At 39.9% G+C, this 288,358-nt stretch overlaps 5 protein-coding genes across 32 annotated transcripts in view; 3 read left to right on the forward strand and 2 right to left on the reverse strand.

The window, feature by feature from the left end:
• Positions 1-444: 444 nt before the first annotated feature.
• MAP7 (microtubule associated protein 7) lies at positions 445-109,308 on the forward strand. Of its 5 annotated transcripts, none has more exons than XM_064413600.1 (18): positions 445-898; positions 61,298-61,366; positions 66,056-66,133; positions 74,060-74,223; positions 74,967-75,078; positions 78,344-78,454; positions 84,160-84,273; positions 87,660-87,808; positions 90,245-90,354; positions 90,741-91,021; positions 94,413-94,599; positions 96,420-96,612; positions 98,077-98,178; positions 98,460-98,510; positions 98,608-98,665; positions 101,132-101,357; positions 106,549-106,775; positions 107,483-109,308. In XM_064413600.1, exons 1-18 carry the CDS (start codon positions 853-855, stop codon positions 107,491-107,493), a joined length of 2,289 nt encoding a protein of 762 aa, XP_064269670.1. In that variant the 5' UTR covers positions 445-852; the 3' UTR covers positions 107,494-109,308. The 5 variants fall into 5 exon arrangements, with proteins under 5 accessions (XP_064269670.1, XP_064269672.1, XP_064269671.1 ...); XM_064413599.1 differs by lacking the exon at positions 445-898 and adding an exon at positions 10,905-11,682 and having other exon boundaries at positions 87,684-87,808; XM_064413598.1 differs by lacking the exon at positions 445-898 and adding an exon at positions 10,908-11,682.
• A 2,103-nt stretch (positions 109,309-111,411) lies between these two features.
• On the reverse strand, positions 111,412-142,560 carry LOC135296792 (uncharacterized). Of its 3 annotated transcripts, XR_010358787.1 has the most exons (15): positions 136,210-140,138; positions 132,976-133,095; positions 131,987-132,106; positions 130,778-130,897; positions 126,288-126,410; positions 125,181-125,263; positions 123,837-123,962; positions 122,974-123,019; positions 121,702-121,835; positions 117,234-117,362; positions 115,577-115,691; positions 114,544-114,678; positions 113,210-113,335; positions 111,970-112,352; positions 111,412-111,851 (listed from the first exon to the last, which is right to left on the reverse strand). XR_010358787.1 is itself a non-coding variant. In XM_064413604.1 (14 exons), exons 1-14 carry the CDS (start codon positions 136,433-136,435, stop codon positions 112,231-112,233), a joined length of 1,722 nt encoding a protein of 573 aa, XP_064269674.1. In that variant the 5' UTR covers positions 136,436-142,560; the 3' UTR covers positions 111,412-112,230. The 3 variants fall into 3 exon arrangements, 2 of the variants coding, with proteins under 2 accessions (XP_064269674.1, XP_064269673.1); XM_064413604.1 differs by having other exon boundaries at positions 111,412-112,352; positions 114,544-114,675; positions 136,210-142,560; XM_064413603.1 differs by having other exon boundaries at positions 111,412-112,352.
• Positions 142,561-143,805: 1,245 nt separating this feature from the next.
• BCLAF1 (BCL2 associated transcription factor 1) lies at positions 143,806-169,420 on the forward strand. Of its 18 annotated transcripts, none has more exons than XM_064413582.1 (15): positions 144,128-144,277; positions 149,000-149,138; positions 150,174-150,247; positions 151,254-151,346; positions 152,224-152,341; positions 153,170-154,075; positions 155,493-156,164; positions 156,262-156,431; positions 159,236-159,341; positions 160,236-160,320; positions 160,998-161,173; positions 162,317-162,497; positions 166,704-166,850; positions 168,435-168,644; positions 168,785-169,420. In XM_064413582.1, exons 5-15 carry the CDS (start codon positions 152,238-152,240, stop codon positions 168,788-168,790), a joined length of 2,763 nt encoding a protein of 920 aa, XP_064269652.1. In that variant the 5' UTR covers positions 144,128-144,277; positions 149,000-149,138; positions 150,174-150,247; positions 151,254-151,346; positions 152,224-152,237; the 3' UTR covers positions 168,791-169,420. The 18 variants fall into 18 exon arrangements, with proteins under 18 accessions (XP_064269657.1, XP_064269663.1, XP_064269654.1 ...); XM_064413592.1 differs by lacking the exon at positions 151,254-151,346 and having other exon boundaries at positions 152,218-152,341; positions 153,170-153,418; positions 153,518-154,075; XM_064413580.1 differs by having other exon boundaries at positions 144,129-144,277; positions 152,218-152,341.
• Positions 169,421-172,708: 3,288 nt separating this feature from the next.
• On the forward strand, positions 172,709-182,263 carry MTFR2 (mitochondrial fission regulator 2). 2 transcript variants are annotated; one of them, XM_064413611.1, is made up of 8 exons: positions 172,709-172,850; positions 173,287-173,418; positions 173,756-173,860; positions 174,085-174,209; positions 176,186-176,400; positions 177,385-177,685; positions 179,730-179,907; positions 181,446-182,263. In XM_064413611.1, the coding sequence occupies exons 1-8, from the start codon at positions 172,785-172,787 to the stop codon at positions 181,542-181,544; spliced, it is 1,221 nt and encodes a 406-aa protein (XP_064269681.1). In that variant the 5' UTR covers positions 172,709-172,784; the 3' UTR covers positions 181,545-182,263. The 2 variants fall into 2 exon arrangements, with proteins under 2 accessions (XP_064269681.1, XP_064269680.1); XM_064413610.1 differs by having other exon boundaries at positions 172,710-172,850; positions 179,730-179,916.
• Positions 182,264-196,105: 13,842 nt separating this feature from the next.
• Positions 196,106-288,358, reverse strand: part of PDE7B (phosphodiesterase 7B) — a 169,914-nt gene continuing 77,661 nt past the window's right edge. For 3 of the 4 annotated variants that reach the window (XM_064413608.1, XM_064413607.1, XM_064413609.1), the window contains 11 exons: positions 234,105-234,188; positions 221,290-221,441; positions 219,984-220,047; positions 218,287-218,382; positions 216,502-216,602; positions 214,944-215,075; positions 208,662-208,753; positions 207,512-207,656; positions 205,427-205,523; positions 201,508-201,588; positions 196,106-200,979 (listed from right to left, as the gene is read on the reverse strand). In XM_064413608.1, coding sequence (XP_064269678.1) covers positions 200,762-200,979; positions 201,508-201,588; positions 205,427-205,523; positions 207,512-207,656; positions 208,662-208,753; positions 214,944-215,075; positions 216,502-216,602; positions 218,287-218,382; positions 219,984-220,047; positions 221,290-221,441; positions 234,105-234,188 — 1,262 coding nt within the window. In that variant the 3' untranslated portion in view covers positions 196,106-200,761. Of the gene's footprint in view, positions 200,980-201,507; positions 201,589-205,426; positions 205,524-207,511; positions 207,657-208,661; positions 208,754-214,943; positions 215,076-216,501; positions 216,603-218,286; positions 218,383-219,983; positions 220,048-221,289; positions 221,442-234,104; positions 234,189-277,315; positions 277,638-288,358 lie in introns of those variants that run through there. The other variant, XM_064413606.1, reaches the window with a different exon arrangement.

Raw genomic sequence — 288,358 nt, forward strand, 5'->3', positions numbered from 1 at the left:
CTGAAAGGGGGGTGCTCTGTGTGGTGACTGAAGTTTGCTTGGTCCAAGCACACCCGACCACGGGAGCTGCCCCTCTCCACCTGCTTGCCTGCATCCACAGCTGCATCCTATGAGTTCCCCAATTCACCCGCCCTCCTTCACCTTCTGATGATTGGTGCTACTTATAAACAGATGAAAGATTAAATTATGTTTTGATGCAGACTAGAACACTTTAAAGAGAAACACTCTTACGAGCCTGAAAAGCAGCATAAAGCAAGTTAAGGCAAACTCATAGGAAAGGTAACAGGACCGTGACCTTTACAGAAGTGACTGATACATCGACAGCTCTTCACAGAGCCATTTTTTTTTGGAAGCAAGGCGTTGCACGCAGCTTTAAATCCGGCTGTTTAGGAGCACGTGCCGCAGGAACGCGTCTACAGCAGTGCAGCTCTTTCCCACACGATGCGGCGCACCGCCTGGGCTTGCGAGGCGGCCGCCACTCCTCCCACCTCCTGCCGAGATGGCGAGCATCCCCAAACCTGTTTTTTCTCTCGGCGCGGGTACCGAACGAGCTGTGCCAATGCGGCGGGAGCTGCTCTGAAGAAAAAAACTAATCACACCTGTGTGCACAGCGGCACCTCGGCAGCCCGGGCCGCCGCGGGGGCCGGGAGTGCGGGCAGCCGCCCCCGCACCGCCGCGGCCGCATAAACGCCTCCAGCCCGTCAGAGGCGGCCGCTCCCGGGCCGCGGGCCGGTCCCGCCCTCACCTGCTGCCGGGCAGAGCCGCGGGCGGGGGCGGGGGACGTGGCGCTCACCTGCCCCGGGCCGCGGAGCCGCGGGGCGGAGCAGGCGCGCTCGGCGAGCAGGAGGAGACATGGCGGAGGCCGCGGGCAGGAGCGGCGGGCGCCGGCGGCCCGCAGGTGAGCGGAGGCTGCGGCCGGCCGGGGCGGAGGGAGGGATCGGCCCGCGGCTGCGGGGGCCCTGCGCTCCCGGGCGGCTGCGGGGACCCTGCGGAGCGGGAGCGCGGCGGGGCCCGGCGGCGGCCTCGCCCGCAACAGGTGCGGGGGCGCTCCGCGGCCGTGCGGGACTTGGCTGCCTTTCCCCCGGCACCGCCGCGGCCCGGCCGGGGACAGCCGGGGCTCGGCCCGGGCGGCGGGCCCGAACCGTGCCCGCCGTAGCAGCGGGACCCCTCCGACCCCGCGCAGGGGCACCGGCGGGGCCGCGCCGTCGCTGCCGGGGCGCCGCGGGTGGTTCTGAAGCCTCCGCTCCAAGGGCTCGGAGGGCGGCGGGGCTAACGCGGGCTGCGAGCCGGCCGGCGAGGAAAGGGTCTGGAGGGGGCTGCGGGTTTGAGCGGGGCTTGAGGTAGCGCCGAGCTCCCGCAGTAGGGCTGGGTGGATAGAGCCGCAAGACGCTGCTAGCGGGGACGGGGTGAGCCGCGGCAGGGCGGAGGGACGGCTCGGCAGGGTCAAGGTACCGGGTGGCAGCGCCCCGGTGCCTGCCCAGCGGGGCCCATGCCGGGCTCGGCTGCGCCTCAAACGCCTGCGAGCGCCGGGCTGCTGCAAGCCCTCGTTCCCCGCAGGGAAAGCGGGGAGATGTCCTTGCCTCTCCTGTAAGGAGGGATGTACACTGAGAGACCGTTTTGACTCGCTTTTATTTTGGCCCTAAGGGCGAGGAGGGTGCAGGGAGGAGGTTTTGGCTTACGCAAGTGGATCGACCGCTGGATCACAGTTGTAGGCGCGGATGCTGTTTGCTTTTGCTGCTTGCTGGACTGTGAAGTCCGAGTCCAACTTTTAGTCCTCTCCTTTTTTACCTTCCTCCCCAGTCCTATTCCACTCATGCTTTGTTAGTCCTTCGCTAATGTAAGTTCAAGTTTATCTGTAAATCAAAGAGTGAGTTTTTATATCAAAACAGCATATGAATAGGCCATATGGCTGTTGGCTGATTGTGTTTTCTCAGTATAATATTTTTAATACATACTTTATGTAATGCAGACATGCAGTCACAAGCAATGACTGTGGGCAGACCCATCCAAGTGCTGTCTTCATTAGCCTTAGAAGTATAGTATATAGCTCAGAAATCCTTACAAGAAATCCTTATAAGTTCAGAAATCCTTACAAGTTCAAACCCCAGGTATCACTCTAAAGTTCAGCTGCAGAAAGGATGTGCATATGTGTTCCTATGTATTTCAGAGTGTGCAGCCACATTGACTTTGCTTTCCAGGGGAAGAACTGACTGGTTTTTTGAAGCCATTTCCAACAAACTCCTTTCCAGTTCTTTACCTTACATTGCTGATGTTATTTTTTTTAAATTGGGTTATCAGTCTTTTTATAATTACCTACCCAAACTAGAAATGAGCCAACAAGTGACATGTGTTTTGCATATGTTCTGTTTTAGAAGGACCTATGTGCCTAGATTTGTTCTGCGTTTGTTTTATAGTTTCATTTCTAGCTGCTGTGTTAACTTTTACTCATTGGGACATCTGTAAACTGATGGATCCGTTTGCCTAAGTTCTTGAGTATTTTGAATTTATATTACTTTGTGCTGTCAGAGTTCATTTGAAGCTTCTTCATGAGCGAAATGTCAGAGTTAAACTTCTGTGAAGCTTAACTGTGAAGTTTGTTGGCTGCTGAGATCCTTTTAGGTCTCTGAGTTATCGCAGGGACCGCTTTGCAGGCGTTCACAAACAGGAACAGCCTCACAGCACATCGGGGATCTGCTCCGTGGCTCTTTGGTCCATCCGTGAGCGAGCAGATGTGTGTGCCCAGGGAGGGCAGATGGCTTTGGCTGCAGTCTGCTCCGCAAGCGGAACACCTGTGTCTGGATCCGGCTCCTCAGGAAGGTCAACATCCCATCTGTGTGTGGTGAAATTAGCTACCGGTCGAACTGTTGCCTCTGTTGAAAAAACAAAGCTCTCTGTGTGTGTTGTGGTGCGTGGCTGGTTTGTTTCTTTCCTTGCCTCCTGTGGCTACACGCATGGACTTTCAGGGCTGATCCTGGGGAAAGCTTCAACATCACCACAAGGGTTTTGCAGGGAGACGTTACAAGTGGTACCCTTTATTGGCAGATGGTCTGCTGCACTTTTCTAGCTTTCTTTGGCTTAATTATCAGGATGGAGGGTTTTCTTAATTCTGCCATTCATAAATGTATAGATGGCAAAGTGAGTGCAGTGCTCAGGGGATGTACTAAGTTACACCAGGTAGAATTTTTCAGTCATAGCTACTCAAGCATCTAATTGTGCTAACAAGCTCTTCAGTGATTCCTGAGATGAGAGAGGCCCTCTTGTGGGGAATACCACATGGAGAAGGTACTGAGGCACCTCATTTTATGGCTGCCCATCCATAAACATAGACATGTCTCTGCCTGTGAGAGTTCCCCATGCATGCTCTGGGCTGCCTTGGCCAGCTCTGTGCACAGGTAACAATTTGCTTAAGCTCTGGGATACCAGAGAGAGCCATGTGTTTGTAATATTGCAAAAAAACCACCAAACTTTAATGCTGTGTTTTTGTGTGCTGTTGTAGTTAATTCTTTATTCTAAGTGAGCTTAGTATTACTCTCTGCTTTTTGCAGCAAAACAAATCTGCCCTTTAAATCATGTCAGTGACAGGTGGCTTGTGAAAGCTGAAAACTCAAGATGTTTGCTCTTTAACTGCTGATGAGACTTTTTATCTGTTGCTTGCTTAGCCTGGTATTTTCTCCATCTGAGAATAAATCAAATTTCATCTTGCTGTATTTATTTCTTTTTCCTAACAAATAGATAAATCATTATGGAAAACACAAAGTGCAGAAAGCACATAGTGGCTGGGAGCTGAAGGCGTGCTCTGGTTCCCATGGCTGGTTCCAGCGTGTTTTGCTGGGGAGGATTTACACGGGTGCTGTGACACGCGGGTTTGCTCTCTCCGGCCGAGTCATGTCATTCCCGGGGGGAGCTGCCGGGCGCCGCTGCTCGCTGCGGCCGGAGGAGGGGATGGGCTGTGCCCGTGCCCAGCCCCTGGCACCGGGGGATGTGGCGGTGCTCCAGCGCAGGCTGCGGTACCGCCCGAGGGTCACGGCGGCTCCTTGCGCCCACCCGCACCGCAAACAGCAGCGACTGCGGGAGCTTTGGGTGCTGGGCGTGCTCCGATTGCCGAACGTGGTTATCTAAACCTTAGCTCACTGCGAATCCGTTCTGTCTTTTGATATATAACTCGTGGATCTGCCGGTCTTCTATTGCCACCTCCCCTCTGATGAACACCTATTCAAACTATGGAATTGTGTCTCAGAGCTGTGATTATATCTTTGGTTTTTGAGGCAGTACTGAATGCACAGAGACTCGGATTTATCAGTACCTTCTGGATTGAAAATGAGACAACTAAATTAAATTTAGGTTCAGATTCTCATAGAAGCCATCCCTGAACTTCAAAAAGTTGTTCAAGTACTGTGTCTGGGTATCTCTTGTTGGTCAAGTAATGTCTGTGCAAGGACTGCACACTGTGGAAAAATTCAAATGAGCTTTTTTCTGTGCTTATTGTGTAACAGGAGTCAGGCTGTCTTTCTCCACCCACCTCCACCCAGCATTACTAGTGTAAAAAAAAAAAAAAGTGTGTGTGGAACAAACCACAAGAAACGCAAACTCAACAACAAAAATCTAACCCTGTCCAAAAAAATCTCCCCCCAAAAACTCAAAACCATAGTAACTCTACACACAGACACACAAAAGCCCCAAAGCCAAACATTGCCACTAAAAAGAAAAAGTTTATGAAGAATCAGGCCTTGTTAAGTGATGGTCAAACAGCTGGCTTATGTGGTACTTCCTGTAAAGAAAGAAAAGTTTTACTAATTTAGTTAAAGTAATATGCGTTGCTGTTTTCCTTGGCCTTAATTTTGAAAAGAGATGTACTTGTGTATGTGCTGTTTTAAACTGCAAAAGTTGTTAATTTACAGTACTCTGAGATGGCTAATGTTTTATTTGCATGATTTATTATTATCCCAGATAAACAAATTTAATACTTTAGAGCTGAAAATTATTTGTGGTGTTAAAGGTAATTAAATGATCAGAGAAATAATTGCCTCAATTATGTAAATATTGTATCATCTTCCAACAACATACTTTCTTTTCCACTTGAAAAAATTTGTGTAAATCTACATCCCCAGTACACATCACAGTGTGATGCTGCTGTTGTTGTGGTAACTCTCTGTGTGTATCTGTCCTTCCTGCAGGGAGGGGATCCCCTCTATGTGATTCTATTAGAGAAATGCAGTGGTCTGCCAGGAGCTATGGCAAAAAAGGCTGTGTGTATATTACATTCTTTTTTTACCTTACACATGCATGAGAAATTGTATGTTTGTGAAACTGGTTCAGGGTAAATTCTACAGCTCTCCCTGAGTGTTGGTTCTGGAGTTATGCCATAGTTGGTGTTGAAGGCTTTAGGGAGAAAGCTTGAAAATATGTATTCTAGGAGTACTCTGTCAGAGTTCAGGGAAACAAATGTAAGGTGTCTGCTAAGGTGACATGCAGGACTAGGCTGCCTTGCTGTTCACATAAATATTTGGTGTTGGAAACCCTGACTCTTGTTGACAATGAGAGTCTTCAGAGAGGTGATGGAATGATTTGTGCCTCAGAAGGAGAGTCACTGTGAGACTAGTGAGGGGAGAAATGAAGTACTGATGTCTCCAAATATATCCTTGTCTCTGCCTGAAACTCTCTTCTCCCTTACCCCAAAGTCCAGATATCTTGGTCATCCTTGAACAAACATGTAGGGAACTAAGGAAAGCACTGGTAATTAACACAATTCACAGGATTCCGTTCATCAGATACTAATGTCGGTAATATAACAATGGGAAAAAAAATTAATTTAGTCTTGGCATAGTTCCTTTTTCTTTTCTTTCATGTCCCTCTTTCTGTGAAAAAGCTTGGAGCCTTGTCTTTGAAGTATTCATTTCTACTGAAAACTTAATATGTACGAAAGTGCTCATAATTTTGAGTGCTATACAAATGCTTGGTTCTCTTGGCCCATATTAAACCCAGGTATTTTAAAAAAATAAGTGCTTTTTTTTTTCAGACAGAAGCAGTGACAATATTGCCTTGGCTATTAGTTGTAGGGCAATTGCAATTCATAACTTCTGTCTTCTACCAAATTCCTGTTTGCTACTGTCGTGTGAATTCCCAATTCCTTGCTGCCTTTCCTTATTTAACTGGCTATTGGTTGAAATTGCACGATAGGTTCTACTGTAGGGCCTGATCCAACATAATTCTGTTTTATGTAAATAAAGAGTGTTGACTAAGAATGATCAAATAAGTTTTTGATTCATCATGGTGTGCCTTGTGCAATGTTTATAATTAGTCATACTATGCAAATCAATTTAATTAAAATGTGACAGACTTGTTAATGTAAGTCTTGTATTTGATTGTTTTATTGGTGTATATGTGTGGAAAGTGTGAATGATGAGACTCTTGACTAAGTTCTTGATGAGCTCCTCATGTTCATGTGCCTTTTTGTGCTGATGAATGAGTTTGGCTGAAACAGGGCAGGGCTTCCAGCATTCTAAATTTTTCCTATGCATGGAAATGCACATGCATTTAGATTTCTTTGACAGAAGGGGAAACAGTTAACACTTACCTTCTGTCTTACACTTCTGAGGAGCTCTTAACAGCCCTTGGTCCAGTGTGTGGCACTGTGCGTGTCAGAGGGACAGCAAACTGGGAAGAAGGTTTCCCTTCTTATTCTCTAGCATTTTATATTTTTATTGATTAATTCAAGGGACATTTTTTTTCCTTCCAAGAAGGTGAAAAGAATGAATAATTTTTCATATCAGATGTTTATATACTGAAGTAGTTTAAGAACAATTCAGTTACTGCAGTAAAAAATAATTGGCTGGTCCTTTATTATCGTGTATCTAAAAGCCAGGCCTTAGAGATACCTTTGAAGAGAAACTTAGAAACCTCTATAAAAACAAGGTTTTTATGTGTCATTTTTGGAAAACAAGAGGTAGAAGGAAGAGAAAATAGAGAGCAGCATTGGAAAAAAATAGGTGTTTGAGATCCTTTCTTCCTCTTAATGGAAGAAAGTGGTTTTTTCTGATACTGTGGCTATTTTGGCTATTTCCAAGTTAACTGTAAAACCCAAAATTAGGTGTGGGGATGAATCCTGCCTGTCTTTTTAAGGCTAGTTTGTTTTGTCCTAGGTTTAAATGCCATAGAAAAGGAGGTTTCCAGTCCTTTAAGGCTGGATAAATAGCTGTTTGTTCATATGAGTAGGGGAAAAAAAGGACCCTACTTTCTCTATCTTTTAGACCTGACTTCCTGATTTAAAACCTAGTGAAGTAGAAAGTAAACAGACATATGACTCCTGAAGAAAACTAGGAATAGATTGAGTTTGGAGTTTAATTAGTGTATGTGTGTATATTCCTGTGAGGGGTAGGGAGTTGGGAGTTAATGATCTTTATAGATCCCTTCAAATTTGAGATATTATATGATCTAGCACTGCTTATAATATGTATTTTTAAATGAGTTCTTAGAAAAAGCTTTTGACACAGATGATTAATATTGAAAATGCTGACATTTTCTATATGAATATTGACAAATCTATACAAAATATGATGTGTGTTTTGATGATTAGGTACTTTGTTGTAATGTTTTTGCAGAACAGGATGGGAGATTTTAACTGAATTTTCATGATTTTTTTTTTTCCCTAAGAAAGAAGCATTTGGAAGCTAGTTCCCAATGGAACCCTCTTGTTTCACACAGGGAAAACATGAATACGAAAGCAAAATTCTATATCCTTTCTTGTCATAAAAATGTAATGTATAGATCTACCTTGCCCTGAACGTCTTCAGCTGTAAGAAAATTAGAACTAACAATTAAATAGTGGCAATCTGTAAAAGAATATATGCTAAAATAATATATTTACTTGATCTGTTTCTTGATACAAAATACATGCAAGTTGAGGGGAAACTTTCACAAGATCGTGGCTGTGGAATGTGAAGTTATGTGCAATTCATTATAGTCTAAATCACGGTAATGAGCTTCATGGACAGTTTGGATAGTTTACAGGGAATGATACAATCCTGTTAATGAAAGAAGATAGCAAATCTAGAGTTCAGCCATGGTGACTGCCTTCAACTTCATTTGCATTTCATAGGTAAAGATATCAAGTCTCAATACCTGATGGTAAAGCAGAAACATCTCTCAGCATGTTGTCATAAATATTTACATTTCCCATACCATGATATAATTGTCCTAATAGTCCTTGTTCAAGCTGCTGTCAAAGACTGCTGGATATCAGATGATGTTTTGTGCAGGTAATTATACCTGCAGAATCCAGTGGGTGTGTTTGTGTCGTGGTTTGTCTGATAATCAGTTTGCAGGTGTTGTAAAAAGGAAAACCCATAAATGACCCAGTGCCCTCAAGATATACAGTTGCCCTCACTCAGTTTCTTGAGAGTCTTGCTGCATCAGTAAGAGAGCTCAGCTGTGATTGTTTTAATACACAGGATGACTAATGGTTAGAGGGGAAAAAAATCAATAATAGGGGTTATGTAAGAAAATAGTTTGTTTTGTCTTTTTTTTCCTAAGTGTTTAACAGCCTTGTTCCTAAAATATCCACCCCTTTGTTCCCTCGGGGAAACGTTGCTTTCATCCCAGTTTTCGTATAGAAGCTCCCACGTAGATGAGACAAGGCTGAAATAAGCAAAGCTTTCCTGCTAAGAATACCTCAGGAACTTCTTTTTCTTCCTTAAATCAGTGGATTGAGGAAGGAGGAGTTGTCAGTACAGTCTCTTATGAAGTGCTGGTACCTTTAATGTATGTTTAATAGTATTTTTAGGAATGTTTTTCAGAAAAAAAAATTCCACGTGGCTAAAGTTATGGGGTTTTTATATTATAATAGATGTTTCTTATAATAGGTTGCATTTTATTAGGCATTTGGAAACATGTTGTGAGCTGGCATAGTTTTTAACCACAGGGACCTTGAAATAAAATTTTGCTGTGTAAGCTGAATGCGCTGTTGATACTTTTCCTCTGTCCCCTCTGCATTAGTAAGTCAACAGGAAGAAAAATGTACCAACACCTCAGCTGCCTGTGTGTCATTGCCCAAATCCATCTGCACCAGCCCCTGAAGCATCAAACTTGGTTATTGCTACATTTTGTATGGAGGGCAAGTCACTCTTATGGGTGTAGAGGATCCTGCAATGACCAAGGAAGGAATTCCCAGTCCTGCATGACTCCTTCAATAATAGGGAAATGGACATGCTGCAACAGTAAACATACCTGTAAGCTGGGAACATGCTCCAGTCAGGTGTATTTTCATGTGTTATATACTTCTTACATGTTTTGAAATGCCTATTTGAGGACTTTCTAATCAAAGGTGATTAAACATAATTTTTAAAAGGGTAGAAATCCTTACTTAATGACTTAAAGCAGTGAAACAGGGTGGAGAAATATTCAGTGAAGGTGCTGATATATATATAAGCAATATATAATGAAGCTGCAATATTTAATGCAGCTGATATGTAAATATCATTTTGTATTACTTTTGTTCTGTTGGCAAGTCTTGGCACAGATATGAAAAATTGTGATGGTACTTAACTACTGTCCACTTTCTGTGATGATGTGTGTTCTGTTATGTAGTGTCTGTGGGTGGCGTTAGGTGGATGGGATTTGAGGAATGAAGCTGTTTCTCTTTATGGAATAAAGTAGTGCTGCCTGTATAAACGCCAGAAGGCAAATTGCTGAGCCAAAGAGCAGCTTGTGTTAGAGCTTCTTTCCTTACTCTTTTGTCCACACCCTGTATAGTACAAAGCGTCTCTAACTGCAGACAGATGTCATCGTGCGCAGCTTCCGTTTACGCCCAGAGTCCAAGGTGTGGGCAAGAGGCAGGACACAGCCAGGAGGAAATACATACTAGAGGTGGGCTCTGGGCTTGGTCCTGCAAAATGCTTCTGTTTTGGTTGCGTGTTTTGTGGCTGTGCTGGAGAGGGAAGAGCGGTGCAGCTGAGCCTTCAGGTGGTGCTGTGTTCTTCTCCATCTGCTGTGATCCTGGCTCATGAGCCTGAGATGTGCAGGGACAGAGCTATCCTGCCAGCTGAGCATGATCCAGGACTCCTCTGTAAAGAGCATCTCAGGCCACTGTGGCAGTCAGCATAGTTCATGTCATAAATTCTGACCCTTCTTGGGTTTTGTTACCTGTGTCGTTGAGGTGATCACATACTTCTGTATAACTTCCAGTTTTCAGTGAGGCACCTGCAGACTTGTCAGCTAATGCCTGTGCCATCTTGTGGTGGCTGATCAGGTTACATCAAGATTTCCTTAAAAACAAACAAAAAGACAACCAGAACAAAACAACCCTGAAGTGAGGAAAAATACTTTTAAAATTACAGAGTGATTCTAGCTGGCAGTTTTTCTTTGGTAGCATTTTGAAATGGTGAGCACACCCTGAATTGAGGTGGAAACAGATGAAGATTAAGGTGTGTGTCAGGTGAAATATCCAGCATGTTGCATAGTGACATTTGCAGCTGTGAAGGATGAAACATTCAGATTGCAAAACTTGTGAACAAGCATTGTGTCGTAAATGGATACAGAAAATCCAGAATGCCAGCATATGAGGGAAATCAGTTAACTAAAACTACTTGGGCTGTTTGGACTTTGTTCATTTTGCAAAGTTTATGTTAAAGGTTGGTGCTGTGAAACTCATGGTGTGGTGCAGAATTTTCAGAATTTTGTTGCCCCATGTTGTCCACACAAGATAGAAATTCTTACTTTTGCGTTTTCACATGTGGAAAAGAATGTTCCAACACCTGCCTGTAATTGTGGGTGGATGCATTCCTAATGCAAAAGGTATGTACTGCATAGGAAGGTGATTAAGGGAGTGGGGGGGCGGTGGCACACACGACACCCAGCACATGCAGATACAGAAGAGGACTCATCCTCATTGTTTTAGGTTAGGCTGAAATTTCTAAACATGAATAAGCAGAACAGCTGAGCAAAAAGCAGGTTCATGCCTGGCGCCTTCCAGGCTTCTTTTCGCTCTGTGCTCATCTGCTTGTGCAACCGCAGCTCCATTCTCCCGCTGCCTGGAGAGGAGGAAGGAGCAGCCCCTGCTGCCGAGGTGCTTCCAGCTCTCCACAAGCGTGCGAGACACAGCGTTCCCAAGGCCGGCTCGCTGCAGCTGAGGAGACAGCACTCATAGACCCTCCTTTGATTAGGATGTGTCCGTGTTGTCAGGGCAACTGTTAACAGCGGCGTATCATATTTTCTCCTCTTGTACTGTGTGCTGAATATTTTAGTGTGCTGTAGCTGGAAGAAGGTTGCAGGGAAGAAGGTGCTGCTGCAAGGAACCTGGAGCTGTGGGCTGGGATCTGACTGAACAGGTTAAGACAGCAAGGAGCAGCATCCAAACCAATGTGCCTTTGATTAGGGCTTTTCTTCAAGGAGGGAAACGACTGCCGACTGGATGTTGGTGTTTGTCAGCTGTTTGCATACTGCTGATCCATAGGGGATCTGTTACAAGTGCTCAAATGAACAGACAGCGTTGCAGCTAGCGGCTAATCAGGGGCTGGAGTTTCTTACTTTTTTTTTAATAAGCAAGAGGCAACAGCAGCATGCGTGGTTCAACTACTGCCCTCCGACAAGAGAGACTGAAGAAAGGTGCCAGGCCAAATCCCCCAGGTTTATTCACCATTAATGAAGAGGATGAGCAGCAAAAAAATGGGAATTCCACAAGACTGAAAGGTATGTTGCTGTTCTGCAGTGCAATCAGGGCTGCCTGTGGGATACGCTGCACAGCAGGCACAGCAGTGTTTTATTAGCTCTTCTGTGTACTACACAGAGTCTGTAAGTGACTGATGCAGTTTGGCACTTAGAAATGTGCATGATAGGTGTGTTTAAATCCTCTGGCTTGTTATGCAATCGGCTGCTTTGGCTAATGAAGAAAAAAATACTTTTTAGTTATTAATCACATTTCTTCTGGTAGGGATAATGGTTCTGCATCAGAAATATGTAAGTGAGCTTCTTTGTGTTTACTTTGACTTCTGTTTACAGTCTGGGTAAATAACTGTTAAAAACAAGGTTAGGCTTGGAGAGTACAGAATGCAATGCCTGCCTGTTATAGAAGACAGCTTCGCCAAAGACAATGTGAAACTGTCTCTACTTCCACTCATGTGCAGGAGGGGCAGTGTGCCTTTGGCAGTGTAAAATAAAAATACACATTGTTCCAATATGCTGACTTTTTGTCTGACAACAAAACAAAACAGACAGAAAACACAAACCAAACAAATTGTTAAATAAAAATCTTTATGGTGTTTAAGGTAGGTAAGCAGTCGTGGCAGAGGGCTGCTGATGGCCATTGAATTACAGCAGGTCTGTCAAGCCTGTGTAGCCACTGTCTGCCTTGTATCATTTAATTCCTATTTCCAGCATGGATCCTAGTATTTAAATTCTCTTAGTCTTGCAGGGATTCTGCTACTTACAATTATGACTGTAATTTATTTTTTTTTCTGTCTTCAAGTCATTCTATGTGTATGAGCACTCCTTTTGTGGGGGGTGGAGGGAAGGGGTGGATTGTACCAGTTTTGTTTACAAAACAAATGTTAGTTTGTAGCCTCAAGACGCTGTTTTAAATTTCAGTTATTGCCATTCTACCGTGTAACAGGAGAGCCCAGAAAGCATTTAAATAGCAAATTTATAGTATGTGTATTTATTAGATCTGAATAATTTACAGCTAACTGATTTTCTTTTTCTGAAGGAAAAAGATAGCTAGCTTGGTAGCTATTGCAAACAAATTCAGAAATCAAGTTTTGTTTGTTGGGGTTTTTTGAGTTTGCAGCTAGTGCTTTTTTATTTTTTTCCCCTCAGAATAGTAGAAAACTTAACTGGTTAGAACTTCATGATAAAATATATAGTGCTAGTCCTTGTTAATGTGCCTGTGTTAGGATCTTGTGTATGCAGTTACCTGCTCTTCTGTGTATTTGAAACTGCCCATATAAAATGGAGATCTAAACTCTAGCATGAGGTTATTGAGTTCTTAATGTTTTAAGAAGCTTATTACTTTCCTTTATCACCCGCTGGATGGCTTCCAGAGTCAACAGTCCATAAAGCTAAAAATCAATAATTTGCCTGGTTTTGTTCAATGGCACTGCTAGTTTCCCAACAGTTTGTTGACTTAGCTACCCTTTTCTTCTTGCAGGAGTTACACAGATGTGTTTATCCTTTGTCTCTCTTGTTTTAACTGAGATTTGGTTTTTGGTTATTCCTTTATTTTCTCTTGTTGCTGTGAAATGTAAGCAGATGCATGTGAACAGTAGCACAGATAGCAAGCAACCAAGTTCACGTGATTTTAAGAAGGTAAAAAATTTGTCAGCTTACCTTGACTATTCCTGGTGAGAAATAATATAGGAAATAGTACAAAATATTCTGGAACTATATTCATTTGCTTTTTATTTTACTAAATATTTAAAATAGCTCATAGTGTCTCTAGAACAGTACACCATTTGCACAGTGATACCTGTGGGTAAATACCTCTATCTGTACATTTGAACGTTATCAGTCATTAGGTGGGTTAGGCTGGAATGCCTGGTAATGAAGAATGCATGTACTCAGGGTGCTGCTCCTCTCGCCTGGTACCAGGAAAGGTCACTCCAGTGCAGCTCTGACTGGGTGATGGACCCACATGGGGCTTTTGTGAATCTTTAGTGTCTGTTGTTCTCTTGCTTCATTACAGGCTTTGCCTTTCTTAGTCCTTTACATGTTTTTGCTCAGCAAGCACCTGCAGCTATTGAGATGTTTAATTTTATTTTTTCTCTCTAGCACATTCTAAGTCAGGATCATCTTTGTGGGAGATGAGCTCAATGTTGTCTTCATCTGCATTTTCTGTTATCATGCTGGACCTGTCTTGTTTTAAAACCCAAGAGGCCTTTAATGGATCTGATACTCCAAAGTAAAGAAGTTCCTTCCTCCATTAAGAGTATTTGAATATCATCACAAGATTTAAAATAATCAATGTTCTCATAGTTCAGGTCTTCTCAGACTACTAAGGCTTGATTAGAGTTTTTATGAGAGTTGTTTTTATCATCTGGGAAACAAATATTTATGTGGATCTTAAAGTGGCTGGCCTTTGTGATGGTTTCTGTAAATTGATTTTTGTACTGGCCATTCCTTTGCTTGTCTGGCTGTCTGCATTGTAATTGGAGGAATCTGGTAGGCAAAATGAATTTGTTTCTCCATTGAAAACAAATAATGACAATGTTGGAGATACTGAAAGCATGCAGTGACCTTTATAACCATGTGCTCCTGATGTTTCCTTTGCTTTGATGTGAACTGCCTTTACTGCTTTTTCAACAAATATTTTAACTTTGTTTCCTTCTCTTGGCTTTGGGACAAGGCCTGCATATTTGTTATATATCTATATGGCACCCACTATTTCAGGGTCTTGAGATCCTGTGGTGTAGTAGAAGAGTGCAAATAAAAATTACTATGAATATCCTTTTTTACCTTTATTAACAGTGTTTATTCTCCTTTCTGTTATAACATACAGGAATTTTGCTACATAGTGCACTCTTCAAACACAATTTCTATGGGTTATTCAGCACTTGAACTGGTTTTTGGTTTAGTTACCAGCTGTCCTGAAGTTCTGCAGCTATAGTCACAAAGAAACCATGCAAAACAGGAAGAGAACTGCACACTTAACCACCTCAGTGTTTCCTTAAAGCTTGTGTAGTAAAACAGATATTGTTTCTGTGACTGCAGAGAATCTGTGTATATGGTTCTGTACATAAATCACAAATATATGACTTTGAGTAGATTAGTGTTTAATTACAGGTATCCGTCCTGTGTCTGTGAACTTCAGCTACAGCCATTCCTTGAATTCAGGCACAAACAATTCAATCTGCCTTAGAGGATTTCCCTCCTCTGCTCTCTGAATTTTGTGCTCCTTGGATGTAGTCTTAAAACCTTACTCAATTTTATGTAATTTTAAAGTGATGCTTCCTCTCCTTCCTATTAGGAGGATGACCTTCTCAACTGTTGATAATGTGTTTCTAAAACTATCACTTGAGTAGGCTGGAAAAGCAGTGCTCATGTTTCTGGGTTATGGATTTGAATACTTAATAACTGAAATAATTATAACATTTGTGACAAATTAATGAAAAGTCTCAATTTAACAATGGAATCCTTCACCATCCTGCTTTTTAAAAATTGATCGAGGGAGGGTACCTCTAATCTGCTGAGTGAGTATTGGTAATACATACAGGCTGCTCATACCTGCCTTAGCTTTCTGAACAGTAGCACTGATTCTTTGTCAACTTGAAAACAAGAGAAGGGCTTTTTTTCAGTCCTTTGGTGAATGACAGTGATGTCAGTGATCACCAGCAGATTTTGACACTGTTGTGTGGCTGGTAATGTTTGTGCATACTGCTCATTTCAGATGAAAGATTTGTTCTTCCAGAGACATGGAGGAGATTTCTTATATCGTGACTGTTTGGGTGATTAGTCGCCATGTTCTGCATGTGTTAATGAGATGTATATTTCTTTTTAGACTCAGATTGTCTAACTTTTAGTTCAGTTGTTGTCTGTTACTGTGTGTCTATACCAAAAACAAACTTAAGATACCTGAAAGAAAAGGGAACTTGGCATCTTCAAGGGCATTAAACTGATAGTCCTGGAAACTGAAACTGTATACTTACAAAACAGGTATTGCATGGGGTGTGGAAGTGTAATTTTATCCCACGCCTGAGTCTGTGCCTCAGGCAGGATCCAGAATGACAGCAGAGTCTCTGGCTTTCACCACACTTTAAACCAGCAAAACTGCCTGGGATCCTGGCTCTCCCTGGGGCCTCTTGATGCTGGTCAGGAGGCTGACCTCCGGTTTGTTTGGGGCAAAACAGTGAGCAATTGTTAAAGGCTGATGAACTGGCTTACCAAAATCAAGTACTGGAGGTTTTTTTCTGATAATATGTTGCGCTATGTTTCTCATCTTTATTTGAGGCAAAGTGAGTGGAAGGAATGGATGGAAGGAAGGAAAGGAACCAATTCTCATTTTGATGCTGGTTGTGTAAAGGGGCAGGGCTGAGAACCTAGACAGTGTGGTCTGGTGTCTTGCACCTTCCAGTGAGTTCTGCTGATGTTTCTGTGCACTTCCTTTCTTTCTGCTAGCCAAAGCCAGGAGAAGAGGAGTCTGAAAGTATCTGTGATTCTTCTGGACACAGAAGAATCACAGATACTTCTTTTGTTTACAGAATCAGAGAAAAAGGTGATCTGGAAGGGAGCCACAAGGATCATTTGGTCCAGCTCCTGGCTCATCACATCACCATCCCTGAGAGTCACACCATGTGCCCAAGAATATTGTCCAAACATTTCTCAAACTCCGTCAGGCTTGGTTCTGTGACCACTTCCCAGGGGAGCCTGTTCCAGTGCCCAATCACCATCTGGGTGAAGAACCTTTTTCTGATTCTAACCTAAACCTCCCCTGACACAACTTCAGGCCCTGTAACTGGTCACCACAGAAATCACAGTCTGCCCCTCCTCTTCCCCTCACAAGTCAGTTGTAGATTGCAGTGAAGTCTTTAAAAATGCCTCTCAAAGTGTCTGGGAGGTGCATTCTTTAAAAAGCCCTACATTTATTGTTTACAGTGTAGGTGTTGGGGGTACAGAAGGAACTTGCGTTTTTTTTCGCTGCTGCCTCTGTTTGTAGGGAATGGCTATTCATAGCTGTAGGTGCCAGGTAGCAGGAAGCATCCCATTTTTAACCATGACAAAGAGCTCCTAACATGAAGTAATTTATAAGCAGTAAAGGAAAGAGATGCAGCGGCTGCAACTGGCCTCTGGATTCCCGGCTGCTGCGGCCAGTGCTGCCGACAGTACCGAAGGGGGAAGCACCCCTACAAAGAGACTATGATGGAAATCTAAAGGATAGTAGGGAATGTGTCTACAGACCAGTAGAGCAAATCTGATTTGTTCAGTCTCTCTGGCTTTCAGAGTGAAAGTCCAAGGTCTGAGGACTTGGCTTGTGTTGTAACACAGCCTGTTCATCGAAGTGTGTGCTGGGATTACTGACAGTGCTTATCTGTGCTGGGTGAGAATCATCTTACACTTCTAGCTCAGTCCTGTGAGAAGAGGCTTCCACTGCTAATTCTGGAGGATTGTGTTCAGTTCTTTTGGTGACTACTTTTTTTTTTGGGGGGGGACGACAGCCTGTGATCTATTCATGTGCTCAGATGGCATACTTGACATTGAGTACATTGATGGCAAAAGTAAAAAAAAAAAAAGTACCATGTTGATAGTTTTGAAAGTTTAAGTTATTTGTTAAGGTGCATTTAGTTGAACTTAGCATGTGAACTAGGATAATCCCTTTTAAGGAAAGACTGAATTTTGCAAAATGGCTTTTGTAGGTAAATGGGGTTATTTCAACCAAGGTCTAAATGATAACATGGCAGTCAGCAGAACTGTTCTGGTGAGAACAGGATGCAACATTTGACTACTGTACTTGCAGGACAGGATGCTTGTTGAAGTTGCAAAAAGATTGATGTTCAGTTTATTTGAGATAACACTCAAAGCTTTTGTATATCAGTCATGAAAATTGATAGCAAGCAGTGGAGTTTTTCCCTATTCACTATTACCTCTGTAAAAGTCATGACTTTAAAAGCCTGGAATTTGGTATATGATTCTCTGTGGAAAATAAATGTAAAGGGAATGTAGGTTCATGGCCATTTCTTATGGGGAAGATGAGAAACCTGGAAAGTGATAGATCTGTCCAAGAATCCTGAAATTCTGAGGTCTTTTTCTGCTGCATTTTTTCTCCCTGAAAACATGCAAATTATACTCTTTTGAGGACTTTATACACTAACATGTCTTTGGAATAAGTTGACAGTAAGAAGAAATGCATTTCTGTGTCCTATTGTACTGCATTGCACACACCTAGGTAGTACCATGTTTTCATTTTGCAGTGAAAAATTGAGGGAATAGCTAAGCTCATGTTTTTAAAAGAAATATGTTGCACTTCTATCCCCTGATGTTTTTGTGATTTTGGGTTTGTCAAGAGTCTTGGTGCTCTTGCTGCTGTTTGCAAAGCTTGCTCAGAAACTGCTAAAACAGTTCATTCTAAGTTGGCTTTGTACCCAGGTGCGTAGCAGTTTGAATTTATTTTTAAGGGAAAAGTTTTTGCTTGTCATGTTGAACTCCAGAGAAATTAATGAGCACCGGCCTACAGCATCACCATGAGTGGTGATGGAGCTCTATGTATTACCAGGATCAGCTGATTCAGTGGGAGTACATAATTTTTCTTCCTACACAAGCTCACATGTGTGCATTCTTTGCTTTCTCATCTACCTACAGAATAATTTTGGTACCTTTTAAATTTTTTCTGGCTTCTTTAAATTCAGTCTGTACTTTATTTTTCTGTTATTTGAGAATTAAGAGAATGACAGTGTCTCAAAAGAGTCTCGTGGTATTATCAGAGGTCTCTTCAGAAGTGATTTGTGGATGTGGGATTTTTTGTTTGTTTGGTGAGACATGCTATGGTATTATTTAATCTAGTCTACCCAACCTCAGACCACAACAGTAATATTCCAGAACAAATGCCACAATGATTGATGCAATTTGCTCTGTTTTAATGAACTGCCTTCAGTCACTGAAGGTGTATCTCACAGTGCACTGTTTTTGCAGCCAAGCTCTACTTGAAACTCAGGAGTTTTAGATGCATTGAGTTGAAGTGTGGTTTGAGTTGACACTGATGTCTGTGGGTCAGATTCACGTAATAATGTAAGAGACACTAAGGGAAAATGCTTAATAAGTGAATAAAAATGCAGATGAAATATTAGAAATTAAACTAGGGAGTATTCTAAAATTTGGACTTTGAAGACTTGCTGCTTGAAGTAAAATTTTCTTTTTCAGCAGAGTGGAATCAAGTTCAAGGGAGGAATGACTAGGGGTAGCATGCAGATGGTATAAATTTTCTTTTTATGCTGGCAGTTTCAGAGGAGAACCACTTGAATGCTAGCTTCACTTTCTCCTTTAAATTATTAACTTGCTGATAATGGCTAGAGTAAACAAAGTTCTAGAAGGCAGGTCACTGCAGCTTAACCTGGATGCAGGTTTCTCCAGAAAGCAGAATTGTGTCCCTGTTGTAGTGGAGGAGACAAGGGGTTTGGAGCAGGCTGTACCAGTGGAAAACTGAACTGTTTTGTCAGTACTGGCACAGGCCTGTAGCTGTACTCTGTGTTTTTCTGCTGGGGAGCTCTGGGTTGTTTTGAAGTAGATGAATACCTTCTGTACCTTCAGTGGGATGGTGGTGTAAGATGTCTGTTGAAGTTTTTGTTCCCTTTTATTCTGGACAAATAGATTTTCATCCAGTTGTTTCAGATCTGTTGAAGACTAGTTTTGCTCTTCAGCTCTCTGGAGGAAATACAGTTTTTCTCTGGGATTAGCTGTGTTTCTGCACGTTTTTATGCAGTTTATCCATGCAGTTGTCAACAAGAAGAAACTGGGTTTGGAGTTAAGAGTTGGAACAAATTAAGCACGGGTATCTGCTGAGATGTAATATGTGGCAAGTAGCAGAGATTCCAAATTGTAGAGGTCTTCCAGTTGATGCCTATCACACAGGAATAAAAATTCTGTTAGATTAAGAACTCTTTGTTTTCTGGTACTAGTGTCTGTAGAGATAGCTTCAGGGAAAACAGGAGTTTCCTGTTAGAAGTCACATTTGTGGATTTTCAGCTGGTCTCTAATCTCAGCAAGTGATCGTCAATAGTGCATGTTGGAGGCCAGGTCTGCAATCAGCTTGATTCCTAGGCAAACTGACTCTCTGCCTCCTGTTCTGAGAGTTATGCAAAACCCTCAAGAAGCCAGGAGAAATGGTCAAGGTACTGGAGTTCCCAGAAGGGACTCAATGTCCTTAGAGTTTGTAGTTTGGTTGCTGGCCACCTGGTCATCAGTCTTTATTTCCTTTGTTTCACACCACTACAGTCTGAGCCTCCAGTAATACCTACTAATTGGCCTAGTCTTCACACTGAGGTTGGTTTATTGATTTATTTTCACTGTCAACATTCTGCTCTTATATCAGTCAACAGTCTTCCTCTTATATCTGAAGCTGACATAGGACCAACTGTTCTTCTACAGTCTGCCACACCAGGCACAGCTCCTCATGGATCTCTTCTGTGCTCTGCCACTTGGCTTTTTGTTTAGCATTGAAGGGCTATGGAATGAGGCTGGTACCACAGCACACCCCTGCAGGAATTACTCCAACTGGTGAATTTGGTCTTCAGAAGAGCTTTGCCGCAGCATAGTGCCATACCCACCTCCCATTGCATGGTATGCTGTGCTAAAAATGTGATCTTTCCTAATTAAGAACAGGGATGCTCCCTGAAAGTTCTGAGGATGGTCAATGACACAGAAAACATTAGGAAGGATCTTCATCCTCTTTCTCTCTCCTCTTTCTCCTGGGAGGCAATAAGGAAAAGGATTGAGGAAGTAACACTTTCACAACTCGGTTTTCTGTAGGACGCCTGAGTCCTGATTTGATTGCTGGGACTACGATTGTAGTGCGGATGTCCTAGGCAGGCAGTATGACCAGTTGAAAGTCCAGTGAAAGATCCTTGACCTAAAATCTCCTGATACTGTAGAACATTTTGTTAAATGTGCTGAAGAGGCTTGGGTGGGGTTTTTTTCCTTCTTGAATTCCTGATCTTTTTCAGCTTCATTTTAAACTCCTGCACAGGCAAGGCGTATTATAGAAGTGCTGACAGAACTTGATTCATACTGTTGTATCTTAGTGTACAAAGCTATCTTGTTTCTCAATTCCGCTTCAGGAAGCTTTTCTGAAAGCTGTTTTGGAAATGCAGGTTTATCCAGTTACCCGCCCTTGACATAAGAAGTCATTATTTCACACAGCCAGTTCTGGCTTTGGGTTTTTTTGTCCTTTATTCAAAGTCAGTTTCCTCATCACCTGCATGCTGACTAAATGCACTGGTGAAAATTACAGTACTTAATTTTGGCTTTTATGCTAAGACACCACAAATCACATCAAACACATCTGAGCTGTTTCTGAAGACAGAGATGTCATACCAGTGGAGTTTACACTAGTTTATAGTGCAGGAATGGCAGTGTGGTGGAAAACAATCTGATGAACCTTCTTGCCTGTCATTTCTTCTTAATTGTAACAGTGCTTTCATTGGGGAATATACATCCCATCTTGGACACGTGTCCATACAAATTCTAGATAACGCTATTTTTACTTTTCATGTGCATTTCCTTTCACTAGAAAAATGAAAACATGTTTACCTCACTCTCATTCCCTGCAGCAAAGGGAGAAAAAGTAGGTTTTGTTTTGTTAGGGTTTTCTAAACACAAACAACCTTTACTAGCCACCTAACTATGGCAGTGATGTGTTTAATTGCAGTCTGAACTGCAAAATAAGAGGTAAAGAAAAAAGCAGATGGCAGTTTCCATCTGTAAAACAGAAAAGGACAGCAACAGCCAGCTGCTGAGTGAGGTACTGGCAATAAAACCAGGCTGCAGACCTGGTTTGTGCTTGTTGTGCCTGGGTTATCATTGTTTTGATATGTTCTTACACTTCCAATTTGTTTTTTTTTTCTGAACTATGCTGTAATGTATTGATCTACTTCTGTGCTAGTATTTTTCCCTACTAGGTTATTGTCAGTTTTAGGAAACACAATTGTCTTAATTTGTGTCCAGGGAGTTTCTATGAGCCTCAGCATCCCTTTGAGTTAAGTAGAGTTACGCTGCTGTAAACCGTATCTCACATGCTCAGTGTCACTGAAGGCTGCCTGAACACAGCCTCGCTTTTCACTACAGTAAGTTCAACTTAAATCTTTGTAGTCAGTAACTGATGCAAAGCAAAGCAGCCTGTGCAGACTGGTGCTCACACACAGCACAGAAATACTTGTGGATGCCTCCTGTTTTGGTTAGACTTTTAAAAAATTCCTTTCAGATTTCACATGTTTGTGGCATCTGCATGATGAGCAACAATAACATTCCAGGACTGAAATGTTTAAGGTGGTAGTATGATCGTTTGATCTTCCTTTCCTGAGAAGTGAAGACAGCATCTCCATAATAATTGTGTTGCAGTTCTGAAAAGGCCCCTGACCCCAATGTTTGCAGAGGTGATTTCTGCTCATTTTTAGCTCTGCAAACATGCCCTGCTCTTGCCTGACTCTAAACAGTTCAGTGTGTTTTGCTGCTACTAGCAGTTTCCTTTAATGGAACTCTTCAGTAATCTCAGTGGAGATTTAGCTTACACTTTGAGAAAGTGCTGCTATTTAGTCTTTTTACTCCAGGCTTGGATTATAGACTTTTCTTAAACTTGTCCTAGGATTTCTTTTCAAAAAGATCTAGATAATTGCCAGTAGCAAGCTCTTATCCCTAAAATCTAGTCCCAGATGGTTAAACTGAGGGGTTTTTTTTCTATACATCAAGGCACGAAGGTTTGCTGATGTCGTAGTCTGCCAGCCAGTTTTCAATAGAGTTCTTGGGCAGGGGTAGTTTTGAGATGTCATTGGCCTCTTCTCTCTTCCTGGCTTTTTTTGTGGGGGAGGCATGGGGGGTGTGGTTGGTTTTGTTTTGTTTTATTTTTTAAGTAGGGCAAATAGCAATATGGGTTTGTAAACCTGACCTGATGAGTTCCTGGGAGCTTTCAGAAGAAAGGGAATCTGTGTTAGGGAGAGAGGTTATGCTGCCTCTCCCATTCAATTTTGTGTGCCCCTTTCATGGCTCTAAGGAGTGTGATTTAACACACTTCATCCAGTGAGTCACATAAGCAGACCTCTGCTCTTGAAATTATATAAGCTAACATAGCTTTAGAAGGAAACAAGATAGGGAGCAATTTCATGAGACGGTTCACTTCTGCATTTCTGGTGTTGGTAACATGTTTTATGCTTAAAGTGAGCCAAGATATTTCTTAACACATAGTGGATTGGTAGAGTTACTGCATGCTTATAAATGGGATGTTCTGTAAGTAACTTCTGTTCTGAAGTAAACAGAATCCAATACCATTAAGAAGAGTAAGATTTTGAATTTTTCTCTGTGATTAAAAAACCTGTTGTAATCTGTGCCTGAGGAGAGGGGGAGGCATTTGCTTACTTTTGAAGGACTTTTGCCATCCTCTTTCTCAGCAAATTCTCTTCACAGAATATCCAACCTGACATCACTTTGGTGGACTGAGGTAGTGTGGAAGTGCACCAAGCTGGGAGGCTGAGAGTGAGCAAGAATTACAGAAGTAAAGAGAATCACAGAATGGTTTGGGTTGGAAGGAACTTTAAAGCTCATATAGTTCTGACCCCCCTGCTGTGGGCAGGGACAACTTCCATTAGACAAGGTTGCTTGGAGGCTCATGCAGTTTGGTGGGGCATCTACAGCTTCCATGGGCAACCTGCTGTAGTGCCTTCCCATCCTCTCAGTGGGGAATTCCTTTCTAATATCTGCTCTAAACCTACCCTCCTTCAGTTTGAAGTCAATTCCCCCTTGTCCTGTCACTACATATCCTCCTGAATTTTTTTTTCTCCAGATGGCATAACAATATATTTATAAAAACTGAGACATGCTCTTCACTTGAGGAAAGCTTGGTTTTCAGTTTTAAAGCTGCTGCCTTCTGACGCTGGTTATTGGAAAATAACCAGTTATTGATTAACAATCCCTCTGAGACCTCTGCTGCAATGACTGCCTTTTCACATGGAAATTCATGTGATTTACAGAAAAAATATAATGTCTAGTACCATTTACAGGAACAGTATCTGTTTCCCTCTCCCCAGAGAGGGAACTTGTTTTTGCAGAACATCCTGACAATAGTGATTATAATAAGAGCTTTCCCATCTGATTCAAGTATTTCATGCTGTTAGGGATTACTGAATGTTACTCTGCAGAAAAACAGTCAGCCAAAGAGGTTCTAATTACTGATTGGCTGAGCAACAGTGCACCTACTTTCCATTCTCTGCACAAGGTTTTCTCCCTTTCTTTTTGTCAGACTTTCCTTTTGCTTAAATGTTCTTTAAGTAAAAACAACATTTATTGTATCCTCCAGACAGATTTAATATGGAGCATAACATATATATGTTTGTGAGGTATATATCACAAATACTTTTTTAACAACATGTTTTGCCTGTAAATTTTTGAGAAGACTTTGCTACTTGTAGGTATTAAAAGATGTGAAATCACTGTGTGCATGTGCTTAAACCTCTGCTCTCTGTTGCGCTCTTGGATCTTTAAATGGGAAAATCCAATGAGATCTGGCTTTTCTGTTATATAACACACTGTTGTGCAATTATAAATGCTAAAGCCATGTTCCAAATACCTTTATTTTGTGCTGCACTACAAAGCAGTACAATGTTGGATTATATTTTATGCTTTGCTTTTTAAAGGGAGAAAAATAAAATGAGGAAAATTGGGAGTCTGTTGGTGTCCTGCATGCCTTTAAGATTAATTGGGACTTTGTACTGAAAGAGAAGCTAATTTGTGTTGAATACAACTGGCTGCTGAGTAAGTGGAGCATTGAGGCTTATGTTAATTGGCAGTTGTGCCTTTTTTGCTGTTTACTGGTGCTGTACTCGGTGACCTGGTTGGGCTGGGCTAGCATGGCTTGTATCTGGTCAGAGCTGCTCACACACTGCTGCTTGCAGGCTGGGGCTGCTTTAGTGGGACCCCATGATGGTCATGGTGCTCTGAGCTCTGCCCGTCACGTGCCAGTAGAGCCAAGAGCTCTGCATGCTGAGGTGCTGGGGGCCAAGCAGATGGAAATGGAGATTGCCTGCCAGGCTGGTTTGCTGGCTCTGCTGCCATGCCCTGGATTGTCTATTCGTGTGCTTGAGATATGGATATGTACAACAGTTGTTATAATCTTCTATGCAGTTTGAGTGTCTTTTGGTAAATTTTGTAGATACAGAGCTGCCTGGTCAGCCTGGGAAATAACAAATTTTTAAGTATTCCCATTCCCTGTCCCACCCGGGTAAGACATTCGAACATATTATAGTGTGGTTTGTGATTTTGGTGAAACTTATTGGTTAAACTTTTTTCATCAGTGGTGTTTGTATTTCTGCTGTCTGTGGGTATGTTTTGGAGGATATCTTGGTGTCAGAGCTTTCCAAGAAGGATTGTTGCTGACTGCTGTGGCAAAGTACAGAGCAGTACCGTGGTTACGTGCTTAGTGCTTTTGACATGAAGGGAAGCCTTGTCCCTGTATCTGCCCTTGAGCAAGTAGGGTACTACTCTTCACCCGTATACTGTGATATAGGTGTTTGTGAGGCATCATTGACAACTCTTCCAATATTTGAAATAGATTATTTGAGAAAGAACAATAGGTAAATATTGCTAAGACATTCCTTTGCCCCCAGGTAAACAAAGGAGGAGCACTTATCTATGGAGAAGATGGGGTATAGTTTGTTTTGAGGGTTTTTTTGGAAAATCTTTAAACAAATATAGACAAAGGCAGATAATTAATGCCTAAGGAGTGTGGGAACAGGATACACTATTGATTGCATCACAGGCTTTGGCAAAATGAAACACAAAGCTCGTAGACAGTGATTCTAGATCCTGTTCTTGCTCTATTGCGTCAAGTACCTTCCTTCTAAGAGAGTGGAGAAAAAAGCTCAGCTAGGCTATAACCTGCTGTAGTTAATTCTACAAATTGATGGACGCTGACTTTTGTAGTCAGCTGTCACAACTGGAGATATCCTATGGTGTCAGTTGAAGTCCATCTAGTAAAGCACTTAGGTACATCTGTGTACGAGCACTGAAAGGTAGATGTCATGTGTACTACTTTCCCATGTTTTTTAAAACCTTTTCCAAAGGTCTTTTAATAAATTCTCTGAATAGGAGTTGAAACAAAAACAAAGCTTATTGATCTTGAAGTATTTAAAACATGGCATGGGATAGTTGCAGCTGAACGGTTTACTCTTTTCAGAGTTGCAAATGTTTTGCACAACTGTAATTCTGCCCTGTGTAGTTGTAACTAATGAGTAGTGCAGAGCTCAGTTTGTCCTAAGAAGAGCTATGTGTGGGGAATTTTAAAGATGTCTGGCAAGAAGATGCATGCTTAGGCTTGTGCAACACCATTAAAAAGGCTGGGCCAACTTTGTCCCTGCTGTCATTCTTCTGAAGCAAAGTAAATTTAAAAAGTAGCAAATCTATCCACGCTTAAAACACATTCTTCTCTTGTTAATGGACGGAAAGCGCTTATTGCCCTGTCTGGATCTCTCTGGCTTTATTGAACTGAACTGCATTTTGCAAGTAAACCATTAGTGGTCTAATTCTTACTTGAAAAAAATAATCATACAATATCCATCTCAAAGAATGAGAATACTCCCAAGGACAGTACCTCAAGTTACCTTGAAGAAATTGGTGCAAGTTTCTCATCAGCCTTTGAATCCCAGATCTGTTTATCTTCTGAATTACTGGTTGGTCTGGACAGCCTACTGTCACATCTTGTCATATCTCAAAATAGTAGAACTACAAAAAGGTTGATAATTTTGCAGTGAAGTAGTTACTTTTTAAAACTTTTTTTTTTCTGGCAAGTGGAGAGTTATTAGGCTATTAGGCAAATTGCAGAAAGGGAGTTTGGAGCAAGGGACTTAGAAAATGAATGGTCTGAATCATCCCTCTCCTCAGTCAGGGCTGAGGCATTCTGGCAGGACTGCAGGCAGTGCTGCTCCAGCACAGCCTGGTATTACTTGTATGGAGAAACAAAGGGCTTCAGTCCTGAAATACCCAGCCTGGTACTCATCAGAGAACAGGGCTCCGTAGGATTTGATGGGAAGGTCAAGAGTGTCTGGGACAAGGAAGAGAGGCATTATAAAGAAGAGTTATTTCTGCTTTAATTTCATCTTTTGTTCCTGAAATCTTGCTTTTTCATGGTTCATGTTGTTTTGTTTTTTTTTCAGTGTTTACTTACCTGGGCTTCCCAGAAGTTTGCACTGACTGTTTACTTGGAATAGTGGGTGTTTGTGTGCCAGTAGCACATCTGACTCGTGCTTCAGAGCTTCCCAGAGATCAAAGCTGCATTTACAAGAACTGGAGAGAAGCTATGCTGGAGTGGGTCCAGAATTCTTGGGTTTGTTCTTATGCTATTGCAATAAAAGTCTAGATTGTTTTGCAGCCATACCATCAATTTGCTGCACTGCTTATGCTGGGGGGACCTGGCACTGAATTTGACTTCGCTGCATTTATTTTATTGCAAATGATGCATCATGAGTCAGAAAGAGAGAGGTGTTAAAATGATGGATAGTGGATGTCATCCAGGATGTATAAAGATTGTCAAACACAAAAGCTAGAAGTGACTGTACAAGATACAGTTAGCCTGTGCCTCAGAGAGACTATCACAAAAAAAAGTGAAGTGGTCCACTTAATTCTTTGATATGTGGTCTCTTAAGTCTGCATTATTTAATAGTGAACCTGTCCCAAAAGTTATTGGTTATTTGGAGGCTTGGGAGGCTTTTTCAGTTTGTTGTTTTGGTTGGGGTTTTGTTGTTGTTGCTTGGTTTTTGTTTGTTTGGGGATATTTTGGTTTTTTTGTTTTGTTTTTCTTTGGGTTGTGGGAGTTTTTTTGTTGCAAGTACTTTAACATCGGCTAACAAGGCTGCCGCCTTAAGACTGGGATTTGGCTGCAGCTTATGAACTGCCTCAAACAACACTTTGGGGAGTAATGAGGCTGCCTACTCTGCCACTGAATCAAATACTTAACTGCTGCATGGTTGTTCAGGCTCTATTCACTGTTCAGTAATTGCTGTGTTTGATAGCTTGGCTCTCTTTTAAATCTGTTCACCAAATTCCTTGGTCCAGAGCAGTTTCTTCAAGGATTTGCCAAGCATACAGCTTAACTAAATGCAGAAGAGACTGTTCTTTCCACAGAATTTTGTCTGCTAGGAGAAAAGGACATAGCTTGGAGGAAAGGTGCATCAGCACATCAGGTAAGGTGCGGTTCCTGGCAGTTATCACAGAAAAGAGGTGTAGGTGTGTAGTCACATCTGGATACAGATGTGCTTATTAAAAAAGTGAATGGACAGTGTTTCTAAAGGGTACATGCTTCCCATGCATACTGTACAGCATTTATATGTTAACAGCATGACACTTTGGCACTACACTGAAGCATTTGGGAAAAGGCGGTGCACTTCCTAAGGAAAATGGCCTATGCTGCAGCTGTTAGTTGAAGTTCCTATGTCTTTCCAGTAACAACATCCTAGTGAAACTAACTTTAGCTGCTTTAGCCTGCATTTCTAGGAGCTCCATAATGATGGTAATAAACAAATATTTTTATGTCTTTAATGCTACGTAGCTGCAAATTATGGCACTTCAAGATTCTGGATTCTGCCTCTCCCTTCTTATTAAGGAAGCCTACATGCACTACTGCTTAATGCTGACTTCTTATGACTGAAACTTGCCTATTTTTGCTCAACAGTGGAAGCCATGACTCTCCTGACAGTCTCCTTCTGCAGAGTGTATTAGACATCATTGCTTAAATACTTAAATGTGTGGAATAACTCTTAAGTTCTCTCCTCTACTAGGACACTGGTACAAAGGAAGCAAATCTCACCCTGAAGTAAATTCCTTCATAACCATACTATTAATCAAAATAGCTGATTAAAAAAAAAATCTGTGGATATAGGTCTAACTGAAGTCCAGATTTTTATAGTGACATAAACTACACTTAAAAACCCTTGAAATCAAATTGGCATCCTCAGGCTCATACAAAAGAGTTAGAGAGTTTTTTTCTGAAACTGTGTGATGAAATGAACAATTATGGATTAAGAATAAAAAAATATTCTACATGTTTGGATCACATTGTTGGGCACAAAGAGGGCTTTTTTCAGCATCTAATGAATTGTCTCAGACTACCTGGATCGCCTGCAGGTCTTACTCTTGGCAAATGGCTCATGAGGACTGAAAGAGAGAGGTGTGTTTCTCTCCCCTTCCTGGAATGGGAATGGCAGAACACTTGTGGTATCTGTCAGCTGCCAGTCATGTCCCTGTCCAGCCATATTTTGCCTTACACAGGATGTTTTCAGACAGCCATGGAAGAGACTGAACTTTCAAAAGGGATCTTTACATTGTTGTTCTTGGTCTTAAGCCAATGCACTCAGCTATTTCGAGCTAATGCTCTTTGGGGTTTGGGGAGTGTTTTCAACATGAGATCTGCTCTCAGTACCAATGCTTCTGTTAAATTGTTATTTTTGATGTTTGTATACTAGCTTGCTCTTGGGTATGGGGGCATTTCACACAGTGGGTCAGGAGGAAAGACAACAGAACAGTGAAAGACACCTGACTTCTGCTTATTCTCATGCCGCAGCGACTATTGACTTCTACAGGAAAAAAAAAAAAAATTAGGTTGTGTTATTACTGCTTGTGACTGCTTGTTCAGATTTTCAGAAGCTTTTTCTGTTAATGTGCTAAAATAATTTTGTGAGGACGTTGAATCTACAGTGAAAGCATGTCTTGCCAGGAGATTCTGCAGCTCCATAACTGTGATTGTTTCCTGTCTACCAGTAAGCAAGTAGTTAATATACACACTTTTTGGTTTAACATGTAAAGAATAGGAAAAAGAAATTGAATACATTTATACATGTATGATAAAAAAACGATAGGCTAATTTATTATAGAGACACTTATAGACACAAAGGAAGAGCAATAGGTGGTTTACAGACAATTTAAGAAGGCCCACATGGAGAGTCACTCAGTAAGTGGGGCAGGGCTTGTGTGGAGATGCCTTTTGTCTTTCTACTGCTGATCTGCCTCCTAAAGGTGAAGCCTTGTCTGCCAATGTAAGGCAATCCTCTGCTAATCTGGGGAAATCCATTTTGTCTCAGTCAGTTGATATAGGCAATGATCACTCACACTGAGCTTTCTTCCTCAGAGGTAACTTGGAGGATGGCATTAGAAAGACACTGCTCTCTCCTCTGCAAAGATTAGCTCTGGTCACTCTCAGTATTTGACTGAGAAACACACACTTGTCAGTGCATCCAAAATCTGTTGAAATGAAATGGGTGAAGTTTATGAAGATGACTCTCTGATGACACTTGCTTGTGTGGAAGTAATTACTTGAGTGAAGTAAGTTCTTCATTCATCCATGGAGGTCTCTTGCCCTGCTGGCCTGATTTCTTTCTCACTGGAATGCATCATCCTTGAGCCTGGCCGAAGTGATCTCAACTCTTATGGATCCTTCTTCCCATCAGGGCCTGTTCTTATGGGATTCTTCTTAGAAGATCCCTGAAGAGCCTAAAGTCAGCTCTCCTGATATCTATGGTTATAATCTTACTTGCTGGTCTGCTTCCTCCTCACCTAGTAATGAACTCTACAATCTCATGGTTGCTGCAGCCAAGGCTGCTCCCAACCTTTCACATCTCCAAGAAGGCCTTCCCCATTTGGTACCATGAAGTCAAGCAGCACACATTCCTTGTGGGGTCCTCTACTACCTGTGACAGGAAGTTGTCACCAGTGCTTTACAGGAACCTTCTCTGCTGTTAGACTCTTCTTTGCTGTGTTGCTTCAGCAGGTGTCAGGATGCTTAAAGACCCCCCAGAAGAACCAGTGCCTCTGACTCTGAGGCTGCTTCAAGCTGCCAGTAGAAGGTCTTATCTGCTTCCTTCTACTGATCAGATGGCCTGCAGCAAACACCCACAGCAGTGTCTCTTACTGGTCTGTCCTTTTATCCTGACCCTTAGGTCATCATCCATCCCTAGACAGAGTTTGATACATGCTATGTGTTGTCTCACATAGAGGGCAACTCCAGCACTTCGTCCTCCAGGTCTGTTTCTCCTAAACAGCGTGTGGCCCTGCGTGACAACATTCCAGTAATCCCATCCCACGGGAGCTATCCTATCACATCTCCATAACTGTGATGAGGTCAAAGCCCTGTGCCTGCACACAGATATCCAGTTCCTGCTGATTATCCTCCATATGTGTGCCCTGTGTACAAGCACCTTACAGAACTGTTTAATCATGCCAATATTCCCGTGGGGATGCAGAGGGATGTCCCATAACCCTGTGCTCTGGTTACATCGGATACATCTTAGGCTTCTTGTGCTGGTTTGAGATATTCTCTCTTTAGTCTCCTTTTCCTGCTAGTGTGGTTTCTATAGTTCTCCCCACACCCAATCTCTGTTGAGCCTATGTCCCCATGTCCCTTCCAGTCTAGTTTAAAGTGCTCTCAATGAGCCCTGCTAACAGGCAGGGGCCTACTTGTTGCCAGCAGCCCAGGTGCAATAGAAACTGACCTAAACACTTAGCACCCTGGTTTGTTTAGTTCTTTCAGCTTATAGTATTTTACATGATCTAGGGGAAAAAACCTGGTAAACTTTCCTATTCCTTTCAGAAGAGGAGCAGGAAGAAATCCTGTTTTAAAAACAATTCAGAAACTGATTAGGAGAAACATCTACCAGAGCACAGGACAGTGCTCTTGTAAAGTCAACTCTCTCTATATTTTTCTCCTAAAACAAAAAAAAGCGCCTATTTTTCTTTTAGCTGGCTTTTTCATGGAAAGCCTCTACTAAGGGTTTTAATACATTCTTTTTCTGTAATGTTTTGTGTATATATACATGTGTTCTGGCTCTGCTTTTCTCAGCTTTCTGCCTTTTAAGTCTCTCTTTTAAACTGAGCTAAAATAACATCTATTAAAAATTGGCTTCAAGGATGGAAATTCATCTTCCTCTCTCTTTTCAGCCCTGGCCTGTTATGAACCTTAGTGCCTAAGTTTTCCTTGCATTAGTGCTGCTCAATCTTTATGGCCTAAATGTATCTAGGGCATTCTGCAGCTACTCCAGCACACTCTGTGGCTATTTTTGGCAATGTAGCTTTTGTCTGGCAGTGCTAGAGAGGGATGGCATATGCTCACTGCTGTGCATGTGACTTGATTTAAAGGTGAATGATGTGGTTTTGTTTATGAATATGTATTTATCAGAATTTTAAAAAACCCTACTCTGTATAATGTAGAAATCTGTACAAATTTAATATGCTTGACTGCATGAGTTTTTATTCTCCTTTTTTATGTAATTGTATGCTCAGTGAACTGTGCATTAGAAAGTGAATTAGCAAGTTAATTTACCCTACATGCCAGTGATTGAATAGCTTTTACCTCCTCAGGCCATGTGATCTGAACTGTGTGTGAATGTATCAGAATACACAAACACTCCTTTTAGAATCATTGCTGGGAGGGGTGGTGTTAGTTTAACCTGTTCTCTCCCTAGGTTTTTAATTCTGGTTTGCAGTCTCTCACAGTAGGGTGGTTTTGAACATGCTCTGAGTGAACTGGGTTCTGGATTTGTTTGTGTGCTTTCCATACTTCATGTGCTGTACCTCAAGGGGACCTCTTGTGGAGCAAGTTACTTGCTCATCATCCCAACAAAAGTAATAAAATGAACGATAATGAATCTTTAGTATTTCTAATCTAAGGTAATTAATATTTACACTCTATTTTGAGTTTGCAACTCAAACTACATAATGTTTAGCAATCTACATCCCTACTATTCTATAAAACTGTCAGGCTCAGTTTCATGGAAGCAGCTCTAGAGCCATGGTTACAGTTCAATGACAGGGTAGCCAGTCCCCCAGGAAAATTTGGTTTCAGACTTTATCAGTTGTAGGACTGAAGGAGGATATTTGCATCAGAACCAATAATTTGAATAAATGAATGATAAAAGATCAGAGAACAGGAATGTTTTCATCTAAAGATGTAGATCCAAGTTGTGAGAGGCTAAGTGCTGGTTAGTGCTCCTGGGATTTTCATTGCTCAGGGTATATGGGAAGGCTCTGATAGGACCACATGCCTAATCCCACTCTCCCAGGCTCCCTGGTTAAACACAGCCGCATGGCTGCTTTTCACATTGCAGGACAGGACTTTGTCTGCTGTGTGCCTTTTTAAGCTCCTGTGCATGGGCCAGCACGCAGTGGGTGGGAGAAGCCCTTGTGCCACATGAGTACAGGAGTTATAATGGCTTAGCAAATGGTTTGTGTAGAATAAGCACGTTTATTAGCTGTTGGTACTGAAATGGGAGGTATAACGAAATGGGAGGTATAATGCCATGATTTTCTTGGTGAGACAAATCCAATTTTAATTGTTTTTTAACAAAATGTATAAAGAGGGAATTGCAGGGGAGAATTATTTTTGGTCATATTGCATAAGTATGTGTTATTTCTTAGTGGGAAGTTAAACATGGCATAGAGTAAGTGGCCCTAGAGCACAGGTATTTCTTAAAATCGGGATTAAATATGCTATCAGCATTTTTTTTTTTTTGAGGATGAGGGAAGGTTTGTAGTAGTTGCTATTTTTTGCTAGTAACTGTTTTGCCATATTGAGCAAAGTGTTGACATTAATGACTGCATTATGATTGTTGAAAATGCTGGTTTGTTATCAAGCCAATAGAAACACATCAAGAATTACATGATGTCCAAGAAATGTTAAAATGCCAAATAATATATTTAATACCGAAATCTTGAAAAGCCTAAGTAAACAATCTGCTTATGTACACATGCAAAAATTCTTTAAAATCAAAGCCCCATCTCAATTCAGTTTTTGCTCTTGAAATGCTTGTTGGATTTTTTAGTATTGCTGTAACTGATCCTTGTATTAAGCTGTTTGAAAAGGGAGGTGAGGATGTGTTTTAAACATTTGAAGGGCTGTTCAACATGGAGGTTCCACTGTGTGGAATACTTCTCCATTTTATTTGGGAGCAGGTTGGAGCTGGCTGACCAAGGCCTCCTTCCCAGGCAGTGTGTTTTGAAATAGGAAGTGGGGCAGTGTGGTAGACAGCTGCCAGCACCAATAACCGGTGGCTTGAGCTGCTTAACAGAGGCTAAGCCCAAATCTATTGACGCAGAGCACAGGGAAGTGCTCTGCAGACTTCTCCCCCCTCCCTGTCCTTGAATATAATCTCATGATGCTGTGGATGTGACAAACTCCATTTTGATCAGATGTTGGGCCAGAAATGGTGAGAGCGGGTCAGCTTTGACTCAAAAGGATACCTGGATGGCACGCGTTCTCCACGCTCTCTGAACCTGCGCCTTTTCCTTCCTGACACCACCTTCTTTCTACTTCAGGTTTGCAAAATTGCTGGCCTGAATTTTTTAAATGTAGGCTGGGAGATTAAAGCCATGCATACAGGGTGATACGAATCATGCTATGGATGCACAGTAGACCTCTGCAGTGCAAATGAGTGTTGAATACTGAATATAATGGATGAAATAGGTAAGCACCTTGCTCTTCATATTTCCAGAAAAAGTCCTTTTAAATGGCTTTCCAATTAAAATTTGTAAATGGAAAACATTATTTCTACTTGTGGGATGCATGTAGTAGTTCTCCTTTGTACTTTCACTTTATAATTAAGGAGTCTGGCATGATGCAAGGGGTTGCAGAAGAGCGATCTGCAAATATGTTGATATTCTGATTTTCTTTTCTACAAGGTAGATTATGAAAGTGAAGGTTTTATCTTTCTGTAGTATCTGTTGTTAATATCTAAGTAATTAATTACTAATTGTTTTCTAAAACACCAGATTACTTATTGAAGTTGACTTCTTGGTTTTAAGTAGCCATGCTCTTGATGTATGGTGCAGTTATCTATTTGTTCACAACGTTATTCAGTCTAATTAGTTTTAACTTCAAATCTGCAAAACAGGAAGAGGCCTGTTTTTCTGTAGTGAAGTCTTTTACAGAAGCTAGGGCCTGCAGTCACTAAAACAGCTGCAGTGCAACATCCCAATTCCAAAAGTATTGACAACTTTTCAGGAATATTTCCTTTCCTTCATCCACTCTAGGCTAGACAGCTGGCAAAAGGTGTTCTGTGGTAAGGAAGCACTGCTGGAGTTACTCTCCAAAGGGTGAATTAGTAGTGCTTTTTGTAACTTTTAATCTCTTTAGTTATTCAACTTTGTACAGGCACAGACTGAAAACAAGAGTATTATTTTGCGTTTTCCCTTCTATCTCCATTTAGGTTATTTTCTGGTGAATAAACACAGCAAAAATATATTTAAAAAAACTAAATAAAACCATTTTTTGATTGAGGTGCTTTTTTTGCTGTCTCATTTTGTCATTCAGCATGTCTGTTTGACTTTTTGGAAGTTGCCTTCTGTGTTTATTCTGTAGACTTTGAGTTATGTCATGAGGGTGTCTTTTTGTTCACTATGAACTGTCTCTGAAGTAATCACTTAATTGCTCTTTATTTCCTTTGCTCTAAGTGCTACTTAACATACCTGGAAGTAGCCTGATACTGAATAGTAGCTTGATGCTATCATGCTTTCTATGTGTAACACCTTCATCTGACCCTTGGAATGGCAGCTCACAGTCTCTCTATGGAGATGGTCCTTTTCTTCATCCTCTGTAGCCTAGGTGCCAGCTGCAGCAGTATTGTTTTCTCCCCCGTACAATTGGTGTCAGGCTCTAGAGCAAACCTGGTGGAAGTCACCATAGATGCTGTGAGCAGAGGAGTCAGCAGCTCCTGATGTTGCCTTGTGTTGTGGTGCCTGCCTTCAGCACACAGCAGTGATCAATCAGCCCTTGCCCATCATGGGACCAGTCCTGAGGGTACAGCCCCAGCACAGGGTGCATTTGTGCTCACTGAACAATCAGAGGTCCTAGTAAATGTGGCCTGGTTTGATGTCTGCAACTTTCATTTGCTTAAATCATGGCTGTCATGTAGGGATTATTCTGAAAGTGAATTGAGTATGAGGTTCTTTAATCTCCAGATAAGTTTGTGAAGTTATGACAATGAATAATCTGGGGGGTTTTGAATTTATTAGTTAAATGGGGCAAATGAAACTTAGTGCTTCTGGGAATAAAGGGTTGCTAGAACTATCTGGTGGCTTATTACTCTTCATGCATGCTTAACTATTTTCCTTGATGGTTATAAGAATTTCTCCCTTTTTTGTTCCTGATCTTAGATTGCAGGGTTTTTCCTCTTGGGAGTAGAGAATTCAAGGAAGGGAAAAATGGGGATACTGAGCTGTGAAGTAATTGTGAGGGGGGAAAGCAGTAAAAGTAAGCTGAGACCACCCACCTCACTTTAATTTCAAACTTAATTGGAAACGTCAGATGTGAAAAGCTGTTGCTGTTATCTGTTTTATCATTGCCAAAATCTTCGGAAATTCAATTAATCTGAAATCTTAATATTGGTTACAAAAGCAATGGAATTATGCAGTTATCAGATAATGCTGGAAAGTAGAAATGAAAGTATAATATAATAATAATTAATAATTAATAAAATAAAAATTATTATTGGAGGATGTAAACAGAGACAGCATTTTGTTATAAGGCCTTGATTAAATTATTTAATAGAAGACAAGGCAAATCTTTAGGTTGTTATAACTTAGGTTAATACAATTTTTTACTTAGCTATTTTTAAAAATCAGCTTAATAACAAAATTACTAAATTAAACAAGAAATTCCTATATTGTGAGGCTGTTTTAGTAGAAAAGAAGAATAAAGAGCTGCTATGGAATACTTATAATAAGAAAATAACTAAAAAGTGAGGGGTTTTGCTGTCTCTTGCTATGTCTCTGTACAGTACTACAAAGTCAGAGCTGCTGCAGTTCTTAAAACCTGTGTCCAGTGACCAACATTTGTATGAGAAACAAAAGCAGAGGCCAAGGCAGTGTAAAATGATGCAGGTGGGAGGAGTAGGGAACGTGGAATAGCTTGTACATTCACAGGCACCTTTCTGTATGCACATCCTTAGCACTTGAATTCCCACCCCTCTGGCCTAGTTGGAAAGCCCATCTGTATTAACAGAAATTTGGCACTGAACAGGGACGACAAATTCCTATGAACAAAAGGGTTGCCCTGACTTTTAAAAACTAGGGTCATGCATTGAAGCATGGCTTCACTTACATTATTTCTGCTTGTGGTTAGGGAGGTATGATATTACCAGGATGACAAGTCCCTCATACATCTACAATAATTGAACAACCTATTTGATCAAATAGAAATAATAATGCTTCTTTCATTTGGTGTCTTTTTTTTTTCTGCAAAGAAGATTGTACAGATTTCTTGGAAGAAAAAGAAACAAAAAATCCATAGATCAGAATATGTATGGAATGTTTTCTTCTCCTGCATAGGGGGATAGGATAGAAGCAGGTTTTTTTGTGTATGCAAAACAAATCACAGCTCAGACAGAAAGCAGATCGGTTCCAGCTATCTGAATCAAAGCAAACAAAATTGCTGTGGTTTAGTTTGTTTTTTTTTCCTAGGCAGTAAAAGATTAGAAATGCACATAGGGGCCAGCAACAAAATGTCTTGGAAAAAGACATTTATCCACCTGCCTGAAGTGCATATGCTGTTTGTTCTCTGAAAGTGTGCAGTCAATGCATGAAGCAGAATGAGACTTTCACATTTGGTAACAAATGTTCTTTGGAAGTGTTCTCTTCCTGGTTTTGAAAACTTTAACACTAAGTTGTCAAAATAAAAATGAAGCAGTGTTTGAAGACCTGCCATATTTGAAATTATAATTATGCTATTAAATGAAAGCCTGAGGATAGCTGAGACTTAGACAGGGACTACGTCTGCTTCCTTTAGTCATGAATAATAAAAATAGAGATGCTAATAAATAGCTGATGCTTGTAGTACTACTTTTATAATACTAGTTTTGGGTTTTCTATGATGTCAGAGGACATAATAGACACAGCAAATTTACAGGGTCGTGTAGCATTGACTTTCAAGCTTAAGTGATATTTTTAACGCCAGGTAGCTGAAAAAGCATTTGAAATGGATCTCTGCTATTTTTAATGTGTCTAGCACTTTAAAAAAATCCATATAATCCTCTTGAAACAGATGGCTACAGTGAGTTAAAATCCCATGCTAGGATTTGGGTTTTTACCTGGTACTGAAACCAATGTCATGACACAGGGATGATTCACTGAATTGGGAGGCGAAAACTGATTTCAGTGCTGTTAAAAAAAAAAGGCTGTGGGGAATTGTGAAGTCCCTTTGGGTGCAGAGTTGGCTGTTAGATTTATTTCTTTTAGTTTGTGTTGTCTTTTCCAGACCACATTGGAATGTGAAAGGTGGTGTCATCTAACTTCACAACCTTTGCTTCTGTGAGAAAGGAAAAATAGGAAGCTAAAATCTTTAACTTCAAATAAATAATATTTGTAAATACTTGGGATGCCTAAGTGGAGACAGGATTTCAGCTGAAATTATTTGGTGTAACTCTTTATCAAGATAACCCAGGAACATTTTGGGGGAGAGGATTGAGGTGTGAAGAGGAGGATGTTGGTATTAGTCTTATCTGGAACTAAAACATGCATGTATTTTCTTTTTTTAGCAGGTCAGCTGCTTTTTTTATCTATAGAACTACAGTAGTGTTTCTAGAGATGAAGCCAAAAGATTGGTGTTCTTGTCCAGATAACTGGAAATAATATAGCTGATGATTAATGAAAGGAGCACATACTATTTCAATGTGCTTGTTTCCTGCACTCTTTTCATTGTAAAAGGAGGCAAATGAATGGAAGGGTAAAATGTGGACACACATTTAAGTTTTTACAGTTAAGTCACTAAGTAGTTAAAATTTTTATCCTGGTGCATTCCAGCAGTTGACCAGAGATTAATTTGAGCCAACGGACAGAGAAGTTACAGCCTTTCTTGAATTAAGATACAAATTGCACTAAAATGTATTTAAATGTAATAAATGCAACCCCCTGCTCTGACTGTTCTACTATCTGTTTATCAAGTGCACACAAGACAATATATTGTGTTCAGCAGGGGCAGGAAGAGTGCAGCCCAAGTTATGGCCTCAGCTGGGCAGTGCCCACAGCTCTGAGGATGCACGTGTGCCCTCAGCTCTCCACGAGTGCTCAAGCACTCAGTCAGCTCTGTTACCAACTGCAGCACTCAATGGGCTGCAAGGGTGTGAGTATTAAACAGATAGAGAAATATTAAGCAGTTCGATAGAAGGTAATAAAGGACTTGAACTGTAGGGAAGTGAAGCCTGGTTTTTTTGGACATATGATTTTAATGTGATGTCTTGAGGTACATTCAGAACTTCCTTATGCTCCCCTAGTTTTCAGTGTAGGTCATTCCTAGCAAGCTGAAGGATAAAATGTATAGTAGAATATAGAAGATTTTTCAAGAGATGTCAGAGAGATTCTTTACTGGAAGTTGAATAAGTCCTTCAAGCTGGTAGCTCACTCTATCTGTTTTTTCTAAGGCTCTTACTGCAAAGCCTGCTTTAGTGTTCTTAGTTTATTGCTCTAATACAGGCAAATAGTGCTTGGAAAAGAGCAACTTTGGCATCTTGGCAAGACCATACACATGTGAAAACGTCTTAGTATTCTGGAGTGTTTCTGCTTCCTGGTAAATTTTAGGATAACTCTGAGTGATTCTTAAGAAGGCATGTAGGAGGTGAGAGCTCATCTTGTAGATGCAGTCAGTCAAGAAGCTGAGTGTCTCTGGACTTCAGTGACAGGTTTCTGTTAGTCTTTAAAAAGCTGGTGATGGGGCACAGTCAGATTTTTTTTTTTCCAGTACTCTACTCACTTTACTGAGAGAGCTTTTTATCTTGACATGCCCCTATTCTCAGTTTCTTAACGCTGCTTTAGCTAGACTTGCATCAAACTGCAGAGCAAGCAAAGAGGGTATGAAGAGGGATGTTGGGACAGGGAGTAGGTGGTTTGAATGTGTTACATCCATTAGGAATGTCCTGAGCAAGAAGTACTGCTGCTGGGCCTGCCAGATGGGTAGTTCAGAAACTAGGTTATTGTGAAATGACTTGCTACAGTTGCAGTCACAGATTATTTGTGTGCTTTTGGCTGAGGAAAATACGGTAGTTTTGTGCTAAAGCATGTTTTGTGTCATGATAAATGCATCTCTGCTGCTTTGATCTATACTTGTACAATGGCAGAGGGGTATGGTAGTCTTAGGAGGACAGATTTGGAGGAGGCACTCCAGTGACTTTGTTTAATTAGATCACAGCCAAGTCCTTCCTTCAGCTGTATGAAATGCAAAGGTAGCTCTTAATGATGCACACTTTAATAGCCTGAATGCATACATGGAAGCAAATGTGATATTCCATAGGACTACAGCAGGCCTAAACGTGACCTGTAAAGGAGGCTGTGACACTTGAAGCAGTCAGTGAGTCCTTAGGCTCTTTCTGTACCTGCTGTAGTTTTCACAGTGGCCCAGTGAGAGCTGGTTCCCCAAGCCTTGCAGTCAGTGTTAGTAAGCTCTTTTTCCTTAATGAAGCTGTGTCCCCAGACTCCCAGGGGCCTGCAAACTTATGCATGATGTAGTGCCCTCTGTGCACTAGTTTGTCAGCCTGGAGTGGGTGATGTGCCCGTGATTTATGAAGCTTGTTCATCTGTCCTGGAAAGAATCATTTTATGTATTCAGTCTAGTCCTGGTGAAGTATGTACATTTGCAATAACAGAAGCACCAGTAAAATAGAGATTAGAGTTATAAGGGTCTTTCCTCACTGCTTCAGCCTTGAAGCTGGCTGACACGCTTGCCACAGAGCCCCTTGGGAGTTGGTGTAGCGTAGAGTGTGTATTAGCATCAACATCTGCCCCTTTTTTTTCTACTTCTGTCCCTTGGGCATGCAGAAGGATGTGTAAAGAGTGAGGGCAGGAGACAGCACTAAGATAAGAAATTTGACCCTCTTTTCCCCTTCTTAAGCCTGAGCTCTACTTTCCACTTGGTTTTGCTTTATAAAAGTCTTCCTTACCATGTGGCAGCTGAGCCCACGGCTCCACATGCTAATGCAGAGGAACTGGATTATTTCCTTTCTCTTCTATAACTTTCTTAATTAACATTTTCATTGCTTAATCTACGTGGCTCAGCCTGTCTGCATGCCTTCTCTTGTTACAGTCTCTGAAGTAAGTGATTTAAGAATCTCATAATTATATACCTTGAAAAACTAATTTGTATAATCATCTTGCTAGATTCAAAACACCTGCTTGCTCTCTAGTTGCTTTTTCTCTGTGGAAACACTGATATTATTGATGGCAAAATTAGGAATGGACTCTGTGTTAACTTTTTTGACTTTGAGGACTGTAACGGATTGCTGAAACATCTTCACAGTAATTTTTCTCTACCTCATGTTAAAATAGGAGGACCACTTTTGAGTAGGAGAATGAAATATTTCTTGTTTGTTGAAGTATCTAAATTTTGTGACTTAACCTAGTGTTGCCTTGCTCTGATCCCTCTGGATTTCCTCTTCAGTCCTCAATGAGTATAAATGAAGGGCTTCTGAAAATCATCCACTGTGTGATTCCCGGTGTTTCAACACAAGTACAGCAACAATGTAACAAAGTCAGAGAAAGTGTTAAAATCCGCTCTAAAATGCAGTGTCAGATTAAAGCGTTTTGGGATGGTTGCTGCTGTTTGGTACATATGTGTTCTCATACCCAGAAGAGTACTAATTATGTCTGTGGCACTTAGTAAGAGAAAATGCAGTTGTGAACAACTCTTCTACATAAACAAAGCTGTAAAAACAAGTACCTCATTGCAGATGGTTTTATGAAGAAAAAAATCAACCCAAACAAAAAACCCCAACCACAGATGAGAGAGCTGCCAACTGTTATGTAAATATAGAGAAATCCTTAGAAATCTGCACTAAGATGTCTACATATTTAATACACCATTAAGCGCTTATCCTTGGGAGGGAGGCCCACGTAAGGCTTTTTCTCCATCTTCTGAGCTAGGAGTTCAGTAACTATTTCTCAGCTGGTCAATTTAAGCCTGAGTGCATGTAGTGAAAAGAGCCCTTTCTTGGTTTGTGTGTGGTTCATCGAACAAGGTGGCTGCTTAAAAACAGGAGTGTTTAATCTTATTCATCAAGTCACCCTTTGCTTTTACCCCAACTGACCTTTCAGCTCTGCAGAAGGGAGCACATGCAGTAATTAATCAGCCCATGCTTATTATTTCAGGTCACTTGCGTGGTTTAGACAAAAGGAAGAAGAGGAATACAAATGCAGGATATTTTCCACCATTTGCTTTTAAGGGCAGGGTGGAGAACGACAACATGGGCTGTCTGGTTTGTTACAGTGGGTTTGGGTGGTGTGCTGCCTTTGATGGAGAATTAATTGTATGTAGTTGGCTGGGTGGGCACCTCTTAAACAGGAAGAGCTGCCTTAGGCTGCTTAGCTGTAGGGGAAGGGGCTGTCATACCGACATTGGAAGGATTAAGGGCTTTGTGAGGTAGAGAAGGAATATCTTGAGCACTTTTTTGTATTCAGAGTGTCTTGTGGTAGAAATTGTTAATAGCTAGTGGTCCGTGACACATGGTAAGCTTCAGACCTCATCAGGCATGCAAAGTGTCTGTTAAAAACCATACAGGATACCTATGGAAGTAGTTTTATGAATAAATATGAAAAACATACATGTAACAGTGCAGTTTATTATTTGTCCAGTGTTTCATATGCTTAGGAAACTAAGCTCTCATAAGACTTGTTTTGAGAGCTTTTCTTGGGGGGAAGTGTGACTTGTCCTATAGAAGCAATTAGCCACTGGCAAATCTGGGACATATTTAAGACTTTCTGGGTTATTGGAATTGGAGAGGCATTTTATTTCCATTCAGCTGGTATGGTTCCTTCTGATTTGTACTTATCTCAGAGGAATCTAGTTGTTTTCTGTTCTCTCTGTCCCTGTAACTTGCCTTACTTTCCCATTTTGTCATACAAACCTAGAGTAGAAGTCTGTTCTGTAGCAATTGGGGATTGGTTTGTCAGTTCAGGTCTCTTATGAAGAGCCTGAATGGGCTTGAATATAGGCATTATGGTCTCTTGTCTTAAGGAAGGGTTGCAGATCTTCTGCATAGGAGTAGGTGCTTATAGGGTGGGAGTTTTGAGTAGTGTTACTGGGCAAAGAAGTTTTCAACATATGCAAATATGTTATTTAGCTTCCTACTGAAGTTGAACAGCCTGACTCACAGTACCACCGTGTGATGCACGAACCACTTGGAGTACAGTGTCCTTCTCCCAGGTTACTTACAGCCTTTTCTTAATCATTACAATATCTAATCCCAGATTAGATGTTGAGGAAGAACAGTTTCCAAAGCCAGTGAGTGTTCTTTAGCTCCTGACCAGATGACTCACTAGCACGTCTTTAAGAGATTTCCTTGGAACATCCGTAGAAGATTATTGTTCTAGTGGACATCTGAGAGCATCACAGACAAATTCATGTCATCTAAATATAACATTAATTCTTCCAAGGGGAAGATACTTTGCAGCCCTATTTTTTAAAAAAATTACAATATTGTCAGAATGATCTTCCCAATTAATCATATTCACTGCTACATGTAACTCGGCATGTTATCTGAATTTCTTCCAAATGGAGAATTGACAAGTATTCTGTCCTCTTCAACAGAACTTCTGTTCTTTTGAAGTACAATGATAATTGTTTTGGTTTTAAAACCACACTACTTTATTCCAGTGTATACATTGGGCACAGCTATGAGGGGAAGAATGAAGTGATAAATGTTCTGCAAGTGAAAACAAATTACACATTTAGCACAATCTAATTGCATAGGTCTAGTCTTCTGCCAAAATAAAAATAATCTTTTCCTGGCTTACCGGAAAATAATAAAAGCTGGAACTCCTTAATTCATGTTATTTTTTCACATTATTTACCATCAGAATTCAGGAAAAAGATTTTGAACTCAGGATCAACTCTCATTGGTTTGTGAGACTGTTAGTGTCATCAAAATACAGTCAAATGTAGACAAAATAAACCTCTATATAGCGTGCAAGTTAATCTGTTTTCTTGTTACGATCTCAAATTAACTTAATATATTTAAGTATACACATACTTATAATTGATTATAATTAATACATACTTATAATTCCCAGTCTATATGTAGCAATAGCAGGAGGTTTAACTTGTATAGCTAAATTTAGACTTCTCCTAATTTGCAGAAGTGTAGGAGGAGATGACAGCTAGGACTACCTACTGCTAGTTATGCAGGTATGAGTATCAGTTCACTGTGACACTAATTGCTGTTCATTTGTGTAGTTTGAAAATGTGTGGGTTTGGCATTAGTTTTTGTTAGTGGATTTTGGAACTTTAAAAATAGAGGGCAGTTCTCTTCTCTCTGGCTTTGCATAGTGGCACTGATGTAGTGCTGCCTTGAATCAGGTGCTGTTGTTCAAGGTGGTGTAGAAATGCCAAGGAAAGATCTGTCCAAAAATCTGTCAGATTTTTAAAGCTGTGTGAATGTTCAAAAATTGGCAAAGAATAGTGATTTTCTTCATAAACAGTTTAAAAAAGCAGTCTGTTGAAAAGCTGTGGTAGTTAGGATGCTTTGTATGCTTTACAGGCAGCCTAATTCCCATCCAAAATAGTCTGTATTGTGTAAGAACACTGAGAAGAATAATAATTTGTCTTGTTATGAAGGCTGCAATCAGTTCCCAATCACTCTGTTCCTAAAACCTCGCTGAAGATCACGTCTGTTTTTAACATAAAAAATCATATTCAGCTTTGTGATGTTCAGTTAGACGGAAAGTCTTGTATATTTGTTGCTTCTTTTTTTTTTCAGAATGTATTTTTCTGCTTTCTGGGCCTTAGAATAAAACTGGTCTTGATCCCCTTCAAGCATACTCCCAAACAAAGCTATTTAAAGGGTATGATACCATTTTTCCCACTTATCTGTTGTGATCTGTGCTGCAAAGCAGACTATGGACAGCAGAGCAAACACTCAGCTGTGAGAGAAGCCACCCCCAGGCTTGTTGTTAGGCCATGCATGGCACAGGACTTGTCAGCTGAAGAGCCACAAGAGGTATTTCAGGCCCTTACTGGGTGAAAAGAGAAAAAGGACAACGGACAGGTCACAGATCACAGAATATTCTGAGTTGGAAAGAATGCACAAGGATCATCAAGTCCAACTTTTAAGTGAGTGGCCTATGCAGGGATTAAACCCACAAACTTGGTGTTTTTAGCACCACGCTCTCACCAACTGAACTAGTCTCATGGTGTAAAAGAGGAGGGATTGTGCTCTCTGTAAAGGAATGGTTTGAATGATTGGAGCTTGGCCAGGGGCAGGCCAGCAGAAATGTTGGTGGTGCTGCCTTTAGGTAGCTGGAGAGAGCCTCAGGCTGTAGTACTCATGGGTGACTCTTAAACACTGTTCTGGAAGGGACATGCAGCTGGGTGCTAGAAACCAGGAGATGAGTTTACGCATTCCGGAACAATTCCCAATGAAGGTGGTTAGTGAACTGACTAGGACTCATGTTCTGCTGGACCTGCTGCTCACAGACATGAACTGGTAGGTGATGAAAAGGTTGAGGGCACCTTTAAAGTGCTGTCTGGCAAACCTTAGTTTTGCAATGTGTTTGTCTCTAGTTGCATCAGCTTTTGGCATTGATCTTCTATTAAAAGCAGAAGTGCTTGTTGGAAATAAAAAGTGCTGGCAAATTTATTTTGGTTTTGTTTGTTTTAATTGCAAAGCTGGCACAGCAAGAGGTAAGCATTAATGAAAATAAGTTAGTTGGCACTCCAGTTTCTGGAAGTAATGTTTGAGAGTGTTGTGAACAGATACAGAGTGCATCTTATTATTGTGTCCTCTATTGTATAGTTGTGATATGAGTCCTAATTGTTCAGAGCCTGGTCAGCAATGTTCTGCTTGGCTGTGCTGATCAAGGGGCTGTGAAGCAAGGTGATCTCTTACACAGCAACATCATGCTTCAAAGTGATTCACTTTGAAATATTTATTGTGTTGAATGAAGATAAACCAGTAAGGTGGACATAATTTATGTTATTTTAGTCATATTCCTTAGAGCTTTAATGATCATATAGCCTGGAACCTCACTGGTAGTAAGCTACTCACTACCCACAAAAATACTTTTATGAAAGATTGAAGCAGGTTTGATGAGTTCTGGCTCCCTGTGAAACAGCAATCTACATGGGCAAGGCTTAAAGAACAACCTTTTAGATAAGTCCATTTGCATCCTAAAAATAATTTTCACAGTGCAATACAGGGAGCCCAGGAAGCACTTAGTACCAGCCTGATTCTAGCAGTAACTGATCTATGTGTCCCAAGTTTTGTACAACAAAACACAGTATGTATCTCCCATATAAGCCAAAGTTTTGTTGTTATAATTTAGTCTAGCCAGGAAAGGGAATGTGGGGATCCTGCAGGCAATCTGTGGGAACCATTGCATTGTTGGTGTGGAGCCAGTTCTGTTCGGTGGTTGAACACAAGGAAACTTAATGGCTCTGGCAACCAATCTCCCAAAGACTGTCTCTGTGAGCAAAGGGAAGGGCTGGAGGATAGTGCCGGAGTGACTTGCCTGAAGATGAAGCAGTGTTGAGCACTCTTCCATCCCCATTTCACCTGTTCAGGGAAAAGAAGGGAGGTGTGATCAGCCTGTCTGAAATTACTGGACCTGCTATCTCAGGCATCCAGCACAGGCTGGCTGGGCTTTCAGATATATAACTCTAATATGCTGAACAATGCATTTCTGCATAGAGTCAAATACTGTGATTGCAGCGTCCATTTTCTCCTTTTTCACTATTTATGTAATGCATAAATTTTTGCGAGGCTTTGTTTTTTTTGTGCTGAAGTGAAATATTTGATGAGCATTGTGGAGCAATAGGTTGACTTTGAAGTGTTACACTGAAGTAAGTCACTTGCAATAAACACCCCAATGAGACAGTCCATTTTTTCTCTCTTGGTTGACCAAACAAAAGAATCAGAACCAAGAACATGGTCTAAAACAAAATAACTGTAAAGGTGCACTTGGTACACTGTTGTTTAGTCTAGCAATTCTTGTAAAACTCTTTAAAGGCAGGGATGCAAAATATATAAAATATATAAAACATGTTATTTATGTTAAAAACATTATTTAAAGGCCTCATTGTTTCTGGGGTAAAATTGAAAGACTTTTAATTAAGTTCTATTTTTAGCATTGCTATCAGAGCAATTGGAATCCTTCATCTTTGTTAGCAGGTCTGTGAAGGCTAGGCTGCTGTCATGAATATGTGGCTTAGAGGTCTAAATTCTTTGTTTTCTCAATCCACGATAAAGAGGAGGCCACTTTATTGTATTAAAGAGCTGTAATTCCATGAAGCGTTTCAGTGATGTTGTAAAATCAAGATGTTTTGCATAATAAAATAATCCCAAGTGAGAATTTTATCGTTCTCATGCTTAATTTGAATTTTACAAGGCAGATGGCAAATAATGAAGGTTGCATAACATTTCCCATTTAGAGTCTTGTTTCAATCTCTACAACTTTGATAGATTTAAATGGTTTGGCCTCTATTTCGCTTTTGACAGGTTCTGTCCCTCCTTCTTGTTTTCTTCATCTTCAGCAAATGGACCAATTTCTAAAGAAGGAGACATAGGAAAGAAATAGGGAAATTCTGCGATTTCGAAAAAAACCCGAAGACTCTTAGTACCACTCTCAAGAGATTGCTTAAGGCCACAATGCTTTAATGAAAAGATTTGAAACTGGGAACAGTATGAATTTGGTTTTAGAGCTACGCCTCCTCTTGACCTTATGAGAATCTATTCAAATTAGCAACATAAAAAGTCACAGCTCATGCCTGCCAGGGATGCATTCAGCATTTGAGTGTTATATTTCTGTCCAGGATTTTTGCCTGCGCTGAGGCAGCAGCCTTTCTTCTCAAATGCTTTGGTCTAATCAGTGTTCAAATTATTCACGATCCCCATGGAATGAGTTGAGCATGGTTCCTCCTTGGGGCTTTGGGGTCTGAGAGGAAGCAGCCCGAGAAAAAAAGTCCCACTCTCTGCAGGTACCTTTGGCACCAGTTGCACCAACTAGGAGTGTAGAGGCTTGTTTTTCTCCCACGCTGCCCAGATGTTGGATATACAGAGTACCTGTATATATATATTGAACTAAAAGCAGTGAAAAGGGTAAGGAAAGATTTTTCATACTTCTGTTAAAAAAACAGACTAAGAAATGTTGGGTTTGATTTAATTTTAGTAGCTACCATCCATGTGGTTTTTTTTCAGAAGACTTAATTTTCAGTGTTTTTTATAACCTGAATATGGCTGAATCCTTTCAGACTGGTTTTGAAATTGTGGAGCATGCTTAAAATAAAAGTGAGTTAATCAGAGACAAAAGGTTTCTCTGAAGACTGTAGAGGGACAAAAAATGAAATTTATATTCCCAAAGGCCTAAGAACTGCAAATTATGGCAGTCCAGCAATGCAGTCACCAAGACAGCTAACAAGCAATTGCTTGAAAAGCCAATGACACCAATGCTTAAGGAACTAAAAGAGAACCCTCATGGACTTGGAATTTTTTATGCTTTCTTGACATATGACAAACTGTTGTAGTACTGGACTTGGGGCAAATGTTTGTGCTGCCAATAGAGTGGTCTGTGTCTAAGAGAAATCACCTACTCATGAGAAACAAATAGAGAAACAAATTTTGGTTTTTTAAAAGACTTCTGCAGGCTGTGGAGAGTGTGGGGTGGCAGTGTATAAAGACAAGATGTACTTTTTAGTGGTGGGACACCCAGTCTCAGGTTCAAGAGAGAACCTGGGTAAAAAATATACTTTGGTTTTGGTGGTGAATTGTTCTTATAACACAAAGGCCAGAGAGCTCTAATAACCATTTGATGTATTCATAATAAAGACTTTCTAAAAGTAACTGTTGGTGTTATTTAAAGATTGCACGTAATGCCTTCTGATTGAAGTATATACCTTTGCCTTTCTAAACACATTCATTTATTATAGTTTTTCCAAATACATGGAGCTCATAAATTATTGAGATTGTTTGTGCAGACTCAGTTCTGTGCGTGGAGTGTTGTAATTAGCAGTTAGAATCTGCTGTCTTTCTGCCAAGCAGTACATAGCTCCTCAGGAAGCTCTACTTCCCGACAGCTGGACAGCAGTAAAGAACGGCTCCCTGAACTGAAAATAAATTTTCCAGTTTCCTATGATGTTTACTTTGAAACACAAGTTTTCCAGAAAGTGGTGTCTTGAGAATCTTGTTGAGCTCTTGGCTGCTATTAGCTATATTTGTCTTTTGCCTCCTTAAATATGATAGTGTAGGCCTGGCACAGCTTTTGTTTTTGACAGTGATTGAACTAATTAAGGATAAGTCATGCAACAGAAATATATTTTCTTAAGTCAGTGTTTGAGCTCTGTTCCCTGCTCAGCAATGGTAGGAAACGTTCCTTTTTGCTGCACTGTTTCTGTGTACATGCACTTTGTGCCACACTAAATGCTCGTTTTATTTGGCTTGTCATAGCATAGATCTTTTATATAAAAAGAACATGAGAAGAAGCAGCAAATGGAGTGTTGCACTACTTGCTCTAAGTAGTTGCAGCATCCCTTCCAGCGAGGCAGAGGCAGGCTACCAGAGAGCTGCCTGTTTTCCTCAAGGAAGAATACACTGAATTACAGTAATGGCTTGTATGTACATCCAGGAGCTCAACTGCTAAATAACAGCCTTTGTAGTTCTGTTTCGGAAATAATTGTCTGTACAGAGCAAGCTACATAAACAAAGCCCAGCATCTGTGAATCTTCCTGCTGTCTTTAGTTGAGAGGTGGCTGTTGCTATAGCAATTTGCAAGCATTATTCATGTTTTATTTTCCTGAGGCTAGAAGGAGGACTCTGAACATCTCTGCAGAATCTGAGCTGCAGGGAGCTTTGCTCAAGAAAACCTGCAGCAGTGAAATGATTAGCTGTGTTACCTGTATTGATCCCACAAACTTGTAGGTAGTCTAGAACTTATCTGTCTGGAAGAGAAATCCCAGCAAATGTGCCAGGCATAAATCTAAGTGGCCTAAAGTGTTGTTGTGTGAAGATAATTAGGTACTAGGAGCAGTGTAGCTATCTCAGTGTAATGCTTAACTTGGCTTTTCAGCCAAGTCAAGCTCCTGAGGCAGACTCTGGTGTTGACATGGCTCTCCCACGTTCAGTTCAGGGTGCCAAGTCAGGAGATGAAACCCATGTGGCAACTTTTTCTTAGTAAAAAAAATTGTGCTACTTCATTATTTTATTTAAAAACTGAGTCTTTTCAGAAAATTCTGCAGCTTCTATAGCCAGCTATAGTAAATTTTATCCCATGTTCCTATGCATGGAGTACTATATGCCTTAGACTGTTAGTGTTAAACAATACTTCTTTTCCCCCCATCCTCTCTTCTTGTGTTTTGAGCATCTTTATTTTTACTTATTCTCTGGTGAAAGGTTTGATAAGATCTCACCAAAGGCAGTTGTCAGGGCTTGTGCAGAGCAGTTTCTTGGGAGTTGTCCTGTGAAACTGAACCACAATGGGCATGAAACACTTTCAGTCTAAAACCACTTGTCTGTTTGTACAAATGTACTTCTATTATGGCTGACTGTAAGAGGAAAATAGCCACTAAATCAATAGGCTGGGTTGAAATTACCCTGTTTGTCTCATTGTGGTGAGTGCCCATTTATTCTCTCCCAAATGAGGTAATTGAACAAAGTTACTCTTGCAACCCCATCTTCTTCCTAGACGCAAAAGGATGAGACTGAAGATGCTTTAAAGCAGTTATGGGATGAAGGCCAGGACTTCACTTAGTTCAGCAGATACAGTGATTCTGAGTTTAAAGTAACTGAAAGCAGAGGAGGGGAAATCTTGGATAATGGATTTCTCTTAAGCTTTATTGTAGATGGGTAGAGAGCAAATTGTCATTTGTGTGGCAGGGTAGTAACCTGGAATCCAGTGAAAGCTGCTGTACTGTTGGCAGAAGCTCTGTAGAAAGAAAGTGATTGGAGGTACCCAGAAGGTCAGGGAGATGTTAAATGTATTCTAAAAGTAATGCAGTGGCAGAGTTGTAGTCTCACTTGTATTGTTGTGTAAGGTGGCAGTGCAGAGTAACCAAAGAAAGAAGGCTTTGAAGAATAATTCTATTTTTGAAATTTCTTATGCTTAAAAAGTTAATATCACTTCATTTGTTAAGTGTCTTATGCCTCTTGCAGCTGCTCTTGTGTGTGTGTATAAAATGCTAGAAGTGCCCTAGTTTTAGAGTGTGCCTGCAGCTGCACACACAGCAGAGAGAGATTATTAAAGCAAAAATCTGAATTTTCTCGCTATGGAAAAAAACAGTTCTAAAACCTCATTTATTTCCATGGTCTAAACCTCAGCTGGCAAGGGCAAGGCGCAGCATTCGGATGTCGGTGAAGATCGTGTTTGTTCTTACACAGGGCACACTGAGACTGCACCTGAAAATGGTGTGTGTGTGTGTGGGGGTGTCCCTACAGGGCAACAGAAACACTTGGTTGCTGTAGATAGGAATTAATTACTGTGACACAGAAAAAGAGTAGTGCCTTGCTTTGGAATGACAAGTATGCTGCCATGTATGAAAGAATTCTTCACCATGAGAATGGTAAGGCACTGGAAAAGGTGGCCCAGAAAATTGTGGATACCCCATTCTTGGAAGTGTCCAAGGCCAGGCTGGATGGGGCTTTGAGCAACTCCATCTCCAGTGGAAGGCCCCTCTCCATAGTAGAGGGGTTGGAACTAGGTGATCATTAAGGTCCCTTCCAACCCAAACCATTCTGTGATTCATCCTGTGATTCTGTGGTGGCAGAACCACCACTACTCTATCTAAAACATGAAGTCACTGGGATGGTAACCATGAACTTCAGTCCACATGGAGCTAAGTCAGAAGAGTTGAAAGCATAGAGGAAAGCATGGGTATGCACTGAGTTCAGGACGGATGTGGTGATTTGTATATGTCAGTGGGGTGGCAAGAAGAAAGCACTGTTGTCTGAAAAGCTCTGTGTTGGCAGGAGTATCCTAAATTAACAGTAGTTATTGTTCATTTTGTAGCATACTAATTTAAATTAAAAATATATATTGCATCAAAAGAATGTTTCATTTTATTTTACTTCGGTGGGGAGAAGTGATTATGTCTTCTTGTCTTTGAGACCAAAGAGATTGCATTCCTTTCAAAAATACTAGATCTCAAGATCAAATTGCTCAATAGAGCAATGTATAGCAAAGTATCCATTTTCCCCTTCTCTACATGCCCACTCTCACTTTACTGCAGTTGCTATCTCACTAACACTCACAGGCTGCAATATGCTTTGATCATTGTACCCTCTGAGCAAGGATATCAAATAATGGGACACTCAAGTTGCTTTCTGCAGTTCAAGCAATCTCACCTTGGAATCAGTGGGATACAAAAAGCAGGCTGGTCTGTGCCTAGTTCTGCATTTCTCAGCAGTAGGTGTAAGCTTCATTGTGCCTTGGAATTACTCACAGGAATTACCTCATAGTTTGGAGAATGATCTCTGGTTGAAGTCCAGAAGAGTTTTTCATCTAGAAAATTTTACAGGTGCTTCAGTTCATAATCTCTGGGGTGACCTTCCATGTACAGCTACTGCAGCAATACACTGACACTCATCCTGGGTATGGGAATCTCTCTGACATCGTGGTAGCAAATGCTGCCTGCAGCAGTGAGAAATCTGAGGAGGAGAAGCAGCTGGTACTCTTGTACCTTGGCTGAAGGTGTTTGCCCTTGTGTAGCAAACAGTCTCACAGATAAATCACTGCATCTTGCACATCGCCTGCTTTTGGTGTTTGGAGAGCTCATGCCCTAAGACAGGCTGCACAGCACAAATTGCTGGCTGTCTGGAACTGTGGTTGTCCTGCATGCCCTCAGGCAGTGGCATTTCAGCTTTCATTTTGGTGATGTGTAATTAAAAAGCTTCCATTCACGTGTCTCATCTGTGGATGAGCTTGCTAGCCTTCTGGTCAGCTGCAGAACTGGCTTCATAACACAGGCTTTTTCAGCAGAAAACCTTTTTTCCAGGGATCCTTTCATGTTAATATCCTTGTTTTATATTGCAGTAAGATAATGAAATGTCATTATCCAGAGGATATGAGTGTCAACTTTTTAAAAAATGTTGTTACAGACACTGTGTTTCTTTTATCATCCTTAAGAGATTGTAGCTCTCCCTACAAAGGCATTTGGTTTGGTATCTTCTACGTTATTTAATATTTTAGGTTACAATGCTTTTTAAAGCTGACATAGTCAGCCAAAAGTAATCTTTTATAAATATGCATCTCCCAATGGAGCAGTTATGCAAGTTTAATCTTTAAAAAAAAAAAAAAAAAAAGGCTGACCCTTTCCCTATAGCCAGTTGCATCATCCAGATTTATGTCTGTGGATTGTTTCCAAATAAATCTATTTATGCTTCTGCCTTTAATGTTTTACAGTTTAGTGCTGAATTAGCTGTGTTTATCTCTCTAGTCTATATGATGAAAACAATGGCAACTTTTATACTATTCTGTGAGTAGTAAACACTAATGCTGGTGAGTTTTCCCTCTGCTTTGCTCAGCCAGAACATTAGAGATGGGGAACATTGGTAACAGTGCTTTGTTTGGCAGCTCTGGTGGTAGATTTCTATGAGAAGTGCCAGAGCAAAAAGAACTGGGACGGTCACTGCATCTTGGTGTCATATAATTTATTTATATTTGCAAACCAGACTGGTATGTTCCACACTGTTGGAAGTACAAAAAGATGTACTAAAGCCTTGAGCTTTTAAGAATTGAAAATACTTTTAATATAAACTTAATTAATAGGCATGTCTAAATAAGATGTGAACTTTTCTTTCATGTTTTAGTGAATAGGAATGAAACAAATATTCTGTCACTTTTCTGACTCAAACCTCCAACTTGCAAATGTAGTTTGAAAGTACTGCTGTTTAGACTGTAGAAGAACAGGCATTTTCCATTTGCTAATGATGGAAATTTCAAAAAGTTTTTATCTGGAGTTGTGAAGACTTGTATAACCTGCATTAAAAATAGCAAACTGGTCTGTAGTATAGAAGTACTCTTGCTTCACCTTAGATCCTTTAGAAATCACTTCAACCTACTTCTCTTAACAAGAGAATCTGAGTGTTGACATCTAACCAAAATTTGGTACATGCATCTATTGTTTCAAAACAGAAATCTAGATTTTCGTTTTAAGACCCTGGAGTGCATTAAATCCAAGACTTCTGCAGAATTCCTGCAGTTCTTTCTGCCTCACTGCTGTAGTAATTGAGAAAACCTTGAAAATCTCTTGAAATAATCTTATCAGTGTTGTTAATTAGAACAAAAAGATTTTGATTTGGGGGTATAGCCCTACCCATTTTGCCAAGAGTTTTCTGTAAATTGAGAAGCCTGAAAGAGTTGCTTTTGATCTATTTTTAATTCTGAAATGGTAGCTCTGTTAGAGAAATCTTTCTAGTGTCTCTTTTAAACCTGGTGTTCAGTGCATTCAAGAGGGCTTGGCAGTTTTTGGGTGGAATAGAATGTGGGCAGTACACATGTAAAGTTTCCGAGCTGATGCTTCAGTTCTATTCCTATCTGTATGCCCTTCCCCAAAGGATTATCCTGAAAGAAGGGCCGTCAGTGCACCATCAGTGTCTTGGTTTCCCCATTCCCTAGAAAGCTTACATCTCTTTTGAGAAAGCTTGTGCAAAAGGCATGATCATGCTGCACTCTCCTTGTCCCTCCTGCAACCTATTGCTAATTCCTAGTGTCTTCTAATCTCCAGAGGTATTTGCCTTGTTTCCCCTCCTGTTGCAGTAAAAGAATTGTAGGATCTGAGCTCACCTGCAGCGCTGCTCTGAGCTTGTCTCTTGAACTGCTCACTGAACCTTCCCAGAAATGCCAGGAAGCTCTTTGTCCATAGTAAATGTTAGCAAAGATTTCTTAGTGTATCCTTTTGCTCCTGTCCTCAGCTACTGCTCAGGGAGTATCTGCCAACTACCAGGACAGCACGTGTGCTACACAGGAAGGGCTCTGCAGCCAGGATGCAAAGGATGAAGGTTGCTTCAAAATGGTCTGTGGATAGGAGCTGACTGCTGTCAGGCTGCTTGCTCTTTGGAGGCCAGCAGCAACACACAGAGCACCATTTATTACCTCCTGTACAGAAGGGAAGTTTTAAGTTGCTGCAGAAGGGAGTAAAAGGAGGAGATGTTTCATACTGATAAAATACCAATGCTTAGTTCTGTGCTCCTGCGTGGCTTAAGTGTCATGGTAACTGTCTTGGACACAGCTCTTCTATGCAGTCTGTACAAATGGATTTTGGTGATGAGAGGAGATGGTCTGGTTTTGGGTGTCAGCTGATGTGTTTGTGTCTCTAATCCATTTTCAGGCCTCTCAGCAGGGTCACATTGTAGCATGTGTTAATTCAAGGTGAGAATTTCCTCCTATCTTGTTTTGAAGGACTTGACTTTGGTAATGGTTATGTTTGTGTGCACAGGAGTTTACAGAAGCAAAGCCAGTGAGATTTTGGTTCACTCAAGGTACTGTTTTATAATAATCTTCTGAAAAGCGTCATGAACAAGATAAGGGCTCCAGTGTGGTTACGCTGTGACAGTGTTATACATGAGAAGCTTGACAGGAAACACAGCTTTGTATTTCACAACAGTGAGGAGTTGCACTGACTTAGTGTTCAGCTCAGACACAGATGGTAGAAGCAGCAGCCTAAGAAATTTGGTCTGTCAAATGATCAATACAGTGCGGAAGCCCCAGAAAATATTGTCTCCAGCTCTGCTGGAACAGGCTTTCAGGCCAACACTCACCCAACTCTCTTCTTGAGGGGAAGTTTGAGTCATTATTGACAAGTAGATTTTGAATACTAGCATCTAACAAGTGAGTTTTTAAATAGGGTTCTTTACAACTTATCCAAAAACTAAAGAAGAGAGCAGACCATAATTTTGTTCTGACTTAACTCTGAATTTTAATATTAAACATCCAGCTGCTTGGCTTTTGTACCTTTTTATCTACAAGCTCTACTGCATGCATCTTGGTAATTTTTGGCCAGCCATAGAGCTTTGAGACCTATTTACTTCTGGAAAGATTGCTGTCCTTTGTTCCCAAGCTTAGTTTTAAAATGCAAGTAAAAAGTAAGCATGGGGTGCAAGTGTGGAATGAATGCATTACTTAACTCTAAAACAATAAATTGCACTAAAATATTACTTCGTTTGTTTAAATATATATATAGACATTATTGATAACACAAAGAATGTGAAATTCTAAAGACTTGCAAAATATATTTACTGTAAGCATGGAGAGTAGTTCTTGCATGTCTTATTCATAAACTATGTATGTATGAAGAGGCATAAGTCACAAGTAGTGGAAAAGCTTTATTCTGTGTTGAACTCTGGTTTCCTGTGTATTCAGCCCCTGGATCATGGCTCACAGGAATTTGCTTTTAGGGTAAACAACCCAGCTTTGCCCTTAAAGAGACTCTTTAGTCTTAAATTTCAATGATGTTGCCTTAGAACAGAACAGCCAGTTGCTGAATCCTCAGATGCTTGTTCTGAGCTGGGTACTCAGAATTTTGGTCTTAATATGTTTCTGAATTAATAAATAATAAAGTCTGTCGTCTCTGACCTGCATCTGCACTTTAAACACATTCTACCTAGCACGGTAATGCCTCTGACTTGACTGATGTGCTAGCTAGCCACTGTTTCCAGTGTCCAGACAAAACTGCCTAGATTAGCCCCACTTCTTTAGTATTACTTATACAAACTTAGAACAAACTTAGAACACTCTGTTCTCTGCTTAGTTCTGGGTAATTCAAACTATGCATTTTTTACATTGTGCACGTCAGGTGTGACATGCTATATGAAATAAGCAAGTGAATTTAAGAGTGGGTTTTTTTTTTTTGTTTGTTTTTTTTTTTTTTTTTTTTGAGCAGTATTCATAAGGAAGTATTTGGAGATAGTAGGATTAGGTGCTAAGGCATAAAGAATATATCAGTTCCCAGTTAGCTCTGTTTTAAATTTCCCAGTTTAATGCTGAATTTCCTCTGCTGTGTATTGGCAGTGCTTTTTTACTGAGACATGAGTTTGTTCCAGCTGTCATTTCTGGTGCCTTCCCTATCCCACACACCCCCAGCACTCTCTGACAGCTAAAAAAAGTAGCTGTTCAGTCATACCAGGGGAATTAGATGACAAGTGGCAGGTACAGAATAGCTAGATTTTCTTCTTTTTTCCCTGTAATCCCTCCTCCTCTGATATGGCTTTTTCTATTTTCTCATGGCTGCTTCTCAGTACTTCTCTTACACTTGTAGAAAAAGAGCAGGGAACTGGAGAGTGATCTTTGCCCTTTGGTGCTCAGAGCACCTGTACCCAGAGGTGTACCTGCACTGCCATGGCTGTCTGCAGGCCTGGGGCTCTCCTGTGCTTGTGCTCTCATCCTCAGCTGTGCTGTGCATCCCTTGTACAGCTCCCCTTTCCAGACCGGTGCTGGGATGCAGTTCTGGGGGGGCTGCTGTGCACATCCTACCTTGACACCGGTTTCAGCAGCACTTCTTGCTTGTGATCCCCAAGTGCCCCTTCACACTGTGTTTAATCTCTTGAGGCTTACCCTTCTTGGGGTAGAGACCTTCTGGAAATAGAGCTGCCTCTGTCTTGTGGCTGATTCTCTTCTTTCATGGAACAGAGCTTAACTATCCTTCCAGCTCCTCAGCCTTGCTGTGGGGCCTTTGGTTTGCCATTCACCTCACTGGGAATAGCTGGTTCACACTCTGAAAACGTGTGCTTGATGTGCCGCAGTCTGAAAAAACAAGTGTTTGTATTCTGCACAACTCTTGTGTTTTTAAAAAAGCCTGTCAAAATGCCAGTGTGATGTTTTGCCTCTCAATGTTTGGCGTTCATTGTTTTTCCGGGGTCTGGGTGAATGCTTCTTCTGCTTTCCAGCACATCCTCCCAGGGACTCTAATTCTCAAGAAAGTTCTTCCCCTTGAATATGTTACCTTGTCTCTTAAGCCAGTCTTCTTTGACCAGAGCTTATCTGGCATGTAAAGAAGCACTAAAAGCATACAGTTTTCCTCCTTTCTCAGTGTTTTTTATTAGTCTTTTCCTCAACTTGGAATATTTTTTAATATAAATTTTCTCTTTGTGCTTGTTTTGCTTCCCAGTACTAGCAATTCCTACTTCTGCTCACACAGGCCTCCTTTGGAAAGCTGGAGATAACTGTTTTTGTTACTTTAAGAGGAACACCTTTGACTGTAAGGTTATTAAAGCCATTTTTGTCTGACAGATGCTGATCATGGAAGAACTTTTTCAAAGTAGTTCTGGCTATCATAAAGTGGATTTTTTTCCATTTTAGGAAATAAACTTTGGTACTGGTACTTGGTACAGAGATTATTAACTGTGTAGGAATTTACTGTAATTATAATGGCTGTGTGAGACATGGGGTGAGCTGACATCCTATGAAATTGCTTGTGAGTCCTTCTAGAGCTTGCACTTACCCTGGTAACAGAAGTATTGATTAAACCTGTCTGATTGTGAACACAGAGTATATTGAAACTGATCAGAGATTTCAAAATAGATTCCATTTCCATTACAAAACTATTTTATTTTAGGAATAATCTGCCAGTTTTGTACTTGTCTTGGTTCAAAGCAAAGCTAAAAGCTGAGCCTGCAGAGGTCCTCCCTAGCACTCTCATTCTTATGGATCCCTTTCAGCTCTCTCCCTGGTATATATACTGAATTCTGTGCTGCAACTGGTGTTACTTGAAAGCTCAGCATTTACAAATGCATATTATTTAGTAGCAATACATATATATTTTCTTGCCTTTCCCCCCCAGTTTTTTCCCCTCTTTCCACACAGGGAAACTGAGGTACAGCTTTCTGTTTGATGCTGTGCCATATACTAATGGCAGAGTTGAGAGAGACAGCTGTGCTTCACTTCTTTATGCAACTTTTATTCCCTTATGTAAAGGTAGTGGTCCCAGGTAAACAGCAGAACAAATATTAGGTAGTTAAATTATATCTCTTCTGGCATCTGTTAGGTATTGAAACCAGTGTTGTCAATATTTAGGTGTGGATTTTAGATGTTTAGTTGTCTGATTAATCTGTTGTATCCTAGAGCAGGAGGTATTTTATGTGGGAGCACACCTACACTGGTTACTAAATGCTTGAGCCAATTCTTATTTGATATCCAGCATCGTTAAAATTCATGGTGTGCCATCTGTTCTTTTCATCACTTGTCATATAAGTGGTCATATGAATGTGTATTCATGTAAACCATGTAAAAAAATATTCCAAGGAAATGTTAGACAAGGAAATATGGGAAAAAAATATTACTTTGTGTACCTAGGCTTTTTTGCAAGTGTATTTAAACCACAGTTTTTAAGTTAATGGAGTGTTGCATAATCAAATGGTGCAGTGCTTGAAAAAAATAACGCACACATACTCAGTATGAAGGATGCAAGGAAATTTGTGCTGACACTATTAGAGCATCAGTGTACTCACTAGCTCTTAGAAACAGTATTTTTACTATTTTATGACAGTTTCCTCTTCTGTATAATGCCCTAGGCCAGGCTGATGGGAATTGTGATGTAGTCCCACTGAGTTACAGTGGGACTTTTTCTGAGAATGTTCTAAATAGTTGTTACATGCAGGAGAAAATCTTGTTTTACAAGTACCTTAACTTTGAGGGAGAGGTAAGATATAAAGAGTTTAGAATCACAGAAGTGTTAAGGTTGGAAAAGACCTCTAAAATGAAGTCCAACAGTTAAACTAACACTGCCATGTTCACCACTAAACCATGGCCCTGGGTGCCAAATCCCCAAATTTTTGAACGCTTCCAGAGATGGTGATTCCACCACTTCCCCGGGCAGCTTGTTCCAATACCCAATTACTCTTTTGGGAAGATTTTTTTCCTAATATCCAGTCTGAAACTCCCCTTGTGCAACTTGAGGCCATTTCCTCCTCATGGTGTTTCTTCTTGTTCTGTGAGAAGCAGCTGACCCTCACCTGGCTGCACGCTCGTTCCAGGCAGTTGTAGAGAGTGATATGATTCCCCCTGAGCCTCCCTTTCTCCAGGTTAGGCACCCCCAGCTCCCTCCCCTGCTCCTCATAGTACATGTGCTCCAGACGCTGCACCAACTCTCTTGGCTTTCTCTGGACTTCTTCCAGCACCAGATATGGATTTTTATAATGGTAGATCTTCCCAAGCCTGGTGGTGCAAGTGTCCAATGGTACTCAAATTATTTTGCCAAAAATCAATCCATCTACCCATAGGTCACACTAATCTTATGTATGAGGCCTTTAAAATGACAAATACTAAAATCTTGTGTTGGGCTGCCTTTAAGGTGTTCCAGTTCTTATTGTCATTTGGAATAAGTATTTGTGAAGTTGAACAGTGGTTATTTCTATTGATTGCAAGAGACTTAATGCAGGCATCAGGAAGAGGAGTGTCTGACAGTTATTTAAGGTTTCACAAAATTTTTTTTGTGAGACGACATGATTTTTGAACACCGTTCTTTGCAAAACATTGCTCTTGAACACAAAACATTTGATAACAGTATTTTTCTATTTCCCTCACCCACCTTCCCCCTGCAAAAAAATGTACAGTACATGCAATGTAAAGGTTCTTCCTGCTACCTTTTACCCTCTGTGTTAATCCTGAAACATGCCTGTGGAAGGGGGTAGGCAAGGAAATGAAGACTTCTGTGTGGCCATGAAGGGAATGAACTCACTGATGTACTAAGTGCTGAGTGTGTATTGTTAAAGCTGAAATAGAATGCATAAGAAAGTGCTTGGAGCCTTCTGAGGAAAATTTGTTTTAATTATGTTTTCTGAAGTGGATCTAATACAGTAATGCCTGTTTAGCTTTTAAATCTGGAGTAATCAGGGTTTTTTTTCCCAACTTTCATTTCTACTGGTATTTTTGTTTGAATGAATTGGTGTCTTTCATCTCCTAGGCTTTATTTATAACTGTCTTTTTATCCTTGCTTGCAAATACTTTCAAGCTGTTTTTGGAAGGCTTCTTAGAATTCTTATAATCTGCCTTTAGTCTGTTCTGAGATTGGTGTGTTCTGGACTCCAGCACTCTTATAGTGGAACTGCTGGATACAAAGATGAGTAGTAAGATGAAAAAATCATGGCATCTAATTTCTTGGCTGTTTCTTTAGTTAGAGATAGATGCTGAACCAATGATATGGTTGTGATTTGAATAATAGTAATGAATCTTCTGAGGTTTTTTTCTTTCTAAAGGGTTGTTGAAAGGGCACTCAGAACTCCAGAATTAAATCTTGTTCTAGGCTGGTAGGGCCTGATCAAAAGTCTGTTGCAAATAATGGGAATATGTCCTCAGTTAGATTTCATTCAGGTCATTAATAGTCCTCTCTTCAGTCCTGCATTATGGATGTGCAATTTGTGAAGAAGTTTTTACCAGTATCTCACACCATACCTTTAGAAACATGGGATCTGCAAGTCATCTTCTAAGTGTTATTAATATGCATAGCTAAAATAAAATCTTGTGGCTCTTTCCTCAGCTTGAATCGGGAACTTGTATTGTGGCTTAAATGCTTTCTGTGTAGCCTTTGGGGTTTTTTTTTCTATGCAAAATGATGTAGAATGGCATTAAGGTGAAATCTTGGAACGGTCTGATTTTAAAGGGAATCCAGCAATATTTAAGTTTCAATATAATAAGGTGAGTGACCTACTACTAAGTAAAATGGTTAATTTGCTTCTTTTCTTCCTTATTTTAGCAACTGAAGGTTCTGAAACACAAGATAAGAAAGTCGCTTCAGCACAAAGCAACGCTGGAACTAAACCAGGTACACCATTCCACATGCTCCATGTTTTAAGGCTGTTTGTCTCAATGGTGCGTGGAAAACAGCTGTTGTCACAGCAACTTGTAAAGTTTGTTGCTTTTGTACCTCACTTACTGTTTCAGCCAAAACTGGTATCAGTGACTGGTCATGTTTAGATAGGCTGGAATATGTGATTATTTGCAAAGAAGCAAAACTGGAAAAATTTACTTATATTTTAGAATAGCTTAGGAATGAGGGTTGGGAAGTGAGAAAAGACAACAGAAGCCACTGTATTTGCATTTGTGCTTGAATGAGAATTCTGTGCTGTAGGCAAAGATTTGCAGCTTTGTGTAAATGTGCCTCTGTTCAGGCATTTCCTCACTTACCACAAAGCCTGCCATGTTCTGTAACATGCTCTGTGCTGTGGGCAGATGTTTTTTATTACCATATCTCACGGGTACATTGTGTGGATTTAATTCAGTGTTCGCTTACACAGTTGAAAATGTATGTGCTAAAAAGCTTACTGTAGTCCTTGGTCTGTTCCACTTGCATGCTTAGACCAAGATCCAGAAGAGGACTTACATATCTAAATTCTGCCTGTGCTGCAATTCAGGTACCCAAGGTTAACGTATGCAGTTAATAATGATTTTGTTTAGATGCCTGGGAAAGTAGAGGTGCTTGTGGTGCTGAGGACAAGGCCACTGTAACATCCCCCTTCAGCTTCTTGACAGCTTGGCAGCTCAGTGACTGTTTTGTCACTGACTGACAGACTTTTCTCTGTTCCCAAAAGGGGTGCCTTGGCCTGTGTCCCTAGAGGGAAGGAATCCCAGCACTGGATTCCTGTGTGATCTGCGTTGAGATCACACCTGGCATGCTCTGCCAGGCACTCTGGGTCCTGCACAGAGCACAGGAATCACAGCTGCTCTCAATCAGGCAGTGGGAAAAGGAGGAGAAAACAAAGATAATATTATCTCTTTCCACAGCTCTTTGTACAGTGTTCAGTACTTGCTTTATTCTACAATAGTTTAATCCAGTTTTCATTTGTCAGGAGGGCATCCTCACTCTTCCAATGTTCCCTTTATCTATGCTGATGTGTAGAAGGAATCCACAATTCTTGGGGCTGGAGCGAGGGAAGGCAGAGTGGAGCTGATAGTATGAGCCACAAAAACTGGTCATATTTACAAAGTATATATGACAATTGTTAATTTAGGAACTTAAGCAAAATTGATATTTATAGAAATTAAGAGTTTGTCAAGTCTTAATTCTATAGAAGATTTGTAAAACTTGTTTTTTCCTTTTGTTACTATCATTAGGGACAAAAACCTATTGATGTTTCAGTGCTGAATTTCTGCAAAATACTGTTCACAGCTTCTCTGCTTTCAAAATTACATATTAACTTATTAAAATGAATTTTGAAAACACACAAAATGGTCTCAATATATGCATATATACTGTTTTCATATGGAATTTAGAGGCTTAATTTCCAGCAGCAGGTACAAAACTAATTTCTTCTATGTAGAACTATGGCTTATTTATTCTCCAAACATCCCTGTCATACAAATGCTTAATTCTATGCCTGTTACCTAAGTGGAGGGAAATAGATTGTTGAGTATGAGTTCCCACATATAGCAGCATAGCCAGACTGCAACTTCCAAAGCAGCATGTGGGTCTTCCTGGAGTGTTGTTTCTTAGGCTTTGCATATGCCCAGTTGGCAATTATTTCTCTAAAAAATGAGTAATTCTTGCAGGATTTGTTGCAGCTGACAATTTCCCATTTCCTTTCACAGTAACTTAAAGCTTATCGTCTGATGAGAATATGAGCAAAAGAGAGTACAAAATATTTTGTTTGTTTGTCCTGATATTCCTACCGAATACAAAGAATTGCCAATCCCCCAGGTATTTGCCTGGTGGGTTTTTAATGAATAAAGACGTGAGAAGTAAAATGGGGAGCAGTCCCAGTGAACTCTCTTCTTTTGCCACAGTTTGAAACTATTGATGCTCTGCACTGGGGGTGCCAGCAGAACATCTGGATTCAGAATGCAAATGCTGGAGGTTAGGATTGTAGCCAAACTATGAAGGATAATTTTGAAGACTTAGAGAAGACATTTTAATTATCAGTGTGAGTTTTGCACTGATAATACGTGCTCCAGCTTATAGCAGAGCAAATGCAATGATGGTCTGCTACAAAGGTGTTCCCCTCATCTTTGTGCTAATATTGATTTAGCTCTTTGTGATCCCAAATGTATGCAAAATTGCTTGTTACTGAAGGCACACACTCTGCAAAGCCTGCAACTTAATGCGAATGCTTTAGGATTGTTCTAACATCCTGGGTTGTTGGGAGAGGGGCTGCTCTTGTGTGAACACTATCAGGTGTGTAATATGGAAAAAATAATTGGATATCTTCAAACAGAGTGGCAGAGGGCAACTTTAAAAATTTATTTTATTCCTTCTTTGCTTATAATTAGGAATTCTTAAGGGAGACCTTTTCAGTTTGCCTGTCCATGTAACCCTCCTGCCTCTTTGAAGAATTGTTGCCTCTCTCCAATGGGGAAATCTCTCTTCTCAAGAAAGGGAAAAAAAAAACCCAACTGGAAGGATATTCTGAAAGAAGCAGGTTTCTACGTTTTTCCCCTGTGCCTCATCATTTTCTGTCAACTCAATGTTACATTGACTTTGCTGACAGCCCTTGAAGGGAATCCTTGTTTTCCAGGGGAAATGTGCATTATTCCACAAGCGCTAATTACTCATGCCACAGGAATTCATGTTTTGTGAACTTTGTGTGCCAGTCACCGGAGACAAGGAATATTATTACCCTTTTGACCTGTGTCTGCGTGCTGAAGGGACTGCATGTGAGTCAGCGTGCTGCCGAACATCAGCCAAATGCAGATGTACACCCTGCAGTGGGCAAACCTCTGCCATGCCGTGGCTGAGCAAAGTGTCACAAATGGCAGCACCGTGGGCTAGTCAGCCAACACTGAAGTTTTTGACTTGCAGCTGGGTAACAGATTACCTTGTCTTTGCTGGTGACTTTTTCACTTGTTGTGCCCTTCATTGGTGCTGTCGTGTTTGAAGGTTCTCCCTGCCAGCTGTGCAATGGGTTTTCTCCTTGCAGCTGTTACTGTGCATGCCATTAACACTCTTAATTGGGGCTCTAGTCTGACAGTTGTTGAGATAATAGATTTTCACTGATTAGAGTTCAAGAGTAATTAAGGTGTATGTAGCTGTTGATGAGCTGGTTCACCTAAGAAATCCTGTCATGCTTATGCAGAAACTTCTGTTAGAGGATGAAATGCACGTTATTATTATTCTTTTAAATCTAATTCAGATAACTATTCAAAATTAGTCTAGCATAGCCTCACTTCAGGGACTTATTTTGCAAATATCTTTAACCTCAGTTTTATGACCTATTGTATTGTTTGCTAATACATTTTTTCATAGGTATGCAGCCTATACACAAGTAGACTGACTCTACATGTTTTTACAAGTTGCTTACATGTGTATTCACACTGAATAGTGAAAAGGCTCTGTTGTCTTGTGCACTTTCATGATGACAGTATTCAAATAGCTCTTTATCTTAAAATACTTAAAAACTGAGTTCCCTTCAATACCAGAATAAATCAGATCATTTATTTATACTGAGAAAGTTTTGATTTTTCTGTAGGTTTTTTGTTTATTGTGTTCTTATGCAAAGCAGATATTTTCAGTGCTGCTGAAAAAAACCCCATAAAATTAAGAGCTTTCCAGGTTTAAAAGAACAGGCTGAGTAGGAAATTAGTTTTGGCAGCGTGCTGAGATGAATTGCTAACTTGGATTTTGTTCCCTTTGTCTGGAACAGCTCCATTGCTGAGACTGGAAGTCGAATGCTAGCTGTTCAGCACTTTGTTGTCTTCCAGAACCATCATTGAGCAAGTGATGTTTTTCAACCAAACCTGAATTTTTAAAGTGAAACCTGGGCTCTGACACAGATCTTTCATGTTATCCTCAGTCTTACTGCTGTGATCCAAGCAGCCAGTTGCAGATAGTTGTGAAGTACTCATGCAGATAAATTTCAATCTACAAGAATAGTTAAACCTCTCATCTTACTTGACTCGTGTTATGCCAGTCCACGCTTTCATGCCTCACTGCCTTTAGTATATTGGCCATGGTTTTTAACACATGTGCACACAAGCATCTTTTGAAATCAATATCATGCTTCTTCCAGAGGCTCAGCCAGAACTGCTTTAGAACTATTCATCCAGATCACTGTTTTGGTTCAGCCTGTTTTGCTTGGGTGCTGAGGTTCTTGTGTCATGATATAGGGCTTATTGGTTGTTCTGAGGCAATATCAAGGGGAAGACAAATCTTATTATAATAACCTTTCATGTGGATGAATTTTGGAGAGACATTATGGAATAATAAACAGTATTTTTTCAAAACGCTATCTAGAAGTCAAGTTGTTTTAGTCTTGGAAACAAAATAAAGCCTCTTCCTTGGCTTTCACAAGCAGTAGTCTTGCTGGGTATTCGCTGTCACATCTTAGTCTATTCTTTGGAAATATTTTAGATCTTAAAAAATAGGAATGCATTCTAATTATCAGTTTTGATAAGATGGATTTCTGAAAACATTATTTATTTTGACAGAATAGTTGTTTAACAGCCATTCTCCTAAAAGTTTGGGTTTGGTAGTATTCGTTTTTATGCTATGTGCCTAATACTCCTCTTTCTCCAATTTTAGATCATCCAACAATACTAAAGGTTGATGACAGGCAACGGCTTGCCAGAGAACGGAGAGAAGAGAGAGAAAAACAACTAGGTAAGGCCCCCTCTGGTTTTTGTTTGTTTGTTTGTTTTTAATGGACTGTCATCTGCATGCAGTATTATTGCCAGCTTACTTTTAGGGACAGTCAGCAAAATGATAGTGCTAGATTTGCAATAGTGTCCTCTCAGATACAGTACCATATCTTTAAAGTAAATCTTCTGGTTCATCAGTACTATATCTCTCACCTGTTCTATGAATGTGAATGACAAGTAGGTTTAATTCTGAAATCATGCAAGGGAGCTTAAAATTCCGTGTAAATGGAATTTTGAAGTTTTAGAATTTTTTACCAATTAAGATTAAAATGCTGAATACCATAAAATAAAATTGCAGCATATGTTGCCAATGTGTGGTTTGAATTTTTTAATGTAGACTTGGGGTACTTTTTACAGGTCAAACCTTTAGTAGGTGTCAAATAGGTGTGCTCAATATCTTATATCACCTATGCCTGCATAAGTATAACACAGTTTGAGTGAACAGTGAAGGCTGCCTAACCAGTGACTACTGATGGGCAGTGTACTGAGTATGGTGGTGAGAGAATTAATAATTATGTGAAGCCAAATTGGTGGCTTTCTGAACAATGTTTATATGTTTATCTGTAACAAAGTTCTGTGGTACTTGGGAGGTTGGGAAATACTTGTATTTCCTCTTTTTTACATGTTTACTCTGATTTCTTTCAATGCTGAATTGTTCTAAGGGCTTAAGAAACAGAAGTTCTTTATTTCCCATTTGTAATGTCTGAAAGTTTATTGAACTATATTGTAACTCCAGCCAAAATTATGCTGTTTCTTCTAACCTGAAGAGCCATCATTAATTGTCACCTAGGTCTTGATAGCATTTATAGCCTCCCTTCTTTACAGCACCTTATAACATTGCAGTAGCCAGGCATGAATTGCTAGGATTGTTTTGGAAGGGAACAGGACAGCTTTAGTTTTGGCTTGCTGAAGGGGTAACATGACAGGATGTTTGATAATCCCTGAAAAGCTGCTCCTCGGGTTGAGGTTGATGGTATGTGTAGGCTTAGTTTCTTCAGGTTTTAGAGCAAATGGATGTTACTGGCCCATTTTAATTAATTCTTCACAGATGATGTTTCCATGTCTTTAATTTCTTTTTTTCTCAGGTTTCATCCTTGTATAATAACAATGCTTTCATCAAATGCAGAGAAATATGCTTTCCTTGAATTTAACTCAACTCTGATTTTTTTAGCTATTAGTAAATGAGTATTTATTACCAGAAGGATGTGACTTCTGTTGAGAAATGTGTTATTTTGTGTGATGTGTTTTAAAAGCAACATCAAAGCAACATCAGGAGTTTTTGAAAGTTGATGTGGACTCCTTCATTTCCACGTGGGAGAGTACTGCATGTCCCTGTGATGTATGAGTGTATCGTGTGTTGTTGCTTGGAGAATTATTTTGAACTAACAAGAAAATTGAAAGTTGCATTGTACTTTCATCTGTATTTTTTTTTTTTTTGGTGCATTTAGTGCAGATCCTAGATAATCAGTCATTCATGTCATGTGAACCACAGCAAAGAAATTCCTAAGCTGTCTCTCTTAAACATTAAGTTGTATAATATTGTTACATAAATGTGTCTTGCTAAAAATTAGAGTTGGATTTTGTTAATACTGGGACATCAGCCACGCAACAGTAAAGCAACTGAGGGAAGGAATTTTAATTTTTTTCAATAGAATTAAGTTGGATTTAAACTTAATTCCTTTCCTTTTGGCTCAGGGGATCTGTCAGGTTTAGTAAAGACTTATTTTTATACAGAAGTTGAGAATTTCAGTTCTACCTCAAATAAAATTATTTGTTCTAAAAAAAGTAAAGGACAGGGTTCAATTCTCTAGGTGTAGAGCTGGTAGTAATTTTGTTTTGTACTTTCAGCAACATGAACTCCTGGAGGTCAGCAAAATTAAGTTGTTGACCCTTCTGTTAAGAACATGTGAAGTACCAGTTTAATAAGGATTATGTTTATTTATTGGGCAATATTCTGGTATTAAAGAAGAGTTGATTTAAGACCATTTTTCTTTCACCTTTTTTTACTGTCAAGTTCTAATTTTTTTCAAGTTCCACTGTGCTGTAATAGATTTGGCTTTCCTGTGGTGGATTGGCATGTGCTCTGAACTCCTGAGGATTTGCTTGCACCTGGAAATAGTATTTTAGCAGTCTTAGACTACTTAGCACACTTGGGTGTCTAAGTCAATGAGTGCTTAATGAGTGCTTAGAGAGTAGGAAATGCCATCATTTTTGTTGAATCTGAATATATATATATATATAGCACATATTTGTGTTGGGACTGTCAGTATCTGCTGTTTCTTGAGGATCGTGTTGAGCCGCCTAATTGAAAAGATTAACGAAGCTTCTACAAAAAAATGCCTCTTTCACCTTTACTATATTCATGTTTTGTTTTGGACTCTTCTTTAGGTAGCATAGAAGATACACAGGAACACAATCAGCAAATCACACCATCAATAGTGATTGTTTTATTTTCTTCACTGTAGGAAAGGCATTGCTTTTGAAATGCCATCGCAACACTTCTAAAATATTAATTATTTGACTTTTTTTTGTGCAGTTCCTTTTGCATGACTAAAGTTGTAACAATTTCATGAAGGGTTTTCTGCTTCAATCTTTTTAATCTCTTGACCATTTGGTAATGTGTGTTTTGCTGATATCACGTTCAGGCCTCAAAGGATTATTAGGGTGATTGTACTTGATTTTCTAAGTAATGCTTCCAGAGTTGTCACTTGCTCTTTTGTAACCAAGTTTTCATTTTTGTGCTTTTTCCACTAGTGCTCTTTCCCATAGTACCTATGCATAAAAGTTAACATCTGTCCTTTAAAAGAGAGATATCAGATCTCTCTGTGTGAGACTAACCCTCTTGGATTGTGCCAAATGGAAATCCCAAGAGAGGCAGTGGGAGGTCAAATGGCTCTGTTGCTGGAGGCCAGAGCAGAGGGAGCTACCCAATCTGGCTCCAGCTTGGCACTTATATGTGTCAGGCTGAGCAGCTGTGTCCTGGCACTGAATGCTGTGAGACAAACATGTTGGACCTGACTTTTTATGAAGGCAACCCTGGTAGATGGCCTGCTCAAACTGGTAAACATTACTGAAAACTGCTGCTTTTTCATCATGTGGACTTTACCCTTATCTGCCATACTCATTGTATCTATACTGCCAAATTAACAGTGCTGAAGAGCGTTCCCTGGCACTAAAACTTAATTGTTCTTACTATAAAGCTGTTATGATGGCTCCACCCAACTTGCTGTCTGCTTGCTGATTCCCAGACAGGGATTGGGAATTGACCGGGAAGGTCCATGGGCTTTTCTGCATGTGCTGTCGCCATTTTGGAGGGTAGATGTTTAGTAACAAAGGTGAAAGTAGTTTCATGCCAGTTAGTCTCTGGTTCCAGAGCACATACCTGGTCCTCCCTAACTGGGAAAGAAAAATCAAAATGTGTTTTTCAACAGGGAAAATATCTGGGATTTTAAAATGGATTTCATTCTGGTAACCTTTGGTAGTGGCCTAGCAAAGAGGAAGAATTTTCTTGTTATTACTTAGCAGTGTCTTGGTCCCTGATTCCTGAGAAAACTCAGTCTCACTTTTTTGAGTCTCACTTCTGTGCATGTTTTATCTACGCTAATCCTGCTTGAAGACTGATCTTTTTTTAATAAGTATTATGATCCTGACAAGGACACATGGTTAATTTAGTTTCTGGTGTTGGGAATAAAAGATGGTAGTACTTCTTTTTGACTTAGCATACTTCCTTAAATAAAGAGTGATTAATCTTAGTTCTTAGGGTATGTCCGAGTTTCAAGTTGGCTAAATTCATTAAATTCATGAAATACTTAAAATGCGTAAGCACTAAAGTAGTATTTTAAACATCACAGAAAGTGATCAGTGGCATAATAATAACATTAATAAAAATTACAATATTTTTTTCTGTGAGTAAATTCCTTCTGCCCTATTTTCTTCCCTGGCACTTGGGGGCAGAACTTTATCCTATAGAAGGAAGCCCCACAGAAACTGGGAATCATTGACCCTAGCATATGAATAATTTTGGGATCTCCTTGGAAAATTTGAAAGTCAAAAGAGTTTATAAGAAAATAAAAGAATTTTTAAGGAAGACTAGTTGAAAAATTTCTGTGATAAATGTCCCTCAGAGCATGGTTACTGGGGAAAGGCTGTCTTAGAGAATCTCACATTAACTTCACCTTTAATTACAGCTCTGAAGTTCACCTTCTAATTTGTTCAGTCAGCCATTTCTGTGTAATGTCCCCATTTTTAGGTATGGTTAAAGCATCACTGATCCATTTTACTGCTAATGCAGCAAGGGTGCAATCACAGCCTCAGTGCAGAGCTGGCAGTGAGCAAAGGTGAAAGAGCAGTCAGAGGAGAAAGCTCTTGCTGAGGTCATTGCTGTAAAGGTAGAAAAGGTAAAGGCTGGAAGGCATGACAAACACTGTAGGATTTTGGTTCAGGTGAGCTGTCCATCTGAGGTGGATTCAAAAGGCAGACTGAGAAGGCATGGTGCTAGAGTGATCTGCCTTTGTATAGGCAGTAAACCAAAAGAAAAAGGGCTGAAGAGACAGCAGAAACAGAAAAAGAGAATCTGGAGGCACATTCTTTACTTCACAGAGATAAACAGAAAATAAAGGCTTTTACACTTAGTGCTCCTCCTTCCCTCACTGCCTAAAACCCCTACAAACAATAGTTCTAGTATGTGTGGCTGGGAAAAGAAACGACAAAATTATTTCCAAAAAAGATACATGCATGGTTTGTAACTAACATCTTCCACATTACATTAGTTAACTCCAGTGTAAAATTAATTGGTTTCAAGTCTTATGTGTCGCTTAATATTGGAGTGTCTCTTTTTTGATTGACCTTGTTTTCTCTCGCTGTTATTCACTTCAGAAGTGTCAGAAACACAGCCTTAATTATGTTGCGTTGTAATCTAATCCAGCATTGTAGTTTGCAAACAAGCAGAAGGTATTCAACAGCATGTCTAGAGCTCAATTTCTAAATCCCATTTTTATGCTCTAATTTTGTGTTCTTGTATCATGTGACTGTGTTCAAATGTATTGATCGTACTAAGGAATGAAATAGAAAATGGATCAGACTGGCTTTTGTTTGTACTTTCCAGCTTCAATGTAATTGTTCCAATGGAATTTAAGGTTTCAGCATGCAGGTGCTATCTGAACAGTGACCAAACTTTTCTTGAATGAATCTGGCACATTGTCATACAATGTGAGGTATTACAAGGGAGAGAAGGATCATGAATCTGTTAATGCTCATGCCTGAGAAAATACTCTTTTGTTGGACCATACCCCCAGTGGAGTTCTGTGTTGGCTCAGCACCAGGCAGAGCTCTTGGTACAATTTCTGGAGACACCATCATAGAAGTTGGTATCCTTCCCAGCCACATCCTCAAATTGGCTGCTCTTTCAAGTTGATGAGACCTTTTAGAGATATCTTCAGTTTCCTGTTGGCTCATCTGCTGATTCTTTCTATCAGCAAGGCATTTATGCTGTGCTTCTAGAAGCATACCTGTGTATCCAGAATAGGGCTTAATATATTTTAAAAAATATTTCTTTATGTTAGAGCAGAGGTCTAAAGAGTAAACTTTTTACTCTACAAGACATTTTTTTTTGTATCTGTTTGGGGCAGCAGGAAAATATTTCTGAAAATTCATAAATGGGGACATAAGAATGAAAGAAAAATATTCTACATTTCTTATTTTTCCTGAAGATATCCTTTTATATCTAAGGACACTAACTTATGTCACTGTATATACCTACCTTATAGGTGACAAAATCTGAGCCCTTAAGTTCATAGAAGAATGTCAGTACTGCATGCCAGAAGAAGTGTAAACAAAGCAGATGTTCTCCCTTGATTCTCTCATAAGATAAAATGCAGGAATTGAAAATTGAAAAAAAAATGAAATGTAGTTAAGATTATATCTCTATCCATGAAAAAAGTTAAATTAATGAAAATAGATATTACAGTTGTTTCAGCAAACAGATATATCATAAATCATACTTTCATGTACTTGTTGAATACTTGGTCCAAGCATAAAATTAGTAACTTCCTTATGTTAGCAGGTGGGCACATATTTTCTGCTGTCTTTTGCCTGCAGCCTAAAGGTGGTAGCTTTTTATTTGTTTTGAATCAGATCTATTATTTTTGTTAAAAATTATTCCAGCTGAACACGACCATTTGCCTGAGTTAATCCCTCACTAATGCCTGCTTCTGTTATTGAGCTGTCTTGCTGTATCACAGAAGTGTGATTTTTATCACCCCTTCTCAGAGAAGCAGAAAGCTGAAGATAAGTGTTCTGTCCAGAGGTCCAGCATTCTGATTGTCTTACCAGCACTAAGAATGTACATAAATATCTTTTTAGCTTCTTTCTTCTTGAATTTAGTCTTAAAAGTTCAAATGTCCTGTTTTCATTACTTTTTCTAAACATGACAGACTGAATCCTGTGGAAATCAGCATGAACATTGTCTTAAGAAAGTCTAGCCATTTACATTAATAACAGCAAGAACAAATAATCTCCATGTCTTTTATAGGAAAATTAATATTCCAGTGACATCAGTTAAGAAAGCTGTTGAGGTTTTGTTGTTTGTTTTATTTTGTTTTCTTAATTTATTAATTTTCAGTAGACCACCAAAGGGCTTTTTGTGCTGGGTTGCCATTGTGAGCATATTCTAGGCACAAAAGAGCCAGCTCATCGCAGGATCTGTGGAAGTCTTGTGGCTCACAGCAGCAGCTTGTTTTGATATGATCAATAGGGTCTGTACATAAGTGACTATTCATTAAAAGCTGACATGCTACAGCTAGCTGGATTTTCTTGAGATATATGCAGTTATGCTTCTTAGATGCTCTTAGCTCTTTCAAAGAGAATGGATTTTTTCAAATCTTCTGCAGAAGTGTTTGATTGAGTTCCAGTTTTGAATGACTACCTTGTTTGGGTTACTTAGTGTGTTCAGGGTCTAGGTACCAGGATATGTGCACTGGGTTTGGGGTTTTTTTGTGGTAGGTAGGTTTGCTTTGGTTGGATTTTGGTTTTTTTAAGTTCATTTTTGTACCACTGTACTGAAAGGATTCTGTAAGAGTCTAGAGCATTTCCTGTGTGATGGTAGCACTGACTTAGAGTGCAAACATATGATGTTGCATAGGGGAACAATCTAGTTCCACTCTGGGTCCCAAAGCTTTCAAGGCACTGATGGGGAGTGAGCCAGAGTATCCTACATCAGTGGTTTAATGTGGACTGCAGTCTGAGCCTGCATTCTACAAAATTCATTAAAATTCAGACCCTGTTAGGGAGAAAAATTGGTCCTGTGTAGAGTTTCTTGATTTGTCTTGATTAGCTCTTCTGAAACATGTTGTTTGAAGCTATGTGTAAGTGGAATTACATGACAGATTAGTGTTTGCCTTTAGACCTCTTTGGTGAGTAACTTCCTTCCTTCTGTTGGTCCAGGTGCTAGAACTGTCCATCCCAGCCACTCCTATCATAAGAGATCTGTATTGATCAATAAAAGTGAAAGTTGTGATAGTTTTACCTCTCTTTTTATTGTCTTTTTTTCTCAGTAAAATATTACAGAGAATTAGCATGGTTTGTGTAACAGAAGTTTGTTCACATACGTCTGACTTCAGTATTTAGGCATTTTAAGCTAGCAAAAAATCCTTTCTTCCATGAAGAAACTGCTCAAGTAACTGTTGGCAATTTATAATAAGTAAATTGAGATTAGATAAAATCAGTGTGTGGCCAGGGTATATTTTAATAAATGAGGAGAGATAAAGATATTATGTATGTCTGAAGAAAGACAGTACAAAAGGTTTTCCATTTACCTCAGTTTATTCAGAATGTATTTCAGACTTTATTGCATAAAGCAAGTTAGTACTTTTATTTTTCATTTTTCTCACAGCTGCAAGAGAATCTGTCTGGCTAGAAAGAGAAGAGAGAGCACGGCAACATTATGAAAAGCACCTAGAGGAACGCAGAAAGAAGCTAGAAGAGCAAAGACTAAAGGAAGAGAGGAGGCGAGCTGCCGTAGAGGAAAAGCGAAGGCAGAAACTTGAAGAAGAGAAGGTAAGAACAAATGTCATGAAACAACTTTTCAGCTTCTCTTACTGTAAGATACAGTACTATCAACCTTTTTCTTCAAGAGCTGATGCAGAGAATGCAACAAGAACCATGGTCAGTATGACAGAGTGTGTGGAAGGATTTTAAGCCTTACTTGCACAGGTACGGCTTCTGTTATGAATCAAATGCAGTGAAGTTGAGCATGCCTGGATTACTGCGTATGGCACTGTGCAAACTCATGCAGAAAAACAATTTGGGTCAGGTTTGTATGGCTATCTGTTAATTCTTAGCCATTCAGTTTAAGGGTAGTTAAATATAAGTTGCCCTAAGAAAACCTTTTCAAAAATGAGTGTGCAGTGAAATATGCTCTTGGCTGATTTGTCTCCCAGTTAAACTGGAAAGTAGGGGCAATGTGATCCTATGTAAGCCACCTCATCCTTGTGGGTGTTGTTTCCTATCTCTCCTACTCTTCTGGTATTTAGCAGATGGGAAGTAGCACTAGCATGTGTTTGTGTAGTGGCAGGGCCACTTAAACAGGTCTTACCTTCTCAAAATTTCAGTTAACATGCTAACTTACTTGCATGCTTAATTTTGTTCTAGTCTGTGTGTCTTAAGTAGGCAGCACATAAGCTTAAACACCTTAGATGCCTACTTGGTTTTGTCCATATGATGGAGGGCAGCAGGTTTTGATAAGAAAATAAAGTTAAGAACCCAATAGTATCCAAATGTGTTATCCTGTTGTACTCAAGGAACGACATGAAGCTGTTGTACGTCGCACAATTGAAAGAAGCCAGAAGCCAAAACAAAGGCAAAACAGGTGGTCCTGGGGAGGAGCACTGCACAACCGCATTAATAACACAGGTAAAGAGGGAGGCTTGCTTTGCTTGCCAGTTTCCCTTTCCCAACAGTCAACTGGAATTTACTTTTCTTCTTCTAAAAGGAAGGATGATCCAGTGTATGTCAGTTTGAATTCTTTTCTCTTGGTCCTATTATTGCTAGCAGTGGCATGTTTGTGACATTCTTGTGTAGCAAAAAGGTAACAAGAAGAAAGAAACCTGAACAAAAGTTACACCTTGTTTTGGGATTTGACTTATTCTGTAACTACCTTGCTACAGCTTCTTGCTCCTGCTGCTTTGCTGTTGTTCGTGTGTGTATACGTGGGTGTGCTTGTGCTGTGTCAGTCTTGTGATATGAGCTACTGTGGCAAATGCTAGCTTTGTGCCTCTAAAAATAGGTCTGGTGGAAATGACCAAATACTGAGATTAAAGTGCACACACAAGGAAAAAAAATTGTTCTTTGTAATAGGAGATCTGTGCTGCATACTGAAATTTGGGGAAATAGAAGTCCCCTTTCTTCCCCTAAAGATTGGCAAATTAAGTTTAAGTGAATTTTAAGTATATGCTTTTTTCCCCAGTTATCTTCTCTAACTTAATCTGCCAGTCATTAATGTGTATATGCCCTGTTCAATGTGAATCAAGTCTCCCAAAAGAGAACTTTTACTTCTTTTAACAGGAAGTGATCCTTTAAGTTAATTTCTTCCTATTCTAATTTCTATGTGTCTAACCTCTCATCAGGAGAGGAAAAAAATAGTTAAGAAAAGAATGCTCTGAAATCAGTCATATATAATTTCAATAAACAGTTATTTTTCATAAAAGGTTACTTTCTTGCTTGACTTTGTATAACTTATTTGATTTTTATTTTATTTTTTGTGAAAAATCATTGTCTTGCATTCTGTCCCTAGGTTATTATTTTGAATCATCATTCACCTTTCTCGATTTAGCAGGCCTGGAGCACCACTTCAAATCTCTGGGTGGTGCTAGAAAACCTGGTACATAATGCTGTGGTTTGTTATTCCTTCACCTGTAGCTAGTTCTCAGGAAGTGAGATCATCAGTAACTAAACCACCATCATGTAGTTGCAATGCATGCTTAACACCATGCTGATAGATTAGAACTGTTGTTAGTACCAGATTTTTCATTATTATTTATTTTTCTGGTGGAGAGTTACTGCTGGCTGACTCTAAAGATTTGGCACAATTCACTGAAATGAAGCACAATATTCTATCTGCTGGAATTCAAGGAGAGCAAATTTGAATATTTTACTTTCTAAAACCCTTTTGGCATACTGCACGTAGGATTTACAATTTTGCACATGAACACAGACACATAACCAGCTGCATTGGCTGTTTTGTTGCTCATGGGTATTTAATTTTTTTTTGTTTCTTTTTTTGGATAAAGAAAGCAGCAATTTTCCAGGCAATGGATTGCATTTGGCTTATTCTACATTTATAGGATTCATATTGGCAACATTTGTATGCAAATCCTTATGCTGAATGTGATTCATTTAAATAAGGTTCACTGACACGAGAAATGTTGTCATGCCTAACAGCAGAGGTGATTTTCAATATTGTCATTTGTCATCTTCAGAAAGCCAGTTTATGTAGTACATCCTTCCTGCTAAATGTAGAAACTTTATGGCTGTACTGATACCCTGTGTAGATTCTCACAGATTACACGTGAGATCGAGATCCCCAAATATTCCTGTTCTCAGGAAGTCTGAACATCGTGTGTCCAGTAGTGATTTGCACAGGGCATACTCCAATTTACCCCATAGTTCAATTTGGGATTGTCTCGATAGCCTACAGAAGTATTTTTCTTAGTTATAATATTTAGCTTTCTCCTTTTTAAAACCTTTTTCTGAGTTTTATTCCCCCCCCGGTATCCAGTCTGCCAGTTCTATGCTCTCACCAAGTCATTCTAACATTAAAGTTAGCAAGTAATCACATGGGGTGGGGAGAATCTTTCTTCAGTCCAACAAGTTATAGTGGATGCTATATAGTTCATAGATCTGGGAGGAATTAAGGTATTTTTCATAGACTCTATTTCTATGATTTTGTTGTACACAGTGAGTATAATTTAATCTGTTGGGACAGAACAGGTAAATACAATCTGAATAGCCTTGTCATAAATAAACAGTGGCAAATAATATTTCAGCAGCAGCATCCTTAATGCCATCACTGTCCTGAGTTTGTATCTGCTTTGCAAACAGTGTAGGGACACATTTTTGCACACACAGACTATGAATCAGCAGAGCAGTTAGGCATATGTTCAAGCTTCATTGCATTTCAGCATGGTTGGGTGCTTTGCTGAGTCGTGCTGAGGTTCAGTACATGCTAAAACATAAGCAAAAGCAGAACTGATTCTCACAGTATCTTTTGGATGTCAGATTTTCAGATGAAAATATAATGGGGAATGTGTAGTCAAAGCAAGGAGCTTGGAGCTCTGTTTGTTTGTTTGTTGGGTTTTTTTGGGTTTTTTTTGAGAGGAAAGAACACAGCAAATTTCCTGTGACACACATATCCAAAAGTGTGTGCAGTCTCTATTCTTGAAGTAACCATCACCCCCTCAGCAAGATGCAGATGCTGACTGCAGCAGTTGTGCAAATAATGTAATACCACCCTAAAATGTAGAGAAACTGAAATAAAATTATAAACTTTTCGTGTTATGTATGCCAAGTAGGTGCGTTAGGCTGATTTTTTTTTTTAATATCTGCTAAGGTGTGTGTTGAGCTGGATTTTCAGCACTCTGAGAATAACTCTGGTGGGTGGTTTAGCACTTATGTATAACTGTGGGATTTTTAACTAAATCTTTTAATTTCTTTTGTGCTTACCCTCACTTCCTTTGTGCACTAGTCTTCCCTTAATCTTTCAGCATGTCATTGTCACAATATTGACCATCTGCCTAGTAACAGTGCCCTGTCAGCTTTTATTCAGATGGCAGGGTGTTTTTTTTAATTAATAACTTGGTGTTTCCAAGCATCTTGGTCCTCTCGTGAAGCTTTCTATTGTAAGTTGTGCACAAAGATTCTCTGACAATATTGAAAGTCTTTAGATTGCAACCCATTGAGTGATAATGAACAGAATATTTTACACATTTGAAGCTTAAATTGTGTTGTGCCCAGTCTTTGAGTCACCTGTACAACGTCTGCTGAGAAATCCATTCTATTTTGGAAGTTCTTGTGGTAGAGCAGGAGTGACCTAGTCCTGTTTTCCTCCTCCCACTAGTGAGCTAGGAACTTGCACTCTTGCATGTGGGCTGTCAATTAGCATTATCTCCATTTGTTTTAGATCGAGACAGGCGGTCTGTTTCAACAATGAACCTTTCGAAACATGTTGATCCAGTCATAAACAAGCGGCTCTCCTCCTCATCTGCAACATTACTAAATTCTCCAGACAGAGGTACAGTTTTGAAGAAAAAAGCATTAAAAGAGCAGCAAGAAAGAATGTTCTATATTGATGTATTACTTTGCACATAAAACAAGCTTCTGAAGTCATTTTCTGTACTTCATCTAAGTGGTAATGGAAAGACTTCAAATGTGACAAGTAAATGGTTGAACATTTTTTCCTGTGAGAATAAATAATTCTTGTTTTTTAAAACAAGAAAACTTACCTAAACAATCCTACTTTAGCAAATGATAAAAGCAGTGCTTCTGTCAGGTTTTTAGTAAATGAGGTACAACTATTGAAAGAATACATCACTCCATAGTGCATGCAATCATGTGTGACCTTTTATTTGCATTAGACCATTTTGTCATTATTTTGTTTCCCTTTCTTTTTTGGTAATAGCTCTTGAATGTCTAAGAACATGTTGCATGAAGCTTTCAAGCAGTTACTTTATTACATTTTCTGATTTTATTACCATTTTGGTTATTTTTATGGAAGAGGTGTGGATGTTTTTCGTATTGTCTGTTTATTGATGTTTTGTGTCCAGTTATTTCTCAAAGATTGCTTCATTTCAGTGTACGTTTTTGGTGTTTACAAGTCTGAAAAAAGACAAACCATCAAGCTTTTAAAAATTAACATAGCTGAATTGCTGCTGCTGTTCTGAGGACTTGTGAGATTGAAGCATTGAGTTTAAAAGTTTTATGAAAGAATATCTCGTGTGTAAGGTGCAAAGAGCTTTACAGTAAAGTACTTGGTAGGGATTTTTTTGTCCTCTACTGAGTTCTGTCCCATTTCAATCCATAAAATTATTTTTAAAAAAAAATTTTAATGGACTTTTAGTTGCGTTGTCTGGCTGATGTCATTATTTGTGTGTCTTAACCAAGTTCCAAGTCTGAGTGAACATGTGTATCTGGTTGTTTTGATGAGCCATGTTCATCTCAGTGGGCAAACCTAGTTGTACAGTCTGGTAACTTGTGAAAAATACAGTATTACCTTAGGAAATAACTTATTCCTAAGCACCAGTTATTTATTGCTCTAAATGTTGAAATACAGTCAGTTTTAACTTTATTAGCTTTTCAGGTGTGTATATTTTTTCAAATGGTTGCTGTTCTTTGCCGAATGCTTTTTTTGAGGAAGGCTCGTGGTGAAGTGGGCAGGTGAACAGCAGCAGGCATTAAGTAGGAAGGATAGTCTCTTGTGGACTGTAACATAGTGTTTTAGCTTCTGCCACCCATTTCAAGTTCAGGAGAATTTAAACTGAATACTGGGCAGTCTAGTGGTAGAGGAAAAAATGGAATATGGAAGTGATGGCCATAGGTCAAAATGTTGAGGCGTTTTTTGCTTGGCATTTTTACTAAAACAGCACAGAACTCTTTAGGAGTCTCTTGTGACTTTTGCAGACTCCAAGACAAAATGTAAATCCAAATGCTATAAATGCTTTTTCTCATGCAAAGTCAGATTGACTAATTGAGCCATGTATCTGGAGAAGTGCCATTAGTGTCTCCAGTGGGCTCAGCCTCTTAAGGCAGGTGCTTAAAGGAAGGCTGTGACTGCCTGCTCCCCATTTCACCTTCCAGAGGGGCACCCAATCACACTTAGTCCGTAATACAGACTCCTACCTGCAAAACAGTGAGTTGGAGATAAGGATGATAAGCTTACCTACTAAGTGGCTTATAGCTGTCAACAAGAACTTGTCATCTGTTGTGCAATGCCTTTTTATCATTTGAAGGACAATTTTTTTTTTTATTTTTTTTTTCGTACAGCAAATGACAAAAGTTTTCATTAACTTACTAGCTAAAAGACTGGTTGATGCCATCTCAAAGATTGTATTGCTGTATAGCTCTTTATCAAAGTTGTACAATCAGGCAGCTAGAGCAGGCTTCTCGTTATGCTTTTATGTTACTGTAGTTAGTGAATAGTTGAAACTGCAGCAGAACATGAACACATATTCAGCTGGAGAAATCTGCTGTTGACCAATAGATTTTGGCAGTTGTGCTCTTTAAGGAGAGCTTAGCAAGGAGATACTACTTTTCATGAGGTGTAAGTTACATACTTGAAGTTTTGCAATACTTGCACCCTACTTGTTCTGTCCCCTTTTTCTGCAGTGATTTTTCTTTCAAGGAGATGATTGTCTCAATCACTGCATCACTGTTTTCTGCAGCCATTACAGAAGACATTCAGGAGCTCCAGTATTGTTTCCCATAGAAAGAGCAGTTTCCCCCTATGTACTCCTCACCATATTGTGTATGTGTAAAGCAAACACCACATTTATCAATGAGAGTCTCCTTCGTGGTGCTCATCAGAAGGCCTGTTAAATCCCTGCCTCCCATCTGTTCCTACAGCTAATCAAATGCTGCTGTTTGCTTACTTGCAAATTATTCTGCTGCTGCTAAGACAACTTTCCAGTATTCAGGTTGTCTATCCTGAAGACAAATACATGTGATTGTAACCAATTTACTTTTGCCAGCACCCTGCAACTTTGTGTGTTTTTTAGTTACAAGTTGGGTTATAAAGATCTTTAATCTTTTAAAAAAACCTGCTTGTGGCTGGGGGTAAGGGTACTTCCTTGTATAAGCAAGCCTATCACAAATGTGCTTCCTGTGTGAAAATGGAACAATAAAAGCTGAGAGAGTTGGGCTTGTTCACTCTGGAAAAGAGAAGGCTCCAAGGAGACTTTACAGCAAAAAGATCAAGAGGGCTTCCCTGAGAGAGCTGGGGAAGGACTTTTTACAAGGACATGTCGTAATAGGACCAAGAGGTAATTGCTTCAAAATGAATGGTTTAGATTGAATGTTTGGAAGAAAATTTTCACTCTGAGGCTGGTGAGATAGGTTGGTGGAGACAGGTGGAACAGATTGCCCATAGAAATTGTGGATCCCCAAGGTCTAGCTAGATGGGGCTTTGAGCAACCTGGTCTAATGGAAGGTGTCCCTGCCCATGAGAGGAAGGCTGGAACTAGATGATCTTTCAGATCCCTTACAACCCAAACCATTCAATAATTCTATGAAATAGCCCTTAGAGTCATAGCTTTACACATCATGAGAACAAAAAATACTGCTTCCCCTTGTCTGTCAGATGTTTTGAAAGACTAAATCTTGAAAACCTCACCCTGAGCTAAAAGAGCAAGAAAATAATCCCCTGACCTCATTGTTTTAAAGTTGATCTTATTTTGGGATGTTCTTTGTTTGATATTCAGTTTTGCTCCAGTGTGGTTTTGACACCAAACTGAATCTGTTCAATGAAATTAAGTATTAATACTCCTAGGAAGTTGGAACCCAGCAGGGGAAAGTTTGTCTGTTCTAGGTGAATGGTGGTGCTAATCTGTTAAAATATGTATTGAGTGTGTGAAGTGCGATGCTTTCAGGTAGCTGTGCATTTGGAAAATTCAGTATGTGATGACCCTGGCCCACAAAGCCAAGGCGCATCCACACAAATTCTGATATAAGCCCATTGTAGAGAATCAGGGAGACTTCGCTCCAAGGTCCTGGCTAAAACTATTTTGACATCTCTGAAGCAGGCCTGTTGCTTATATGGAGAAGAAAGTTTTTGGGTTTAGTTCACTGTTGTGCATATCAGCTAGCTCACTCCCAAACACTGCCTCAGTGCTTCAGTTGGATGCTGTGGACACGGGATTGCTTCCAACAGCGGATGTGGATACCAGCTCCCCTGAGTCAGGGCCAAAGATAATTAAAGCATACTCACCTTTAGGGCAAGGAATATGAGATATGCGAGACATGGCAGATGAGACATTGGTGTTCTAAATCATCAGACTCCTAGCTGTGTCCTCTTGAGATTATTTCATCTCTGGGGACTTATATAAGCTTATATAGTGACATAAGGCCTGCAGCTGGCCCACAGGGCCGTATTTAGATCTGACACTCACTTGTCATGTAAAGATAAATGCCAAGAAATGGATATAGTATATATAGTACTGGTTTACTGGCCTAAAATACCAAGGATTGCTTTCTGAAGTTGAGTGATCTTTACGTTAAACTACAGTACAATCATACCTGTGAGCCTCACCTACTGAACCATGAGACCACAAAAAAGAATCTGGTTGTCTTGCAAAAGTAGCTTTAAACAGGGATTATAGTGAGCATGGTGCCTGGAGATGAGAGGAAGCAAAGACTTTGCCATTATTGCATGCAGTTTAATGGTAGCTCTGTGATTTCTTCATTGTTAAACTGCAAGCTTAATGATAATTTGTGTGCTGTAGTGGAGGTCTCTGTAGGGTATTTTGTGTATCTGTACGATCTCTACCATTGCGGAATGGAACCATTAATCACAAAAATCTCTGGCAATAGTACTTTGTGTAAAAGGACAGTTAGGAAAAGAGCCTGCTGTGTTTGAGACTCCTATATTTCTATAGTAATGCCCCTTATTGCATTACTGGAATTTAAGGGAGCAATTTGAGAAGTGCAAAACAGCACTGAGGGCAGATTAAGCAATTACATTTTCATAGGAGGAGATTGAGATCAGCCTCTCTTTTCATGGGGCTCAGCAAGGAATAGATTAAAGAGAGATTCAGAGTTTATCTCTATTAAAAGTGCTGGATTTCTTCCTTTAAAAATGCAAATGAATGTCAAGTTTGTTACAGCCAGTCACTTCAATGGATGTTATAAAGATTGAGCCTCATAAATTCAAGCTGCAGTTCTGTTGCTGCAAACAGTAAACTAAGGCAAGTGAGGGCTTAGGTGTAAAAAGACCTGCTTTTGCTTGCAATATCAAGATTACTGCTATAGTGTAAGCTTACTGTAATGAACTACTTTGGGAACTAGTTGAATGTTTTGGCTGGTGATGGCCATTATGAAACAATTTGTTGCATTGGAATATCAAAGAAATACCCAATTCAATACAGAAAGTAACTTACAGGATTCTTCTGGTTAATGCTTTGTCATGATAAATGTTTCATTAATATTAAAAAAAAGTAAAGAAACTTTACAAGATAAAATTATTATAGTGACAAACTGTGTTTGCATCAGACAACACTGGGAATAACAAAGTAGCAGTGTGATTGCAGCCAGGTCAACATGTATTGCATTTTCAAAACAGAGCAACTATGTGAAAAGTGTTCTACATGGAACCTGATCATTAGCAGGATCTGTGGACAGAGAATTAATGATTAAATATATTTACTGTTTTGTGTGTCTTCACCTATTACTGAGACAACTGCAGCTGCTGAGCTTGATATCTGCAGTTGAGGCACACTATCCTTTTGCAATGCTTTGATAAAACCTCAGTGACACGATTCTCTGTATAGCAGTGAACAGCCTTTGGTTTTTCTAGGTAGGCTGACAAACTTTGGAAGGTGTTTTAATATAACTTAAAGACTGTATATCTTCAGTGTAGGAAGCCTTTGGGACACAAACATTTCTGTTGGAGTGTATATTTAGGAGTGCAACTGGTCCTCTAGTAGGGAAATTGTCCTGTCATTCCTAACGTGAAATGTGGCAGATGTGCAAAATATCTGTACTCACTTGGTAACAATTTGCCATAATGCCACAGGCAGTAACGTAAATTAAATGTTCAGATGTACATATTTCTATAGGAATTCTTCTGCTAGAAAGGAGTAATAATAAAATGCAAAACACGGAACTGTTGTGGACAGTTTCAAGGTTTTCATGGTGTGCAGTAATGAGGAAAGAGTACTAACGCTCTGCAGCATGTGGTTCTATGTGAAGTGTTTGATCTAACATCTTGCTTGTATGGTGCACGTTCAGCTCGCCGTCTTCAGCTCAGTCCATGGGAGAGCAGCATCGTTAGCAGGCTCCTGACGCCCACACACTCATTCCTGGCTCGGAGTAAAAGCACAGCTGCATTGTCTGGAGATGCAGGTAATCCTATAACAGCAGAGGCTTCATGTCTCAGACACTTATTTTTCCAGATTCCCTGCCGGATGTTGTAAAGTCACTGATCTGATTATGGGTGTATGGTAGCATCCCAGAGTGAACTCAAACGTCCGTGATTAGTGTGCATGACAGCATGAAAGCTTCCCTGAACAGTTGTTTGCTATGCCTCTTTCTCTTCCTCCTACTAACTCTTTCTTACTTTTGCCTCTTCATCAATGCAATAAATGAATACAAAACATAACATACAAAACATGCAGGGCAACAACATCATGCTGGCCATGGCTGTTTAAGGAAATGCACATCTAGTTGGAAAGAGCTGATTTAGCACACCCACTGCTAAAGCTGTGAGCTGCTTGCTGCAAAGGAGTTTCAGCCCCTACCAGAGCACTTCCAACATTGAGAAAGTTAGACTTTTATAAAGATAGGCCCTGATTACTGTGCATTTAATACCTGTGAAGTTAAATGTGCAGGTTCAGTGAGGTTATAATAATTGTAAAGTTGTCTGCCAACCCCAGAACAGCCCCCTGATGGTACTCACTGAGGGAAAATTAATGTGCAGAAATGCGATGATATCGCTAGGTGGTAATTGAAGGCCCAGGCAAAACTGCATTCCAAATACAACCAGGGCATACTTGCTTATTGTGTATTTTAGGCAGGTGACAGCTACCTCTTCTTTTATTATAGGATGTTTTAGAATAGAATGTTTTGTAATCATCCACTAGGAACTTTACCATTACACACTCAGCACGTGCAGCAATATATTATTGTAAGTTGAGGCAAGTCTTTCTTGTCTGATGTGGGCAGGATTTTTATTCTAATTAAAGAACATAGAAGGTAAGAAGGAACAGAGATCTGCTAAGATTACTTTTAAAGAAGATTTCACTTAAGAACTCTCATTACTAATTAGGTTGTGGTATGTTTCCACAGGGGTAGTACTGTAGGAGCAAAAATGTGGATGATATTCTGAAAGTAGTAGAATTAACAAGCACAGACTTCTTTTTTATTCTTCAAAAACAATAGCTTGTAAAACTAACATGTAATATCACCCATGAAAAAGGGTATTGGAAATTCAGCTCTTCATTAGGAAGTAGTTGAGAAGGCCGCATGTAAGTGGTTGCCTTCCTAGAGCAAGCATGAAGCTTTTTGTGACTGCTCTTGTTTATACTGCACAACCAACCCTAAACTGAGTGAAATATTGAGAAAGGCTACAAAAAGCAGGAAAGACTGATTTGTCAGTTCAGTTTAAGGCACTTCCCTGAAAAGCCTTCCCATGCTAACTGGAGCTATACCTCCAGAAGAATGATCCATCTGCTCATTGTTTTCCAGGTATTATTCTCTAGGAGCAATAACTTCAGCCCCTTCATACAGGATGCTTCCTAGAGATTAATGATCAAGTGATGGCAATGGCTCACAGCTGTGCTCTGAACACTCCACTCATCCCAGCCTGCCATTATTCCCTAGAAAATTACCCTGCCCTTTGGCTGTAAAAATAAATTGCAATGTAAAAAATCCAAACTGAGTTAAATACGGTATTCATGTCCTTAAATTTTAAGTGAGGTATTAGGGATGTCCAGCATAAGAATACATCTGGATCTTTTTTTAAATTAATCCTTCAAAACCAAAATGTTTTGTAAATAGCTTTCAAAAAGCTCCTCTGAATAGATGTAATCCTGTTAGTACATGAATCACTGGAAGTGCTGCCTAAAGCATTGTTTGGCAACTTCACAAATGAAAATGAACTGTTTCTCTTTTAATACTTATGTTGTCTTCCTTGGTGGTAACTTCAGATAATCAGCATGCAGGAGGGGAATTGAATCACAGGGCAGGAGCCACATCAATGATAAGTGGTGTAAAGCATTATGCCACTGCCTCCTATCTGGTTTAGATGCCCTCAACCAAAATAAAACCACAAACAAAAATCCCTGATTCTTGTTTCTTGCTTGTTTTTAAGTTAGTCATAATTCCTCATTAAACATAAATCCCTGTGAACTATAAGGCAAGCATTAGTGCCATTGCTGTAACGCTTACATGAGACTCTTTATTCATAATGTTAATCTCTTGGTGCAGGAGAATTTGCAGCATTAGTACTGCTAAGTCTATGAGCTCTTCCTGTAACAGCAGCTGTACTTTTGTAAGACTAGAAGAATTAACTGTATGTGGAACTGCATTCTTTCAAGTGTGCTCAGAGAGGGATATACAGGCAAGAAATATTGCTTTGGTTTTGTTTGGTTTGGCTTTTCATTAAGGAAATAAAGGATGTAAATTTATTTGGCATGGAGAGGAACAAAAAAGAATAGGAAAGAGAATATATAGAGCCCCTATTTTTTCCTAAAGTGACATGCTGGATAGTAATTGTGCTAAGACTCAATTAAATGACCAGAAGAGAAAAACAGGAGCATAAAAATAAAACTTTGCAGTAATAACATAGTTTTCCCCAATTTTCTCCTTCAGTTATATCAAGACAAAGTCCAAGAACACTTTGCTACAAGAAGTTTCCCATGATATGTCTTGCAGTTAAAGTTCTCTTTGAAGATAAAATCAGAGCACTGTATATCTGATACCTGCTATTGTCAGATCTTTTGGTAATGGCCTTTTTGCTTGTGCAAACCAACACAAGCTGCCATCCTGGTTACTCAAATACTAATTTCAAAGCTGATTTGTTATTGTCAGCCTGCTTTTTTAAAAATGTGTAAAATAGTTTGCTGTTGAGAATTTATTTGAGTAAGTTGTTATTCTAGAAGTATCAAAAAATACAATGGGCTAAACTATTCCTAAAAAGAAGAATTTTAAAAAACAAATCACTTGCTGTAAATTGCAGATAGCAATTTCATTGATTTCCTAGTTGAAACTGGTTTGTATTGTTAATGGATTTTGATCTTTGTGTGCATGTCTCCTTTAATTTTTCTTCACTTCCAATGCAGTTTGTAGGCATTCTGATTTTGTTTGATTGCTTCCTATTCTGAATGTAATTGAAACTCATTTCAATGTGTCTACTAAGCTAATCTGTCAGACCAGCCATGGTTTCTACTGCCTTTTCAGAACCACCAGTTGTACAAAAACTTAACTGGAAAATACTATCTACTACCCAGTATCATGGCATATTTCTTAATTTTTTAGAAAGAAACTATTAGTTCACAAATGGAAAAGTGCACGAGCACCTATTGAACTTACATCCTTACTGTCCTTGTGGCCAAGCCAACGTGTCAAATGATGGTTCTGACTTGATACTTAGTCATTTCTCTGTGTATTAATTCCTTCTTTCTTTTCTGTCTTTCTCGGTCGTTTCTGTTCCTGCTGGCTTTCCTCTGTCAATTCTCCAATGCTACTCTGTAATTAAAACTAATAAATAACAAAACCATCCAACACCGTAGTTATCCCCGTTTGTCCCCGTTCAGCGTCTTGCAGCCCCCTCAGTCCTCTCTCCTACAAGACCCTGAGCTGTAGGAATTCAGGAGAACGAGCAAAACTTTATGCTTCCACTGATGCCGTTGGACGTCGGAGAACACCGCACCTTGCAGGGGTAAGCTTGGCAGCCAACGTGTCCTTAGTGTCCCCTGCCATGACCACCTGACTGCCCTGCTTCTTAGGATTGGAATAGCTGCAGGGATACTTCCTCCCCCCTGCACCGTCCCCACCTCTCCAGTTTGTGTCATAGTTGGCTGGATTTTAACTGAAACATGCTACATTATGTGGTGGCACAGCCTGATAATGCACCAAAGAATCCATGTGGAAAAGCACGGATGTTTTCCAAACATCTGTGTTTGCAGAGTAGGTGCCTTAGCTTCGCACAAGGCACAGAGGCAGTCACAGTGCCCCCTTCTCAAATGGATTCTTTGCTGCCTTTTAAGGCCCAAGATGGTGTTGCTATTTTTCCCTCAGTGGGGAACTTGTTTTTTCCAGCAGGCTGTTTTCACAAAGGTTCCAGAATTTGATTTCTTTTGTGGCCTTTAGCAGACTGAACTGAGCCCCTAGAATAAAGGGGGGGGGGGAATGCATGCACTCACGTGTCTCTGTACACAAGTGCATAGAGTACACTCACTTCATCTGTACTTTATTAGGAGACCAGGCTAGTAAACTTTTCCTCACTAGGAAGGAAGAAGTTGGTTTAGGAGCATGGTTTATAAGCAAGGCTTTCCACAAGTCACTGTTGATTCTGCATGATTTAATAGCAGTACTAGGGCTGATCTGAGCTTTTAGGAAAATCGAAACAGTAGAACGAACTCGTGTTGACTGTGTTCCAGTGGGATGCAGTCAGACCCACTTCAGATTCATTTGCTGAACCTAAGCAGTTATATTTTTCTTGTACTCTACAACCTGAGTTAATTTAGAGTGTGAGAAGAGTTGAAGTCATCTCTGCAAAACATTGTGTAAGAGATGCTTGCATTTTCATTTGGCCTGATGGGCTGAAGGTCAAGAGGCAGTGCTGTAATTGACATCCCTTGTTAGAAGCAGTGTTAATCAAAGTGCCATGAGTCATAACCTCTACTTAATCTTTCAGGCAGAGGGTAGTATACTGAAGTTTAAGCTAAGGCATAGCCTTACTACGTATCTTTAGAGAAATTTCCTAGCACGTACATAGAGCATGGCAGTCTCCTGGCCTGTTGGTTCTTCCTCTTAAGTCTTTCTGATTGCAAGAGGTTTGGGGTTTGGCTTTTTTTTCTGAATTAAAAAGAAGAAAGGTTGTTACTTTTTGGTGGAGGAGATTATATAAAACTGTTGTTAATATAAAATGAGTGAGTTAAGAGCTGTTTCCTGTAGCCTGTATGATGTGGAAAATCTTTTATACTTCTGCAAACTTCTGTGTGAATTCAGCATTTTGCTTTATTGATACGGGAAAAAAATTTCTGATGCTCTGCTTTCAGTGCTAATAAAACAGATACAATAGAGAGTTACTGTTAGCAAGCCAAAAATCTTGTTCATGGTAGTGCATTTATTCTGGTTCTGTTTACTTTGATAACTCAGCACATAATGTGCTTGTGAAGTTGTTTTCAGTCTGCCTTTTCCAGTTGTTAACCTGGCTTTCAGTTCAGGGGACAAGCATTGCACAGCTTTCAGCTGGTGAGGCTCTCAAGCCCCATGACACACCTGCTACAGGGCTTGTGTTTAAGGCTGGTGAGCAGCAGCCTCAGCATCATGCTGGCTGAGTGGCAGCTCAGTGTACTTTCCAGTATTCCTATTCTTCAGACTCCTGGGGTCTGAGCTCATTATTCCAAAACCATGAAGTTTTTCATCTATACTTAAATATGGGGTGTATGTAGATATCTAAATTCTGATATATTCCCTTAAAGCAGTCGTTCTGTTGTAGCTCTTTTTTGTATTATTAGAAATGTTTCTCAACTTAGGATTGTGTGCTTTAAAAATAAAGATGGAAAAAGGAAATCACTGTCATGTATAAGAACAAATGGCTAAATGTATGTGCTGTAAAATCATCCAAGAAAAGAAAGACTAGGATAACTGGTGTACCGTATTTGGAAGCTTTGAGGACATCTGTGGTGTTCACTTGTAAGCATGAATCCAAAATATTGTGCTATATAGAAAGACTGTGACCAAGTATGAGCCAAGGGGAGGGGGACTTGTTTTGTGTTTTCTTCAAAAGAAATCCTGTGTTTATGAGAAGCAGTGGAAGGTACTCTGTGGCAGTCAGCAAAGATCAAACTATAAGAGGTCATTTTTTTGCCTGTGTAAAAATAAGCCTCGGTACATTAGCTTATTACATCTTAGGACAGGAGAGAATGATTAAGAAGGATTCTTGTTGTCAAATGCACATCTACTGACAAAGATGGTGTCAGGTTACAGGAGCTATATTCAGGAACTTGTTAAACAAGCTGTAGAAACCACTGACTCAGCACTGCTTTTTCACAGCCCCCCAACTCCTCGTCCTTAACTAAGTTTGCTTTGCTTTCTTTAGCTGTGTGAACTCTGGCTTGACTTTGTCTTTTTGTTTGCTGAGCTATAGACTGACAAAAGAGAAAAGGACCATTTGTCATCCAGCTTCTCAGCCAACTTTAAAGGAGGTCATTTTACTTCCAGCCTCAAAGCTAGATCATCAGCTCCCTCTCCAGTTTGGTAAGTCAAGTACATGCTTAGCTGGACATGAGCTATTGGCAGCTCTAATTGTTCTATTAATCAAATGTGAAACGGGGCAAACGTATTTGATGATGTAGATGTTTTCTCTCTGCAAAAAGAAAAGGAAAGACAGTCCTACTTTTAAAAACATCTTGCTACTGTTCTGGAGAAGGGGAAGGGTCAGGAAAATACTTGGTTTCATCCTGGTTGGGCTCAATGCTCACACATCTGGAGAGTTGGAGAGAGGCATTTTGCATGAAACCGTATCAGTTGTGCCAGCAGTCCTGCTTGATAAAGAAACAGGGAAGTGATTTTATTTTTAGCTGCTATGATTGTAGAAGTGATATATAAGTGGAAACCAGCTTTGTCACTCTTTGATTACACAGGCATGCATCAAAGTCTTTGCCTTTTTTGCCTGGCACACCCAAGCAGATAACTTCCCCACCTGGTTCCTCCAAAGTTTCCTCTGCTCAGACACGTCCTCCCTCTCCTGGCAACATCCGACCAGTCAAAAAAGAGATCAAACCAGAAGGTGAGAAGAAAAGACCAGAAAAGGAGGCTGAAAAGGCCAATGAGGTGAAAACAGAAGAGAGTAAAGGAATTTCAGCAGGTGCTGGAGAATCCACAAGTCAGGAACAGCTCACTGTCCAAGCAGAGCTAACTCAAGGTAAGGAGAACTGCTACTTTAGGTTAAGGAATGTTTTATAATTTTCCTTTCCTTTCTCTAAAATGATGTAACTTTCAGTATTTTTTCTGTCAAAGGTTAGTCTGAATTCTTCACAACAGTCCTGCAGATGTATGTTCATCATGAGGAAATTCTAGGCAGGTTGAAGCCCTCCTGCTTCAAGTCAAAACAACATGTCAAACTGCCTCACGTAGTGTGGCTTCACAAGCCTCTTCTCTGCCCTTTTGGACAGGAATTTTGTGCCCCATATCATAATACAGCTTTTTTACAAGCTGTTGAAGTAAAATAATAATGGTCTGAAGACTTAATTGTACAGGAAAACATCGCATAAGGTGTGTGAGCAGTGACAATGTCCAGCTGTGCTAGGCACAGTGCACTTGTGCTGGTAACACTGCTAGCTTGTGTATAATATTGCAAGAGGACCATGTCACAGGAGAGATTAGCAGATTATAATGGAATGCAAAGAACCAAGGAGAAGAGTAAAAAGGAATAGGGAGAATTTTTAAGGGAAAATGAGTTACTAAAAATAGTTAACTAGTGAACAAGAAACCCACACCAAACCCTAACAACCTTGAAAAGTAGCAATGCAGAAAAGAATGTACACAAAAAAACCCCCACAAAACTGTAAAGTGTAGAAAGGGCAAAAGGTAAATCTGAAAATGAAAAAACATAGGTTTCTTCTAGCAAAAAATTGAGTTCATTCTAAATATGGCATAAACTGTCTCTTGCAGATGAGATAGAAAGTCCAGTATGACCACTGGGATACACAAGTTGGGTTAGTTACAATTCTGAACTTAAAATTCATAGACTTTCCTTTAGCGATCTTTCAGATAACAGTTTTAAGTGTTAGTAATCTTGCATTCAACTGCAGCAGGTATAGTTTGGGTTTGTTCTGTGAAAAAAAACATCATGTGAATTGATTTCTTCTGTTTTCTTAAGTCCTGTTACAGTAGTTCCTGTCTGATACCCAGGTGTTTCAAGTTGTAGCTCTCCAGTACAAGGTGCTGACCAGAGAAACCATCATGCTTGTTTGACTGTTTAGTTCAGGAGGAAGAGAAGCTCCACTTCTTTGCAGCATCTGTCAATATTTGAGTTTGTGGCAAGGTCTCTTAATATTGAAGCAGGTTATGTGTGATAAAGCTATTCAAAAGTCAAGCAGTTTGTATTCACATCAAAGAATACAACACACAAGAATATAAAATAGAGACAAATGAAAGAGAAGGGTACTATAGTCAAAGTAGGGAGCAGTCCTTGAAACTGAATGTGTTTTCCCAAAGCCAGAGGAGGTGGTGGTTGGGACCAAAGATGGGAGACCTCAGGCAGAGCATTTTACATGTGAGGTTATGGGATGGCTTTGTACTGCCGATGGAGGCTCCAGCTGCCAAAACTTAGTTGGTTGTTGAATTCAAGAATCTAGAGAGGTGCAATTCCTCTAGCATTTGGGCCTGGAGGAATGTTGCTGATTCTGCTGGGACTGTGTTGCAGGTGAATACAGCTCATTCTCTACAGGTAACAGCACTGGCCTTTCACTGGTCTGGTTCACCTGCCTGCTGGCTCTCTTCACAGGAGCCAGGAGGTCAGCAGGTAGCAATTGCTGATGAAGCTGTTCAAGCTTTTGCAGGCAAATCTCATACACAACTTTACTAATGCCAGTGAAGCTTTAAAGGTCTTTTGGGTGTTATCTGTTCTGACAGCAGGGCAGGTGTGCATTAAGCTACTTGTTATGCTGCCAACTTCAGCGCCTGAGGCAAGAAGCGAGCTCCAAGCAGCACAAAGCTGTGCTCCCTTCAAAGCAACAGCCCTGCCTTGGCCCATGTTAGTAAATTAAAAAGGGCTGAGATACAGGAACTCTGTCATTTATACTGTTTACAATTACAAAGGCTCTCTGGTATGTTTCTGATTCAGTCTGTAATTGCAGCCTCTCATTTTCTTACCTTCTGTCCCCAAGGCTACTAAGAGCACGGCTCTAAATGGCTCCCAAGATTCAGAGTGATCAAATTGCTTACCTTTTTATATTTCAACATCCCAGAATTTTCTATGTTCCCAGCTACATTTTGGAGGTTAGCCCAGCTTCGGACTGTTCCCTGGGGTTGGGCTGAATACCTGTTTTGGTAATGTGAGAGAATAGTGCTCCATTGCGCTAGGGCTAAACTGTGCCAGCTCACCTCAAGGCTAGAGAACAGGCACTGGCACTCTTTAAATTACTGGTGTAGAAGAATAATTTGAATTCATGGTCAAAGCCCTGAAGCAGTTTTAGAAAGACCTCTGTAGTTTTTAGCTGATAGAAGAGGAGAGCAGAGAGGTCAACAGATTGGAATTCAGCACAGAAAACAAATGAATTTATGTTTGTTTACATGATGAGGTATAGGAAGGGGATAATCAGGGAGGAGACCCCTCTTTAGAAGTTGGTAGTGAGGTTAGGAAAATTGTCACATCCCAGTATATGGTTAGAAATGCAGATTTATAATCATCTGCTTGCTGCTTCTTATGACTTATTTTACATGTATATTACTGGGCCAGAATCTGATTTCATTGACAGTTCAAAGTCTTCCCTCTCCATGTTTGCCTGTATTACCAGATGGGATTACTCTGGGAATGCTTCCTAGCATTAGCTTTTGTGTTGGTAATGATCCCTGGTGTCTAGAGAAAAGGTGATGAGTCACTTTGTTCCTGTGCTAGAGAATGCCAGGCAAACTTACAGAAATATGAAAAAAAACCCTTTAACATCTTCTCTGCCACATGGACAAAGCTGGTCCTGAATAAAGAATTGATATGAAGGCACTACTAGATTTGAACACAGGCCACAGTTCACCAATAGTGGCAAAATTAAAAATGCTGTGTCCCATGAGTTGCCTCAGGCTGGAGCAGCTGCAAAACTGAGGATAGCTAGTGTCCTGCATTGGTGCAGGTCACATCAGGCAGTTGATGTTTGAGATCACCGAGTCACCAAAAGTGACTATCACCAAAACTTCTGGCTCTGATCTTCAGATGTGGATGATCAGACAGAAAAAAATATAATTTCACAATGTTCTATTTCTGCTCTTCAAACAGAATTGGGCAAGCTTAAGTAATGTGATGGTAGGGACTTGCTGAGTCAGCATAATCCTGTTAAGCACCTGTCAGCATTTGTTCTGACAGAAAACTTGACTTACCCTTTCAGCTGCAGGAGCTTTCACAAACCCTGCAAAACCAAACTTCCCTGAAGGTATGTGGACCTCTGGCATCTAGAAACATCTTCCTCCTCAGAATCATTTAAAAAAAACACATAAGCTTGAAAACACTTTGCAGTGCATTTAAAAGTATTTTCTGTTCTTTTCAAAAGAGTGAGATCTTGGCTGCTGTGTCTGTACAAACTAATTTTCTTTCCCATTAGTTTCAGCAGCCAGCCCAACCCTGCCTCCTGCTCCAGCTGTTTCTCCAGCCCCAGCAGTGCCCAAGCCCTCTGCAGGTACAACTGACCCTGAAGAAGCCACAAGGCTGCTGACTGAAAAGAGGCGCCTTGCCTGTGAGCAGCGGGAACGGGAGGAGCAGGAAAGGAGGGAGAGAGAGGAGCTTGAAAGGTAATTCTAGGTCTCTGCAGTAGAGAAGTATGAAGAAATATGCGTGTAGAAGCTTGTGTGTATTCTGCTGTTACATTGTTATATATGAAGCACAGCACTGAAGTGCAGAAGGCACAAGTTCCTCCACAAAACTATGTTTTCCTTTTGGGTTTTCCAGTTGGTGGAATATATCCTAAGCAGATGTTTAAGGTTAAAACTTTTTGTATGTAGAGCTTTAAAATAAGACAGGAGGAGAGAGTAGATCCTTGCAGTTGTGGTTCATTTTTTCCTCAGAGATTAAGCTGTACTTTTTTGTTGCAGCTAGAGAACTCTGCATGGCTGTTTTCAACTTTGTGATCGGCACAAAGTCTCTTACTTTGAGTTGTAAGACCTCTGTTGTGGGTGGTGCTTTAGGTGTCCAGCTGTTGTGACTTAGACCTCTTTGTTTTCTCATTTAAAATAGACACCCCCAACACCCTCCCAAAAGTTTTGGAGGGTAATTAATGTTACATCTCACTTTCTAATAGCAAATGAGTAGCCCATCTGCATACACGACTGTGGCTAAGCACAAGTTGATTGTTTTTTTAGAGAGCTGTCATCCCTCTGGAATGTGCTGGATTTCTTTAACCACTTTGCTGATAGGAGCAAGGCTGAACCAGTTAAAATGGCCTGGCTTTCCAAAAGGCTCACAACACTGACTCTCTCAAAAAGAGTTTTAAAGAAAAAAAGCTGCTGTGGTGTAAGAGTAATATGGTGGATAAATACTAAGTCAGAAAGATCAAAAATAAAAAGTAAAGAATAATCAGTTTTTACAGTGAGAGGAGTTTACAGTGTCTGCGCAATGCCTTCATAAAAGAACTTGAAAGGAATTGAGGCCAGTGAGATGATGTTGGTCTCCAGTGACATAAGTCAGTTGTGAGAAGGTTGAGAGATATCTTACATTGCTGAGCTACAAAATGGAAGCTGAATTGCTGTACTAACAAGCATAAAGGAGTGTGTATAGGAAATAATCCTAACTTGACTACTGGTGTTAGTCTCTGGATGAATTATTTCTGAGGGAAAAGATCTTGTTTGGAGTTGAATATGTGAAAGTATCAGGTGAGTCATGGTTGACAAAGTAAGTGAAGTGTTACAAATTAATAGAAAACAAGAACAAAATGAAAATGTCATTCTGAACGACCCAAGATAAATCTACTTTTTCAACGTCGAGTTTTATTTTTTCTTTGCAATAGTAAAATTAGTCAAACTAGAAAAATAAGTGCAGACAGACATCAAGGAAGATCACAAGCACAAAACAGTTCCCATATGAACATCTGCTAAGGAGGTGAGGATTCTTCAGCTGGGAAGATATGCTTAAAAGTCCTAAATAATTCAGGAAACATCAAAGGCAAAGGGAAAAGTCACTCACTTCATAACACAAGGATATGAGGGGCCATTAGTAAGGTTAAGAGGTAACCTTCAAAAAACAACAGAATTAGATACTTTTTAAAATCAAGGAATAATCATTGCCATGAGGTGAGTTGGGTGCCAAAAATGCATACTGTTTCAAATATGGTTATAGCAGAAAGGAGTGTTTTCCAAAATGTATTAATCAAAGATACTATTTCTGACTCAGAAAGTATGCGAGTCATGGATTAGGCAGAGATATGCTGGAAAAGTTTTGGTGTTGAATTGCAAAGTTATTTATATTCCATAGGGCTTCATGTGTGGCCCCCCACCATGGGAAGCAGAACAGACAGCTTAGGAATAGGACAGCAGTGCTGTCAGATCAGGAATCTGGTGGTTTGGCTTTTCTCCCTGATTTATTACCTGTGTTTCTTATGCTTATTTAATGATTGCAGACAAAAGAAAGAGGAGTTGTCCCAGAGGATAGCTGAAGAAAGAGCTCGCCGAGAAGAGGAGGAAGCTCGCAGACAAGAAGCAGAAAAACAAAGGAAGGATGCAGAGGAACGGGAAAAGGAGGAACGGCTGCGCCGCCAGGCAGAAGAGAGAGAGCAGAAGGAGAAAGAAGAGATGGAGCGCATTCAGAAACAAGTATGCTTCCCTCTTGGAATTTCTGGGCCAGTCTAGCTGGCCCTAGTGCTACACCCACAGTGAAGTGGGTGTAGCAGCACTTCTTACCTAAATTAGAACAATATTTACAATTTAAATGCTAACTGAAAAGTGTTGGGACAGAGTTCATTCCATAGAGTAATTCAAAGAGTGGAGATCTTTCAACTTGACAGAAACATGTGGTAGAAAGTTGAGGTTTGGGGTTTTTTTCCCTCTCTCCCTTTTCAATGTGTTTTTAACAAATTCTTTCTTATTCCTCGTAAATTGGGATGAAAAAAGCAATATAGTTGTATTGAGGAATTTTGATAAATGCTGTTATACCAGAGAATTCTTTGTCCCAAGAGTTACGGCAAGTCCAGATGTAAAGATAACGATTCACTGTGTTGGAGATACAGTACTGCTGAATTCTAATCCTATGTCAAATACTGCTTTTGTGGGGCTGGTGGGAAGGGGTAGATTTAATCAAACCAAGGAGAACCTTTATCTGGCCCAGTACTCCAGAAATCAGTCAAAAGACGTAATAAATGAAAATTAAGTTTTTCAAGTGCTTTCATTTTTGATGGGCATAATGTTGGTTTACTGATTTCTGGAGAGGCTGTGGTAAGCATTCTGGATAGGATTCGATTCTTCTCTTCTCACCTGTCCTCTTACTTCTTGCATGTGCTTCACTTTGTCTTGTAGACGTGAGGTTTTTCTTCTGGTGTATAAATGTATGCTTCTGATAATAAATGTTTAAAGGACTGTGTTAGTGAATATGGCTGAGAAACTCCATTCTTCTTTTCAGAAGATTTATGCTACTTTCTTTGAAATGTTAAATTGAGGCTTAACTTAATTTAGCCCTGAAAGATAGCACATGGCCAAGGCTTTTTTGGATGTTAGAGATGAAAAAAAATGATCAATTGTGGTAGTTTCATCATATAACAGTGTCCCAGTCAAGGAGCAAGGCCCTTCTACAGTATATTCCAGACAAATTTTGCATTTCATTAAAAAAGCAGAAATGGAAAGTTTGTGCAAATGGGCCTGTGGCTGTTTGCCCTTGGTGTCGTTAAACAGTTACTCTGTTGGCCAAACAAAACATTCTACTACAATTGTTTTACTCTCAAAAATATCCACCACACAAAATATGGATCTCTCTAATACTTTCCTGGCTGCTGTTTTAATGCTGAAGGCTAGAAAAGTTATTCCTTATTTGTCATCTGCTGTGTTCTGGAACAGGCACAGAACCAAACATGATGTCCATTGTTTAGTTACTCTCTCTTAATGCTACACAAAACATGGAGATGAATCAAGAAATGCGCAATTCCATCTGAAAAGATTATGGTGATCTGTAAACCCCAAAAGTGTGTTTTCAGGGTGTTGTAGACACACGTAATTAGATATAGAGTGTAAAACTTGTCACTCCTTGCTTATTTTTCCTTGCTTCTTTTTCTTTTGCCACCAACATAGAAAGAAGAGGAAGCTCGCCTGCGGGAAGAGGCTGAGAGGATTCGATTGGAACGTGAAAAGCATTTCCAAAGAGAAGAGCAAGAGCGCTTGGAAAGGAAGAAGGTAACTCAGTCCATGCAGAGAAACTGTGATTGGTTTTGCCTTAGCAGTCTGTTTCCACCTGAGCAGTAGGAAGTAAATGATGTAAATGTGCTCTCAGAAAGGCTGCAGTCCTCATTGGCCTGATGTGACAATGAAGGGAATATTGCCAACAGTAATAAATAATTCATTTTTTTTGCAATAAACAGATACAGCTGATAAATGACAAGCAGTTGTGGTTTGGGAGAAAGATATTCAAATTAATGCCAGCAAACATTATTTTACCCATTTACATTTCATTGTAGAGGCTTGAGGAGATCATGAAGAGAACTAGGCGTGTAGAAGCTGTAGATAAGGTCAGTGCTGCTACTTAACATGTGTAAATATTGAACATGTTTCTGGTTTTTTTCCCTACTGCCATTTTTAATGTACAAAACTGTGCTTCCTTTGTAGAAATCCAATGACCAGCAAAATGGACATATATCAAAGGCAAATATTACTGGAGAAGCAGGTATTGTGTTTAACTGTGCCCCGAGCACAACAGGTGAATAAATGCCTACTGAGCACAGTGATTTGGGAAACAGTTCTGAAATTTGGCACACTAACTGCAGTAATAAAAACTATGAGAGGAATATAAATTAAATCTTAGCAGACATTATTTATCTTTTCTGTATAGGTAGTTAACCATTACTAAATGAGTCCAGTGTTTTAGCAACTTGGTCTCATTGGTGTTTGACAAAAGCAATTTTCTTAGCAAGTTTATTTATAAAGTGAAAGGAAATGATTCTGTGATTTGGATCACAAAATAAACTGATTCTAGTTTGTTTCTTATATTATTTCAGATGTGGTTGTTGCAGATTTACTCAATTTTCTTAAAAGATTATTTCTTGTTAGTCATTAAAAGAAAGTGTTCATTGTTCTAAACATCTCCCTGCGACTTCTTTCTTCCACACCTGCTGCCTTATTCACTTGACCTGTATTTATTTTTTTGACAAAATTGAGCTACTACAAAAGCTTACACTTTTATGCGCTTTACACCTTACACTTTTATGCACTTAACACACTCTTACGCTTTTCTTCTACTCTATTCCCTCTATTTCTTTTTAGGTAATTTTCTATATAAGAAAAAAAATATATATTTCTTCCTTTATTATATACTTATAATAAAGGAAGAAAAATAAAATGTAGCTTACATTCAACAATCACCAGGTGTGAATTAGCATTGTTTAAAGATACTGAAGTCAAGCTATCAAATGGCTTATCCTACTGTAGCATAACATTAAATGACATTAATCTTTTTCTCTTTTGTATTTGAGTGAAATGGAAGACAGCAGCAGTGACTGATGGATGACTTTTTTTCTTGATTTTTAAAGTGAACACTATAATTAGTACTGTCAGGAAGCCTTTTGATGCAGATTTCATTACCCATGTTTGTTATTTGTTTACATATTATCTCCGCGGAAAAAAGTTTGTGAGCTACTGATACAGGACTCATCTGGGATGCCATCTTTGTCTTTGGGCACTGTTGAAAGTGTTATAAACCATTTAAAGAATTCCTGAAACTATAAAGTGTTCCACAACTGTTGGCTAGTGCTTTCCCTCCAGAGATAGACAAAAAGTAGTCTTTTATCAGTTTCCTAAGGCAGAGGAGACTTTGGATCTCCATTTCCCCAGGCCCAAGGGAAGGTCAGAATCCTTGAATGACTGAATAAAGAGAAGACTGCTCTCAGCCTCAGGGCTGCTCTACTGTTTGACTTGCATTATCTACATGTACCATTGATTTAAAGGTATATTCCAGCCACATGAATCTCCCTGACTATCCACAAACCATTTGTTTTAAATTTTTTTCTTAAGTCTTACTGTTTGCCAAAACCTGAGAAAACATTTATGGGAATGGCCAAATCACACAATGAAAAAAATCCATCACCTTTTTGTCATTTGTCATTTTGTCCTCTGCTTCAAAAATATGAGATTGTTCCGCATTTCCAAAGCAGAACAACTTTTTCTTCTGTTTTTTTTTTCCCTTCTAAAAGTTAAAGCAAATCTATTTTCCTGTTACTCAATTTGTAGAAGCACAGAAACCCCTATTTCTAGTATCTTCCATATAAAAACTGGCCAAAGATCAGACTAAGGCATTCAGTATAAAAGTCTTCAGCCCAAACATTTGGAGTACAGTGAAATTGAGCAGCTGAAGGAGGGACTTACCAGATGAGGTTTTGGGTAATGTAGATAAATGTGTTCGAGCCTATGAATACTGACTTGTCCTTGCAATTACTGTGGCAGATGTTAGCAGGGTGGGGTGCAGTTGCTTCCTCTTACTGACCTGAACATGAATAGAGGGACTCTAGATACAATGCAGAAGGCTGTAGTTGTACTTTAAAAGAAAACCACAGGGCGGGCCAGAAACATGTATTACATGGTTTTGGCATGAGGGACAGGGATATTCTCATTTTATGTTGCTCTCTGCGGTGTTTTATAGTAGTCATTTGGTACTTATTGAAAGAAGTGGAGATCCCAATGGAGATTTTTTTTTTCTTGATTTCCTTTTCAGTCACTAGAATCAAGAAATACCAGTGTATGGAATGAGTAATATCCAAGTTTTGCTGTATTCCATTCGCTATTACTACTTGAAAAGTCCCAGCACAACATTCTATCAGATATCAGTCTCTTTTGCCCACTGGCTTATATGTTGGAATTGTGCATATGATTGTAAGATGTTTATTCTTTTCACAAAGCTATGGCTTTGAAATCTGGCTTTCTGACATTTACTTTGGACCTGAAACAGGGTTTGTGTGCCCAAAAAGCTGACAGAGGAGATGGGGTTGGCTAGAGGGGTGGGGAGGGGTGTGGGAACCCTATATTTTTTTAAAATTGTAACTCGCCTTGGCTGTGCTGGCTTTTGTAGAAGATATTTTACCCTAATCTCCAGTGTAGATGCTGCTGCTTGGTTTTATGCAAACCTGTTTTCTCTGCCCAGTCCCAGGCAGTCCTGCCTCTCCCTCGGAGCCGGCAGCAGGGCCGCAGCACGCGGTGCCACCTCCGCACAACGGGACAGCGGCAGTGCCACCATCACATAACAACGGGACAGTGGCGGTGCCACCTCTGCACGGCGGGACAGCAGCAGTGCCACCTCTGCACGGCGGGACAGCGGCCGCCTGTGTGCGCACGGGGGCTGCACAGCAGCCCCCTGCAAATGTGGACAGGTAAAGCATTGCCGGGTGTCAGCGAGCCCTGTTTGGAGGAGGAGGGCTACTGGAATAATAAATTGTATTCGCATCCATGAGTTTATTGGCTAAATAAGACACAGCTGTTCAATCTGCCTTGTTTGCTGGTTTTTAATTTTTCCTCTCTTAAGGAAAGAACTTTATCATATTTAAAGAGCAGTAACTGATTTTTGCTACATGATAGGGTGATTTATTTTTTTTTTACAAAATAGAGCGTGTTCTTTGCAGTGTTTGGAACAATGTGTTTGGCAGCAATTATTACATTTGTTGAAATTTAATAGAAAGAGAATTTTTTTCTGTTTGTGTCCCTGAATTAAGCTTCATAAAACCCACTCTGGGCTTGCACTGCTTATTTTCTTAATTCAAATAATGAATACTGTGGTTTCAACCTAGATGTTTTGATTTCTAAACTGCTTGAAGTATTAGCAGTGGTGTTGTGGATATGTCCTTTGTGTGAGATATGGGATTAGTCACTTTGGTTATGCATTAAAAAAACACCTTTGTTCCTCATAAGGAGTATTTGAGGAGGCAAATACCATAAACTGGGAGCTCTCTGTAGCCATGAAGCAAGCCACTCAGATTTTGAGAAATAGTTGAAAAGCTTGAAACCTCAATATTGAACTGAGTGACATCCATTACATAAGCATGAGCTGTCAGTTATTTTAATTTTAGTGATGCAGAATGCCAAATAATCACACAGTCCTTTCATGTTTTATGTCAGTACTGCCAGAATATGCATCGAAAAACTTGAGTGTGGGAAGCCATTGTGCAGTCTGTAATGGACAGTATGCTTCAGGGTGTGATTGGCACTAATTGAAGGAGGAATTTGCCCTTTCTCGATCCCTCCATATGCCTGGGGGATCTTAGCCTGCTGTCATGCTGACAAGGATGCTCCTGCTGGGGGAAATTCTGTCAGAGACACTGAGGTGCATTGGATGAGCTGCTCAGAGCTGCCTCATAATTGTCTTGGGCAGCTATTAAAATGTTAATCACTCCCCACCTTACAAGCACCTTGATGTTTGAAATATAAAATGTGCCACACTAATGAGTGCTGCCCTGTACCGTTATAATCTGTGTGGAAGAACCTCAGAATGACCACAGTGAAGAATGAATAAATGAGATTGAAGAACACTGACACAAGTAGGAAGCACATGTGAGGTTGTGGAAGGGAGAACTGGCATGCCAGGTTGGATTGTGTCTGCTTTAAAGGTACATCCACAGTGACTGGGAAGGTGAAGCCTGAAGCACTTGGTAGTGTACCACAGATTTTTGTCACAGGGTAAAAGCCACAGGTACCAACACCACTGCTACTGTATCTTGTGTGCTGTGGTTGTCTGGCATCCAGGTTCACCTGGCGTGGTAGCATACACAGGGGCAGTGGGTGCAGGTTGTCTCCTGAATGAGCACCTCACTCTGGCCCTCAGCAAGATTTGTCTTTTTTCTGAAAAAGACTTCTTCATGTTTTAAGGGCAAGAGGGTGAGATTTCTGACCAGAAGTTAAAAAGGTGTTACCTGGGGAACTTGTGTCATGTGCTTGTGTGGTGAGAGGATGAAGTGATGCAGAACCATACAAAAGCCTCATCCATAGCTCACTTACAGATTTTTGCCTGTACTCCATTCCCTAATTCTTTCCCCAACATAGGTCATGCATGCTACTTCTTAGAAATAGTTATTTCACTACAGTGGTTTATGTTGACAGTACTTTCCTTATGGTATTCTGTAATTCTTCTTTTCTGTGCTGTTCTCTACAAACACTTGCAATGCAGTGCAGAACTCCTCAGTGAGCACAGTTCACCTCGTGTCTCCATCCTGGGTGCATGGAGCTGGGTCTGGGTAGGTTAGATAATCAGTTTTTAGAAATATGCAGTTGGTCTGGGTGATTGCCTTCATATCTTGTCCTGGAAAAGAAAGCTCTCCATTGCTGACTGGTTTCAGTGCTGTTGTCTCAGTGGATTAAAAATAAGCACTATTTATTTAAATAATCCAGAAGTCTGGGATACATTTTGCTGTTAATGTCTATCTATGTCTCCTCTGTAAAAATCCTCTCAGTAAATGAGGTGACTGACATCTTCCCTCAGATCAGAAATAGCAGCTGTGAAAATATTCTGGTGTTTTTCAAAGGTCTGCAAATCTGTATATTTTTTTTCTTATTCAGTGTTGATTTCTGATTAATGATTGGAAGTAGATATACTGAATTCTGGCCTTCTTTATTTTTTAGTCTCTTCAACTTCTAATTTCAGGCTGTGTCTACATAGAGTTTTCAGGCTGTGTTACATAGAGCTAAAATTATCTACAACAGATACAATTTTAAGTAATTTTAAATTTTTGGATGTTCCAGTTTCTTTAATTAAACTGGCTTCTCTTTTCCCAACATCCTCCAGTCTATGTTGTTAATATTGATGTGTCCAGGTCAAAATGTGAAGCTGCAGACATACTCTTCAGCTGCCATGGAGATGTCCTTCAGATGCTTGCAAGACTGTTATGTTTGGAAATGCATTCTCAACAACTTAGGCAACTTTTTTTTCCTCTATTACATAAGTGTTTTGCTACACGCACACTTATGGAATATGTCAGAATGCCAAAATTATCTGGTTCTTTCTGCAATATTGTATGCCTGAAAAGGATATCTCTGCTGTTGCATTAGACACTTTGACAACATTAAGAATGTAACATAAGACAGTAAGAACAGCTGTAGCAGGTCAAAAAACCTTTTCTATTTTTTTGTGTTCTTTGCTTTGAGGGCCTGTAGCACATTGTAAAGGGAAAAAAAAAAGTAATTACCAGGAGATCCTCTGGCCAATGAAGGGTTGCTAAGCATTGTAGTCCAAATGCAACCATAGGCTCAAGTAGTCCCTAAGCTGCTAATTACCAGAAGCTGAAGGGCATACCAATCTCCTAGGAATTCATCTAATCTCCTTTTAAGCTTGTGGTCTCTAAGATGTCCACTGGAAATTAATTCCACTGTTCTGCTTCCCCCTTTGTTTAGTCTAAATTTGCACCTCTAGTCCTTAGGTGGATCAAGCAGTACAGAATCTAGAAGATTTTATACCACAAAATTTAGAATATTTATAATCCTGATTTTCTTTTCTGTACCCCCTTTGTGATTGTAGACTCCTCTGTCTCAAAAGACATTGTTCGAGTCTGAACAAATCTTGCTCTGACTCCATGTGCAATACTGGCAGTGTCGTGACACATAAGTGTAAAATATGAAGCATTATTTATTCACTAAGTCAGCGGATAAATTGGGTAGAAAAATTCTGTTTGCAGAAGCAAAAGGCTTCTTCATTGCTCTAATACTCGTTGAACTACTGTGCTGTTTAATTTATATGAATGAGCAGTTGCTCTCTTTCCACCTCTTTCTAATCCCATTCATCAAACTTGGCATGTTATCCTAGCTCTGGTATGGCTATTGGCAGTATATGGGGATAAAGTAAATAACAGGATACTTTCTAGTGAAAAATAACCTAATGACCATACATGACAGAGCAGCTTTTAATAGTCCTAAAGCATTTTACAGGTTCTGCTCCTCATCTTACACATGTGGGTCTCTGGCACAAAAGGGTGATGCGACTTAGGAGCTCTTCCAGGCAGCCAGCAGGGTTTCTGTACCTGCTCTCAAACTCAGTGCAGTGAAACATATTTTTCACTTAGAAATTTACCCAGCATATCCACAGATGAGAAAAAGGGGAGTGCCTTTCTGAAAAAGAATTGGTGATGGTTTGAAAAACTGGGAAGGCTTGATATGAACACCAGCGTGTGATTCTCACAGGAAATCTGAGCTTTGGATAAAAAAGCATTGCCACTTTCAAAAGAGCAAGGTTTTGGTCTCTTGGGGAGTACTGTAAAACAATTCTTTCGTTGTTTGTGCAAACTTGTACAAAGAAGCCAGCAAATGAAAATATACAGTGTGCCAATTACAAGCAGGTTTCTTTTTAAGAGTAGTAAATGTGCTGTCAGAAAATAAGCCTGTGAAACCAAGCTGCCTGCTGAAAAATGGCCTGAGGAAATTGATAGCCAAGTTTCAATCTAGGAAAATTGCATCTGTGCCTTTGTGGCCGAAACATTTCCAAACAACCTGAACAGTTGCAATGGGACCCAAACAGGGAGTAGGTACCCAGGATTGCCAGGATCTAACTGTTTGAGGGCTTTAGGAAGAACCTGTGAAAGATGACAAGATTTTTGAGTATTTGTTGAGTACTTGCTCTTGCCTGAGGAGCTTATGGTCCCATTACTGTCATCTTGTTCACTGAAGTAACACCTTAGTTTCTCCTCTGTGGCAGGATAGGACATGCCGTGTGTAGAGTCAGAAGGATTTGACAATGCAGCACCTAATAAAGGAGTTGGGAGGGGAGGCCCAAGGCTGTGAGACATGAGCAAGTATCATCTGGGGCCAGTATGTGTAAATGCAGTATCTGTGCTTGTGCTGCTCTGGGCTGGGGGAGAGGTGCAGGAGCTCACTCATAAGGTATCTCTGTCACATGGCAGGTAGAAAATGAAAGTTCAGATTGACAGGAGGGGTTCTGGGAGAGGGCTCTTTTGGCTTGGACATGATCAACAGAAGTGTGGAGCTGGGTAGTGCCTTGGAAATGACCCCTAAGATCATTTATGGGAGAAGGGAATGAAAGGAGCACTATATTGAAAAGGGAGGTTTTTTCCTCTGGATGAGTGGCATATAGAAAAAGCTGCTCCAGAACTGGTGGCAGGAGGTGATCCAAGAAGTAATAAAAATAACAGTGATCTTATCTAAGGGCAATTTCATTGGTTTGCAGTAAGAGGAAGGGTACAACAAAGGTTATGAGAGCTGAAAAAGATGTTAGGAGCTGTAAATTGCATTATGTGGGTGGTTCCAGGTAGTGGTGGTGCTGCAGAGGTTTCCTTACTGATTCCCATTGGAATTGCTTCTCAGACTGCAGCGTCCACTCTGTAGTTCTGGCTATCATGTAGCCAAAGGTAACTACTATCCCATGGGTTTAAGGGAAGGAATAACAAGTACTTGGCTGCAAAACCAGTTTTTCCTACTGTGGTGGGAGCATAGTTTTGTTTTCACTGGCTAAAAGAATGCTTGGGATTGATGCAGACTTCTCTTCCATTTGTGCTATTGCTTTGAGGATGACTAAATTTCTGCTCTGTATAAAGTACATAAGGAAAAATTGCTATGTTTCTCTTTCAGCAATCTCAATCCAGAGGAAAATGCAAATGAAAATGGAATGTCTATGCAGAATGATAACTTTGAAGAGATCATGAACCTGCCTATTGGTTCTAAACCATCCCGGCTGGATGCTATGAACAATGATGGAAGCAACAGTCCCGAAATTCCTTTGAATCCAATTCTAGCCTTTGAAGATAAGGGCACTCTTTTGCCTCAGGTAGATAGTGTTCAAACACATCAAACAGCAGGTAGGTTTGCTGTGGTTCACTAACTCTTGTATTTTGTTGTAATTGGCAGAGGTCTCAGAGCTCCCAATCAGCTTATATTGATAAACTGATTCATTTAAGTATTTTTAAACTCTATTTTTTTAATATTTAAACTCTATTTAAATTTTAAATTGAAATTACTTGGGGACAGGAGCACATCTCTTTGTAAAGCTGTGCATGCCAGGCACATACAGCTGCAGTGCAGTGGTGGTGAGGCCTTATCGTTTCCTGGAGGGCTTCTCACATGTGCTTTGCTTTCTGCCATTTGAAGTTGCTTGGAAAGGCTTGCCCTGTGCTTTCAAGCAGAAGTGATAGGGGACAGCTGCTGTTCTGACCTTATGATCAGCAGTTTGGTTCCAGTTTTGCAAGTGCAATATGCACATGAAGAAGGGGAGTAACTACATTTTAAAAGCTACGTTTTGAAATTCTGGATGTGCTTTCCTCATCAAGTTCTTGCAGGCATCAAGGGATGGTTTCCAGGACACTGGATTTTTTTTTTAATTACATCATAACTTTTCAAGAATTCTAGGTAAACAAATACTGATTTAGAAAATTAAATTGGATAGCACTGTATTTCTCTCTGGCCTAAAAATGTAAGGAAAATCTCACATTAAAATAATTGCATAAGCATGTAACATTTTGAAGAAAGAATTGACACTCTGACCTGACATGTTTACCTTCTGTTTTAGAAGTGATCTGATTGTTTCTTCTGGAGAACCAAAGGTGATATGAGCATCTCTGCAGTCAGTGGAGTTTCTTCCATGCTATGAAGGAGTGTTTTATTTTTTCTCTCCAGTTTTTTAAAGATTTCTTGAATATCTTTTTTGGAAGGACTTTAGTAAAACCAGCAGAAGAAATGAGGGGAATAGACTTGGATCACCATTCTAATAGCTTTCATCACTAGAAAAATCATGCTTCACGTGCGTTACTTAATATGGCTATTTCCAACAAGCTTTTTTTGTTAGTAAATGAATATTTCTGCATTCCTTAAGACACAAGACACTGGAATCTGAAAGTAACGGGCTGATTTGGGTGGTGGGACTGATTATTTTTGTTTTTAAAAAAGGTGGGTGTTGGTTTAAAAAGCATAATTGTAAAATTGGCAAAGAATCTTTTACACTTTATGGTTCTAATACTTGAAAAATAAATGCCTCATTGCTCTACAAGTAGAGTTAATGGGGTGTTTTATTTAAACCTGTTGGTTTAAATGTTATTGCAGAGAACTCTAATTATGGGGGCGAACTATAGGCTTCTGTATCAGGTTCTTGTAAATGTAATTCCTACAGGGACATTCTGTAAATTGAGACGTCACTATGATCTTCTCACATTTTCTCTAAAAACACAAAACAAGAAAGGTTTTAAAATGTGAAAATTTGAAAGCGTTATTTTTTCATTGACAAGAGGATAACCTATTGTTCTCCTAGATTATGTATTTATGAATTTTGCTCAGTACAGAAATAAACCATTTGATTGAATAAATTAGACGAATGTGGTAAAAAAGATACTGCAAACTTGATTTTTTTAGTTACATCCATGTTCACAATACTATAAAAAATGTGTATGCATATGTGCACACACTTGTGCACACACCTACAAGGAAATACCTTGTTCTGAGTCCTGTAAATTGCTGCTGTTCCCAATGATGGAAGACTTCTCCTTTGCCTTATCAAACTTTTGAAGACTGTGTAACCTGGGATATTTGAGTTTTGGATGATAATGCAGGTTCAGGGATTTTTGGGGTTTGCTCGTTTCAGAGCAAATGGAAAATGGTCATTTGTGCTTTTTTATGTAGTGTGTGGTTTTTATAAAGCAGTGCAGTTTGAGTGATAAGAGGAGTGATGCAGGTTGCTTTCTCTTTAGTTTGATGCTGATTTCTACTGTCATTCATTGTTCCATCCCACAGTTTTGGTTGCTGTTGTGCAGAACTGTAAAATCTTGCACGTTTTTGTGCTTTGCTAAACGATGCTGTTGGAGGCAGAGCTTGCTCGGGGTGTTTGAGTTTGCCAAAGGCTTGAGACATTGCTCTCTGAATCGGTGAGAAGATCCTTGGGTAGGGGAAATGGAGGTTCATGGGCTCTCAGCTCCTGCTAACAGAGAATTTACCATTAAGATTCCTGCACTTGCCTCTAGTGAGCACTGAGCAAGGCCTCTAGGAAGCTGTGCAGAAAGTTTGTGCTAGCAGAAGAAATCCTCTGAGACAAAAGCCGAAGAATTTCTGAAGAAATTTCTGCTGCTGCCGAGTGTTCGTCTTATAGAGGAGATGGGACAAAAGCAATGGAAATCAAATGAAAGAGACTTCATCTGCCAGAATATTTATGGAAGGGAAAAAACAGCCATTCAGTCAGAGTGCTTTCAATAGTAACTTGTGACACAGTAAAATGAATTGGGTTCTTTTTTTGCTTTCTTTAGTTTTCCATGTACATAGCCACAATATTTTGAAGTGTCCAAAATATGTAGTTTTTCTTTAAAACTATATATAGCATGTAAGTACCAAATAAAACTTGTTTGAAATATTTATTTCTACTTATATTTTCATTTTCTCACCAAATTGAAGCAAGAGTCAATCTCTGATGGAAAACTCTTCTTGCTACTCATGGTCTGCTTAAAATTTTGTTCCAGATTTTCTCTAATTTCTTTACTAAAAATCAGTACAGAGTCACTTGCAACAAGAAAGAGAGCAATTAATTAGGCAGTTACATTTAGCTTCAGTTTTAAGTCTCTAGGATTCATTTAGGATCAGGTTTAAATTGTGTTGATCTTGAGCTATTTAGGATTGGTTATAAATCATTCTAGTTTATTTTTTGGCAGATTTCAGCACATTTGCTTCACTGTTTGTGGAAAAATGGGCTGGCTTTATTTCTCACTTTCACTTTGGTTTTTGCTTTGATTTTTTTTTTTTTTTAGCAGGGCTGGATTAAAAACAGTTTGTCATTACAGTCAATCCAGATTTGCTTCAAATGAGAGCAAGAATTTCCTGTTTCAGGGGCCTAACATACAATATAAAACCAAGGGAATTGAGAGCAGAAGTAGGTGTATAAAATTTTTAAAAAGGATTTAATATTGAAATTCTAAATCTTTTGGTTAAGTCTCTTAATGCAGGGGAAACAGTTTCTCTTTTGTTGAGTGTTGTTCTTGACAATAAAATATGGTATGGGAGGAAGGCCAGCTCCTCTGCCTGCTATTGCAACTAATTGTGTTGTTTGTACCATGAGGGGCAGGGTGGAACCCTGTGAGGCAGAAGTAGCAGGTGCAGCCAGCTGTTCTGGGGGCTGGCAGCAGCAGCCTTCCCCAGCAGAGAGCTGTGTGCTCTGGGAAGGCTCAGCTCCATTCTCTCCATTCTCCCATCTCCACAACACAGCATCCTCGCTCACAGGGATGATGCTCCGTGAGTTATTTCAGTACATCACAGCTGCTGCATTGCTCACCACTAGCTCTGTTTGCTTCATGTCTATTATCTCCTCATTCCTCATGAAGAATAATTTATTTGCTTTCTTGCTAAGACCATGAAATAATGTTTGAGATTAAGAATACGGATACAGGACACATTTCAATATCATCACTTAATGCACTGTTTCTTTTTAGAAACGGATCTAAAATTAGCCTTGGAGGTGGTTTGCAGTTTGAGATTCTTTTGTTCCCATTGTGTCATTCAGCCAAGTCCTCTGTTTTAGAAAATTCACCTGTCCAAAGCTGAGCACATGGTTTGTCACATGAGATTTCAAAACAGGATTCCTGTCATGGATGAATATTGAAAATGCCATATTGCTTTATCCAAAGTTTCTGTCTACCCTGCACTTTCATAGGCCTTTTTACTGCACTGAGTGTGGTTTTGGTTGTTTTTACATGGGTTTTTGTTTGTTTGTTTGTTTGGGGGCTTTTTGTTTGTATTTTTTTTGTTTTGTTTTGGTTTTGGGGGTGTTTGTTTTTGAAGGTACTGGCATTGTTTTGTTTTGGTTTTTTTCCCAAACGGTACCATTGGAAAGAACTTGCAGATACTAAAAAAAACAATTATAAAAAATGCCTCCCTTAAGCACCAAAATTAAGTTCAGAGATTTGAGCCATAATAAAATGGAACATTGAGCTTTTAACTGACAAATAACTTTTATAAACTAATTTTTTTATCTCACTTTTATTCCACATTTGTATCAGCTCTAAAGCTCTACTTGCACATAAGAGTTATGAGATGGTCAGAAGCACCTCAAAAGACACTGTGCTGCATTTGGCTGGGGTAGAGTTAATTTTCTTCACAGTAGCTCAAAGTGGGGCGTGTTTGGGTTTGTGCTGAACACAAGGCAGGTAGCACGGGGATGTTTTAGTTACTGCTCATCAGCGCTTGCAGAGTCTGCCTCTCACACCACCCACCTGCCTGGGCTTGTGTAAGAAGTTGGGAGGGGACAGCTGGGACAGGTGACCCCAGCTGACCATAGGGACATTCCGTACCTAACATTGTCATGCTGGGCATATAAAGCTGGGGGAACAAAGAGGAAAGGGGGGATGTTTGAAGTTACAGTGTGTGTCTTCCCAAGTAACCATTACACATGATGGAACCTAGCTTTCCTGGAGATGGCTGAACATCTGCTTGCCCACAGGAAGTATATATGTAAGAAAATAAGTTGAATTTAAACACAACTACCTTTTTATTGTTCTTTAACTCCATTTAACATGAAGTATGAATATCAAAATATAACAAAAATTCCTAATTTTGTCAAATATTTTCACTCATCCCTTGTTGCGAGTAGCTTTGGAAATAACACTTGAGAACACAGTTCTGTACTTAAACACGTCTCACCCAAATTATTCATGGTTCCCGCTGTGTTCTGTACTTGCTCTGTGCAACATTTCCTTGCCTTAATATGTCTTTGCTCGTCTGCTGAAGAGTAGTGCCTCTAGTGTGGACAAGGATCAGCTGTAAGGCTTCACCCGTTCTTGTTTCTCACAAATTTCTTGTACTTTGAGAGTTGTTCCTCAGCAGTTACTTTCTGTAGTAACCTGTTTGTAGTTTTCTACCTTTATAGTATGGGTTGATTCAGTTATTTTCTAAAGTCCTTGGAGTGTGCTCTGAAATACAGGACATGGAACAGAAACAGAATAAAGATGAATGCAGACCTGCATACAGCCTGTTGCATGAACAGTGCTGTTTTTTCTGAAGGAGGGGGTGAGGAAACCAAAAGCAAACCATAAAACCATGGAAGGTTAACCAAGCATAGCATGTGTTTTTCAACATGTAGCCGTGTCCTCAAGCACACTTAAGCAGCCAGCCAAAGGGTGCAAGGAATTGTGTTTTGACCTGCTCCAGTTCTTGTTATCGGGACATCTCTCTTGTATGACGAAACTGCAAGTAGCAGGAAAATTACAGGAACCAAGGAAAAGAGTTGTTTCCTCTGAAAGTTCAGGCCCTTGGATCTGGTAAGTTATTATAAACCATTTGGCTTAAATATTAACTGTCTTCACGGCACATAGCTGCCCTAAGGAGCTCTTGAGTTTCTTCTGTTTGCTGACGGACTTGCTCAAGGAGTTTGGCCATTTGACTTTTTCTGAATGCTAACGAAAAGTCTGGATCTGAAGAGGAATAACAGGTGTTAGGCAACCTGCTGTTTTTCCCTATGTTCTAATGCAGATACATAGAAAACTTATTTTTCAGGTTAGATACAGTTGGTTGGTGGTTCTTATTAGAGGTAAGGCAGAAAAATACTACACAAAGCATATACAAATTCAGTTTTCATCCCTACAACCATTCAAGACTGCTGCTAAATTCTCCTGATCCAGATGTATAAATCTGAGTTGCCAAATGCAGCCTTATGCAGCAGCTGCCTATCTAGCTATTGTAGGGTTTTGGCTCTGGCTCTAAATATGTAAAGATATGTGCTATGTACATTTATTATCACATTATAACCCTCATAAACACTCAACTTTTATTCAAAGATAAGAAGACTAACTTAACCCAGCATAATATTAAGTAATGGACTTTGAAGTATGAAGATGTGAGACTTCCCAGTTTTACTATCAGCTTACATGCAATTTCCTTACTTCCTTCTTCAAAATAAACTAAAATCACATTTGAAAAATTTTAGGTTGCATCTAGTGCCAAAAATTCTCATATAGGATAAGATTTTCCTGAAGTCCTGTTTCCCTGCTGTTCTGAATGGCTTTAGTTTTAAAGCAAACAAACAAAATCCTCCTGCCTTTATTGGGAGATACTCTTAAAGAGCTGCTTAAAAACATGTGAGGTAACAGCTACCCTTGAGATTGTTCTGTTTTCTTAAGTGAGCAGAACTAGTCCCTGGAGAAGTTTGCACTGTCAGTGGTTAGACTTGTCTTAGAGGTCTTTTCCAACCCTGATGATTCTGTGATCTCTGTTACTAAGCAGTGCCTGATGCTGCTGATGGGTGCAGGCAGCCTTGGCAGGAAGAACATACCTGCTTGTAGTCTGCAGAGTGTGGAGATGCCCATCTGCTGAAAACGGACCTCTTGGTGGGTAAGAAAATTCTTGAGGTAGGCTTGAATCTCTCCAATGTGATGCTTCCACAAAAGCATCATTTTCTCTGCATAAATGGGAGAACCACTGGAGATCAATACAAGCCTTTAAACACTTTGAAAACTGATTTTTGTAACAACATTTCAATAATGACTCATTCACCTTCAGCTAAAATCAACATTACTGCAAAGACTGTCAAGGGACTTCCCTGTACTACAGCTTCTGATAATACTGCTGATACGTCAGGTAAATAAAAAGATGAGTAGGCTGCTGTGCTGGGAATCTGATCCCTGTGCAAGGGGCCTGCTGATTTACAAGCTGGTTGGCCAGGTAGGTGAAGCTATCCATTAGATGTTTGTGCTGTTGGATTCTGTTCACTACCTGAGAGAGAGTCTGCTCTGTTGCAAATTCTTTATGCTAGAAATGAAACAGATTTGCATTTTCCCTCACTGGGGACTCACCACAGATTTCAGTTTTTCTTGTCTAATGTCTAAAATCTAACCATACCTTTCTAGAGAATGTGGGAAGTATCATCTGAACACCTTTTTCTTGCAAGTCTTAAAGGCTCTCAGCTGCATGAGGCAAGTATTTAAGCATAAAACTTTTTTCTACAGGTAAAAATAATGCTCTTTTATTCTCTCTCATTGAAACTTGAAATATTTTGGCCACATTCTTAAAACCACTTTACTGAACTGCTCCTGCTAATTTAGTCTAGAATTATATCAGCAGGATTTGGTTCGGTAAGTTTTTCTCTTGCTGGTCAGGGAGCAGAGTTAATCTAAAATTTTGGAACACAGCCTCTGCTGTCTGTGGGGGATGCCATCACATTTTACATACTGAGAAAGAAGGTCAAACAGAAAGATGTAACCTTGTTTGAAGTGACCCTTGTCTGAAACACGTTCTCATCTCTTCCATGGTGAGGAGTATGTTAATGGTCTCCCACCTTCCTACTGAAGTTGTTTGCAAGGACCTCAGAATTTGCTGTGGACCAGCCCTGCAGAATGGCAGTTCTTGAAGAAGGCAAAAACCATGTAAATCAGACCTTTATCTGTGGTCCACTTTCATCCCTGGAGTTTCTTGTACGTTTAAGGACTGTTTTATTTCAAGGGTGACTACAGACACTTGTACTCTAAAAAACTTGTAGAGGCCAAATGGGGGGACGATAGAGGAATATTTAAGGTTGTTCAGTGCCTGACAGTCCTTTGGGAAAAGGCTCATTTCACTCCAGACAGCCATAAGTCTCTTTCAAAGCACAGTTAATCCTGTGTGAGTTACCATGACCGATCATGTGCAGGATGATGGAGGCAGCATGAAAGGATGGCTCAGGATGTTCCCGTTGGCCAGCCAGTCTCACCAAGCACTTTGTCAAAGGTTCATCCATCCACTGGACCATGTGTAACATGACTCCTGCTGGAAGGCAGAAAGGTAAGAGAGTAGTCTCTAAACAGAAACTCCAGTGTCAAAGAAGTGAAACTGAGAGGTCTGCCAGAAACTGCTGAAATTGTGAATCCTTCATGCAACTGGAGAAGCAAAATAAGTGCTGAACTTGGTTAATAGGTATGTTTAGGTTGTTAAAAAGGGTCATGTTCTGAGGTTATGCTCTCAGTAAGGTAAGAGGATGGATGGATTTGGTCCATATTTTGTTGGCTTTTTGTTCTGCAAAAATGAATCACTTTATGTGCAAGATCCACTTTTGGCCTATTGGACTCAGTCTGTCCAGCAGCTACTGTGCTCTGCTCACAAAATTAAATGTGACGTGTAGCCAGCTGCATGGCCATTATACCAGATAAAAGAGATTACTTGTTTGACAGACACTATCCAATGCTGGGGCATGCTGGGAAAATTTACATTTGTCCTTTTTGCTATAAAGAGTGCTGTATCTTTCATGAGTGCCAATTTGGTATCTCTGATACCAAATCCTGAAAATCCATGTGCAAAAAATTTCAAGATATAGATCTACTTCGTATTTTAGACTTTTATATCAGTTTCTGCAATGATAAAATTATTTCAGCCTGAGAAACTGGGAAATGTTACAAATAGAAGTAGACAGGCCACGTACAGCAGTAAAGTTCAGCAAAAAAAAAAAATTTAGAGTAAAGATTTCAAGCAGTTGAACAAAAGTGCAGACAATGGAGTCCACGTATCCTGCCTGTCAATTGGATTTTGTTTTTGAAACTTACAACTAAACAAAGAATTTAAAAGGAAAGACTTGGGCTGTGTGTCCAGCTGTGCTCCATCTCCAATCAGAATTAGTTAGGGACATGTGCACTTCTCTGATTCAGCCATTCATGGAGGGTTGCTGCCATACCTTGCTTTGCTAGCTCAGCAAGGCAGGATGTCACGTAACGAAGGGAGTCTTCCTGAGTGTTGGTCAAAAGCATGGTCTGGAGGAGACCTTCGACACAGCGGCTCTCAGTGATTCTCTGCCACAAGAGAGAGATCCATGTTTAGCACTTCCATTGTGGTTTAGTGGTGTCTGGGGGCTTCAGAAGTACTGAGGTGCAACCATCAATAATGGAAATGTCTCCTCCCAGATCTACCACAACCAGGTGAAATCACCTTGGATTGTTCAGAGATCACCTGTACTGAGATATATATTTTACAGACTGAGTTGAAAACAGATAGGAGACTTTGCCTGTGCTGACTTGGACTAAAAGCAAAAAATGAGACCAAGAAATTAGTTCTGAATGAGTCAGCTGGAGGTGACTGGTTGCTAGCGAAGTTGAATGATGAAGTCTTCAGCTCTCTAGGAGTCCCTAACAGTGGAGGCTGCTCGTGGCTCCCTAAGTGAGCTCAGGTATCTATCAACAAAAGGGAGTATCTTTTTCTGATACTCATGCTGCATTTTATGCTGTAGTTTTTTACTTGCTACTTAGAGGTTCAAGGTGGATTGGAGACTGCTGCTTTTCAAGCTCCCACACTCTGTCCTGCTGGCATAAAAAGAGCACTGCCTTTTTCCTCTTGTGCCAAGGACTCTTATGTGTTTTAGGGAGCATTCCTTAGACTTGACCCTGGAAACCTGGCATTCCCACTCATGTCTGTGTATTCACTTATGCAGTGAGAGCTTGACACTCTCGCTATTATGAAGCCTTATGAAGGTGAAGCAGCTCCCAGCTGGTAACAGGATAAAGTCATAGAATTTAAGTATTTCAAAAAAAGACCATATTTGTCAAACTTTGAATGGATGGTCCGTTTTTATTCCTACTGTGGGCCTTGAGCTTAAGGGAATTTAGTTTCCTGCAAAACTCAATGTCACAGCTATTAGAAATTTATATAATTCTTATATTAGTGAAAAACCCATAATTTTCCTTCTGGCTGCTTTAAATCTCTGGAACTAGTAGTAATTGGCTCATTAATTTGGTGGGGTTTTTCCCTCAGTATTGATTACTACTGGTGATATTGTTTGATCAAGGTACTCCAAAAGGCAAGGAGAAAGGAAGTGCATCTGTACCTATGGATTTCGAAGCAAAGTCAGCAAGAGAGATCTTTATAGCGTTTTGGCATAGCTAGTATCTTGCCAAAGAGGCAAAATATACATCAGTAGCTGGGGTTCTGTTTCACAATGAACAGCAGCTGAAGCAGAAGAGCCAGGAAATAAAAATTGAGTTCACAACCGACCTCAGATTTTCCTGAATGATCTCTTTAATCATTATGAAATGGCCTTGGTAGAGGAACTTTTAAACCTATGATGCGGTTAAATTAGGTAACCACATCACTCATAACAAAAATTAGATATTTCTTATTTTAATTAGCACTTTTTTGTATTGTATTGGGAAAATATGAACTAAACTACCCTCCATTTATGGTCTGGTCCTTTTATTCATACATGCAATTTTGTGTAAAATATATAGCAAATTGGCATATGTTTAATTACCCACAGAACTATTTTTCTTTAATGCTGATTTGACATAAACACAAAGGCAACCTCACAGGGTATAGTTCAGTGACAAACATTGTGTACCTACCTGTTTGTTTTTGGAAAGGCACAGGTTTTTGATGATGCAAGCAGTATGTCCAGCAATCACAGGGTCTGTTTTATGTGCTGCCAGTAACGTCCCCAGGCTTTGCAGTAGCTCAGCACATGCCAGAGTGTCCTGAGAAGAGCAACCAGTATCTCAGTTACATCCAGTGTGGACAACACAACGCAGTTTTGCAGACAGCTATGGAGAAATCAAACCTAGCTCTGCAAGAAGAGCGTTAGTTTGCTTATTTAAACCAAGGGTGTGGCTGGGTCCAGTGCTGCTTCTCTCAAGTACGGTCTGAGTGCACTGACTGTTGAGCACTTACTATGGAGGGCTGGAGTCTTCAAGGTCATGTAGTTTATTGTTGTTTCCACCAAATGCCTCACCGGGGTCATTGCTAAGTCAGGGGAAGGATGTGTGATCCTGACTGGAAGGAGAGGTTGTCAGGATCTCTGTGAAAGGCAGAACTACACGGTGAAGTAGCAGCAGCAGTGTGTCCTTGTGCTCAGCAATTTACCTGGCTACAATAATGGGTTGTATGTTTAGATCAGTTTGTGATCAGGCACCTCTTCAGTAAACATGTCTTGAACAACATCTTCTTTACACACATTTCTCTGCTGTCTGATGATATTTCAGAGGCACTTTGCTGGGTATCTCTCTCTGAATGTAGTCTTCCTCCAATTGCCATTAATATTACTTGAATCACAGAATGACCTGGCTTGGAGGGGACCTTAAAGATCATCCAGTTCCAAACCCTCTGCCATGGGCAGGAACACCTTCCACTAGGCCAGGTTGCTCAGACCCCCATCCAACCTGGCCTTAAACACTTCCAGGGATGGGGCATCCACAAATTCCCTGGGCAACATGTTCCAGTGCCTCACCACCCTCACAGTAGGGAATTTTTTTCCTAATTTCAAATCTGAATTTACTTTGTTTCAGTTCGCAGCCATTACTCTTCTCGTGTAGTATCAGACTGGAGTCTGGATTACTGCAGAGGTAGTTACCTCAATAACAACATGGATTAAGGGGGCACTGCTGTGTGTAAGAGAAACCTGACTTTGACAGAGTTTATTTTAGGTCTACAGTTAAAAAGCAAAAGATTTCCACTTGGGAGTGTTTTTTCATTCAGTCTCCTTCCCTTAGGAATTTAGGAGTTTTTTATGCAGTTCTTCTGTCTGTTCACCATGAACTATATTATTTGTACTACTTGGAAACCGAGACACATTAGCAAAGGAGGTCAATAGAAAACAAATCATTGGTCCTATACATAGCTGCAAAAAATCACATAATTCTGAAACCTGTTAAATATCAGGATCTCTAAAGCAGTGTTGAAAGGCAGATGTCTTTAAAAGTTAAACTTTAATCTTTCTTTTGCTTAGGTTAAATTGCAAAAGTGTATCTTATTTTCTTTTAATAACAGCTGACATCTTCACTTAGCTCATTTTAAGCACTGTCACGACCAGAAATCCTAAAATTAAACAGGAAAGTAAATGGAAAGGGCAGTTCTATGCCTGAACACAGGGCATTAAAAGAATTCTATATGTAGACAGGACAGTAATTTTTCCTTAGTCTTATTTTCCATTTTCTTTAACAAAAGAAATAATATAGTTTTACATAATCCAATTAAATTACCACTGATTACTGTCTTCTGTGCTTTTGGGGCCAAATGGGTCCTCTTTTCTATGTAATCCCATCAAGTATGATACTCATTTTTGATTTGCTACAGCCTGAGAGGAGGAAATTTTCTATGGATTATAAAGAAACTTTCTAATATATAATGACTTCCCTTCCAAGATCTTTTGTTTATTTAGGACCTACATTAACAAGTGACAGTACTTGAATTTTGCTGAACTTCTTTTTTTGGCTGGAATATGGCTGAGATCCAGATTTTGTTTTCTGGCTCAATTTTGCACAGTGCAAGAGAATCACGAGAAAACTGTGAGTAAAAATAGATTGAGTGATTCAGATGGATATTGATCTAACTTCTCCCAAGATTAGAATATTTAAAAAAAAAAAAAAAAAGGCAAGGGAAAAAACATTCCAGCAGCAAGAGTGCTTACAGTTGCAATGCTGCACTCGTTCTCCTTACACAGGGATTTCTTGACAAGGTAAATATTATCCCATTTACCAATTAGCAAAATGGTAAGGCAAAGTTATTTTGTACCTGGAGTGAAGATTCAGTGGCACCATCTGGAACAGACAGACCCTGACTTCCAGGTCTTTTGCTCAAAAGAATTTGACTTAAGAGACTGTTTTCTCGCAAAACCTGATTCTTTAGTGTTTCAGGGTTGGGCTGTCCTTGAGGAAACTGAATTCTATTCCCTCTGCAAGAGGGAAGCTTTCCAGCCCTTGCTGGGAATCCTTGTCAACAGCCTGACCAAGAAATTGCAAAAAGGGAGCTGAAGCAGGGCAAGGAGCTCCCGTGAAGCATTCCTGGGAGTTTGCTTCATGGTAACGAAAGGGCAGACAGATTCTGCCCCATTGTATCCTGGGAAGTATTTGTAATAATTCAAGCATCACTTGACTTGGTTGTAAAGGTTAGCTTTGTTCAATGGTTTGTTTTCCAACAGTTGTTCCCATGGAGAAGTCCCTTTTTCAGTCACGGAGAATTCAGCCTGAGTTAGAGAAAGAAATGTTGAAAAGACTTGAAAAACAGCTCAGAAAAGGCACAGAGATGGGGAGGCAGGATACGAATACAAAGAGGTCAGCTTCTTCTCAGAGTGCCCAGGGCTCGCTTGCACAAAGCAGCAACATTCAGTAGTCAGGGACAGCCGTGTTTGCTCACTAAAACAAATTTAGAGAGGTAGACACTTCTCACTGGGGAATAAAGTGAGATACTTTGCTTTCCAGCCTCCTGCTACTGACCCTTTTCCCTCATGAAGGATAGGCTGTTTCACCACGGTGTACCAAGGCTAAGTTTGCAGTGTCTTTGCTTTGTTCCCACTGATGCTGACCACGTCTCTTTGTGGCCAGGGATTTGAAACACTGGTAAAGACAAGTTTCAGGACAAGGGAGAAAAGGATTTGTGGGCACTCTTTCCTGGGAGAACAAAAAATGTGAACAATGTTTGGAGACAAGAAAAGCAAAACTGAGTGAGGACCATGTTCCAGCATAATGTCTCCTACTGAATAACATATTTACTGTGCAAATGGCCTTCAACTAACTTAATGCATTTCAACTGTAAGCTTGTTGAGAGCAAATTGTGTTTTGATTGTATGAGGCAGTTTGACAAGCAATGAGGATGTTCTGTGCTCATGCAGCCACTCTGCCTTACATTTCTCTGTGCTCTAGTTGCTGCTTTCCAGGCATTGAGCTCACCCATTTTTCCCATCATGTCCCAGAGGAAGGGGAGGTGTAATTTTTGTTTGTGTACAGACAACTGAACTGTAACACACCAAGCTTTCGAAACCCAGAGTAAATTCCCACTCAGGCTGAGTGTATTTCAGGCACAAGAAGCACCTAAGGCCACCTGAAGCTGTTCAGACCCTGCCACTACTGCTTGAAGCAATGTGGCAGGGAAGGTTCTCACATATTTTTGTTCTATGTACCCAACCTCTGACTTCCTTCAAATGTTGTTAGCTTAAAACACTTACCAAAAACCTTTCACATCTATGTTCTTAAGGATGTCTTTAATTACTGTAAAGAAAAGTTTATTTAAAAACAAGAGTAATCTGTCAGTAATTTGCTGTAATTTAATTGTAGGCAGACTTCTTCATGTATTTGGTAGTGCTGCACTGTTAATGGTGGTGTTTACCCTGAACATGGGCAAAAGAAACATTCTGTAACTTAGGACATGAGGATACACAGTCCTAGTGAAAGTCCTAATGCATTAACTAAAGACAGACAAGATTTCAAATTCTGTTAGTCCCCCTTTTTGTTTTGGTCCTAATTCAAAATATGTGAATATTCTACAAATGAACTTTTGAATAACACTGTCCATGCAGGGAGTAACGTATATTTGCTCTTTGTTCTGAACTTATGCACTTTAAATGTGTGCTCTAAATCAGTTTCTCTGTGGGTGGGGAAGCTCTGTAGCCAAGAAATAACTCCCCTGGTTGCCCTCATGGTGGCAGTGTCTCATGGTGCTGTGTATGTCCTGCCCCTCGTACCCCCATCTGCAGACCTATGGTCCGGGGACTGAGGGGACTAGAAGGAGTTGCAGGGAGTGCAAGGCAGTATCCACAAATCCAACGGCTCTGACACCCATCTCCCCCTCTCCTCTCTCACTGGTCTCTCCTTTGGATCCCGCTCAGCACAACAGATGGCTCCTCAGGTAGTTAGGGACAGTGCAGATGCAGTAAACGAAGCCTTGCTATTTCGGGTAGGAGACAGAGGGTTGGGAAGTCTCCCAGAGTCTCTTGGTCATTTTCAAAATGCATTTCATAGGCTGTTTTGCCACAACAGAGTGTTACCCCAGGTGGTGGCCAGAACTAGTCTTTCCCCTCTGTTTTTGGGAAATGACCTCCCATACCTGGTTGGGTGGGTGCTGGGAGAGTATCCAGAGCAGGGCAATGGAGGCACGACGCACGTCCTCGCTGCCAGAGGCCAGGAGAGAGCACAGCTTGGGCAGGACGTTCTCAGCAACCATCTCGGCCTGGATGTCCACTGGGGTGGGAAAACAAAGGAGGTCAGGGGGGTTCAGAGCACTGCAGGGAGTAATTCAGGCTCTGACTCAAACAGCTGAGCTGACTTGCATCAAATTAAAGGGGACCTCCCCATCTCCATGTGATGGGGCAATGCAGAGGTTCAGTTATAAAAATAAACCCTCATTTGTTCTGCCTCCTTTTGCTGAGGGTTTAATACAAGCTTGATGGCAGAAAGTAGGTTTGGGCACCCTCAGTCTGTGTCTGAACCTCAAAAAAAACGAGTGAGGGGAATTTTCTGACTCCATCACTGGCATAAGGCCAGGTAAGAAGGTGGCAGCTGCACAAACAGAAAGACCTCCCAAGCACCACCTATCTCACAGGGTTATAGTTAGCCAGGAGAGAGCCCAGCCACCCCACTGAGTTGTTATACCCCACTTGCCCCTGCAACCTCAGAGAGTGCACTAAAAGGCAGTGCCAGAGAGGCCGGCAGATGGAGAGGCAGATCTAAAAGGTTGAACAGACCGGGTGTTTCAAACACCTCAAGGAGTGCCACAGCACTTCCTTCACTCTCAGCTCCTCTATAATTGTGACTGCTGGAAAATTAAGCACCTCTACATTTTCTAGATGAATAACTCTACCCTGAAGTCTGGGACTTTAGCACTGAGTGTGCCAGTCCTCTGCCACTATTTCCTGAATATGTCATAAAAATGAATCTTGGACATTTAATAGGGTTTTTCAGGAGGATGACAAATGCATGGAAGAAAATTGCATTTAATGATAGACCAAATTATGCCTTGGAGAAGAGAGGTCCCCACTCAATAAGCAATTTCAGGAGACATTCTGTCCTAATTGGGTTTAATGCTTAGGAAACATGGAAAGAAGGAAAGCTTAGCAACTCACTAAGGCTCACTCTGTGCATAAACACATCTCTGCTGCCTTTATCCCTTTCTCCAGATACTCCCCTTGCTACCTGGGAGCTCTAAAACAGATTTGGTTAGGATATGCACTGCACCTTCCTCTTCCCTTAACATCCAGGTAAAATGTAGAAAATGTCTCTTTGTTTTTGATAGGAAAGGTTCCCAGCCCACTGTGCTCACTCTGAAAGGCAGAGAGAGATAGAAATAGTGTGGTTTCTTTATGTCCAAGATATTGCTTACCACTGGTAGCCAAATTTCTTAGGCAAACACATGCCTGGCTTGAAACCTGCTTGTGCCAAAGAGGAAAACAAAAAATTTAAAAATGAGAGAGAGGAGGAAAAAGAGCAGTTTTAGTAATGCATGTTCTTGCCTATGGCACACAAAATAAACATGACAACACTAGCAAGCTCTTACGTTATATTCAAGAGTAAATTTTAGCACGTTTTTTTTTTCAAAGTTTTGATGAAATTTTTTTTCAACCTCCTAGTATCAGTCATCCTATTGTTGATGAAGAATGGGGTTCAGATGTTGGCTTTATTTTAGAACATCTGATAAGTTATTAGAATGAAGGGAAAGAAATTGTCCCATTTGCTTCGCCTTTTTTCACCTCCCTTCTACACAGAATTTCAAGTTCCACCAGGAACTGTGGTTTCTTGAAGTTTCTTTGATGTGGCTTCCAACAAAGCAAAATTTTCAAGATGTCATCCTTGAAGCCATACAGTAAAAGTTCTGGATACCAAAAAGAAAAAAAAAGCTCAACAGATGTGTCAGACAGCTTCTGTCACAGACACAATGATCAAAGACAGAGCCTGGACAGGGCACTTCTCACATGATTCAAGCTAATAGCATACAAGCTATCCTAGTCTAAAGGAAGTGTCCAGGGCTGTAGAACAACTTTAATAATTTCCCTTTGCTTTCTACATACATTGACCTTGTAGAACCCATGTATTTCCTATTATAGGTGTCTTTTCTCACGGGAAAGATGCTGCATAGGTACCTGAACAGTAGATGAACAGAATGATGTGAGGCTGAAACTGGAAGCCCAAGTCTATAGCTCTACTTGGATGCTAAGTCTTTTCACAAAGAGAAAGCTACAGCTTTACCTTGTCCACAGAAGAGGATAGGAGAGAGATCAGTGTGCGCAGCAGGAATCTGTCACTGGGCCTCAGCAAGGCTTTGTGGTGCTGAACACTGGCTGCCACGTTGCTCAGGGCAGCACAGCTGTAATACTGCAAAGAACCAAGAAAAAACATAGAGAGAGAGGTCAGAGTGGTGACACACCGAAAAGAATACAAATAAATTGGAGAAATTATTTCAAACCAAGGAAAATAAAATGCTTTTTCATCCTAAGGGTTGACACAACATGCTGTAGCTGCTACAGCAATCCTGCTGGGGCGTGTTGTACATTCATTAGGATCTTGGCTGTATGGGAACGTGCTCTGCTGCTGCAATGACATTGCTGCTGGCATCTAAGTTAAGTCATCTGCAGCTATTGTATTATATGTTTACATTGATTTACTCAAGCTGGATGTAGCCATTGCCCTAGCATGCCAAAAGATCATTTCTAAAGGATCTAACCATTAACGCTAGGGAGGATTACACATATAAAAGTGTCTATTACTAGGGAGGTATAATTAGAAGAAAGGTTGAGCTACAGAGATGGAAATTTTAAGATCAATCTCAGAGAAATCTAAAAATGTGGAAACAGTTTACAGAAAGCAATTCCAGAGGGTCCATTCCTTCAGAAATCTAGAAAAATCTGTGTAGAGATAATTAAACTGACGGGGCAAAAAATTTTGTGCTACTCAAAGGACTGAATAAACAAACTAGCAGAGTGTAAGGATTACAACTCTGATTCATAGTTTATTTATCAGCACACTTTTGCACTAAGATGAGCTCTCTGCTGAGAGTGCAGATTCACAAACAGGTGTCTGTGATAGGCATAAAATAGGATGCTTTACAGATATTTACAGCAACAAGAAAAAGATCTTTCCAAGCTGTCTTCTCAGAATACTTAGTAACATTGCTTAGAGTGGATGATCAAAGTTAGGATGCAAAAAAATCCCCCAAACAAAACAAAACAAAAAAAAAACAAAAACAAAAACAAAAAAAAAACAAAACCAAAACCCAGAGGAAGAGACCTATCTGCATCAGACCTGAAAAACACAAAAGGTAACCACATTACAAGCAGCTGTGCATGCATTAATGTGTGCTGGCAGAAGAAGTTTTGCATCATAAACTTTCTCCTGTGCAGTGAGACAAATTTGGTCTTTTAATATGTATTACGTGACTGAGCTGAGTTTCACCAAGATGCTCTCCCATGTTTCTCCACTTCACCAGAGAAACCATTCCTCCTCTTCCCCCTTTTCATTTCTGCATACTGAGGTTTGTGCTCTCCTTAGAGTCTCCATGTTACTGTTTTAAAATCTGACCTATTTTAGTCATACCTGGACTTCTGAGTCAGGAGATTCCAGCAGCAAGGCAAGGACTGGAAGGGCTCCTTCCTTGCATAGGACTTGTTGGATTTTCTCTGCCATTAAAAAGAAAAAGTGAAAGTGTCTTCCTCCTTCCCTCACTCTCATCTGGAGGCACCATTCAAAAGAGAGATTCTTGGGTTCTAAAGAGTGCTGATGTTGTCCAAATACATGCCAGTCAGTGTGGCTGGAGAGTATGTAATTTAGAACTTGTGTAATGCAGCAGTATGCAGATATTTTAGCAAAAAGACTAGCAGGCTGTCTGATTAAGCTCTTGATGGTTTTATGCTAAAAACTGCTCTGAGAATCTGAATTACTGGAGAAGCTGAAAAGCCTCAGGTATGATCTTCACTATGATTTCTGTGTTTGAAAAACAAATTATTTAAAATATTCTGAATAATACCAGAAATGTAATAGCTAACTGTGTAAGTTCTTTGCCAACTGTTTCCTTCCACAAGACAGAGTTCAGAGATGTTACTCGTGACTTTATAGTTTAGCTTTGTGGAATAATGGTATCATCTTGGTAGGTGAAATTTAATGCTGGCTTGTTTCAGAGTTAATTATGGTAGTCAACATATAATTGCAGAGGACCAAGTACTACTTTTGATAAAGCTGTTTTCAGATATTCCAGGAGCCTTTAATGTCTGACCTGTGATAGTTATACTTAGCATATTCCAGCATTGAGTTAGTCAGAACAAGCAAAAAGCTCCTAAAACTTGACTTTGTTGGGTAAACTCCAGAGATTGCTTAAAAAATTAACAGGCCATTTAGTGTATTTTAAGGCCAAATAATTTCTTTAACAAATAGCTATTTGTTTTCCTATTTCTTTGACTGATTGTTTAAATATTCGTACACTACCCCCTTGGATTTGAAAATCAAGCTTTTTTGTTTTGCTACTAGGCAAAAAAGGGCCTCTATCAGCTAAACTTAAAGCATCAACCTGTGGTACCAACATGAATGCCATATGCAGAGGAAATAATTTGTTGCTCAGAAGGGCTTTTATTCTTGCCTTAACCTTTAGGATTATTTTTCTATCAGTTTTCTTTTGGCAATTTAGGTAAACCATTAGTCCAAAAGTACCTGACTGTGTGAGGTTCAGAATAGCACCAACTGCATTTTGCTGGACTCTGGGATCATAGGACTTGGCAAGAGACAGCAGGGGTGTAACTCCTCTAGCAGCACCAATAGCCTCTCGGTTGGACTCTGGAGGAAAGAATCAGAGACAGAAAGAAAGAAACATTTCTGCCATCCCACTGTGAGCCACAAGCAGGACTATCCCTTGGTTCTCCCTTCTCTGATTTCTCTGCATGCTCAAAGGAAACTTAAAAATTCTGAGAGCTTCATAGGAAGGAAACCAACTCATGACTTTTGGATTGGCCATAAATCACAGCTGGTTCAATGCTTTTGGTTTGTGACTAGGATAATTAAAGTATCTTTAAGGCCCTTTGAACATGTTAACAGAGTGTCATACTCACTTCATACCCTTGGTCTGTCTGATCAATCTATTCACAGTGTGAAAACCAAAAACTACATCATTAACTGCAGGTAAGGTTTAATTATTTTAGTAGGGTATATTCAGGGCCAGTTTCTCTCTTGGAATGTCCCTGTGTTACTCACTTGACATCTACAAACAGTGCAGAGGTTTCTAAAGACAGAATTTGACTTAACCATTGGAATTTGAAAAGATGATGCTTTTTTGAAGTGGTGGTGATTCCTTGCATAGCAATGTACTAAGTTGTATTCAACATCCTGGAGTACAACGAGAACTCAGAAAGGTCTGCAGAATCACTTAGGGCTCTTGGATGAAAAACTGATAAAAAAAGAAAAACTGTAATACTTAATTCTGTAAAATTAACAGTATTTATACCCAGTTTAAACAATGGCTAGTCTGTGGAAGTTTGCTGAGAGAAACATGACGCAGGCAGAGCAAAAAAAAAAAAAAAAAAAGGTATTTGGATGAGATAAAGTCTTCAGATGCTAACTAACTTGGAGAGTTATGAGAACAAAGCTGCTAGTTTTATTACTAAAGCCTATACAGTGGGGAACTGACATGGACAGATTAGCCAGGATATTTTCCAAGTATAGTTCAGAGAGTATCAGTTTAATATTCCAAGGTAAGTAATTTTCTGTGTTCCTATGCGTATATACTCAGGTAAATAACTTTTATTCTGAAAAAAAAATTGAGAAAAAAAGAATTGTTCTGGGAAGAGTAATCTTTTAAAAATAGTTTTTCCATGTGGGAAGCTATTATTCTGGTGAAATATTCTGGTCTCCTTCATAGACAAGCCCTTCTCTAATGTAATCTGCCTACATACCATTCTTTTGTTTCCCTCAGTAGAAGCAGAAAGTCTTTTGTATGGCTCCAACTGGTGTGAGGCAAACTACTCAGATGAATAAAAAGAGAAGTAAAAAGATAAAGAAAGAATTTAGATATCACTGGTTCCCTTATTCTTGTACACAATATACTCCATGAATGTTTGTGAATGTGGAAAAGAATCTTACATTTGAGAAAAGGGATCATGAACATTTGGACAAAATTTGGGCAAATTCTTTCTTCTATCAGATGTTGTGGCTGAACGCTTGTTTTGCCAGTTTATGATGACAGACTGGATGGGGAAATATATCTCACCAAGATGTGCAACTATTGCCATCTCTGTAAGAGAGGTGGCAGGCTAGATCATGTTTCTCTCCTGAACTGTTTATCTTAAAAAATGCATTCCCTCCACTGATGCCTCTTGGAATGCTTTCAGAAGGAAGCTATGTGTTCCTTCTAGATGCTACTCTAAAGTGGGGAAATCAACAACATCTACTCAAGCTGTGTTTGAGTAACTCACCAATTCATAAATTCTTTCTTTCCACTCTGACATTTGTGCGCCTAAAAATTCCCATGAGAACAACTTTGAATGTGCTTTATACTCAGTGCATTTGCCTTGTTTCAGCTTAAAGCAGATGTTCAGGCCCCCCTAAACCCCGAACATGTGAACATTTAGTTCTGAAGTACTCTGAGTTCTTATCTCAGGACTGATTACTTTCACTCAGTGATTAAAAAGCTGCAGATAATTGCAACTATGCATGTATCCTTTTGCTGTGTGGACAAATGCTGGTGTTGGAACAAACTAACCTTCAAATATTTTTCAATTGAATGGGTTAGTTTGTTCTTATTTTCAGCTCCCTATTGCAGCAGGGAGACAACCCAGTTTGCACATGACCTGCAGTAACATGGCCTGCAGTAACACTGCTAAACATTTTCACACTGTACATAGTCTTGCATGCTTGTTGCAAGAGAATTAAGACCATTCTTAGATGCAGAATTTTAGTCACCTTAAACCCATCTAAGTATCTTCCTAATTTGGTTGTGCTTCCATATTTATCTTTTTTGCATAAATGGTCTTCTTGAAGGATATGACTGAACAGGATACTTTTCTCAAGCAGACACTTAAAAATATCAGAGTCTGCGAGTTAAAATTAAAATAACCCCTGGAGAATTGCCTCTTGCTATAGTCTCGTTGCTGTGGTATCTAAATATAGTCTGAAAAACAAATAAATGGATCCAGCACATTTAAATTCTAGTTAAACTGGGACAGAGATCCTCATCACTGATCAAATACCAGGCAGTAACCCAGCCTATGCAGGACTGCCTAAGTCTATGTTCAGCTTTGAAAGCTCCTTGAGTGCTTAATCTGGAGTACTTGTGCTCAGAAGGACATTGGTGCTTAAGGGAGTGTGCAAAGGCAGAAGACCACAGGGAATGAAGGTAGCCTGGATCTGCAGTAGCTGAGGGTTCCCTGTATTCCAGGTTAGACATCTAGAAGGGTAAGAGTGTCTTCAGGACCAAGAAACATTCTTAAATGCCCAAACAAGTCACTTTCTCTGTGGACTGTTTAAAACAGGTGAAGGAAACACAGACCTCTCTGTAATCTTTAGGGACATAACTTCACTGACCCTACACAAAGAAAGTCCTTCTAGAGCCAAGTACCTAAAAGTTTAGTGACGCCATGCCTAATTAAGACATTTAAATGAGGCAATTACACAAAGTAATGTAGTATGTAGAATTCTTAACCTGACGATAATATACAATGCTTAAAAATAAGCTCCTAAGGGAAAAGTGTTTAAAAACCTGAAAATAAAATAAAAAGGTGGGATAAAATGCAAATCAGCACTTTCATGTGGCTGGATCCTGCTTATCCACTCCTCCTTTGCAACATAAATATTTAAATGAGAAATTAACACTTTCATCATGCTTCCCTCAGCCTTCTGGGACATCAGACTGCACCTTCCCATGCTGGAGAAGGAAGGTGGCTACAGGAAGGGAAACAAATGTTGAAAACATGGGTTTTCTACAGACTTGTACACAATTTGTACTGGAGAACTATGAGTTTGCACAAGGTAGAGTAAGACAGACTAACATGATAACCTTTCTTTTGGTAACTGTGGCTGAACTTACCTGTCTGAATACCAGGAAAATATTAATATCATTATATGAAATATTCATAGTTAAGCAGAAGATGGTGACAAATGCAAGTAGTACATGATGGATAAAAAACTGACTGAAAGCAAGCTGGGAGCAAGTTTTGGCAGCAGCTGAATGGAAATGACCACCTGGGAAGAGGCTACAAATGGAATTCCATGAGGGCTAGTCTGTATTTGCTTTGAACCAGAGAGTTAAAACAAAGAGCTGAATGCAGAATTGTCAATGCAGTGGAGGACCAGAATATCTTACAAATAACAGACAAGTTAGAATACTGAAGCAATGGAAACAGAATGAAACCTGTAGAAAATGCAGGGATGTGCACTTGGAAACGTGTGGCACAGAGCCTTGATTACTTGGTGTCTGCTGGAAGTAGCAACAGAGGAGGAGCAAGCCTAAATGATTAAGTCAGCTGTAGGATGACAGCATCACCATGGCACAATCACCAAACCTGCAAGTGTTACCATGAGATGTACCACAAAAGGTATTTCTGTATGTGCCACAATAAAAGGCACAGAGACCCCAGCTGAAATGCTGCACATTTCTGGTGACTTCTCCTTCAGAAGAGATGAATTCAAAATGGAATTCCTGCAGCATTTATCTATATCTTGGCACTGTAGCAATGCCTGAGGCCTGTGGTATCACGATATGGCACATGCAAATCCTATGTTCCATTCCTGGAACATACCATTTACACATGGAAGGACTCTGAAGACGAATGGAGAGCCTCACTTACAAGAGGAGTTGTAAAAGACCTTGGCTTTCTCAGTCTAGTAAAATGAAGGAACCTCATCAGCATAGACATCAGAGAGACAAAACTCCTGAAGCAAAAGCCAATGTAGATATTAATTAAGATAAGCCAGTCATGAATACATTTAAGATGAAAATCAGAAAAAGGTTTGTAATCATAAGAGCACAAAGGTCAGAAACACTGAGAAAAATAACTGGAATGTCAGGAGGTTGAATTTATGATGTGGGAATACCAAAACTTGCTGCATCTTATGACTCTTAAACCCATTGCAAATACATTGTATCACCTTAAAATATGATGGAAGAGTCGAATGAATCCACAGCAGAGGACAAAGGCAAAGAGAACACTCACCTGAAACAGCCAAAGTCATGATGCAGGCACAGGAATTACACTGGACAGTGGGATCCTCTGATTCAAGCAGATCCAGAATTGGCTCAAGTAAACCCATTTGGACAACTAATTCTTTGTCAACTATTCAAAAATTCAAGAAAAATGAACAAATAAAAAAGTAAGCAGTTAGTGATTTTGTGGAAAGAATACACCATCCATTGACTGCTTTGGAGATCTACATTATGATTATACAAAATAGACCTAAGATAAAAACAGCCAGAAAGCCACTCACAGTCCCTAGCTAGGTTTGCTTAATTCTCCTTCAGATGCATGAAAGAGTGTAACAGATGTTTGGAGGTGTTAGGCCAGAAGGTCCCAAATCAGGTTAATTTTGGCAAGAGCAATTGAAGCTTTCCAATAGGTTCACAGCTTACTCAGCAACCCCCCACCCTTTCTTTTTCTTCTGAGGTCTGCCCTTTAAATATTATTTTTTCTGTGTAAATGGTGACATGATATTATTTGCAGCAAAATCCTTAAAAAAGAAGGCAAAGAAAAAAGCCAGCTTTGCTGAAAACTGACCCTGTCTTCTGCTATTATGGGACTGCAGGATGGAACACCTCTTGTGGCCTGGGTGCTCAGGAATGCAGTAGTAGATGCAACAAGGACTTTGTTGATGAGGTCTGGCATGTTTATGCCCTGTCTATCAACATAAACTTTATTGGGAAGTTATTCTTCTGCATCTCCCAGATTCCATCTCAAGTCTGTTTTCCCCTTTAGTTACAGAAGTATGTGAATTGTGCTGAGTGTTTAAACTTTTTTTTTCTCTGTAAGCAATTTAAGACTAAGGTCCAGTTCATAAATAACCAGAAAATGAGCACTGTCTCGTACACAGAGTTTATTTCTATTAGCTGTATTCATTGTTTCAAAGGAAAAATGTCTGTAGATCCAATAATGAGAACATAATTCCCACACTGGCCTGGGAATAATTTATCAGCCTTTGCACACAGATCCAAGAACTCTTGTCACATTATATAATTTAGCTGGAAGGATCTGATCTATCTTGATGCCACCAGAAGCTATGTACCTTGCAGTCAGAATCAGACTCACACTTGTCCTATCAGGAACACAAAAAAAGGAATCTAGATTTGTGTAGAAGTGTTGTCCTTCTCTCTGAGTCTGGCTGAACAGATACTTCTTGACCTGAAGAGAGATGTGTCATTAATTACTCACTATTTCCTTCCAGCAGGAAGTTGACAAGGGACAAGGAAGACATCTGCTGCACCTCCAGGTCAGCAGAACGTAGTAAGGCATAGAAGGGTTCCAGATGCTCCACAGGCAGGGGGATGTTCACTGCAAGAGTGAGAGGAAATGTTCATGAATCCCACTGTTCATCACAGTCACATCTTTCCCTTGGTGGACTTAAGCCTGAGGTGTTCCCATAGACAGACTGAGTACTATTCACCTTCATTAAAATTCCAGTGCTACTAGCAAACAGGGCAAGTTTCCTGAAGAGGTTTTGAATAATCAAGTACTTCATAAACATCATGGGAAGGGAAGCAGTGTGCCTTGCTACCAAACAAGTCATTCTGCCTCACAGCAGGTCCTTGCATTGTGGCTATCCGCACTTTTTATCCAGCAAATAATACATGGGATAAAGTTATCATCCAAGTGACAGAATATTCTCTTTGAAGTAAAATTAAAATAAACAAATAAATTTCAACCTGCTTATTGCTAGTATTTTTACCTTTTTGTAGAATTCAAACTCTTGCTTATATTTTATTTCGGATATCTAGGCTGACTCCTAACCATTAACAAACTACCTCAAGAGCCAAGTACTCCCACAGATTATTTGAACAAAGAAGAATGAGTCCTTCATAACTTTTCACTACAATCTATCTTCTGGAGCTTTGTCCTCTTTTGTATATTTATTGTTATATAATCTATAACATTAACTGGTCACTATGTCCATTTCATTTCACTATATTTTGACTGTGCTTCTTTCAGGAGATTCAGTATACACTAACTTGAAATATTTTGGGTTCTGCTGAGCTTCATATAAATGTGGCAATGACAGTTTTCCATCTTCCTTGGCAAAAAACATGGCACGAAAGCAAAAAAAAAACCCTTGCTAAATGAATCAAAAAGAGTTTCACTGTTTGAAATAACAATTTTATTTATAATTACATGAATTTTTTCTAATGCTTACTGAGACAACTTACTGTGCTGACTCATATGCAAGTAATAGAGGGCAGCTGACTGCTGTAAACCCGGGTTTTCTGAAAAGGATAAGGTCCTCAAGGCTTCCAGAGGGTCCTTTCCCAGTGGAGACATTTCAAAATCTAAAGGTGTAAAATGACAGCACAGGCTTAATTACATCTGTAAAGGGTTAGTTTACAAAAAAAAAAAAAAAATTAAAATTGAAAGCCAACCAAACTCATAAGGATTTTTGTACTCCATAAAGTCCATCTATTCATGTTTTCATGAGCAGAAGCAATAGATGAACTGGGAATAACCTTGGCAATGCCTCTTGTAAAGCTCACAAAGCTAGTGATTGGAAACAAGACAAATTATAACCTTTAGACACTTTTATGCTATCTAAGAGAAATGCAGGTGTTCTTGCTCTCCACAAAAATCTTTACCTTTTTCTGAATCTTTGTTAAAATACTGAACATGGTGTTCTTAGTTAAGGAAGAGTATATATTTCTAATGTGTGTTTTATTTCTATATATATTTATAAGTACAGAAAGAGTATATATTTCTAATTTACCACATCTGAAGTTCACTGTGTTTCCTGTTTTGGGTATTGAAATACAGGATTTAAAGGAATAGCAACATGGACTGCAAACGGGCTTGCCTCAGGCTTAAATTTCTAGCATGAGTCTACCTGTTCTCGAGTATGATAGCTCCCCTGTGAATAAACCAGATCTTCAACAACAGCCATCAAGCAATAGCAGTCATGCATGACTTCTGTAAGTCACTGTATAATATAATATGTGGAATGGAGCAGCAGAGAGGAAAAGGAAAGGGACACTGAGCGAATGAACAGAGTTAAAAAGGCAATGTATGATTGATCAACTGGTGGAGCACACAATTATAAGATTTATTTTCAGGCAACAGATCAAAGCTGTGCAATAATGACTGAAATATCTCTGTGAAAAATATCTAGCTACTTTACCTCCCATGGGACAAAGAAATGTGAGGGATGTGAGGGGCATGAGCTTTTGTGCCTCACTGCAAAACACAACCAATATCTCAAGGCATTAGAAGCTGCTGACATGTCAAGACTAGCAAACTCCTACCCTCAGGATTAGGTAAGTGAGCTTCACAGAACTGCTTCATATAAAGATAATTTTTAAAAATAATTAGTAGTATACACAAAGAGAAGGACTTGCCTGTGTGTGCAAGGTTTTAGACAAAAAAAACCCAAAAAAATCTCTTCATGTGGTTTAATTCTGTTCCTTTCACTGTCTGAACCTGAATCTATCTGATTCTTTTATGTGTAGTTTTGTTTGGGAGAGTGATAAAGCTGAAACCACTCAAAATCTTCACCTGCTTAAAATATCAAAATTTCCAGCCCTGGCTAACAGATGAGTGTGATGATCAAGCATAAAGTCTCTCCTTGCACCCAAATTGTCCAAACACTTTATTTTTGCTTATTATATTTTGTTTGCTTATTATATTTTGTTCGTATTTATTATCTTTTATTATATTTTGTTTTGAGGATAGGCTTGTTCCCTCTTGGAATAAAATACACAGGTGAGTGTTAAAGTAAGAAGGATGTGTCTTGGTTCTCTTTGTGAGGCTTCCCTGCCTCCATTTGTCTAGGCAGTAAGATTTGGCCATCCAGAGAACCAGATTGGTTCTGCTTCCTGGGTACTGTATATGCCCTGCTGTGGACAGTGGGACCTCCCTGAAAACTGTCATTGTCATCTGGGTACTGCTGTCAGAGGACCTCTTGGCTTCCTGCTGCTGTACCCCAGCTCCCATGGATGCAAGACAGACCAGACTTTTGAAGACTGATCTCAGAGAGGAAAGGATCTCTCAATAAAACACACAGTCTTTTCAGGGAGCACCAGTGGCTGCTACAAGGGGCCACCCTGGCCTCCCCTTCATTACATCTCATCCATCAGCTGTGCAGGGACAGTCTCCTGTCTTGGAGTCTCACAGTCAGGAGCACACTAGACTTTGGAGGAGAAAGTTCAGCCCTGGAAGATCACTGTATAACAAGCTGAAAGATCTGCCCCTATTCTGGATATGGATGTCAGGATTTAAACCAGCACTGAAGTGCAACAATCAGTGAACCTTATGGGCAGCACAGGACCCACCACGTTTGCTGAATAATGGCACCAGCTAATACCAAGTGAGGCTAATCCACACATGCTCCCAACAACAAGAGTCACAGAAATTATTCCAAAGGTTGTTCCATGACAGATCATTTCAAACAGAATTAACCATGTCATGCCAAGAAAAAATGTTTCTCCTGGTTCTCCTTACAAGATTGTTTCCAAAAAGACAAGTAAATGAATAGTAGTTCCACACCCTTCACACAAACAAAAATAAGGGACTATGCACTTTTGTGTAGTAGCTTTAGCCCTAAGCTGTTAAACATAAAGTATACCAAATTAGTTGTGACAGAAAGAAAAACCAATCAAGCAATGACCCCTTTATCTTGAGATAAGGACTATTTTTAGATTGGACAACCAACAAAATACACTCATTCAAGATGACTGCAGACGTGAAATAAAAAAACAAGTTTTCCTATTGATGTTGTATCCTAGGACAGGACAAAGATAGAACAAACAGAAAAACAGAGGAATTAGGCAGATAACCTGTAAAGCAAAGGAGATAGATGAAGAGTTATGAATCTACTTTGTTTCACTCAGAATCCCATGATTATGATTAAGCCTGATGTCTAAAATGTTTGCACAAAGGCACAGTTGCTTGGAATCCTGAGAACTCAATGATGCTTGTCCCAGGGTGACTTTGGTCTTCCCCATGTACTGCTCAGACATTCCTAGTGTAAGTCCCAGTGTTCAGCCAACACAGAGATGCACCCTGTGATCTGCCCACTCACAGCTCAGCACTCACATAGCATCCAGTCTTATCAAAGCCTGTGTCCAATTCTGTCAGTTCCTTTTGACTCACTTCTAAAAAATAACTTTAATTTCTAGAAGCACTCACTTTTATGAAACACATTTACATGGGTTATATATTAACAGTGGTGGCAGAGCAAGAAAGTGATTCACCACTTCTACCTAGATCCAACTGTTGCACTACTTGAGCCTTTGGTGTCCTGTACACAACGAAAATGCTCTGTAGCTCTGGCCTTTCCTCATCATCACCGAGCTGCTCAATGCCATACCACAGCAGAGCAGCTAGCAATCTTCTTTCAACCCACAAAACGAATCCCCTTGCTGTTTCACAACCCTTTAGAAAAAGACAAGTGCTCTTACCTTTTTCAATATGCTGCAGAAATTCCTGTGCTGTCACTCTCTCATGAGGCTGTAGGATGGGCTTGTACAGCTGTCTGTTTTTAGAGCTGTTCTGTTTTAAGCAGGAGCATTTGCTTATCAGAGTTAAGCATTCCTTGATGCCTTGCACCAAGTCAGAGGCCATCCTCTGAACAAAGCCTATGAAGTCCCGCAGGAGCTGCATGCATCGTCCACATAGCTGACCCATTCTTGTTCCAACAGCAGCACAAAGCAAGAAGAAAAGGAACGAGATGGAAACAAAAGTTTCTTCTCAATTTGTCTGCTTTTTGCACTAGCTTGTCTCCTCACTGTTCGTTCTGTCTTACAGATATTAACATCACATCATGTGTATATGCTGTAAGGCGGACAGACTTCTGTGTCCAAAAAAATACATTTCACAAGGCTGGTTTCTGCAGATCTCCCGAAGTTCATTATTTGAAATGAGTGCACTGGAGACACACCTTCCTTTCGCCTGAAGAGAAATAAGATAATGTCCTAAACACATCCCATAGAGAGCAAATGGAGTTTAGGTTATGGAGCATCCACCAAAGCCTGTTTGAGGCTAGAAAAACTCTGAGATAATGGAAAATGCAACCTGTTTTTGTAAGGCAGCTTTCCACATGAAAGGTAGGCACCACCTTGTCTGCATGTGTACAAGCTGCAGCTACCAATTGGAGAGAGGAAGATGGGGAAAAAAAAAAAAAAGAGCAAGTGAACAGGTTTTTCCAGTTCTTGCTGAAGCACAGATCAGAACAAAGGAGCTGTTGGACAAACAACTCATAACTCAGTCACCTGAGACTTTGCAAATCAGCAAGAATAGAAAATGGGGGGAAAAAAGACAGTAGCCAGATGAATGTAGCACCATTTTCTTCCTGTCAAGGCAGTCCTGCTGAATGGGCTGGATAAGTTAGCAATGGGAGGATGCAAAAATTATCTGCTGTTTTCATGCAGAAAGAGGTAGTAAAAGGAAAATGTTCAGTTCTCCTTTTGCTTAATTCACCAGTTTGGTGCATGTGCCCACCCTTGGCTGAAGAGTTTTACAAATGACCCTGGTTTAATTCTTGCAGCATGAGGTGATATTTGTAATATTCAGGATTCTAGTAAAAACTGGTTTGATTCATGGTCACCTTAATTAGGGATCCTGTAGGTACAGGGCTGCTGAAAGTTAATCACTTTTATTAGCTTCTCATTCAGAGATTTGGTGGATTTTTTCTAATGCATTTGATACATTTATTGGTAAGTTTTCACCTCTGTCCTTTAATGAATCTTCATTTTCTAAATAAATAATGTTTAAAAATCAACCCTTTGTTCTGCACCCATCTCCAAACACTCATGAACAGACTCACTCAAATCCCTCTGGTCTGTCCAACAACGGCTTTTTTTTCCTCTTTATATAATTTTCTTAATCACAAATACCACTTGTTACAAATAAGCCTACCTACACTGGTAAACCAAACATATGATACTTCTAATACATAATGCAATTCATTGTAAAGAATTGTGATTTTGATTTTTCTGGCTACTTCCCTAACCAGCTCTGCAAATCCATAGAGTTCTGATCTCTGTCTGGCTTCTTCATGCTATCAAAAGTGGGGCTAGTATCTCCACTTTCTCATCATGTTTTCTGGATCCTTTCAGTAGGGGTCTTCTAAAGAACAGGAAATCCATGTAATTGCCAGGTCCTACTTCTGCCACCACTTGCTCTTCACCTTTGCTCATCATTTTCCACACTTTCAGCTTTCATCTAAAAGCCTGCTACCCATCACATGCTCCTTCTGTCTCTTGCTCTGTTCTATCTAATAAACTGTAATGTTTAATTGTGAAGTTCTTTAAAGATAACTTGAACTGTACTGCATGGAGATGAGAAAACAACAGGACTGTTTCAGTGATACATTTGCTAGTATTGACTGCATTTCTGTGATGCTCTTACTAAACATTTCAAAATGTATGCGAACACTAAAACAGCTTTCCAATGCATCTGTAAAGAAGATAGTCCCAAAATGGTTTAAAAGCAAGTTTCAGAGGTGCCAAGCTCTTGCAACTCTGTTTTAGGTAAGTGGGAGTTAAAGAAGTGCATGACACCTGAAAATTAGGCTATAATTTGCCTGAAGGCATAAAACTCAGGTGTCCTGATACATAGTTTGATGACTCAGGCAATTGTTCTTTGATTTGAAACAAATACTTGAAAGCCAGTGTGGAAGGCCGGTTTATGGATCTTCAAACGTACTCTGAAATTACAGTAGCTGCTATAAAGATAAGGGTTGAAGCTATAAATGAAACGTTATTGATTGGTTTCATGACCTTGATAAGTTTCCTTATTAATTGAATAAAGATGTCAGCTCAAGTTTGCAGAAGATGAAAAAAATAGTAGTACCTTAATAATGTTAGACTATTTTTGCTTTTACTCTTTGATTTTTATTTTATTGCTATCTTTGCTTTTATTCACAGAACATGCTTCTAATAGTAAATGTCCCACACTCAACATTTTGATTTTTGTCTTCAAGGGAAAAAAAAAATTTGATCCTTTGTACAGTGTTAAAATGCCTCTCCAAACCATTTCTATTCAGTTTGTGTGCAAAAGACTTCCAAGTAGTAACCTTACTGTGTGAAGGCTATTTGGAATCCTGTATAAATGCATTTGGAAGTTTACATCTATCTGCCAACAAAACAGATGGATTCTGTAGCTAAACAGTATTTTCAACAGAAAGCTTCCTCTGCCACTGGTAAGGCACTGGCACATTTAATCTGGCATATAGCTTCTCTGCAAATGACAGAAAATACTGCTTTTGAGCACAGTCCCTTAAGCACCTGATACGCACAGCAGGTTTGTTTTGTTTTGACTCAAAAATTAGAAAATGTAAAAAAATATACTTATTAATCTACCATTTTATGCAGTATTCCAGTTGAATTGCTTATTTTAACAGAAATTCTCTCATCTAGTTTGCAATGGTGCATAACTTTTGATTGATCAAAAGTTGTTTGCCACTGGAGAGATGTACACAAATACTCTCTCTACTCCTCTTTCATACATGACCTAGGGCCTCTTCATGCTATCAGGCCCCCAAACACCCTCAGGCTTTGACATAAATATTGGGGGAAAAAAAGGTCAACTTTATTTTAGCTGTGGTAGTAAACTTTTAGCTCCTGGGTCTGGATTTTAAAATACCGCTATCCCTGTGGTTTTAATCAATGGAGAAAGGATTTTTGCAGAGTGTAGGGGAGAGGCAGTGATTGAGAACTTGTGTAGTTGTATTTGACTTGTGTACCAGTCAAATAAGAAAAAAGGTACTTAAAAAGCAGGAAATTAAAAGTATATACTCACGTTATTCAAGAATCTAAGACTCTTAAGAAATTGAACTAATTAAATTTGTTTTTTATAAATTTGTCCCATGTAATTTTTTTATTGCAACTTTGTCTTATACACATTTTTTTCACATTCTTCTCACGCTCCTGTTCAGCGGTGAGGAAAGTGCTATACAGTTTAGAAAGATGCATGATGGCTGTACACTGCTGCTTGTTTAGCAACAGATTTGATTCAAAAGGGCGTAGCTTCCCTAAGGCCTAGCAGGTCTTCATTGCCTCCATACCTGCAGTTGAGGCCTCCTCACTTGTACCAATTCAGTACTCTTTAACTGGATCTATGAAATTTTGTGACTATAAAATAGCAATGGAAAACTATCAACAAATCAAAGGACTTAAGTTCTCAAAATGGACCTACCACTAACAGAATAATAGAATAAAATAAAGAACTTGAAAAAAATAATTGGGAAAGAACAATTGTAAACTCTGAGTGTAATGTGGGCAACTTACATTACTACTGAGCTCTTTTATATATGTATATATACACACATACACCAATGTCTATATGGTGTATATGGTACAGGTGCATATATATACACAAAATACATAAAATATATATAAAAATACATGTGTGTATGTGTTCACTGTTAAGGAATTGGGAGGAGTTCAGCTGAACATAAACAGACTACAGTCATTCAAGCAGGGAGGAAGCCAGATGTGAGGACTTGATAGATCCAAATTTGTGAAAATCTGCCAGGAGTTACTTCATTGCATAGCTAGACAGAGCTTTATGTGTATTCACTGCGATTTCTGTAGAGTATAAAGGAAGCTGTTCTCACTGCATCTAATTCCTTGGTTTAGGTATTTGCCCATCCTCCTTCAGAGGGAGAGTGCCATCTACTGAAGCATTCCTTTACACAGCTCCCTTGAGCCTTGTCCCACTCACGGATTGACAAAATCCATTCAAAGAGGTTGTAAAACTGAACAAGGTTTTAAAAGGAAACGCAGCTGCTACAGATGTGAATCTCTGTTGTAAAGTACCAGCGGCATGTAAAGAACCAGGCCAAAGATGGTAAATACAACCACTGACTTGTGCAAGCTTGTGCTCCAGCTTTTGAAGAGATTAAAGACAATTTCACTCTGGGGTTTCTTCATTCCTAATATATTCTTTGAACTGAGGTTGCATTACCTTTTGCAACTCTTAGGAACGGCATTCCCTCATCGGACAATCCAATTTCACTGCTGACTATCAACCGTGGAGTTTCCTACTGATTCCTCCTTTCTGTGCTGGTGCTCACAAGATGTACAACCAGTCAGCTAATTTACTGAACAGTGAGAACACCTGGTAACAGCCACCAAGAGTCTGGCTTGGGCCGGTGGTGACACAGTATTATTGTCATGCTTTGTCTTTATGTATTTTCCCATTGTCTTGAGCTTTATATTTCACTGTAATTTTCTGGCCTGCTGCTGTATTCAAATAAAGCAGCAGTTTGTGTCATGCCCAGAGCTAATGTCTCCTATGATAATAATAAGCACATAAATGGAAATATTTTTGGTATTTTTTATTGCTTTGTAGCAAAAGATAGTATCTCTAAAACATCAAAGGCAGCTCAGAGGTGCCCGTGTACTTTAGAGGTTTGGTCAAACCATATAAAAAGAAGATTAAATTTTACAAGGTAAATTACCACAGAAAGTCATGGAGTCACAGGAGATGGAAACCTGTCAGGTTGTGTTTCATGTGAAGACCCTTAGAAAATGACTGGTTTGGTGTGTTTCAAAGCACAGGTGCCTGTCCTGATGCTTTTGTTACCAAGGCGCTCCACTGAAGAATCACACAGCCCATAGCTCAAATGTCACATTTGGCAAGACAAGGAGTGAACAAAACTTGCATTATTTGCCATCAGGCAAATATATTTGAAACACTCTACAATATATTTTCAAAAAAGTTTCACATTATAGTTTGTTTTTCCATCTGGGCACACAGCATGTTATCTTAAACACAATAGAGAATTGAAAGAGTAGAAGTTTTTCTGTCCCAGTAAGATAGACGCCACGTATCTTATATCAGCTTATGTCCCACAAATCTTTGTTGGTGCCAGCGGGATTGAGTGCACCCTCAGCAAGTTTTCCAACAGCACCAAGTTGAGTCAGCACACTGGAAGGAAGGGATGCCATCCAAAGGGACCAGGACAGGCTTGAGGTGGGCCTGTATGAACCTTAGGAAGTCCAACAGGGCTGAGCTGCAAGGTTCTACACCTGGACAATCCCAAGCACGAGCACAGGCTGGCAGAGAATGGATTGAGAGCAGCCCTGAGGAGAAGAACTTGGAGGTGCTGATGGATGAGAGGTCAGACATGAGCCAGCAATGAGAGCTCCCAGCACAAAAAGCCAGTCGTGTTCTGGGCTGCATCCCAAGCAGCATGGAAGTAGGATGAGAGAGGTGATTCTGCCCCTTGCTCTGCTCTGCAGGACCCCACCTGCTGCGCTGTGTCCAGCTCCGGGGCCCCAGCACAAGGACATGGACCTGCTCAAGCAAATCCAGAGGACCAGAGGGCTGGAGCACCTCTCCTGTGAAGGCAGGCTGAGAGAGCTGGGGTACTTCGCTCAGGAGATGAGGGAGCTCTGAGATCGTGCAGCAGCCTGCCAGTACCTATGGGTAGGGGACTACAAGAGGGACAGAGGGTGACTTTTTACAGGGACATGCAGTGACAGGACAAGGGGCAATGGCTTTAAACTGAAAGAGGGTAGGTTTAGTTTAGATATTATGAAGAAATTCTTACTGTGGGAATGGTAAGGCACTGGCACAGGTTGCCCAGAGAAGCTGTGGATGCATCAGCTGTGGAACTGCTCAAGGCCTGAATGGGCTTTGGAGCAACCTAGTCTAGTGGAAGGTGTCCCTGCAAGAGCAATTTGCAGAACCATTAAAAAATAGGTGTATTAAATGCAGTCAAATCTCAGGAAAACCTGTTCTGAAAACCTTATAAGCCCTGGCAAATTGTCTTCTCTCACAGGTTCCTTATCAAAGCTCAAAGAGCCTCTTCATTAAAAGTGCCTTATTGTTGGTTACAGCAAAAGCTGTAGCAATGTGTGCTGCACTTGAGGCACACATCCATTACCCCTACCCCTGCAGAAAGGAAAACCTTAAAAGGAGAGAGGGATTTGCTTCTCTGTAGGCTGACTGTTCATCAGTTAACCACAGTTTTTATTTCAGCACCAACTACTCACTGGTTGCTGCCTCCACAGAAGGCTACATTTCAAAAAACTTAATAGCCACAATAAACAGACCTAACCAGCAAATCACTTTGCCTACACATGGAACAGCAAAGCATTTGGGGATTATGTCTTCTTCTCATCTTCTATGCCTCTTTTTCTTCCATAAATTGCTTCTGGCGGCCTCCCACTCATTGTCCCCAGAATTTACAAAACTCATGTTAAAATGGCATGTGCCTTCCTTTCTTTTTCTTTTTTTTTTTTTTGGTTATGTTTCTTGACTCAAAAAAGAATAGACAATAGCCTTCTAAAAAATAAATCAGCCGTGTAAGATTCAAAAAGTGTGAACTGCTCATCAACGCTCTCAAGTAAATGGTGTGATTCTTGGCACTGTCCTTGTGCAGGGCTAAGAGTCAGGCTCGAAACGGGTCCCTTCCAGCTCAGAACACTGTGTGATTCTGTGAGTTGCAGCACTTGGCCAGCGCACACACACGGGTTCGTGCATCACTCCCAGGCTGCTCCCTCGCAGCCCTCGGCCGCATCTCCGTGGCGGCACAGAAGCCTCCCGGGCGCGCTCTCCCCGAACGCGGCGCTGCTGTGTCGCAGCCAAGCCACGGCCGCCCGGGCGCTGCAGCAGCAAAGCGCCGCGGCACCGCCATCTCGCTGCCGGGGCGCGGAGCAGCGCCCGCCAGCGCCGCTGTGAGCGAGCCGCCGCCTGCGCCGGGCCCGTCCGAGTGGCGCCTCTGCACGGACGCGCACCCGCCCACAGGTAACCAGGCAACGGCCGGGGGACCTGCTCCCGCCGCCCTCTGGGGAACGAGAGGATACGAGGCGACAGCTTTTAGCCGCGGCGGTGCGGGGGGAGCCGGAGCCCGCGGCGGGCGGGACGCGGAGCCCCGGGCGCGGGGCAGGGCACAGCCCGGCGGGGGCGGGCTGCCGCCCGCGGCCATCTTGCTTGCGGACGGGTACCCGAAACCAAGATGGCGCTCGGGCGTTGAGCGTGGGGCTGGCGCTTCCCCGCCCAGAGCGGAAGTGACGTTTCGGCGGCGGCGGCAGCAGCCCCCCGCGCCCCCCCCCCCCCCCCCGCCCCTCTCGGTGGTTTTTGCTTTTCCCCGCGGGCTTCACGTCTCTTCCTCCGACGAGACGGAAAATGGCCGCCCGGTTGCCATAAGGGAGCGGAGCCGCCGGGAGTTCCGCCCGCCAGGTGAGAGAAGGGCGGAGGTAGAGGGGCTGCGTGCAGGCTTGGCGGGGCGGTGGCCCCGGGCTGGGGGGAAGATGGCGGGGGGAGCCTGAGGGGAGCAGCCCGGCCCGGCCCCGCCCCCCAGCGCGCGGTGCTCGCGCGCCGCGCCGTCCCGCCTTCCCGCGCCGCGTGACCTCGGCGCTCCGCAGCCATTATCCCGATTATCCCGATTATCCCGCGCCAGCCCACGGAACGGGACGGGAACGGGCGGTCGCCGTCACCGCCCTGACGTGGGCCGCTGCTTCCCGCGGGAGCCGGACCGAGCCGGTGCCGTTCCTCCCTGCGCCCCGGGAAGCGAAGGTAGAAGGGGAAGGGGCGGTGGGAGGCGGCAGCGGAGCTGCCTTGGCGCTCCTGGAAGCCTGGCGGGATGGGGGTGTAGGGTTTGTGGGGAGTGGGCGGCCGGCCCGCCCCGTTGGGCTTGCGCCCCGGGTGCGCGGCCTTTGGCTGTGGGCCTCTCCGGGGGAGGCGGGAAGGCCCGGGGGGATGGGGTGGCACAGCGCTGGTTACGGGAATGTTAAATTTGCCCGTTATCATTGTGGGTGTGACGCTGAGGGAAACGGTGCCGGAGAGAAAGGATGATTCCCGGTGCTGGATGAGCCTTTACGGTGGCTGGAGGAACTTCCCTTCGGGCATGGCTGTGGTTCAGGCGCTGGTGCCTGAGGTACCCCACGCCTCCCTGCGCCTCTCGTGCCCTGATTGCAGATGCCCGCAAAACCCCGTGAGGGACCGCCGTGGGTTTTATGCCCCTCGCTGAAAGGGTCTATTGTGTTGCCAGTCTTGATTGTGCTGTACTGTGCAACCATTGCAGGATCATTCCCGTTACTTCCCCTTTGCTTTGTAAACCCCCTACTTTTCGCCTTTAATTCTATGAAAATCAGGCTCTTGTTTTGTGTTTCATGTTGATCCTTTACGAAGTCGCTACAACCCATCACTTGTTTATCTCGGCGATCAAAGTTTTGTCCTCAGAGGAACAGTTAAATTTTACTACAGAAAGACGTGAGGGCATGCAAAACAAAGGTGCTCCTGACTCTGCGAGTAGTCACTGCTTAAGCAATGCAATGTATAAAAATATCACGTAGAATAGTTGTTCTTGGTGTGGGAGGGATTAGTTAAACAGCGTGGAGTTGCAGGAAAATGCTGTCTAGCTGCTTTTCTCCTCCCTCCTCCTCGTCCTCCTCTCTGATAATCACGTTGTTTTGGACAAAAGCGAGGAAAATGAGGACGGGGTAATGGTTTTGGCACTGAGGTGTGCTCCAGGCTTGCATCTGTCTTGTGTCAGGGAAAGTAAGAATTGCATCCTCCCACTTGTCGCTTTTGATGTTGAGTGACGGGCTGTGCTTAATGGCCGGCCCAGGCCCGGTGTTACCTCTGTCGGTGCTCGGAGCTGGAGTGCCGCTGTCCTGGGCAAGGCTTCAGCGTGCCAGCCTGTGGGGAGCAGCTCAGGTGGGGCTGGGGCTGGCACAATCCTGGGGGCAGGAGGTAGGAGCACGTGCCATGAAGAAGAGAATGCAGAAAACTTGAAATAGTCGTAGGAATCTAGAAAAAAAATCAGCAGGGAGCTGTTTGGAGCTAGGGTGCAGATATTCGGATGGATTATGTTCAGGCTGGTTGTCAAGGAGAGGTAGTGCTGTAAGGGTTTGTGGAATGCCAGAGAACATTTGCGGTTTGTTTACAGGTAGCGGAGGTAGGTGAAGAAAGCTGCTGAAGCAAGTGCTCTGTTTGTCTGTGTGAGAGTTTCTCCCAAAGGTATTCGGAAAAAGCGCGTTGCTTGCTTTTCATTGTGCTGGCCCTGGCCCCGTGCAGCTTTGTGGTAAATGGGATCTGGGAGGTGATGTGCCTGAAAAGGCAGCTTTTGTCCAGAGTAGTTTTCTTATGGATCACTGCTGCAGCCCACCAAGCACCTCTGAGGGTGTCAGCCTTGGAACAAATGAGGGTGGGAAGATTGCCTTTTCTGCAGCAGCAATTTGTGTAGTTCATAGCAGAGACTGGGGAGACCGTGGTGTGAGGGCATATGAAAACACGGTGTGTAAAACACACACACAAAGATAACAAAGGCTGTCCAAAACTGTGTGTGTCCAAAAGCATGCTAATTCCTTTTTGTGTGTGGAACCATTTCTCAGTCACTTTGGTTTCTTTGTTTTTCTAGTTAGAGAAGAAACATGGTTTTGTTTGCCATTAGCATTACATAAAAGACAGCTAACAATCATATGACAGTTTTGCAGAGGTATTTTGATGTTACTAGGATGCTGCTGGGTTTTGACTTCATTTACAAATATTTTGTTTTATTTTCTGTATAGAAATTAATGAGTTGGGGGGAAAAAGGCCTTTGTGTGTTTTACTGTTTCCATTATATTTCCGACATACGAAGTAGGGCTTCCCACCTCCTGTTTGTATATAACAAGATAGTTTGGGCAAATTTGCCATGGAATTTTACTATTTGAAGGAATCCAAGTCGCCGATGATCTAAGTAGGATGGGTGTGACTGTGAAATGCCTTCTATTACTATGTGTGATGTGCCACTGCTAGAGTTGTGGACATTAAAAAAAAGGGGGGATAGAGAGTGGATAAGAAAGCACAGCAGATGTGCAAGCGCTGAATAGATGACTTACAGTGCTGTCTCATTAAGACTGACTTCCTTTATTTCTGTGGGTGTATTATGAGAAACTATTACAAATTCTGTGGAATTTTATGAAGACTTTTGTGTTGTCATGGTTGTATAATCGTCCCGTCTTTTGAAGCCTGAATCTCTGAATGAAAACACATTTTGGCAACAGCTTGCGAATTACTTAAACAAGATTTTTATTTAAATCTACCTGACAGCTCTCAACTAATGTTTTAAGCAAGAGAAATACAGACTACTAAACAGCTGTAAAGGAAGGGTAGCTAAAGTAATGGATCTAAGAGGAAGCAGTGTTTTGCTAGTGAAAGTGGGTATAACTGTCCTACAATGTCTTAAACTTCCATGTGATGTGTAACTTGTTAAGCAGCTTGAGAGATGTGTTGTATCTACAGTCTGTGTACTCTGACAAAACTCCAACATCAGCGGTGTAGTGAGGACTCCTAAAATACTATATAAAAGGAATTGATTACCATTTTCCTTGTCCTTTTTATTTTTTATTAAATATAGCAAATGCTGACAGTGTCACTTACTTTCTTATTGTGTTGCTTGTGATGGGATAAGCCTGATTGGGTGTCTTCAATCAATCTTGGCCAGCAAATGCGACCATCAAGCAAAAACAAGATATACAACACAAAGATCCTGTTGTTTTTTTCATTAAGAAACTTATCTGGATGTGATTCAATAACTGACAGATGGTGGACTAGCCAATTTTTGGAAAACGTAGTTTCTGCGTTAAGTCTTGGTTGTTTGGGTGTGTTTGGTTTCAGTTATTTTGACTTTAGATGTGTGTGTTTATTTTGTTGAGGTTTTTTGTTTGTTTGTGGGGTTTTCGTTGCTTTGGTTTTTATTCTTAAAGCTGCTTGCAAGTATTGTTAAAAATCTTAAATACCACCAAGTTTGTTGCTTCTCGAGGCTGTGCCAAGCTGGTTTCAGGGAAGGTTTAAGTTTGTGGTGCTGCCAAAAGAAGCAGTCCTGCCCGGCTGCTATTTCAATTTCCTTGTGTTGGCCTAAGTGTTTGTGGGCTGTGTAATGAACCAAATTTAAAAAAAAAAAAAAAAGTTGAATTGAAAGTGATCCAGTATGTGGGTGCAGAAATACTTAGACTGGCATAGGAGAGATCATCAGGAATGTGAGGAAACACAGGCTAGGAGAGATGGGACTGTTTCTTTAAACTAGCAGAGCCACCTTATTCTGTGGAGCTGCAGCAGCTTCCTTTGTAAAATCCACATTTGTTTAACATGGCAGTGAATGGTTGAGAGCCAAGCATCTCCTTTCAATTATGTAGGGTGGAAAGTGAGGGAAAAGAAGTGTGTGGATTACAGCCCTGGTGTTTCATGCACAGGCCATGTTCCTAGCAGTTGTGGTCCTCTCTTAAAAATGCTGGGTGATCGTGATGACACCTTTTCACATTGCTGATGCACACCTTTGGCCGAGCGGGGGCCTCTTCTGACAGAGCAACAAATGATGCTTTGACCTCTTTTTATTGCCCTTTACTGTGCCCTTATTTGACGTGGTGTAGCCACTCCAGCCTGCCATGAGCAGGAAGAGGCTGTGGGTGATTTCATGTGCTGCTGTGAACCAGGATGTTGTAGCCGTGGTGCTCTGAGGATGGGTATTTTTCTGTGAAGGTGTGCAGCATGTCGGAGCTGACTGTCACAGACAGCTGTTTTCCTAAATACTTGTGGTACTACCTCAGTTCTTTTCTAAATCAGCTTTAATAAAGGTTAATAAAATTTTAGATTCTTGCTTATTGTGAGAATATTTACATGGACAAAAAAACCTCAGCTATGTAGTCTTTTCACTTCTGGTCCTGTATGTTGTTTGGATTAGTGGGTCTTGTGTGTCAAGGTTTTACCTATTACAACTAAATGGAAGCAAAAGCTGCAAATAGTAAAATGTTTTTTTATTCAGTAGTTAAGGTTTTTTATTAGAAGTTCTTTTTTTTTAAAGCATTGTATCCATACTCATCTTAAAAAACTTAAATGAGAAAAGGGTAGCAGGTATGTTTCAACTGCCAGGGTTGGATGTGGTATAGCTAATGTGTTGTTTAAAAACAGAGAAGTATGGCTACTTTTCACTTTTGCCAGTTACTAGAAAATATTTCTAAGACTGCAGAAGTCACAACCAGAGTTGGAGTTATGGTAATGTAAGATCCTACCTTCTACTTAGTGGTTTTAAAAGTGAAGCAGCTATCTTGCTATATATCCCCAGGATCTAAAGACTTATCTGAATTAGGGTTTGGGATTTCAGCTAACACCAGTTTTAAGTCAGAAACGTAGGTTATATAAGTATTCATTTAACATACCAGCCTGAACTTGAAGTTTGTATTGCTTTTTCTGTACTAGACTTCTGAATGCCTTCGTTACCCTTTACTGGCTAATACCATCTCGCCTTTTGTCTAGACAAAATCTGAAATGGTCCGATACACTACTGTGCTCCTTCGGAGACTCATGCTTGCTGATGATGAGAAGTAAAAACTTAATCTTAATAAAGCATATGTTTTGTAGAAATTGGAAATATCTTGGTCACTACTAGTGAATGGTAAGTGGACTTTTGAAAGCAGTGTTTATGAACACAAATGCTACATTTCTTCTTTTAGATGAAGAAAACACCTATGAACAAGTGTGGAAATGTCCTTTAGGAGCAGTCAATGTCTTATGCGTTTGGATTTAATGAATTGAATTGTTGAGCTGCAGAATTTCTGAAGATCCAGCCTGTCTGTGGAGAACTGGGATAAAATCCCTGTTTTGTTGCTTGAGTGGAATTGAAAAGTGTGTTTCATGTTGGGTTGGTCTACAAGTGTACATAGTCTTAAGGCTTGGAGGTAATGAAAAGCTGAGGCCAGTAAAGAATTCACACCTGTGAGACTGGCTGTGTTATTACAGTTATGCTTCCTTTCTGTGTAACTGTGGAAGAGCTGGTTCTTGAAGATGCTCGCTTTTTAGGTGAAATGATACATGTATGCATTTTAAACTAGAAGTTATACCAGAGTAATGTTTCTGTAAATATTGCAAGAGAAACCTAAAGATAAAGCTTTCACCACTGGCCAGAGTTCTCATCCCCATTTTTTTCCCCAGTAACGTAGCTCTAGTGAAGTGCAGAGCTGTGTGCTAGAGCTCGAACTGATCTAAAAGTTTGCCACTGTCCTTTTTGCCTCCCTCTCTCTGGCTGCATGCTGTTATTTGCTCCACAATCCAGCTCAGTTTGGCCCTTCATTAAGCCACATGGATAACCTAGTTAAATGAAAGTGGTTTCTAGGTATCAAGAGCTGGTCACTGGAGGACCTGCATGAAGGCTGTCAGGGCTGCTGTGAAGGTGAGGATAATGTGTTACACGGCCCTGTTACCAGGGCTGAGGAAGGAGTGGTCATACATGGAAAGGGATTTGCCACTTGGCAGTGGCTGGCTCTTGAGCTGCTCCAGTCTTGGTGTGCAGCATCACTGAGTCCAAGAGTAAATTTGCTATTTCTTTTGTATTGTCTTTTCATGAGATTAATGTTTGAACCTGTTTAAGCAAAAAGGTGCTTCCTTTTAGCAAATGTTTGTGTCTTTGACAGTCTCACTTTTTGTTCTGTAGGACTCAGTGTTGCTGAAAGCACAAATACAGAGGTTTGAAATAGTTTCTTCATTGACACCGACTAACAGTTTGAGGTAAGTTTAGCTTAAGTCCATTTTAAATGTTCTGATTGAACTCAGCTATTGAAAATTAAATCTTGTTTTGCCTTCCTAAATTTTATGCTTGCATAAGAAGCTACAGTATATAAAACTGTCTTGTAAAGATCAACTGTACTTGTCATACATAGAATGCAAATAATTTTTAAATTATTGAGTAATATTATAAGAGTTATATTATAAACATTGTGCATCTGATGCTTGGTTTAATAATTACTTGTAACAGAGAAAAAAACCCCACCAGCTTTTGTTTTCTGTCGCTCTTGGAAAATTGGCATGTCTTAAACAGTTTAAAAGGTCTAAATTTATGTTGCCTGTGAGTATTGTAACAGATTACAAGCCATTTTCTGTAAGTTTAATTGAATTCAATGAATTAGAAAATATCTTCAGAGTATAGGTTCTGCAAACTTGCTTTTTAGTGGAAGGAGTCAATAAAAAAGAGCATTCAACATACTCTTCTTCGCCAAGGTAAATAGTTTTTTCTGAGTTACATGGAAGTCTGCTTTAAGTTTGGTTTTTGCTGGGCTCATTTCAGATGAGGTTACATCTCTTAGGCCATCCGAACTCTCATGGGGAAGGCCATATGGGGCAGGAGGAACCAGTTGATAGGAGAAAAGTTCATCTACTTTTCTCTTTTGGGCTCTCTTAGATGTGTCTAAAGTCTCTATAATTTTGGTAACTTTAATTTAAACTCTAATGTTGTTTTTATCTTAACATAATTGAAATACCACCAAGGTAATGAGAGACTATATAAGCAAAAGTGCTTGTTATGTTGAGCTAGAATTTTTGATACAGTAATTTTAGGCTTTAAAGCCTGTTTGCAATACAAGCAGTAAATGTTTGATTTTTTTTCAGTTTCTGTTTTAATTTTATTGTTAAACTATGATAATTGAGCATTGAGAGGCTTGAAAATGTCTAGTTACTTGTTCATAGCTTTTATTCAGGTTGTCTAATGTGACACTTGTTTTTTGTTTTTTTTTTAAAGCTGGGCAATTTCAAAAGAAAATGGTAATGGGTCAAAGTTTTTATTAATTAAATTGGGGATTTTTAGCCACTGATCCGAAAAGAAAAGGAAAAGGTGTGTATTTTTTTATGGTTAGCACTAATTCTAAATATCTGTTATGACTGTACATCAGAAGAAATTATAGTTTATTATGAATTACTTTCTTTTAGTTGTCATTGATTTATAATCAGTTGTAGTTTTCATAGCTTAATTTGTACTGAAGCGTGTTGAATCTTGTTGCAAGCCATATTGTTCAACCAGTTGTCAAAATCTTTAAGTTAGCTGTGCATTTTGCATGTAGGTTAAAAAGCTAAGTTAATCTAAAAAGATGCAGCATGGTCATCTTGAGCAGTGGAAATTCAGATCAAGAGTGATGAGCTTTAGTACATATGGTTAAAAGAAATAATGCCTGTGGGTCAAATTAACAACTGCTGGACCAAACACTTCAGGGCTTTTTCTTTGCTCATGTGAGTGTTGCATTGTAGAGGACTGTGAGCTCCTCCTGGAGAAGGAGCAGTGCATTGGAAATGCAAGAGAAGTATAAACCACACAATAGCTAGAATTTTCTTACGATATATTAAGATGTCTGGAGTTACATTATTCTTGCCTTAATTTGCAGAAATGTTTCATTTTCTGCTGCTTCCTTTCTCCTACAGGATCTGTCTGCAGTTGAATCTGGAAAAAACCTTTACTGTTACACTTCGTGTTTTCAGAGAAATTGTGTGCACTGCAGCAATGTTAAATTCTTTAAAATGTGGTTAAGTTTTAAATTTACTAATAAATGTACTTACATTGTCTTCAAAGCTCTTTTGTTTAGCTAATGCTATACTACTTTCTAATAGTGTCATTTTAGTAGATGCAAATTTTGTTCATTTATATCATTTACATGGATACTAAATGGTTGCTTCTATTTTTTCCCCCTCTCATTGCTTTTACTTTTGGGAAGGAGTAGATCTACTGGCAAAAATGGGTCGATCTAATTCTAGATCACATTCGTCAAGATCGAAGTCCAGATCTCAGTCCAGCTCTAGGTCAAGATCCAGATCACATTCAAGAAAAAAGAGATACAGGTAAGTCTTACTGCATGAAAAGGTGATTTGGTGTATTAGTTTTTGTCCATGAATTGGTTTTCACTTGCATGATGCTGTGGCAGAAGTGAGCCTGGAATCCTATTTCATTTTAGGCAGTAGGTAAACTATGCTTTGAATGTAGTTTCTGTTTAATTTTTTCTCCCCCTTTTCCTGTATCTCAGGATAACTTCAGAATGGTAGTGGTTCTTCACGTTCTCTGGACAGTTTGATTCTTCCCTTCTGCTTTACATGATGTTTTCTTTATCTAGTCGCTTTCCCTGTAATTTTTTATTTCTCATTAAACTTTTCATATTTGAAGTAACTTAAGGCTTCAGTAAATAAGCTTTATGTTGTCTTCTCAGTTGCCTCCAGTGTTTTCCTCATCTTACTTATTAGTGGACATTACCATCTCCTATAAGGAGTGGGTCAGTTGAATTTACTCCCTCAGCTGGTGCCATGCACAGGCTGGCATATTACACTGTGAACCGTGGTGGCTGAGAAACTGGATGCTGTGTTCCAGAGAGGTGATGATCTCTAATGAAATGTCTGGGGAGACCAGTGAGGCTGGTAGTGTCTTAACTACATGATGCCAGGTTTCACAGTCCTTAGCAGTATAGACATGCTTATTATAATTAATTTATTTCAGAAATAATAAATAAGAGAGATTGTAGAAGTTACTTAAAGACCAGGAGTCTGCATCCTTTACCTTCTGACTGCATTTTGAGAAATCTAGCATTTTGCATCAAGACACTTCTTTTTCTTTTCTTTTTTTTTTTTTTCCTCAGGTTTTCCAGTTGTAAAATATTAATGTTTGATTTTTAATTTTAGTTCCAGGTCTCGGTCAAGGACGTATTCCCGATCTCGAAGCAGAGATCGTGTTTATTCTAGAGATTATCGCAGAGATTACAGAAATAATAGAGGAATGAGACGTCCCTATGGTTACAGAGGAAGAGGTAGAGGGTATTACCAAGGAGGAGGTGGTAGATACCATCGTGGAGGCTATAGGCCTGTTTGGAACCGAAGACACTCCAGAAGCCCTAGGCGTGGCCGCTCCCGTTCCAGAAGTCCAAAACGAAGGTCGGTGTCTTCCCAGAGGTCCCGGAGCAGGTCTCGTCGATCTTACAGATCTTCCAGGTCCCCCAGGTCCTCTTCATCTCGTTCTTCATCCCCATACAGCAAATCACCCGTCTCTTCCAAAAGACGCGCATCTCTGGAAAAGCAGGCAAAGAAAACGGAAGGGGCTCCTTTGCAAGACAGTCCCATGAAAAATAAATCACAAGATGAACAGAAAGATACATTTGAACACGACCCATCAGAGCCTCTTGACGATTTTAACAAATCATCAGCAGCTTCTGGCGACATTTGGCCTGGCCTTTCAGCGTATGATAACAGTCCAAGGTCACCCCATAGTCCTTCTATTGCCACCCCACCTAGTCAGAGTTCGTCTTGCTCTGATGCCCCTCTGCTTAGCACAGCCCACTCAGCAAAGGACACACCTCAGCATTCCCATTCCATTCAGCATAGTCCTGAGAGATCTGGCTCTGGTTCTCTTGGAAATGGTTCTAGCCGCTATAGTCCTTCTCAGAATAGCCCATTGCATCATATCCCTTCGAGGAGAAGCCCTGCAAAGACAATCCCATCACAGAGTGCCCCCCGTGAGGAGGCTCGAGTGCGCTCGTTTTATCCTGAGGGTGGTGAACAGGAAACTGCAAAAGGTGGAAAGTTTATGAAAAGGTAAGAACCAAATTATAAGCCTACTGTTGCCTCTTAAAAATATTGTTAGAGTTTCATCAAGATCATTACCACAACCTTGGAAAATGCATTGTGGAAGACTAGTAATACTAGTCCAGTTGGAATTGTGCTTGAAAGATACATATGCCTTTTCCTGCTAGGATGCTTCAAGGCCTTGGATACTGGGTAGTACAGACTCAAGTATCCTTGAGAAGGAATTGATTTATGCTTTTCCTCTATGGTTTATTGTCAGTTTTTTGCTATTATGAAAAATCTTAATTAGAATAGTGCATCAGACTTGCTGGCTTGATAGTGAACTCTGTTCAGGTATTTCAGAATTTTAATACTTTGTGTAGTTTGAAATGCAAGTATTCTGGAAGTGTAGAAATGTCAGTGTTGTGCAATAGTTTCTTTATGTTGACATAAACAGCATCAATTAGCTAATTGTGTGGTGCAGTATGAAAACTTCGATGTCTTGAATTGCATTACTTATCAAAGAGGGTAGGTGTCGGTATTCTAGGAATATAATGCTGTTGATGTTGATGAAGGAAGTTCAGTGTATATATTCCAATGAATGTAAAATTCTTCAATTTGTTCTTAACAAGGTTGACATAGTAATTTTTGAAAGTTGTTAAAGCCATACTGATGTTAGACTGTTCTTTTTGAATGTGACTGGCGTTTCAGTGGATTTCTTACAAAAAGAGTTAGAGAAGTTGTGACTGTGCTATATAGGCTTGATTGTGGACTTTTAAATTAATTTGTCTAGTCAGTGCTTTATTATGTAAAAAAATGGCTGCTTAGGAGATCAAAAATACAACTTGCATTAGATGTGTTGGAGTTGGTGAACGTATTAGAACCTGTGTGAACGTAGCATACAGATAAGGCAGTGACTGGAATAATTAATTGGTGTGTTTCTGTGTTTAGGAGAGCTGCCTTCTAATGGTTCCCTGCTTGAGCACAGTATAGTGAATGCACTAAACCTGTGCCAGATTGTGGAATTATCTTAGTCATGTGCAGGATCTTGAAAAGAATTCACTTTTTTATGCCATTACTTCAACTCTTTCAGTAAAAGAAGTGCAAAAATGAATTGCAGTCTGAGTTTAAAAACCATGTGAATTTGATGGAAAAAATTACTAGTGTAATGAGAGAGAATGTGAAACTGGGTACTGATTAAGAAAACAAGCAAGTAAATTTCTAGGCATTCTACAGAAAGGCATTATATTCTTCAGATGCCTCCATTAGTGCATAAATGACAGTGTATACAGTGTTAATGGTGTGCTAAGCATTGCATGCTAAAGTTAATTGCTCAGAGGAATGTATGTTCATCTTCTTTTGGTGTGGAATTGACACAAAAGGGGAATGCGAGTGAACTGGAATGAATGCAATCCAGAGTTACCAGTCTCTTCTTTGCTATCCACAGGTACACAGATGAAGAGTCTAGAGTATACCTGCTTGATAGGGGTAATACCAGGGAGAAGGAGGCCCAGAAGGAGAGAGGATCAGAAAAAGGGAGGACAGAGGGAGAAAGGGAATGGGAGGAACAGGAAACTTTAGATTTTTTTGTTGATAAAGAGACTGGGAAGGAAAAGTTTAATGACTCTGAAGGGGAGGACGCAGAGGAGACAGAGGATTACAGACAGTTCAGAAAATCTGTCCTGGCAGATCAGGGTAAAAATTTTCCTACTACATCTCACCGGAATGCTGAGGAGGAAGGAACCAAATACAAATCTAAAATATCAATCAAGGGCAATAGAGAGAGCGATGGATTTAGAGATGAGAAAAGTTATAAGCTTAAAGAGACTGGCTATGTAGTGGAAAGGCCTAGTGCAACAAAAGATAAGCACAAGGAAGAAGACAAGAATTCTGAGAGACTAATGATGAAGAAAGAAACTCAGTCACCTGAGCAGGTAAAGTCTGAAAAGCTCAAAGAACTCTTTGATTACAGTCCTCCTCTACACAAGAATCTGGATGCGAGAGAAAAATCCACCTTCAGAGAGGAGAGCCCACTTAGGATCAAAATGATAGCCAGTGACTCCCATCGTCCTGAAGTTAAACTCAAAATGGCACCAGTACCTCTTGATGATTCCAATAGGTAAATTATTCCACTTTACAGTGTGGCTCTCCACTTGCCTGCAGTGTTGTTCGTATTTATTTAAACGAGTGGTTTCTTTGTTGTTGATGCGTTTTAGACCTGCTTCCTTGACTAAAGACAGGCTGCTTGCTAGCACACTTGTCCATTCCGTCAAGAAGGAGCAAGAGTTCCGATCCATCTTTGACCACATTAAGTTGCCACAGGCCAGCAAAAGCACATCAGAGTCATTTATTCAGCACATTGTGTCCTTGGTTCACCATGTCAAAGGTATGTGTTTCATTTATTTTACCAGATATGTGTTTGACAAGATCATTTAAGTCTGTTTGCCATTTCTAGTACGGGAAGATTTCAAACCTTTTCTAATGTTGTGATTTATGCAGACTTCCTTCCTGTTGAGGTATGCATGAAAATAATTAGAAAAATAATGGTCACAGAAACTAGGACAAAAAACCCACAAGCAGTGTAGAGTATAATAGCAGGTATTCTATGTTTCTGGATAAATTTTTGGTCCTAGGTAGCATAGAAAGTTTGAATTTCTTCAGTGTACTTTAAACATACACTGGTCAGTTTTTCTAATTTTATTTTAATGAGTTTACCATACAATTTTATATTAAATGTTGTGATGTGGGTTGAGAGATGTCTTTGGACTGTAAATAACAATGGACTGTAAATAACTCCTTTTGGAGTACTCTAGAGGTCATTTCCAGATTCTTATTAGAAGGTGGGGTTTTTTTGTGTGTGGGTTTTTTTTGTTTGTTTGTTTGGTTTTTTGTTTTGTTTTGGGGTTTTTGTGTGGTTTTTTTTGTTTGTTTGGGGGTTTTTTTGTTGTTTTTTTTGTTTGTTTGTTTGTTTTTTTCTCAGATTTAATAAAAATTGTATTCTAAATGGTAGTAAAGTTCATGGCTATAATGTGCTTTATTCCTATATGATAATGGTTTCAGGAATTGCATTTGCACAAACTTGGCAGTGGCTAAATAAACCTCCATTAAATGAGTTATACACTAATTGTTTTCTGATATAACAGTAGTAGTGGCTGTTTTCTATAAACACCAAGAAGAACCCTCAACAAACTAAGCAGAACAAAAGTCCTCCCCCAAAACCACTGAAATCCAAACCTGGACCATATGATACATCAAAGTAGATATGTTTCAGTTAGGTCATATCCTCTTTAAGTTTTTTTATGGGACAATAGATAATTCCTAAAATCCCCTGGGGAGTGTTCTTTGAATGTTGTTTTTTTTTTTTTTTTTTTCTCTAGCATTTGCTTTATTTCACTGGACTGTTGTCTTGCTGTTTTGTTAAATGTAACTAAGATAAGACAAAGCTGGTGAAAGTAATTTTGCCATATCACCGCAGTAAAGGGAAAAGTGGAAATGCTTAATTACCAGTTTCAGTGAACCTGTCTGTAAGCATTGTTTTTAAGATGCATTGCCTGCTAAAATTGCTGAGATTTGTGTGCTAGAACTATGTGCTGAGTTCAGTTAAAAATCTCGATTTTATTGACGTAATTCAGATTACTAAAGCCAAGTTATTTCCTTCATATTTATTTACTTACCTAGTAATAGTCAACGATAAGGGACTACAATAATGTATTAGTTAAAAAAAATTGGGATACCTGTTGAGTGTATAATGATTTGTTGTGAACATATCTATTTATTGATGTGTAAAGAACTATAAGACTCAATCCAGTGGGAGCTTCTGAAAATTTTTTGCTTATATGATACATATGTAGCTGTAGGTGAAAATAGTACTTGCGGAACTCTCACATGTTGATCACAGAATAGACTTTTTCTGTAAATTTTTGTATGTTAAATATATTATAAATTTAACAGCCTGTCTGGTCAAGTTACTAGAATATGTACTGTTATGGTTATTTTTGAAAGCAGAACATCTCTTTAAGTTTCAGATTTACTGTGGTCTGTGATCAGAATTTTTGTAACTTTTTTGACAAACTAAAGTTATGTTCATTATTGGTGTGATGCGACCAGTCTGAACAGCTCTTTATTAATGTAGAGCTGAAAATGCCCAGTGATGTTTTCTTTTTCATTGTAACTAGGTCCTGGAATGTGTTTTGAAATGGCAAAATCCATGTTACAAAAGTAAAATAGCTGTTGAAAGATACAGATGCCAAACAGGCAAAGTTGAACCTTCTGTCTTCCTGGCAAAAATGGCATAAAAACAGAATTACTAGCTCAAATTCCTGTGTTTGATGGAATTATGATTGAGGCACTACCCTTGTAGTGGCCGTTTCAAGTTTTAATGGTTGGTTATGAGACAAATGCTGGATGCTGGGCGGTAAGTTGATACAGATGTATGTTGACCTGTTAAGCAGATAGCTTGCTTCATATGTAACATTTCATAGCTCATGACTTTTATGTATTTCTATATTACATTTAAACACATTTGTTGAGCTGATTTAAAAACTGAGTTTTGCTGTGGCTAATTTAATTGTATTTGAAGGAAGGAGAAAATTTGTCAGAGGAGTTGTCAAGTTTGCCAAGATGCCAGATGCTTAAATGAGTTTATTTATGCCATAGGTGTGTTAATTGTATTGTTTATCATCACCCAATCAAGAAATTGTATTCCTTTAAGAAAAAAGTTGTTAGGTCATTCATGTAGTTATTGAAGTGTACATTACTTAAATGTTTTCACTAATTCTTATTTTAAATTAGAGATGAGATAAATGGTAAAGTGTACTTGCTGCAAATATTAAGGTCTCAAAAGTAATTTCACTTTCTCTTGTGGGCAAAGCATAAAATAATAGTTTAAGAAATTGCTCTTTCTCATTAGCGGAAAACATCTCTGAAAATGAGCAAGTCCAATCAGTAAATGATGCTTGGATTAGATGTGATATAATCATGGCATAGTAGACTTGCAGTGATGCTGTGCACTGTTATTTTGTTTGGGTTACAGTGTGTGTAAAAATAGGGAAAACGCCACATTTGCTTGTCCTGATAAATTTATTGAAAGTACTGTAGGTTTTGCCTGCTACTTGCCTTTCTGTCAGGAGTAGAATATGTGTCAGTTGAATGAAGCTAATGAAACAGTGCTTTTTCTATTGTAACCAACAGAGCAATACTTCAAGTCGGCTGGAATGACCCTAAATGAGAGGTTCACTGCATATCAAAAAGCAACTGAAGAGCACTGCACCCGACAAAAGAGCCCAGAAATACATAGGTATACGTTAACTGCATATGCAGATGCTTTGTGTTTCAAATAATGTCTTCTAATATTTCTTTTGAGAACCCAAAATACTTTTTCTAATCTGGATAAGGTAATTTGTATAATTACAAAATACAAAAAAACCCCAAAACCCTTCTGTAAAAGAGAACTCATCTTAGTCAGGTCTGGCTTCATCTGTGGTTTTGTAACAGATGTCTTCTCTACCTCTGTATCTCATTTGGGATATATTTACTTCTCTCACATGCAGTGCTCAAATATTGAGGGGCATATGTCTTGAAGATGAAAAGAAGCCCTGTGTGAAATGTTCCATCTCATACTACTTTAGTTTTTGTGTGTGTTAATTTACAGCAGTTTTTTGAAAAATCTGAGAATCTAAAAGGTAAGAAGGTAGGCATGCAGATATAGTGTCTGATCATGTGCTCTAGTTTTATGATGCAGTGTACTGTATTTGTGTTGCATGTGAGGATACAGTATCTAACTTCACAGTTTTTCTTGTTAAGAAACTTTTGACTTTACAGCAAACTGTCATAGTGCTGATGTTTCTTGGAGGGAGTGGGCTTTCAACTGGCTACATATACTGGTCCTTTGGAAATAAATAATTAAACATTTTTTCTGTCTTCCAAGCTGTACTTAAAATGTGAAACACCAGTCTGCCTGTTTTCTGTATTTGTGTTTTTAGTGTACTTTACACAAAACTGAACTGTGATTCATTTATAGTCTGCTGTGATGCATTTTTAGTCTGCTTCTGATGGTGAGGTTTAATAATGCAAAAAGTTTATTCTACTGCAGAAATGCCTGGTTTGTCAATTTTCTCTTGAAATGAAATGTCTGATGCTGTTAACAGTCACGTACGTGTATGGCAAGACACTGCTTTTATTTTACATTTAGGAGGATTGACATCTCTCCAAGTACCCTGAGGAAGCATACCCGTTTAACGGATGAAGAGAGAGTCTTTAAGGAAGAAAGTCAAAAAGTAGGTTCTAAGTACATGTCCTATCTGTGCTTCTAAACTTAGTCTCATTTTAAATCTCAACTTCATCTCTGGTTTTCTGTATAAAAATACAAAATTGTATTTATTGTACCTACAGTACTTGCATTTAGAATTTTTTTTCCGTTGAGTAAAACATGTTACCAAGAAGCTGGTTTATGTAGTGTGATTTTGCTATATTAATAACATGACACATAAGGTCAAGTATTTTGCCATGCTTCCTTTCTTCTTGCATGTTTTTTGACCAGTAAGCTGTCCAAGAACAAAGAATAGGTTTGGGGCAGAGGGAAGTACCAAGATGGTCAGTGAGTAGTGTGGTTGAACTCAAAGATGGTTGTACTCTGTTTAAAAACAATTCACCAGAGGAAATGAATACTTAATTATCTCTTCAAGCCATGTATTGTTGTTGTCTGTATCACCAAAAACTAGGCACCAATTGGCTTGATGGGAATGCTTGTTTGAGACTGAAATTCTTAGCTGTTCTTTTTTTAGATGTAGCCATTGCATGTAAAGGGCAAAGTCAGTTTGTGTGCTGAAGTTTGTTGAAAAATAGATAAATTCTGTCTTTTTATATTTAAATTGATGCACAGCTTGCCTTTTCACTGAGATTCTCTTGATGTTTTATTTCAATATTTTGTTGCAAAATATATATTTGTTTACAGGGAGATAAAAAATTAAGGTGTGATTCTGCTGATCTTCGGCATGACATTGACCGGCGTAGAAAAGAACGAAGTAAAGAGCGAGGAGACTCAAAGGGTTCCAGGGAATCCAGTGGGTCAAGAAAGCAAGAGAAAGCTCCAAAAGATTACAAGGATTACAAATCTTACAAAGATGACAGGTAAATATTTGATGTCCCTGTAGAGGATATTAGCTTCTAATTAGCCTTTTGTAATTGTAAGCTTAATTGCTTTCAATTTTCAATGTATAATGGATCATTTAATTTTAAACAATTAAAATTATTTGTTTTACAGCAAATATGTATTATCTGTCTTTTACACGGCTTATGGTGGATGAGGACAAAAACTTTGGAATAGCAAGCTAACACTGAAAAAAAAAATGACAAATTAATCTGTCCTATTATCCAGGCTACATCAGGAGGTTGGACTTCAATGCAGTACATTTCTATAAACAGTTTGTGTAAGAACTTTGGTTCGTTATGCTTGATTCCGCACTTTTTCAACTCATAACACCCAGAGTATGAGAATTTTACTGATATTTAGGTTTTAACATGGGTGAGAAGGGGAATTTCTAAATTTATCTAAAGCCAGTGGGCTGTTTTAAGAAAAAAATGTTAGCATATCTCAGTGGATACTGTGTAGAAGTGGTAAGAGTTACTTCAGGTATGACCTTTCTTTGAATGAAATGCTAAAATCCTATAAATTGGGTCAAGTTAATGTCACTATGGGGCTACTAAAAGTCTTGCTGTAGGAATTTTTCCCTGCTTTGTACTGTATATATATATAAAGTGAATTTTTACTTACACTCCTGTTTCCCACTTACTTTGACTTGGTATCCACATTTTCTTCCACTGGCTAATTTCCCTACAGCCATCTATGTAGGGAAGCCCATACCATATACCTCACAACAGTGTGCAAACTGAACTGTGTCAAGTTACTGTAAAACTTTACCTTGAGGGGTTTTTCCCTTTAACTTCTGCTTTTCTACCTCAGAAGAAAGGCAGATCTTAAAAGTTAACAGCATCTCTTCACGGCATCAGAATCTAGAAAAGTTGTATCTTTACAGTTTGCAGACTGCTGCTTTCCAACTCACCAGCAATAATATGCATTTAGTGCACTTAAATGTGTCAGAGGAGGCTGGAAAGTTGAAATATACTTTGCTTAATATGTCAAATATGTAACGTGTGACTTTATAACCAGAAGGGGGTTAGTTTTTCATAAAATAGAGACCCGGTTTAGTATAGCATGTTACAGACTATCTAGTACGTTTAAAATAGCACATAGTATATTTTTTTATTTTTCAGTAAACAAAAAAGAGACCAAGACCGTGCTCGGTCCTCCCCATCTTCCTCCCCATCTTCTTCCTCATCCAGTTCTCGAGAAGAAAAGGATTGCAAGAAGGAAAGAGATGAAGAGTTCAAAACCCACCATGAACAGAAAGAATACTCTGGTTTTGCAGGAGTCAACAGGCCAAGAGGCACCTTTGTAAGTTTTTCTCCTATTTTTTCCCCAGATTATGAACACTTCACCAATGGCAATATTGTAAAAAGGAAATGAGGGAGTGTTGTAGTGATTCATGTTAGGCTAGACTTGAGGTCTTTACTAGACCTGAAATATTGAGTCTTCTTTTTTTCCCCCATCACTCTCCAGTAGCAGTTGAATGGTCTATAAATATGCATTAGCATGATATAAGGGTCTTGGGAACAGGATTTCTTAATTATTCCTTGCTCTTCTGTAATAATACTGTTTCCTGACAGGATCTGAAAATTCACTGTTCTGTAAGTCTTAAGTCCTGATAACCCTTAGCTCCCTGCAGCTCCTGTTTTTCCCTCTCATGTTTGATTTGATTTTGCACTCCTTTGTGTGTAATGCCTGCAACTTTTTAAGTAGAGAATGGCACATAATTAAAAATAAATGTCAGCCTTGAAACAGCTATATTGAGGAGATGGTATACTTGGTTTTTTTGTGTTTCTTTGGCTTGGACTAGCCACTGAGCATGAAAGTTTGTTGATCTACCTCTAGAATGTATTTAAGCATTGTGATTTGGAAAGTGGCATATTGACCACTATAGTCTTCACAAAAAAAACTTACATTAACACAGAATCTGAAAGTTTAATTGTTGATGTATCATTGGGAAATGTAGATGCATTTGGAAAAACTAGGAATCAATAAAGAAGGCCTTGAAGAAGATAGGGAGCACTTAAAAACACCATACAGCCCAAATAAAAAAAACAAACCCAGAACAACCCACAAATAGACACCACACACCCATCCCCAAGCAGCACAGCAAAACAGACCTCCAAACCACAGCTAAACACACAAAAAAGTTCAAGTTCCATGCAGGTTGGGAAAAACTGTTTTACATAATAAGTAGGAGTAATTTCATACTTGAACAATAATTCCTTAATGTAGCCTGTAATTAAGACCAAATAATGCTGAAGTGCAGTGTTTAGTATAAATGTTCAGTCATGCAAAAAATAAGTTTTGAACTACACATAAGGGTGTCTGAAATGCATGTGGCATGTGCCAACACTTGAGGCTTGAATCCTCCATTTAAAAAACTGTAGCTACCTAAAGGAAAATTCAAAGTTCTAAATTTCTAACACTAGAAGTTTATAGTTTCCTCCTAGAAGTTTATAATTTCCTCCTTTCTTCTTATTTTTTATATAGTTATGCTATAGAACTATGTGGCATAAGTATATAAATCTCTGGATGGTGTAGGCATCAAATATGACTGTCAGCACAATTTCTAGCTATGTAAAATAATGGCACAAACAAAACAGAAGTTAAACAAAAGAGAGCTTAAAACTCCATATCCTCTCAAGGAGATTTAGTGGGAGAAAACTTGTAAGTCATTGAAGCTTTCCTGCTTTATAAAACCAGATTGTGTGTATTGTGAGAGAGGTGCTGCTTTACATGCAATTGAGGTAGATGGGAACTGGAACATTAATAGATTTCTAGTAGTTTAATTGCTACTGACTGCCAGTTTGGTCTGTGCAGTGATAACAGATTAATGTTCCCTAACAACATACATGGTCACACACAGGCTTTTGGAACAAAGTGTCTGAGCAGGTGAATCTAAATAGGCCAACTGCTGACTCAGATCTCCTCTTTAGGGATACATCTTGGATGGTATCAAAAAACACAGAGCAGGTAGCGTAGGAATGTGTTTGTAAATACAGGCTAATAGTGGCTGCATTCCAGTGAGTACTGCTTTGCTTCTGGAGTAAATAAAATGCTTTGGTTTTGAATCTTTCTCCTAACAGGAAGCTTTGGAGAATGTAAAATCTTCCCTATCCAGCAAGCTAATGTTAAGTCAGCAATGTTTTTTCACTAACTTTGGCTGGTACACAATTCTCTTGGATTCTAGGCTTCCCATACATAAGGATCATGAATAGTTTTCAAATATGGACACAGAAGTAAGGATAATTAGAATTTTTCAATGGCAATGCCATTAGTATCCATATCTGAAAGAATTCTGTGTAGCAGCTCTGTTTAAAGTGAGTTCTATATAGAAATTATACGTTTGTCTTTTTTGTGGTAGTCTTTCTAATAAACAAACCCATAAAGATTACACCATAGTAGATTTTATGTCCTGTAGTTCTTTACCTGAAAGATGATTTGGTACAGGGAAGCATTAATAAAATGGAGAGGAAAACTGTAGATGTTTTTCTTAAAGGGAATCTGATCACAGCACTGAGTACCAGGAAATGCTGATACCTTTTTTTTTTCTCTTTTTTAATCTTGTCATAATTCTGTCTGCCCCCTGCCCCTTCCCCCAGGTTACAGTTTGCTGTGCCCTAGTTTTGTAAAGCTGTTGGAAATCAAGAAAGCATATCTTATCTCCTCTCTTGTACAGTTAGTCTGTTGCTTTCCTAATGACTCTCCAAACAATTTTTTGATTGTTTTTTTTTTTCTCCCAGAGTATTGGATAGGTCTTATGAGCCTTCTACAGATTGTTTTACAGTCTGTTTGATTTCAGAGTAATTTTAAATCTGTCCAGCATAATTCTGCATTAGAAGTTCTGGAGTTTTGTGGAACTAAGTATGCGTAATACTTACCTTTTGAGTTCATTAATTATATATATTTTTAATTTATGTTTATGAAACATGCTTATTTTTAACAAATAAATTAGCTTCCAGTCATATTTTTATACTATTACTCTGAAGATGTAGTTCTGTGTTTTTAAGTAGGTTACTTTTGGAAATTGTGTTCCGTAATAACTGCAGTTTTTAGCAGTCTTATCTTCCCAAACTAACCTTTCTTCTTCCCTTCGATGAAGGATATAAACTCATTTAATGTTTTCTACAAGCTAAGTATTTACATGCTGAGATAACTGTATACATTACTACCTAGTGTATTCTGAGTTAAGGATGGTTTTTGGTGTGAGACTTTCTAGCTGTCCTGGTTCAGGGCAAATTTGGGAGAGAACCCCCCAAGGGTCTCCTCTAGAAAACAGATTCAATTGCCCCCGCCGCCGGTTTGGGGAAGAAAAAACCTCCTTGGTGAAAGGTGGAAAAAACTGTTTGTTAAACAATAATGCCTGAACAATATTAAACAATGAAACCTCTTCCCACTCCAAAAGCAATGACAAACTCAGAAAAGTCCCCTTCCTGAGTTGCAGCTTGGCTCACTCAGTCTCTTATCAGTCCCTCTGGCTTTGGAAATGCTACAGTCCAGGCCCAGCCTGGTGGGCCACAGGTGGAGCTGCTGGTGCTCTTTGGTGTTCAGTCTAGAGCAGCTTTAAACATGTCCAAAGAAAAGAGAAAAAAATCCCACAGTCCAGGGAACTTCTTTGCCTCAGCTAGCTGAAACTAACTAAAAGCAAAAAAGAGCTCTGTCCTGCTGTCTGTCCATCCACAGACAACGCAGTCCAGGAGCAGGAATGTGGAGGAGTGAGTGCAGTGTCCGAAAACAAACTGCACGCTCCTTCTCTCCCCCCTTCGCTCTCAGAACCAGTCTTCAAGGTGCAAACTTATTATCCAGCATAAACAGAACAGACAGCTGGGGACACAAGCATCATATAGCCAACCCAGGACACTAGCCTAGCATTTTAAAACCCCAGTGATTCATTATAAAGAATATTTAAAACACTCCTTTTCACTTTAAGCATTGCTGCTCTGCACAGTACATGCTACTGACATTTTCTGAGTAAAGAATTTACTCATTTGAAATGTAATTTGGCCAAAGGTACATTCTTGAATCTCAGTTAAAAATGCTTGAGTAACACACAGTGGGTATACTCCTGCGAAAAGTGCGCTGTTAGTATGTATTCCAGAATCACCTTTTCATAAATTATTCAATTGACTCCATAAATACCTCTCTTTTCCCCCTGACAGTTTTGTCCCTGTTTCAGTCTAGCTTTCCTCCTGGCTTTTTGTCTGAACAGTTTCAGAAGCTTCTTGTGACCTTTTGTTGCAACACACTGGTTTACTAGCAGTCAAAATTTCTTTTCAGTGGTTGTGGGTGAACTGACGCCAAGAATTCAAATGTGTTTCAATTAAGTTTAATAGAATCACTATTTCAAAATGAATGCTTGAATATATTACTTAAGGTAGTATGTGAATTTGAAAATGGTTTTTCCACTTGCAGATATTGTAATTAAGCACAGAAAGTATTTTCAGTAATAGAGAACTTGACTCTACTTTATGGTGTTATGTAAATGGATTAAATGACATCTTGGTTAATCAGTTTCGAATTAGGGGCAGAGGAAGAGCCAGAGGAGTCTTTGCTGGAACAAATACTGGTCCCAGCAACTCAAATACTACTTTTCAGAAGAGACCGAAGGAAGAGGAATGGGATCCTGAATATACCCCAAAAAGCAAGAAATACTTCTTGGTGGGTGTGGAGAACTCAATGTCTTATGCATGCTTTTTTTTTTTTTTTTTTTTTCCCCAAACTTTCTACAAGTGTAGAAGTAGCATGCATGTATGGACAGGGGCAAGAGTAACTGTGAGAATATCAGGGTGGCTGTAGTGGTTGGTTCTGCTTATCTTTCATCTTGCTGCAGCAGGCTGGCAGTAACTGACGCCTGACATGGAGTTTATCTTCAAAAACTTCATCAGGGAATGGGGAAGAAGGCAGGTTCAAACAAAATTTATTAAAACCCAACTTTAAACCAGAAAGGTTTGTGCTGCGTTTTCCTGGATTTATGTCTGTACGACATTTGAGATTTGTCTTAGATTGGTCTGGAGGTCTACAGAAGTGAAAGATCAGGAAAAGCTGACAGTATTTGTGGATTTTCATAGGCAGACTGTTACAAGCAGTTCTTTGCTCTGAGTACTGCGATAGCCATAAGAAAATCACCACAGTTTTGATGCCTTTCTCCCATCTGGATTATGATTATGAAAGGAGGACCCTTGATGTAATCACTCTAAGTAGTGCAGTACACTGGATGTGTGGCCTCTGCTCCGGTTATTTCTGTAACAATAGAAACTTTGAAGGATATTGTTTCATCATTGAAAAATTATAAGTAATGAGCTTAAGACCTTCTCCTATGGCATTATAGCTTGTCACAAATATGTTAACAGGTAACTAAAAATAATGCAGTCACAATTCAGATATTTCATTAAGGAGTTCTGTCTTCATAGACATATCTTTTCTGATCTGTAAACAGAGATGTGATAACCTATTCATGATACTGGAACAATCAATTTTAGTTATTAAACTTGAATTTCTAAAAATATTTTAAATTAAATAAGCTGCCCTTCAACTAATTCTGTGTAAGCTGTATTATATGGGTGTGATAAATATTTAATAGATCAGACTTCTTTCCAAATCACAAGTTAAAAAACCATATGTTGAAGCAAGTGTACCTCACCATTCTAAATAGAAACATTTTTTATATTAAATAATGGTTTGTAGATTTCATGCAGTGTGTGAAATGATTGTGAGAACATACCTAACTGTATAAGGCTGTATTTGGTAGCTAGACAGCAAATTTTAGGCTTATTAACCAGAGGAACTCAACTAATGTTTGGTAATGTTAGACTTAAACAGTTTGAAGTTAATTTGCCCTACATTGTGCTGGTGGGGCAGATTTTCTGAAAACTGCCTTCAGTTACCTCTTCTTATGAAGTAGAAAGAACTCCCTTTGTGCTCAAGTAACCTAGCACTTTTCTAGAGCTTCTTTCAAAGTAACAATTTTTTCCCCTCAAAACTAGTAATTCTTAATTCTGACTGAGTGTAAGTTACAGACAAGTGATTTGTTACTAACATTTGAGTAGACCCACAGTGAATAAGGGCTCTTCAAACCATTGTATGGTGGTTTTATTTAGAGCATTATGCCTTTTAAGAATAATTACAATCTGAAGAGAACTTTTTAACATTTACTTTGTTTTATACATTTCCTATAGCATACTAACATTATGGGATACATTTAAGAGGTGTCTAACCTTACTCTTTTTTCTGGTGTTATTTTAGCATGATGACAGAGATGATGGTGTGGATTATTGGGCCAAAAGAGGAAGAGGCCGTGGTACTTTCCAGCGTGGCAGAGGGCGTTTTAACTTCAAAAAGTCAGGTAGCAGTCCGAAGTGGACACACGACAAATATCAAGGGGATGGAATTGTGGAAGATGAGGAAGAAACAATTGAGAATAATGAAGAAAAGGACAGACGCAAAGAGGAAAAGGTAAATTGTTCAGTGAATTGCAGATTAGATGGTTCATTTGCACTATGCCGAGTAATTGGCTGCACGTTGGGATCACTTTGAAGGTTTTGGAGTTGGATTGTTAACAGTTTACAACAAGACTGTTTTCTTTCTTTCCACAGGAATAAGCCGGAAGAAAGTTGTAGCTGAAAGAGCAGCTCTTGCACCACCCACACAACATTTTTAATATGTTTTTTGTTGTCAAATGAATGTAAGCATTTTACTTAAACTTTACTGTTGGAAAGTAGTTTAGAGAGATTGTTTTTGTTTTAAGCCTTTAGAAAAAAATCATGATATAGTAAACTATGTTAATGATCGTACAGGTAGAAAGTTAAATATTTGTAACAACTTTTAAGAAATTTTACTGTTTGTTATATGCAGTGTAATTCTGCTTTGTTCAAATATATGGTCAAGTACAACTCTAAAAGTTTTGATTCTCCCCTATGTCTGTGTTTTATTCTGAAGTAAACTTACAGTTCTGCACACCTAAAATCTTGGAGCAGCATTTTTTATAAACTATCACTACTTCTCTGTTGCCTTTTTGTAAGAACTATATTTAAGGGTTATCCAGTCACACTGTAAGTACAAACAGTTGTGCAAAATGCTGATTGTATGTTAGCTCACGAGAATCACATTTACATAGTGATAAACCTGGATTCTTATTTCACCCTGCAAGGGTGCAGCAAGAATTTTACTTAAGCGGTGAAATCATCACTTCTTTAGTAGCCTAAGAAATACATATGCATATACAAACTACAGTGAGTTTCAAGTGTATTTTTTGATAGCTTAGTCATCAGCAGAACACTTAATTTGGTGTCAGTACCAATCTAGCTTCTTTTTTAGCAGTTTCTTTTTACATTTTGTTAGAATTGCCTCTTTAATTTCTCTGTGTGAGGTCGCATCTCTGGGTGTGTAATCCGGCAAGAGTGAGTCATTCGCGTGAACAGCATTTAAGTTAAAGTGAGAGAGCAGGGCAGGAGCAGGTGGGAGGAGAGAAACAAAACACCACAAAATCTTGAAAAAAATAAAAAAATAAAGCAAGAGATGTGAAAACCTGAATTTGTAAATATAATTCATATACCAGAAATGTGAGAAATGAATCTTACTTTCTTCAACACTGATTTCTAATAATTGTGCTGCAAGAATTTTTGTAGCTGAAGTGCAGATATTAAGGGGATTTTGGTTGGTTTGTTTTTTGTTGTTGTTTTTTTGGAGGGGGTTTTGGTTTGTTTAAAAAAAAACAAAAAACAAACCTTCAAGCTTAGTTTTAGTGGTAGTTACACACTTAACCTCTAGAATGTTAAGAATTAAAGTAATATACTTGAATTACCAGAACAGCAACATTGTAATACAAGATTACTTTGTTTCTCTTTCTCAAAATGCTGTAGATAAACTAAATCTTAATGATATGTGAAGTTAAAAGTGTAGTCGTTCTTATTCACCCCATTGAAAGGCATAATACCATTAAAAGCAGGGGAAATAAGGAAAAGCTTTGATAGAGGTGTTTGTATTAAATACCTATATAATGTATGCCTTCTTATTTGCTTTACTCCTAGGAAGTAGTTAACTCCCCCATACAAATTAAACAATAGAAGGAAGGAAAACAAAACAATCATCACTGTAGCTGAAGAAACTATATTTTAGGTTGTGCTGATTTGCCAGCAGCTGTGTAGAAAGGGAAACAGGAACAATACTTGCCACTCAGTAGTAGTTAGTTAATAAAGTCATTCCCTCTTTATGTTGTAAAACATTTAGCCCAAGTAAACTGTTGTTGCCAGATTTGCTTTTACATGTACAGTGCATCTTTTAATAGCTGTTTGAAATGATAAACAGAGTATTCTTTGGACGTCTCAGCAAAACTCGGACTTTGTGTATAATAGAATAAGCAAGAAAGGGAACAAAGCAAACTTGACATCAAAGTCTGTCCTGATTAAGTAAAATTAAACATCAGTCTAAAACTGAGCAGGATCAAGATACACTTGTGCTGTCATGACCTTAAACAGGTAATTTGCATAATTTATGTCAAATTGAAAGTAGATTGTTAGGGTCTGTGTGTCACAAAGCAGTACAATGCCTGCAAGACGAGGCAAATTTAAATTTTGTACTTTAGCTAAATATCCAAGGAGATCTGGTAGAGATTGCTCTGGTAATGGCATTTGATCCTACAAACCTGTCTAGAGGTTAGATCATAAAAATCCATTTTTTTACAATCCCTAATTTCATTGTAGTTTATCAGAAATGTAATTTGATTACAGAGCACACGATGACAGCCACTAACATTTATTTAAATAAGCTAATTCATATTAAGAGATAATGCAGTCAAAGATGAAAATTGCAGTCTGTCTCTGAGAGATCGGTAAGAAAGTGAGAAGGGAGTTCACTTTTTCGATCCAAGTCTAGCGCTTCAGCACTTGTCTTTTGACATGAACAGAATTTTCACCGCTGAGAAAAAACGTTTGTGAGGCTTTCACTTGGTGCTGCTAAGCTAGTTGCATGACCTGTGAATGGAATTTCAGTGCATTTCACATTTCTCTTGTTAAAAGGGAGAGACCATCACTGGTGGTACAGGGGAAAAAAACTGTGTAGACGTTATGCTGGTATAAAATGTTTAACTATCTTTTGAATTTAGCTACTCATTCTGACTCGCTGCTCTCCAGCAATGAAGGAGAGGACTTTTTAAGGACACCATGCAGAGATGAAGAGGATTCGCAGAGTTTGAACTTATCGCTGCAGTTCAGATAAAATCAGGCATGCATTTTACTAGTCAAAAAAAAGACCACCAACCGACATGGAATCCAGTAGCTGAACTGTGTCCATTTAGTTTATTGGTTTGGAGTTAAATCTCACATCCTCTTCCCTCCGAGGAACAATCAGCATTACTGTAGCAGTGGGCAGCTCCATAAGAGTAAAGCTTTCCTGCAATTGTTTTGCTAGGACTTCAAAAGGAGAGCTGTCCAGAGGTACAGCGGCAGCATTAAGCCCTGAGCTCTGTGTCACTTGTTTTTTAAAGCTGGCCTGTCACGGGATGCTTTTGTTCAGAAGATGCTGTAGGTCCCTTCTGTACTGTCCAGAGCTGTACCTGCTGACTTGGCTTGAAGCATTTCTGTAGGAGTTCCCAACGGCACCTCTGATTCGGTGCGGCTGGTTACTGGTGCTGCAGTGAAACTAAATTGTCTCGGTTTTGCTGCTGCTTGGGAGACCCTGTCTCTTCCTGGCTTTCCACTAGAGCTGTGTGTTCCCATTTTGTTGACACTTCCCCTTCTTTAGTAAGGTGTTAAGGAGGAGTAGGTGAAAAGTACTTCTTTAAGGCAAGCACTGTAGTACAGTTTTTCTAAATATCCATTAAAATGTTCTACTCTTTCTCTCCTCAAGCTTAAACGTTCCTAGTCCCCTGAACCGGCTGTTACTGCAGTGTGTTTTACCAGTACTGCTGTAGGAACTCCAGTACTAACAATAGGAACACTGACTGCACAGGGAAGGTGATCTCCAAGCACAGACTGCATAGCTGGAGGAAAAGGATATTTCTTCTAGAAGCACTTTTAGCACTGCTGACTTTCTTGAAGATTTCAAATTTTCTTGAGGAAAATAGTAGAAATCTTAAAAGATGAAGGCAGTGCAAGATGAAAGAGCAAGTGCAGAACTTCAAAGCCAGGTTTTGAAGTGAAGTCAGTGTAGTCAGGTGTTACTGGGCAGTTGTTGCATTGAGGGTGCTTTGTGCATTTGTTTTAGGTGTGTGAATGAAGTAGTTACGAGTCTGCTATATGGAAGAGCAAAACCATGTCAGTGTAGCTCCTTACCATTAATTCAGTGAGTTAACAGGCTCCGGTGCATTTCTTCTGTTGGTGCGTACTGTGTCCGCAGAGGCACAAGCTGCCTTTCTTGTGAGTACAGCCCCGGGGTCAGTGCGAGCTGGCCGCATTCCCGGCAGCGCTCCCTGGGGAGCAGAGCGGGCCGGGCCGGGCAGCGCGGCGTTCAAACCGCTCCTCCCGGCACCCCCCGCGACGGGCGCGCCCGTCGCTCATTGGCTCTGCCGCGGCACTGCCGGCCTCCTATTGGCGGGGCTGCCGCGGTGCCCCGCCCCAGCCGCGGGCGGCTTCGCTCCGGGCGCGGCCTCCGCACTCCATGGCGCTGCTGCTGCTGCAGCTGCTCCGGCGGCTGCTGCGCTTCCTCGGCTGGCCGCACCACCAGGTGAGACCCGCTCGGGCGGGCCGTCCCGCCGGCAGCCGCTTGGCTCTGCGGAGGGAGGGAAGGTCGGCACCGCGGGCACCCGGTCTGTCGGAACACGCTGCCCGCACGGGGACGCGCGGGGTCACTGCCCTGGCACAGCCGGTCGAGTGGCGCTTTTTGCCCTGAAGTGAACGTAACAAAGGCAGTGGTGTGGCCTGCTCGTGCTGTGCTGTTGCGATGAGAGGCCCCGTTCCCCTTCCCCAGCAGAGTTAGCGCCGTGTGTTCGGAGCCGTGCCGGGGCCGGTGCTGTAGCGAGGGGTCCTGGGCCCCTCCTCTGGGGCACTGCTGCAGCGTGTGCTTCTGGAAAACTACGAGTATCTCCAGGAGTGCTGGTTTGCCTGAGCTGCCCTCATCACTTTCTGGTTCCGTTGTTGGCAGCTGTTGGTTTTTTTGACAGGCCGCGTTTTTTGAAACTCGCGTGTTTGGCAGCAGTATCAGCCGTACTCTCGGGACGTGCCTTCCTTCAGCAGTCTCCTCGGGAAGGCATTTCCAGCAGTTGTATGCTGTCATAAGGAAGTATCAGGTCAAGGTATGTTAAATTTATTTCATTGCTTTGCTAATTGTTCTTTCCCAAGACTTACACAGCTGCATGTAGTTAATTAAATGAGCACTTCTGTCAGTATTTCTAGATATTGGCCTTTGTGCCTCTTTAAAATATTCTGTCTTTTGGCAGAAAGAATATTCATACCAGTGAAGGCCTCTTTGGACTTTCAGCTTGAGAAGAGCATTGAAAAGTTAGGTTAACCAAACTGCATTATATTTAATTACCTGTAACATGGAATAATGCAATAACTTAGATTAAAGTGAGATTAAGAACTGGGGGCTTTGATTTTGTTTCTCAGGTTCAAAGGTTTTCTGCTTTTTAGGTCACATCTGTTTGCCAAAGAAAAGAATATGGATCTACTCGAAGTGTGGTCCGTAGACTTGGTACAATTCTTTCCTTGGAGCCCTACCCCAGACCTTATTTTCAAGTAAGAAATTTATTGTCATGTGTATACTTCACCTATTTGTATTTTCTTGTTTCATAATTTGATAAGTTTCCTTTTCTTTTTAGCTTGTGTAATTGTGTGGTGCACCCCATTCAACTTCATTATAGCAGTGTTTAAAAATTCCTTTTTGCTGAGCCAGCACCTTCAGTATGTGCTCAATCCAATTTCCCTTCATACCTTTTTTTTTTGGCATTCGTTGTTTTTAGTTTGTTCAAGACCCAAGTCCTTTGGGTTATGATGAACAAAGTGCAGCTCCAGCTCCTGTGGCTCCATCACTTGCTGATGTCCTGTGGGTGGCAAATGATGAAGGTCAAGCATGTACTAGACTTAGGTAAGTAAAAGTGTAAAAAGGAATAAGAGAAATAACTTTTGCGTTCTCTATGATGCATGATTATGTCTTTATGTTTATTGTCCTTTATTCCTAACCTTTTCTTGGAAACATTTTGGGATTTTGGGGGGGGGGGGGGTGAGTGAGTGAGGGCACTTCCTCCTTACCTGAAGGTTATGACTATGTAAAGGATTCTTTTCTGAAAGATTTCTGAAATTGAGTCTTCTCTTTTCTCTTCATAGTAGTATGTCAGGTGCATTACTGGTGCTTTAAATGATATTCACTTCCAAGGTATTTTGTGCAGGAGGGAGCTGGTTGTTGCAGTATACTGTAAGACTATTCCTATCTTTATCCTTCTAGTTTATAACCTGTTTGATAAACTTTATAAATGGAGAAAGAAAAAAAATATTTAAATATCTCCTTTTGGCTTTGATTTTTACAGTGCCATGTGTAAGCCTTGTTGGCTGCTTTGATGAAAAACAAACATAATTATTTTAAAATTATTTTGGATATAATTTATATAAATGTTTCTAGACTTTTGAGGGCTGAAGGAAAATATTTTTACAAATTACAAAATATTTCAGGTAGTGTGAAATGACAAATTGTCTAAGAATTTGCAGACACAAATAGCATACAAATTTTGTCTTTTTTTTCCCTGCTAGAGAAGAAATAGAAAGCTGTCTTGCTGTTCTTCTAAAGATCTGTTCAAAAATCAGAGGATGAGTTAGAGCCAGAAGCAAGATTAAAATGTACACACTTGTGTTGTCTTGTACTGCATCTGTATAGGACAATGTAATTCTTCATACTGGCATTTGTTTTGTTTGTGACCTTTGTGGTACTTGGCAGTAATGAAAATACAAGAAATTGACAAATTCAAATGACACTCTTTTCCTTGGAGAAGTTGGATACAGTGTGTTTCATAATTGTTAAATTATTAAAGTTTGTTTGTAACAGCTGTAAAATAGCAGAAGAACAAGAACATTGTTGAAAGAACAAAAAAATCCTGGCTTGTTTTGTCCTGCTCGTGCTGTTCTGTAGCTGGCCAGATTCACAGAATGATGACAGTTCATTCTTTTGTTGTTTCCATTCTTTGTTCTTCCTCCTCCTCTGGCTCTGTGGGATGTTTTTCAAGAACAACTATTCTAACTGATGTCTTTTCCTTCTCAAGCAGTGTTTATAAAAGCAAGGGGGTTTTGGCAAATCAGAAAGCAGTGCTTCAGGTCTGATTTGAAGTAAAAGAATGTTTGAAATAAGGGAAAAGGTCTGGGCTTTTTTCCCATCAAAGCTTAGTGCATCTTAAATGAATCAGGTAAATTTAATTTCTTTCCATGTTTCATGATGAAATTCTGGTGGTTTGATTTTATACTTATATTTTAAATTTATTTCTGCAGCACAGACTTGAATCAGTTTTTTATATTAAAACCTGAGCACAATTTTCTAATGCTGTCTTTGGTTATAGTAGCTTACAGAAGGTGAAATTCTTGTTCTGTGAGTCTGTATTAAACCTTATTATTTTTAAGTACATTTTCTGAAAGATTGTAACTGCTTTGCTGCTGGCAGTGTTCATCTTAGAGTTTGATAAATTGCTAAAATTTCTGAAGCCTAATTAAGTGATCATTATTCTTTGCCTCTCCTGCCTTTCACGTGGCAAGAAGGGAGAGACACCTTATGGTGTCAGTCTAATAATTACTGAATAATGACAATCCTACTGTATGACTTTATGATGTTTAATTATCCCTGAGTGAATTATCTGATTAATTCTTATGATGACTTTGCAAGGATCTTCATTGTACTTGAGCAAAGGGAGACTTAAAACATTTCAGAAGTTATAAGTGGTTAAAAGTGTAGTTTCCTTAAATAGTTGGAAAAGTTAGGTCTTGCTGAGTGACAATAACTTATTTGAACAGCCCAGGTAGTTTTGAGGTTTCCATTGTTGGCTGAGCCTTTTGAAACTGTGTCTTTTTTTTTTTGCTTTTTAGGACTGAATTGAGGAGAAAAGAGAAAAGTGCAGCTCCTCCTGATCCATATCCCCGTCTGGATTCAATACAGTGCATTCCGAAAAACAGTGCAGAAAAAGTCGGTGTTGATCAAGCAGCACTCCAGAAAATTTCTGCACTTGAAGATGAGCTGACTTTTCTTCGTGCTCAGATTGCTGCAATTGTTTCAGTGCAGACCCTGGGAAGCGTTCCCTCACGTAAGCCCTTCTGATTTGAAGCAAAGCAGTGTTTCTTTTGTTTGCTCTAGAGCTTGCCATGTCTGATATTGGTAGAGAACATCTTTAACTTCTCTAACTGAAGGTACACCAACTAAGTTTACTGGACATAATATTTTGTTTTTCTTTTTGCTATTTGGTGCACTCTGTCTTTTCTATTTTGTGGCTCTATGCAATTGATCCTGAGTACTCTTCATGCTAATTTCTTTGTTGGTGAGGGAGTTCAGCAACATTCAGCCTATCTATAGGCTACTAATAACTGTTTTTAAAAAGTTACAGATTATGTCCTTTTGGGGTTTTACACTGTTTCTAACAAATTATTAAAATGTATAGAAGAAGAATTCTAAGTTTGTCTGGTTGGGGCTTTAACAAAAACAAATGCTACAGGCAGATTTTTCCTTGGTCTTCAGGATGGACCTCTGGCTTGTGACCTCTTTTTTTTCCTGCTAAGTTTTGAGTCTCAGTTGTCTTACTTGCAGACCAATCCCACTGTGGTTGCTGAAATTCTTGGACTGGTGTGAGGTAGTTACTTTTGTGTAGTCTTGTGAGGCACTTCTGTGATTCAGCCATTCTGTTGGGTCTTCTCTCTCTTCTCCATTGCACTCAGTATTGTAATCTGGTTTACATGTTTTGTGGTTATCTTTTACTTCATGTAGGTTATTGTAACCTCTAGACCACTGACCACTGTATGTAGCAGCAGGCTGCTTTGCTGATTTCTCTAGTGCCAGATTGAAGACATAAGAAGTGAAAATCAGAGCAGCACAAGACACCTCAGATTCATTACTTTATGTATTCTGAGTTTGTGGGTTCGAAGTAATGTTCTTTGTTTTAAATTTAGTTCTTCTCTGTTGTAATGTGCAAGGTGTCTAAAAAAAAGACTGCTTTCAGAGGGCAGTCTTATCTTGACTTAAAACTGATCCCAGATGTTAATATATGTTGTTGTTTTTCTTCTCTAACTGTATGCAGAAGCCTTTAAAACACTCAGCACTCCAGATGGATTTTACCCACTGCCAGCCATGACTTCTACGCCATTGTCCGTCTCTCACAATCGCTTTGTAATTCCCTCGCCTCCTCCACTTCCTTCTGGTGCACCATCTGGTGTTGATGCTAGTAATTCTGCACTGGAACTTATCAAAGAACGCCGAGCTGCAAGAAACAGTGATTCAGCTGCAGCCAACAGTACTGATCACCAGAGGACAAAGAACTTTCCCAGTATGATGGATGTTTTGAAAGACCTAAACAAAGTTCAGTTGCGAGCTGTTGAGAGGTAGGTTGGATTGGGTGTGGATCTCAGCAAGCCAAGGCTATCTAAGCATCAGGAGCACTTCAGTAGCACCAGAGAGCACTAGTCATTTAAAGAGCAGCTACTGCTGACAAACTCAAGTTGGCAGCTTCTGAATTCAGAGCCTGAAATGTAAGATACTTGTGACATGGCTTTTAGATGCATTTAAAACATGCTGACTAATGCAGCATTTTAAACTGCTGTGCTGCTTCAGTATGCAAATCTCAGGTTGGTGTGGGGAGGTGAGAGGTCGCTTACAGGATTGCATGCACAGGCACAGGAAACTGATCCGAAAAAATAACCCTTTTGGATTCATGGATTCCCTTTTAGATTTGGGCTTTTGAAAGGCCAAATCCTCAGGGAAACTTTATAAAACTACAGTTAGAATACTCAGAATATCCTGATTCAAGCGTTGAAGTGTTTACAAAAGCATGTACTGTACCATTTATTGAAAATGTTTAATAAATTTTTATTTCAGTAGTTGAATAGTACAGTATTCAATAGGATTATAAATATTTTTAGTGGTCAGCTGTTTTGATAGTAAGTGCATAGTAAGTTTTGATAGTAAGTTGATTTGTAAAAAAAATATTTTACTAAAGACTTCAATACTTCTGGTCTCTGCTAAGCTAGGTATAATAGAGATTACACTTTAAGGATTCTTTTCTGAACTTCTTGGACTGAAAAAGTAAGAAAAGCTAAGCCTGTCTGGAAGCTCTCAAAGTGGGAAGAATGTCACTTGGCAAAAATTACTGCATTCTCATTTCAAGATTTTCTTAACTGTGAGCTTCATCCCTGAAAATGACTAGAAAAAAACTTGGGCAAATAATTTGCATGCAAATCCAAAGCATGTCTTTATGCTTTTGATGGGATCCTCGCAGTAAATAAAGCAAATACGAAATGCACTTACATAAACCTTTGTGTTTCCTTTATATATGGTTTTTTCTCTATAATTCCATGTATGAAGAGTGAAGAAAATGAGATATTCAGGTTGACAGATTTAACCTGAGCAGGGGCATAATTAGCAGGAAGTGGTAGCTTGTGCTTCCAAAATGCTTTCTGGATTTGGGCATCTACACGTGTTCTGAAGTAGAGCTTAACTGAGTAATGAATAATTTATATTTTTGGGGGGAGTAATGATGATCAAAATTGTTAGTCTTTCTGACTGTAGTTTAATGTGTGCACTGCAAAGGGAAGACCTCTGTTCTCAGAAATTGAGAGCCTGAAGACCCCACTTTCTGCCACCCACACACTGTCTTACACATTGTGCAAGTGCTCTGAGGGCTTGTTTTTATAGGGACCATGAACTCAGTCCTCGCAGGTTTTGTGTTAAGCAACAATTACTGTAACTCCCAGCCTTAGAACTTGGTGTTGTCAGTGTGCATTATTAGGTGAAAATCGTCAGCCCAGAGACTGCACTTTACAAGCAGAATTCTGAACACTTCTAGATTTTTCCACCCACTACCCACCTGCCCCCCTCCCCCCCCACCCAAGATTTCTCAGTGGTTAGAAAGTCTTTATGATTTATTGTCTTGGACTAGGCACTAGCTTCTACATTTATGATAAGTTTTGGGGTGTAGGTGCTATTTTGATTTCTGAATTTGAATGAACTTAAAATTAATAAAATTTAAATTATGTTCACAGTGATTATGAAATACCCTAGTGGGACATTCCCATTAACATACTTAAATATAACTTATAAATGACTTGGTATAAAAACTGAAATTTGCCTCTTTTTTTTTTTTTTTCCTTGTTATTTGCAATACTTTAACACTTTGCGTTGATTTTTTGCCAGCTTTCTTCATGGAACAGCATCAAGATGTGTTTTCAGGCTAAGAATGAGGCTGACAAGTTGTTGGGTGTAATTTTATCAGTTGTATTTGATGAATTGCTTTAACGTTACAGCAGCATTACTTGTTTAATAAGGGATTTATAGAATAGGGTGTTTACAGAAGTTGTGCCTCTAGATTCTGGATTAGTCAGCACAGGATTAGGGTCAGGAGAAAATAACTTTTTTTGTTGTCATTCATAGGTCTCCTGGAGGTACCCCTCTTTCTAGACCCAAAAAGATGCAAAGTTCAGATTGGGATCCAGTTGCTGTACTAACTCACGCTCTAAAGCAGAAGTTTGCACATAAAAATGATGATGAAGATGATTCTCTAGACAAAGAAAATAATTCTTTTGATAGCTCTCCATTTTCTAGTCCTGAGGTGCCAGTGGTATGTTTTTATATAAGAATGTGTGTTTGTATTCTTGAACTGACTGCTATTTTCATGGATACTTGCAGAGTTGTCACAAGCCTAGAACTTCTCCACAATTTTTTTAACCATCACCCTAGGTAGTCACTTTCTTTAAAGTATAATCAAAGCAGAAAATCTCAAATTAATTTGGGTGGATTTAGACTGATAAATGCACTTCTAGGTGTGCAAAGAGAAAAATAACTTAGAAGACCAGTTTTTAAAAATTCATGTCATGGTTGGTTGAACTATGGACCATAGCTTGATGGTACTAGGCAGGTATCCATGCATAGAAACTGTGTGTCTAAATGTTATTGACTAATTTTTCAAATAAGGATATTAGGGAGGTACAGAAAGGTCTGACTAATACACCCTAACTGCTCAGAAATGAAAATAAATGCATAATCTATAATATTTTCCTTTGAGCGTAGTGTCCACACAGTTTGAATCTTTATCCAGAATGAGTTTTGATACTGTTGTAAAGCCCATGAGGAATACAGTTTTTCCTAGGAACAAAGAAGTGGTAGACAGAGCCATTGGACTCAGGTGGTTCTGTGCACTGGTTTTTGCATATCATGCTGTGCCAGCTACCTCAGCTTATACAGTCCAGCAGTGCTGTTTTGTTGGTTTTTAGGCATTTCCACAAACTTCGGAACTGGGATGGGATGGATAGAAAGAGATGGCACTAATTTAAACTGTATCTCTCTGCTTAGCAATTGTATCTTTTTATTGTAAGAGTGAGAGAAAAGATTCAAGCTGTGGCATTTGTTACCCTGATGGAGGGAAATAGTAATGGAGAACATACAGTGGAAATCCAGATATTCTTAGATATTCTTTGGAAGCTGCTCTTATGTGTGGCTAGCTGTGTGGCTGAAAGCTTCAGGAAAACTAATATGTATGTTCTTCTTTCTAGCTGTAATGGTTTGAATTGATTTTTCTTAATTTCAGCTGCCACAAGGATTTTCCAAGCTAAATGTAGCATATTTTTTACAGATTGCAGTGTGTCAACAGTACCTGGTGCAGTCTTCATAAATTTCTTTGACTTTTTTTTTTCCCCCCAAAGGAGAAATTCAAATGTCCTAAAAATAACAGTGCTGGTATTTTTGGTGCTGCAGACTATTGCACTGCATAGCTGACATACCTGATTCTAAACACAAAGATCAAAACTAGCTCCTGGAGCAGCTTGTATATGGAATAGCTTTTGTTCCAGGATCTGACAGCTGGATTTTAAAGTCCTGGAAGAGAGACTGCTTAAGGCCAGCATGTTCAGGAGTAGATACAAAAAGATGGAATTTTTCTGGTTGAAGCAGAATAATCTTACAAGTTTGTAACCAAGCCATTAACTCTTGAGTGTTGTGAAGAATAGATGTACTTATACCAGTAGCACAGACTTACTTTTTTATTCTTTCTGCATTGAGAGAAGTGCAACAACTCTTGTGAAATGTTTTTCTTGTAAACATATTTTTATTCAGTTTCTTGGGTATAATTTTAACTTTGTCTCTGCTCTTCAGGTTGGGCGCTGCAGTCTGAAGCCAAATGCAAAACCCAGCCTTACAAGAACTGATGGAGTTAAGCAGGTGCCACCATGGAAAGCGAGAGCTCAGATATAGTGGAGCTATACTTTCCAAGGAAAGTTCAGTGTGTATAAGTGGTGGGTCTGCTTTGAAACTGCTGTAAGGTGCTGTAACGTGTTATTCCAGAACATGCCTTTCCTATGCTGGTGAAGTTTGGGTGTTGCAGGGTTTGTAAAATTACCTCTTCCTTCTCTTTGGTTTCTCAGTAGCCAAACTTGTGAATGTGATGCTTTTCCAGGAAGCACTGAACTGAGAGAAGGCTTTTATTGCTATGGAGCAGTGCCTTTGGAACCGGGGGAATACAAGAAACCAGTGTTTAGGGGTGGGAGCTGAGGTATATGCTCTGTTTGCACTCCATTGTAAATAACAAGGAAGGATAAACTTTAAGTGTTATAACTACTGTATATAATGGTAATACTTTTTCATGCGAGTGGCATAGTTGCCTTGGTTTTCTTTGCAGTTTACTGATGCATCTCCTTATTCCATGTGCAAACAGTTTTCTAATTTATTTTGGGTCAGGAGATGAACTTTCATACTTGTGGAACTTTGTGCTGTGAGTAAACGGCAGGTCATCTATTAAATGCCTGTAACATGGGGGAGTTGCATTCTGAGGTAAAAAAGACGTTGCAGAGAGATTTTCTTGCACACAGTCTAAATTCCATATGTAATTAAATATTAATTTCTGTCTTGGCATGTGCATGTGAACTCAGTTTTGTTCACGAGAGCTTATAAAATAAAATTCTCTTTATATTGTAGATGTGTGTGGTAGTGGCCTTATGTGTTGCAGACTCTTTTGTGTCTTAGGAACTGTATTAGACAAGTTCTTAAATTGCATTATCTGAAACTAATTAAAGAACAACTTGTATTTTTTTCTACTAGAGTAGGAATGACTTAATGAAGCCACTTATTTACAAATTTATTATGATCTACTGCTTACAAGAGCTGCTTTCATCTAATCTTCTGTCTAACAATCCATCTGATGTATAAAACCCAAATCCTGTCAGACTGTTGAATGTGTCCCTTATATCTCATGTGTCTTCTGTTTCACTGCTCACTTACATGGAGAAGAGTGACAGCTGCATCCCCTCTTACTGTTGAGTCTTATTTGCACAGTTGTAAGAATTTAGTGTGTGAATACCATACTTGCATTTTGGTTAAATGCAAGTTAATTTGGAGCTTAATTTATTTGATATATTATGCTTCTAAAACGAAATCCTCTAGGCATTTTTTTCTTCTGGATTTAGTAATTATTGCACTTGATCATATTCTCCCATTCCTTGATTGGTCCGTAACAGTTTGGCCTTCACTTTCTTCCAAAATAAGCATTTGTTAGTTTCTTTACCTAAACTTGACAATTGCTATGAAATCTGTACAGAATATTCAGCTCAGCCCCATACTTGATGATTTTACCCTCTTCCATCAATGCTTCTCATTGTCTTTTGTCTGCTGCACTGCTCTCTGCTGTACAAGAGCAGCAGGCAGCGACAGTGAAGGAAGTCCATGTGGCACCTGCTGAAGAGGACACGCAGGCAATGAGCATAAGGGCTATGAACTGGCTCCCTCTTGCTCAGTATCTGCAGTGCAGTGAGTGCTAGTGATCTCCAGGTTTATATCAACATTCCTAGATCCAGTGGGTTTCAGAGGTTGTGGCCCTGCTGTTGTGACTGACAAGCAGGATGGAATTCCTTCTTTGAGAGACTGAATTGTGTGCAAAACCATATGGTAGTTACATCAGTTGCTTTATGTGACCAACAGTTTCTTTTTATGAAGAACAATTATTTTGGACTCTTTTGCAATTTCTCTGTTCTCGCCAGAGTTCATGATTTAACTACAAGTTAGGCCAACAGGAGCAGTTTGCAGTGAGAATTTTGACTTTGGAAGTGTCTTTTCATTTTGGAAGGGACTTCTGAGAAATTTCTCAGTACTCCTTAACACAATAATCTAGTGTCAGAAGCATCTGCAAATTTTAGTGAGCTGTGTGACCCTTCTGGTTGTTGGATACTGTCTGATTTTTGTCATCTTGATGTGAATTGCAGTGATACAGTTTATAACTGATCTGCTTCCTTAGGGAAAAGAATAAGTAGTGGACCATGTGATTTTTTTCCCCACCTACACATGTTACAAGATGAGATTCTTTATTTTATGTAGTTTCCAGATGTAAAGAAGTCTGTGGGTGGTATCTGGTAACATCTGAAAATTTTTAATATCAGAAATTTGGAAAGCTTAGCAAAAGTTAGTAATGAAAAGTTCTATCACTCGTTGCAGAGATTTTTCTCAGTTTTGTCGTCTTATTTTCTTTGACTAAACTTCTTTATCAACAACTAGGAAGCAGCTTTAGATTCTCTGAAGCTTCCTGTGCCCACCTGGAATCCATCCCATGTTTTTCCTACAAATGCCCTTGTTTACATAAGGTCCCTGACAGAATTGTCCAGTCACAGTGCAACTCAAGAGTTGTGCTATTGATCTGGGATAGGAGGAGGAGACTCAGGAGCACGAGTACTCTATTGGTCTGCTGGCAGATCTTGTGAAAGGTTGTGCCTTCTTATTACCGAAGGAGTCTGAAAAACTTACTCTCCTACCACTCCCAGTGAATTTTTGGGCAGGATGTCTTTCTTCAGGAGGTGCTGAGGTGGTTGCTGGAATGAAAGTTGGTTTTGTTTTTCTACTGGAAAGACTTAAAAAGTATGTATGTGATATCCAGTTTTCTAGCTGATAAAATTGAAATAAGTAAATGTTTCAAATGTTTTGAGTAAAAGGGCAAGAAGGAAAAGTAATCCTTTAAATGCAGTCCTTTAAAAATATTTTTACAGATTTTCTTCTAGGAGATCCTAAAAGATTTGAGTTCTCTATCAGTGAGCTTCCCATTACAAGGTGACTAATGAATACAATTACCTGACAGTTATTGTCAGAATATCATTTCTCACATATTCCTATAATATACCAAACATGTCCAGATACTCACTACTTTGTGAGGGACAATTAATATATAATTTAATATGTATTAATCATTATATTAATCTATATACTCTCTCTGTATGTGTAGGTACAGAGTTTTTGGATAAAGATAGAGCAGAGAGTATGCAACAGTATTCACTGCCCTTAGTCACTTCTTCTTGATAGGAATTAATTACATTGTCCTTTAGTCCCACCTAAATAGTAAATTATATATAGGGGTCTTGCAAAAGCCAAACTGACAAAGGGAACCTGCTAGACAAGTTAGCCTTGAGTCACTGATCAGATACCTTGGGGAAAAGAAGTTCTACAGGCAAGACTATTGAAACAACTGATGTTGCAGTGTTAAGCAAGGGCTGCAGCCAAATTTCATTTCCACTTTGTCTCAAATGTGTTTGCCACTGATTGTAGGTATCTGGGAGATATTTATCATCCTGATTCCTCTACCAGGTTTTCAGACCCATATGTTCTTTACCAATACATTTTTCATAGTGACACTGACTTCAGCTACATCTGTATTACCTTCCAGGTTTATATGAATAATCTATTAATTAATTGTGTGTAGTATTTTAGGGCATTATTGCACATCTGTGTGAAATTGAATAGTTTACAGTGAGAAGAGTGCCCTGCTGTGCCTGTTGGGTTCAAACAAAGAAGGACTGGTGAGTGATGTGATGGTTGGAGACGTCTTGGGCACAGTAATCACAGCACACTAGCATTTACAGTTCTCAGAGAAGTAAGGACAGGAGTCAACAACTGCTCTCCTGGACTTCTGCAGGACAGACTTTGGGCTGTCTAGGAGACTGAGTGAATCTCTTGGGGGGCAGTCCCAGAAGGCAGAGGAGTCCAGGAAAAATGGACATTCTTCAAGAAGAAAATGTTAGTGGCAGAGGAGGAGGTGATTTGCATGGACTGAAAGATGAGCTGGTGGGGAAGACCCATCTGGCTGGGCAGGGAGCTTTGGCCTGTGACTTTCGGAGGAAGTGGCAGGCAATTCAGGTGGACTACAAGTTACCTCACCTTTTGTGAGGTAGCACAGGGAGACAATTACAATAGTCAAAGCCCAACTAAAACTTAGTCTGACTACTGCAGTAAAAAAATGTTTCTCTAAGTACATTAGTAATGAATGACAGGGAGGCCAAGATGCTCCATCCTTTTCTGGGTGTGGAGAGAAACATAGTGACAGAAGACCTGGAAGAGTCTGAGGGACTTAATGCCTTCCTTCTGTCATCCTTTAATAGCTAGATCACTTGTTCCCCAAGTACCCAGTCCCCTGAGCTGGAAGACAGGGGCAGGGAGTGGAATGAAGTCCCTATAATCCAAGGGGAAATGGCCAGTGACTTGCTGTCTCACTTGGACACTCACAAGTTTATGGGGCCAGATGGGATCCACTCAAGGGTACTGAGGGAGGTGGTGGAACTTCTCACTGAGTTACTTTCAATTACTTATTGTCAGTCATGGTTAACTGGGGCCTCAGTAAAGCCTTTGACAGTTTCCCACAGCATTTTTCTGGAGAAACTGGCCACTCATGGCTTGTACAGATGCACTATGAAAACCTGGCTGGATGGCTGGGCCCAGAGAGTGTTGGTGTATGGAGCTACATCCAGCTGGCAGCTGGTCACTGGTGGGGTTCCCAGCAATCAGTTCTGTCTTTATTTCATTGTGGGGATTGAGTATGCTCTCATAAAGTTCACATAAAACACTAAGTTGTGTAGGAGTGTTGATCTGCTGGAGGTCAGGAAGGCTCTGCAGAGGGATCTGGGCAGGCTGGATCAATGGGCCAAAGCCAGCTGTGTGAGATTCAACAAGGCCCAGTGCCAGGTCCTGCCCTTGGGTCACAGCAATCCCTTGTAGTGCTACAGCCTACAGCAGAGCAGCTGGAAGCCACCTGGCAAAAAAAGACCTGGAGGTACTGGTTGGCAGTGTCTGAACATGATTCAGTGTGTGCCCAGGTGGCCAGGAAGGCCAGTGGCATTCTGGTGGCCATCAGGACCAGGGCAGTGATTGTCCCTCTGTACTTGGCTCTGGTGAGGACACACTTTGAGTTGTCTGTCCGGTTTTGAGCGCCTCACTGCCAGAAAGACGTGGAGGTGCTTGGGCATGTCCTGATAAGGGCAATTTATTTTCAAAGGTCTGAAGATAAAGCATGTAGCTTAACTAGCAGGAATGGGATAGCTGTTGTAAATTACCCATATGTAAAGAGGGATATGTTTCATTATTTCTCAAAACTCTTTGAAGTATGAAGCTGAAGTCACTTGTAACAGTATAGCAAAACCAACTAGGTATGTTATAGTTTTATAGAAAAGTTTTTCTAAAAAAAGGAAGAATCTTGTAAATAGCATATGTGTTGGAGTAATTTGAGTTATGTAAAAGGAAACAAGACATGAATGAATGCTTGTGTCTGTTTGTGTAAATTATTCTGCTTTTATTTCTTGCGAGTTAGCCAAATGTGAAAGGCACAATCTGGAAGGGTCTTTGACAGGCTTGCTGTTTGTAGTTGTTTCAGTGGTTTAGAGCAATGTACATCATTCACCATAGTTATGCCTTGGAACACTTTGTTTAGGAACTCAGTCTTGAATTGTGGTGCTAGTTTTCACAATATCTAAAATTGTATTGTGAGTAAAGACTAAAGATGACAGCTGTCCTACTTCAGAGAAATTTGGCACATATTTCTGTTGGCACAGAAATTTGTCGGTATTATTTGGCTGGAGTATTTACAAATTTTGATTATAATAATCAAAAGGCCCTTCTTTTAATATTCATTATTTTCCGCAATAATCCTCTCATCAGGACCTCTCCTTCTGAAGTGGAAAGTTGAATAATTTTTTTTTTTTGCACATTGAAAGAACAACAGCATGGTGCTTTCGTTCCAGCTGTGTTTCTAGACCTCCTTACATTTCAATTTCTGCTTACATTTTTATTCAGCCTGGAAAGCTAAAGTAGGCCTTAAAAACAAATTATTTATGTATTTTAGGAAGAGTGTTCAGACTTTCATTGTTATTGGCATGGATGTATTCTTACCTTTTGTTTAAGGCTAATTTTAGGCATTTATTTCAATGGGACACAGAAGCAAAAACAACAGTCTAAATTCTCTCTAGGTAACAGAGACATGGCAGTACAGTCGGCAGGGGTGGAGCTGGCACTGATTGCTTCAAACTGCTGATCAGCTAAAAATGTCTTAGATTAAAATTTGAATAGCTTTTAAAATAATTGATACAAATAGTTGTTACATTTTGCAGATGAACTGCATGGGTTGAGCCACAAGAGAGCAGTATCACATCAGGTCTGTGTTGCAAATCTGAAATGAAAAGAAATTTTACTTTGTCGGTATAACGTCTCACAACAAAATTTTAATCCCTTTATCTTTTTATTTTTGTAGTGGTATACAATAAATTGTAGGGGTAGATGATTTTATCTTATTATCATTATGATGAACTGTATTTGTGTGCACTTGGATTAGTAAAAAGTCAACACCTGGCTCATTTATTCTCTTCACAAAATGAAACTGCTACTTCATTTTCTGGGAGAACAGGCTGAAAATTTTATGTGGTGAGTTAGAGAAGAGCCTGACCTGGCAGTAATTTTTTTTTCTGAAAAAAATATCCTCTTTATCCCCATGTAAAATGGCCGTTGGAGATTTCTCTTTGTGGTTCAGTACACACATAACTTCTAGCTTATACAAGTGAAAATATGCTGCTTTTTATTGATTAAAAGTCAAAGTGACTATGAGGTATGGAAATTAACTTTTTCTTTCTTTTAGATGAAACACTATACTGCTCTTCTGTAAACATGTGTATCCTTTGCTCCTCACATGTACACAGTGACTTGAACCAGTTTAGATGCATCCATAAAGCTGGATATGGGGATATTTGCAGAGCTGGACAAATTTTAACCTTCAGTAGTGTCAATTTTCAAAGTGTCCACTTCATTCTTGCTGTCTGCGCTTTCTCTTTGGTAGCAAATATTTTATTTAGTAGGAAAAGTTAAACCTGATTGAATTGTTCCCAATTCTCTATTTCATTTTATAGTTCTCGTGCCATAACACAGCAGCTGTGTTTGATGGGAGACAGTTGCCACTGAGCAACAGCTGCTGGCATAAAGGAGCAGTAGGAAAAAAAATTAAAGTAAGCTTAGTTTTGGTTTTTTCCCTGTATTATTTTTGCCTTATGGCTGTTTGATGCATTGTTACATTGCAGTTTACAGCTGTATTTTTCCTGTTTTTTTCTATAATGAAAACTGTAGGAAGAACTGAAACAGCAGAAGTTGTGTGTTCTACTACTGAAGTGAAGGGTTTCTGTCCTCTGGAATATTGGGTTTTTTTAATGTGTGTTCTGTTGTTTCTTACTCAATTTTGTCTGTCTGGTATTTTACTCATCATTTTCTAGCAGGTGTTTTTGCTTGACTTGCATATTGTGTTTGACTGTCAACTACTGGGGCAGGCTTGATAAGCCAGGCTGTTTTTAAACTCTTTATTTGCTTGTATGGAAGTGTTTCTGAAGAGAGGTCAAGCTCAGTGTTCTTGATTTTAATTTATTATTGGGAAGTTCCTTACCAGCATGTATAGTGGGAAAATAATGTCCAGCTCAGTATTTTGTGAGACTAAAAATAGGTAGTTTGAAGATGTACTTTGATTTGACACAGGTGAGATATGAGCTTTATCAACACCTCCTGTTCCTATCTGCTCATTTGACCACTCCAATATTTTTCATCCATTTGTGTTTGCTTCTTCTGTCTGTTCCTCTCATATGTACTGTCTGCATGTATAAGAATTATATTAAGGCTTTACTAGTTACATTTCTGAGGAGTCTGCTTTTTCAAGACTTCTAGCAAATCCCCAGCCCATTTATTGTTTTTCAGTAGTGACATAGCCTTTTCTTTCAGATTTGAAGAGTATACTTTGTATTTAATGTATCAGAACAATGCAGCTGCTAGTGAGACTTATACCAAATAAGTATAACCTAGCTTGTCACGGAACTGATTTTTGATGTTAAATTAGGTTTTTGAGTTCACAAATAAAAGGATATATTGAAGAAACATTGACATAAGGCGAGCAAAATAAACAGAATTTGTGAAATCCTGCTTCGTGCCTTGTGAGCTCTCGGAGCTGTTGCTAGGAGAAGAGCATGGTAACAGTGCTCTAAGCTGGTAGTTGCCTGGGGAACCCAGAGACACTTGTGCTATTTCCACACATCTGTACCAACTCACAGTATTTTTCTTCCGCGTACCCCCTTTTTCCTCTTCTCTAGCGTAATAAAAGTTGTGGGGGGTCTTGACCACAGGACAAAGTCCTTTGTCATCCTTCATCATACAAGGTCTCACAGTCAAGATTAGAAGCTTTTAAGAAAATGGTACTTGGCCAGATCTTGACTGAGCACGATAGTGGTGAATAGCTGACCCAATACAGGTTGAGGATGGTGAACATCACACCTGGTAGTGGGCCCTGGCACATTTGTTTGGAAGTTGTTGCTGTTCCATTGCTTTAATATGAGTAAAAGTCTCACTTAGGAATTGCATAGATTTTAGGAGAAGTAGAATGTATTAACTTAGGAAAAAAACCAGGATCACCAATTACCAGTGAAGTAATTATTAGATGGAGGAATAAGTTAAACTCTGCACACTAGAACAAAAAACTTAGAATTGCAGATGGCTAAGCAATTTAAGTCTGCAAATTCTGAAGAAGCTGGCTGTCAGACATATCTTTCCCTTAATATTTACTTTGAATGAATTTTACAGTAATACAGAAATTCAGAAAATTGTGTCATCAAAGTTTTCTTTAAGAAATGTGGGGTAAGACACATGACTGTAGGTCAATTGGCATGTATCAATTCTAGGAAAAAAACCTGTATGATGGTATCCTTTTGCACAGTTGGAAATACATAACAGGACTGATCTCTTGTGAATTTACTGTAAAATAGATGTTTTAAATAATCTTTAACAAAAATAGCTGTAATAGACCAGTGTAAATTAAAATACAACATTTTTATTACCAACAAAAGTAGATGTTAAATGGATGTAGAACTGATTGGCTGGCACATAATAGTAATCACTGAAAGGAAGTATTTCTACCAAAGATCACAGAGAATGGTACTGGGCTAATGCCGTTTCATATTTTTAGTAATGAAATAAGTGCTAAAATTTGTGGATAATTAAAACCAGAAATTACGTAGAGAGAAATAATGAAGATGTGAATGATGGCAAAAAGCCACAATGATAATGCCATAGCAGGTTAGGTCTTCAGAAGGAAAGTACATTCTAGTACAGTCAGTTGAAAAACTGTAAAGCTGTTTCATTCAAACTGTATTATTTCAGAAACAGAAAATCTGTTTGCAGTGGCTGGATTTGTCAGTGAATGCATGAATATTAAAAAAAGTGCTAAAAGCTTATTTCTGTGTCAGAGAGAAATTGTAATACTAGCCAATTGTAGGAAGTGAGAACGAAAATAATTTAAATGAGAGTGCATTTCAATAATGAGCATGACATCCACAGTGGGAAGTGGCGACTCTTCTTTATTTTTTGTCTGTAGTAGAACCCAATGCTGGTTTGACAATGACCCAACTGTAGAGTGAAACAATTGTCCCTTTTTGACAATGGTGCCTTCCTTCCTCATGTGTTTATTTTCTAGTGTATTTATCATAGGTTGTCTCAGAAAGAGAACAGCTCTTACTATATTTGTTTTACATCTCAAAAGTACTTTTAGTTTCATAGAGTAACTTGTGCTACTCATGAAGGTGCAAACTCTTTGCTGATATTCAGATATTTAAGAAGACTTCATTCCATCGTGAATCTCAGTAAAATTTAAGTTTGTAGATGTGCCGTGCCAGCTGAAAAATGACATCTGCATTATTATATAAGATGTCCCTGAGAGCAATGTAACACCCACAGGCAAAACTTGAAGCTGTCAAGCAACTCAAGAGTGATGATGTAAGCTCTCCCTTTAAATTAATGACACTGAAGTATCAGGAAGAAAGAACTGCAGTTGGATTGGTGAAGGAATAAACTCAAAAGGAAAAAAACAAAACAAAACAGGACCCCAAACCCATAGCAACGTGTACAGATTTTTTTAAGGTACCCGAAGGTCATCAGTTCACTTTTTCCACAAAACCATAGCAGTTGTGCTCCTTTATCATTGAAGTAAAAGCTGTCCTTTCACATGTTGCTCTCTTCAGGGTCTGTGATGATTTGCTTCTTGACCTCTAACATGAATCTGTTATTAAATTATTTCTATTATAACAAGTTGTCATGGGAGCAGCATTGGTGTCCCTTGTGCAGTTCCTGATCCATAACTAAAGTGCTCCAAAGTGTAACCATGGGGCAAATAAATAAACGACACCTCTATTTAGCATTTCTCATACAGCATGACTGTTTAGTTGCCATTATCAAAATGCCAGATAATTTTGTTGGTGGTTTGTATTTCAAAGCCTGTCAACGTAAAGGCCTAAGTAGTGGAAGTGTTCAGAAGAAAATGGAGGCTATTGGTCACAGAGGATTATATTGTGACATGTTTAGGTCTTGGGCACATGGAGGATTTGACAAAAGGCAGCTGAAGTCCAGACTTTTCTTATGCTTCATCCTAAGCAAACATGAATAGTAATATTATGGACTGTTCTTTTTTAAAAGTGGAAAACTGAAATACTCTTTAAAAAAAGAGAAAATATTTCATACTATTGTAAAATATGCTTAATAAAAAGTGGGATGGGAATTGAAGCAGATCTAAGCCTCAAGAAACTGTTTCTCTTGAAATCAAAAAGCCAGGCTTTATTACAATAAAACCTCCACAGTTTTGTCTAGGGAGAACATAGGAATTATCAAGGAAGACAGAAAATAAAAATGGGTTGTGACCTTGTATGCAAGTCTTTGCTTCCACTTAACTCAATACCTTTCTGAGTTGCAAAGTCTCTTAGGCCCCTCTAACTCAATACCTTTCTGAGTTGCAAAGTCTCTTAGGCCCCTCTCATGTCTGGCTGACAGCGAAGGCTCGCAAGAATTTTATTTACTTGCTGCATTCTGAGCGAGCTGTGAGCTTCTTGCTATGGCTCTCTTGCTGAGATATCCTGCAGTTTCTGATCTTTCTATCTTCCAGCTAAATCCAGAGTATCTCAGAGAAGAAAGAATTCCCTGCTTCTCTTGAGAGGCAGGGGGAAATCACATTGCTCTTTAAAAGAATGTAACATATGATTGGAATCATAATAGATACCATAATTTCCCAAATCAAATTAATTTTTTGTGTTGCTTGTGATTAGTTGGTGTTTTGAAGAAGCTGACCATAATTAGGTATGAAGGGGAGGGGATGAGGGCAAGACCTCTAAGAAGGTAAAAATGAGGCTTGATAACCAGTTTTAGTTGTCTCCGGACAGGACTCCTGATAGACCAAGCACAGAGGATTTGTGAGGATTAAATGCAAAAGGAAATCAACTACACAGCTTCTTATCCAAGTTTTTTCACTTTAATTCACGAATCCCATCAGGTAACATAATTTCTGTATTATCTTTGTAACTATAATGGAGTTAAACAAAGGAAGTGTATTTGCCCTGTTTAAACTTTAGCGCACACCTTTATGTACCTAAAGCCAATGTGCCAATGTCACTTAGCCATTTTGAGTGGCTGATGCACCCATCCCAGATCTTATTTATGTTTCTTGATTTGTTTAATATCTACCTTTATACAGGCAGTCTTCAGGCAGTGGCATTGTTGAGGAAGACTTCACGTGGGAGCTGGGGCAGTTACCATGCACATCTGTGTGCATATTAATTCAGCCCTAGCACTGATAAAAGAGACTTCAAAGCACCAAAGTGCAAGTGGCCACTCCTTAATGGTCCATGCAGAAATGGTGGAGCTGGTGGCAGTAACTTTCCTGATGCATTGAAGGAAATGTGCTGTGAAAAAGTACCACAGAGGGCAGTGGTGATGCCCCAAACTACTTGTCCTCTACATGGAACCACCATCCCATGTGTACATTTTCAAACAAAGTAATTACACTCATGTTTTGGTCTCTCGGCTGAGGATACTAATGGATCTGTTTTTTCTCCTTCTAGAAGCTGACTTGAATATATTTACTCAACACAAAGCATGGCAGATACAAACAAGTGATCTTTGGGACAGTAGTTTTGCAATCTGCCCTTGAATCTACCATATGTTCCAGTGCTTCCTATTTTCTTTGCATTTTGGTTGCCCAACGTGGACTACCCCTGCGACTGTCTGCAGGTGTTGGTAGGTCTGGTTATAGAAATGAGGCTAGGCATCAAATACATGTGTAAGTGTAGCACCAGATTTTTCTTTTTGGTAGCTGTATTTCTTTCATAAATATGCTTATGTATGAGCTAAGCTCATAGGAATCCTCTACACATACAAATGGAAAATCTGGATTTGGAATGTAACAGCTGCTGAGCAGCATGAGTAGGTCAGGAAAGCATCATTTTAAACTAATGGTGGATTTAAGTATTAAAGTGTATTTTCTTCAGGATTACGGTTTTAGTAATATTTATTTGTAACCAGGAATTCCCTTTTTGTTTCATATAAATGTTCAATCTTTTAAGCTTTACTATATGGTTAAAGGTTAATATATTCTTACAGCAGCAACTTCCATATGTACTGCTGCACTTTGTTTACCTATGTTTTGATTTGGGGAAAGCAGAAGCTCTCAGTCTGCCTAAAAAATGACTTTTTATGGGTGATACTAATGAGGCTACAGTATTTTTTCCTCTCTCTCTCCCTCCTGGAGGCTTTTCGTGATTCAAATTGCTTTTTGCCACCCTTTGCACTTCCCACTCTTGTACTGGCACTTTCTAGAGAGGGAATGATTGGTATACAAATTGAATTTATCTTTAGGTGGTAGGAGTGCTGGAAATAATAGGACAACTCCTCTGTTTGTATGAATTCTACTACTCCATTTTAGTTACAACTTCTTAAGACACCCAGACCCCCTTCCTAATCTAGTAGTGCAATATATTTAGAACTCTGTAGGGTACGGGATTCAAATCTTCTCTCAAAATTGTATTACTATAAAATCTGACATGAAATTCATCTGCTGTTGCGATACTTCCTTGTGTGTTTAGGTCTGCATGGCCAAGGTAGCTTTTAGGAAGCGCTGCTGCTGGTAGCAAAATCCAGTTGTCATGGATTAAGGTGTTACATGGTGTTCAACTCTGCCAAACTAGAGCCAAACTAGCCCAGGATGCAGTGAGATGATCCACTGGTTTTACTGGTAGAGCGACTTTAAACTCTTCTCTAACCTGTGATTCATTTGCTGTCTGTCAGTCCCTAAACATCTGTTTGAGACTCTACTGTGCACAACATCACTGAAAGATTGAGAGGTGTAGAAGTGGGGACACCACAAACCTGATTTGTTGGTAAAACCAGAGTATTTTGTAACAGTACTAATTTCATCCAGAAGAGGATTGGACACTGGAGAGACCCCGCCTTCCTCACCTTTAGCTAAAAGGAGTGTCTGTCACATAATTGTCACACGCATATTACATGGTTTCTTCTCTTGTTGAATAGATTATTTCCAAGATTTTCCACCTGAACTTTAAACCATAATTAAGTATTTGGCCAGGACAAAAATATTGTCATGTAATTAGTTTTTCTTTTGCTGTTCATTGATGCATTTCAACTTGCTGGTCTGCATTTTTTGTTTTGAACAATGAAACATCAGCATCCATCCAGACAGTGCGTGTGCAGAGTAGGAAGATGTATTGATTTGGCTGTACTTGAAAATAACTGTTAAATCTGTTATGGAAAACAGAGTGGTTTTCCAATGGTGACTGTGTAGAAGACTCCTGGAGAAACCATCATAAGTCCAGCCCTATATAGGATAGATCTCAAAGCGGCTTCATTCTAAAATCAATTTTTGCAGTTCTGTTTGCACCTGGGGGACAGAGGAAAATACTTACTGTGATTCTGAAGGGTGGATTTTTTTTTTGTAGAAAAGTTTGAATTTAAAGTGTTGGCTAAATGGCACAGAAACAAAATATATTTCCAGCTCCTATATTTTGTTCAATTGTAGTATTTGCATGGCACAAACTATGTGAGTATTGTTGCTGAACACTTCGAGGTACAAATTAATTCTGGCTTTAGAAATGTGTCAGAGTCAAGAAGAGTCCCTGCAGTGATACCCATCAGTGATGACAAGTATTTCTCACTTAGAAATACTTATCAGTGTAGAACATCAATACTTCTTGTATTTTCAATTAAACTTCAAAAAGCTTCTGTCATGTGGCACATATAAAGAACATGGTCTGAAACAGAAATGAGAAAATGGAGATTAAAACTGACCAACGATCCTAAGGAGAACTCATTACTGGAACTGAAACAATAGTTTAAGGAAAACTCTCTTTTAAATACTTAAGCAGGGAACCATTTTCCCTGCAGTTTGAAAATCCTTCTACTACATGGTTAGGAAAATTACATGGAAATGCTTCACTTGCTGGGAACTCCATTTATATTCATACGGCAAGTCTAAGGAGAAATTTAGAGAAAAGTTCTTCTCAGAAACAGCACACTAGGAAAGTGATTATTCTGTTGGTGGAAAGGAGAGGCAGTGAGAGAATGAATGCAGTGGGATCTTTGCTGCCTTGTCAAACCAGAATGTCTTCTGCAAACAAAGCAGATCCTTCAATCAACTGGCTTTACCAAATAACTTGGAACACTTAACTTTTTTTTTGTTTATTAGCTGTCATTCTTCGACATGATGAATACTTACAGCAGTATGTTAAAAAAGATACAGTTAAGTCTCTTGGCATCACTGCATAGCAGTCACAGCATTTTCACACAATCTAGTGCTTCCTTTCAGAATGATGCATATGGCATATATACGCACATATGGGGGCTGATTCTTGGTCCCAGTGAAGTTGGGGGGACCTGTGTTTGGCCCATAGAGTTGTATAAGATATGTGACTATGTATATATAAAATGCTTTACAATAAACATGACATATACAATCTTGAATTCAAAGATAAGCAGAATATATTTTACATCCATGTCAAGCTTATGGTCTGCACTTAAAAAATTATGTACCTAAAATATTGAATGGATTATAGAAACAAAGAGCAACAGTTTGCACCAATCAAAGTAATTTGAATGCATACCCATGGCATGAAGCTTGCCTTATGTTTTTGTTTTGTGTTTTGGGGTGGCTTTTTTTTTTGGATTTGCAGGGTTTTAATTCAAATTTAATTATTGATTTTTGTGGGCCATGGGGAATTGGCATACTTTATGGACAACTCAGATTAGTGACTTAAAATATAATGCAATATATTATGGCTGGTACCCTGTCTGGTACCTGAAAATAAAATTGTGGCTACTTGAGTTTTTCCTTTCTGAGAATTCTTTTGGAAGGCTAAGTGTGCCTTCTGTGTCTAATTTGATGGAAACTTTAACAGAAATTGAAACCCCAGACTGCAAAAGCTGGTGAGATCACTGTGCAGCGTAACAACAGCCTTATCTCATTTACAGCTTTCTTATTAATCGTTGGGGAGGTTTTGGTTTTCTTCATGAAAACCAAGTTTATATAAAACTAATTGACCTGTGTTGTAGATTAGGTTAGACACAACTGCAGATCATGTGGGTTTTTTTCTTTTTCCTCCTGGACTCTACTTAATCTCAGCTACTCCTGTCTTTGTTCCTTGTATTCCAAAGGTACATGTTGTCAATAGTCCTTTTATTCCCCATTTGAATGGTGGCTGAACCATTGACACTTACAAACACAAAGGTAGGTAAAATCTTTACTTAATGACAATGCATACATATGCATTATTTTAACCAGCCTAAGCTTTTCACTTATTATCACTTATTATTGTTAGTTATACAAAATTTTGCCTCTTAGATGGTATGAAATCTTCATTTAGAGGAGCTAGATTTTAATCTCATTTGTGGGGCATAAAAACATTTTAACATCCTGCTTTTAACAGCTTTTTTCCTCTTTCTAGATATGAAAACCTTAACTCAGTTTGAAAACTTCAAAATCTTTCAGCTGCACTGGCCCAGTGGGAGGGAAAAATAATTTACAAGAGCCTTCTGTAAAGTGGCTGATAGGGCTGACACCACCAAAATCTGTGATATCTACATAGCTTTTCTATTCTGTGCATCAGCAGCCTGTTGGCACACTGGGGAGAAACCCCAGTGCAGAAATGCCCTCCAAACCAGAGAATACCACACATATGCTACAAATGCACATGCTAAGCACTGGTGCTGTTGGATTGGCTGGTACCAGTTAGGGTTTCTACAGGAAATCAGATTTTGTATTACAGACCCCAGGGAATCTGGCTGCCAGGCATCTGCTGCCAGAGCCTACCCTTTCTGAGCACTTCTGTCTGGAGCACCCGAGGCAAAGTGGCCCAGGCCCAAATGTGTGCAATGGGTTTGGCTCACAAGTACAGAAGTGCTGCTTCAGGGCCACCCTGAACCTCTTTCAAGCACTGTTTCATTAGACAAGGTGATTGAAATCTAGCCGGTATGATCAGTGCACCAAAATCCCCCACAGCCTGATAATTTTCAGAAGAGCTTTTTAAAGTTGGAAAGTTTTAACATGCTAAGAGCAAACTTGAAATGGAACCTATAGGTTCCACTTGTAGAAAATGGCTTGGGTTTAATGTGGCTGTAAGAAAATTTGATTTGTACCTAAGCTTTCCTGTTGGACCTATTTTCTGGAAGCTCTTCAGAAACAGCTCGACAATGTTTCTGTCAAGAGCTTTTTATGCTGCTAGATGCTGGGTTTAACTAAATTTCAGAACATTTTAAAAAAATTCTTCGAGCTAGATGGCAAAGGGCTTCCATTTCCTAGTAAAAAGATAAAACACGGGAAATTACATCCTTTTGTATGGACTTAAGTGCTTCTAAGTAGCGCATTACATTGCTCACGTAATGTCCTAATAATTGTCCTACTTCTGTCAGAAGGAAAGGTACACCTAAAAAGCTACAAAGTGGTGGTGCTTCCACCCCCACCACCCTCATGTGCCTAAGAAGACATTTATGTCCAGTAGTTAGAAACAATTTAATTCCACGACAACTCCCTTGAGTGCCCTTTGCTTGCTGTGGTCCTTCTGTTGTATGAATCTCATTTAGATTAGTGGGAGGAAGAAGGAGGTTTTCTATTGGTTGTACCTTGCATAACAGTGGAGGGGCAGAAAAACATCACTGGAGTGCTTTGTGTGTTCACCGTGTTTTGCCCTTTTTTACTTCACTGGGTTTCAGCCCCTTTTCTCTGAAGATACATACAAAGAATTAGCGGAGTAAATAGTCCTTCACTAAAACTCATGCTTTTTATTTTCCTCTAAACACATTAGTCACCTTATGAGCATGAACCTTCTCTCATCAAGTCAATATCCCCCCTAACTGAAAAAAAATGTATTCTGTTTTCCCTTGCACTTCTGTGAGAAAACATCTTCCTCATGTTTCTCAAACACCAACTTAAAAAGCTCTTTCTTTGTTGGCCTCTTCAATGTCTTCACATCTCAACGTGACTATCCAAACGTGACTATCTGGCCATACCTGCTCGTTCTTCTGGAAAGCAGCTGTACAGATTTGATGTACGGGGAGTTCACAACAACACTGTGTTTCACCTGAATGCAGTTATTCTTTCTGGGGGCAGAGGAGCAGGGGACAATCCCTTTGGTGCGACGCAGTAGTGTCTGAGAATACAATCTCACTGAAATGGTGGAAGCTTAAGTAAAGTTTAATAAAGACTGTCAGAACTGAGGTTGTTTATGGCATAGTTAAGGCCAAGTATCTTTCACAAAGATGAGATCATAGAAAATTCTTCAGCCACTATGATAGCTAGGAGGATTTTTAGTAGTCTGATTACAACACGTTTTTTTCCTTCATTGACTGAGACTAATCTAAAAGTCAGTTGAAGTATTCTTTTAATTAAAAGAAAAATACAAATGCATTTTGATGCTAACTACGTAAGGAGGCAATGTGGGGAAAAAATCAGCTACACTGCAACATCTCTCAAGAAAACAACTGAACTCCAGAACTAATGCCATGCTTTGTGGATGACTAAGCTATTTAGTAAAAATTCACATGTTTGAATAAATGGTAATCATGCTGAACTGTCAAATCATGTGGTGTTGCTGTGGGGCCTGGGGTTTTTTTTTAAACTTAAAACTTCAGGCGCTGTGAAACATTTGCCTAGACCGAATGTGCAAGGTGCCATGGATTAACAACACGAACCCATATGGAATGTGTTTGAAGTTTTCAAGAAGTTATCCTGCCAGACTTCATTCCTCAATGACCTTTGATACACCTTGGATAGTGGAAAGGCAGTTCAGAATCATATCTTGTAATTGTATGATTTTGGCAGCTATCAGAAGATGAAGGATGCTAGAAGTTAAGGCTTTTATCCACAAACAATGGTGTATATTAATAAACTCTATACCATATTTACAAATGCTTTCTCTTGTATTAAAACTAACAGTATTCTGTTCACAGTGCCAATGTTTTTACAGGTAGCAATCATCCCACAGTACTCCAGTATTTTGGCATGGGAATCAGTAGCGCTTTCTATTTACAGAAAATGTACACATATGAATATAAACAGGTAACTTGAAACAGTACTCAAAAGATAGATCTGTTTGTGTTTCAAAGGTTTAGACTGTACTACACCTTCCCTTTCAGCTGCGAGGGAATACTGTTCCTTGCAATGAGAAGATGCCCGTCTTTTATCCAAAGTGGCATAAAAATGATTACCAAAACAAGCCTTGTTACACTGAAGGTGTGTATACGGAGAGTAACTTCAGTCCAAGGTTTATAGATCTGTTGTTTAGTGCACAGAATACAAAAGTTAAAAAGGTTTTTAACCACTAAAACAGCCCGACTCTCTGCCCTCTGTGAGCGCCGTCCCGCTCGGTCCATGTCCTCTGGATGCTGGAGATGCTGGTGGTTTAATGTGCAGCCCAGCTGCCAGCCTAGAAAGGGTGTGGCACTCTGGGCCTATATACATATGTCACATATGACTTGTGTTAAATGAAAAGATCACCAGGAGTGCCTCTCTGTGCCCCCTGTTCTCTCAGCAAGCCTCCCTGCTTCATGGCAGCTGGAACTGGCCTGGCTGCTGGGACTCCACATTGGGGCAGATTGGGGTCAGGAGTGACTAATGGCATCAGGCATGCGTAGAATGGAGAGAGGGGAGAGGAAGGTGATGAAAGAAACCCAGCAGAACCATGGGTGTGTTCATGAGGACCCTTAGAGCTTTGCCATTTCTTGCCTTTGCACGGTGTTGACAACAGGCTCCTGCTCCCCGGGACCTTTTTTGCTGCTGTGACCAAGACGGAGATAGCAGTGCTAGAAGGAAAAGTGCAAAGCTGCCACTAAGGAGTCTCTTCTTCATTTAAAGTCTGTTCCTGGCTGCCAGTCACTTGGCCTGAGTGGTCGTTGCTCCTACTACTGCTGTGTTGCTTGTGGAGCAAGCTTCTCCACTTGGCCTTGTTCCTCCTGAGATGGTTTAGCATGTTTTCAGATAGGGGAGTGTTGCCTGTAAACTGGGCCCACCTCTCAAAGAGTGGCTCAACGATGTATGTCATGAACCCTGGAGAAACACACAAGGAACAGCTGGTGAGTGACAAGTTAATTCCACAAGTGCACTGCCCCACCCAGTGCCGCAAAAGCACAGAGTAAGGTAAGTGGCAAAAGCCCTGATGAAAAATAACAACAAAGTCTCAGACATCAATTCATTTTGAAATGCACAGCTTCTGACCAGCATACATGACAAGATATGGCTTTATCTGTGTGTGTCACACTAAACTCTGTGCCCATCAGCAATCCTTTGAGGAGATTTCAGACAAGAAAGTAACCAGTGTTTAACACTGGCTGCAATTTTTTCCTGTGGGTATTTTCCCCCTATGCAAAGACTCCTTTGTGTTTCTGTTGAACATTTGGCTTAGATAGATTTTGTTTTGAACATTTCAATTTAGAACATATTTTTTAACTCTTACAGTATCCGCAGCTCTTATTGTTAAAACAACTGGATCAGAGTGGGGCTTGTGGTGAATAAAAGTTTCTCTTAGAGCTTCTGCCGTAGTGAGATAAACATGAAGAGAATGAAACTAATACTTACCAATCTGGATACTTGGTACTGTATCCTTCTGCTGATTACAAAGAGGGCTTATTTCCAGTTCAAATTTTTGTTCCAGATCACCTGCAAAAAAAAAAAAGGGAAAAAAAAATCTTTTTCTGCCACTTTTATCTCTTCTCCATATCTATGCCACACTCTTACAGTATCTGCAACTGTGTGAAGACTTGGAATCTTCTACCAATGATGACCATGGTAAATGTCTAAATACCTTAATTTTCTGGACTTTTTCTGTTTAGGTATCAGAGAAACCAATTATCCATACAAAAAAAAATCTAAGAAAAGACAACTTTTAGATGAACATTAAATCTGAGCACATAAGTGTTCTGAGTACCTTAATTTTTAAAATAGACTCTCTCATGTGAAAGGATTTTAAGACATTCTAGTTTCTAGTTCATTTACTCATTGTTCAGATCACTTCCTACCAGAAAACTGCCATGCATCAATTTTAGTGGAAATTGCTAGTGTGTTCTTGTGGAAGTGGCTCTTAAGGGAAGAGTGTTGGAGCCTGGCAGCCCACAGCTGTGACTGCACTAACAAACTAGTAAGGGCCAAAGCATGGACTCCAGCAATGTTTCAAGCACCAAGAGCCATGGAGCTCAAGATATAAATGTGGAAAAAGGATGAAATTAAAAAGTCTGTCTTATTACTGTGCAGTAGCTGGGTATCAAGCTATGCACCTCCTGGATCATCCAGGAAGTCCCCAGAGAGGCATCTGCACAGGACCGACTCAAGGCAGAAAAGTATTTGTCTGAACTCCTAGCCACCTTCACAGCAGAATATTAACTAGACCAGGAGGTCTCCAGTTCCAAATCCAGGACTGCCCTGAAGATTCCTGCAAGGCAGCTCCTGCTGTGACCAGCCCTGGGGACTGTTTCAAATTGTTGGAAGAAAAACTTGCCGGGGGGATCTGCTCACTCCAGATGCCACCTCAGATTGGCCCTGATGCAGAATTCACCAGGTTTGACACTGAAAAGACACTTATAAACAGTCAGTAGAAATTATTCCTGCAGAAATAGTTACACAGGACAGGCTTCTGTACATAGTAATAGCAGGAGATGTTTTTTATGGAGTTGAAAGTAATCAATAGCAACGACCACGCTGGATTTAAGAATTCAGCAGAAAAACATCTCAGAGGGTGTAATTTGCTCACTGCCATGCCAAGACAACAGTCACTTTTTCTGCTGGAGAGACTGCATTCCCCATGCCTAAAATTACTTCATGCAAAGATTGCTCTGAGTTAAGTTTTGGGTGTAGGGGCTTTCTTAAAACACTGTCTGTGAGTGCAGCATATTCATCCTTTGTGATTGTTAGCCTTCCCTGCCAGTGTACAATCCTGGTTGCTGCAAGAGGTACAGCACCTTTCCTGTCTACAGCACGGAAGTGAGAGTTAACTGTGTGCAAACGAAGATGTGCCACTTCCCCACAGACAATAATACTGTGTCCATCTGATTTACTAATAAGGATGTAGTGAGGGCTCGTTAGGAAGAATTTTCCTGTAAGAAAGACAATCCTGCTAGTTTAGACAAAACACTGTATTCAACCCATAAACAAACATTTTGCTTTAAATCCACTGTTTTTGTTTAAAAGCTCTTTTATCCCCATGAACAATTTTTGCTATTGTGCTACTCATGTTCTATAGCCCCATATAAAACACTGTGTGCAGTTCTAAGCCTTGCCTTTCTTCCCTCTGCAGCACAGAATCACTTCTTAAATGTGAACAGACTATTTTCAGTTCTAATTGAGTACTTAGAAAGCATCAGGAAAACATTTTTAGCTTCAAGAACAATCAAAAGGAACAATTTAGCAAAACTGAGACACAATAAGTTTCTTATGCTGCCAAATGTGCAATTTGTCTTCTTCTCATCTACCCCTCCAAAAATATTTGATTAAAAGAAAGTTTCTAATTCCAGTGATATCCCCTCTGTAGGCATTCTGGGTAGAAAATGGTTGACTCAAAGTATATCCATATCTGTCTGGCTCAAAGTTTATCCACATCTTCTTGTCTTTCAAAAATCACTTAATTGACAAAAGTAAGATTTGCTTTTGCATGGTAAGAACTTAAAATGATGGTCAATTTTTTTTGTTTATTTCTAGTTACTATAAAAGGAACTGCATGAATTAGTTCCTGAGAACTTTCATGCTAGGGAAAACCTTCCAAGCAATTTTAAAACTTTATCAGAGCAACTGATAATTAATGTTGCTTCAACATTAGCCATCTTCTTGAAAGCTTTTTCTTCCACTTCCAGTTTCATGTATACAACTCAAGTTTTATTTCTTACCTTGTGGTCCTAGCTGTGTTGACTTTTAAAAGATCTGAAAACAAATTAGAGTATTTTTCTAGGAAAAGGTTTTTGTTAGGAGCTGCTGTAGGCATCAGATGCTCCCTGAAATGTACCTGGATTGTGTCTTTTATTTATTTACATTTAGTGTAGATGCACCAGAACATTAGAAGATCAGGATCTGAGTCTCTATTAAAATGGCCTTAGAAATGTTCTGTTAAAAAAAAGTACTAATTGTGGTATTATCTGTCTCATCTATAGTTAAAAATCAAAACATGAGACCTTACAGTTTCCAGATGTTAAACTTAGTGCTGAAAAATACCTTCAAGCCCCATTATTGTGTGTAAGGAGGTAGAGAGGTCTACAAAAACACTTCAAAGTGATAATGGTATCTAAATGCATGCTATTTAATACTGGGGATGTTGTACCACTGAACAGGATTATACAGCCACTAGTGATAATCAGACCACAGTTTCTGTATAATTGTCCCACATAAAATGCTCCTTTTCTCCCTGTAGGGCTTCTAGCTGGTCTCATGTACTCAGGCATCCCCTTTCAGAGGTATATTTTAGATGTTTAGATGAACAAATCTTGAGGGCAGTGGAAAAAGCTTACACTTGTAAGAGTTGAGCTGTCTTTCTCAGCATGGTCCCCATATACACTAAAAGTGAGGTACTGCACCTCATGGGCTGCCTGCTGATTATGCCTTCACTACACATCTGCCTAACTAAACCTGCACTGGGCAAGTTGCTTATCTTACATCAAAGGCATCCAAGACATTTCACCAGCTTAAACTGACATTGGGTGAAAATTAACTTGCTGAACTGTCTGTCCTTGTTACAGACTAACTATACCAGGTATCAGCTCAGATGTGGCTTAATTTTGTAGGGGAGAAAATTAAATGAACTAAGAACTTCATTGTGTGCTCTTCCACTTGCCTTCAACTCTCAGGATGCTCTGAACTAAGAATTTAGCACTGATTAAACTCCGCTGCACCCTGTATTGTAGCACAGCATGACCTTGCCTATGCAGATAGAGCCAAATGGTGCAATTACTGTGTTTCAAAAAAAACCCTGCTTGACTGTGCTCTCTGCAGGGGTCTGAAAACATTTGCAGTACGTTCTAGCTGAGGTTTGGCATGCCTGCTTTGGCCCTTTCAACAGCATGCTGGGAAGCATGTTTGAACCCTTTCTCTGCATTTGCAGGCAGAAGAATGTGTCATATTTGGGAAACAGCGAGGGTAAGGCTCCCATCAGAGTTGTAGTGGGAGCATGAAAAGCGAGACAAAACCCGGTGCTAGGATTTTGGGGCAGTGTGGTGCCGGCACCATTCCAGCTCAGCAATGCTCACAGTGACTGGAGGGCCTCAGAGCAGAACCCAGCCATGGGCTTTGCAGCTGAACTCAAGTGCTGAGGCACAGCAAAAGCCTCCCTCCTGCCTGATGCTGGTAGAGGAGCAGAGAAACACTTGCTGCTCTTCTACCCCTTCCCACTTTTCCAGTGGGGCAGCGCACCTCTGAAGAGCTCATTCTCAAGGCACATTTCAGTGCTTCCTCTGGCTTGTCACACACAAGCCACGGAAAGCTGAGGGGAAAGGGACTGCTGTGAGTTGAAGGGACTGACCTTGCCGGTAAAACTCTTCGCAGACCCGCTCACTCCACTGCTTGCTCAGATCCCAGACCCGGCAAGGGTTGCAAATGTCAGCACACTTGAGTGCAATCTGAAAGCAAGAAGAAAAACAGCAGTGAGAAAAGAAGTTACTGTTTAGCAGTGCTTCAGCAGTAAATCTGCAGTCACAGAACTCCCAGGCCCCACCAGGGATGCCGGGAAGGGTTAAGATTACTTTTCAGAGGCTCAGCCTCACCCAAATGTGCCCTTTGAGGAAAGAGCATTTACTTAAGCTGCAAACAAAACTTTCATTCAGCCCTCCACTTTACCGTAGTGAGAACAAGAGAAGGGCCAAATTCCAAGGCTGCAAAGTGTTTTGGATATTCCTTGGAAGGAATAAGCCAACAAAAGCCTCAGGCTGGCTCCTGCTGACTGCTTGGCTCAGCATCCATGGCTGATGACAAGGAAGGGAAGAGCCAAGCTGGTGTATTTGGGCATGATTTCTCTGCGGTCTCAGTGAGTGACCTTGCATCTCACTTCAATTACACTTCATCTTAATGTCTGCATATTTTTGTTTACAAAGCTAAGCACAGGACTCTCCACAAATCCCCTGGCCTGGTTTCACTTAAGTTAACTAGTACTTTTAAGTGCTTTGTATGAGAATGAGTACAGGGGAAAAGGTTTTTAAAGCTGAGTAACTACTTCAGAAAAGTCAACCATGTAATAGTCTGCCTGTCTTACTGCCTTGGAACAAAATATCATGTGCCTTGTTTCTTCACAGACTGAACACAGTCATTCAGTCTGACAGAAGTCAGAAGTCATTCTGGCACCCGGGAAGAAAACATAAGTATTTCCTCTAAGAGTTCAGGCCTCTGAACCAGCAGAGAGAAATCTCCAAGTCATTTTTCTCTTTGGATTAAGCTGATTAGACTTAATGTTATTGTCTACTGCAAGGACCTTTCAAACATTCTTTAGCTTACTCCAATCAAACAAGAGTTCTTGATCTTTTTCTTTTCTTCTTCCATAACTAATCCATCAGATAAGTAAATCTTACTGTCCGTTCCCTTGTTCCTAAGTCCCTAGTGCATAAGAAACCTTTTTTTGCCATAGCTGAGAGCTGTAATTCCTCTGCTTTTGGTATTTGCACAATTTGCTTGTCTTATCTGTCCAGAAATATGGTCAACCTGTCACCCTGCCCTGCCACAGTCTGTGCAGGAGTCTGACAGAAGACTGTGTTTGAGACAGAACAGGTGAGAAGCTACTACATTTCCCATGCTGCTGGAAGGGGAAGAATTAACAGATTAACAATTCTTTCCTTGCAGCTGTCACCTTTTCCGTGACTTTGATGGAGGAAAAATATGTAGGTGTTTGTTTTATAAATGAAAATTATTACTTCAAATTCTTTATGTATTTAGGAATGAAATTAATGTAATTTCTCCAAAGAAGCAAGTATATGTAGCTACATTAATCACAATAATGCTTTAATAGATTGAGGTTTATTCTGCTAATGACTGCTGCTTAGCTGGGAGAACCAGTATGAACCTATTTGAGTTTTGAATAAAGCATGGGTTTTCCATTAGCTGGGCAGATGCACCAGAGAAGCATCTGCTGCCATGGCAACAGCTGTCTGCAGAGGCAGTTTCTGAGCATCCATCACAGGAACAGGACTTGGAGACCCAATGTCAGGCTGTCCTGGAAAGAACACCAACGAGGGAGCTCTCCTGCACAGCGCTAGAAAATGACACCAGTGGAGTGACATTTGCCAGAAGAGAGAGAGACACTACAACTGAAGCATTACCTGGCAAGAGAAGCAGTGTTCTGGAAATAAAATGATCTAGCTTATCTCCACTCCTTAGCATTTGACACTCACCTGTATCTGTTGCATTCATAGCTTTTAAACTCAAGGAAATTACATAAGGAAATACAGGAGACACTTATGCTTGCCTGATGTGCCAGAAGGTGGCAGAAGGGAAGTGTTTATGGTAATAGGTAAGGAGAGGCTGATGTCCAGACATGTTATAATATTCTACTCTTAACATATACTAGGAAATACTGTGACCTGAAAAATTCATAAAAACCATAAAAAAACCCTGAAGTTACCTGAAGCATAAAATGTCTGTCTTGTGCATCCTCCAGCCTCAAATCCTGATTGTCAAGATGAGATTTCAGACGGATCAAAAACTCATTCTGCCTGTTAATGTCAGTTGCCAAGATCAGAGAGCCCAACTGCTGCTCAATGTCCTGTCTGCAATGAAGGTAAATAAACCCCTTTAATCATGAAACCATTCAACATTAAGAGCTCAAAACAACCTGCTCTGGATCACTGGAACTGGCACAAAGCTCCCTCTTTCTTTAGGGACCCAGTCTGGTCAGTCTCTGCTGGGTTTTGCTGGGTGCAACTGTTCTACCTGCCCAAGTGGGTTCAAGAAGAATAGATAATGTAGAAGAAAAATGCCTATTGGCACAGGCTGTTCTGAAAGCTTCTGAAAAGTGCTAGGAAAGCATAAAAAAAACCCACCCTGAAACAACAGCATGTTGCATCAAGAAAAATGCTCACGTCTTACTTCAGCTGCTCAGAGCTGAGTGGTGAATACTGCAACTTTGAAGTTGCAGTCAAAGTTGTGAAGGTCCAGACTGAAGTCCTTTAAAGTTGTTGGTCTGATGCAAAGAATTTCTGGAGGGACATAAAGCTTACTGCTTCCAGGTAACTTGTTTATATTCCTGGTAGGGTCACCTATGATTTAAAATGTATTACTGCAGTCTGTTCACTGTCTCAATCTCCCATCCTTGATGGGACCAACACAAGTAAAAAGCTAACAGCAACTTGGCCAAGTTGCTCATGTGGCTGTTCTTTTTTTGCTTTATCCATAAAGACTAAACCACATCCCCCAGTGACGTGTGGAAGTCCGGAGCAGTCTTGATGCTCCTTGACCAATTCCTTCAATTTCCTGTTTTTAATCACTAAATCTTTCCATATTTGGTTGGTGCTATGTAAAATGAAAAATGCCAACAATTGATCTGAACAAGTCCACTCTTGCTGGGTGCTGACAGTGGCCATTCCTGAGCTGCAGAAGTGGGTAGGTCTTAAAAAATACTTCTGCTGTGTAACTTCGTCTCATGATTTCACAGTGGCACCAAGAAGGTGCAGGAAGTTCAGCCTATTCTGAAGCCTGGGCCTCTTTGGCAGTGTGCTTTCAAGAAGGGAGAAGGAGGCCATGGCCTAGTTTCAGTGATTCTGGTGGACACTTACGTGACCTCCTTGGGCAGGTGGGCGAGCAGCCGTGACTCTCGAAGCATGCCTATGGTAGAGCGCCAGTGGTGGTTCTCCAGCACAGACACATTCTGGGGAGGAATAACACCCATAAATGCAAGGATTAGGATGGTATCCATGGTACAGGTACACATATGGATTTGCCATGTCACATGATACCCAGAGCTGGTTGGACATGCTGTAACATGAGCCTAAAATGTGTGCTTTTCAGCCACAGTTGGATTAGAGTAATTGGTCTAGATTTCTACAGTTAAGGACCTTGTGCCTCTCGGTTTCTTACCTAAGGGTCAGCCCTTGAGGCCTGTTGTCCTGCAGTTTTTGAATCCTGCTGTGAACAGAGGAGCTAATCTCATCTGAGTGGGAGGCAGTTTGCATTCTAGCAGATTTATTAACAAATAAATTAAAGCAGGAGTGCAAAAGCGTATTTTTACCTCCTACTGATTCTAGGCTGACTTTTCAGCCTCTACAGTTAGAATGCAGAGCGGACAAGAAAAAGCAAACTAAACTGCCAAATTTCCCTTTCAGTCAGGGAACTGGAAGCTGCCTGCAGCTGTTCAGTGAAAGCAAGAGGAATAGCAGTACTGCTGAGCATTTGCAGGCTTCAGCAACTCAGTCTGCAACAAATTTTGACTCCTCTGTTTTCTTGCTTTTAACTAAGTGGAACCAAAGTTAGGTGGGAAAAAAACTGCTAGGGAGTTGAAACCCAGCTTTCTAGGTTGTTAGTAAATTACAACAAATCTGATATCTTATGTCTGATTATTTGAAATTACTATCCTAACCACAATGCATTTTCCTATAATCACTTGTTTAGTTCACAGAGTACTTTCTACCATGAAATGCCTCAGAAATGTCACTTGTTCAGAAACCTCTATCATCTGTTCCCTGTTTTGGGCAGTTCACATCTTTTGCAGCAGATGAGCACTGGATAAGAAAAGCAAAACAAAACACAACCAAACCTTTTGAGCAGGCAGCAGAACAAGGACTCCACCCTGTCACTGCCAGCAGTGGAAGTGGAGTCAGAATCTCTCTCTCCAGCCACTGTTGACCTCTAGCTCCCTCATGCACAGTCCCACAGCTTTGAGGTATAGACAGAGTATGACATAGTACTGCCTTTCCTGTGGGACATGATTCCAAGAGGGACTGAGCAGTATTTTCTGCCTAAGTCTTCCCCATCTTCCTCTGCAGTCCTGTCATATCTAATGACAGTTAAAAAACTAAACATTGCCAGTAACCAAGATCCAATTTGCATTTTGATCATCTTGCCTAGTGCAAAGGTGAGAGTACAAATTGGATTGACTTCCTATCACACTATTTTCCGCAGTGCTTTTTGTTGCTTCTGAATTCACAGAAACAATGTTGCTTTGGTATTTCTCTGGGTTTGTTTGTTTGTTTCTCTTACAGAAATCACAGATTCTGGGGGGAAAAAACAAAGTAAAACCAAATCCAAAACTTTCAAACCATGTAAAAACCAATTCCTTTTCTTAGGAAGAGCTGATGGACTCAGATCGCAACATCAGTTATGCAATACAGAAATTACTTTTGACAGCAATCCTGTTCATTTGCCAACTTAAATATCCCTTTTCTCCTTTTGCCTAAATACATCAGAATGGACTTTTGCAACCCTACACTCTGACCAAGAAAAATAAGAGAATGTAATAGGACATAATAACAAATTTATTTTTTTTTTTCTTTCCACCCACCAAGTTGCAGCGCTGAATACTGGTCCCAAGAGTCACCCGAAGGCCACAGGCTGCCATCTTCCTACTACCTTGGACAAACTCTATCTGATGTCACCTTTGGCTTTTGGGAATGTTTACACTTGTTTAAGACAGTGCCTGTGTGCACGGTTTCCTGGGACCCTGGTCTGACTGCATCCTTGAAACACTGTGACCAGGGAGATCCCCCTTGGAGCACCCTGTGTCCTCACATCCCTTCCAGCATGGCAGCCTTACTTGCTGTGAGGAGCTGCTTCAGCAGCACCTGCCTCAAAAAGGGAATTAGACTCCATGGATGCAGCTGCTCCTTGGCCATACTGAAGGCCAGCCAAAATGGGGCTGAGGCACCTGAAAAGTTATGAGACCTTTCCTTTCCAGCATCCAATTAGTAGTTACTCATAGGAAAAAGCACATTCAGGTAATCATCTCAGTTTCTCATCTTCTCTAAGTTTCTGCTCTTTGCCTGCTGCTCTAAGGGGAACCTGAAATTGACTGCACTGTTTAGTTTCCCACACTGAAACTACAGGGAGGAGGGAAAAGGAAAGGTCACGTTGACAAGCAACAACTGAGCATGAAGTCATATGACTCTCCTCTTAAATGTAAGGAGCCAGCATCCCTGAAGCTGCTGCCAGCTATTAGTAGAGTCAGCTATTCCCCCTAGGAACACACTACTGCTTTATTAACACTAATTGCCATGAGCTAGCTGATCACCCAGGCTGGTGGGAGACAACCCATGCAGGGAAAGTCTCCGTGCTGGCCTGCAGACCGGGGCTCTCAGCTCTGCTTCACGTGGTGTTTTGTTTTTTTAAAAAAAACTGAATAGTGCAGCTCTGCTTTAAAGGCTGCACTATAGGAAGCTTTTGTCACATTTACAGCCCAAGCCCAGTAGATTGCTATAACAGAGATTTCAGGACTATGACAGTTTATTTCACTTAAGCTACCACAATATTTCCAGTCTGTTACTTAGTCTGAGCTATTCAAACCACTGCATTCAACATACACACTGGAAAAAGAACAGTAACTTGAAGAGAGGGAGACTTGCTACTAACTAGGTGCAGAGCAAACTTCAATTTTAATTCAAAGTCAGAGGGGATCAGACTTTCTTTCAATCTCTTCAATCTATTCTTACTCATTGAGCAGTCGGTTTAACTACATAATCTTAAATAGTCAAAAATTACTTAGAAGCATTGCTTTTAAGGAAGATTGCATAAGAGTACTGTTTTTGCTGATGCCCAAAATGTACTTTCCTATTTCCAGCTTACCTACATTAAAGTTGTAAAGTATCATTTCATAGTTTTCTGAAATGTTTTTTACTACAAATGTTATATGTGATCTATCCACACTTCTAAACTTTTACCCTTCATTTAAACGCCAGACAATGCAAGTTAGAAGCAAAGTCTGCATCACATTACAAGGAATGTTGTCGTGCTCCTCACAGGAAAACTAAGTGACCTCTAGACCCCTAGAGTCACCTTCTGTGCTCTCAACTGTCCTTGTAATGCTGGAGATTTCAATTAACTGCTTTTATCTTTGTAGAAAATTATGGTGTGTGCAATCACGTGCAACAGACCTTAGAAAATTACCCTATGCATTACAAAACAAAGTAAAAATACAGATTTAGTTTGAAAATAAATACTGGAAGCTCTGAAGTCCTTGGTGATGTCTCCCTGAAATATGACTCTTCTCACATATGCACTTCAGAGACTGTCAAACACTTTATATCTTTGTCAAGAACTGACCTACCTCATTTTGCAAAACCTTTTCTTCCAAATGTAAAGTTTTAATTTAAATGTCAAGAGACATTTAAAAACATAGAAATGCCATACATGGATAAGTTCACTGTCTCAATGACAGATGACTGCCAGCTCTGTTAAAACTTACTTTCATTTGATCCTTTTGCTGATTAATCCCAGCAGTTCTGTGGCTCTGCCGCTTAAAAACCAAAAACCTAAGAACTTTGTTTCAGTTTCAAGCACATGTTAAAGTACATGTTTTAAAGACTATTCACTAAATCTAAATTTTTGACTGTAAGTGTTTTCAGCAAAACTTTTTTCTAGGAGTTATTTTTACTGGCATCCATATACTGTGTACTACTAAAATCTTTGGAAACAATGTGGGATCATTTTCAGTTAAAATAACTCAAACTTGCCAGTGAATGTCCTTAAGTAGGGTACTTCAGATCTCATTTGCTGTTGAAAGATTGCATTTTCTGCTTTGTCACTGTCTTTTCTAACCAATATTTGTAAGTATATTCAAACCCAAATACCTGAGCAGAAACCGCTTCTCCAAGATACCAGTATTTTAGCTGTATGTCTTTCAGATTAGCCTGCTTTTTCAACCTAATTATAAAGTACTGTTTGCCACTATTAATTTGAGAAGGAATTGTTTGTACCTTTTCAAAATACAAGGGGTTTTGTGGAATGGCTCTACTCACTCCTCTTAAGAGCTCCCAAAGTACTGCAGCTTAGGCCCATGGCTTTTTCCCCTCCTCACTCAGCTGGCCTGATGTTTAGAAAAGACTGGACCAGAAACATTTGGGTATGACATAATAGGCTGCAACAGCTTATGATGAGGCCAGTCACAAAATTTTCAGTGTTTGAGCATAACTGTGCCTTGGCTGGGGCTCCTGCAGTCCAGCCCATTCCCATGTCTGAGGGCAGGACAGTTGCACCATTGCACAATCCACTTCTTACAGGAAAACCCAAATGTTGCTTGGGTAGGGTAGAAAAAGAGAGACTCTCTTATCAAGCAGTGAGCACATCACAGCATGCTAAGTATGTGTATGTAGCTACTAGTGAGTCTTAGTCAGGTAGGTTAATTTTTAATGCAGGATATTCTGTTTCTGACAACCTCCACGAAGGCGGAAATTGACTCTTCCAAAGTGGCTGGAAAGCAGCCCAGTGGGAGTGCTGGTTGACAGCTGACTGAACACGATTCAGTGTGTGCCCAGGTGGCCAAGAAGACCAATGGCATCCTGGCCGGTATCAGGAATAGTGTGGCCAGCAGGACCAGGGCAGTGACTGTCCCACTGTACTTGACACTGGTGAGGCCACACCTCAAATGCTGTGTCCAGTTCTTGGCCCCTCACTTTATAAAGGACACTGCTAGAGCATGCTAGAGGTGCTAGAGCATGTCCAGAGAAGGGCAACAAGACTCATGAAAGGACCAGAGAACATGTCTTACAAGGAGTGTCTGAGGGAGCTGGGGGTGTTTAGCCTGGAGAAAAGGCAGCTCAGGGGGGACCTGATTGCTCCTTACCTGAAGAGGCTGCAGGGAGGTGAGGGCTGGTCTCTCCTGCTGGGACTGCACTGAGAGAACCAGAGGGAATGGCCTTAAGCTCAGACAGGGGAGATTCAGATTAGATAGTAGAAAAAAATTGTCACTGTTAGGGTGGTCAGGCACTGAAATAGGTTGTCCAGGGAGGTGGTGGAGTCAGCACTCCTGGAGGTGTTTGAGAGGTGTCTGGATCTGGTGCTGGGTGAACAGTTAGGCTGGACCTAGGATGATTTTAAAGGTCTCTTCCAACCTTCACGATTCTATGATTCTATCAGTCTGTGATTCTAAAGGCTAGAAATCACTATTAACTCCATTTACTACCTGTGAATTATGGTTGGTGCAACCAAAATTAAGATTTGCTCTGGCACATTGTATATATAAATACAATGCAAAGAATAGAGAGATGTGCATATATAACATACACATGTGTGTGGAGATTATACTCATAGGACAGTTCTAGATAAAATACAGAGCAACAATGATTGCCATGGGCCTAAATCTCAAATTTATTCAAAAAGGACCACCAAAATCAGGCAGCATGGGTTCATTGCTGGTGATTGAACAAGAGGGTCTGTGTTTTTGTTACAGGAAGTTTTCTACTACTGCTTGCCAGAGCTGAAAGGATGTATACTAGGTAAAGGACAGCTCTGTACTTATCCCAGACTTATGTTTCTCTCTGAGATCTTTTACTGGCTGCTCTTAGAAACAGGATACTGGTCTAGACAGCCTGTGGTGTGATCTAGTGGCTTTCTTGAAGTTCTTTGTATCTTGAGGAATGTTACTGTAAATGTCTAGGACTTTTCCTTTGGTTTCATCTGTCTCCATTTTTTTTAATGCAGTGTTCATTAAGAGTTTCATTTTACTACAGCCACATGAAGCAAAGGTTTCTTTTAATGCAATACCAATTTAGAGCATGCCTGCTGCTTATCTGCCCACTGAAAGAAGATGGGATCTTCTTGTCATGATTTTAAATGTCCTACCCACAAGTTCCTCACCCCAGATGATCTACAGCAGAAACAACCCAGACAACTGATCTAGCTTAAATGTTGTCAAAAAAAGTATGACATTTCCACCTCTTCTCCTGTATCAGCTTTGCTCTAAGAAGTGACACTCAGTGAGGTCCTTGACTGAAACTGTTTAGACTCCAAAACGCAGAATCACTTGACCCACATCCTTCTGTTGCCAGATTTTGGCATTAAAAGTTCACTGCAAATTGCTTAAACTCTCCTTGACTGCATTTTTATGTCAGCAACTTGATGAGCAGTTTTACCTGGTACAAGCTGGCAAGGTGGTGTTTGGTTTTAATCAGAAAGGGTTGGTTGACCCCTGGGTGATCCACATCATGAGCTGCAGCTGCGAGCAGTCCGAGCATGATGTCCGATGGGGTGAGGAAGTTGGCAAGCTGAATCATCACACACATTAATCACAACAAGAACAGTAAACACTTTTTTTGGTAAATAAACAAACCAGCTGACATCATGGCACAGATTGGGTGTGTTGGCATTTGTACACAAATGTCAAGTATAAATTTTGTGAACGATGTTTTTAAGGTAAATGTTGAACATACATCTATAAAGATATTATACTACATAACCATCTTTTATTACAGTTTGTTTTTCTTATCTCTTTGTTACTCATGGCAATATAAGGATTGCTGTAATAGAAGGGCTTCAGCATAGTCTCATTTGTTTTAAAAAGCAAACAGGTAGCCTGGCAGGTTGGCATATGTTATCACCCATTGTAAGAGCTCGGCCTCTCCAAGTATTTATAAATGCCAACAAAATATCAGGCTTCTTGCCCTAGCATAGCACTGTCTTATAAAATGCAGAGTTTACCAACTTCTGAAATTTCAGCCTTGGCTCTTAAATATCTCAGTTCAAGTATATGTATTTTATTAGGGAATATAATTTACCCTTCTAACTTCAAACATTCAAGTTGGAAAACTTGTCCAGATTTTTTTCTGCTACAGGGCTCACTTAGAAATAAAAAAAAAGGTAGTCTTAGCATTTTCTCTCTGTGAGAGTGAGGCAGTTATTGCAAGCCCAATGAGTCTGTATAGAGTACAGGTCTATGAGATGAAAGAAGAATCCTGAGGTCAGAACTGATGAGCAGTATGGTCCAGGTTCAGGACGTTGTCTGTCCTCTGCACTCCTGGCAAGAAAGGACTTGCAGATCTTGCATGAGATGAAAATACAGGAAAGGTGAGGCCTGCTCCTGTCCTTACCATTGCTATATTCTTATGTAACAAACTGCTAGTTCTAGCAGAACATCCTTTCATTTGAGCCAAGCCAGAAAAGATTAGTTATGCTCTTACACTGTGGCTCAGCACAGCTGTATCACAATGCCTTCCAGTAACACACAAGGCACCACCACTCTGATGCCGTGAGAACTTGCAGCAGCAGTCAAATACTCATGCAGAGGACACCCTTGCAACAGACCCATCTGAAGGGGTGGCCCACCACCCTTTCCTGCTGAAATTGCACCTTATTTGGTATTTTGAGGTGGCTGAGGCACAGACATGCACTGCCTTCTTCTGAGTCTGATGGGAGAAGAACTGCAGGCACCAGTGGGTGGCTGGGTCACAGAGCTGTGGTGGCTGGAGCTCATATGGCAGCACTCAGACACGATGCCTGTGTGATGAGAAGTGACTCTCACAGCTTGACTGAAACATCTGTAATCTGTAGCCAAGGCTGCTCCTGACTTGTTGCTGACTTGCAGCACACCATTACTTTCTGCTGTCTAGAAGTATCTCTTGGGGTTTTATTTCAACCCTGGGAAAAAAAAATCTGAGAACCATCTGAAAGCAACATGTGAAAGGTTGTCATTACCTTGGGCTCCCTCAGATAGCAGTGCATAGCTTGTGTGACATCAGCAGCATGGACAGCATTGTGGTATGGGTTCTGGCTATGGTAATCTTCTTGAACCATAACTGTGAATCAAAACAGAAAACAAAGATCCTTTTGTCCCTGAATGCCATGGCCACAAGTGGGAACTGGACTTAAAATACAATCTGAGGTTTTGCAGTCAGCTGCCTGAGGACTTTCTTCAAATAGCTGTAGCTTATTTAAATTGCTGCTTTTATCGGGGTACCTTTAGAGAAAAAAATGCTTGAAAGGATTTGTGAGGCCCAAGGGGATATACTGGGTCTAGTGCATAAATCACCTCTTTCTTGCCTTAGTGAAGGCTCTCATTGAGGAGTAAAATAAACAAGGAGGAGAGGCAAATTTATCCACAACGGAGTGTAATTATTTAGGCTGCTGTTGTAGGGTAGTAGTGTGCCATTAAGGCAGTACCACCTATTTTACGGCAGCAGGGAGTGAGACCCTGAGATCCTGCCATGATTTGTTATTTGAGTGATGAACTACAGGCAAAGGCATTTCTACACCCCCCAGGGGAAGAATCAAAAGAAACCAGCATTGGGGTATTCACAGCAAAATCTCCTGTGACAATTTTAGTCACATCTGTGTGTTCATTTTAACATGCCAGTCCCTCTTGCTTCAGTTTGCAGTGCTGGAACCAGCCCAGTTGGACCAGGAGCACCAACCTCTTAACTCAGCTTTCTCTGAGACAGAAAAATCATTGAGATGTGTGCTTCACACCCCTCTGTTCCTTGCAGTGTGCACCATTACGTGGTGGTGGGACACCACCACGTGAGCACTGGAGGCTGCATGTGACCGTGCCCAAAGCGCCCTCCTAGACACGATCAAATTAATCCAATGGAAAGCCAACGATGGGCAGATTTCCCATGGCGTTCGCTGCCAGCACGAGGAGCGCCAAAGAAAGTCCAAGCCTTCTGTTTGTTTCCAGCCACACAAGCATCTGGAGGTACAGTGGGTAATCCCTTAAACTGTGAGTTTAGACCACTAGCTCTAATTACCCTACTGTCCGCTTCACGTCTGCCCGCAGGAGTTAGAAACAGCAGGGGGATTTTGTCTGTCTCCGCACCAGAGGGACACTTTCCAGAAGCAACAATCAGGCAGTCTTAAAGAAGAGACCCTGCTTTGGAAACTCTGCCTGACAGCCTGAAAAACTGGCATTTAGCTGTTTTCAAAAAGTGATGCAAAAAGTAATTGATTTTGGCCAATTTCTTCTTTTGGTTCACTGACAGCATGGGGCTAATATTTCTGTTGGCAGTAACAGCAGCAGGGGCTTTCATCAACACTGTTCAGTGTAGACAGGACAGCTTGATATAATTTGTTAAATTTTGCACATAAGCTTTTAACTGCCCTGGGTCTCAGTGGTCTTTTAGTCACTAAAATAATTACACTGCACCACAATTGTACTGTGCACGCGTAGGTTCTGCAGTGTCTGTCTGTCTGTGTGGGCCTAAGCCAGCCACATCTCTGCATGGCGTATTTTATTTTAAATCACCAGTGTGACTGTGCTGCTGGGATGCTTCAGCCCAACGCAGAGCCTTTTGAAATCCCTCCACCGACTAGGTACTGAACCAAGTACTTGAGTGCCTGAAACTGTATGCTGATACATATCATATTTACTGAAATATTTCCAACAACATCATAATTTTTACATAGACAGACCAAGCCAGTGCCTTCTTTGATGCTCCACTTAATCTATAAACTTCATTCAAAGATGGCTTTGAGGTGTGCACTTACCAAAAAACCTGTGTAATGTAACCATGTCTAACTGGAAATGGTGAATAAGTCCATGCACATTGAAGAGGTGACAAAGCAGTGTTACAAGACTGTTTCCTGAAAGGAGAAAGGAACAACTCTTAGATTCCCCATACATGTAGTTACAAACCAAGCAAGGCTAAAAATCTGGGTAATTTCCTATCACCTCATCTCCAAAGAAGTGAGCTCAGATGACTCTCATGTATTCAGAAGTCATTTATACAAATTACTCCTATATGTAATCAAGATGTGATGAACAGTTTGTACCAATAGAGTGCCATTCTTGTGTGCCATAAAGTCACATTTGCTGTTTCAATGTGACAGGCAAACTGTGGTTTTAACTGGAAGAAGGCAAACTGACATGGTTTTAACAAAATCTTTGACAGGCTTGTCTGAGAGCAGTATCATTTTCATAATTCAGGTCTATCTTCAGAAACAAGAGTGGCTCTTCTTCCACTTTGGTTTGCCATACTGTACAAATTAATTAATTACTAAAACTCAGGAGTATGGAATTAATGTTTTTATTTTGCATATGGCTGCATAAACATGTAATTAACCCATGTAACCCAGCTCGCTATAACTGCATCCCATAAAAATGACACAGACAGGAGAAATGAGTTGCAGCATTTACAGTCTTAAGTCCCACTGTAATGCAGCACTGGCCTTACTGTAAATCCAATACTGGGAACACTGGCAAAATTGCGCCTTACTAGTATTGCATGATCAGCTATACATAAACACAGTATTTTAAAAAGTTTGTGCTGCTTAATTCAGTGTCACTGTTTCCATAAAAGTTAGAAAAAACCCCAAACCAACCAACTCATACTACATATAAACAAAGTTTGAAGGGAGTCTTTTCTTATTTAATGTAACTCAGGAAGGAAAATAAATATCTGTATGAAGAACACACGGAAACTTTCTTGGTCTTGACTACTGAGCAGGGGCACAGAAAGACAATTTAGAAGAATATGCTTTTTCTTCCCAGGCAATTTGCAATCCTTTTCACTCTTCACTGCCAGTCACTCAGCTGAATGACTCTCTAAACCAACTTTTTTCTACATCTTCTGCCCCAACCAAACCTAATTAGACTGGGGTGAGGAATGAGGGATCTCAGTTCTCTGAGCAGTAGAGAAAGGGGAAAGGTGTGATCATTCCCCTCTCTAGCAATTACCTGATCAAGAGCTGTTGTCTGAACATTTGTGGGGAAGGGGGATGGTTTTACAGGCATGTATTTAGAGAAAACATTCCATGGATTTTTACTCTCTTAATAAATTTCCTAATTTTTACTGCTGAACAGAAGCAAGGGTATATTCACTCAAATGTCTTTAGTATTGATAGAAATTGACTGATTATGAGATCTAGATTTATTGACCAAAGTATCTAACAGGTATATTTAAAGTTGCTTTCAAGTTTCACAGGCAAATGAAACAGAAGCATCTTTGAAAAGGTGACAACAACAAATGTAGGGGATTAGATTAGTACAAAAGCACACTTGAAACATTACCCTATAGTTCAGGAAAGGCCTGAAAAAGCTCCAGGATGTGTTTTAATAGAGGTTAAATATGGCAAATTTCTCTTCAGTAATCTGAACTGTAAACATTTAACAAACAGTTAATTACAGATTTTTGAATAGTCATATATGAGAGAGAGTAAAATAAAGACTTAAAAAATTTACTTACCATTTGTCAAGCGATCAAACAAGAAAATGTCAAAATCCCACATTCCCACTTTGGATAGCATATGCTGGAAAAAACAAATGTGAAAAGGCCAGTGACTGGTATGTCACACTGTAAATCAAATTTTTATTATTATTCCACATTAATCAGTCACAGCATTGGTTACTACAGCTTTAAAGTTTTTTTTTTTGAGAAACCTACAGAGGTCATATTTGAAATATCAGAAATCAGGCTCATGTGGCTGTACTGCAAAAAATATCACTTGCTCTTTTAACTGAGAAGGTTTTGAACATAACACTAAAAATACCTGCTAAATGGAACTCAAAACTATGAATAATATAAGCCAAAATATTATGAAAATATTCCCTTTTATTGCACAAGTGTTTTATTGTTTCTTCATGTCTCCAGACTGTCAGTGCAAATTCTCTTAGGTTTTTAATACAGTGTTTTAAAATCTTAGCTCTCATGGTGAATATGAGTTACAATGTGCTAAACAAAGCAGTACACAAGAACAGCTTTTATAAATTTAGATACTACTGTTAAGCCCACTCAGACATGCAGAAGAATCCATCATTACCTACAACTGCAGGGTTTTTACAGCTTCATCAGTTGAGTCAGGAGACTGATTCTGAACTACCTCTATGGCCTACAGTGATGTATGTGTGAGTGAAATACACATTCACTCCCATCACTAGTCTACATTCAAACAGTTCTGGATTCTTATAATTTCATTCTAACACCTGGCACATAATCTCCTCCAGCAGAGAATAAAAATATAATCCCAACGCCATCATTTGTGAAAGTTTTGCTAGAAAATACCATTCAAAGTAAGTGTAAGAGCTGCAAAATAAGATAATTATATTTTGATCACTGCGAAGTTTGCAGTCAATATTCCATGCTTCCTAGCCTTTGCCACTATGGAGAGCTCTTGTGGGCTGCCTAATAGCTGTTCCATAGCAGATGAGAGACACCTGTCTTTTTTTAAGTGGATGAACTAAATGCTGTGTCAGGGCTGCACTTAAATCAGTAACTTAACCTGAAATCCTTCATTCTTTAACAATTTCATATTATAATTTCAGTTGTTGGAATCTGAAAATGTTGAGTAGATTTAGCAACATTACCTGTTGCTTTGAGACCTAAGCCTTTAAGGCTGTAACCACAAATGAGGAATGGACAATCTGTTTGTTGGCACATAACACAGGTCATTTAAGAAAGATGAACCAGGAATTTGGTTATCTGAAGACTAAAACAAAACTGACACACTCTGTAGGATTATTAAAAGAAATGGAGAGCTGGAGACCTGTCTTACCCTTGCTTGCCCAAGGTAGTCCTCATCCAGTAGGTACAGAGAGGCCTGTGGTACAATTCCACGCAGTAAGCGGGATGCATGGAAATATCTCTGGAAACTTAACAGTCTTTTCACTTTTTTCTTGGTGCCAATTTCCCCTGAGAGTGTAGTATCTGTGAAAAGCAATCAGTACAGAAACCATGAAACCCAAGGTGATGGATGACATTATCAGTTTAATATGAGAAATGTCAAACACTTTAAAATAGTAATACAAAAATCATGAAGTTCATGCTTCTTGCCAAGCCACATGAAGGAGCAGTATTCAAATCACCACAGCATAATATATTTATTTTAGAAAGGAAATACGTTCTAGGAAAGAGAATACTATTGTAGGCTTTGGAAGAGCTGAGTTCAGTACACTGCCTGCCACAGCCTTTGATGTGACCCAGCTCAGTCCCTGGGGGGAAGGGGGTGATACATCTCCTAACTGTAGGTGTTGGGGGGAGCCTAAATGACTGGGCAGAGCTAGGAACAGGAAAGCTGCTCCTATCCTCTCTGTTCCTAACTATACACCTTCCTCTGTTCCCTAACTATACACCTGAAAATAACATTACTTCGCTACCTCACAGGAGGTGTCATTGGAATATATTAAAAATTGCACAGTACTAGAAGGTGATCTTGGTATAAAATCAAAAAAGTAACACCAAAAGAGAACTCAAAATACTGTTTGAAAACACCAATGTCACAGCCACTTTTGGAAAAGGAAATAAAAAAGGGAAATAATAAGAATAGGTTAATAATCCTATTGCATTGTCTGCTGTCATTTCTACATATTAAAGCAAATTATAAGTGAAGAAAATATTTCAGCAGTGCAATGAGGAAAGCAGGTATATTGAGATAATACAGCCATTTCTGGTTACACAACTGAATATGTTCTTTTCACTTGGTACCAGGATCATTCTAATTCCCTAATGCTGTATTAGGAGATTTTCATATAGGGCTAAATGTGACACATAAAATCCAAGGCAGTTTTTATACAGTGATTAAATCACTAATTAGAGTAATTAAATTACCTTATTGTTAGTAAGAAAAATTTGGAGGCTTTCTAAAACTCATAATGGTTTAGGTAATTTAATCTGAACTTTTAATAGAACCTCATGCTCAGGTGTTTTCATTCTGCAGTCTGGTATAAGTTTTGGAAAAAAGAGAGGACAGAAACTGGACAGTTGGTCGAAGGTAGCAAGATACAATACAGTTTTATTTGTAAGAAACTGAAGATTAAACAGTCCTTTGAGAGAAAAGGAATGATTTCTTGAGATAAGAAGCTCCATAGCAATTCACTGGATTTCAGGTTTAAATAAGAGCTCATGAAAAATATCTACACACTGAAGCTGACTCTCTGTTTTTTTTTTTTTTCATCTCTTTTTATGAAAAAACACTGAATGTTTGTTCTACTGTGAAATTAAAATATCACTTTGTCTGCTGTTTCCATGGGTGGTATTATTCTGAGAGGATTTTCAGAGAAGTCGCTAAGGTTTTTTGGATCATGGATGGTTCAGGATTTGATTTCTCTAACAGCAGCACCCTCTGTAGCAAGTTTCTTCCTTATTAAGTAATCCAACAGCTACTGAGCGGCACAAAGTCAGTAATAGCATCCAAAAAAGCCATCCTTTGTACTGAGGATCAACAGAACCTCCAACACCAGTAAGCCTCATGGTTCTCATGTGCAGTCCAAAGACCTCACTGAGTTTTAATAATACAAAAGCACAAAATAACTTCATTGCATCTTGACAAGCCATGTGGTTTCCAGAATGAAAACAGTAACAACACCACTACTGTAACAACCTGAAGGTCAGGTTTTCATTTATGATGTGCCAGGACCTGCCTTGATTTTCTCACACATTTTAAAAGCTGGAACAATTTCATGGCCTGTTGAAGGAGTGACTAATGTAGGTGTGAACAGTTACCCAGTGGCAGCGACACATGGAGGAACCAGTAGACTTGTTTTCTTACTTCTTTTCATTTATACAGGGCTGCTATGAAATGGCTGGCATTCAGTTTAATTCCTGGATAACAAAACACTCTTAAAATAAATTAACTTTTTTAACTTGTATTAGCTGTTTCTCAGCTTTCCAACTTTCCTATTTCCATCTTAGCCCACAAGCTGTCACTACTTTCAGGTAACAAGTTTAAATTTTAAAGCACAAAAAAATTCACTTTTTTACATTAAAAATTAGAAGTCGCTCCCACTAATTTTTATCTAAGTTAATACCTGTTTTTTCAGTTAAAGACAGATGACTGAAATCACCACCTACACTCTCTTAAACTGTCTTTAAAACTCACACATAGACTTGCTGATCTGAAGGTGAAGGTTTGGCCTGAGTCCCAACAAGCAGCTGTACATTGGATTATGAAGAAGTGTTTATTTTATCCTTTGGATTACCAGATCATTTCAGTAGCTTAAATAATACTTGCCAAAGCACGAACAGGTCAGATGGAAACAAGTAACTTCTTATTATGAAACATATTTTCTGAACTGAACCATCAAACTTGCTTCCCATTGCTCTGTATGGCTGTCAAGAGTCTCAAATTTAAATTTAGTCATCAGCAGACAGCGCCCCAGAAAACTGACTTGATGTTTCAGGTGAGCGCTGTACTCTAATGTATTATACAAAAAAGATTACTCACAATAATCTGTTGTTCTGTATTTTCATTCATAAGAGAAGAAGTTCATAATACTGATAAAGAATTGCAGCAAATGTATTTTCAAAACTGGGCTTTTGACAGAACAGCCCAAATCCAGCACTGCAGACAATCCACGTGCAAACTCTGTACGTCGACTTAAAAGAATATCATGTTAAAATCACATCCTTTGGGTCATTTCAGTAATAACTGATTTGCTTTTGAATCACAGGACTTATCAGCTGATTGCTATGACCCATCTCAGATTACTGTGACATCCACAATAATGTACTTTATTATGATGGTGTCTTGCATGAAAGTGGACTGACGCTGCCCTTCTCTGAGCACAACACACCCCAAACAAGCATAATCGCACTAGCATTTTCTCCTTCCCCTTCCATGATCAGTGTCAAACAAATAAAGGAAAAGCACAACTATATGAAGTTGAGAGAAAAAGGTTAAACAGAAGAGCAAAAGGCAATGCCAAAAGCGAACACTTAAATTCTGCTCTCAGCTCAGCAGTTGCATCTGAATCTCCCAGAAGCAAAAAGCCATTCCCAACATATGGGATCTACCAGCTGACATAAAATCAAGATGCAGTTTTAAGATGAAATTAAGGATTTATGTGAATGAGTTAGAGTAAAATGCTGTACATACTACTTTATTGACAACTATAAATTTATTTCAATTTAAATAGTAAATATAAAATTTTGATGATGACACATGATACAAGTCATACAGTGCCTTCAGATGAAACTGAATTACAAAGTAAATGAATTAAAAATATTACTGCAAATATCCCCGAACTTCAGCTGTGGAACCATGGACACTAGAACATATGCTATAGCATCTGGTTAAAGACCATGATCTGCAAAGCTCACGTGGGAAGGATTTAGTAATTATGGGCAATTTTGAAATGAACGTGAAAGACAAACAAGAGCGTCTTTTGTTTATACCCATAAAACTTCCCTCAAGAACTGTGTTTAGTCATTGTGGAAACTTCTGAATGTTTTGCTTACCTAAAAAAAATCCATCTCTTAAAAGATGCCCATTCTCATGCTACAGAGTTCCTGACCAGCACAGGGGTTGCAGAAACGCTCCTTTGTACACTGAACAAAGCTACTGTATGAATTGCACAGACATCTTGTATGAATTACACATGTTTACAGAAGTGTTCGTACAAGCATTCCTCACAAAGCTCAACTTCTGCCTTCAAAAGCTCAGGTGGCCTGAGCTCGCAGCATTTCTCCTGTGTTTTAGCAGGCAACCAAAGTGGCTGCATTTTTCTCCAGTAATTTGATAGCCACATCACGCACGCACAGACTCGCCAGCAGACCATGGATGATGTCTGCATTGCTGCACGTGGCCCTCAAGAGGTTAATAAGCTGCAGAAATCAATGGCTGCCTTCTTTCTCCCAACACAGCTCCTCCACTTACACAGATCTTCTCGCCTTAAATTGATCTATGGCTCACTACACACCAGCCTCTGTTATTTCAGGAAAAAAAATTTCCTGCGCTGGGAACTGCTACCAGTTTTATTTCACATTTCTTTCACACTGCTGTGCTAGCACGTGCCCATAGGCAGCATGAATATAAAAATGATGGAGGTTATGCTAACAATGGTTAACATCCAGAAATGATCACATAAATCAAATCTGGACAAGGATGTACTTAACTCTGCACCAGACATTCATTACATTGTTACTGTTCTTTCAAAGTAAACAACCTTTGTTATGCATTGAAATAAAGCCTCTGAGTTTTTCTTCACAGTACTGCCTGTTGTTATTTTATTGCACTTCAGCGTACAATAAAAACAGGTCGCCCAGCAGCATGAGTGGATAAAAAAGGGTTCATTAATTTTCAAAAGTGAGCTGATTCAGAAAAGGGAAATGGGTTTTTTTCCTCTTCTTTCCTAAAGGATGCAGAATAAATCAGGTCCTCAAGCAGCTGCCTTTGAATCATATAATTTATAATACCCTTTCCCCTCTTCCAAGGATGCAAAGGCATTTCATACACAGCCATGGTATGCCTGAAGACCCAGGCAGGACTGGTGGGAAGGTGCTGGAATATCTGGAAGATAAGGTGAGATGGTGAGTCCTGCAATTTAAGGTCTGGACAGCCTGCAAACAGTGAGGATTCTGGGAAACAATTTGTCTCTGCTCCTACAATTTTTTCTGCACCAGTTCCTGGCTTGACAGCTGGTTAGGAAACTTCTCTTTGTGTGCCTGAGAGGTATGTAATTGACTTAGGAGGAATAACTGGTGTTTGTCCTTTTTTTTTGCATGTAAAACTATGCCATGCATTTATATCACCTTTACTGAAGTCTTGTTTGGCATATTCATTGCATGCTTGGTTGCTAAATTTTTTTTACACAGGAGACTGCATAGCACTGATGGTATAAAAAGCCTGCTGTGCCTTCCTAGTATCTTCTTACATTACAGACTTATCATAGTGTCCAAAAGACAACAGCAGCATTAGTATGGGTAGTTGAACTAACACAGGTGATCTAAAAATTAATGACAAACTTAATGTTTCAAATTTGATTTTTGTAGAAAGCACTTATCAACTAGAAGAACAGAAAACCTCTTCTCTCTGCACTGTCTAGGCCTTCCAGATACATTTCACCTTGTAGTCCATATAGCCTTCAGAAAGAGAACACTGAAGTTTTGAGGAAAGGCCTGAGAAAATGCACAAACCACCAGAAGCCCATGTGGAAGGACTGTCACTTAAAAGCTTTGAGTCTAGTGCAGAAGGACCAAGGAGCTCAGATGAATACCCCCGTTCTATGTCTCAGTCACATGTGTAAGAAACTAACAAACAGGACTGATTCAAAAATAGTAAGATTGTGTCAATTTTATCATCTGAATATACACTGGTCACTGCAACTAAGAAGACTGAGATGTCAACTTTGCACTATATCTCATCTATGGATAAAAAAGTGTTGTACTGAAATCTTATAAATGCAGAAATCCTCATGAGGCTTCCTCAGACTCTATGGAATTAAAAAAAAGTTGTGTTACAAACACTTTGGTTTTACTTGCTTCTCTAACATTTAAAATATTCTTTGGTCCTTGACTTCTGATAAAATTGGTTTTTAGAGATCAAGTGCTCTCTGTTAGGTGCCATTTTTATATAGGTTGCAACTGCATTATTTCTCTTTAGAGGGGTAAACTTTTTTCAATTAGGCAGAAGCTGTGAGAAAGAGAGAGGACCCTGAACACATCAGAGAAAAGCACAAAATTAGAAGCATAGCAAAAGGAGTTTAAAATTTTATGCTTTGGAGTAAAAATTTTGCTCTCCAACCACGTCTACAAGTGCACAAAACCAATGCAAAGCCCTGTTCAAAGAGGAGGCAGTCATGCTTCTCTGTGTAAGAGGTTCTGAGAAACCACTTTTCTAGGTGACCTGGCTTTGGAGTTTCCTCTTCTTTGAACATCACATGAAGTGATGGTGCCTTGTAGCAGCTGAGTTTCCAACTCAGGAAGTTCCTGCACAATTATTGACATCTTAAAGAAGACGAGTCATGCAGTTTCCTCCCCATCCCAAAATACATTCTTTTGGATACTGTTTGAAAGAGAATACAGAATTTAAGAATTATGCTGATAATTCCACTTATATACAAAATAATCCTATTACAACAAGTAATTACAAGTTCTGGAGAAATCAGGGTTTCAAAGACCACTTAAGCAACAGAATATTAGCCATAATAATAGAAAGAGGAATAGATTAAATCCAAATTTAAGATGAATTTCGATGTATTTCTTATCACAATTTCAAACCTTTATTTGGGCTATAACTCATCTTTATGCAAACAAACATTCTGGCATAATTTTATTAAGCCTCCTCCAAGTTCTTAGGAAATGGCATGTTATTTTCTGGTTTGTCACAATTTCATTATCATTTCATTATGAACCTTTGCTTTGACACTTCAATCTTTGTACAGCAGTCAGGACCTTTTCTTCCTAAAACTGCAAATGTTCTATAGCTGATTACAGTTTCTCCAGCAGGAAACAGTGCATCCCCTCCTCCTTCACTCCCCTTGAGAAAAAACAACATGACCTGTAATAACAGCAAACCCAGCCTTCATTTATCATTTTAATGATCCCTTCTCCTTGTTCTTTCTTTTCCTCTGGTCATTTGGAAAGTATCCTCTGTGTTATCTTCAGTACATCCTTTCCCTTTTCTAATAAAGGAAAAGAAGGTGGGGTGGCAGAATGGGTCACGCATCATTTGGCAGCTTTTAAAGGGACATCTTCAGTTAATTGAATCCCAAGCCTCTACTAAAAAGTAAGTTACAAATGAGTGTATCAGGCCAGTGTTTGCTAAGACTTTGTGTGTGAAACATATGCAGGTTTTTTGCTTGTTTTGCTTGCTTTTGTTTGTTTTGAGTTCTCCTGAAGTATTCATAACCCAAAATGATGAATTTTGTTAGCATATGAGGGCACGTGCATCTATTGGTTTTACAGTCTGGCTGTCATTTTTCTGCAAGTGTGGCATTCCAGCTAAACAAGGAGCATGAATGGCAGAAAGTACATTACACTTCTCAAACTAACTCTGTTATTAAATTTTGCATATAGTATCACTTAGAAAAATACAAAAATGAAAACTCTTCCTCCAAAAAAAAAGCCCCTTCCTATTATTTGATGAAAAGGGTGGATCAGATTGACGTCCAATGATACAAATAATTTTTTAGTATAGTGAGGGATTACTGGAAAAGAGAACAATCTCTGTGCTAAAGTATTAAGAGGATTCCAATTTCTCTTCCTTGAACAGGTAACTGATAGCAAGGCCACAGGCTGACCAGTTCTGGAAATGTTCATCCCATTCAAACAAGCTAACTGGATTAAGAAGCCTATATGTCTTAGGGATGTTGATGAGTATCTTTTGGATGGGCTTATCCATGAGGAACTAGGGGAGGTATTATGTAGAAATAATGCAGACCTCATAAGATCTCTCCCTTTCTAATTTAAAAACCATCTGGAACTTTGGACTCATCTCCACAGGCTGGGCTGGGTTCTGAGTAATCCAATCAGCCCTTGAAACTTCCTCACAAGACTTTTAGTGTCCTAATTTAACCTAGGTCAGAAATATCTAAAAAGGCATCTCTCACTCCCACTTCTTTTTCTAGCCAAAGGCAACAAAACAAGGCGCTTAACCAAACTCTTTTTAACCTCACTCAATTGGGTTCAGGTTACTTGATGGTTCGGTTTTGGGTTGGTGGCTGTGGTTGAGTTTTATTTTCCCTGGAGATGGGCCCTACCTGAAAGCCCTGGAGTGTTCAAAATTCAAACCCAAAAATGAATGTAAATTTTGCAATAGACCCTTCTGTAGACAGGCAGAAACCACAGATTCAAATGTCCACAGACTTTGGTTCTTTGAGATGGAGACATTTTCATTACTTCATATCTTCCCTTACTAATCCTGACAACACGTTTTATTTCTCCAATACCTAATTCATCACATGCCTGAAAACTATGTGATGAATTCACTTTATTTGCAAACAAACTGAAAACCAGAGTATTTTGCTTGACTCAGATCAGACAGCAAATCAAGGACAGAGATGGAATGTTACCTAATATTACCATTTATCACCATCTGGAATTAGAAGTAGATAATCTGTAATAAATTAATTTGCCATGCTAAGCTCAAAGCAGGTGGGGTTCTTTTGGACTCAGCTTCTACCTGTATGACAACATAAAGATCCTAAGTAATACAGAGACAAACCTTTGGAATGTCTACAGACATGTTTTGATATTTTACATATTCTCAGATCCCACTCTGTTCCTGCTGTGCAAGGTGTAAGAAAACAGATATCCCTCTGGCTAACACCATTTGGGTACAGACTCCAATTTGCAGGTCACATACATAAATACTGAAGTGAATACTGAAGAAGGGAATTAATATAGTCAATTAAATATAGTCAATTAAAGGCTAACAATTTTGTCATTTGAAAGCCAAAATTTAATCCAGATAAAGCTTAGCATAAACAAGATGAGAACTGGAGAATTTAAGTTTTAAAAACCTTGTATTCTGATTTGCTTGACAAGCAAACTTGTAAATAACAAGGTACTTACACAGCTGTAAACTGTGTTATTTTGTTACTCTACTTGATTGAACCTGGCAATAAAACAAAGTATCTAATGTAATTGCAAAGGGTGAGGTCTTCTTGCTTACTGCTGCATGTTTACCTACAAGTCCAGATTTATCACAAGGAATTCCCTCAAACTTCTGAGTTAAAGCAATGAAGAAGTGTACTGTCACAGCCACCAAAAACCCCTCATAATGAGATAATAAAATCCATTTAAATCAATGCATATTAGTCACTAGTGGGATCTGCTTCAATGACTCACTGAGCAACTTTGTGAATCACAAAACTAAATTACTGCTTATCATAGCTATGCTCCTCAAATCCAAAATATACTCTGCTAAAAGAAAAATTCAATTAATTTTCACTGCAGAACTGTTTTGAACTCTAAATTATTACCCTGCAAATATTCAATTTAACTCCTTTTCTGTCCTGTGAACAGAGTAAGGTTCATTTAATTCACTGAAATGCAGAAGTGTCAATGAGCTGCCAACATCAATTTTGACCTGCACCAGGCTCAGTCTCAAGCTTGAGCAACCCAGTTCAGAGTCAAAATTTCCTAAAATTTGAGAGGTTTTGTTTGGAATTAATTGAAGACAAAACTATCACCCTATCTTCCCATAAACCTATAGGGCTGTGCAAAATTTCTAGCTCTTATTTTAGAAGTCCTCCCTCTGCAGGGGAGGAGTTGCTACATGGCTTCTCCTCAAGCTTCTGACTCTCTGCCACCAACAGGGAAGAGACTCTGGTGGGTCACAGCGGTCTCCACGAGCTGCAGGACTAACTCTAGGGGCTGGGGCAAACATTCACTCCTCAGGGAACAGAACCAAGGGGTTCTCAGTGACACAGGGCTATTTTACACTCCATTTTGTATTCCAGAGTTATCTTAAGAGTCCCCAAACCCACCAGTGCAGCTATGCCTAGGAAAGCTTGCAACTAGGCAGAGAAAAGACAGGAAGAGACTAAAGCCCTGCATCTCCCCCAGACAGGATTCTGAAAAATGCTCATGGTCCCAACAGCCCAGCAAAGACAAGGTGAAGTAACACTAACTTTCTATTTACTGCAGAGTCACTGGAGAAATGTGTAGATGGCATCACAGACTCAAACAGCAAGAAGCCAACATTAGTACAGTTGGCTTTGATTAGGGCTACAGAAGATCCCATTTTCAGAGTGAAGGAAGTTTTCATGTCCAAAAAGACTTCATGGTGTCTTAAGTTACACAGTGACTTTACTGTAAGACTCCAGAAAAAACAGAAGATATGGTCTAGTCAGTGTTAACCCTTAACAGACAAAGTAGGGAAAAATCCACTAATTTGACTGAATCTGCAAGTACACAAACAAAAAAAAAAGTTACATGTAAGCAACCTTTAGTTTGACATTAAATATCAATGCCCTGTATTTTTTTACATGTGAATTTACATAATGGATGTCAACTTGTTCAAGAATGAGCTTCAGTGTTTTCCCTTTGAAACAAGGCTGGTACTGTTTTTTGGAACAGTATTTCAGATGTGAGATAGAACAGTCACTATTTAAGCTCAGTTTGTTAGTGAGAAGCTGGAGCAATGTTTATTCTGCATTTGTTTATGACCTCTGAGAACATTTACTATAACATTTCATCTGCCTCTTCCCTCCCTCACTCTAACATTTTTCAGTATACAGTTGCTGCCTGCCAGTTACTGCCCCCAAACAAACAGAACATGGTGACAAAATTTTACTGCAAGTATTGGTTGGGTACTTTGCAAGAAAAGTGCACAGCGGTACACAGCAGAAATGGATTTAACAGAAAGATGTAGATGAACAAATCTTACAAAAGCCTGTTTATTTCCTGGCAAAACACGTCTGCATGCTCTGACACTGAGCATCTTCATTTCACATCATTTCCTACACATCTACAAGTGTAGGTCACCAAGTGAGCCAGGCCCAGTGTGCACTTGCCAGCTACAAAATCAGTAGTCAAGTATTTAGAAATCCCACTTCATTTTGCACCGAAAAATTAAGGCAACACTACTCCTTAGAGAGAAGATGGTAAATATATAAAAACCTGAAAGCCATGGGGAATCTAAAATCAGGATCACTGCTTTCCCTTACAGAGATCATGATCAGTCAGCCATACATTTCAGATCATGGAAAAGCAGTAAAAAGAGTAAACTAGAGGTCTCTGTGAGAGAGAGCATAGGAGAACAGTTCCCCACCCTGTTGGACCAGAGGTGCACACACAAGGAAGCACCACTTTTTAGGTTCAGCAGTTATATTTAGAGAGGTTATGTGGAGTGCCCTGCTCCTGGCTTTATCCTGGCTGAGTATTCACCAGACATCCCTTGCCATGGATGTCTCTCTACACAGCCCACAGACAGCAATAGCATTTCCCAGAAACTGTCAGGATCTGGAGGATGGCAGGACTCATATACAGGGGCTAGAAGTGAAAGCCCTAAGCCAGAAAAAAAAATCCTGAAACTATTCTTTTGCTCTTCCTTCTCCATGGGTAAAGAAACTGAAAATTTTTTTGAAGTTTAGAAGAAACTGAATTTTATATAACGTGTATGTATTCAAAATAAAAAAGAAAGAATCGGTTTAGTCGCATTTGAATATGAATATATTCATATTCATATATATCCACTTCTATTTCATGAATGAAAAGTGCTTTATTTTCTCCCAGTCTTTACAAGGGCATGCCTGAGCAGTATTATTTCCAGCTAGCCTTTACCTGATTTTTCTCTATGCTTTTCATTGACAAGTCAGAACTAAACTGTCCTCAAAACTCTGCTCAACCAGTAAGTTATTCTCTTTGTCCTGGGAAAACTGACGGACCCATCTTACGCTCTTTATGTCTTTCTACCTCAGCCATAGCAAGCTGTCAGATGGACTTACAACCCAGAAAATACCTTTAATCAGCAAGACTGATAGCGGCACACTGCTGGGTGGCAGTAACTCTGCCAGTATGGCTGAATGCAACCCACCAGATCCCAAGCCCTCCCCTCCCCAGCTCCTCTTTACTCCTGACTCCCAGCCAGCCCTCTCGCTTTGCTTCCTCCCTGCTCCCTTCCCTCCCTGCTTCCTTCCCCTTCCCCTTCCCCTTCCCCTTCCCCTTCCCCTTCCCCTTCCCCTTCCCCTTCCCCAGGCACCCAGACCAGGAGGTACAAAAAGGAGAATTCAAACTTTGGTTCGACAATTGCTCTTTGATGAAAAGTGCAATCCCTAGAATCATAACAGTGTCAGCATTGAAACTGTTGGAGTTCCAGTCTGTTTTGATAAAGACAGCGAATAACAGTTTTTTCAAAGGTTGTCTGTGCAGTACACAAGGATACATCAAGATCTGCCTGTGTCCAAACACTGAAGTTTACACAGCATGCAGGCTGAGTGCTACAGGACCCAAGACTAAGTGGTCGCTGCTCTTTTTTTTTTATTTTTCACATGCTCAGTAATGGGTTTGCATCAGTATAGAGAGTCCATCAGGTGAAAAAAAAACCAATAGGGTCTCAATTTTTCTTTTTTATTTTTCTTTTTAGGTTTGCTGTCCTTTATTTACAACAGTGGCAGAATAACTTCAAATCAAAATGAGGTTAAGATTATTTTTAACAGATGTTCACTGCTGGCCTGACCCAAAATCCATTGACGTCAATGAGAAGACTCCATGGGGCTTTGGATTGGGTTCTAATTGTTGGAAAAATTAATGTTATTGTAAACCACTGGTCAGTGCTGTCACATGCTCCCCTTCTGTGCCAATTCTATATGACCGGATAACAGCTTCACATAAATCTGTTCCAACTGTTGTCTAAGAGGCTAAAGGACACAGAGGTTTATCTCTTTAATTCTGAACTGCCCCTGCTCCTTCCCCAGAACACCCCATGGCCCTACTGTATTTACATTTGACAGATTGAGCATTATGGACTATTCACACAATCAAAATATTTCACAGCCAGACACTGAGTGGAAATAATGGAATTAATGCTGACTGTGTGAAGACAGCTGAGCTACAGATATGTATGAGGTAGTTTGGTTCATACACTTTCAATAGAGACTTCTATTTGTTTTTATTTAAATACAGACCTGAAAGAAGGGTTGCACTTACTGTTAAGCAGACGGAAGTCTATAAATGGGTAGGAGCCGCGGCGCTCGGAGACAACCCCTGTCTGACCTCTCACCCGTGCATCTCCTGCAAAACACAAAATCCCCAGAGACATTAGAAGGGGCAGCTGCCTTTCTCTGCTGTTTTCATCTAGATCTATTTTTTAATACAAAGTGACGACATTACACTCCTCCAGTGGGAAAACTAAGGTCCAAAAATTCATCTCCCATGACATCCCTGGGTAATTGGGTAAAGCAGTACAGCTGATCCTCTTATCAGAACAAAGACACAAAAAACCCTTCATTGCTGGCTGGGATTAAACAACATTATCCTATTGAACAACTTCTTGCCCAGCAAGCAGACTTTTATTGCTTCACAAGAAGTGCAGACATCTGCCTTTTTTTTCTCAAGCAAGAACAGGTAGGACTCTGACTGTCAGGGCTTCACATACAAAGGTCCCAATTCCGGACTAGGCCCACAATCTAATGGACCTCCACAGTTGTGGGACTGGTCTCAAAACCATTAGCTGATGAAAAAATCCCCCCCACAAAAGTATGAAGATGTTTTTGCACTTAGGTGGGTGGTTTGTATGTTTGTTTGTTTGTGTTTGTTTTACTTTTTGCTGTTTGAGCACTCTGGAAAATGCAAACCTTCTTCTCAAACACTGCAGCTGTTTGATGTAAGTGAAAACCTGATGTTCTCAGATAAGCATTACTCTGGAGCGTTAGTATGTATATTTAAAGGCGATGAAGTGCCAACACAATACTAAGAATTAGTATTGTGTATTTCTGTGCAATTCACACTGACTAGTTCCTGACTTACCATGTAATAGTGATGAAATAGGCGAAACTAATTTAAGGAGACAAATGCTCCCCAGGATGTATAAGAGTTACAAAACCTCTCTCCAAGTAGACAGGAAGTAGTGAGCAAGCATATGTCAATTTTATGTTTCCATAATTTTAAGTATCTTGTAGTGAAATGTAATTGTTCCTTTCCAGGCAATCAGCAAGACCAAAATATTAAAAATTCTTAAATCAGATGAAGTCTGGAGACCTTGAGGTTCTAGTTAGAGTACTCTAGTGCTTCGCCATACTAATTCCTCTTCTACAGAAACAGAGACCACAGTGTTGAAAGCATACCCACTGGACATCCCCACACAGCTCACACTGTAGTCCTATCAAAGTTTGCAATGAAGTATTTTTAGTTAGTTTGAATTGCATTTCCTCTGGTATACAAATATAGCATCTAACTAATCTAAACAATAATTTAAGAATTTGGCTGCTGGTGCTAGCTTCTACTGCTTGTGTTTAAAAACAAGAAAACATCTTGTAGCATAAAAGAAGGACCTAGTTAAATGCTGTTGTTTTGGTTTTTTGTTTTGTTTTTTCTATTTAATGCTCACTGAAAATGTGCTTGCAATTATGTTTAAGGGAAGAAAGCCAAGTAGAATTATTAAGTCAAATATCTGAGGTGGAGAAAAACTTCCGTGCCCTCTAGGGGTCCTTAGAGATACAAAAGACACAAGAGAGTGCATGCAAATTAAGAATATTTCAAACACAGTCACTTTTGATTATAAATATAAATCTAGGTCCTCTCACCCTTACTTTCACTTTGCTTTTTTGTTCCCAGAGACAGAACACGTGTTCCGCGTTCTCGGCTCCTTCTTGCCAACCACTCTAAGGAACCAGTCCAAAACAACCCAAGCTGCTGTTGACCCCACTTACCCCTCCTGACAGCAGGGGCAGGAGGTGCAAACTTCTACCTCCTCTTCAGCTGTTCCACTTCAAAGGTATGCTAATGCTGTGGGTCCACCTTCATCAGCAGATTAAAATTACACGCAATGTAATGGTGGCAATGAAGGTACAAGAACCCATCCCCCTGCGATCCTTGTGTTAAAGAGCAGAAGGGTGGAGCAAATAGCTGGAGAGTTTGTAAAACACCGACGCAAGATTCATCAGCACCCACAAGCCAGAGCCCATGAAGAAGCACTCAGACTTAAAAGCATTGCTCTCTGCCACAGGTAACCCCATCAGATTGGCTCACGTGTGCAGAAAGAGTTAGAATGGCAAGCACACGGTACACATTATATAAACTCGAAAAAATCAGACAGGCTTGAGCCTGCTACTGATACAGGCATCAGCAAATTAAGAACGGGTGTGAATTCAGAGCATGCCTTGACCAACGCTTTTGTTTTTCTGCAGGCACCAATGAATTAACAGGAATCTGCAAGTAATCAATCCCCTGTATTACACACTGATAAACATGTCACTTGTGACTGTATCAGCAGAGACATTAAAAACAAAAAAAGGAGAGAAATTCAGACTCCAAAAATCTGAAAAAACACCCAAAGCACTGCACTATACTATACTATACTATACTATACTATACTATACTATATATATACTATACTATAAAACGAGCAAGACTGATATTCTTTCTAGGCATGAAATAATACATCTGTCAAATCAGAGGAGGTACCATAGTACTGGAGAAAAAGAAAATCATATACAGTCATGTATCAAAAGGATAGCTTAACTCTGATTTCAATAGTGTGAACCCAAATTTGGAGGAAGAGAACACTAAAGGTAGGCAGACAACTGTAACACCAAAGAAAACACAAGGTGGGCTTACCAAAAGTAGACCATACAAGATACTAAATTACCTCAAATAAAATAACTAACTCTTAGACAAAAGGGAGAGGAAGCAATATTGTAGTGAGATTCAACAATATGGACCTTGTTAAACACTCAAGAAAAGGCAAGAGATGAGTACAAGACTAAAGACTAGGACTAAAAAATAAGAAAACACAGTGCATTGAAAGGAAACTTTGCTTGGGAACAATTACTCCATAATCTCAATTATATTTAGAAAATTGATGCTGGGAATGGTCCTAAAGAATTTTTCTTGATGACCTTGACACAGAAGAGCACTACTGATTCTTGAGGATAACACAATGCTGGGAGATACCAGCTATTAACAGCTATAGCTACTTTAAATCAAGTTCACTGCTGCTGTCACCTCTTCTGTCCCAACTGCTCCGTGGCCCAGATGCCTGGATGTTCCTGGTAGCACAGCTTCCTCCCACGGTGCTGCTGTCTCATACAGAACTACAGACTAGCCAAATTAGATGCTTATGTACACTATTCAAAGCAATTGCAGCAAAGAGAGGGAAAGCAATGGAGCTATTGATGAAATTAGTAAGAAATGTGAATGAGTTTTACTGAACTAGCAAACCCCAGGAACAGAAGTCATGACAAATTAGTGAGTATTCCAATGGGCTATTTGCGTAATTTTACAGACGATATAATTTTGGACCGTCTCCAGCACTATAGGAATCTGTATGCAGAATAAATCTGCATCCCTGCTGACTTAGGAAAAGCCACTAAAATCTTTATATTGTTATATGATTATTAACTTTATCCTGAGGGAAGGCAAGTTTCTGATGAGTCAAAGATGTTATCAAGTAGCTCTACCTCATGAATCTGTTATTTCAAAATACTTCTCCAGGTGCCACCTAGTCTCTCTCTACATCATTAGAGAAAGATTACTTAGGAAGTGGTGGTGGGCTAAATCAACCACACCTCCCTTCCTCCATTTTTTCTTGGCTCACGTATTTGGAAAATATTTAGATTCTTCCCCATTACTTTTAATTACATCTAAGTAAGGGATTGCACCAGATATACAATTTACCACATAAATTTGGGCTGTTCATGGCAATGCTCCATGCTATTTTTTTGCTTTGGCAGATAACTTTGAGGCTGACTTTGATCAGTCCACCAGACCTTTACATCTCTTTGTCTCCACCTTAAAAATCAAGCTAAGCGGTCATTCTGACAATTTATGCAATTAGCGGTTTTAGATAAATATTCCTTTTTAGAGCAAAAGGAAGGAATTCTGTGGCAACAAGGCAGGAAATTTTGACAGCTCATTGTGTTCCCAAATGAAACAAGCAGGGTGAAGGGAAATGGTCAGGGTACAGGTTCTCCTCGACTGCTTTGGGCTGAAGATGTGAGGCTGGAACATGTGCAGCTGTAAATGCCAGCGGCTGCACCCTCACTGCTGCCAAGCTGCCACAAGAGCTTCCAGCAGAGACATCTCCCAGGGGCTGCTGTGCTCTTGAATTTTACTTTGTCGCTGTTAAAACAAACAAGAACACAAACCAAGTAAACCAAAGCAACCCGTATAAGGAGCCAGAGCTGTGACTGACATGCATGACAGACCACAGGCACAAGAAAATCAGCCATAGGGCAAAAACCATGGCACTACTGCAGCCATAGCATTCAGGGCATTTCAAGATGGTTCAGAAGGGTTAAGAAAAAATGAGGCAGCTCTTAACTGCCTTTCACATCTGGAGGAGAGAGCCATCTGCACCGAGGAAAACAACTTCTCCAAGATTTGCCCGAAACAGCGTGCGATTCAATTTCACTGAGCAAGCACAACAAATTAGGAGAGAAAATAGGACCATAGCTGTGACAAAACACCAGAGTAGCTTCATCCAGCAGAAGTTAGTACGAACCACCAAAATATTGGTTCTATTTAGTACACAGCTCCATGTGGTAAATCGGGAATACCACAGCAAATTCACAAGAGGTTCCAAGTATTTACTCCAGTCAAGCTTTCTTACAATCTTCATTGCAGTATTTCTTAAGTTGACTGTTCAGGGTACATACTGCAGTGGCTGACAAATTTTCATGGAAAACCAAGCAGCACTAGTAAGGCCTCTTGTGGACTCCATGGAGCCTATGAAAAGGCTTGGGATTTCTGACCTGAAGGAAGAGGGCTTGATGATGTTTTAAGCATCAATCTGGTTTTAGTGGAAAGGTTTCTAAAAGAGAGAAGTGTTGCTCTGTAAAAGTAGCAAATTCAAATGAAAAGCTACGTTAAAAGTGAGTATGAGAATAACTGGAATTATATTTTTATTTTAAGAGATTTAATGCTTGTTCATGGTGATTCATGCTGGTTTGGATTCTTTTAATTCTGTTGTATTAGTGCTGTAAGTGTTATTGTAAATTCTTGTTTGTCGAAGGCATTTTATAAAGATTTCTCATGTGCATCAGATCTGAACAAAACCATTTCCCCTGAACAGACACAAGGAGAGTGATTTAAGGGTTACAGACTCAGGATGACTCCCCTTTGCAGCCGGAGAATGTGGAGCAGCCACCTCACCTCATTCATTTGTAAGCATTGAATTTTTAAGCATGTAAACATTCCAAAATGTAAGTTTTTCTGTGCTGTATGCTACATGCTTCTACTATTCCTGGTAGTAGTCCTAATGAGCTCATAAGTATTGATTTCATCCAATGTATTCTACAGTTTTGTTTCAAAATGCTCTGCAACGGAAAGTAATTGATGGTACTCCCTTTTTATAAAAAGAGCAGAAAATGATGATGTAGAAACTGTAATTCAGTTTTGTGAATGTTTTTTACACAGAAAATTACTTAATTTCCCTTGTAGTGGTCCTACCCTGTGAATGAATTATTTTTATTTATTACCAGTCAATTGCTTGACATTCAGCTATTAAAAATTAATTTTCCAGCTGCACATGAGACATTTCACGCATGTTCTGCTTTATTACTAATTTGAAGTGCATGGTGGTTCTTATGTTCAACAAGAACTTCTGAGACTGCTTTACTGTACCTGTGAGCTTTATTTTCTGCCCTCCTTTACTGACCAAAATCCACACCACAGCTGTATCTTATACCGTATGACACCAGTGACTGATGAAAAGACTGAACTGACACATCTTGAGGCAAAGCTCTTACAACATGCAGACTTTGGAAAATGTTCTAGCAGACAAGTGAAAACCAAGAGGATGAGAGAACTGCCATCGAGAACCAGATAACAGCAGTCATCAGAAACTCAGATATTAAAGCAGCACCAACACTTCCCCCTTCACAGACCTGTCTCCTCTTGCAAATTGAGAGCCTGCAATGCTAACATCTGACTGTAGAAGTGGCCAGAGTCGACTGGACAGAATCAACCCTCCATTCCATGAGCTAACAAAGGTAGGTTTCCAAAACGTCAGTGTATTATACTGCACTGGCAATATTTCACTTGTTTTTGAGTTTGATAATGGGCTACGAATTATTGCCTTAAGGTGAAACGTATTTCACACTTGCAGGTCTAAATGAGTGGAGAGAAGTAGATGCCTCCACCCAGTGACTAATGCTTTTAGAGACTTTCAAAGACCCAAAATGTTTCTGACTGATGCAGATGGAGTCTAAGAAACTTCTTTTCCTAAATTAAGTGCCATGATTATAAGTAGAGCATGAGGAGGGAAGAATCCAAGACCTCATCCTTGAGGACTGTATTCAGAAAACTGAGACCACACCAAACCCCTTAGCTGTGAGTACGCCTTTCTCTGTGATTATCCCTGTGACTATTTGGTAAGAAACAGAACAGATACATGAACCTTTAGTTCACACTAATGTAGGCACACCCTCAAAAAATGTATGTACTGTGTACACTCATACAGTGTAGTATTATCCCACAGCTCAGTTAAACAAAAAACAGCACTTGTTATGCAACAGCCATCAGAGTACTGCTCTGGATAGAACACAGTAACTCACCTCTTTGATTCTAATGTATGATATCTACTTAACTTTCAATATTTTCTAGATAAAATAAGAAAGTTTATATAAAAGTTTACATAAAGTGCTAAAGCACCAGTCACGAATATAGAGAGGAGCATAAGAATGGGGCAATTTGCACAGTGTACTTAATTAGGAACTTTTCCCTTTGAAGAAATGAGAGATTCAGATATAGGAAGGTGCTTGACAGTACTAATTTTTCTAAATTCAGCCAATGGCTTTCACATGCAGATAAAAGACAGACAAGTGTTGTTATCTAGCAGGAAAGGATAGGGAGTTATTGAACTAAAACCAGGAGACAGGTCTGAAAAAAAGAATCCAACAAGAGAGAATGCTGTATGAATACAGCATTTTAAGTACAGAAGACAAAAGTCATCTACCACCACGTCCATAATTGAAAGCCATGGTTTAGACAACCATCTTGACTTTGGTAAATATTCTCCTTGCACTGTATTGTAAAGAGCAAGCCATCTATTGTCTAGAGGGGCTGATGGTATCTTGAGAGTCTCACAGCTGGGATCCCAAATGGAAGCACTCTGGCTGACTTCAGGCTTACCATACTGCTGCTGCTCAGCAGGGCTGGTGCAGTAACAGAGGTCCTGGGACCTCTGAAGCAGACAGGATGCTCCAAGTTCTAATGCTAGGAACCATTTGTTTGTATGTTTTCTATGGTGTTATTGGTGGGGCATTTCTGTCTCCAAATATTGATCACTGACTTTACAGGAAAAGTGGATATTAATACAGATAGGACACTGAACTGTCTTGATAATCTTGTTTTCCTACATGGTTTGATAGCTTGTAAATGTCTCTGCATTAGAGGACAGGAGCCACGTCAGCAGAATCAGGTTCTTGCATTGCTATCATTGCTATTACTATAGAGCCCTCCTGGCAAGTGGCAAAACTTACTGGTTTGCCTAAAAGTGAAATTGAATTGTAACAAACACCTTAAAATCTAACCAACAAAGAGCTGTAATAAAAGTAATAACAGCATAGTCTTAGCAACAGGTAGTAGGTTGCATTACCATGGCAACTTTGAACATAAAATCCTACTGTCATGCTACTCCCATCCCTCTCCCAAAATAAATTACAGCATAAATAAAAGAACATTATTACTTATTCAATTTGAAATTTTGTGATTCTAGTCTTCAGCTAGGCTCTCAACTACTGAAATAAACATGTATTTAATAACAAACTTCTAAGACATCCACACTCCCAATTCCAAGTCATTAGGCTTTCATTTTGTATAAAAGATCTGGTTTTTTTAAGACCATGGCCAAAAAGAGGTATAGCATTCAAATCTCTGTGCACAGTGCAATAGGTGAAGCTACTTCTGTTGTCATTCCCCAAAGATAAGGATTTTCTTCTCTCATGAATACATCAAAATCTAAATTATCCCGAATATAAATTATATTTTCTTAACTGTAATAGCTTTCTAGATACAGACACTCTTTCAGAGACCATTTGTATTTGCCTATGTATTGTAACATCAAACTGAATTCCTTCAAACATCTACATCTTACTTTATTATAAGTATTTCTGACTTGAACATTGTCAATGCTTTAAATGCTTCTACTGTGAGAACACACATTGGGCTCCTTGAATCCACCAGTGAGGGTTTTGCAGTTGAAAAACAGATTCTTTTTCTGCAGAAAGCTGAGCTAATTGTCCAGCATTTATTCAACCAAATCTGCCTTACTGTTCTGCATTCTCATTTCTCACCCACCAATAATATTTGTTAAGGGACCTTTTAAATAGCTTTATATTTTTTTTTTTCTGCAAGTTCTTCAACTTATATGTAACTTATATATACACACATAATGGGTTGCACTGATTGAGCCACAAGGTAGGATTCTCATTTTCTGCTAAGGCACTATTATGTTGGCAAGCAGGAAACAGTTGACATGACAATCCATGTACATCTAGCATAGCCATTGCTTAAAATTTGATATATTATATAATTGATTTATGTAAAATAACAATTGATATAATGACATAAATATTAATGAAAAATGCTGCTCATTCTTAAGTGTAACAGAACATTGTTTTTAATGTTCAGTAATTTGGTATTAGTATTTTTTGTTTCTGAGAAAGAGAGGGCATGCTTGGAAATAACATACAGGATGATAATCATAAGCCCTGAGCTCATTTCCTGGTTTCTTATGGAACAAACTTTTCTTTCCATGCCTCAGTTTTCCACTTCTGTGTTTTGTTTGTTCTGAATAGACAGTGAGTTCTCTAATGCAGGGCCTCAGTGGTTCCACAGCCTTTTCTACCTGCAGTTCTGGTCCTGGTTTCTACATTACCACAGTTCAAACACTAATTATCTCGGCTTTTTTTACAACCAACAGTTAAGTTAGACAACACAATAGAAAATGAATGCAGAGGGGTTTACTGGTGCCATTAAATCAAAATATGCTTTCAACTCTTTAGTGTGACACTTAAGAAAATTTCCCTCTATTTCCACAGCTTTGCCCACAAGATTTCTCCACCCTCTCTTTCCCATTAAACTACAAAAGACACGTGTTTAAAACCCTAAGTAGTAATACAACAATTGCCATTGACTACTTTTGAAACACCTAACATTAGCCAAAACCTCAAGTCTATCAACACCTTTCATAGAACGGCAGCCTGTGGAGCCAAGCAGGAAAGGCACAAGACCCTCTGAATTTGCTCCCCTCTGATTTTTGTGCTGAAATTGCACAGCTGCCATTTCCCTCCCACAAGGACACCGAGTCTGCTGATTCAGTCTCACCATATTTACCGTGTGGTGCCGCACAACCCCTTAAGGTGCTCAGCACAAAGCCAACGCTGGAGATGAGCGAGACACAATAAACTTAAGTTGTCTCAGTCTTGTGCACTGACCACAGGATGATTCTTCCTCCTTGTCAATCTCTGCATGTTCTTCATCCCCTCTTTTCCAGCTCTGCTCTGCATTATACACACACAGACATATATATATATATATATATATATATATATATATATATACACACATATATGTATGTATGTATATGCATGTATCCCTAGATCTCAAGTGACTCTTCTTCCTCGCCTCCCACTCAGCAGTAATCCAGCCTCCCTCTGCCCACTGCCCTCTCCTGAGGCTGGAGCACTGTGAATGCTCCAGTAAAAACCAGCCCAGCAGCACTGGCCACTTATTCTTCACCATGGGGCTGCCCCAAGGGTCTTCAGGGCTGGAGAGAGCAGTGACAGGGAGAAGGAGGAGAAGGAAGCGCTGAGCGCTGGCCTGGCAGCACAGGGAGGTGCCTGTTGCATCTTGCAGAAGAAAACTTTACTCACAACCTGAAGCTCTGCTCTGATTAAAAGCTTTATCTACATGAGAGATACATCTGCAGGAACAGATGTCTTGAGGTTAATAATTTGAATTCTTTTTGTACATTATATATTACAATAAATTCTTCCCTATCTTTTGAATTCAAAAGGAGTATCTACAGTAAATAACTGTAAATCTTCTTTCTTATGTTTAAATTTGGTCTAGTACCTCTATGGAATATATAAATACCTCTGTAACTCAGTGAATTATTGATCAATAAGGCAAGAGAACCTTGTCCAAAACAAGCACTGGTTTTTAGTGATAAGGTAACCTCAGCATTATTTGTTTATTCAAGATGAGTATTTCCTGAGCTAGTCCTGGGCTAGTCTACATCTTATCATGCAATACTTCTTAATTACAAAGTATTTTTTTAATAAAAAGATAGCATATGTATGTAACATAACTATTTGGGATGGAAACTGTTACATTTTGATACTAGACACAAGAACAAAGCTGCATCAAGTGGAAGCTGAGCTTAATTGATCTACTGTTTGGAAAATACTTTTCTCTTCCTGTTTTGTACACTGTATTTTTCAAATAATTTATTGGATCTAAAAAAAAAAAATCAAACAAAAAAAAAACCCTACCAAAAAGCACCACACCCAAATCATCAAATGCAGGATCCTAATCTGGCTAAAATTTAGCAAATATGCTACCTATTACACTTAAACAGATCACTCCTCTGGATCATTCTTGTTTGGCACTATGCATTTAAATTTTAAAACTTCAGAAAAGTGTGGCAAAAGAGAAAGCTCTGGATCAATCTGATGTTACTCAAACATTAGCATAGTCTCTGTACACTGTTCACTGTTATGGTTCAGTTGCCTTAAAAATATCTGTAGTCTAAAGCACAATTAAATAGCAGTTTACTTTTTTTCTTCATGGCACATTCTTAAGAGAAGTAAGCACAAGCTGGCTCAAAGGAAAATAATTATCTACCTATTTCTGTAATTACAAAACACCTGATAAACCCATCTAATTAGGTGCTTCCCATGGGCAAAGTCTGGTTATTCCCCCAGAGCCTGGTTTTATGTTTCCTGGGATGGCTGAGCCCTGACCATGACACAAAGCAGCAGCAGCAGGAGCAAGGGGCATGTGGGCCTCTTTGCCATGTGATGAGCTGGCCACCAGAGCTTCACTGAGCCCTGCAAAGCTGCTGCCAGGGAGCCTCAACCCAACTTCTTTAGACAAATATGGGCTTCCACTCCAGCTCTTTATTCCAGAAACTGCAAAACGTTATCCTCTGAAAGGAAGAGCAACTAGCAAGGGATGCAGAGAGGGTTAAGCATTGCTTACCATAACTAGACCCCCTCTCAAGGACCTTTTACACCAACATCTTCTTCCCTCATCCCATAATTATGTACACTGAGTGTTGATTTCACTTTGACAAACAACAATGTCCCATAAGGGGCCTGCACTGAACGTGGCCCTTTGGGAGGAAAGGCCAAGCATACCTGAAGGGAGGGAAATCCTGTCTTGCCCTGGAAATAAATAGATTCTGCTGGGCCCCTCGCTGAGGAGAACAGACAAAGCAGGGGAGAGAGAGCATTTTCCTCCTTCCTCCTACTCTGTACTTACTTCCACAAGAAGTCAGGAAAAAAAACCTGGTTCTCAGACTCACTGCTCAACATCTGCATCAATACATATTTGATTAATAAGCTTGCAAAACCACCATGAATGGACAAAACCATGAATTAACTTTGTAAAAACTGTACCAATGATTTATCTGCTAACTGGCCCAACCCAGCAGTCTCCATTTATGGACAACTACACTGGAACTACACCTAGAGACTATCTGCAATTCAGGCCCATTGTGGCATAAACCTTGCCAAAGTTTTATTTACTGTGTCAGCATCAAGAACCAGGCGGCATATACGGGCAACTCACCGTGAAGGGAGCCAGCGAGGAAACTTTTTGGGATGTTGGCAGTCCAGAGCAGGCTGGCATCATACCCCTTCTGGAAGCCAAGACACACAGTACTATCTTCCTACTTAATGTCTTATAATTACTTCATCCTTTAAGAAGGGTCATTAGTAAATATATATATTTTTTTTTTTACTTTAAGGTTAACTTTATATGTGAAGTTTCCACTAAAAGCCCCATGCATTTCATCCCTGGTTGTAGTTAATACAGTAAAACAATAAAACCAACACAGCATCAAAAATATTCACAACATTTCAGACGTTTTTACATGAGAAATGCCTGCTCCTCCAATGGACAGCATACACTGCAATACTGCCTTTCTCCACAGCCAAGACTGAAAACAGAAGCTGAGGCTTTTGTCTCCTGTGTTTTAACATACTCTTAGGGAATTCAAATAATTGCTCAAGCCTTTCAGAAAGAAGAGAAAACTGCAATCTAAAACTTGTAATTCAACAAAGATAGTTTTTTGGGTGGAGGCAAAGAATACTGGGGATGTTTTTATAAATCCCAAAGGGACAATAAACTATGCAAATAGTAATTTAATTTTGTTTTGTCTCAAAATTTACCTTTCAATTACAGCTCAGCAACCCAGGAGTTCTGTCTAGATATTAAACAGATCCTTTTCTCAGCAATCCAGCTCCTCCGGCTCCTCCTTAAATAGTATTTTAATGGAGAAAGAGCAAGGCAGCGCCTCAGTATTTGCTCTTCACAACCCCCTGTAAATTCCAACAGAGAATAGCTCTGGCAGAGACCTTTTGGCATGTGCATGTGAAGACACATAAGAAATATTTCTCGACTCATACTCTTGTGCAATTCATACCAAGCAAAGTGTTTTGGCTTTTTTTCTTTTTATTTTGCATTTGGTGGGGAGGTTTTTGTTGTTGTTCTGGGAATTGAAAGACATAAGAGAAAAAACAGTAAGGCTGCTGTCTTTTTCTTCAAAACAGATCAGCTTGAATAAACATTGAGTGTAACTTGAAGCAATACTCAAAAAAAGGTTTTGTTTTTCCTAAAATCTACCTTAACAGTATATTCAGAAACTAAGGATTAGCAAGGAAAAATCAAGACCTGCATGAAAATAATCTTAACTAGTTAGACTCTACTTCCAAATGATATCTAATATAATGGTTCTGTAAAATAGATTTCAATTTATTACAGAAAAGCAGTTCTGAAACTGTGATAGAAAACTTCCACCTTCTTTACTCAAATATTTGGCTGACTGACTGAACCAGTGAAACACGTAACGCTTGGAAATTTTGAAAAAGTTAAATTTTAATTTGGTTCTACACTGATGAGAAAGTCCATGAAGATTTGTAAGAATCAGCTCATCATTATCACATTACTGAAGAATGCAATAAAATTCTGTCTATAGTTGTAGAACTGACTAATGTTTTGGAGCAGGCTCTAATACCAGATGTATATTACTGGGAGAAACACTGTACTCTGTTAGTTCCCACACAAGTGTAGAAAGGTAATTAATGCACACTGTATCCACAGCTATTCAAGCACAGATCCTGTATCAACTATATGAAGAAAAACATTAATTAAAATCCTACCAGCTAACAGAAGTGTGCCTAGTGTCTTAACAAGGGACATATATTCCAATTTACCTTAAAGTGAACCTCCTGGTTTATTCCTCCCCAGTTACCAAGCAGCTGAGTAATTCTCTCTCCAGAATGCAACATGATCCATTGAAGCAGGAAGGAATTGGTACAGAGAAAAAGCAATCAATTCTTCCAGCACCATCCTATTTGTTTAGTACACTGCAGCTGTGAGCTCATACTTCAGATTAGTTGTTTCACTATGAGATGTTCCTATTCTCTCAGTCTTTATGAGATAAAGCTCTGCAAACGTTTGTTGAGGTTTTTTTTCCCTAGATATAGGAAGAACAGTTTTTCCTAGATCTTGGATATCAAGTACTGGGTGTCTTCAGTACCTGTGTTGGCTCCTGCAGCTGCTCTGAGACTTGCTGGCCCATCTCCAGGTGTCCCACCAACCCTGGAGAGATCTCATGCACGAAGGCCAGTGGAGGTAGTGGCTACACGTGGTCACTCACCAAAGGAGATGAACAGCCTGCCCTGCTTTTCCACCTGAAAAGACTAATCTGATTTTTGTGAACTGACTTTCCATTTGTGTAATAAAAGGGGAAAATAATTTCCACTCTATGCAAATGGGAACAAGGTTCTGGGCGTGACCTGGTCACTTTCCCATTCCTTGATCACCTCTGTGACCTCACTTCTCAATCTCAGTAACTGGCATCATCACTGGGGATCCCAGAAATGTAAATGTGTTGGTCTGGGGAGGTGTTGGGAGTAACAAGAAGAAAAGAAAAGGTTGTCCTGAGCCTTCCACAGAAGAAACAGCAGATGCAGCACACCCTCAGGCCCCTGGGGCAGAGGCAGCAGCCTCTGTTCCCAAATCTTTCATTTTCAGAAACTGAATGACTGCATCTGCATTCAGATAGTGCAAAGTCCACAGATATTGCAGGAACCACTGTGGTCAGTGAAAAATCAAAGTTGCTGGCACTGGTGAAGGGTGAAAACAAACTCAGGCAAGCAGGATCCTACCACTACTAAAAGGATATGCTATTCTGTTTGCATATTATTGAGGAGTCTTGACATTTCAGATCAGAAACGGAGTTGGAAGTTCCAACTTGTAAAATTCACGTATATTTAAGACCTTGATCTAACAACCTCAGAACTCTGTCTCCTAAAAACAAGCAATGACATCCAGCACTCCTAGGACACTCATGTCAGGCTGTGAGGAAATTCAGCAGAGACCAACACACTTCTAAAAACTAGACAAAATAATTCACTTACAATTTTTTTTTCCTGTAGTCAAGTAAATACCTGAATTTGAACAGACAGAAAGTGCAAGAAATTGAACTTAATATGCACTTTCTAAAATGAAATATATGTGACTATTAGAAGTAAGACCTGTAATCTATCCTCAAGATGCTAACACATAAAAGGAAAAATACTACATTATACACAAATATCCAGAGATATTAGTGAAGAATAGAGAAACAGAACTGGGTTTTAGCAAATCACTACATTGCCTTCAGCAATACCTTGTGTAGCAGATATAAAAGGTAGGATATCAGATTTTCTTTCTCTATAAAATGAGCTTCTCAAAGAAGAGCATATGTAGCTAAACCAGAGTAGTACACAGGTTGTTATTTGACCTTCTTTCACAACTACAAAATACTGGAAAAAGAAGCACCTTTGCCAACAACCTTTGCAGCATTACTTACAATCCTCAAAAAATGTGCATAAATCATAAAAAGACCAGTAGTCATAGAGCACAAATATCTTCACTACATTTATGAGAGGCTGGAGGAAGCCAGGGGGGATCAAAGCCAACTATTCTACATTTTTCCTCAGTGTTTAGTCCAACTGTCTTTCCTTTATTTATTTTCTCTGAGATGTTGTGTGCTGTCTTATAATATTTTCAGCTGAAAAAAGTAAATTTTAGCTCACATGAAATCCTGTGTCATCTAATCAATACTGGAGTAGTACTATGAGAATTTTTCTATGGATATTAACATTACATACAGTAAAAAAAAACATAATGGAAAAACCCTCCTATACCACAGGGCATCTGCAAATATCTTCAGATGATTTCACATCAGTCCTTGAAAGACAACATATTCTCTGAACAAAACAGTCTTAAATGTTTGATAGATTCTGAGAAATTCTTTAGCAATCTTAATTCTCTAATCTTATCAACAGCAATAGATAGGACAGATGTGAAATATTTTACTGAAAGCTATTCTGCACATTCAAGAAAGCTTCATCTCTACCCATTCTTCAAAGGCTTTTATTATTTTACACTGTATGATAAACTATCAATAAGACCTTGTGTTTTCCTGTCACAGCAGTATGAATGAATTTGAGGTGGGTTTCCCTTCCCAAGGCACTTAACATTTCAGATTTATCATAATTAGTTTCACACCCAAAGACTGCCAACGATATGTGCTTGCTATTGTTTTTAGGAGTAGAAGTGGGTTTGTATAAACAGTTCTGCATCATCTGCCTGGCAAGCCATCGGCTCCATCTGTGAGCAGCCCTTCAGTGTGGAAGTTCCTGCCTAATTACTGCAGACAGATGTGCTGCTGCTGTAGCTGTAGATGCTGTGGAGGCTCCTGCCATGTTAATTAACCAGCTTGAAGACATTCCTTTTACAAACTGAAAAAACTAGAAACCCAGTAGAAATGCAAGGTCTCATGTTACCTCCATTTTTTCCCTAAATGTAATTTTCTCTATACTCCCTGCTAGATGCTCAGTGGAAATTCAGCCTAGCTTGGTATCTTTAGCATCTTTAACCTCTCCTCACCCAAGCAGTCCTTTCCAGATGGCTTTGGGCAACTACTCTGAGAGACCAGCATAATTTTATACTTGCCAGAGACTAATTTCACTAAAGTAGCCTATTAATACATGGAAATGATCCACGATTTCTCTAAAGGTGATACTGACAAAACAACAAGTGGCAAGGGATGTCCATGAATTAATTCAGACTGGTACAAGATTTGATTAGCCAAGCTCCTGAAAAATTTTCCAATGGGAAAAAAACAAAACACAAAGAAAGAGGAAAGAGAAATATATATTTATACACATGAAAAATACATGTTTATGTACATAAAAATAAATGTAAACACATTTCAATATTTTTAAGATGTGATGTCTCCCACAGTAGTGAATTGGAAAGGCAGTCAAAATGGTTTCTGTGTAAATTATTTTATCAAAGGAAACAAAGGTTTAAACACTTCAAGTACTTCAGAAACATGACCCTTTCCTAAAACTTTATTTACCAGTAAGATCCTAAGATGAAAGAGTTTGACAAAAAGATTCAAGTTGGGAAAATAAACTGTCCTTTCATTCTCTTTTTTACATTTTTATTCTGGCTGGGAAAACAGATGTATGGAGATTAACTGAAAGAAAACATATATGCCCTGCCCCTGTTATGTCTTCAAGAAAGACCAAAGAATTTGTGTGTGACTAGTGGTAAAGGTCACAAAATATGCAGGGTTTTTAAACTACTATTGTTAGGGGTTGTTTTCCTTCACAAAGCCTTCTACAAGAAGGTCACACCGAACCTGACCTGTTCAAAATACAGGTAGAACACCAGACTTTTCCAGGTAACACAAGCAAGGGATGAAGGTACAGTAGGCTCAGTTAATTCTTATCTAGATGTTAAATATAAAGTCCCTTTCACACATGGGAAAGTAATGCTGGAAACTGAAACTGACTTCTGAGAATCCATTAAGTCCAAACTCCTTCACATCAAACACTGTTCATCCTTCACCCTATTATTAAGTAGAACATTTAGTTTACACAAAGGTGTTTTGGCTTCCAGGAGAATTCTGCACTTCAGAACAAAGGTGGAGAACAGGATGGCACCTCAGGTTTTCAGTACCTGAAATCTCTGCAACAAGCAGTTGAAAAATAATGCTGAAATTGAAAAAGTTTCCATATTTATACTCAGATCACTAAATGATTCTACAACATAGCTCTGTTTCTGTGACACAAAACATCACAACAACATAGAGATTAAGGTGCAGAGCTGGACCTGACTCTTGGGATTCTCCTAATGCAACCTAATGGAGAGGCAGCTCCTGAGTCTGGGCTCCAGTTCACAAACAGGCCACGTCCTAGTGCCACTTTATTTTCCCACTTGGTCCCAATAAAAAGTGAATCAAGTTTTAAGTACAACTGCACCCTTCCATCTATCAGGTCAATGCACACTGCCCTACTGTAATGTATCACCAGCTATAAGGCAGAGGCAGGAGACAAGAGGCATTAACTAAAACCTACTCATAACTTACGGAAATGCTGATACAGAGAACTGAAAAATCAGATGAAAATTAACAGAAGAGCCAGGAGCACACAGCATGATGTCCTTGAAGGAAAGGAGCATTCATATACAATCTATTCCATCTTCACCACCTATAAATAATTATCTCTTACAAGACTTTTGAATCTCAGATTACTAGATTTCATTAAATCTTCTCAGACATCAGTAAAAATACCACTGTAAAAAAAGGACGTCTCTCCTATATGGGAGGTATTAGTCCTGAGGAGGTCCCACTGAAAAGCAGAAAAGAAATCACTTTGAAAAAGAACTTGGACATTGGTTGGGGCAAGACTGCAGTCAGTATATAGAGCATGGATGCTAAATGGCTGCAATGTACTCCACAGGTTACCAAACAGCTGCACAAAATGAAATGGTAATGCACATGCACACCCAAAATATGTTGTAGGAACATAGATGCTGCTGTACAGATGGCTGCTCTAAGAGATATAAATGCAAATACAACACCCCACTGCCTAGAACATGATGTTCCTGAGCATGTGATGGCTAGTGTGACATCTTTAAAAATATCTCATTTGCTAGGTACGAAAGATGATATGTAATTACTTCTTCACAGCTCTGCAGTAGGTCCAACATCCTTCCTCCTTTGTGTGAAAAATCTATTACAGTCGACTCTGAGCCTCCATAATTGGTCTCCATTAGTAATGATTTACATGATATTACAGCTTTCACTGAATGTCAAGGTAATTTTCTTGTTTTCTTTCTTTGAATCCTTTTATGAATTTTAGTTTAAAAGAGTAGCTAGTGTAAACATGTTCTAACAGAGGAGACTGCTAAAGAAAAACAAATTCTAAAGGACATGAGACTGTGATTTTGAAATATCTTGTCATTACAAAATTGACATTATTCATTTCTAGCTATGAAGACTTTGTATTTATTTTTGCACCCATCGTGAGGAGTGAAGAATTCAATTTTCTGATCTGACAATGGCATAGGACAGGGTGGAACAATCTGTCACTCCACTTGGAAACTTGATAACATGATGTTTTCAATTCATACAGCTTCAGCGGTTGCTAAGAAATCCAAAGTTACTCTTCAAAAAAGCCATTTATTAGGATTACATGCCAAAACTGGGCTTAGGACCCACAGGCCTGAAAACTTCCAGAAAGAGGACAGGCCTTGAGTTGCCTCCATTTCCAGCTGGAAGCCTGGAGGAGAAGCTGCTGCTGGACACGAGGCTGCCTCCCACACCAGTCGTGTGTTGGATGGAGGAGCGTGGCACACTGGTGCACGACATGGAAAGCTGGCAGAGCAGCATGGCGCTGAAACATCCTGGCTTTACACTGTGAGACACTGGACCCAAAAGAGATGCAGGACAAGCACCCTCTCTTCAGAGAAGCTGTTCTAGACTGAGACTGACCTGAACTTGGCGGGTACAGGAACACAGACTACCAGTACCGCTCTCCGTGGGTGTGACTCACGCAGCTCCTCATGGTGGTGTTGACAACAGACTCGTTAAGAGTGTCTTCTCAACACCTACAGACCCAAGCTATGTCCTCCATTTCCACAGTTCACAAACGTAGTCAAAGTCACTCTGTAGCCACTGACCTCTAACCAGGAAGGTCAAGATTCAGAAAGAAATACACATGATGGTGTTTCATAATGCCATTTAGACATGGAAAATAAAAGCTAGGAGGAATGTATTGGCTGACTGCTGCCTTTAAAATTGTTACTAACAGTAATTTAGACCTTGGTTGATTTTTTTCCCTTTTTTTTTTCTTTATTCTTTTTTTCTTTTTAGTATGGGTCACTCTTTAATTCATGCTTACTAAAGATTATTCAGGAACTACTTATGAAAGCATAAGTGAACTTGAAAAGGAGTAAGATCCACTGAAAATCTGCCCTGGGCAGATTTGGTTTCATTTTGAATAATCCGTCTTTCTTCCAAACACAAGTCCCATTGATTATCACTGTAGAGAAAATCTGCTTTCCTTTAAAACGTAATTAAGAGTAAGTTGGTTTGCGCTCTCTTCTTTGCAGCCAAGTCTTCATGTCATAAAACAACCATTACAATTTACACTATTGGGTGAACTTCTCAGAGAGATTAATAGGGAGTTTTGAGGGCTCTGCTGTCCCAGTGAATGATGCTCAGCTATTCCTGAGGATCCCACAGAAAATCAGGACAGAACAACTCAGAGAGAGCTAAATGGGAACAGCTGCAGCCACAAATGACCACACTCTGACTGAACAAAGCAATTCACTCCTAACAGCTCCATGCTGTCCATAACAACCTATTAAGGGTAGCACATCCTACTTGGAAAAAATATTTATCTGTCAAGTAGTAATCTTTCAAATAAAATTAAAGAAGAGGTTCTTGGAAGCTCCAGACTACATGAAATATTGCTTGTCCCTAAAAACCAAAGTGTGGAAAACACTGCAGTATTCTTCTGCACTGAGGAGGGAGACCAAAAGAAAAGCAGAAGGCTGTTTAAGATGTAATTCATTACTGATTAAAAAACCAAATCACCACTCCCCCAGCCCACATAATACAAAAACTATAAGCCTGCAACATGGTAGAGAAGTTTCCTTAATGCTTTAGCAAGTGGAAAGAGAATACTGTTTATGCAGAATCAGGAAACTGTCCAAAATTGTGGTCACCAGTTATACATACTAAGTATTACAAGAGATGTCAAAATCATGGTTGAATTGCTAACAACTACTTCATGAGACATAAATGGCAGACAGACATAACTCAAGTGAGTTTTGTTCCTTTTTTTCCTATTCTTATTTTTAAACATCACAGCATACAGCTAAACACCAAATGTTCAGATCCCCTAAGCTTTACTAAACATTTTTTTTTTGGCCAAAATATTTTAAAAACTCCAGCTTTCTAAGGTGTTGGGCAGAAGTGGGGCCAAGAAGCTGTGTATTGTGTTGGGTCTCAGCGCTGTGTCCTGCTGTATTGACTTGTCCTCTGGGACTTGGGCGTAAGATGATGAAGGAAGGACTGTTCCCTCTCCCTGCCACCACACTGGGAAGGGATTGGCTCAAGCAGCACGAGCTGCATTTGCCTGCCCTCTCCTTGGTTTGTTTATGCTGTCAGAGCTGCTGGGTGCTGGCAGCACAGCTAGGTCAGACCTACGAGGTCTGGCCCCATGAGCACACCTCCTGGATGCTCTTGTTTGGGGAACACAAGAAATAAAGGCAGCTTGGCGAAGGGAGTGGACTTGCAGGCTAAGATGTGGGTTTCTCTTGTACTGTCAATGAGGTGAGGGCCCCCCAAGGACCCATCCCAGCCTTACAAAACATACATCGGGAGGTCAGCCTGGGGAACAGAAGAAGCCCCTACTGTGCTCTCCCAGTTTTCACATGCCCATCTGCCCCTCCCAGAGCTTCCACCCCTCTGTGTGGCCTGGCAAGTCCTATCAGCCTTCCTCAGCCTTCCTTGTCCTCAATTTCTTCTACTGGCACTAAAATACTAAGTTATGCTGCAATCAAAGCTAAGGACACAATATGTATTCCTTTGTTCTTGGAGAGGCCAAATTTTGCCTTGTCCATTGAGAAACCTTGAGCTGGATCTAGATCAGGTCCATCACAAACTAACATCACCAGACTCTAGCAGAACCTAAAGGTTGAGAGAAAATTCCCTATACTTAATACTTAAATGAAGGCATTTGCATGTGAGCTACATGTCTCAGCTCTCATTCCAGTCAAAGTTGTAAGTCAGTGGAGTTTAAAGAAGTATTCAGTTGATTCAATTTCCAGTGGCTACAGCAGGAACTCACATACCAAATTTGAAGCATCTTAACCTGGAGCTGAATCACTGACCCCTAGTGACCAAGAACAAAATTCTCTAGAAGGATTACAATTTTAGGACAAGCTGTATAGAAATCAGATACCTATTTAAATGTTGGGGGTAATTTAGAATAACATGTAAAATTCCATTAGAATCACCCTAATTTTGGGGGGTTTTTTGTTGCTGTTGTTGGTGGTGGTGGTTGGTTTTTTTTGTTGTTGTTGTTTTGGTTTGTTGTTTTTGGGGTTTTGTTTGTTTGGTTTTGGGGTTTTTTGTGGAGGGGCTTCAATTCAGTATTTTCAACAGATATCTGATACAGAACAAATTGGATTTAAAGGCTATTAGTTTAACAGTACCAAGGGGGAAAAAACCCCATCTAGATAGGTTTTCAGCAGAAACATATTTTGTGGATATTACTCAAGAACACACTAGCTTTCAGTATGTTTTCTGATTGCAAATTCATTCTTTCCCAGTCTTAACTCAGAAAGACAAAAACAGACTAAAACACTTGCTTTTCGTAGCAAGCTATGTTTAAGCTCAACTAATTAAATTAAACCCTTAGCAAGAAACTATTAGCAGTACATAAGCATGCTTTGTGAAGTCAAAACTCAAAAACCACTCATTACCACAATAATTATATAATAATTGTGGTCAAATTCATTGAGCTGCACACTATGGTGCCCATATCTGAATATTTACTTCTAGCTTACCACAGTTCATTAACTACCATCTTATACATTCTTGAGCAGCACGACGTGAGATGCTTTCAGGCTGTACAAACCCATTGAAAGATGTGGAAACATCCTCTGTCAGCTTGCCTAAATCTGCATAATCTTTGCTATCTGAAACTAATGAATACTAATTTAAAGGCTCCTTTCCAAATTCAGTTTCACAATGCAAATGTAACACCCACCTCTCCTGTGAAGTACCGAATGCTTCTACTTCATTGTACCTGCACAGCAGTGATATGCAACAGGAGAAAATGAGGACTTCCACCAGGGCAGTAAAAAAAAAGACATTTGAAATGTCTATGTGTATGTGTGTGTGCAGTTTGAGTCAACAGGCCAGTTTCCTCAGCTAGCTGAGGAATGCTATGGTTGCCTAGCTGATGTTCACTGCATTTTCATACAGAGATGAAGCTCTGCTTGTTTAATGAAATTAGTACTAAAGTGAACAGTTTTCACTGCTGGAGATACAGAGTTCTGCTGTAATTTCTTGCCTTTAAGAGGAGTGGGCAAATGGAACAGTAACTTTTTTGGTCTGAGGAAAGAGTCCCAAAGAAAGTTACATTACATTTTGTCTGGATTGGAAATACTAAGAGAAGTACTATAATCCATCTCTCCATCTTTTTGTTCAGTTTCCGTGAGATTTTGCATGAAGAACTTTGATGGGCTTTGAACTTTAACAAGCCCACCATCTTCAGGTCAGGTGACATTACTTTAAGATATTTCTCTACCAGCACACAAATTAACATCCATGGCTTTGATGAGTCTACATAAATAAGGTAGACTGCAAACACAGAACACTTATTTTCTTCCAAATCCAGCAGACATACAGACAAATCCACATAGACAGGCATCATACAACTCAGTCCTCATGTCTCTCCTCAAAAGAATATTGAGATAAGACTTCTTTGCAAGCTTTTGTGTAAGCATACATTTCAACTAGTGTGGGCCAAACCCTGAAACTGTAGGGGAAAAAATTCAAATGCTAGAAAAACCAAAAAGCAAAGAGAACTCTTTTCATGATCTCAGACAACGTGGTTCTCAGTATGTGGTTAATCTGGGTTTTGGGGTACCCCTTGGCAATTTCTAAGAAGTGTCTCTAAAATAAGAACCAGAACAGAATATATTTGAACCATGGGCGTGCCTACAACAGGAAGCTGCATTTTAAAAGAGACTTTGCAAAGGCACCTTTTGTGACAGCAAACAATTGCTAACTTTTTAAAATTTTTCTTCAACTTTGTGACAGGAGTGTCAGTTTCTGGGAAGTGCTGACACACTGACATGTTGTCTCCAATTAATTACAATCACTAACATCCCTGCTATTTGTTATTCTGAATAGATCCATTTCCATGGAACTAGTAAGCGAATGAATCAAAGTACCTTAACTCATGAGCATTTTTATTTCATATTTTGCTCTTTAAAGCACTCTGTCAGGATGAGAGAAAATAAGGACTGTTAAGGAAGGGAATCTTGAGTTGTTATGTGACTATTTTCTCTGATTCTCAGCTTACACTTATAAGAACTCTGTAACTCTATGGAGGGGATGATGATATTCTCATTCCTGCTGGAAAGAGAGATGGGTGCATGCTGTGCTCTTCTAGAGAGGGTTCTTTTTTCACTCTAACTGCTCTTGTTATCAATCTAAAGTCAATTCTACTCTTAGTAGGTACCTATGACCACTCATCATTATTTTCTGAAGTTTGTGGCTCAGTGACAAAGCCTCTCATTAGAAGAAGGAATTGGTTCTTTTATAAGGATGTTTTTCCACCTCTGGCCTCCTGCATTTCCTCTGTTCATCTGCCTGTCTTTTCAAGAGAGATGTGTAAAGTTCAAAATGTACAGCACCCAACACCCCGTCTTTCTGCAATTTGCCACAATTTCTGCATGAACTCCGTGCCCTGGTTTTAGCAGCACAGTGGAGCCCATGGGAGAGCAGGGGGATTCTCCCACCCAACAGGTTGTGCAAACGTGTCTTTACAGCACAGACAACTAAATTTTGACAGCTCAAGGATGATTAAAATTTTCACGAGCCTGGCAGATATCTCTGCTAAAGCAGAAGGAAAATGGTGGTTAAATAAAGCAAATACATGCTCACCATTTAGCAACAGCTCTTCTCTCTTCACGATTCCAGTTTTTGTAATCTTCCTGACAAAAGTTGTTTGTTTCATACACAAGCACTGCTGCACAAAGCCCTGCTAATCTGCCCTTGCTGCCTCCTCCTGTGCTTCAAATATAACAAAAGGTGATTTTCCTTCCTTTTTAGTGTAATTGATTTAAGTGAAGGATGTGTTCTTTTCATTAAAAACCTTCTTTATACAGGACTGAAATACCATGTCTTAGACCCAAGTATTAGGAGTTTTATTACATATAAACAAACGTACCATCAAACCTGGCACTTCAAACAAAAAAAAAAATTCTCCTTTCCCCAACATCTCTCTGTTCTCCAAACTACAGTATTATTGGCTGTACTCAGATTCTGACCATAAGAGACTGTTCTTGTTGATAAATACAGTGTAAGTTTCCAACTCTATCAACATCCATCTGCTTGCCTAAAAGCTTCCGTTTTGCTGTTATTTCATTAAACACAAGAATCATGCAGCGAGGTGAAACAGATTTGGAAATAGAATGTTCATGCTTTCATGCTGGGTATGTCATGCAGAGCATGATGAGATGTTATATCTACCCTTTCAGAATTTCAGGCAGAAATAAGAGCTAATTGGATAGGATTTGTCTCGTGCACCCAGTTACACTCTTCACAGTGCTCTGAAACTGGGTTCTTCCAGCCTTCCCTTCATAAAGAATTGCTACCTATGCCCAGTCACAATGAGTTGTTAGACACTTATGAAGCAAAATCAGCTTGCTTGGACTGTTATTCTGAAAATTCAAAGCTGTGAAAAGGATTCACAGCTCAGAGTGATCCGACAGTTAGAGAAAAATAGAATGCAGACTAATAATTTTCAGTGTCAGGCTTGGTGTGATTCTACCCTAAAACTATCTTCAGACCCAAACCCAGGACACCTCCAAATCTGCAGGATGGATGGGCCTGAAATGCACATGTACTTATCAGCCAAGTGCAGAATAAGTCTGAATTTTGACCAAGCAAATGTATTTCACTAATGACATTTTTTTTTTCCTTTTTGATCCTGACTGGTTCCTATAGGCTATATCAGATTTAAAACAAGGGTGTTATCACTAAGAATTTGAACCCTGAGATATTAAATTTCATACGTTTTTCATTTGCACATCTGTGCGTAAGTAATAAATATCACTTACTCCTACTGCTAACAACTTACTGTTGTGTTCAATGACAAAATACATAACCTTGGCACTACCAGCCTTGCATTTCAAAGGCATTTCATAATTGTTTACCTCTTGGCTTGAACAGTAGTACTGTATGTACAAGGCTCTCCTTGAACTTGTGTAATTCAAAACTGTTCAGAAAACTTTTCCTCAAACTAATTTCTTCAGGGAAAAAACCCACAAACAATAATAATAATAATAATAATAATAATAATAATAATAATAATAATAATAATAATAACAACAACAACAACAACAACAACAACATATTCCAATAAAGGATTTCTATTAAGCCTTTTTGTTAAAAATAAAAAATTCCTTTCTCTTTTACCCCAGAAAAGCAGTGTTCATTCCTGCTTATTTCAAAGGAATGTCTGTAATTTTGCGGTATTATGCAAACTCCAATTAGCAGTCCACAAGGTGTTTTGAGAAACAGTGCCTAATGTGTTACAGACACATTTAGTGGCCAGCCTCCAACAGCTTGAAAAATGCCTTTTTTGAAAGAATGTTTGGGAATTAAGTCACCTCAACTTTACTGGGAAATGCTAATAGAAATAATTCTTCCAACAGTTAATAATTTTTTTTTATTAGTTGTTGTTGCTTTATGTTCTCTTATAGGAACAGAGCAGGATATTTCTGGTACCTCAGCAATTTGGTTTCCTTCAGTCTTTCCTTAAAATCCAGTTCTACAACTACTTACTGCTGAGCAAAGTGGTTAGTCCTACAAATTGTATTCATTATTTGAGAGCAGTTCCAAAGACATCCGTTGATTACATTTGTTTATTTAGATTTGTTATAGGACCTAATAACTGTGGGGGTTTTTCACCTACACTGCGCAGCATAACAGGACACAGATACTTAGGCTGCTTGATAGGGTAACCTTCAGGATTGGGTTTTGTAACAGTAGGAACAGTAAAGGATGGGGTACACTGTTTATTCTGGGAACACCCCTGGGCTACACCAAGACTACCACTGAGCAGAGTGTGCTGTGTGACAAAGTTTACCTGCACTTCAGAAACAAGACCCCACAGATCTAAAACACCCAAAGCAGCACTGACAGACACAAGTGACAGTGAAGTTGCTGCTCATTAACAGGGCTGAGGTTTTATTCATCCCTTCCTCACCAGAACCATGGAAAGATTTTATGAATGTTGAAGTCAGAAGGAAGGTGAGGACATACACATGTGCATTTCAAACACTCATGGCTATATTATGCCGAGTATTTCATACCCCTTAATTTCTCTTCCCTGCAGATGAAAAAACCCTCATCCTATTGTTAGCAATCTTTTACAAGTGATCCTTCCCTAGCCAACTGCAATGAGCACGTTTTATTGCTCAATTAGTTCTTTATTTCCATCATGCCTGGGAACAGAAGCAAGATCTTGAAAAGTTTAAACTTTTTCTTCTTGGCTCACATTCTACACAAACTGTTTCTAAAACTCTCATCCTTTCTCACTGACACATAAAAGTTTCTGGTCTCCTTTTTCCAGTTTCTAATCATGCCTCAACTCCTCATGAAACTCCAAGAGGCCCTGGCAGGCTCAGCAGCTCCTCTCTCTCATTCTTTGCTAGCACAAAGTGGGGCAGAGTGGGTCTTACTGGACAAAAGGACAGAAGGGGCAAGGCTTTATTAAAGTTACTCTTGAAAGATTTTAATTATCATCAGAAGAGTATCTTAAACTGTGATAATTTTTTTCCTGAAGGTACAACATAATGTGCATATCTAGAAACGTCATAAATTACAGACCAGTTGTCAATACATCAAGTAAATAAATATTCCGTGGTTGAATTAGACATATTTCTGAACCTCTGGGGCTGAGTACCATTTAAGTCATTCAATAACACAACAAAATCAATTTTTGTACTAGTTTTCCTGAGAAGTCAGTTTTGCTGACCAACTGCCATTTCACTCTTCCTTGATTTAAAATCCACAAAAGGAAAATACGTATTTAAAACCATGAAAACCATAAATCAGTAAATTAAAAATTTCAGAAGAAGGATCTGAGCTTCAGCTGAGTGATTCTTACAACCTTGGCTTTATTCTATGCTCTACTGGGCCTCAAGATGACAAAGTGGGTCAGACAGCCAAAATCTTTCCCTTTTGGTTCAGTCTGGCAAATTGGGAAGGGCTGAGTCAGTCACAAAATATGGGGCCCAATCTGTTCTGTCAGAGCAGCCACTTTGGTAGCTGGTTCAACAATGGCCAACAAGCCATTACTTTCAACAACAACCTGAAGTCTTCCAGGCAGCCACCAGCCTTCAAGTGTAAGGCAGGTTATGTGATGGTACTCAAAAGTGTGCTTTGGTTTGTTAAAGCAACTGCCCTGCTGCTGAAGGAATCATCCCTCTAGCTCTCTTATGTTAGAGGAGCATGCAAACACCCTAGCCTCCCTCAATGCAGGATACATTAAATATGTTAAATAACCCGACTAATAAACTTGTGGGTGGTTTCAAAAGTTATCATCCCTCTGTACCCACATGCTTCGGGCTGCTTTTAAAGGTGAACTGTATAGGAACCTATGATACAAACTGTTTTCACCTGACTAGCAAGCATTAAGTCTCTCTGTCAGAGGTCACCATTGATGGCAAAGCAGATCCAAAAGCATGGGCATGATCATCATCTTACCTGTCAACTAACATGAAAGCTCTCTAAGTCCATGCAGTTTCAAAGCTAGAAACTGAAAGACAAATTTATATGCTTTTATCTGTTTAATTACAGCAGTAAGAAAAACTGCCACTCTGAGCCTAAATAAAGCGCATTTAGGGCTTGGGCTCCATTTCAAGTTCTTATTAACTCCTGGAAAGGTGCCACAGCAGCACAAAACCTCTCCTGCCTGAAGTTGCTTAACTCTACTGCATCTGCATGGGAGAAGATCAGTTCCTTTGGATTCCCCACCTGTGGCCCTGCTTAGCTCTGTACATCCATGCTCTCCATGTGCTGAGCTGCCTGAGCCAGAGACTCAGCTCTGCTCCCCATCTCCACACTCCCCTGCAGGCCAGGAAACACAACCTGGTGCCACACAGCACAAAGGCATCACCAGACCACCACTGACACAATGCACAGGTCACCTGTGACACTCAACACAGCCCTGGGCAGCTTCTGAGTGCCTCATGCATGATCCACGCTTCCTCAAGTGGTTTCTGAGTGTATTTTGATGGCTGACACCCCAAGCTCATTTCTGATCAGCTGCACCATAGCCTCGAAAAGCTCTAAATGCCAGCTGACTTCCCCCAGAAAGCATTAAGTTACACATAAAGTCTTTGTTCTCCACACCTCCACCCCGCAAAAAAAAAAAAAAAAAAAAAAAAAAGGCTGGCAGCTTTACTGTAAATTGGTTCATGCCTTCAGTAGCTAAAAAGGAAATAGAAGAAAGTCAGTTCCTTCCTCTACTCTGAATCTTGTAACAGCCTCATACAGAAAACCAACACAGTGGTCACCCATCCTCCTCCCACCTCTCCCTTCCAAGCACTGGAGACTGAGCTCTTTGAAGGCCATCTCCTTTGCTAACAGGCTGCACTTCCAGAGCCTGTCACTGGTGACAGGGGAAAATCACAATGTGGCTCCACCAGCCTTGACTTACTGCCTCTCTCAGCTGGTCAAGCGCTCAGGTGTGGTTTTCCACCCAAAGCAAGCAGGAAGATGCACTACTGGAGGCAATGGGAGCTGGTAGGCAGCTCCTTTTGGGTTTGGGTTTTTTTCATTATTTCCCCCATGTTTCTTTATTTGTAGAAATATCTTGTAAACAGAGATGGAAAAATTAAATATTTGCCCAGATTTTCCATGGTTCCATTGTAACATCTGTTTGAAGATTTTATGTTTGATAACAAAGGGAGAGAAGTAACAGAGAAAACAGTTTTAATTGGTTCATCTTCCCTTCAAAGTGTGAGTACTCGTGTCCCCACAGGGAACTGAATGCCACCTATTTTCTGAATTGGTGCCTCTTGTTCACAGGCCACCTTCCAATAGCACATGTATCAAGCCTTAAAGAAAATATTTTCTTACTTCATCCTCAAGGATGACAGCCTGAAGTGGAGGTGATACACACCCTTACTTTCAAAGAAGTTTTTATTTATACAGCACTCACAGGATACTTAGATATTTTGGGAACTGACAGATGAAGCAGCTAAGCCACTCTCCATCATATTTGAGTCGCTGTGGCATTTCAGTAAAGTTCCCACCAACTGGAAAAAGGGAAGCAAAATCCCCATTTTTATAAAAGGGATACAAGGAAGATATTGGGAACTACATGTCAGTAGGTTGGTCAGGCTCAGGCTGGTCAGTCTCACCTCTGTGACCAGCAAGGTCATGGAGCAGATCCTCCTGGATACTACACTGAATGCTCACATGGAAAATAAGGAGGTGATTGGTGACAGCAAACAACAGCTCCAGTAAGGACAAATCATGCATGACAAATTGGTGGCCTTCTACAATGGAATTAACGTGTCGGTGGATAAGAGAAGAGCTACTGACATCATCTACCTGGACTTGTGCACAGCAGTTGATGCTGTCACACACAATACCCGTCTCCAAACTGGAGAGACGTGGATTTGACAGATGGACTGTGCAGTGGATAAAGAACTGGCAGGATGGTCACACTCAAGAGCTGCAGTCAATAGCTCAATGTCCAAGTGACAAGTGTCATTCCTCAGGGGCTGACTTAGCAACCAGCACTATTCCACACTTTTGCCAGCAACATGGATGGTGGGATTAAATGTACCCTCAGCAAGTTTGCCAAAAACACCAAGCCCTATGGTGTATTCTGTATGATGGAAGGAAGGGATGCCATCCAGAGGGACCTTAACAGGCTTGAGAAGTGAGCCTGTGCAAACCTCAAGTTCAACAAGACCCAATTGCACCTGGATAGGGGCAATTCCAAGCACAAGTACAGGCTGAGCAGGGAATGGCTTGAGAGCAGCCCTTGTGAGAAGGACTTGGACATACTGGTGGTTGAGAAACTTGACATGAATGAGCTGTGTAAGCTCACAGCCAAAGTGGTCAACCATGTCCTGGGCTGCATCAAAAGCAGCTTGGCCAGCAGGGCAAGGGAAGTGCTTCTGCCACCTCAGTCTGCTCTCATGACACCTCATCTGAAGTGCTGCATCCAGCTCTGGGGCACACAACATAAGAAGGATGTGGATCTGTTGAAGCAAGTCCAGAGGAAGGACACGGAGATGTTCACAGGGCTAAAGTACCTCTCCTATCAACACAGCTTGAGAGGGTTGGGGGGTCTTGGAGACACAAAGGCTGCAGGGAGACCTTACAGCACCTTCTGGTACCTACAGGGGGCCTAGAGCAGACCAGGAAAGGGCATGAAGTGACAGAACAAAGGGAAATGGTTTCAAACTGAAACAGGGCATGTTTAGATTAGATATAAGAATTCTTAACTATGACGGTGGTGAGACATTGGAACTGGTTGCTCAGAGAAGCTGTGGATGCCCCATTCCTGGAAATGTGCAAGGCCAGGTTGCATGAGGCTTTGAGAAACCTGGTCTAGTGGAAGGTGTTCCTGCCCATGGTGGAGTGGTTGGAACTATGTGATCTCTGAGGTCCCTTCCAACCCAAACCATTTTACGATTTGTAATGCAATGTAGCACTACATAAGAGATGTTTAAGAAGTTGTCCTTTCCTCATTTCAGTGCAGCTTATTTTTGCTCTGTCCTTGTCCAATCCAGTTCAATTACCGGTTTCCCTCTTTAAAGAGATTTTAAACAGTCATCCAACTGTTCTGATAACCCACGGATTAGCTGTGCTCCCCACCCAAGCCATCTGTCTGGCATTCATATTTTTACATGCTTTTCTTTTTACTATGCTGCTTTATTTTATTTAATCTCTTCTTCTTCCACTTCTGCTCCTCAGTGTGGCTCTGATGGTTCTGTGCTACTTTATCAGACTCTTGACTATAAGAAAAATTTGGGACAGATACAAAGTTTTGCTGCTGCATGCCCTGTTTGTGCCCACTCAGAAGAGGCTGAGGCTCTCCTCTTGATAAAGAGATAGGTTTGGGAACAGGAGCAGAATTTTGAGCAACAGTACTAAAGCCAAACAAGTTTCTACTGGCAGCATCTTACCAGTTCACTTGGGAAAGCTGCTGACTCTTACAAGCCATAGGGTTTTGGTTATTGCAGTGCTCGTGACCCAGTGCACTATGAGGTTCTCATAGAAAATTAAGTTTCAGTATCTACTCTCTCCTTCTGGAAAAAAGTAAAACAGAAGCTCCTGCAGGGCACTGAATATATACCTCCTGGCTGTGACACACAATTTAAACAGCATGCCTGCATTTGCACCGTGACAGTCGTCCCAGTAGCTTAATCTACCCTAATTAAAATAAGGTGTGGGGTGCTATCTGGGGAAAAGAGGAGTTCTATTGACTTGAGCCAGGAAACAGATATTTATGAGGCATTTCACAAGCCATTCATACAGTGAAATAGCAAGTGTGTTTGTAGGGGACACCGTCTACAGAGTCCAACAGGACACAGCCTTATCTACCATGTGCTATCCTTCATTACAGGAAAGGAGCAGTAAATAAAATTCTGCCGATAACGAGGAGAAAAAGGGAGTGCAAGGGACAGAGGATGCCAATTTTCTGTTGAAAGAAGCATCAGTGAAAATGTACTGTGCACAGAGGTGGAGGCTACAGGAGAGGAAGGCTTCAAAGGCTATCTAAAATAGAGGCAATTAATACTGCAGGTGTGGGAACCAGTTAAATTGAAGACAGAGATTGCAACAGAAGAGAATTAATTTGCAGTGAGGTAGTCAGTCTGGTCATAATAATTTGGAAAGATGCTCAAAGGCATGGAGGCTGAGGAGTATACTAGGATAGACTGCAGTAAGAAGGGAGAACAAATGACTATTAAGAGAAATCGAGGACTTGACAGCGATGGTCAAAAAAATCCTGTATTGAACTGTTGCTCTGCTTTTCTAAAATGGAGGAGAACTGGCTTGGCGATTTTTCCTCACCCTCATCCTTCCATGTGACCTAAAGTCAGCATGAAAATTGAAGTCTAAATAGGAGAACAGGGGAAAAAAAAATAAAGCAGATGACCAGAGAAAAACACAGATTCTCAATGATGATCTAAGCTTCAGAAGTTCTGCCTCTAATTCAGTGTTGCTCTTAACTCATGCTATTAACGAGGTCACATGCAAAACGTTTTTCTGTCTGTATGACAAGGCAGCTAAGTATAGAGTGCTTTCCCCTTCTAGTCATTTGATCCTATTCAAAACATATAATCTCCCAGGTCTCCAGTCTGTGCAAAGCCAGACATCAGCACATTTTTGGCTACAGGGCACCTACAGAAAGATTAGTGACAGTCTTGTGAGGCTTGTGGTGCAGATTCTGTCAAGGGGCCAATATTTAAATAAGGTACCTTGCATTTTCATTATGAGAATTCCAGCTCACTATTAGCAAAGTTAGTTTAACTTTTACTCTGTTTTGCCAGCTACTTAGTAGGTACTTAATGATGTGCACGGCTGGAAACGGGCGAGGGAAGATCTATTCTATTACTATTCCACAGGGAAATTAAATAGGCTTGCTGGTTATAACTTTATTCTGAATTCCATCTCTTCAATGTAATTATGATTTAACAGCTAAGTGATTTCAATAGATGATCACATTTCACAAATTGCATCTTTTAACTCCAAAAACCAGAACGGTATTCTGTAGGTAGCTTAAGCATTATTTGGCAAAAACGAGGTAGCTTCCTTGACACTTAAGTTAGGCTTCTATCTTGAAGCAGAACTCCAGACCTAGTTATTAGTGAAGATCTGAGCATTCAGGTTCTACTGATGATCTGCAAAATCTTGTCAAGGATCATTCATTTCTAACAGGTAAGCCACACAGACCACTCAGTGAACACATTCCAGTCCAGTTCTGAGAGGAAAATCCCACACTTCGGACTCTTATTAATTCTCCCCCAGCAAAATAGGGTCTTCAGGAACACTTCTGTATTAAGCTACTTATTACACCTTAAATTACATCTTGAGTTACTTATTACTTATTGCACTCCACCTTGCCTGCAATATGTTATCTCCACTCACCTCGCAAGTCCTACTATCACTATCCCTTTCACTTTTACAATGGGTAAGTTAACTAGTACTCAGGAAAAAAGAGAATATATCATACTGAAACCTTCTGATTACTCATTAAGCTGAACTACTGTAGTCCTGCAACGTCCTTTATGCTCTTGCCTGCAGCATGTCTTCAGCATGAGCCCCATGCTGCTGTAACTTGAGTTGCTGTCCTTGATCTTTTCATCACTTTGGCTGAGATGCATGAAGCTAGAAAAACGGATAAACCATACTTCACAACATGCTTCTTAAAAAAAAAGTCTCTAAGAGTCAATGCAGGACCACACCAACCCATCTCATCTGTGTCACCATGCCCCTATCCACATCTGCAATTATGGTTTCTAGTGAGAGGGCAGGACAACTTGACAGAAATAAGATGGGGAAAAAGCTGTGCCAGCACTTACACACAGCAGTGATTGTTGCCTTCTTCATGACTGACAAGGAGGGAATTTGGGACTAAATTTGGGACATGCTAGTGAACTAAACAGCACTGAGGAAATTACCTTCTCTCCCTCCAACTCCTACCCATTGCTTGTCTCCTCTAAGTGCTCTCTGCTCCTCACTGCTCTGCTTCCTTGAGAGGTCTCAGTTTGCTGACTCTAAGCAGGATGTTCAAACCAACCTTGCTTGGAAGTGTATGCTGACAGTGTCTCACCTAAAAGCCTTGCACCTCTGCCATTTTAGGGTGGTAGTTCTCAGCTGTGCAGTAAATTCTTCTCTCCTTAGTCTCTTTTCCAGTGGCCATCAAAAGCAACACACAGACTTACACACACAGAACTGACTTTAGTTCTGAGATATTCCCAGTACTAATTTATTCATCTATCTTTAGTTCCCAAATGAGAACATGAAATGCATGTTCACTAGCGCTTCCAGGAAGAAGAGAAAGCAAGTGCAATAGCTGTGCAGCACCTATAAAGTTCAGAATCTCTTGCATGCGGTTTTCTGCTTCTCGCTGTTAGTGTGCCTGAACATAATCTGTATCACTAAAATAATCTGCAATCAGGGAGTGCAGAATTCTTTTCTTCTCCCCACTTCTTTTAATGAGACTAAACTGCATGCAGACCCCAAGCTGTATAAAGTAATTTTTTCTGGCATTTCACAGAAGGCCAGTCTCTCTCACCCCTTTATACTCTCATTTCACTTGGAATTAGAAATGCAATTGTCCAGTTACTGTGAAGGCAGCTGTTCCTGCAGAATATCCATTCAGACTGGAAGCAGGAAGTAAGAAATCTGCCATGAAAGCCTGTAATTACAAGATTTCTAGTTTAAGTTTTGCACACATGAACTATTTGGAAGATGTTTGGATAAGCAAAGTTTGGAACACAGCTATTTGGACAAGCCCCTCGTGTTTCAATGAACACAGTCTCCTGACAACCCAGATAACATGCAGAGATAACCCACCTGAAGACTTGCTCCTGATAACCTTAACTAACAAAAAACTCACTCACAGAAGCACTTCTTATTGGACAAGGAAGAACTTAGCCAACAGATACTAAAAACAGGATAATGGACTGAGTATGGAAAGTGTTTTCATCAGCACCTGTCAGAATTTTGATGGCTTAAGAAATGTTCTGCACCTGCATTTTTCAATTATTCTGTATGATTTTTAATTGAATATTCGCCTGGCACATATGTGTAGACACTAGTTTTTGACTATTGTGGAACATATTTCAGCAAGCTTAAAACTAATTCCTTCTACTAGATGAACCTACTTTATGATTTAACTTTCAAAAGCAGTGTTCAAACACTATTGTGTAGTACTTAGTTTAGAAGTATTCTTCCATCTGATCTGTAATTCCAGCAGCTGAAAACAAAGCATTCAATCTTAAGGCAGTGCTTAAGCAGCAGGAAAGAAGCAATGCCTGCCACAGCACAGTGCATTCCAAAAACCCTCCAGGATAATGCTCAATTTCCAAATGCACCTGCACAGAGCATCTTTTAAGCAGGCCTTTGAGTTAATACTTTGTCCTTACCTTAGGTCAGGGATATCAGGAGAACACTGAGATAGCAATATTTGAAGGGCATTACCTCCACACAAGCCAGAGCTGGCTACAGATGAAAGGATTTCATACGCTCCCACAGGAAGCAGAGTTTTGCACACTTCCCCTTCAGAAAGGATCAGAGCTGGGGAAGTTTATAGCAATTTCTCCAAATGGTGTTATGTGTATAAAGGGACACTCAAGAGTACACCTTCCACAGGGTTTTATCCAAAAGTAACACTGAACATCCTGGTTTAGAACAAAGCCCATCCATGCCCATGGAAAGACTGTCCCTGGCTTCACTGCTATTTCAAACAGGTCCTCGGTTCTTAGGACTGGGGAGCACTCTCACTGCATTGCATTCCCAGAGATTATGAATAAACTGGCAAAGGTCAATGGCAAAGTTTTATTTTCTGAGGGAAATTTGAAGGATACCTGAATTTCAGGATATTCTGCTCAAAGAGCAAAGGAAGGGGTTGGCCTCTCTATTGCTACTGTAATAAGGGTGACAGTATTACTGACAGCAATACTCTTGAGCCTACCAAATCCTTGCTGTGTTGGACCTCTCTCTTTGCACACCTTAGACCATACTACGTTCAGCTTTTTCAGGGAAAACCACGGCTGGCAGTCCACAGAGGAGCCAAAAGAATGCTTTATCCAGGAGGTAAGCATGAAGGATTTATTCCTTCTCTCACACAGAGAGTTTGTTTGTTTGTTTGTTAGCCATAACAGTGACAGAAGAAATTGCAGGCTGCAAGCTGCGGGAAAAATGAAGAGCGAAGACATTTTTGTCTTGCAAGTCTACACCATGGGTCAGTTAAGTACTTTAACCTAATGTAATTTATTCCATGCAGGATGAATCTCTTTTTGAAAAAAGTTAGGATGACTTACAAAAAGTTATTAACAAATGTCAAAGCATATTTTAAGTTGGATATCCCAAGAGTGTTTCACTTTTTAGCCCAGACAAAAGGAAGACAAGAGAACTAGAAAGTATTATAGAATTATGGCCAGAACCAGATGCATACTTGCTGTGAAGAATCAGCCTAAGGTCAACTGACTTTTTTCATAAAGGTGACACCAGGGAGTTCCTGTAGGAAAAGTCCAATTCAGACACGTTTGCCCATTTGTAATGATGCCCCCTGGAAATGTGGCAGTGGTGGGGCACCATGTGAGATATTATCTTCAGTAAAATAGTTTAGCATATTCTGAGGAGGGGGTGTGAATAGGTCATAGTGGAAAAACTGGTGACATAGACACCCTTCCTCTTTGTTGCCTGGATGGAAAGCCAAATTCGCAGTTCCTAAAGCAGGACTGCAGCAAGCTGTCTGGGATGCACGTCTCCAAGCAAACTCTTTAGAGTATGACAGATCACAAACAAAGTTTGTTATGAAGAAGCGCTGAAACAGCAAACATGTTGCATACAATGCACTGCCTACTTTGAAAATTGGAATGCAGTATCGAGCCTCCCACAATGCATTTTAAACATTTCTCTCACAACATTTGAGCAATACAGAAAACCACCACCACTAGGCAGGCATGGCTGATACCACTACTGCTTTCTATTGCTACTTATCAGTTTAATTCTTCACAGAGTACAGAGAACTTTAGAGTCAATTTAACAAAGATAAAAGAAAACCATCAGCTTTAATCCTAATGAAGCAAACAAGCATACAACCCCCCCCCCCACCAAGCTCTGTTTGTATTACAGTGTAGTAGCTTTTCCAGCTTTTCCTTTAAAAACAGTATTTTTATATATAAAGCCACGTCTTTGGCTCCTAAGATTTAGAACAGCTTCACTGAAAGCAACAGATCTGGCCACCATTACACAGCTCACTGGAATTTGCTCTATTTGTATTTACAGTTTTCAGCAGACTGCTCATTTGTCTCTGAGCTGACAGACCAATAAACTTCTGTCAATTTTCTAGCACACCAGCCCCATTCCCTTCTTCATCCTGGCCAACATCCAACTTGGGCAATTCTGGTTTATCTCCTACCTTTATCCTGAAGTCTTAGCTCTAAAATATTGTAATCTTTTTCTCTCTTTTATGGCTGTATATAGATGAACAGCTGCTCAAAGAGCTTCTCCAAATATTTCTGCAAATAAATTTTGTTTTCCAACATTCATGATAATGCAAACAAAAAATGTGCCAGCCAGGCTGAACTGAAAGACCATTTAGAATTTAGTGAGATTTTCACATTATTTCTTCTCTACTGTTTACCTCTGATCTAGCTCCTGTTTTGGTGGACATGGCAGTAGTTCAACTTCATCATCTTAGAGGTCACTTACAGCTTAACTCTGAATATCCCAAAATCCCAACAAATCCACACCAGAAAATTTACATAAGAATGAAGCAGAAGAGAGTGGTTAAGCACAGTAGGTAAGTAGAAAATTTTCACTCCCAAAATAAACACGACTTCAACTGACATTCACGTAAGCTCATTTTGACACGTTCAAAATGAAAGACTTCTACTATCCGTTCAACTTCTCATTCTACACTACATTTTAAAAATACTTCAAAGTAAAGAGGTAGGTCAAACAAGGACCAGAATTTGAATGGTGACCATGACTTAATATCTCAAAATTATTTCTTTTAATCTTTGAAGCCATTTCTCTAAATTAGCATAGTCTTTTTGAAAAAAAAAAAAAACCAGCCCCAAATCTTATGTATTAATAACTTATGTTCAGCCAGTAAACTGAAGAGTTGCATGTGATCTGAATTTTCTCTCTTGGTCTACATACACACACTACAGAAGTGGTACTGTACACCATTTAATTTCACCATTCTTAATGAGACCATCACACACAGTTCCACTGATTTAACCAGCTCTTCATGAAATATAGAATAGCATATTTCTTGTTCCCAGGGGCAGGACTTTCAACACAACAGTCAGTGAGCAAGCAAAGTTGCCATGGGTCGTCTTGATCGTATCAAATTCACATTCTTTGTCTTTCTAAGTGTAATGGATTTAACAAGTCTCAACATAAAACTTGGGGGAAAAAAAGAAGAAAAGAAAACCTAACTTCAGAAATATACAGCAATCTGCCCTCCTACCTGCTGTGCATCTGTCAGCAGGACATAAACAAAGCTGATTTCAATCTAAACAATAACAGGAGACTGGTCAGATTCTAAGACAATGCCATTTGATACCTCCCACATTTTATTTATTACTAGGATCCACATTTGTGGCATCTACATGCTCAGCACCAAATACTCAAAACTATGAGATTTTAAGCAGTTAGCCAAATCCCCATTTGGTTCTCAGCAATTCACAGATTTAAATTTTAAGATTTTATGATTATTAGTTACTGCAATGGAACTACAAACACAACCACGAGTTTCAAGTTGTCACAACTAAACATTCACCCAAACAGGTTGTTAAGAGGAGTTGTGGATGCCAGTTCCTGGAAGTCTTCAAGGCCAGGTGGGATGGAACTTTGAGCAACCTGGTCTAGTGGAAGGTGCCCATGGCTGGGAGGTTGAAACTAGATGGTCTTGAAAGGCCTCTTCCAACCCAAATCATTTTGTGATTCCATAAGCAATGATAGCATGAAGTTTATTTCCACATGCACAGCAAAGCTATTGCACAGCATGATAAAAATTGTTAAATACAAAAGAAAAATTAAGTAGAAGGCATATTTCCTGGGCTACTATGGAAGAACTAAGTATGTGGGAGTCTTGTGAATAACTTTAAGGAAGACCTTCAAGCAACCACTGAGGAAACACATGATTTGACTCTGACCTCTCCAACAGGTGTATCAAAAGATCACTCAGCTCTAAGGTTTGAAAGAGCAAGCAAGAAGTTTGAATAGACTACTGAACTGTAAAGGAGACAGTAGACTGAAGAGGAGAAGTAAAGAGACACACCAATAACTGGTGGAGATTTTCCCAACTGTAACAGGAGTGGTACTTGCTTGTTTTTCCTACTCATGGCAAAGGGACTTGCCAGTTAACAACAAGCATGATACACACATGAATCAGAACCTACATTTCTGAGAAAACATCCACCAACAGAAAGAGGTAAGTGGAAAAAAACATTCAGAGTTATTTCAAAAAACCCACAGTGTCTCAACAGACCTTGATAATTCTTAGTAGCACTGCACCTTCTCTCCAAGTCATGCATGTCTGCACATGTGTATGACTGAGCACAGAAAGTCTGTCTGGAGTTATCTGGGATGATCACTGTAAGCTTAAGAGGTTGCTAATGCTCCTAACGAAGACTCTGGGAGGCAAACCTGTACCTGTTCCCTGATCAGGTCTGTTTGATATGCAAAGCTACTGCTGAACTCTAAAAGAGAGGGTGATAAGAAAGTTAGGGTCATAAACAGAACAGTTCCCTCCTAGAGATCAACACAGTTGTAGATCAGAACTATTTGAATAATTCAGTTTAATAACATGCTGTTATTTCATTCAAGTAAAAGACATTGGCTTGCAAATAATCTATTTGAAGCACAGTATGGAATGACAGAATTATACCCATTTCCCACAGAAATGGCTCCTGGCACAGCCGGAGAGAGTCTTCAAAAAATCTCAGTTTTGTACTGATTTGGTCAGGGATTGAAATGGGTGGGGAGAAAAAAGAGTTACTAAGCAACAGCAGGCCAGGAGCAGGAAAAAGGTCGGTAGGCTTAATTGATACTAACATTAAAAAGCAGTGCAACAAGAAGAGAAGGCTCAATATGTGAGTTTTACTGCTTTGGAAGTGAAAATAAATCATCATTAGAAACTCCAGGCAGGCAGTCACTGAAATCCGAGTTCTTCATTCATCCCAACTACATGCTGCATGATGTACTGCAAACCCTTTTTTTGCAGGGAGATTAAGTAGCTTATTCTTGGTACTGAACAAGGTGAAAGACCCAGATATAGCTCTTACATATGAGAGCCCAAGACACACAGATCGTTTTGCTCTCTAGTCCTACCTCAGGAATGGGGAATGTGGTATAAATTACAGCTAAATGGGTCCCCAAGACATTGCCATCCACAAAACTGACATCATGTGCAGATATAGCTCTCCCTCCTTCACACTATCTGTGGTTAAGAGGGTTGTGACTTTTCTAGCAAGCCAGCCTAAAGCCCAGTCCAGTCACTCGGACAAGGCAAAGAAAATTGTTTAGCTAAATCTGTATTCACATGATCAAGCAAGCCAGAAATCCTGACTGTTTCCTTCCAGAATTCATATCTGTTTCCTCTTCTACTGTAAGCAAAGCAGTTTCATGAGGATGTGATAACAACATGAGTTATCACATGAATACTTACAAATTCAAATGAAAAAGCCCTTGATGTGGAAAGTGCTGTGAATTCTACTACTGAACAATCAACCTTTATTTGCCTAGCTAGCAGTACCTCAAGCAGAAGTTATTTGCTTTAACTCCACCTGAAGAAAATCTGATTCCTGACTAAGTACTGCCTTTTTTATAAGATACAAGTTATGAAGTTTTGTTCTGTGTTTTTTGGTTTTTTTTTCCAGGAATCAAACATGTAAAAAACACAAACATGAAGCTGAGTACCTCAAACTACTGAGCCTACCAAATGATTATCTCTTCTTCCCATTCCTGCATTCTTTGACTCCACACTTATTTAAGTATACTAGATTTCAGCATTTACTGGTTTTCCCACATACTCCAATGTACTTAAAGTGACTAAAATGAAACCACAAGAGGGAAAACTACTAGGATGACTGTTGCTGAGGAGGAAAAACCAGCAACCCAGGTCTGGTTCCCTCAAACTGTCTGATGATTCGTATTTAAAGTGTTGAGAGTTAAGAGTCATCTTCTGCCCGGATTTGTACTGCTGCAAGTCAGCTGAGCTTATGAAATAGATCTGGCACCATGAAGAGGACTGTCTCCTCCACAGGATACGAGTAATGGCCATTTGAGTAAATGCAAGTTACTCACATCCTGCTAGTGGACTAATCTGTCTCTGTACATTCACACTCATTTTTAGTTGCCTCCAGGAATCTGAAGGTGAATCTCATTTGTTACCTAATGAAAGTAATTTCACCAGATACAACACAAGCACACTGAAAAACCACCATTACTCATACATACAGTGTAAGCAACGCAGCATTTCTTGAGTTGCTTAATTAGGGTCCATCTCTGAACACTCAGCATTCACCACACAAGCCTCAATCTCCCTGGCTGGCTACAGTACATTCCCAGCTGATTTGCTCCAGGTATTAAAGAGCAATATGATCTCCTCTTACATTATCCACAATCACTCTTACTTATTATTCTTTTAAACTGAATGATTCCCAAGAGTAGGGTGACAGATTGTACATCTTCCTCAGATCCCAAGACCTACCTCCCCTTTTTCAAAATGCAAGTGGAACAAGCATTTTTTTATTAAACTGCACACATTTTTAATAACAGACATACAATGACCAACCAGCCAACCCTAGCAGGCATTCAAAAGTCATAGACTGATACCTATTTAATATTCAAGTTTATATATACAATTACGGAGAATATACAAGTACATACAAAAAACAAGCACTTCGAAATACCTACAAAGACGTGATTCTACCTAAGAAATTAAATTATTCTGGTACAAAGTACTGTAAATTATAGGTCTCAATAGCAGACACAATGTTTGAAGACTGAATGCATAGGAAGAATTCAGTGACCAAGCTGCAGAGATGAGATAATCCAGAGTTCTGAAGAAACAAGCCACACAGTTTCATAAAGTCTATTAAATCACAGCAGTGCAATTACAGGAGGATAAAAAATTACCGACTGGTACTGAGACAACCATAGGCCTATGACCCTGACTTCAAGAGAAGGCAAGAGGTTTTGAACCATAAGCGGTGCGGAGCACAGGTTAAGATGCAGATTCAACTGATTGAGTACCCTGCTAACCTGTCAACTCATCTCTCCCTAATGAAAATGCTGCAGGTCTAACCTGGACTTCAGTAATGACATGCCATATGTTGGTGAGATCGGAAAAAACTGACAGACGAGATTTACACAGTTAAGGAAAAAGCATGTGCTCTTTACCCAGTAATATACCACGTTTAAAGAGAAAGTAGTGGGACAGGGCAGCGTTTCGCAAGTTTTTAGTAGTGGTGGCTATCAAAATCCAAGCCGTACGGGAGTCGCTCAGCGTTGCCCAAGAGAAGCGCGGTCCTGTGAAGGGATCCCAGTGCACGCAAAGCTCGGGGAGAGGTCTGGCGGTGGCAGAGGAGAGGCCATGCGCTCGGAAGGGCACGGCGAACACAGCCGGCACAGCTCCTGCAGCGGCCGCGCTGCCCGGCGGCCCCGGGGCGCCGCTTCTCCGTCACCCTGGCCGCGGGGCCGCCGCTGCGGAGCTCCACGCGGGCCGGGAGGGCTCTCCGCGCCGGCACTGAGCCCCGCTGCCCGGGGGAGGTCAGCCTCGGAGCAGCGGAGCTACTCGCTCTGGTTTTCAGCCGAGCTCTATCACCCCGCGTACGAAAGCCACGCAACAGACCGGACCGGGGCAGCGCCGTGGGCAAACTGACGTGGCTTCAGCGCGGCACAAACTGCGGTGCGCGGGTCCCGGCGGCGGCAGAGAGCTGCCCACAGCACGGGTTCCTTCTCAGCCCGGCCGCGCTCCGTCCGGCAGCTCCGCGGCCCCGGCGGCTCCGACCCACGACGGGACGAGGGCTCCCTGCCACCCCCGGCCCCCAGCCGCGTTTGCCCCGCAGATTCCCCGAGCAGCAGCGCGGGGGAAACCTACCTGCCGAACCGCCCAGGGCATCCTCGCTCTCCAAAACGCCTCTGTGCTTCGCCCCGCGGAGCTCCCCCTTCGATTTCCAAACGAGCTTTACCATCTTGATCATCTCGGGCAAGTCCCAGGCCAGGGTCCCCTGCTGATAACCGGGCAGGCTGCCCATGGGAAAGGGCATCGGCTCGTCCCCCGTCCTCCTCCGCCTGCCCGGCTCTGCCGCGGGGAAGAAGCGCTCCAGCACCGGCATCCTGGCCCGGGCCCCCCGCCGGGGAGCGGCAGCCACCCCCCGGCCCGAGCAGCCGCGATGGGCATCCAGAGCGGGGCGAGGGCGCCCGGCTGCCCACCGCCGCCGCCCCTCGCCAGGGGCGCGCCCGGCCCCGCGGAAGGAAGGAGCGCCGGGCTCCGGCGGCCGCGCTGGGCTCCCGCCGCTGCGCGCCCTCAGCCCGCTGCCAGGCGCCTGCAGCCGGGGCGAAGCGGCTGCCGCGGGGCCGGCGCGGGGCCGCCGCTCATGCCGGCGCGGCGCCGGGACCCGGGGGCGGGGGCTCGGGCCGCTGCTGCGGGCGGCACTCGGGGCAGCGGGGCCGCGCCGCCACAGCCGCAGCTCACAGCCCGCTAAGCGCCGCGGCGGAAACACTTTGACTTTATCCCTGCCGTGATGCCGTGGGGGAGCCCCCACCGCCCCGCCTTCCTCCTCGCCCCGCTGGCTGCGGAGCCGCTGGGGCTTTTGGCCTTTTAGTCAAGGCCCGCCGTCACCTCGGCTGCCCTTCGGCGGGAGGCTGGGCGGTGATTCACGGGACGCTGCGAGGGCCCGGAGCGGAGCACGAGTGCGCTGTGGGTGCCCCCGCCTGCCCCGCTGCCGGACGCCAGCCCGAGCGGGCACCCGGAGGGACCGGCGCTGGAGGGGTCGCAGAGAACGAGCTGGTGACAGGACGGGTTTAGGGGAGGTGTTGGGGTCTGCCCCGCGCCCGCAGCCACTTCGGCTGTAAAGCTCCACCTGAACGGGTTCACTTTAGGACAGTGCCCGGTGGCAGCGGTCGCTCCCAGACTACGACGAGGAGGCAATTATTCATCGCTAATCTTTAAAAACAAGGCAAAGCCGCCCGGGGGAGTGCTCTGGCTCCCGCAGCAGCAGAGGTGGCGTGCTGGGGCTGCGCAGCTGTCAGCGAGGGCTTCCCCGGACTTGTGGGCTGCCTTTGGCCAGACCCTGTAGCAGCACCCGTCCCTTCCCGGGGATCCCGGACCCGCAGGGGCCATGCGATTTTCACAACATTTATATTGCCTTTCTACAGGATACCTCTTTTAGCCTGCTCGTGGTACTGTTCTGTCCCTTAGTTTACGGAGCGTACAGCGGGGGAGTGGAGGTTGAGCTCTTGCACCAGCACTTAGTTTTCAGTAAAATTGCAGAAGACTTATTTAATGGGATTTTAGTGGGCATTATAACATTTCCTCACATGCATAGTTAATACGTTACATTCTCTGGGTTACATTCAGTGTTCTGCCTTCTCTCCAGATGGAAAAATAAACCGTCAAACAAGCAGGATCTTCCCTCACACAGGAAGAGAAGCCAAGAGAATGGATTGAAACTTAACACCCTTACATGTAGAAAACAGAGTGCACGCCTCTCCTTCTCATTAACATCATGTTGTTTCCCCTGTTACAGGATCTCTGTTTTGCTTATATTGATGCTCCAACCTCAAACTGACAACTGTAATGGTCTGCTAAAGTTTTGATTGCAGACGGTGGTGCCTTAGCATTAGCCCTCTACACTTGGTAGCTTTGCCTTGAAAATTATGAAGCAATTCCAAAGTAGTATAGTATTGTTGTTGTGCTGATATTTTTCTGTCTTTTGTATCAGGATATCCTGACTCATTGAACAAAGGAGTTAAGAACAAAGAAACAGATTATGTGCAGTACAGTAGTACAAGCACTGACAGCATTCATACAATTTGTGATTATAATTTTCTAGAAAGGCAAATTTTATTGGTTTTATTTTCATATGGCTTATTTTAATATTTAAAGTGTTTTATATTGGTGTGTCTCATGCAATTACTCTTTAAAGCACTGTTCCTATCAAAGAGGGATACAGTATGCAACTGAAATCCAGAAGACTTTGAAGACTCTTTGCCTACTGAGTAGTCTAAACCTTACACCCCAACTACTTAATTTTAGTTTTGTGCAACAAGGAGTTGCAGTAACTTTTTTCAGCTATTGTTTTTCCTCTTTGTTTACCTCTGTGCTTTCTGGTCCCCACTGAGGCAAAGAGCCAGAGCACTTTGAAAGAAAGGCTATCCTTGTGGCATTTCCAGCTACACTGAATGCAAAAAGTGATCAAGAAATAACTGAAGGCAGCACTTAGCACTGTGGTTTAGCTGCAGGGTGATGTACTGCCGAAGGTTGGACTCAATGGTTATGGAGGTCTTTCCCAGCCATAATAAAAGATACAAAACATTGTGGAAGGCAATGTATCTACAGATGTCCAGACTAATTTTTAGATGAATATCTGAAAATTTAAGTGGTTGACAGAACTTAGCCACCAGCCCTCTTGATAGCAAGAATAAAATTTGCTGAGATTTCAGAATCTACATTACCTTCTCGTGTCCTTAAAATTGGTTTTGTATCATTAAAAAAGGTTACCTTAACCTTAAAAAAGGTTTTGTATCATTTGTAGTTGGGTCAGTTGGGTAGGTACCTGTCTTATGGATAGGATCGGGATTAATTGTTGTATTTGTTTTCACTCACAGTTCTACAGGTGCAAAGAAGGAAGCCAGTCAAAAAACAAACTGAAATACATCTGTTGTTGTAGTATCAGTATTTCAAGAAGCTGTGTAATAAACCTAACGAAATGTATGTATTTTTTTATCTTGTAAAATTACTGTCAAATGAAAACAACTGTTTTAGATAGTCTGGAGTTTTTGTTTTTCTTTCTGATTTCTGGCCAGTTTAAGGATCATCAGTTGTGAATGAAAAAAATATATTAAAACTGTTGCTTGGCATTTATCGGTATGTCTGTAAATTAATTAATCTTATTCTTAATAAACTTATACTTCACAGTTGTACTCAAATTCTGTGATTACTTATCTTTAATTTATCCAAGATTTTGCTGTAACTGACTTTTTTTTTGGGCTTTTTCATTATAAGAATGCAACCACATAGGAGCTGCTCACAAGAAAACCTTGAAGGTCTATATTTGAATATGAGGAGTTCTAGCACCAAATATCAGCTGTAGCATCACTCTCAGAGATTTCTAATTGACAAAATGCTCAGATTTTGCAAATTCTCTGTTTTTCTGACTTCAGCTATGCTCTGATGATTTACTCAGCTTGAAGATGTGACCTCAACATCATGCATACTCCTACACAGCAATATACCCAGTCATTTATAACTGCATTTTAAACAGTCCTTCAGCAAGCTTGGCTCACCTGAAATTTCTCTTTTGCATTCACACTTCCAGCCATATTTGAAGGAAATAGTTCAGCAGAGATGGATGGCTTTATTTCTATCAGCTGCGTTTCTCCCTGACTCCGAGTTAAAGAAGCTTAAGTGATTACAAGGGAAATATAAATGCATTAGCTCTGTCCCTTATTCATTCTGAGAAGCAATGCCAAAAAAATGGCAAATGGAGTCATCCGAAAACATGACAAGGGAGTGCATATTTTCACAGGTAGACATGAGAACTGGAAAAGACTTGAGGAAAGGAATACTGTAGTGGGAGAAAAGGGAAGAGAGTAAGCTGACAGATTAATAGCTGATGTTTCATAGTTGGTGTCTCTTAAAAAAGTTTTACTTGTTTGCTTATTCACTCCAAAGTTATGTACTAAGAGCAGCAGCAGCATAATTGCATGCCAGATGGTAGAGGAAGTGCCTCGTGTATCTTTCCAGTCTACTGAAGCCTGCAGGGTTCTTGTTAACCCACTGCTCTGGTTTTCATTGCAAACCCCTTGCTTCCCCTTTTTTTCTTTTCCTTCCTTCAAAGAAAAAGAAGGGAGGGGGGAAGGAAAAAAAAAAGAAAAAAAGAAAAGCCATAGTTTAAACTGGCAATAGCACCATCCTTCTGGCTTTGAGCTACCCTGTCTTGTGCCAAATATACTGTCTCCAGCAGCTCTCCCACAACAAATCAGTCCAGACACACAAAAGCTGTAAAAAAAGAATGGTGAAGAAAGATCCTTGATTCTCCTCTTCTAGCCCCCCACAGCCTTTTCCTTTTGCTTCCCTCCTCAAGCTTCATTCCCAAGCAGTGGTCTCCTTCTTGCCAGTACTGTAAGCGATACTGGGACCTCCAGCCTGCAGCTTTGCTGACAGCTTCCTTAGAGTACAGGCGCCTTTGCCTTTCTGTATTAACAGGCTATTGTAAAGCAGAAGTTATATTCTATTATTCCTCCCACTTCCATCTGATAGCTGATTTTGAAAAATTGGCTCATAAATTATTAGTGTGGCAGAGTCATTACTTCTGGAAACTTTGCCTATTCTTTCAGCTAACCCAGACCACTGCATTGTGTCAGAACTTGCATTTCCAAACAGATACCTAAAAAAATTTATATAGTCTGTTTTTACAGTATATTATTAAAAATATGGAAAAATGCTCCCAATTTTTAAGTGATTCACAAACATTAAGAAGTCCAAATGTAGAGACCAGTTTCAAAGACTATCAAATACTGATTTTACAAAATGTAAAGCATGTATCCTTTAGACGGCATTTAGTGCAATCATCTTAAATCAGTAGCTGCTTATGGTATGCCTTTGTCTCAGGGATCGTGGAGTCATGCAGAGACCATTGCCTAGAGTCAGAACCAGAAGATGACACCATCACCAGGATCAAGTTTTAGGAGGTTTCAGGGGGGTGAGTTTAGTGTAGAAGATTGCAAGTTCTGGGGCACAGTCCCTACACAGAAAGTTTAAAAAAAAAAAAAAGTGCACATTTGCAGGGCAGGATAACCAGAGGAACAGAGAAAACAAGAATGCAAGTGAGTACTTTTAAAAGGGACAAGGGAACAAAGTGCCTAAGAAAGTTGGAAAATATGACAGAAGAAACATAAGCAGGCACAGTTATGCAGAATTTTTTCTAATAACCTCCTGGAAGGTTTCTTTCATCACTTTAAAAATCATAGTATAATTTTCTTATTCTTTGCCCCACATTTGTCTCATTCCAGATGTCTATTATTTTTAATGTCATTCTTACTAGTAAGAACAATTACTCTCATTTATTGCTATCATTGCAATTACTTCATTAAATATGAAAAAAATTTATATTTATTTGAGGACAGTTGCTGTGTCTTTGCTCTAAAGTGGACATATCAAATTCTCTAAATTTTATCTCAGAACATTTTTCCCAACCATTAAATTATTTTGATATTCTTACTAAGAATTCTCGAAAATTCACTAACGTTTCTTTGATATATACTTAAAGTATGCAGTAGATTATTTTTGCCTGCTACCAACTCACTGTCAAGAGCAGTGAGCTGAATTGTTAAGAGAATGGTACAATTAATTAATTAATTAGTTCATATTGCCTGAGCTTTGCACAGCATCACACTTGAGAGCCTCGCCTACTGGGAAATGTACAAGACAGGCAATGGGTTCATAAACTGTTGGTTGTTTTCATCAGTTAACCAGATTCCTTGGAAAAAGTTTCTGAAAATGGAGGAATAAGGATTTCTTGAGTTCTGTAGGGTAAGGAGAAAATACCTTTTACATTCTTAGTGCAAGTGAGAGAATAAATTTTTAGGATTAATGATTTGTACTACTAACTAAGCAAAAATGCTTGCAGTACAGGAATAAACAGAAGTCCATAACTAATTGGAAACAGCAAGGTGGTGTAATATTTCCTTTGCTTGCTCAGGAAAATTAAAAGTTCAGCATACTGAATGTGATGATTCAAATCTCCCACAGTAAACAGCAAAATTCTATGTGGCTTTAAAGGAAATAGAAAGTAACAGAGAATAGACCCATCTCACCTTAATAAACCATAATAAGAAAATAATAATGATAAGCTGGAAGGGAATTGAAAAGGGAATTGTCGGCGTGATTTTTAATTGTGTTGCACAATGTATCTGATGGACTCTTAGTTTATTCCCTCCCTTAATTCTTACACACAAACAAAATTTACCTGATACAAGGCAAAGTTAAGGGATTTTAAAAAAACTCATTGCCTGAGTTTACGGAGTGATCATTGTAACAGATGTTTAATGATGGACTAGGCTAATGGAGTGGGAGGTTAAGAATACTGCATCAGCTTGAAAATGTTGGTAGAAATCAGGTAGGTGGAAAATAATAACCTGTTATTTGGGACCGTGGACATGCTAGTAATCATCTTTATGAAACAACCCTATGAAAAGAATAACCTCTGCATCCCACAGGATTCCCTTTAGGGAATACACGAAAAAAAGCTGAGTAGAAAAAGGAACTAACTATGTGAGAGACACCTATCCCTTAAATACATAACTAATAGTGAGTAACTGTAGGGTCTCCATGAATTCAAAGGGATTGCTGCCATCTTTAAAGATGAGCATGTATAGATATTTTCTCTGTTGGGACCTTTGTGTCTAAAAATTATTGCAGCAGTTTGAAAGATGAGAGATGTGCCACATTTGAGATGTTTCTTCTGTCACTTCTTACCTTAATGAGATGGCATAGGTGGCCGCATGGCCTGTGGTGTCCTTGCCCCTTATGGCATTCAGAAAAGACTTGTGGCTATGATTTTGTCTTTTTCCTTATTTTGAAATTATAAAAGTGAGTAGCTAAGAAATCTGCATTAAGTGATATCTAGTTTAAATTTTTTGTCAAAGAAAGCTTAATACCATAAGAATAAATGGAATGGAAATATAAGGATAAATGCAGACAAATAATAGTACTTGTTTCCTCTTTTGTAAATCAGATCTAACAATTATGATAACTGGTTTTTCTTTTCACTTTTAAAATGGAGATTAATATCTGACTAGGAAAATAAGAACTATTTTAAATAAAATTAATGCACATTTCTTAACTTTGTTAACTTGTTAGGTATTTGATGGCTGCACATATTAATATTGCAGAGTATCTACTTCTCATTATTCTTCAGTCTATATCTTTCTGGCTTTAATAGTTAATGGTGAATTTAGCTCTTTGTATAATCCCATTTAGACCTTATAACGAGCATTGGGATTGCATAGGTGCAGACCTCTCCCAAATTTATTCCTATTTGCAATGCAAGAGTTAAATAATAAACTGAATTACATTTTATCTGATGCCATTCTGGTTGCAGACTTATTATTATCTCTGACTAAATAAGTTTGAATCATGTTGAATAGCTAGGCCACTAAGTATTTCAGATTAAATATCTACAATACTTGGGTACCATACCTACACTTCTGCTCATGTTGTATCCACACTTTGTGTTTCTCCATGCTGCCTGCACATCAGCATTCCAATGACGTGCATCTCCCAAAGCTGGCATTACTTGCCCTCTCACAGAAGCCCTACGGCTTCATTTCCCTCTTTGCATCTTGCGTGACAGCAGTGGGTGCAGTTTGCCGTGGGGATGGACAGGAGATGCAGCTGGGAAGTCGTGGGAAAGCCCTAACAATGATGCACAAATATCCTAGTGATAAACTAAGCTCCCTCTGACCTAGTTTCTCATGACTGCAAAATCAGGCCATATTTACTGTAATCAAGCTCTTTGCATTTCTTACAAATGCATTTGTGTAAATGTAGCTCCACTGGGATGAGCAGCTTTGGAAATATGCTGTCACCCCTGTCCTGGCATTTTTTTACCATGCACTCAAAACCCACTGACAATCATGCAAACACCCATTGGTTCTTTTCTTCACTACAGATTCTTCTTGAAATATATGCATACTGATGAAGCTGCAGAAGGAAAAAAAAACTCTGAGTAGATAGCCTAGGAGGAAAAGTTCTCTCCACTAGATCTCCAGATGGAGGGAAGGCTTTCTGGAGAACCTGTTTCTATCAGATGTATTTGGTCAGGTTGCTCTCAGTAATGTAGTTCCAGCTGTACTGTGCTTTCCAAGATATCCTGACAATGTGTAGAGCCATAAATGTTTTCTAAGATATCTATTGCATTATTTTTTCCAATCCAGGCAATCACACATCATTTTTCCAGGCTCTGCACAGCTTTTATCATAGCAATAACAATTTAGATACACAGCAATTTTAAGATTTAAAAACCACAAATGCTTAGTAAAAGAAATATTCAGGTTATTTTGAAAAGATGGTCATGCAAATACTGTACTGTATGCAGATTTTCCCCCAGACCTTAGCCACATATTGAAATGTGAGCTTTGGTCATGGTATTGACATCCATAAATATCTCTTTCCATGAGTAACAGTGCAATTACATAAGTTTTCAGGGGGGACTGCCAGTCAAAATTTTGTCTCCCTATCATCACCTGTGGTACTAGGACCTACATTTGCTTGTGCTTTTTTTCTGAGGTTTGCAGTATCGTGTGCCAAATCAACTAAAAGGCATCACTGGCTACTTAATGTTACAAATTTTTTGGGGTTACACTCTTTAGCTTGCCTTCTACTGACAGAGACCCTCTAGAAACAGCAAAACCATTTTCAGCTACCTTGGGTTGGGATGAAAGTTAAACATAAGAGTGGTTGCTCCCACAATCAGTGTCTGCCAGTTGCAATCTGAAGATGCTTAATTCAGAAACCAAGCTCAGATCCCTAGAATGACAGGCGCCATTTACTCTGTGTAAGCATGGGCTTGTCACACAGTCACCCTTTTATTGGGGTCTGTGGAGTTCTGATCACACTCAGAGAAGCTGACTGAGGGACATTGCTGTGGGTTTCCGTCAGCCAAGGAAAGACAATTTTGATGCTCAAGGGAGCACTGAAGTTCTAGGAACACTTTTGCTTCCCAGTTCTATATTCACTGTCCATACAGTTCTTGAGTTCTTTGAATAGTGGAGATGTTACTGTGCGTTTGTTACCATGTCCCAGAATCAGGGTTTAAAAAGAAAAGTCCAAGCAATGGCCTAGTCTATCTTTTCATTTGTTTTTTAATGGAATATTGTGAATATACTAAATAAGTTAAAGGGTTTGTGTTATTTTTATCAAGAACTCCTTATGCACTTCAATGAAACCTATTACATAGTTGTTGCTGGCTTTTTTTAAAGTATAATATCAATGTTCAAGTAATACCAGGTGAAACTGATTCAGCCACCACTAACTGGCCTTTCAGAAAGGGAAAGGAATCCTTCAGTATTTCCAACTTCATTTGGAACATTGGTGCAGCGAACAATTTAGCAAGGCTAGTATGAAAGGAAGTGATGTAACTTTTACCAAATTTTCTGATGTGGAAACAAGAGTCAAGCATCAATTGGCCTACTATTCTGGTAAACCACTAGTTTCCTGTCCCAATGAACTGGAAAATGAAGTGCATCTCCTTTGCTGATATTTGCAGTCTACATCAGCTGGTTTCTTAATGGTTAAATATCAGATTTCCAACTATGCCATAGCATGTGCTTGAGTAAGTCCAATAGGAAATACTTATTTAAGTCTCATTTTGGCCTGAACATAAACTTCCCTTTCTACTGATATCAGAAACAGAAGTGTGTGCTGATCTAGGACTGCCTATTGGTTCATAAAGATATTCTTTTAAAAATCATTAGTTCCTTAGTTCAGAATATAATTCCTAAGATAATGGTAGTAATGTTAGCAGTAGCAAGTTGGAAAGCAGAATTTGTTTCACAGAAATGTCAGATTTTTTTTATTAGAAGGTAGAAGTTAAAACCAAATGTCCATCAAGCTGAATTTAAATTTTTGCAGGAAATTACTTCTGAGAAAATATTTTTTCATTTTGATGTAGTGAGTGTTCTGTTGAGATAACCTCAAAAAATTGCAATCTAATCAGAGATCCTATAACGTGGTATTTGAATAACATTTAACCTGGTATTTTAATAACATTTGAATAAACATGTTAGAATATTAAAGCCTAAATAAATTAACAAAACAATAGTGAAGGAAGATTACCAGAAAAGGTCAGAATGTAACGCCGGTTGTTTTCCTAACAAAATGAGAAACAAGAAGCAACTTTTCCCTTATAGAAAAAATTGCTAATAATTTATTTTTTAGGAAAAAAAAAAGAAAATACTCTCTTTTCTAAGGCAGTAAGAATCCACTGGGAAAAAAAAACCAAAACAACAAAAACAAAAACAAAAAAAAAAACCAACCAAACAAAAAAACCCCAAAACAAAACAAAACAGAAAACCAGCTTGCTGGAGCTATTTTATTGAACATTTTGTCTATGAGCGTGTGGGAGCCAGAGCAAGCACTGAACAATGTGAATGCAAGAGTGAGGATGGGTTTGAGTAAAGAGCTCAGTGGCTTGCAGAGGAAAACCTGATAGCAGCCCTGTAGCACTCAAAGGTAGTGGTAAAACCCCTGCCTTGGTGGCTCTGCAGCTCATGTCCATTCCTGAGGCTGGGACCAATGTACTGTGATAGAGGAACTGGCAGAAGTTTTTGTGTTGAAACAAGGTTCAACAGTGAAGAGATATACAGGAGAAAATTCATGGTAAAAGAGAACCATAGAATGATTTGGATTCGAAGGGACCTCTAAAGGTCATCTAGTCCAAAGCTCCTGCAATGAGGTGATATCTTCAACTAGATCAGGTTGCTCAGAGGCCTCTCCAGGCCAGCCTTGAATGGTTTTCTAGATAAGATGAAAAATAATAAGCTCATAGTTTATATATTTAAATATCAAAGGTAAATAATAGTTTCATTTAACATGTACATCAATTTTATTTTTGTCATTTCACTGCAGCATAGAGTCAAATATAACTTTTCTAATAGCTTTTTTTTTCTTTAATACTAAGTACCAATATATTTTAGTGTGTATGTGGGAGTACAAATCATTCAAATTAGATAATGTGGTAACAGATGTCTGTGTTATTTGAGCCTTATTTTGCTAGATGTCATACAGACAGGTTGTAATTATCATTTAAAGGTCAGTGTAAGAAACAGGGAGGCTTTCACAACGCTGACTAGTTTACTTTGCCTTCTACTCTGAATCACTGCATTAGAGAGTCTGTGTCTTCCCTTTGACTCAAAG

This window comes from Passer domesticus, chromosome 3 (genome assembly GCF_036417665.1).
Source record: "Passer domesticus isolate bPasDom1 chromosome 3, bPasDom1.hap1, whole genome shotgun sequence".
In the NCBI taxonomy this organism is placed as follows: domain Eukaryota; kingdom Metazoa; phylum Chordata; class Aves; order Passeriformes; family Passeridae; genus Passer; species Passer domesticus.

What these genes read in the sequence shown, in the direction of transcription:
- MAP7 (XM_064413598.1), top strand. Translation starts at nt 11,553, where the DNA reads ATGCGTGGTTCAACTACTGCCCTCCGACAAGAGAGACTGAAGAAAGGT. An exon ending in GAATTCCACAAGACTGAAAG is followed by an intron (nt 11,683 to 61,297) that starts GTATGTTGCTGT and finishes TCCTTATTTTAG; the next exon opens with CAACTGAAGGTTCTGAAACA. An exon ending in GAGAGAGAGGAGCTTGAAAG is followed by an intron (nt 94,600 to 96,419) that starts GTAATTCTAGGT and finishes TAATGATTGCAG; the next exon opens with ACAAAAGAAAGAGGAGTTGT.
- LOC135296792 (XM_064413603.1), bottom strand. Translation starts at nt 136,435, where the DNA reads ATGGGTCAGCTATGTGGACGATGCATGCAGCTCCTGCGGGACTTCATA. An exon ending in TCTGCAGCATATTGAAAAAG is followed by an intron (nt 133,096 to 136,209) that starts GTAAGAGCACTT and finishes TTACACCTTTAG; the next exon opens with ATTTTGAAATGTCTCCACTG. An exon ending in CCTGCACATGATCGGTCATG is followed by an intron (nt 113,336 to 114,543) that starts GTAACTCACACA and finishes CCATTTATGCAG; the next exon opens with AGAAAATGATGCTTTTGTGG.
- BCLAF1 (XM_064413587.1), top strand. Translation starts at nt 152,238, where the DNA reads ATGGGTCGATCTAATTCTAGATCACATTCGTCAAGATCGAAGTCCAGA. An exon ending in CCTCTTGATGATTCCAATAG is followed by an intron (nt 156,165 to 156,261) that starts GTAAATTATTCC and finishes GATGCGTTTTAG; the next exon opens with ACCTGCTTCCTTGACTAAAG. An exon ending in AAGAGCCCAGAAATACATAG is followed by an intron (nt 159,342 to 160,235) that starts GTATACGTTAAC and finishes TTTTACATTTAG; the next exon opens with GAGGATTGACATCTCTCCAA.
- MTFR2 (XM_064413610.1), top strand. Translation starts at nt 172,785, where the DNA reads ATGGCGCTGCTGCTGCTGCAGCTGCTCCGGCGGCTGCTGCGCTTCCTC. An exon ending in TCGGCTGGCCGCACCACCAG is followed by an intron (nt 172,851 to 173,286) that starts GTGAGACCCGCT and finishes TTTTTTTGACAG; the next exon opens with GCCGCGTTTTTTGAAACTCG. An exon ending in ACCCCAGACCTTATTTTCAA is followed by an intron (nt 173,861 to 174,084) that starts GTAAGAAATTTA and finishes CGTTGTTTTTAG; the next exon opens with TTTGTTCAAGACCCAAGTCC.